This window comes from Lepidochelys kempii, chromosome 8, assembly GCF_965140265.1.
Source record: "Lepidochelys kempii isolate rLepKem1 chromosome 8, rLepKem1.hap2, whole genome shotgun sequence".
Classification (NCBI taxonomy): Eukaryota; Metazoa; Chordata; order Testudines; family Cheloniidae; genus Lepidochelys; species Lepidochelys kempii.
The window spans coordinates 1,148,508-1,404,774 of record NC_133263.1 but is presented as its reverse complement, the minus strand read 5'-3'; the positions used below and the strand labels follow the sequence as shown (position 1 = coordinate 1,404,774).

Sequence of the window (256,267 nt, the reverse complement as noted above, 5' to 3'; positions counted from 1 at the left end):
AGGGCTCTCCTCTCTCTCTCAGCTCCTGCTGCAGCAGGAGTGTGTGTGTGGGAGGGAGGGGCGGCCCCACGCTGCATGACAGGGACAGTCCCGCCAGGCTCCTGCTCCTTCAGGCCATGGGAGGGGACAGAGCAACAGGGCCACCTTCTCCATGCTGTGCCCGGCCCCATCCTGGTGGTTCCTGTGGGGTGCCTGCTGCTGGGCTTCCCTGGGTGCTGGGGGGGGGTCGCAGAGCACCCAGCTCCACTCCAGGCTCTGCTTTGGGGGCACCTGGCTTGGCTCTGGACGGGCCCAGCTGAGCCCTGGCAGCCTGTCCTCTGCTGCCTCTGGGCAGTGCTGACCCGGCAGCTGGGTGGGCTGCTGGGGAGGAGCCCAGAGGCAGAGCTGCTGCCCCCCACCATGCCCTGGAGAGAGGCCTTGATGCCTGGCAGGGGTTGGGTGGGCATCGGCCTGCTGGGGCAGGGCCGAGGTGGGGCCAGCATGGGGGGGATCCCTCCAGGCCCCTGGTCCTGCCCTCCTGGAAAGCAGAGTCCTGCTGGGCTGCTGAGATGGGGGCTGCCTGAGCACCGGTGGGGGGAGGGTACAGTGACTCGAGGGGCCCAGCGGGCAAAGGAGAGAGCCCCCCTTTGGACCCCTGCCCCGGGCTCTGGAGTACTGGCTGTCAGGGGGTCCCTGGGCGATGCTCTGGAACTGCTCCCCACGAAGCCAGGCAGGACTCTGGGGAAGTCTCCTCCCTGGGAGTAGCCTGTCTGCAGGACACACAGCTCACCCGGCTTCCACCTTCCTGGGTCTGACCTCGGAGCATTCAGCCTCCTCTGCCCCTCCGTGCGCTTCCCACAGCGAGCCCACCCAGGCGGGGTCCTGGGGAAGCCAGAGGGTCCTGCCCCCAACTCCGCAGTCAGACGTGACTCTCAGCCAGCCGATAAAACAAAGGTTTATTAGACGACAGGAACATGGTCTAACACAGAGCTTGTGGGTACCCCCAGGACCCCTCAGTCAAGTCCTTCTGGGGGAGCAGGGAGCTTAGACCCCAGCCCTGGGGTTCCCTGCGTTCCACCACCCAGCACCAAACTGAAACTCCCCCCCCACGCACGTCCTCTGGGTTTTGTCCCTTTCCGGGGCCAGGAGGTCACCGGATTCCTTTGTTCCTTTAGCTCTCACCTTGCAGGGGGGAAGGGCCCAGGCCACCAGTGGCCTTGAAACAGGGTGTCGGCCATTGTCTGTGTCCAGACCCCTGCACCCACCTGCCCTCTAGGGCTCTGCAACGATCACACACCCTTATCCCACCACCTAGATACTTAAGAACTGCCTAGGGGAAACTGAGGCACCCCCACACTATTCAGAGGAAACATTAAGAACAGTCCCGCTTCGTCACGCTGGCTGCCTAGCGCAGCCCCCCTGCGTGGGCCCATGGGGAGCAGCGTCCCGACGGAGGAGGTGAGATGCTGCTCCGGGTTCTTGGGGCTGTGGTGCTGGCCCTGCTCAGCCAGCCTGCGGCTGCCGGCCTTGATGGGCCCCTCCCGGCACAGGGCGTGGGGGGGTCAATGCCCAGCCAGCTGCCTGGGGAGCCGTCCCGTCTCCACGTTCCCTGTCGGGGGGGGGTCCGAGAGGCCTGGCCCGAGCTGCTGTTCCTGCCAGGGCCAGGCTCAGCAGCAGGGTCAGCGCTGGCCCTGCCTTGAGGCTTCTGGCCCCCCCACGGCTTCTGGCTTCATTGAAAATGAGTGCCCTAGCCTCCCGTCTGCTCAGTCTTTGCTCCTGGCCTTGGCTGCAGCTGGTTGGCTGGTGCCGCCTGGCCTGGGCATCTCTGGCAGCAGAACACGGTAAGCGGTGTTTCAAAGACCTTCCCCGAGGATTTTCCTCAGCACTTCGCAGCCGCTGCAGGGAGGGATGGCTCCCTACAGAGCAACACGAGCTCCCCGTCTCCACGGGGCAGCAGAGGCAGGGTCCCTGCACTGCTCAGCAGATGGAGAGGCCTCCGGCGAAGATAGCCGAGGGACTGCGGGTCAGGAGTGAGGAGCAGCAGCAAAGATGGGGGAAGCTTGAGCCTGGGATAAAAGGGGCTGTGGGTCCGGCTGGAGGGACTCTAGGCGAGCTGGGAGGAGGAGAAGAGCAGCTGGGGCTGGTCTAGAAAGGGGGGCTCTGGGGTGGGAGACCTCCTGTGCGGGGGGCAGATTATCCCCCTGTGCCCCTCACAGGCTTCATCCACTTTCCCCTGCAGCATCTGCTGCACTGGGAGATGGGGCTAGCGCTGCCTGAAGCCGGCTGGCAATTCTTCTGTCCCACCTTCAGTGCTGCCCTGCCCTGCCCCCTGCATCTCAAACCCTCACAAGCCCCTGTCCTGGGGCGGCTGGGGAAACTGAGGCTCTGAGCAGGTGACAAAGCCCTGGCTGGGATGATTTAGTTGGGGATCGGTCCTGCTTTGAGCAGGGGGTTGGACTAGATGACCTCCTGAGGTCCCTTCCAACCCTGAGATTCTGTGATTCTAACCCTGTATGGCAGTGGGGCTGACTGGTCTCTCATGTGCTCAGAAAAGTGAGATTGGTAGAGTTGTCACGGATCCACAGAGCGGTGCAATGGCCCCACTTGGGAACATACTCCTGGACGAGCCCCTGCAGTGAGCCAGACCCCCTGGGCTCCCACTCCTGCCTGGGGATAGGCCCCACAGCCTCCTTGACTGAGCCCTCCTGCTTCGCCCGTGAGCTCTGCCCAGTGGGTCTAGCTGAGACAGACCCTGGTGCAGCCATGTCCCCTCCGCGGGTTAATGCCCTGGCCCCGTCTTCGCAGCGACCCTCACCCAGCGCTGTCACAGAAGAGGGCTGACCAGGCAGCTGGCCGCAGCACCAGCTCTGAGGTTAGCCCAGAGCCAGGAAGGTCCAAGCAGGGCCCAGCTGGTCAAGCTGCAATTCACCAGCCAACCTGGAACAAGCCAGTTCTGGACTCTCGCTGATTTCCTGCCCTCATCTGTTCCCAGCTGAGAGCCCCAAGCTTCTTCCAGAGCTGCCCCTCGCCCCCCATCTCCTCTCAGCCCTTTGTTCTCGAGCTGGGGTCACCATTCAGTTGTCTCTCTGGACCCCTTGTTGACCTGGGTCCATTTCAACCAGTTCCTTAATGACCCTTCATTCCACCCAAACGAGGGGGTGACACAAACACACTGTGTCTCTCTCAGGCTGCCCTGAGAGCAGCCTTAATCCTCTCCCCCCCCCCCCCCCCGCCAGCCCCCCCAGCCGTGCAGAGGTCCAGCAGAGGGCAACGGAAATGATTAGGGGTCTGGAACACATGAGTTATGAGGAGAGGCTGAGGGAACTGGGATTGTTTAGCCTGCAGAATAGAAGGATGAGGGGGGATTTGATAGCTGCTTTCAACTACCTGAATGGGGGTTCCAAAGAGGATGGCTCTAGACTGTTCTCAGTGGTAGCAGATGACAGAACGAGGAGTAATGGTCTCAAGTTGCAGTGGGGGAGGTTTAGATTGGATATTAGGAAAAACTTTTTCACTAAGAGGGTGGTGAAACACTGGAATGCGTTACCTAGGGAGGTGGTAGAATCTCTTTCCTTAGAGGTTTTTAAGGTCAGGCTTGACAAAGCCCTGGCTGGGATGATTTAATTGGGGGTTGGTCCTGCTTTGAGCAGGGGATTGGACTAGAACCTCCTGGGGTCTCTTCCAACCCTGATATGCTATGATATTCTATGCACAGTAGTGGGGGAAACTGAGGCACATATCAGATTCATAAACATATTATAAAAAATTCCCACTTTGCCACACCAGATAACCGTGTAGATGTAACCGATGTCTGACTTAGCTGCCTGTGAGAACAGGGCACTGGCCTGTGTCCTGTGATGTGGTCCTGGGGGATCCCGTGTGATCGTTGGATGAGTAACAGTGTAGGGAAGCCATTCTCCCTCTGGCCGTGGCCTGACTGAGATGGATGCTGGACACTGCATCAAGCCAGGGCCAGCCCACCTCATTTTGGCACCTGAGGCGGGGAGCTCAAATGATGCCCCCTTGCTTGGGCCAAAACTTTGAAACTCTGGGTCCTAGTGCCCTCCCCCCCTCCCCGGGCACCTCAGGTGGCTGCCTTAGTTTGCCTCGTGGTAAGGCCAGCCCTGCCTCCAGCTCTGCTGGCCACGGTCTAAAAAGGCTGTTGAAAGATGGGAGAGGGAGCAGAGAGGAGCCACAAAATATTAGGGCTGGAAAATACCCGTGGATGAGTGAGCAACAGAGCGCAGGCTGGCAGGGAGCACCCCCGGGAGACACGGCCGGGTCCTCGGGGCTCTGAGCGAGTGGAGGATGGCGGGACAGGAACCCGTGGCTGGAAGTAGCAGGCAGCCAAACTCCAGTGAGGAAGGCGGCAGAGTTCCTGGGACTTTGCAACCAGGGGTTAATCTCCGAGTCATTACCTCCCCTCCCCTCCCCTCCCCTCCAGAGGGGCAGCGGGCTGGGCTCCCCTGGGGCTGGGTCTCTGCACTTACCTGGGCCATGTGACCCCTCTTGCTGGGTGCTGGGCAGGGGGCCACAGAGAGCGGAGGTCAGGCCGTTTGCTGCTTGGAAGGGAATTTCCTCTGCGCTGCAGGCAGGGTTAAGATTGACCCTCTGCCGATCAGCCCAGGAAATGCACCCGCCTGGCAGCACTTTGCCTGGCTTTGGTCCTGGAAGGCCCCACTCAGCTCTGTATTGTCCCTGGGGACATGCTAGGGATGCACTTAGGGACACGTGCCCTGCCCTGGGGAGCTCCCGTGGGGGCACCTGGCCAGCTGCAGACTGAGCAGAACCCCTTCCCTGGGCGCGGAGCTGGAAGGGGCCTGGCCTGGAATCCCCTCTCTGGGTTGAAGGGAGGGCTGGGACAGCCTGGACCTGGGGCTCATGCCAATGCTGCTGAAGGGACACCGCGGGTCGGGCGTTTCAGTAACTTCCTGGGAGAGACCCCTCGGCCCAGCCGTTCGCCCCATGCCCATGGATGCGCTGCCCGCCAGGGGCAGGCTGGGATACAGGGGCTACTGTGCCAGGCGCTGCCCAGGAAATCCGCTTTGCCTACACACGAGATGCTGCTGACGGGCTCGTGCGATGCCCAAAACCTGACCGTGCAGCTCCCTAGGCTGGTGTCCCAGCACGTCCCGGGGCCTGTCTAGGCTCCGGGGGCGGAACAACCCCCCTGAAACTCGTCTTCTCCCTGCTGGGCCCCTGGGGCTCAGCTCCTTTCTCACGTGCGGGGAAGAGCCACTACTTTCCGGGTCCGCCTCGTTCTCATGGGGATCAGCGGTTTGTTCAACATCTGCATCAATGAGCTGGAGGACAGCGTGGATTGCACCATCAGCAAGTTCACGACGACACTAAACTGCGGGGAGAGGTGGATATGCTGGAGGGTAGGGACAGGGTCCAGAGTGAGCTAGACAAATTGGAGGATTGGGCCAAAAGAAATCTGATGAGGTTCAACAAGGACAAGTGCAGAGTCCTGCACTTAGGCTGGAAGAATCTCATGTACTGCTACAGACTAGGGACTGAATGGCTCGGCAGCAGTTCGGCAGAAAAGGACCTAGGGGTGACAGTGGACGAGAAGCTGGATAGGAATCAACAGTGTGCCCTTGTTGCCAAGAAGGCCAATGGCATTTTGGGCTGTATAAGTAGGGGCATTGCCAGCAGACTGAGGGATGTGATTACCTACCTGCCCTTCTGCACCCTGCCCAGTGTGAGCAATGGGGCAATTGCCAGTCCTCAGCCTGCCAGGGGTCTGCCCTCTGCACCCTCCTCCCTGGGTGCTGGCAGTCAGCTGCGATTCCTTGGGCTGGGGTGCCGTGTTCAGAGGAGGTGAGAGCAAACATGCTCGGGGAAAAAAGGGAAATAAGGACAACCCGGGGAATTACAGACCAGTCAGCTTAACTTCTGTGCCCAGAAAAATAATGGAGCAAATAATCAAGCAATCAGTTTGCAAAAATCTAGAAGATACTAAGGTGATAAGTAACAGTAAGCTTGGATTTGTCAAGAACAAATCATGTCAAACCAACCTGATAGCTTTCTTTGACAGGGTTACAGGTCTTGTGGATGGGGGGAAGTGGTAGACGTGGTCGATCCTTGTGACGAAGCGGGACTGTTCTTAATGTTTCCTCTGAATAGTGTAGGGGTGCCTCAGTTTCCCCTATGCAGTTCTTAAGTCTCTAGGAGGTGGGATAAGGGTGTATGATCATTGCAGAGCCCTAGAGGGCAGGTGTGTGCAGGGGTCTGGACACAGACAATGGCTGACACCCTGTTTCCTGGCCACTGATGGCCTGGGCCCTTCACCCCTGCAAGGTGAGATCTAAAGGGTTGGAGAACAAAGGAATCCGGTGACCTCCTGGCCCCGGGGAAAGGGACAAAGCCCAGAGGAGGATGGGATGTAGAGAGTTTCAGTTTAGGTCTGGCTGGGGACATGGAGTGAAGGGCAGACGGGGTTGTCTGGCTCACGGCCCCCCAGAATGGACCCAGCTGAGGGGTCCCGTTCTCTGCACCTACAAGCTCTGTGTTAGACCATGTTCCTGTCGTCTAATAAACCTTCTGTTTTACTGGCTGGCTGAGAGTCCCGTCTGACTGCAGAGTTGGGGGGCAGGACCCTCTGGCTCCCCCAGGACCCCACCTGGGCGGACTCGCTGTGGGAAGTGCACGGAGGGGCAGAGGAGGCTGAATGCTCCGAGGTCAGACCCAGGAAGGTGGAAGCCGGGGGAGCTGTGTGTCCTGCAGACAGGCTGCCCCCAGAGAGGGGACTGCCCCAGAGTCCTGCCTGGCTTCATGGGGAGCAGTTCCAGGGCATCGGCCGGGGACTCCGGGACAATCTTGACTTGAGTAAGGCTTTTGATACTGTCTTGCATGACCTTCTCATAAACAAACTAGGGAAATACAACCTAGATGGAGCTACTATAAGGTGGTTGAAAAACCATTCCCAGAGAGTAGTTATCCGTGGTTCACAGTCATGCTGGAAGGGCGTAACGAGTGGGGTCCCGCAGGGATCAGTTCTGGGTCCGGTTCTGTTCAATCAGCGATTTCGATAATGGCAGAGAGAGAACACTTCTAAAGTTTGCGGACGATACCAAGCTGGGAGGGGTTGCAAGTGCTTTGGAGGACAGGATTAAAATTCAAAATCATCTGGACAAACTGGAGAAATGGTCTGAAGTAAATAGTAAATTCAATAAGGACAAATGCAAAGTACTCCACTGAGGAAGGAACAATCCGTTGCACACACACAATGGGAAATGACTGCCGAGGAAGGAGTCCTGTGGACAGGGATCTGGGGATCATAGTAGATCACAAGCTAAATATGAGTCAACAGTGTAACATGGTTGCAAAAAATGCAAACATTATTCTGGGATGTGTTAGCAGGAGTGTTGTAAGTGAGACGGGAGAAGTAATTCTTCCCTTCTACTCTGTGCTGATTAGGCCTCAGCTGGAGTATTGTGTCCAGTTCCAGGTGCCATATTTCAGAAAAGATGCGGACAAATTGGAGAAAGTCCAGAGAAGAGCAACACAAATGATGAAAGATCTAGAAAACAGGACCTATGAGGGAAGATTGAAAACACTGGGTTTGTTTAGTCTGGAGAAGAGAAGACTGAGATAACAGTTTTCAAGTACATAAAAGTTTGTTACAAGGAGGAGGGAGAAGAATTGTTCTCCTTAACCCCTGAGGACAGGACAAGAAGCAATGGGCTTCAATTGCAGCAAGGGTGGTTTAGGTTGGAGATTAGGAAAAACTTCCTATCAGGGTGGTTGTCACAGTGTGAGGGGGAGTCAGGGCCCTGCACCCCCACTTCCTGCGATTCACCGTGACTCTCAGCCAGCCAGGAGAACAGAAGGTTTATTAGAGACGACAGGAACACAATCCAACCCAGAGCTTGCAGGCATAAACAGGATCCCTTAGTCAGGCCCTTCTGGGGGGCAGGGAGATTAGACCCCAGCCTTGGGGCTCCCTCCTCTTCCCCAGCCAACTCCCCAAAACTGGAAACCCCTCCAGTCATCTCCCCCAGCCTCCCCCCAGCTTCTCCTCCTGCCTTTGTCCAGTTTCCTGGGCAGGTGTCACCTGGCCCCAACCCCCCTCCTGGCTCAGGTGTCTTCCCTCAAGGGAAGTCTCCCCTCCCCAATGAAACTCCCCTGCAACATCCCCAGGTCAATCTGCCCCACTCCCTGCTGCATCACAGTGGTTAAGCTCTGGAATAAATTGCCCAGGGAGGTGGTGGAATCTCCATCACTGGGGATGTTTAAGAGCAGGTCGGACAAACGCCTGCCAGGGATGGTCTAGATAATACTGAGTCCTGCCAGGAGTGCAGGGGACAGGACTGGAGACCTCGTGAGGCCCCTGCCTGTCCTCTGAGACTATGGGCTGCAGCCTGCTGGGCCATTTCCAGACATGGCTCCAGGATTGCCCCATGCCCCATGCCAGAGGGACTCTGGGGAGAGGGTCTGTTGGGGGCAGCTCCCCCAGGTCTCCTCCCCAGCCCTTCTCAGGCGGGTTCCCCTATCCAGGCTGTGTGTATGCTGCACGGGGCAGTGGGGGCGGGGGCATGCACTGGGCCAGGCAGTGGGGCTCCCTGTCCTGCTTTAACTGGGGCCCCTCCCCCCCCTTAGTGGTCTTGCTGTGGGGCCCATGGACCCAACGACTGGAACCTCCATATCTACTTCATCTGGATGGACCCGAACCCCAGCAGGGAGCACTGTGGGGTGCCGTTCTCCTGCTGCCTTCAGGACCCTGCAGTAAGGGGTGGGGAGGGCTGTGACCCCTCAGGGGGTGGCTCCAGAAACCAGAATGACCATCCTGCCCCGGGTGGCCATTGCAATGCATGGGGCTCAGTCACCTCCAGGTGCGCAGCCCCCAGAGAGCAGGGGCTGAGGGTGGGGCACAGCTAAGCTGGGGGGCAATGTGCACCCCCCAAAGGTTCCCTGCTATGGGGATGGCTGGGCGAGGCCTGGGAGCTCTGACCCTGTCACATGGCTGCTCTCCACAGGAGGACGTCCCCCCCACACAGTGCGGCTACGGCGTCCAGCTGAAACTGGGGAGCGCTGAGCAGTGCTTGGGGGCGTCAGGGAGTAGGTGCTGGGGGGCCTGGGGGTTTGGGCATCTGGGGGGAGGGGTGTCTGGGGCCCTGGGCTGGGGAGGCAGGTCAGTATCAGGGGAAGCTGTTTCCTCTGGCCCCCCCTCACTCGCCCAGGCGGCTGCCCCGGCTGTGACCCCCCCACCCCATGGCACAGGAGCCGGAGCACCAAGGCTTCATCCACACCAGGGGCAGCGCAGGGCGGTGTGAGGGCGGCTGCGGGACGATCTGATCGCGGTGGCTGGGGTCTTTGTGGGCACCGCGCTGCTCCAGGTGCTGCCTGCCGGCACCCCCACGCCTAGCTGGCACCCAGCTGGGACCCCCCCATGCCAGGCCCCTGCGCCCAGCTGGCACCCGGCTGAGACCCCCCGTGCCAGGCCCCTGTGCCCAGCTGGTACCCGGCTGGGACCCCCCGTGCCAGGCCCCTGCCCCCAGCTGGCACTCCCGCCGGCCAAGAGGGGCCATGTCGGGTCCCGTGCTCTGCCCCAGCTGGCTCGTTGGGGCGCAGAGACCCCCGGCAGGGCTGGGACCCCTGAGCTCCCTGGTGTCTGAGCTCCCCTTGTGGAGGCAGTGGGGCTCCCGGACACCTGGGTTCAGCCCAGCTGTGTGGTCTGCGGGAGGCCTGGGGCTGGGCTCGGTGGGGGGCCGCACCTCTCCTCTGCGCTCCCCCTCAGCTCTTCAGGCCTGTCTGGCGAGGCCATGAAGGCGAATTTGGTGACACTGGTACCAAGGGGCAGTCAGGGCCGTGATGCCGCCTGCTCCGTCACCCCCCACCCCCCTCCCATCCGTGCCCCGCGCAGGGCTGTGGGTGCTCGGCCCCGAGGCAGCTGTGATTCCAGCCACGGCCACCAGGCGTCACGGTAGGTCCACAGCAGGCCCCGAGCCCTGCAGCTGGCTCCCTTGGGTGCTGCCCAGGCTGGGTCTGGGGGTCCCGGCCAGAGGGGCAGGAGAAGCTAGCCAGCACCACGCCGTGTGACAAGAGTGCAGTGTGCCATGGGGCTGAGTAGGAGCAACACCTCCCCCTACCCCATGGGGCTGGTTCGGGGCCTTGTGGGCTTGGCATGCTTGGGGGGCGAAGGGACGTGCAGAGTGGGTGCCCCCTGCTCCCCCACAGCTGTTACCATAGTAACCTTCCTCACTTGGAGGTCAGGCTCCCTTTTTCTTGGGCTGGGGGGTCTCAGAGTCTCTGTGGCCACAGCACCCCCCCCCGACCTCCAGCCCCCGCCATGGGCCTGCTGCTCTGTGGGGTGGGGGCATGTGACCCACGCAGAGCCTGGGGCCTGGCAAGTGCTGGCAGGAGAATGGCTGGGGGCAGGACACAGCCCTGGGTGCAGGTGGGCCTTAGGGGGTCGCTCTTTTCTTGGGTATTGTCTCTGCTTTGCCTAGGCAGCCTGCTGGGTGCTGCCCCCCTCGCCCTGGGCTGGGCTGGGCCCCAGGGGCCAGGCTGTGTGCCTGGCGATGGGGCCACCCAGGCCTCTGTCCAGCCCCCATGGCTGGGCTGTAAGACAGTGAGTGGCTGCCCGGGGTCGCCCGGGCCCATCCCCACTGCGCTCTGCTGCTAACCGGGCTTCTCGCAATACACTGGGGAGCGACGGTCAGGAATGTCCTGAGCCAGGGCGGCTGCTGCCCCAATAAACTGCCCCCCCACCCCATGCTGGCTGTCACCTCCTTCCTCACTAGGGCTCGCTGGGCTGGGCCAGGCTGGGGGCAGGGCAGGCTGGGCTGGGCGGAGGGCTGGGCCGAGCTGGGCCAGGGGAAAGGGAGGGTTCCCAGCAGATGGTGCATCCTGCCCTGTGGAAAAGTCAAATGCAGTTGTAGGTTGCATTAACAGAGGCCCCCATGCAAGTCACGGGAGGCGATAGCCGCACTCTACTTGGCGCTGGTCAGGCCGCAGCCGGAGGCCTGTGTCCAGTTTTGGTCACCACTATCTAGAAAGGATGTGGAGAAACTGGAAAGGATCCCGAGGCGAGCGACCGAGATGATCAAAGGGCTGGAATGCAGCCATCTGAGCAAAGGCGGCAGGGCCCGGGTCCCTGAGTTTGGAAAAGGGGAGCTGGGGGGATAGGATAGCAGGCTTCAGACACGGGAAAGGCTGCAGTAGGAAAGATGGGGAAAGTTGCTCCCTTTTGCCACCGAGGGCAGGACAAGGGGCGACGGGGTCAAGTACGAATCCTGCAGCGTGGCAGGGGTCGGCAGCTGACCCCTAGGGTCCCTTCTGACCCCGTGGGGCAGCGCGGGGGGGGGCGATGCACACTGCTGCAGTGACGGCTTCTCACCACACGAGGGCGCCCCTGACCAGCTTTTGTCCGTGCCCGGCTGCCTTGGTGCGCCCCGGGCCGTGCCCCAGGTCCAGGGTCTCCCGCGGCCCCCCCGGGTGCCCCGGCAGCTGCCCCCAGGGAGGGGGGGCAGGGAGCTGGAGGCAGAGCAGGCTCCTGCGGCACCCCCCAGGCAAGGACCCACCCCAGGGCCTGGAGGCTGGCCAGTGCCTAGGGGGGTCCCAGAATGCTGGGCTGAAGATGGGGGGCTTGATTTCCCCCCCACCCCAGGTGCAGTGGGACCCGCCAGCTCCAGCCCACGTGGCTGCTGGCTGAGATCCAGGGGCTGACCCGCGCTGGGAGGGGAGCCAGTGGGCTGAGCAGGGGACTCCCCCTACTGCTTAGGGCCTCCAGTGACCCCCAGGAGCCCGGAGCAACCGTTTCCCCTGCCCGCCGTAACCAGCTGGGCGGGAGAGGAGACGCTGGGCAATGACCCAGGCTTGCCCGCACGCCCGGCTTCCCTGGAGACCTGCTCTGGGCCACCCCGGCACAGTCTGGGCAGCTGGACCCCAGTGGGGCCTGGCCGGCCCTGGGGTGTCCGACGGGCCCTGCCAGTCCCACCCAGGCACCAGCCGCCCCGGGATGCTGCCAGCTCCTCTGAATGGGAGCGTATTGGGCTGGGCTGGCAGCTCAGTGGGGTGAAGCACCATGCCCACCCTCGCCCTGTCTACACGGCCCAGTCAGTCCTGGGCGCCTCTGGTTGTGGGCAGCAACCCCATGTCCCAGCCCCCGGCCTGGCCTTGGCGCCCTTCCCTGGCGGCAGCTCGGCACGAACGCTGAAGAGGGAGCAGCAGACGGGACCATGTGTGGAGTGGGAGCCGAGGCAGCACGTGCTGCCGGCTCTGGAGGGTGGGCACGGCCCAGTGCCAACTGCACAAATGAGTCCAGAGCACCTGGCAGCAAGCGCTCTGGGGAGCTGGCACCTCACACGCTCACATGCATCCTCGCACGCTCAGCAATGGGGACCAAGCACCCTGGGGATGACGGGAGCCAGTCTCCTGGCACATGGGCAGGGATGGGCATGGGGTGAGCGGGCGGGCAGAGGCCAGGGGCCTGGGTTCTACTAGTGACTGCCACCGACTCACTGTCTTACCCCTTGCTGAGTCCCTCCTGCCCAGTGCCCCATCCCCCTTTTCCGAGCGGGAGTCGGGCTGCCCGTGGGGCAGGCTGGGCTCCGGGGGAGGCTGCTGGACTGGGGCTGGGCATGACGAGGTGGGTGAAGGCTCCGGAAGGGACGGGCGCTGCTGGCTGGCAGGTCGCGCTGCCCTCTCCGGCTCTGCAGCAGCCCATGCTGGGCTGGCTCTGGGGAACGTGCCCAGCCCTGTGAGGGCCTGATTCCAGCTCTGCCCGCAACGCCAGGCCCAGCCCTGGGGCCCCCGCCTGCCCGTGGGGCACCTGGCCACGTTGTCTCAGCTGCAGCCTGCACTGCCATCTGTCTCTCGCCACTGTGCAGCCGTCCGCTCCGCCAGGGTCACCTTGGCCGCCACGCTGGCAGGGCTGGAGCCCAGCCAAGAGCTCCCCAGCCCCTCCCCCAGCCTCGCTGCCCCCCCCCCCGGCGCTAGCTGGCTGGCTGCCAGCCCCCCGCAGCCGTCACATGCTGTTTGTTCTCCCTCTGCCGCTGTGATTGATGGGCTGAGGCTTAGAATAAAGGACAGGTCCCCCCACGCTGCCATGCTCGGCACGCGCCACCAGCCAGACGCTGCCTCGCTCGGCTGGGCCGGGCGACGGGCAGCACCGTGCCCGCAGGACCAGCGGGGGCGGGGGCTGCTGGGGCAGGGTGCAGCGCAGACCCCGGGGAGGCGCCAGGCTGTTGTGCCGCTGGGGCTCTGTGTTTGAGATGAGAAGAGACCCAGGGGCCCGCGTGTTCGGTGACAGGACTCCGGCCCGTTCCGCAGGGCTCGGGCGTTCAGTTCGGCACCCGGGCTGGGGAACTGCCCTGCAGGGGGCTCAGCTGGGGCTTGGGGCCTGGGCAGGGCCGCTGTGCTGGGATGTGGCTGCTCTGCTCCCCCACAGAGGTGGCTGCAGAAAGCACGTGGCAGGATGGGCCTGGGGCCCTAGAAATGGAAGAGTTGGGGGGTCCCCCCCGGGGCTGGGAGTGAAAATGGCTGGGTGCTGTGCCTAGAGCAATCAATGTATCAGCTATGGCACCTGGTGAACAGGTGACTAAATAAACCGGCCGCTCCCAAAAGCCCTCCCCCTCCCCCCGATTTGAATCCCTCCCTCCCAAAGACCGGAGCTGTGATCAGTCCCAGTGCCCACCCCGCTGCCTGTGCCCAGCCGCTCCCAGCCTGGCTCACTAGCCACGTGGCTACTAGCCCAGGGCACCCTGCATGGCACCCAGCCCCCGCCCCAGCCACGCTCTAACTGGGCTTGCCTCAAATGCCAACGGCTCACCACACAGGCCCACCGTGCCCCCAAAACTGCCCCTCACAGCCGACCCCCTGCACAGACACCTCCGGCCTACTGAGCTCTCTGCATTTCCAATTAAAGCAAAGACCCCCCCCCTTCCCACGCACAGCTTGGCCCCCACCCTCACCTCCATGCACACAATCCTGCCCCAAGCCTCCACCCGCATCCCCGCCCCCATGCTGCTGCAGAGCCCAGGGTGCCAGAGGCCGAGGAGATGCTGCCAGACCAGCCCCATGCTCGTAGAGGCGCCCCTTTCCTCACTATCTGCCTGGCAGGTCCCTCCGCCCCCTGCCATGCCCCACGGCCTGCGAGCTCCAAGGGCCTGAGGAGAGAGGCTGGCTTTGGGGGTCATCTGGTCCCACTCCCTCTGCCCAGCGCGGGCAGGTCTGCAAACAAGCCCAGCAGCACCAGCGCCCCTGAATTGCTGGGAAGTGGGACCCTGAGTTCTGGGACCCAGCCCCCCTGCCCCGCCCTGCCCCCAGCTCCCCAAGGTGTGAGGGGTTAACTCAGGCCTGGGAATCAGCTAACTGCTGTGGACTCTGGTGGGTGGGCCATGCCTGGGGAGAAATCCCGCCCAGCTGTGGCCAGGAAAGAGCTGAGTGGGGCAGCTGGAGCTGCTCTGGGGCATGGAGAGTCAGGGAAGCAGCCAGCCCGCCTGGAAGGGAGCTGGGCAAGAGCCGCTGGGGGACGATGGCTGCCTGGAGAGGAGGAAGGTTGGTGCCAGCCCTGGCAGTGCCCCACAGATCTGTGGGTAGGTGTGAAGGGGGTGTGGGAGCCAGGAGCTGGGGGATTGGTTACCGGACCCTGTGTGTTATGCAGACAAAACCACACAGAATCGTTTCAGGGGACAAGACAAGACGTCACGTTTATTATACCACAATTGGATTTATGACCAATGACTAATATCTAATACCTGTGTGTACCCCCCCCTGCGCCCCCCCCCAATGTTCTGCAGCTGCTGTATAGTTACCAGTCCTGAACGTAGCTCATGGCGGCTCACTGGCCAGGAAAGTCAGGCACAAGGGAGGGCTGGGGCTCTGTGGGGCGCGCATTGAGGCCCTTCCATGTGGGCAGCAGAATGTTACTCTCCAAAATCTTCCATCTCCCCCAGCCTTTTCGTAGGCTTCAGTTTGAATCCAGAGTCTCCAGGTCTTGCTGTGTCAGGCTGCCTCTCGGTCCGTGTGACTGATCCTCCCTCAACTGCAGACGTGACTTTCCGCCTGGGACCTGGCTCTGATGTTTCTTCAATTGTACTTTTGTCCTTTTCTTTTGAGGGTGGGCTCCTCTTGCTTTGTCAGGGCTGCTGTCTGCATCTTCAGCCCTTGGGTGTTTACACTTTATTTCATCAGGACAGGCTGGGGCTGGAGGTTGATTCTATCATCCATCCATCCCTCATTCCCACATCGAAACTACACTCATCAGATTACAGCCGGGTTTAGCAAAATGGAGTGAGCATTTTAAAATGGACAGGTGTAAAGAACGGCAGACAGGGAGCAGAAGTTACAGTGTTGAGGCCGTGCAAGTTTCAGTGATTTAAGCAGCAATTGGATTGAAAGTGAAACTCAATTAGCCAGTTCTTGGGGCAACCGGTTTTATGAATGAATGTTGTTTCATTCATAAAACTTTGCTTATGAAGTTATATTAATAAAGTGAACAATTAAAAACAATGTCATGTATTCGTTCTACCTGTGGCCCCAGCAGGGCCCGACTGGAAGTTGTCCTGGCTGCAGGGTTGGGTCACTTGTGGCTGAAACAGTCCAAGTATGTGGGGAAGGGTCCCGGGGGAACTTGTCAGGGCAGGGAAGAGCTGCTAACCGGTGTGTAGCCCATAGCTTCTATCTGCCGCTGCGCCGGGGCTTGCAGGGGAGCTCATGTGATGGCTCGGGAGGTGATCCCTCAGGGAGTCCACTCGCTCTGGACCCCTGGGGCCTCCACCCCCCGAAGGGGATGATGCCACCCTGATCTCTAGACCGGAGCGACTCTCAGCCAGCGTAAAACAGGAGGGTTTATTGAGCGTTGAACCCAGCACAGGAAACTCTCAGGGCCTCAGGCCTTGCCTCCCTCAACACAGCACATCCCAGTCTCCCCTGCACCCAGGGGGGCTCTGCCTGCCCCCTCCCTCCAGCCCAGAGCCCTCCTGCTTCCCAACTGGGCCTCTGATATCACCGGCCCCAAGCCCCCCTCCCCCCATTGTCTTCTCTGCAGGTAAACAGGATTGTAAACAGGGTTGCCTGGGCCTCCTCTCCTCTCTTGGCAGCCCATTGTCCTCCCACTGGCCAGACCCGGCTGGGCCTCCTGAGCTGGGCCACCAGGTCACCAGGTGGGGTCTCCATTCTCCACGCCAGTGGTTGGGGTCCCAAGTTCGGTCCTGTGTCCCAACAAACTCCCTCTCCCCTCACCTTGTTAAACCCGTAGCACCCAGGGAAACTGAGTCCCACCCCCTCTGCATGCAAACCATAGGAAAAACAAGAAAATCCCCCATAGGAAACAAGGGAAAACAAGAAACTCCCCCACTTCATCACTCCCCCTCCCTGCTGTGTGTGCCTTAGACTCGCAGTGCGCTCTCAGAGCGAGCTCCGGCTCCTGGGGCAGGGGCTCTGGTTCCCTGAAGCCCCATGTGTGGTTTTTGTGCCCCCTCTAACCCCCCCGCTGGCAGCTCCCCATTATTGGCTCCAGCCTGCAGTGCCAGGCGTGGCTGGGATGCTGGGCTGTGGTGGGCAGGGCCTCTGCCTGCTGGTGTGGTCTCTGGCTGTCCCCTGCCCGCAGCTGCAGCCGCCTTCTGCCGTGCACCTGTGCAAACACCTGCCCCCGCCCCTGCTGCCACCCCCAGGGCATCTCAGCCACCTCCGTGAGACACGGAAAATGTCTCCTCCTTGGCGTGGCCCCCAGGCCCCGCATGGAGCCTCGAAGCAGGAGCTGCTGGCTTGGGCCGTGTGCGACGCCCTCACCCCATGTGGAGCCAAACCCCCTGGCCCTCAGCGTCAGCTACAGGGGGCCACCGTGCACATCCCCCCAGTGGGGTCAGGTGCACAGAGCCCTGGGCCGTGGGGCTGGCACTGGCTGCCCTGCAGGTGGGGGGATGGGGCAATGGGCCGGGCCACTCTCAGCCCTGTATGTGGAGTGTCGGCGTGGGGCACGGATGGGGTGATGGCTGCTCCCCCCCAGCCTGCTTCTCATGAGGGTGGGGATGGGTTCAGGCTGCCCAGGGACTTGGGCAGGGCTGAACCGTGCCCCAGCGAGAAGGCTCCGGCCCTGCGGGGACCAGGCATGGGGCACTAAGGGAGCGTTCCTGGGGCCGGCAGTCTCCGGCCCCGCTGCAGGAGCAAGCATGGGGAGCGTCTCAGCCAAGCTGGCTCTGCCCTGCTGCTCTCTGGGGACCCAGGCCGGACGTGGCCTTCGGGGTCACAAGTGAGAGGAGTTGGCTGTTCTCAGCTTGCTCCCTGCTGGGGGCTTGGCTGTGTCACCGGACACTGAGCTGTTCCGGCAGCGTGGTGCCTGTGAATGGATACAGGGGGGCTCTGGGGCGGGAGGCAGTGGCCCCCCGGGGGCTGGGGTGACACTTTCAGGTGACTCAGCCGATGACTCCTGGTCTCTCAGTGGCCCGGGAACCCACAGGCTCGTTACCGGAGCAGCAGGCAGAGCGCGGCGTCAGTCATGCCCCCCCTCGGTCTGCGCTGCCTGGAGGACCGAGTGCTCCGCTCACAGGGGAGGGATCCTGTGCCCACCACTGCACAGGCCTGGCTCCCCTGCTCGGCGGGTGAAGGTGCCAGGCGGCGCAGGAGCTGGGGCGGCCTTGCTGCTGGCCGCGGGTGGTGCAGGGAGGGGCTGGTCAGTTTCTGGCCAGGCAGAGTTGGGCACCCAAGCCCTGGGGCATGGCAGAGGCACCATGTGCCCTGGACAGCAGCACTGACCGATCACCACTCGCCACTCCCGCTCTGCCCATCTCTGCCTGCCTGGGGATTCCTGGCAGGCAGCAGGTGCCCTCGAGCCAGTGCCCAGGTCAGGGGGTCGGCCAGGCCTGCGCTGAGCTCTTCTTCCCAGCCTGGTGCTCTGCCCTGCCCCATCCCCACTGGCGGGATGGGTTCATTCTGCACCCGCAGCCCCTCCATGGGGCTAGAGAGCATTAGCATCCCCTCCTGCCCTGCCCCCCAGGGTCTCTGTGGGGAGGCTGTCGAGCCCCCAGCCCCTCCCGCCCCATAGCATGTGCAGCACTGCCTGCACGGAAGGGGAGGCCCCTGGGTGCCGAGCTGGGGGCTCCGGCTCCATCAGTGAATGGTTAACACTGTGCGTGGAGCAGGGGAGGGAGCAGGGCAGCTCAGCTTCCTCTGGGGCTGTGTCTCGGGCTGCTCAGCCCCAGGTTGTAGGTCCCCAGGCCATGGTGCTGAGGACATGGCCCTGCTGCGTTAATGCAGGCAGCTGGTTCAGTAACAAGAAGTTGCCATGAAGTGCCAGGGCTGGCCCAGTGGGAGGGGGTAGCTGGACAAAGGGAACTGTTATTATTGGCCCCTATGTGTGCCTCAGTTTCCCCGTGATGTTGCATTGCTATGAGGGAAGGGGGTTAAGTCCCCTCCCGGTCTGGGGTTGGACAGGCTCACTAAGGAACTGGCTGAAACTGACCCAGATCAGCAGAGGCCAGAGAGACAAGGCCCTGGATCGAGGCCCCCAGCGAGGGAGCAAAGGCCTGGGAGGTGGGTGGGGGGGCCGCACTGGCTTGTGCAGGAACTGGGAGCTCTCCGCAGGGGCTGGCGAAGGGCAGGGCCTGCAAATGGATGGAGCTCTCGCCAGCTCGGCTTCGGGCGTTGCTTTGGGCTGGCCAGGCTGGGCTGTGCTTTGACCTTCCTTTTCGGGGCTCTTCTCAGGACTCCTGCTCTGTGCCTGCTGCTGAGCGACCCCCGGCTCTGCCCACGCTCCCTGGCTGCAGGGAGAAGGGACGTTCCCTAACTTGCCAGCACTTGACTGCGGGACCGACTTTCCCTTGCCGTCGTGCGGCGGGTCGGTATTTACTGACAGCTGGGGCATGGGTGGGCGCAGTGCTGTGCAGGGGCAGATGTGGGGTCTCCTGCAGCACCGTGGGATGGGGTGGGGGGCAGGGAGCAGCCCGGCCTGTGCCGGCGGTGCAGCTAATCCCCTCCGCAGGGAGAGTTTCCGCAGCTCTTTTCAGTGCCCGGCGCCCGGGCCACGTCTCAGCGTCTGTTTTGTTCAGGAGTAAACACGCGGCTGCCTCTCCTCTGCTCAAATGCCCCTTGGTGCAGGGGCGAGGGCCATCAGCCGCTCTCCGCTCGCCGCCTGCAAACGGCGCGGCCACGCGGCACTTCCCACTCGCTGCGCTTCGCCCGGATGGGGCTCACGGCCGCACAGGGCAGCGCCGCCAGCCCCAGGACTCGCCCTGCCCCATGCTCCCCCAACACCTGTGAGCCTGGGGAGCCTCCTGCACGGAGCCCCCTTGGCTGCATCCCCGGAGGGACAGGCCCTGGCCACCCCCCACCCCGGGGGCCCTCCCCACCCGGTGCCGTTCTAGGCTAAGCAGCCCCCGGAGAGAGAGGCCCTGGACTGAGCGAGCTGCCCCCCTCCAGCGGGCGCTCCAGGGACAGGCCCAGCGAGGTGGGGGCAGAGTCCAGCTGCGGGCTGCAAAGTGTCTTGCGGTGGCTGGTCGGGGGTTCAGGAGATGTTGCCATAACCCCACTGGCCGGCACCGCAGCGCCGCTCCCAAGGCAGGCAGCTAACCTCGGGCCCATTAATGGCAGCGTTCCTGCCTGCCAGAGCCATCGGGCAGCTCTCACTGGGCCCTGCTTGGGGTGTCGGCACGGCAGGGCGGGCATGGACACTCGCTGGGCTCCTCTCTTGTAACCTGCCGCCGTCCGGGGCGAGGGGTCCCCAGCTCTGGGTGCTGCCCTGGTGGGTGATTCCCGCTGGGCCTGTCTCCCCTGGAGCCCCTGTGCCTCTCGCTCCGGGGCTGGGCACTGGACCCCGGGGGGAGTTGGAACGGGGCGACCTTGGCCCCCCAGCCCCGAGCGCTGGGGCCCAGCTGCCCCCTTGTGCTGGGCGTGTGCTAGGTGAGCCCCCAGCCCAGCCCCACTCAGCCCAGCAGGGCCCTTGTCCGGCGTGGGGCTGCCCCACGCCCCGTCTCTGGGGAGGAGAGAGAGCCAGTGCAGGGCACCGGCTCACAGGGCATCCAGTGAGATGGCAGCAGAGCTGGCCAGAGAGCCTGGGGTCCTGCTCGCAAGCCTGGGCCTTCCCTGCCCGCCAGAGATGTGTGGCAGTCAGAGGGGCAGGTGCCAGCCCAGCTGCAGTAATGGGCTGTGGCAGCACCGGAGAGCACCGCGGCAGAGAAACCTGCTCGGGCCCCTTGCAGTTGGCAGCTTTCCCCTTCTCTGGACGCGTCTCTCTCTTCTTACTGTGTGTTGCACTCCACGCATCCGATGAAGCCCACCAAAGCTTATGCTCTAATCCGTGTGTTAGTCTCTAAGGTGCCACAAGTCCTCCTGTTCGTTTTATGAATCCTCAGTTTCGCTGTCCAGGCAAGGTCTGTGTCATCACAAGTGATAAATTCCATAAACAATGGCTCCTGACTGTCTGTAATAGGAGTCAACCCTCTGAGTGCTTTGGGGTGGCAAAGAGCTGCAAAAGTCCATATTTTGCATTTATTGCACTGTGTGTCTCTGGCTGGACATGCATCATCTCTTGGGATATGACTTTTTCCACAGCTGGAACTTGTCACTCTCAGCCTGGGAGTTCTCCCTCCTTGCCTCAGGGGTTTTCTGACAATGACTTTAACTCTCAAAAAGAACAGGAGGACTTGTGGCACCTTAGAGACTAACCAATTTATTTGAGCATGAGCTTTCGTGAGCCACAGATGCATCCGATGAAGTGAGCTGTAGCTCACGAAAGCTCATGCTCAAATAAATTGGTTAGTCTCTAAGGTGCCCCAAGTCCTCCTTTTCCTTTTGCGAATACAGACTAACACGGCTGCTACTCTGAAACCTGTCATTTAACTCTCAAGTGTCTGTTTATAGCTTCAAGCTAGTTTCAGGTTTTTCAGGTTGCTCCTGCCTTTTGTTCTGGAGTGTGACTAATGCTGGGTGCTTTGCTAGCTGGATAGCTGGGGCTAGGGTTAAATCTCTCTTCAACTGTAGCTGCTGTGAAAGGTTTTTATCTGTTAACCCAACAACCAACCTGGCTATTTTTGTGTTTTGCATCTCCAAACTCATAGTTTTCAGCCAGTGCATACAGAGCCCTTATAAAACATTCAACATTCTCCCTGGTTCTTGGATTCTCTGCTGAAAACATGCTTCTTTCATAAACCACATTTCTCTGGGGTATAAAGTAGGCATCAAACATAGCAGGAGCCCTTTCATAGTCCTCTTTGTGACTGTCTTCAGAAAAGTCAAAGAATTTAAAGATATCCTCTGCCTGCTTCCCCATAGCATAAATTAAGGATGATACCTGTATATCTCAGGTGTCTCTGTGCAGTTTGTTTGCAATGTGAAATCTTGCAAAACCCTGTGCGGGTTGGTCAGTGCTGAAGTTCTCTGGGGCACTGATGACGGGATATTGATGAGACCCTGCAGCCGCTCTTGCTTTGTTCTTTCTGTCTCTGCTCTTAGTTTACTCTGGACTCCATGTCATGTCCTGATCTGGCCTGGTCACCCGCTGTGTTCGTCACAAGGGCCTTCAATGCTCCCCCAGGTATGGCTGAGGGTGGTTCAAAGAAGGTATTTCTCTCACAGTGCCCCCTAGTGGTGGAGCAGGATGACACAGCTTAGCATTGCATTATGGGGTGTCCCGGGGTTCCCTGTCCTTCCCCACACCACAGACAGGCCCCTGCCCTTGTTCTTCTCCCTGGTTAATTTCACCTGCTAAAAGGAATCAACCTGCTTTCTCCCCTTGATGTAGACTAGTCTGAACTGCCAGGGGCAGGGGTGCCAGGAGCACTCGCGCTCAGCTCTCTCTCCCAGGATGTGGGCTGCAGGTCGGACCAGGCAGGAGCGCAGCATGAGGCCCCCTGGGCTGGCAGTGAGCCAGAGGGCCAGAGCGGGCTGCCCAGAGCTGTGGGGAGGATGGGAGCAGGTGCGCGGGTGGGGCTGGGGGCAGGAGGGGAGCCCCCCTCATTACAGGTTCCCCCTTGGGTGAGTATGCTGTGTCCAGAGCTGCACCGTCACCGTGCCAGGGCCTGGGGGGGCACTGTCCTGTTGCTGGCTCCCACACAGCCCGAGGGCCTGTCCCTGGCAGTCACAGAGCCTGTCCCTGCAGACGGAGCCAGGTCCCGGGCAGGGCTGCGAGCTGGGTCTGGTGTCTGACCGAGGGCCCAAAGCATCTTGGCATCCTGCCGCCTCTCGAGGTGCCAACCCTGCCCATTTAGCATTGTTAGACTGTCATTAGCCAGCAGCAAATCCCAGCCCTGGCAGTTCTGAGCTGATTGCGCTTCCCCACGAGGCAGCTCGGGGCTGGAGCCACTGGTAGAGCCTGATGCTCGCTGCCACCTAACATCTGCATTGGGACGTGAACCCAGGGCGCACGCCCAGCCGGCCCCCGCCCCGGGTCAGGGGAGCGCCAGGCCCAGGGCGCACGCCCAGTCGGCCCCCGCCCCGGGTCAGGGGAGCGCCAGGCCCAGGGCGCACGCCCAGCCGGCCCCCGCCCCGGGTCAGGGGAGCGCCAGGCCCAGGGCGCACGCCCAGCCGGCCCCCGCCCCGGGTCAGGGGAGCGCCAGGCCCAGGGCGCACGCCCAGCCGGCCCCCGCCCCGGGTCAGGGGAGCGCCAGGCCCAGGGCGCACGCCCAGCCGGCCCCCGCCCCGGGTCAGGGGAGCGCCAGGCCCAGGGCGCACGCCCAGCCGGCCCCCGCCCCGGGTCAGGGGAGCGCCAGGCCCAGGGCGCACGCCCAGCCGGCCCCCGCCCCGGGTCAGGGGAGCGCCAGGCCCAGGGCGCACGCCCAGCCGGCCCCCGCCCCGGGTCAGGGGAGCGCCAGGCCCAGGGCGCACGCCCAGCTGGCTCCCCACACCCCTGGGCCTGGAATCCGGGTGGCAGGAGCATGGGGTGTGAATTCTGCAGCACTTGCAGGCTAGGCCCCCCGTACGTCTGTACCCACCGGGCCACGGCAGGCTGTGGCTGACTAGAACAGTAGCGAGCGGGTTGTGTGTGGCGGTTGCAGGGGGGGGCGTGTGCAGTGGTTGCCCTTGGAGGGGGCCGTGGTTCCATGGGTGGGGGGTGCAGCAGTGTGCGGTGGTTTCCCTGGCAGGGTGGCTCAGATCCCAGCCTGTGAGATGGGCGATAAGAGTGGGCTACTGGAGGTACCTGGGGTCTGAACAAGGAGGTCAAACAGAGGGACAGACAGAGCTTGAACAAGGGGTTCCCACAGCTTGGCTGGGCTTTGGGCTGCCTGCCTCTGTGGGCTCCCCTAAGGACTCCCTGTGCTGTGCCCGCTGCCTGCCCAACCCCAGCGCTGGGTGAGTGTCGCTGCAAACGCTGGGCGAGGGGCATTGCCCGCGCGGAGGGGACACGTCTCTCCCGGCGGCGTCTGGCTCAGCTGGACTCGCTGGGCAGAGCTCCCGGGGGGAGCCGGGGGCTGGAGCCCAGAGGAGGCGGTGGAGTCCGAGGAGGCGGTGAGGCCGCGGGGCCCACCCTGGAGGAAGCCTGAGCCCCCTCGGGGGTCTGGCCCACTGCAGAGGTCCTCCAGAGGCGTAGCACCCAGCCTGTGTATCTGTGAGCCCAGGTTGTTTCTGTGAGGGGGTGAAACGGATGCTACAAGCCAGGTTTGTCCCGGGTGCAAGCCTGTTTCTTTACAAGGAATGGACCCAAAGCCATGTGTCCCTGACCACAATAGCAACAAACACCAGCAGGCAGTTTCCATCCTGCCCCTGCAGCCAGCCTGGTGCTCCAGGGAGCTCTGTCTCCCTGCTCCCTCTCAGGGCTGCTTCTCTCTTTGGCGCTGTCTTTCCACCACTCTCAGGAAATCCTCAGACCTCACAGCTTAGCTCTGATCAGATGTTGCAGGGCAGCCCAGTGCCTTGGGTGGTGGCTTGTGTTATTTTCAGTTACCATGACAGAAAGGGGCATTTAATAGCTCCTTCTATTTGGCCTGCTTGAAGGGTGCTTAGCCCACTCCTTGGATTTAATGAGGTCTGAGATGATCCAAAGACCAAAGACCCACTGGATGGCAGTGGCTGACCTTCCAGCCATGAACCTAGCTCGAAACCTGCTGCCATCTCCACGTAAGAATTTGCCAGGGAGCGGGAGAGGAACCACGCTGCATTCGGGCTGTGGGCAGGTTTCGGCCAGGTGTAAGGCTGGGACTGGGGTCGGGGGGCTACAGCGGGGCAGGATGGAACAGCCTGATCCCTGGCGCCTTTGCACGCTGGGTGGCTGCTTGGTGCCCCTGAACTCCTCCCCCGCTGCTCTTCACCTGCACCAGCCTCTCCTTCCCCCGTACCAGCCCTGCGCTCCAGAGACAGGCCTTTGTGCTCAGCTGTAATGAGATTTCTGCTTGGCTGGCCGGAGAGAAAATCCAAGGCAGAAGCTTGAAAAGCCTCAGAGACCTCGCAGCTGGGGCCCCTTCCTGCTCCGGCCATGTGCTCCCAGCCAGCACGTCCGACCGCTGCCATGCCCCTGGCACCTGGAAGACCAGCTTCTGGCCTCTGCCATGCATCTGGCCCCCGCCCTGTGCCTGGCCCCTGCCACGCCCCTGGCCCCTGCAATCCCAGCCCCCGCCACGTGCCCAGCCCCTGCCATGCCCCTGCCCCCCCAGCTCCTGCCATGCCCCCAGTCCCTGCCACGCGCCTGGCCCCTGGCCCCCACCATGACCCTGGCACCTGCAAGACCAGCACCCGGCCCCTGCCACGCCCCCAGTCCCTGCCACGCGCCCGGCCCCTGGCCCCCACCATGACCCTGGCACCTGCAAGACCAGCACCCAGCCCCTGCCACGCCCCAGCACCTGCAAGACCAGTCTCACCACATGTCCAGCCTCCAGCCCCCGCCACATGCCCAGCCCCGGCCATGCACCCCAGGTCCAAAGGGGCCAGCGTGGCGTAGCTGGGCTGGGGGGTTTGGGGCTGACCGTCTCTTCCTCCTGCTCTGCCTTGCTAGTGCCCTGATGCTGTGGGCTGGCGAAGGCCTCTACGTCAGGCCCAAGTCTAGTGGCTGGCACTGCCTGTGTGGATGTGCCAGTCGGTGTCAGTGGGGGCACCCTGTGGTCATTGTCTGGCTGGTGGCAGTGCCCAGGAGCCCCGGAGCCAATAGTGAGAGTCCTGCCCCTCTGGGCTTAGCCCCTGGGCATACCCCCACCCTATGGTGGCAGGAGGACCCAGCCTGCGCCCCTGCCCCCCAGAGGCCAGAGGGGGAGCCCTGCTCTGCATGCCTGGCGCCCGCCCGGCTCTGGGCTCACCGTGTGCGGCGGGGCAGGGAGATGCCGACCTGATGGCAGGCTACCAAGGTCTGTGCTGCAAAGCTTTCTGGGACACAGCCTCGCCATGCAGCATCCAGATGGCTGGGACGTGTCAGCAGGAATGAACGAGAGACGACGCCAACGCACCGTTTGCTGCGCTCACTCTGGGGCTGGCGTCCCCCCCAGCCCCAGCCAGCGCCCCGGAGCGCACGGGGCCTCCGCTCCTACCAGGCCGCCTCTGGCTCTGGCCCCTGGCTCCTGGCCCAAGAACAGCCTGGCACAGAGCCCCTGGGTGCAGAGGGCAGGGCTGCCAAGCGCCTCCCCCAGCCTGACAGGATTGAATCAACTCCTGCCAATGGCTCATTTCATCCCCTTAGTGGCATTAGCCCGATTTCTGTACTTCTCACTTTCCCAACCTTCCTCTGCCGTGTGCACCTCCCTCAGCTGCATTCCCCAGAGCCCCGGGCAGAGCCAGGGCCTTTCCAATACCCAGCGAGGAGGCCATGGCCAGAGGAGACTCCAGCCCTCTAAGTCACCTCTACTAGGCCAGACAAAGACCCTGCGACACAGCTGGATCTGGGGGGCGGAGGTGAGCATGTGTGTTCCTCCCTGCTCCCTTATACATGAGCTTGGTTCACCCCTGCATGAAGAGGGACCCAGGATTATCCAGCACTTTCTTGCAGCCTAGTTTTGGTTGTCTCAATGCCCAGGAATCCTGCAGCAGGGAGTTCCATGGGTCTGAAGCATTGCCTTTCACTGGTTCTACAGCTCAGCTGGCCAGCCCCCAGGGGCCCTGCTGTTTGTACAGTGGGGCAGTGGGGTAAAGAAGGATGTGTCCCCGGACTCCTGTGCCGTCCCTCCAGCCATGCCCAGCTCTCTCCTTTCCTTCCACGCTTCCAATCTCATGCCGCCAGTGCACCTAGCAGATAACTTCCCACCTGAGCCCCTCCCTGCTGCTGCCTGTCTGTGGGGAGGGGCCACGGGGACTCTCCTGCACCCCATCACCACAGCAAACCTTGCCCTGGGTGCAGGCCATTGGAGCCTCTCCCCAGCACAGAGGAGAATTAAATTCAAAATTCCAGCCTGTCTTCCTGGAGCCCCAGGTGCAGCATGGGCCAGGTCTGAGCAGCCAGCCCAGGGTGTGTGGTGGGGTTTTCACCTCCCCTGAAGCACCCGCCAGCCCCTTGCCGGGGACAGGATGCTGGGCATGGGGGACTCCCAGTCTGAACTGCTGAGGCAGAGGGGACACGGGAGCTGGTGGCCCTCTCTGGAGTGTACGGCTGCTCCCTGGCTCCTGCCTCCGGGGCACAGGCTGCACCAGGGCCCCCGGCCAGCTGACGGTGCTGGGGAGAGCCCAGGCAGCTGGCGAGGGGCTGCAGGGGCATGGAGAGGCTGGAGGGGCGAGGGGCTGGGCTGGTTCAGCCAGGCATCTGTGCGAGACGAGGCATCTGTGTGAGATTTGTCCATCGGCGCAGGTCTTCCTCTGCCACACCCTGACGAGCCAGGCCCCACCCTCCTCCCACCTGCCTGCAGCAGGGCTCCTGGCAGCCCCCAGCCCCTCCCGGCCTGCAGCGTGGGCAGAGGCAGCTCAGAGTCCGTGCCAAGGCAGCTGTGGTAGCTCCCAGTGGCTGGACAGAGCCCCACCAAGGGCTGCTAATGCCACAGAGAGAACATGTCCTCCGTGCCCGCCCAGGAGCTCTGAGCGGGTCCCCCTGGCCCCCGGGCCCTGGGAGGAAGAAGCTGAGCTGGATTCCTGCTCCCTCCGGAAGGGTCTAGTCCTGGAGCAGGGGGGCTGCAAATGCGCCAGGCCGAGACCCTCGCGTGTCGAACAAGGATGGGCCCCGTCAAAGAGAGACATCTCAGTCCCTGCTTATTCCTCCTGCCTGGCGCTTCACAGCCTCCCACCTCCCCCTCTGTCCCAATCCAATTTAATTCACACAAAGGCTGCAACATGCCGCTTAGCCCTGTGCTGCAATCGCTCTGGAGAAAAGAATTAACTTTTAATTCCATCTTAATTACTCCAGCAATAATCCAGGGGCAGCCCGCCGCGCTCAGCCGCGCTCATGACATCAGCACGGCGGTCACATGATGAACGCCCTTGTCCGATGACCAGCTGGGTGATCAATCACAGGTGATGATTGTGCCCAGGGTCCTGGGAGAGTGCTGAGCCCCTCGATCAGTGCGCTGGACTGCGCATGTGGTTCCCGCTTTTCCCATTTAGTCCATTGTCGTTTCAGCACAAAGAACTGCACGAGTGAAACGCCAGTGGCCCTGCAGCGGCCTCTCTGGAGGGCTTGTGGACTGGGGCCAATATGGTGCAGCCCCCGGGATCCAAGCCCTGGCTCCCCATTGCACACAGCTCAGCGGGTGTCCTAGGTCCTGACCTACACCGCTTTGCTATCCCAGCCTTGAGCAGACCTTGCCATGCAGCCCAGTGCCTTGGGTGGTGACCCACTATTTCTAGCTCTCGCAGCATAAAGGCGCTTAATTGTTCCTTCCATTCACCCTGACTGAAGGGGGCTCAGCAGCTTTAGCCAGGTCTGTGACTGGCTTGTTGGCAGCCATTAGCCCTTACAGGTTAACAATATTGCACAGAAACACCCCCCCACCCCCGCCTGGTGCAGACAGAGCCACCTGCAGTGGGGCAAGGCTGGTCACTCATTACTGGGGACGGGGCTCTGAGGCCAGGCCCCTGGCTGGTGGGAATCGGCAGGAGGCATTATACTTGCCCAGGATCAGGCCCTCCTTTGCCAAAGCAATCTGGCCTTTGACTTTTAATCCCTTCCAGCCTCTCCCTAGAGTGAGCCACTCCCCCACCGGCCCAGCTGCTCACAGGAACACTGTCCTGGGGCTGACCTATGTGTGCAGCCCCACGTCGTGTGGGGGAGCCTGTGCCCCTGGTTCAGGTCCCAGCGATCCACCCGCCTGCAGCCCATCAGCATCCCACCGTCCCAGCCAGAGGGCTGCAGCCCAGGGAGGCTGTGCCGAAGTGGGGGGGTTTCTTGTTATTTTCACTGGTTTGCATACCGAGGGGTGGGACTCAGTTTCCCTGGGTGTTACTGGTTTAACGAGGTGGTGGGAGAGGGAGGTGGTTGTTACAGAAGGCCAGGGACTGGCCTGGAGAATGGGCTCAGGAGTCCCAGCCGGGTCTGGCCAGTGGGAGGCCAATGGGTGTGGAGAGAGGACCCCGGTAACCTGACCAGCCAGATGGAGGAGAGGCTGAGAGGAGAGGAGTCCAGGTGGCTTGATTACCTGGGACAGAATACAAAGGAGAGAGGCGGGACTGCGGGCTGGTGATATCAGATGCCCAGGTGCATCGGGGTCTGTGCCTGGCATGACAGGGCCCCAATCAGCACTGGGTTCTGGGCGGCGCCCGGCGCGACGGGGCCCCGATCTCGGCTGGGGTCTGGGCGGCGCCCGGCGTGATGGGGCCCCGATCTTGGCTGGGGTCTGGGCGGCGCCCGGCGCGACGGGGCCCCAATCAGCATTGGGTTCTGGGCGGCGCCCGGCGCGACGGGGCCCCGATCTCGGCTGGGGTCTGGGCGGCGCCCGGCGCGACGGGGCCCCGGTCTTGGCTGGGGTCTGGGCGGCGCCCGGCGCGACGGGGCCCCGGTCTCGGCTGGGGTCTGGGCGGCGCCCGGCGTGACGGGGCCCCGATCTCGGCTGGGGTCTGGGCGGCGCCCGGCGTGATGGGGCCCCGATCTTGGCTGGGGTCTGGGCGGCGCCCGGCGCGACGGGGCCCCAATCAGCATTGGGTTCTGGGCGGCGCCTGGCGCGACGGGGCCCCGATCTCGGCTGGGGTCTGGGCGGCGCCCGGCGCAACGGGGCCCCAGTCTCGGCTGGGGTCTGGGCGGCGCCCGGCGCGACGGGGCCCTGGTCTCGGCTGGGGTCTGGGCGGTGCCCGGCGCGACGGGGCCCCAGTCTCGGCTGGGGTCTGGGCGGCGCCCGGCGCGACGGGGCCCCAGTCTCGGCTGGGGTCTGGGCGGCGCCCGGCGCGACGGGGCCCTGGTCTCGGCTGGGGTCTGGGCGGTGCCCGGCGCGACGGGGCCCCGGTCTTGGCTGGGGTCTGGTGCTGCCGGGATACACTAGCTAAACGCTAACACCAGCTGGCAGCGCGCAGTGCTTAGCGGGGCTCAGGAGGGATCAGGCAGCTCTCAGTGCCGGGTGGTGAGAACATCCAGGCTGACACAGCGAGAGGATCAGACGAATCCGGGCTCTAAGCCGGGCGCTGCCTCGGGCGGGGAGCCCCACAGGGCAGCATGGCTGCTCCAGGCCTTGGGCCTGCCTCTGCTGGCCCCGTTCGGAGACAGCCCAGGCCTGCCCCTTCTTCCTCTGTCCCTGGTGCGCAGTGCCGGGGGGCGGGCTGGGGTCAGAGGGGGGCTCAGCCACGGTGCTGCATGGCAAGTTCATGGCTAGTGTCACGGTCTTGCTCAGCCCAAGACCTAGGGGCCCCCTGGGCCGGTGGAGTAGAGGGGGCAAAGTGCCCAGGCGAAGAGCCAGCGCCGGCCTGTTAAGCCCAGGGAGCAGCCTGGGCACCTGGAAAGGGGCAGGGCTGGCGGCCGGGCAAGGGCCTACAGGGGAGGAACTGAGCCCTGCGCCATGAGGGCCAAAGCCCGGCCTGGGGGCTGCCCTGGGCTGGGGGGCATTCGTGGGTATTGAGGGCCCATGGCTGGTGCTTCTGAGGGGCAGGAGCCCCCGCACCATCCTGCCCAGAGGGAATGCTACCCAGGCCCTTCTCCCCCGGCTCAGCCCCCGGCCCCCGCGGTCCCTGCCTCACTGAGCTGTTCTCCGGTTCCTTGCCTCCAGCCCAGGCAGAGCGGCCCCAGCCGGGTGTGCCCAGTGCTGGCGGGAGCCTGGCAGTGCCCGCGGGGCCATGCGCCAGCTGCTGCAGGAGTGGAGCCAGCTCCCCCTCCCCCGCGGCTCCACAGCAAGAGGGAGAGGGAGCGAAATTGAAAGTGATCTCCCCAATCTGTATTAATTAGGCTCTATTAACTCGTCAGCGCGCCGGCCACGCCATGGGCCACTTCCCGGTGAAGGCACCTGCCAGCGTGGGGCTGCAGGGCACAGCGAGCAGGGTGGGCACGATGCTGCACTGGCTGGGGGGATGCAACCCTTCAGAATGTGCCCCTGGCCCTGCCCAGGCCTGGCATTGCAGCGTGCAGGGGTTGGCAGCTCTTCCCGCCCCGCCCCGCCCTGTGGGGCTGGCAGCCCACCACCCCCGGCTCCCCTCTCCCTCCCATCAGGGACATGGAGCTTGGGGCTGGGGGAAAAGCTGGGGGCCGTGAGGGTGAGCAGCCAGTAAGCCTGGCACGGAGGTTTGAGGGGCAGGAGCTGCTCCCTAGGGCTGCAGGGTGGGACTGGGCAGAGCCTGGCATGGGGACTGTGTGGGGTACAGAAGCTGCTCTTTTGGGGCTGTGGGATAGTGCTGGTCAGAACCTGGCATGGGGCGTGTAGACCATGGTGCATGAGGGGCCGCTTGGCCCTTTCTGCCCACGTGGGCATTGGCGCTTGGCAGGGGTGGAGAGGGACCTGCCCAGACTGCGGGGCACGGGCCCCCACTCCAGCTGTCTCCGCCCCACCTGGACTAGAGGGTGCCCTGCCAATGGCCCGTGCCTTGAGGGGGGGTGATTCCCCCTTCCCTCCCTCCCAGCAACTGCACTTGGAGCCCTTGTGCCCAGGCTGAGCCAGACCCGGGCACCACCCATCCCTGTGGTGCTCTGTTCTCAGGGAGCCGGGGGCCCGTCTGCTCTCCATCCCCTCCCCGCGCCCGAGGGGCCCCAGCCCGGTGCCGCCACGCTGCCTGGCAAACAGCAAACGCTCCCTAGGCGCCAGCTCCATCTGCATCCCTGAGCGCCTGGTGGGGGCTGGGCAGTGCCGCCGAGGGGAGGGGAGAGCACCACAGGGAGTCAGCCAGCCCCCTAGAGAGGAAAGGCCCCATGTCCCCTTCCCTGCCCCCCTGAGCCAGCCTGCAACTGCCTTGGGGCCCGTTCAGAGCCAGCGCACCCTAGGAGGGAAAAGCCCGTTCCCGTTCCCCACCCCCTGAGCCAGCCAGCCCCCCGGTGGTTCTGGTACCGAGGGCGGACTGGCCTCGCTGTGCGGTTCGGCTCAGCAGGAGGGGCTGGAGCGGGGGCACGCTGGGGGCAGGGTCCTCGCCGCCCGGTGGGCTCTGCGGGCAGGGGCAGGGCGGTGGCCTGGCTCGGAGGGACAGGAAGGTCCTAGGGACGCTGTGCCTGGTACCAGCCCAGTGGCTGGTATGCCTCTCAGAGCGGGGGCTTTGCAGGGGCCAGCAGCATCCCAGCTCCCCCGCCCGGTGCCAGGCCAGCGGGTGGGTTCTTGCTGGTATTGGAATCGCAGCAGCAGAAGCTGGGGCTGGAACCTGTCCCTGGAGGAGAGAAAATAACAACAGCGCAGGGAGCAGATGGAGTGTGCAAAGCACCGGCCCCTCGCACCAGCCTTGCTTTGCAGGGCCCTGCCAGCTCCCAGGGCACATGCGTGTGCAGGGCTGAGTGTGCGCAGGGCCATGTGCTCTTTCCATCAGGGCTGGGGCCATGGCAGGGGGTTGCGGCCACCTCCCACCGGGCTCTCTCTGGGCTGGGAGGAAATGGGATGTGGATTCGAAGAGGCTTCACCCCACCCCACCCCCTGGCTTTGCTCATAGGAGCCAGGCGTGCCCCCCAAGGGGCGGGGCCCTGAACGGGATGTACGGGCACCAGGACCCAATGGGGAGTGAGCGGTCTGGGGAAGCAGGACCATCCCGCCCGCCCCCGGGCGCCCCCATTCTCTCACTAGGGCAGCTCCGTGGGCAGGGAGCAGGAAGGGAGGGGGCCCCGGGCCAGGTCCCCCTTTGTCACTAAAGCCAAGCAGGAGGGAAGCAAGCCTGGGGGAGGGGCCCTGAGAGAGCGGGAGCCGAGCAGGCTCACTGGGGCGCAAGGCCCCCAAAATGCTCCTGCAGATGAGTGCGGGTTCGGGTGTGAGCACCTGTGTAACCCGGCACCCATGTGGGCTGCTTGTGGGGCCTAGCCATGTGCGTGTACGTGTGTGCGGGTGCGCACAGGCGTGCCCACATGTTCACACTCGTGTGTGCACATGCCCCTGTGCTTACGCCTGCCTGCACCCGGACCTGCCAGGCCACCCGCCGCCAGGTCTGTCCTGGCCTCTCCAGGAATCAAAGATCACGTTGTGTGATGGAACCTCCAGGAATACGGCCAACCCAAACTGGCAGCCTGAGTGTGTGTGCGGGCGAGCGGGCGCCTGCTGCCAGCCGTGAGCACGCTCGAGCAGCCTCCTGTCTGTGCCACGTGGGCGCTGGGGAGCTGAGCTTCCCCCGAGCAGCCGGGACGAGTCTCGCGAGCCCCCCCAAACCCTGAACAGCCGGGGCCACACCTGCCAGCCCCCCCAAACAGCTGGGGCCATGCCTGCCAACCCCCTCCCCCAAACCCCGAACAGCTGGGCCCACACCTGCTAGCCCCCGAAACCCCGAACAGCTGGGCCCATGCCTGCCAGCCCCTCCCACAACACTTTGATGTGGCTCCATCTCAAAGGCTGCTCTCCTAGAGCCAGGTCCCTCAGCTCCTGCCCACCCCAGGAGCCCCTGCAAGGGGCAGAGGGGCTCAGCGGCCTGTCACCCTGGCATCCCAGCTCCTGAATCCCAGCCGGGCACACCTGGCGCGCTGCCCACAGGGACCAGGCAGCCACCCCTGGGCCTGAGGGCCCTGTGCAGCTTTCCTATGCCTGCGCATCCCCGGGGGCTGGCGAGGGGGCACTGCAGGGCCAGGGCAAAGGCGAACTCTGCCGGAGGGGGGACTGGGGAGGGTAGAGCCCCACGGTGCGGGGGGCTCTGGGTCACTTCCTCTGAGGGAAGGTGGGTCCGTTGGGGTTGGGCGACATCTCATGTTTGCTGCCTGGTCTCCAGCCCTTGGCTGGCCCTTTCTATCCAGGCTAGACGCAGAGGGAGTGAGCCGGGGGCCAGGGCCAGGCTGGCTGGGCCAGGCACCCCTGCCCCTTGCTGTGTGGACGCCCAGGCCTGGCGCCCCTGGACACAGGCTCTCGGTGGCTCCTCCATCAGACTCCTCACCGGTGAGCTCACTGGTGTCTCCACAGCAACCCCGGTGAGCTCATGCACGGCGCTGGTGACTTCAGCAGGAGCAGATGGATCTGAGAGGAGCAAAAACATCCTGTTTTTGTCAAAATGCTGACAAGTAAGGCTGGGAACCCGCAGGGGATATGGGGGTGCCAGCCTGGTGGCACTGGGCGCTGCTGCCCACACAGGGACCGGAGACTGAACTGCCCCCCATTCTCAGCGATGCCCTGGCCTCCAGTGCAGGGCCAGGGCTTTGCAGCAGGAGTGGCTGTGATCCCGGGGTTCCTGGGGGTGTGGGGCAGTGGGAGGGCGCTGCCCAGGGGTCGCAGCTCCAGTCCAGGATCCAGCGCCCAGCCCCACCACCGCCCGGCACCTCATTTGCTTTCGAGGGCTCGTGGCAGCCGAGACGCCAGCTGGTTCCATGGGTTTTCAATCAGATCCCGATTTTATTCCAATCAGATACAAACAGCCTGCCCGGCTCCCACAGCACCCCAGGACCCGGGCTCTCTGCAGCCGGCACCGCCCTCGCTCTGCTGCAGGCAGCGTCCCGGCGGCTCCAGCGAGGGCCAGAGGGCAAGGGGGACATACTGGCCCCCGCCCGCTGCCCCTGCGATGCGGCTGGAGCAGGGCCGGCGTGTCTCTCACCGGCGCTGGGAAGCACGGGCCCCGCTGCAGGGCAGACGTACCCTGGGGGGAACATGGGAGGTCCCTCTGCAGCTGGGATTTTCCCCGCTCTCCTGGGAGCTGGGCTGGGCCATGCCGTGGCCTCCCCACCAGACACCATGTTGCCAGCCCTGGCAGCGTCTCCCTGACAGGTGTTGGGAGCAGAGGTGGGAGCAGGCCTCGCGCTCACGCTCCCTGCCCTGGCTGGGAGCCTGGGCCCAGGCCCCGTCTGGGAGGGGGCCCCGAGGGTGGTGGGCCAGGCTGCCCGGGCTGGGCCTGCTCCGGCTCCTGGGCCTGCCACCAGGATCAGAGCCAGGCCAGCGGCCGAAGGCTGGCGCAGCCGGAGCCCGGGCCCAGCTGTGCATGGAGGGGGCTGCACAGGGCCTGTCTCTGGGGGCTCAGTGGGGCAGCTGCATTGCCCCGGCGGGAGGCCGGGGGGCCTGGGGAGAGGGAGGGAGGCAGCACCGCAGCTGGCCTCGCCCAGGAGAGCAGAGTTGACTTCTCCCACTTCAGCTCTTCAAGGCAGCAGAGCAGCTCGTTAATTGTTCATCCCCTGGCGCCACTAATGAAATTAACTCTGCCCAGCGCACAGCAGGCTCCGCTGGTCGCACGCCACAGCCCCGCCCCTCCCCCACAGTGCCCTCCCACATGCCCCCTTTCCTACCCCGCAGTGCCCCTCCCCTCCCTCACAGTGGCCCCCCACATGTCCCCCTCCTACCCCGCAGTACCCCTTCCTGCTCCCACTTCACCCCCCCCCATGCTCCCTCTCCCACCCTGCAGTGCCCCTCCCCTCCCCTCCCCTCCCCCACAGTGCCCCCACCACGTGCCCCCTCCTACCCCGGCAGAGCTGGGGTGCAGGGTGAGGGGCGGGCACAGCACCTGCCGGCCGTTTGCTGGTTCTGGCTGTTTACGGTCTTTGCCTTCCGGAGCGCCACCCACTTCTCCTCTTGCTGGGGACTCTGGGGACCTGCCAGAGGGGCCCAAGTGCTGGGCCGGGAGGGGGCTGAGGCTAGGGAGGGGCCACGCCCAGTTGTGGGGAGCGGAGAGGCCATTCCCCAGCTTCACCCTCGGTGGCTGCGGCTGGACTGCGGGGGGGGCACCCTTGTTCCTGCTGCCCAGGGCCAGTGCAGCGCTCGGGCTCCCTGCCTGCCTGCCCGCCACCCCTCCTGGGGTTGGGAGACGCTCCTCCCCGTGGGCGATGGCATCCCTGGGGCGGAGCCGCCCACTGGGCCTGCCCATGCCCAGAGCTGAGTGTGAGGGGTGGAGAGGGGAGCCTGGCTGCAACGCTGGCAGCATCGTGGCCGGCAGGTGTCCAGGGAAGTGCCCCCACCTCCTAGAAAGAAACAGCCCCCAATCTTCTCCTGTGTCAGATGCCTGGGGGGTGTTGGCCCGTGACCTGGGACCCCAGCAGAGAATGTACTCCAGCCCAGCGCTGCCCAAACGCCTGCCCCAGCCATTAGCCATCTCGCAGCTCAGGCTGGAGCTGGCAGCCAGAGGCTCCCCGCAAGCCAATGCCAGGGCGCAGGGGTCCCATCCCAGCCGGCGCTAGCCCTGTGCAAGGCACAGCCGTGGGGAGCCATGCGTGGGGCTGCACCCGCCCCCGGGAGACCAGCCCAGGGCTCAGCACCCGCCCCAGGGAGCAGCGAGCTGAGATGGTGCCCACCTGCCTTGGCCTGCACTGTCCCAGTTCTGGTGCGTCCCTTCCCATGCGGGGAGGGGCCCTGCTGCCCCCCATCAGTGACGCGTGCAAGGCAGCGCAGGTCAGCGTGCTCTGGGACACCGGGCCAGGAAATGCGGGTTTCTATGGAAACCCCGACTCGGCCTGGCATCGGTGCTGCCCGACGGCGTGCCGTGCAGCCGGGCGAAGGGGCAGCCTGCGGGGGGCAGGAGAGGGGAGCGCGGGGAGCGGGAGTGCGGTTCCCTTCCCCACAATGGCCCAGTTTCCATGACATTTAAAGTGCAACACGCCGGCCGCAGCATTTCCTCTTTACCGCTGCTCCAGCAGGGCAGAGGGAGGCGCCCGCCGGAGGCCGGTTCCCTGCCCAGCTGCCCGGCTCAGGCCTGCTCCACGGGAGAGCTGCAGCAGGGTCCTTCCCTGCCGGGGCTGCGCACGGCTGGGCCCAGGGGGCTGTGCACTCAGCCATCACTGCCCAGTGTGGCCTGGCTGGGGGCCAAGAGGTGTCCCTGGGGGCTCTCAGAGCAGCAGCACCTGCAGCCCAAAGGCCAGAGTCCAGGGAGAGAAGAGCCCCCAGCCAAGGCCTGCAGCCCAGGGGAAGGGTGTACTTGGGTGGGGGGGTCTGTGTGTGTGTGCAGCCTCGGGGGGGGGCTCTACAGGTGGCATGGGGGTCTCTGCACCCATCTGTGAGCGCCCCCCGTTGGACCCCATCATTGCCTGTGTCGTTAGCCATGGATAGCAGCACATGGGCGCCCGGTGCGTTTATTATCAGGCTCCCCCCCACCCCCCGGCATGTGTCTGGGGTGCCCAGGCTGCTCCCTGGCATGGGTGATTGGCAGCCTCTGCTCTAGAGAAGCCCAGCCCTGGAGCCGGACCGAGACCCGATGGCCGGGGTCGAGGGGAGGGCCCGGGCGGGCAGCTCCAGCTTCATCGCTCCCAGGCCGGAGAAGTCAGCTCCATGGCCCCAGGCTTCCTCCCTGCCTGGACTGGCTGGGGCACAGAGCCGATCCCAGTGCGACTCCCCACTGCAGGTCTCTGCTGTCCCTCTGAGTCCGACGGCCTGGCCCAGGATGGGAGCCAGGTGCTGGAGCTCAGACCTTGCTCTGACATTGACTTGCTCTATGACCCTGGGATCACTTGCCCTTAACTGCCTCAGTTTCCCCACCTTCACAATGGGTGCAATGGGCCTGACAGCCCACCTGGGCAGCCAGGAAGGGGTGTCTGTGAAACGGGAGATGGCTCGTACCTGGTACTGGGAATGAGTGTGGATGGGCCCAGTGCCCTGATCCAGACAGAACCGAGCAGGACGTGGGGTCGGGACGGTTGTCCAGATCTGGGCGGTACCGGGGGGATGGGCTTGCCCCGATCCAGGCAGTACTGGGGGGGGAAGATGGGCTGGTTGCCCTGATCTTGTCGATATGGGGGGCGGATTCCCCGATTTGGGCTGTCCTGGGGTGTCTAGGCCGGTTGCCCCGATTTGGGCCTACCGCGGGGGTCGGTTTCCCCGATCTGGGCGGTACGGGGGGACGGGCCGGTTTCCCGGCCTGGGGGGGGCTCGCCCCGCACCAGCTGTTGCTCGCTGCGCTCCGCTCCGCGGCGGATCCAGTCCGCGTTTTGCAGCCCTGCCGGGCTCGCCCCCTCCGCAGCGCCGGCACCGGGCTGGGCCAGTCGCTCCCCGGCAGCTGCGGGCTCGGGACCCGCCGCCCGCTCCCCGCGAGCCCGGCCATGGGCTGCCGCGCGCCGCGAGCCCCGCGCCGGCTGGGGCGCTGAGCGGGGCGGGGATGGCCGCGGCCGCTGCGCTCTGGCGGGTCCTGCTGGCCGGATCCCTGCTCGCCGCCCGCCCGCCCGCCGGTGAGTGGGGCCGGGGGGGGTCGGGGGGGCCGGGCACGGACCCCACCTGTGCAGCCCCCGCATCGGAGAGCGCAGCCCCCGGCCAGCCCTGCGCCCCCCCCATCGCGCAGCCCCCGGCCAGCCCTGCGCCCCCCCCGCACCGCGCAGCCCCCGGCCAGCCCTGCGCCCCCCCCCGCACCGCGCAGCCCCCGGCCAGCCCTGCGCCCCCCCCCGCACCGCGCAGCCCCCGGCCAGCCCTGCGCCCCCCCCGCACCGCGCAGCCCCCGGCCAGCCCTGCGCCCCCCCCCCCCGCGCCGCGCAGCCCCGGCCAGCCCTGCGCCCCCCCCCCCCGCGCCGCGCAGCCCCCGGCCAGCCCTGCGCCCCCCCCCCGCGCCGCGCAGCCCCCGGCCAGCCCTGCGCCCCCCCCCCCCGCGCCGCGCAGCCCCCGGCCAGCCCTGCGCCCCCCCCCCCGCGCCGCGCAGCCCCCGGCCAGCCCTGCGCCCCCCCCCCCGCGCCGCGCAGCCCCCGGCCAGCCCTGCGCCCCCCCCCCGCGCCGCGCAGCCCCCGGCCAGCCCTGCGCCCCCCCCCCCGCGCCGCGCAGCCCCCCGGCCAGCCCTGCGCCCCCCCCCCCGCGCCGCGCAGCCCCCGGCCAGCCCTGCGCCCCCCCCCCCGCGCCGCGCAGCCCCCGGCCAGCCCTGCGCCCCCCCCCCCCGCGCCGCGCAGCCCCCGGCCAGCCCTGCGCCCCCCCCCCGCGCCGCGCAGCCCCCGGCCAGCCCTGCGCCCCCCCCCCCGCGCCGCGCAGCCCCCGCCCGCTCTGCGCCCCCCCCCCCGCGCCGCGCAGCCCCCGGCCAGCCCTGCGCCCCCCCCCCCATCGCGCAGCCCCCGGCCAGCCCTGCGCCCCCCCCCCCCATCGCGCAGCCCCCGGCCAGCCCTGCGCCCCCCCCCCATCGCGCAGCCCCCGGCCAGCCCTGCGCCCCCCCCCATCGCGCAGCCCCCGGCCAGCCCTGCGCAGCCCCCGGCCAGCCCTGCGCCCCCCCCGCACCGCGCAGCCCCCGGCCAGCCCTGCGCCCCCCCCGCACCGCGCAGCCCCCCGGCCAGCCCCTGCGCCCCCCCCCCGCCACCGCGCAGCCCCCGGCCAGCTCTGCGCCCCCCCCCGCGCCGCGCAGCCCCCGGCCAGCTCTGCGCCCCCCCCCCGCGCCGCGCAGCCCCCGGCCAGCTCTGCGCCCCCCCCCCCCCCCCGCGCCGCGCAGCCCCCGGCCAGCTCTGCGCCCCCCCACACACCGCGCAGCCCCCGGCCAGCTCTGCGCCCCCCCCCCCCCCGCGCCGCGCAGCTCCCGGCCAACTCTGCACCCTCCCTCGCCAGGTCTTTCTCCCCCCCCGCCGCCCTCCCAGCCAGCTGTGTGCGCCCCCCCTGCGAAGCCCCCCGTCAGCTCTGCGCACCCCCTCCCCTCACTGCAGCCCCCCCAGCCAGCTCCGCCTGTGCGCCCCCCACAGTCGCCGGCCATCCAGGGGCTCTGGACTCTCCCTGGGGCCGCGCGGGTTGGCAGTTGCTCCCCTGTTTCTGGTCAGTTGTGGTGCCCGGTTCTGGGTCGGGCACAAGCTGTTCGTGTCCTTAGACGCCGCAGCCTGCAGCTCTGCCCGTGGCTGGCGCAGGGCAACAGGAGCCCGTTCCCTGAGAACCCGGTGCCATGTGCCTGCCTGCGCCCTGCCAGGGCCCCAGTCCGCTGGCACTGGGTCCGTGGAGCAGTGGGTCTGTGGGGTCGCCCCCCGGGGGCTGGGCTAGGATCCCGGCTGGCGCTGCTGCTGGCATGGGGGTGCAGGGCCCTGGCTGGGGGGGGTGTCCTGCGGGGTCCCACGTCTGGGGGCGCCAGCGGGTAGCTGAACCCAGGGGCTCCTGGCCCCACACCTGAGACTGGCTCTGGCTGGGCACAGAGGAGGGGCACTGATGCTGTTTGACTTGGAGGCTTTGCCCTGGCCCCCACGGCGGGTCCCTCGGCCCCCGAGCCCCATGGGGTAGGGCAGGCTCAGCTCCTGGGAGGTCACGGGGCCTGTGGCGCAGCAGAACCCCCGTCTCTGGAGCCCCAGACCTCCATGCAGGGCCCCCACACCTCTGAGCCAACGGTGACATTCCCACGGCAGAGCCCTCCGGCCCAGCTCCCCTGGCACATGGCCCAGCCCCTCGCCTGCTCTGCCCCATCGCTGGGCCTGTCCCCTGCCCAGCCAGAGCGATGGCACAAGGCCCCCGGCTCGCAGCCTCCAGCGCCCTGCGCTGGCAGGACCCAGGGAGCTGAGCCCCATCCAGCCGCCTTCCTGTTCCTCAGCAGCCATGGCTCACCCAGGCTCCTGGAACGGCTTGGACCCCTGCTATCCCGGCCCTGGGCTCCCCCCACTGCTGCCCCTCACTCCCGACCCGCAGCCCCTGCTATCCCGGCCCTGGGCTCCCCCCACTGCTCCGCTGGTGCCCCTCACTCCCCGACCCGCAGCCCCTGCTATCCCGGCCCTGGGCTCCCCCCACTGCTCCGCTGGTGCCCCTCACTCCCGACCCGCAGCCCCTGCTATCCCGGCCCTGGGCTCCCCCCACTGCTCCGCTGGTGCCCCTCACTCCCGACCCGCAGCCCCTGCTATCCCGGCCCTGGGCTCCCCCCACTGCTGCCCCTCACTCCCGACCCGCAGCCCCTGCTATCCCGGCCCTGGGCTCCCCCCACTGCTCCACTGTGCCCCTCACTCCCGACCCGCAGCCCCTGCTATCCCGGCCCTGGGCTCCCCCCACTGCTCCGCTGGTGCCCCTCACTCCCGACCCGCAGCCCCTGCTATCCCGGCTCTGGGCTCCCCCCACTGCTCCGCTGGTGCCCCTCACTCCCGACCCGCAGCCCCTGCTATCCTGGCCCTGGGCTCCCCCCACTGCTGCCCCTCACTCCCGACCCGCAGCCCCTGCTATCCCGGCCCTGGGCTCCCCCCACTGCTCCGCTGGTGCCCCTCACTCCCGATCCGCAGCCCCTGCTGTCCCGGCCCTGGGCTCCCCCCACTGCTGCCCCTCACTCCCGATCCGCAGCCCCTGCTGTCCCGGCCCTGGGCTCCCCCCACTGCTGCCCCTCACTCCCGACCCGCAGCCCCTGCTATCCCGGCCCTGGGCTCCCCCAACTGCTCCGCTGGTGCCCCTCACTTCCCGACCCGCAGCCCCTGCTATCCCGGCCCTGGGCTCCCCCCACTGCTCCGCTGGTGCCCCTCACTCCCGACCCGCAGCCCCTGCTATCCCGGCCCTGGGCTCCCCCCACTGCTCCGCTGGTGCCCCTCACTCCCGACCCGCAGCCCCTGCTATCCCGGCCCTGGGCTCCCCCCACTGCTGCCCCTCACTCCCGACCCGCAGCCCCTGCTATCCCGGCCCTGGGCTCCCCCCACTGCTCCGCTGGTGCCCCTCACTCCCGACCCGCAGCCCCTGCTATCCCGGCCCTGGGCTGTCCCACACCCCCGTACATGCACACGCATGGGGTCGTTGGGCCGGGGTCCGTGTCACCGGCGGCTGCTGGGGCGCACCTTGCAGTGCAGAGCCCGGTGTGCGTGGGCAGCAGGATCTGGGCAGGGAAGGGGCCCCGGGCTGGGTCCTGGCAGCCCACACCTGACAGCTGCAGACAAAGGTCTGAGCTGCCTGTGTCTGGCAGCTGCGCCTTCCTTCCCATTGCGAGCTCCGGGTGGGCGCACCCCTTGGGCAGGTCCCGCAGGCAGGGGCCGTTCTCCCTCTGCCTGTCCACTGGCAGCCAGGCTGGGTGAGGGGACAGGGTTGCGCCAGGACCCCAAGTGGCTGCTGCCCTGTGCCTGGGGGGAAGGGATCTGACCCTGGGCCCTTCTGAACCCTGCAGGTGCCCCATCCTCCCCAGGTCCACCGCCGGGGGGGAGCCTGCCCATGGCAACCCTGACACCTAGAGCGGGTGCTGCGGAGCAGGGCCCTTTCCCTTCTCTCCGGAGCCATGGCCAGGGCGATCCCCCAGTTTCTCTACCGCAGCTGGCCCCAGTGGGGATGCTGGAGCCCCAGGTGCAGGTGGGCATTGCTGGGGCACCCTGGAGCCCAGTGTGGGGTGATGGCAGCAGGGCACCTGGGGGCATTGGCATCTGGAGCTGGGCAGGGGGCCGGGGAGCTGGGGCTCGCACCCAGCGGTGGGGGAGTCTCAAGCGTGGGGCCTCCGAAATCCCCTCACTCATCCTCGGAGGGCGGAGATGGCCCTGGGAATGGAGGTTGCAGATGCCTTTGCTTGGCCTGTTCTGGTTCTGCCCAGGTCTGTGTGGTGAGCGGGTCCCTGGCTGCTCACTCTGCTGGGTGCGACTGACCCGTTCACCTGCCTGGCGCTGAGCTGGAGGCCGCGGCTCCGCTCCGTGCTCCGGCTCTGCAGCCCCTGGCCTACCGGCCTGCAGCAATGGAGGAGCCGGTGCAGCCAGAAGCCCAGCCCAAGAGCGGCAGCTGGGTGTAAGGATTCCCTTGCTGCTTGGCTGCACTGCAGGTGGGCTTGGCGCGGGGCGTGCTCGGGTTGAGTTTTCCCCACCCTGGGCGCTGTACCGGCATTGATCTAACTTAAGTGTCATCCAGGCCTCAGGCAGGGCCCTGGCACCTGGCAAACGGTGCACCTGAGCCTGGCACCTGGCACACGGCCCTCCGTTCTCCCAGCCCCTCGGCCAGGGGGAAACTGAGGCACTGACCAGCCTTGCCAAGGCCACCCAGTGAGTCAATGGTGTGACAGAGTGGGGACTGAGTGGGGCGGATTGACCTAGGAATGTCGTCTGGTTTTACTGGGACTGTCTGCATGGGCGATGGGAGACCAGGAAGTGACTTTACTTGAGGAACTATACCTGAGCCTGTAACCTGAGCCAGGAGGGGGGTTGGGGCCAGGTGACACCTTTGCCCAGGAAACTGGACAAAGGCTGGAGGAGGAGCTGAGGGGAGGGGGAGAGAGATGGCTGGAGGGGGTTGTTTTCAGTTTGGGCTGGCTGGTGAAACGCAGGGACCCCCAAGCTCCCTGCCCCCCACAAGGACTTGACTGAGGGGTCCTCATTGTACCCACAAGCTCTGTTTGGGACTGTGTTCCTGTCGTCCAATAAACCTTCCATTTTACTGGCTGGCTGAGAGTCCCGGGGAATCCCAGGAAGAGGGGTGCAGGGCCCAGACTCTCCCACACTCTGTGACAAACGGGAACAGAACCCAGGAGTCCTGGCTCCTAGAGCCCTTCGCAGCCCTTCCAGGCAAAGCTCCTTGATGGCACCCACAGGAGGCTGCAGGCTGGCCTAGCTGGCACGGCCCCAGGGCACGCTTAGCCGAACGGCCAGCCTGGCTCAGGCCTGCCCGCCGACAGCGGGCGGTGCCAGGTGCTTCCGAGGGAATGAGCAGACCAGGCCAATGCGAGTGATCCGTCCCTGGCACCCAGCCCCGGCTGCTGGCGGTCGGGCCACCCGGAGCATGTTCGCCCCTCGGAGCAGGCGCTGATCTCTGCACTGCTGTGGGGCTCTGGGCAGGGCTGGGGCGGGCGGTGACTGGTTACAGGCTTGGAGGGGGGCAGCCCACAGCGAGCTGGGGATCAGGCCTGGAGGTGGGAGTGGAGTCTGGCTCCCCATGGCAGCTCCTGGGTCTGGGGAGGGCCTGTGGGCACTTCCAAGTTGGCTGCTGGGGAAGGGGCCAGGGCTGGGATTAGGATGGGGGAAAAGCAGCAGCCCCCGGCCTCCGCCTGCCCATCCCCAGCGCTCTGCCTGTCTGCACCGTCCAGGACTCCAGAGCCAGGGCGCTGCCCACTGACCATCCTGCTTCCTGGGCCCTTGTGGCTCCACAGGCCCGGCCTGCCAGGCACTCGGGTCCCAGCGCCCGGGGCATTACGCTCCCCTGCTGGGATGTGAGCCAAGCGCTGATGTGCCCCCCTCCAGCTGCCGGTGCCACCTGAGTGGCTGCCGGTGCCTTGCAAAGGTGGCCTCTTGCAGGGGGTCTCCAGGCCCCCCCGGGTGTGGTCCTGGGGCAGACACCGCCCTGCAGAAGCTGAGCTGTCCTGGAGGTGCCAGGGGGGCTCAGATCCCAGGAGATCTTTCAGTGACTCTCAGTTCAGGTGCTCTGCGGGGCGCAGGCTGGGCAGGCTCCAGGGCACTGGGGCAGGCTCCAGGGCACTGGGGCAGGCTCCAGGGCACTGGGGCAGGCTCCAGGGCATGGGTGGCTCCCATGGGCTAGTCTTACGCCGACTTGCAGAGCAGGGCGGGGTGGCCTTGGGGCCGAGCCGGCCCTGTGCAGGTGATTGCTGCTGCCCGGCAGCGTGGCTCTCGCCAGGTGGGGGAAGGTGCTGCGCCAGTCTGTCGGTGCACGGTAGACACAGGCTGCCCAAGGGCTGTTTGTTCTGGCTCTGTGCCACGTGGAGCTGGCTCTGAATCAAACCTCCCGGAGCCTGACAGGTGCTTGCGGGGGTTTAGGGGGGGTCTGGGCTCTGGTAACTGCCTTAGCCGCTCCCAGGGCCAGGGCTGCTCTGGGCACAGCCACTTCTGCCCCGTGCCCAGTCCGGTGGCTCCTTGGTGCCGCTGTCCGGGGAGCGGGCTTGGTTCCGATCCTGGCTGCTCGGTCTGTCTGACGCCTCCTGTCGCCCCCTTACTCAGCCCCCATCCACTGGGGTCCAGCCAGGCCCTTCGCCCCATATGGGGATCGGTGCCTGCCCCCCCCCAGCCACCCAGAGCGGAGCCACCCGCCTGCCTCTGGGCTCGGCGCTGGGGGCCCCACAGCTGGGAGGCGAGAGCTCCCCACTGAGCTGCAGATCCAGCGGGGAGCCTTTGAGGTGCTAAGTCCTGTCTCTGTCTGAGCTTCAGTCGCCCCTGGGTCCCTGGCTGCCAGCGGCTGGGCCTGGCGCAGCGGGAGGCGGACGTGGGCTGGTGTCTCCTGCTGGGCTGAGGCATTGGGCCATCCGACGGGCGTGGTGCTGGCTGGGGTCCCTGCCGCTCTCTGCGGGTCCGTCAGAGCCCTGGGGCATGGGATCGGGGGTGTGGCCAAGGGGGCGGTGGGGCAGGAATGCGGGTGAAGGGGAGTGGGTAGTGAGGGGGGAGGGGCCCTGCGCTCTCCCCTCCCCTCTTCTCCCTGAGCCCTGCTGGGCCCTTGCCGAGGATGCTGTTAACAGGTGCCTCCCCCCACCCCGAGGTGGCTGCATTTTGGTGGCAGGGCGCTGGTGCTGCCCGGGTGGCTCCATGGCTCCCTGTGAGAGCAGCTCCTGCTGCCCCGAGGCACGCTGGGAGGGGCCAGCCCCCTGCACCGCCCCATCTGCCCCCTCTGGGTGTCAACAGCAAAGGGGAAGGGGGGGCTCAGTGCAGGTGCTGTCACTCTGCATGGCCCAGCTCGGGTCAGCACAATGGCACATGGCCCCGTCCGCGGCCAGGCCCCCAGCTTATCTGGGGCCCCCGCTGGGGCAGCTGTGCGGGGGAGGGGCAGCTGTGAGGGTGGGGGCAGTTTTGTTTCTTCCTTTTGTCCTTTAAAGTAGAACTCCAGGAAATCCCCCCCAGGGCTTTGGGGGCCTGGCGCCCGCCCCGCCTGGGTGGTGGCAGGCTCCCCCGGTGCCCTTCTCTGGCGGGGTGAGGGGGGAGCGGCCCAGGCGGGCTGCAGCCGGAGAGTGGTGGGCTCTGTGGTGTAGGCGCGAGGGGACGCTCCGAGGTGAGGCAGGGGGGTGAAAGCCCCGGGCTGCACCCTGCCCCCAGCAGTGCCCCAGCGCCAGGCCAGGGGCTCCAGGCTGGCCCCGCCGTGCAGGCTCTGTCCAGAGCCGAGATGGGCCCCAGCCCTGGCTAGGCCACAGGCGTGATGTGCCCCCGTGCATTACGCGGGTGCCCGTGCAGCGTGGGGGAGCATGGCGTGAGCGTGCTGGGCCACTCAGCTCCCAGTGGGGGGCCTGGGGGCTGCACAGCTCCCCGCCCCCACGCGCAGCCGGGGCCAGAGACGTCTCCTGGCTCGGGGCCGCTCAGCCCCCCTGCTCCTGCCTACCCCTTGCGGGTCAGCGCTGGGAGTGCGCAACATCCCCCCCTCTGGGCTGCTGTCCCCCAGCACCCTGCAGCCTCCGAGCTGGGCCCAGGGGTGTCCCGTGGCAGGGCGCTTCAGAGAGCGGCCCAAGGGCAGGTGCTGCGGCTGGGCACTGCGGCTGAGGGCGGGCAGGCAGTGCCCGGGGACAGTGGGCAGGAGCCACAGACACTGTCTGCCAGGCCCAGGGCTGGGGCTGGCTGTGCCCAGCAGAGTTGGATGCTGAGGGCTGCAGGCTGGGAGGGGGTGGGCCTGGCCCAGGGGCAGGAGCCCCCCCACCCCGTGGCATGAGGGAGTCATCCCCAGCCTGGCCAGCCCCAGCACAGAGGGCCTGAGGGGGTCCCCAGCTGGGCTGCCTGCCTGCCCCACGGGTCTCCTTGCGGCAGCTCCCACCGGCTCCCCTGCCCCAGGGCTCCTCCCCGCTCCACAGCCAAAGGCCCCGGGGCTCAGGGTGACCTTGAGGCTCCTGGCAGGAGTGAAGCCGACACAAGAGCATGATCTTCGCTGTGAGTTACAGGAGCCAGAGAATTCGCTCGGCTTCCCAAAGAGCCACAGCCGAGCGCCAGGCCTGGATCGCAGGGGCTGCGGGTCGGGACTGAGGGTCACCGGCTGTGCGAGGGGGGTGCCCTGCGCTGGGATCGCAGGGGCTGCGGGTCGGGACTGAGGGGCACCGGCTGTGCGAGGGGGGTGCCCTGCGCTGGGATCGCAGGGGCTGCGGGTCGGGACTGAGGGGCACCGGCTGTGCGAGGGGGGTGCCCTGCGCTGGGATCGCAGGGGCTGCGGGTCGGGACTGAGGGGCACCGGCTGTGCGAGGGGGGTGCCCTGCGCTGGGATCGGGACTGAGGGGCACCGGCTGTGCGAGGGGGGTGCCCTGCGCTGGGATCGGGACTGAGGGGCACCGGCTGTGCGAGGGGGGTGCCCTGCGCTGGGATCGGGACTGAGGGGCACCGGCTGTGTGAGGTTTCGGTCAGTATTCGTCTCTCTGCTCCCTGATGGGGGGAGGGGTTAGCTGGCTGCTCGCCAGGCAGATGAGGGGAGCCCCATGTGGCTGGGCCCAGGGGAGCTTTTGGGGGGGGATACCTGGGGGAGCCGGGGGGGCTGAGCTCTGAGGGGGGTGCAGCTGGTCGGCGTGTGGGGACCGGTGGGGGGCACAGAGCGGGGACTCGCTGGCAGGGAAGCCGGTGATGGTAATCAGACTGGGCAGTGGTTGGCAATTAGCAGGTGCAGCCTCCTGCTAATGACCCCGAGTCCATTAACGAGGCCTGGGTGGAGGTGGCTTGTGGGGGTCACAGTGGGGCTGGCAGCGAGTCTCCCGCCCCACAGTGACCATGGTTCAAAGCGTGCTGTGCCAACACTCTGGCCTGGTGCTGCCCAGCCGGGGGGCATGCAGGAGCCCCCCCTGCATTGCTCACGGCTTTGCTAGGAGCTGTTAGCCAAAGCTGCCTGGTGCCCAGAGGGGGAGCCCCCCCGGCTCTCCCCTCAGAGCCCCCGGCTCCAGCTCGGTGCCCCTGGCAAGCCAGTGCCTGAGGAGGGTCCTGCTCTGCCCCTCAACGCCCCCATTGTCGCCGTTTTCAGGTTGTGGGGCCCAGGGCCCCACTGGAGCCGGCCCTGCGAGCACCCGGGCCCAGACGCGCTGGGGGCTCGGGACTGGCCTGACCCACGGGCGCTGCTCCCTGGGCGACCCAGCACGCTACAGTGGGTGCTGGTCCAGCCCCCTGCGGAGACAGAGCCCTGCCGGCACATGCTAATTGGGTGTAATGGGGAGGCGTTATCAGCTGAAATACTTAATTAGAGCCGCTCCATTGTGATGCAAAACAACCGGGGAGAAATTCACTCATCACAGTCCCTGACTGAATCAGCGCCCAGCTCCTGCGCTGGCTGCTCAGCCCCCTCCCGCCTCGCCCAGCAGGGGGCGCCCAACGACTCCACTTCTGCCGGCCCCAGCAGGGGCGCTGTGGGGAGCCGGACACCGGCTGGGGGTGCTGGCTCTGGGGGTGCTGTGGGAAGCAGGGCGGGGTGCTGGCTCTGGGGGTACTGTGGGGAGCTGAGGGTGCTGGCTCTGGGGGTGCTGTGGGGAGCGGGGGGTGCTGGCTCTGGGGGCGCTGTGGGGAGCGGAGGGTGTGACGAAGTGGGACAGTTCTTAATGTTTCCTCTGAATATTGTGGGGGTGCCTCAGTTTCCCCTATGCAGTTCTTAAGTATCTAGGGGGTGGGGTAAGGGTGTATGATCGTTGCAGAGCCCTAGAGGGCAGGTGTGTGCAGGGTTCTGGACACAGAGAATGGCCGACACCCTGTGTGTCCTGCAGACAGGCTGCTCACAGAAAGGAGACTTCCCCAGAGTTCTGACTGGCTTCATGGGGAGCAGTTCCAGAGCATCGCCCAGGGACTCCATGACAACTGGTGGCAGCGGTGGGATGTACTGCACCCCGTGGATGGCACTTCCTGCAGTAAGTGACTGGGGAGCAGTAAACCAAGGGGGATTGACGAGGATCAGACGTGCTGAAGGCTCAGAGAGGAGCAGTTTTGGGGGGCAGTTAACCCCTGGGAGTGTGTGACCAGAGAGAAGAACTTTTGCAGTAACAGGGTTCCCCTGGGGATTGCAGCGAGCGGTCCAAGGGGCGGAGGAGTCTGCAGCTCGACCCTGGCAAAGAGGTGGTGACCTCGAGAAGGGCTGGCACACTAAGGGCTTTTCCTGGAAACCGTGGGGAGCTGAGAGCACGCAGGCCTGTGAGTCCACAACAACTTGGGAAGAGCGGAGTGACGGCCTGTCACCGTCTCCTGAAGAAGGACATTGTAACCCTGTGCAGAAAGAGAGGGTTGAGCGTTGGAAAGTTCACCAAGGCACAGTTCATCCTGCAGCTGGAGGAGGATGACTGCTCTAAGGAACAGATTCCTGACCCCAACTGGGGCTATAGCAAGATCTGGGAGCAGCTGGAGTGGTAGCCAGGCATCCCCAAGACTCCTGTCCCCGACCAGACAGGGGTCTTCACGATCGGGTTCCCCATTGGGGGATCGGAGATGGACGGGATTGGAGCTGAGTCCGAGAGAGCCAGAGGACCGTGGGAGACAGCGAGAGCCCGAGAAAGAGCTGCAGAAGCAGCAGCAGCATGAACTGGCGGTGGTGGGGAAGCGGAGAGGCCTAGGGGACCTCCCCGGGGTGAGTGGGGATAGACCCCAGGGGGCCAGTTCCGCAGGGAACCTCGAGACTAAATTGCTGCCCCTGGTTAAGGGGAGGGGGGGTGGATGCCTACCTCACTGCCTTTGAGCAGGCTGGAGATTTGAACCAGGGGGACCCTGCGGAAGAGCCCCGGTGTCTAGCTCCCTTGCTGGGTCCCAAGTCCATAGACTCCGTCAGCCAGATGGGTGGGGAGGTGGACAGGCTCCCACTCCTGACCCCAACCTCTATGTCTGGGTGGAGTCTCCTGGGCCCAGGCCCCTCAGACCCCCAGTGGGAGAGGAAGGTGATGGTCAATGGGGAGACATTCCTGGGGTGGTAAGATCCTGGGACAAAGAGAACTGTTGTCAGGCCCTGGGTGGTGCAGCCTCAGAGGCTGAGGGGCTGGGTGAGCTGGGTGAGGGTCCCAGGGATGAAGCCCCTCGCCCTGCCTATGGCCCAGATCCCTGTGCAGACCCAGGAGGGGTCGGGCTGGCTGGCTGTTGGGGTTCTCCAGGATACCAGCTGCAAGACCCTGTTGTGGGGTGACTGTGTCTCTTTGGGACAGGATCCAGGCCCTGCTCCTGTAACTGCCGAGGGTTTGAATTTGAATCCAGGGAACCAATCGGCGGAGAGGGAAATGGTCAGTGAAAATGCAGATGACCTGGCTGGCAGGGGGGAGAGCTGCTAGGCTCAGGCTACCAGCCTGCCTGGAACCAGACCCCTGGGGCTCCCCGCCCCCCTTGCACATCGGAGGGGGGGCTCATGCTGACTCTGATGCTGTGAGGAAAGCAGCGAGCTCCCTGCCTACCCCCACTGGGACAGCAAGGGCAGCGCTGAGCACAGTGGGAGCTGAGACCCCAGCTGAGTGGGGGGAGACACAGGCAGGGCAGGGGATCTGTGGGGAGTGGCAAGGTGCTTGGTAAGGAAAGTCTGGATGAGCCTAGGCAGCCTTGTGAGCTGATGGCTGTGTCTAGTCAGCAGGGTGGGAAGGCAAGGAGAGTGGAAGATGAGTGTCCCTGGACCTTACCTGGTACCTGGGTGGAGAATTGTGACAGGGAAGGAAACGTGCCTGTGTCTGTCGGGGGTATTGACTTGCCTGTGGAGGGAGCTACCCTGATCTCCAAGCAGTTGTCTGTGACCAGCCTTGTGTGCTGGGACAAGGGGAAAGAGGTCCCAAGCTGGGGTGTGGGAAAGGAGAAAGTGTGTCCGACTCTTCTTTGTCTGTGGAGCAGACAGAAGGGGCCTTTCAGCCTGTGATGGTTGAGGGTCGTGCAGTTGTCTCAGAGTTGGTTCTGGATTCAGCTAAAGCCCAGGAAGGGAAGGGCCCTAAGTTTGTGTCTGCTCGGGGGAATGGCCCGGTAACTAGGTCGCATCCAGTTAGTGTCTGTAAAATCCCAGAGCCCAGACAATTCTGGTGCTTGTATTTTGCCTGTTGCTCATGTGTTGTAGGGAAAGGGTGTAGCAACTCTCTCTAACCAGGGTGAGATCCTAGCCAGGGCACAAGGAGAGCATGGAGGTGATGTGATTGTGTTACCTACGGAGGGTGTGGAAACCTGCAGCAAGACGGAAAAGATTCCTGAACTTGTGTCAGAGTAACAGCCGTGTTAGTCTGTATCCGCAAAAGGAAAAGGAGGACTTGTGGCACCTTAGAGACTAACCAATTTATTTGAGCATAAGCTTTCGTGAGCTACAGCTCACTTCACTTGTGTGTGGCAAAGGGAAGGAGAATGCTTCTCACCTTTTATCTAGGAAGTCTGTAAGTTTGCCTGAAAGGGGATTGTGTAGGAATCCACCGGATGGGCCAGAGCTGATTCTGGATGTAAGGGAGACCCAGAAAGGGTCTGTTGTTGCTCAGCAAAGTGTTCCTCTAGAGCAAGCCCTAGGTGAAGAGGGTGAGAGCAGAATTTCCAGACTGCTGCGGTGGGCATCACAACATGGGGAGTAGATGGCCAGTCCTCTGTGGAGATAGAGGTGGTTAGGGACTATTTAGAAAAGCTGGACGTGCACAAGTCCATGGGGCCGGACGAGTTGCATCCGAGAGTGCTAAAGGAATGGGCGGCTGTGATTGCAGAGCCATTGGCCATTATCTTTGAAAACTCGTGGCGAACGGGGGAAGTCCCGGATGACTGGAAAAAGGCTAATGTAGTGCCAATCTTTAAAAAAGGGAAGAAGGAGGATCCTGGGAACTACAGGCCAGTAAGCCTCACTTCAGTCCCTGGAAAAATCATGGAGCAGGTCCTCAAAGAATCAATCCTGAAGCACTTACGTGAGAGGAAAGTGATCAGGAACAGTCAGCATGGATTCACCAAGGGAAGGTCATGCCTGACTAATCTAATCGCCTTTTATGATGAGATTACTGGTTCTGTGGATGAAGGGAAAGCAGTGGATGTATTGTTTCTTGACTTTAGCAAAGCTTTTGACACGGTCTCCCACAGTATTCTTGTCACCAAGTTAAGGAAGTATGGGCTGGATGAATGCACTATAAGGTGGGTAGAAAGCTGGCTAGATTGTCGGGCTCAACGGGTAGTGATCAATGGCTCCATGTCTAGTTGGCAGCCGGTGTCAAGTGGAGTGCCCCAAGGGTCGGTCCTGGGGCCGGTTTTGTTCAATATCTTCATAAATGATCTGGAGGATGGTGTGGATTGCACTCTCAGCAAATTTGCAGATGATACTAAACTGGGAGGAGTGGTAGATACGCTGGAGGGGAGGGATAGGATACAGAAGGACCTAGACAAATTGGAAGATTGGGCCAAAAGAAATCTGATGACGTTCAATAAGGATAAGTGCAGGGTCCTGCACTTAGGATGGAAGAATCCAATGCACCGCTACAGACTAGGGACCGAATGGCTAGGCAGCAGTTCTGCGGAAAAGGACCTAGGGGTGACAGTGGACAAGAAGCTGGATATGAGTCAGCAGTGTGCCCTTGTTGCCAAGAAGGCCAATGGCATTTTGGGATGTATAAGTAGGGGCATAGCGAGCAGATCGAGGGATGTGATCGTTCCCCTCTATTCGACATTGGTGAGGCCTCATCTGGAGTACTGTGTCCAGTTTTGGGCCTCACACTACAAGAAAGATGTGGATAAACTGGAGAGAGTCCAGCGAAGGGCAACAAAAATGATTAGGGGACTGGAACACATGACTTATGAGGAGAGGCTGAGGGAGCTGGGATTGTTTAGTCTGCAGAAGAGAAGAATGAGGGGGGATTTGATAGCTGCTTTCAACTACCTGAAAGGGGGTTCCAAAGACGATGGCTCTAGACTGTTCTCAATGGTAGCAGATGACAGAACGAGGAGTAATGGTCTCAAGTTGCAGTGGGGGAGGTTTAGATTGGATATTAGGAAAAACTTTTTCACTAAGTGGGTGGTGAAACACTGGAATGCGTTACCTAGGGAGGTGGTGGAATCTCCTTCCTTAGAGGTTTTTAAGGTCAGGCTTGACAAAGCCCTGGCTGGGATGATTTAACTGGGAATTGGTCCTGCTTCGAGCAGGGGGTTGGACTAGATGACCTTCTGGGGTCCCTTCCAACCCTGATATTCTGTGATTCTGTGAGGGGTGAATTGTTGCATAGAAAAGCCCTCGGGAAAGGAATCTTCATGGAGTCTTTGCCAGCAGTTTACTGCAACTGAAGGGTGTAAAAGTGATTTAATCAAGAAAGTTTCAGTTCCTAACAGCCAGAAATTTTCTGTTGTGAATGGATCCACTGACTTTCCTGTTGAAGGATCCAGTGTGGAGAGCTTTGAGAAGGCCTCAGATGGAGTGAGAGCTGTTAAGAAAGTTAAACAGTCCTATAACCAAGTGGCTGTGTTTGGCCAGCTTGTTGGGGAGACAAGGTTGTTGAGAAAGGGATGTCTCCATGCTAGTTCTGTAAGTGAACAGTATGTGGCCCAGGTCAAGATGGGGGCTCTTAACCAAGAGAGCCCAAACTGCAACCCTCCAGACTGGAGCGCTGGGAGAAGACCCGATCCCAGTTTGACCCCGGGGGTTTTGGGGTGGCCAAAGGGCAGGGGCCGCATAAACTTTCCCACATGCGGCATGCGAGTGCTATCGACCACCCCCGACACTGGAAGAGCCTGGTGTAACTCCTACCAAGGAATGGGAGAGATGCTGGGGCATCCATGGGAACGCTGGTGGCTTCAAACTTCCCCAGGTCACCAGCTAAAGTGACCCTGCTCAGTTCGATCTTGAAGGGGGGAGAGATGTGATGAAGTGGGACTGTTCTTAATGTTTCCTCTGAATACTGTAGGGGTGCCTCAGTTTCCCCTATGCAGTTCTTAAGTCTCTAGGTGGTGGGATAAGGGTGTATGATCATTGCAGAGCCCTAGAGGGCAGGTGTGTGCAGAGGTCTGGACACAGAGAATGGCCGACACCCTGTTTCCTGGCCAGTGATGGCCTGGGCCCTTCCCCCCTGCAAGGTGAGAGCTAAAGGGGTTGGAGAACAAAGGAATCAGGTGACCTCCTGGCCCAGGAAAGGGACAAAGCCCAGAGGAGGAGGGGCTGGAGGGAGTTTCAGTTTGGGGCTGGCTGGGACATGGAGTGAAGGGCAGACGGGGTTGTCTGGCTCACTGCCCCCCAAAATGGACCCAGCTGAGGGGTCCTGTTCTCTGCACCTACAAGCTCTGTGTTAGACCATGTTCCTGTCGTCTAATAAACCTTCTGTTTTACTGGCTGGCTGAGAGTCCCGTCTGACTGCGGAGTTGGGGGGAGGACCCTCTGGCTTCCCCAGGACCCCTCCTGGGCAGACTTGCTGGGGGTAGCGCAGGGAGGGGCAGAGGAGGCTGAATGCTCCGAGGTCAGACCCAGGAAGGTGGAAGCCGGGTGAGCTGTGTGTCCTGAAGACAGGCTGCGCCCAGAGAGGAGACTTCCCCAGAGTCCTGACTGGCTTCCTGGGGAGCAGCTCCAGAGCATCGCCCAGGGACTCCGTGACAGGGGGCGCTGGCTGTGGGGGTGCTGTGGGTAGCAGGGGGCACTGGCTGGGGGGGTGCAGTGGGGAGCGGGGGGCACTGGCTGGGGGGGTGCTGTGGGGAGCCGGGCAGGGGTGCTGGCTCATGGGGAGCAGGGCACTGGCTGGGGGGGGTGCAATGGGGAGTGGGGGGCACTGGCTGGGGGGGTGCAGTGGGGACTGGGGGGCACTGGTTATGGGGGGCAGGGCAGGGGTGCTGGCTCATGGGGAGTGGGGGCCACTGGCTGGGGGGGTGCTGTGGGGAGCCAGGCAGGGGTGCTGGCTCATGGGGAGCAGGGCACTGGCTGGGGGGGGTGCAATGGGGAGTGGGGGGCACTGGCTGGGGGGGTGCAGTGGGGAGCGGGGGGCACTGGTTGTGGGGGGCAGGGCAGGGGTGCTGGCTCATGGGGAGTGGGGGCCACTGGCTGGGGGGGTGCAGTGGGGAGCAGGACAGGGGTGCTGGCTCATGGGGAGCGGGGGTTGCTGGCTCTGGGGATGCAGTGGGGAGCGGAGGTTGCTGGCTCTCGGTGCAGTGGGGAGCAGGGGGCACTGGCTGTGGGGGTGCTGTGGGGAGCGGGGCACTGGCTGGGGATGTGCAGTGGGGAGCCAGGCAGGGGTGCTGGCTCATGGGGAGCGGGGGTTGCTGGCTGTGGGGGTGCTGTGGGCAGTAGTGCATGGGCTGTGTGGGGAGCTCAGATGCCCACGTCTCAGCACTGGCAGCCCTGAGTGGTGCCCGTCACAGCCAGGTGCCGGCGGGCTCATGGGTGGAGTGATGTCCGGCCAAGGAGACGCCTGCCGCCAGCCTTCACCAGGGAGCCCCTGGGGTGGGGACCCCAGCATCGGCCTGGCGTCACATCAAGGGCCAAGTGGGCCACTCTCCTGGGCAACTCCCCTGCTCCTCCAGCAAACCCACAGTGGGCTTGGCCGTCCCAGGGCAGCAGCCCTGCTCCTGGCCTGGGTCCTGCTGGCTGGCACGTGGCGGGGGCGCAGGAGCGGTGGGTACCTGCCCATTGCCACATGCCCAGGATTGTTTGTGGGTTCATGGCAGTGCCAGGGTACGGTGCCATGGGGCATGAGAGAGTAGCCAACACTCCTGCCTGGCCCTGGGCTCCCTGCCCCAGACCAAACCCAGCCTCCGTGCTCCAGAGGGGCCCATCCTTACGTGGGTCTGGTATGGCCCCCGTGTTTCCCTGGCCCGGCGCTGCCCCTAGAGCCCAGCCTCTCCCCACGGCTCATGAATCTAGCCTGCGCCCGCTGCCGAATAGCCCTCTCCTGCGCTTATGTAGGGGAGGGAGCAGGGGGCTGGGCGTCAGGACTCCTGGGTTCTGGTTGTGGCTCTGGGAGGGGAGATCTTGTGAGCCTGCACTGTGGTAATGTAACATCCCCGCTGGGCCGCCTGCTCTGTGATGTGCAGCCCCCTGGAGCGCTGCCCTCCTGCCCTGTGGGGGGGGGTCCTGCTCCTGCCAGTGCCCTGCCCCCGTTTGCTGCCAGCCCCGGAGCAGCGCAGCCGAGCAGCTTGCAGAGCCGGGGCGGGGGACAATGCAGTCGGGAAGCTGCCCTGGCACAAGCCCTGTTGGAGCTGGGCCAGCAGGCCAGGGGAGCTCCCTGGCCTTGGCTGGTGCCTGGCCCCCAGCCCTGCCAGCAGCCTGCCTGCCAAGCCCTGGCTCGCCAAGGCCTGACAGCCCCCTCGAAAGGCCGCCCTTGGCAGCTGCCTGTCTTGGAGCTCGGCCTGGGTGGGATTGGCACTGGGCAGCTCAGCCTGGCATGTCCCTGCCCTCTCGTGTGACACCTGAGTGGCAAGCTGGGTGCCAGCCTCCCTGGCATGCTGCGTGCGGGCCGAGTGCCCGCAGCTGGAGCAGAGAGCGGGTCCCGTCGCGGCCTGGCAGACGCTGCCTGGGATGCCGGGGGGGGAAGGGGCTGCCCCATGTGGTTGTTTCCAAGGGGTGCCTCTGATCCGGCTGTGGGCGTCCGTGGGGGGACACGGGGGGCAGCGCAGTGCCCCGCTGCAGGAGGTCACGGCCCGGCCCTCGCCCCCAGCCTGCCCTGTGCCCGGCCGGCTCCAGGCGGCTCCCGATCGTGGCGCAGGTGCCGGGAGGCGGCAGGAGCGTGTGGCTCCAGAGGGAGGCGCTGCGGGGCGGGAGGCTCTGGGAAGGAGGCGTCGGGGCGGGGGCTGGGCGGTGCCAGGCCGCAGCACCCCGAGCGGGCCGGACTAGGAGGGCAGGCGGGCGGGGCACGGCCCTGCGGAGACGTGGAGTGGGGGGGGAGGGGGCTCCGTGGTACCCGCTTGTTGGGAAGAGGGGAGGTCCGCATGTGCCCACCCAATGGCTTGGCCTTGGCGGGTGGATCCCCTGGCCAGACAGAGAGGAGCAGGGCACTGGGGGTGGGCAGAGGCGCTGGCTGTGGGGGAGCTCCCAGCAGGGCACGGTGGGGGCGCTGGCTGTGGGGGAGGGGATCCCCTGCCCGCGGTGGGCGCTGGGACCCCTCTGGACAGTGTCTGTGCCCGGCGGGTCCCAGCTGGGAGGAGGCAAGGTGTGGGGCACGGTCCTGGCACCAGGCTCCTGGACCTGGAGACAAAGACCCCCGGGGCGTCTGGGGTGGCAGGAGGCCTGTGGCTGGCGCTGGCTGCTCTGTGTTCTCCCTGGGGGCCGGGCATGAGGGGGCAGCCCCCCCCCCCGAGTAAGGATGGTGCCATCAGCTGCAATTAGGGCTTTGATTACCTGCTGGCGGGGCACGGGCCACATGCTGGTAAAGTGGGACCCGTCGTGCCTTGCGGCGGAGTGCCAGGCGGGCGCTGCTGGATTTATGGGGCTCCAGCTGGCAACTTCATTCACCCGCTGGGAAACCCGCTGCGACTTGAAAGGGTGCCTGGGGAATATGGGGGGAGGGGTGGCGTGGCCCGGGTGGGAGGGTTGGCACGGCCCCGCCATGTCTGTGGGGAGGTGGCTGCGTGTCCCTCCCAGTGGCCCCATTGCCCTCGGGCTCCCAGCTCTGCATCCCGCCCCCAGCCGGTCTGGAGCTCAGGGAACCCCTCCTGGGCTTGTCCCTGTGGCTGGGGAGTGAGGCTGGGGGGGGCAGACGGGAGATAGAGCTCAGGGGCTGGAGTCCCAGGCCATGCCCCAGGACAGAGGTGCTGCTCCCCCCAGCTGCCCCCTCACTCCCATTTCGTGCGGCGTCTGGCTGAGTGGTGCCCAGCCCGTGCCCAGGCCTGGGGCAGGCGTGTTGCAGCCAGGCCCCTTGTGCTGGGCCCGCGATGGCATCTGCAGGCTCCCTGCCCGGCACAGCGGTTGGTGGGGCCGGGTGTCGGCTGGGTCACTGGGGCCCCGCGGAGCTGAGCTGACTGACCCGGCCAGTCTGGCAGAAAGCGAGAAAAGCCACGTCTCCGAGAGCCGCCCCAGCGCAGGGCCCTGCAGGGCCCCGGGGGACAGGGAACCGGCTCTCGTCTCCGCCGACAGCTGCTGCCGAGCAGGGACCGTGGGAGGTTCCAGGCCCAGGCCCTGCCCGCGTCAGTGCCGCGGAGAGACGGCGCCTGTTCCCTCCGGTGTCCGCGCTCGCACGCGGTGTGTAACTCACGTGCACACGCCACCTGTGCAGCCCGGCACCCACGCTGTGTAACACGCACGTGCCCTCGTGTAATGTGCCCGTACACACCATCTGTGCAAGCCTGCGTCCATGCTGTGTAATGCACACGCGCTGTACGTGCAACCTGGCACACACACAGGCTGGCTAACACTTGTGCCACGTGTGCAACCCGGCACCCACGCTGTGTAACACGCACGCTGCACTAGCATGCACATACACACTGTCTGTAAAAGCACACACACGCCCGGACACACATGCCCGGACACACACCCGGACTGTCTGTAAAAGCACACACACACGCCTGGACACACACCCGGACACACAGGCCTGGACACACACGCCTGGACACACACCCGGACTGTCTGTAAAAGCACACACACACGCCCGGACACACACGCCCGGACGGTCTGTATAAGCATAGACGCACCCGGACACACACGCCTGGACACACACCCGGACACACACGCCTGGACACACACCCGGACGGTCTGTATAAGCGTAGACGCACCCGGACACACACCTACAAGCCTGCGTGCAGACGGACCTGCACCCAGACACACACACGCACTGTCTGTACAAGTGTGTATGCACAAGGACACACAAACACACACTCTGTGTAAGGCACACACCCGCCCACCCCCTGCTTTGCATGGTGCAGCCCTGCCCCGGAGAGCTGGTCGCCCCATCTAGGCTCCCCCGAGGGGCCCGCTGTGCTCCTGGCGCTGACCCCTGGTCTGCCCCCACCCCCTTGCTCCTGCTCCCCGGGCTAGTTTATTTTCTACTGGAAGTGGCCTCGTGAGCCAGGGTGGGGGCTGCCCCCCCACATAGCCCATCCCCTGTCTGTCTGTCTGTCTGACAACCTGTGCATCTGTCTGCTCTACCCACGTCCTTCCCTGACCCTTCTGCCCACCCCCGTCTCTTTGCTCTCCCTCCCGAGAGCCCAACTGAGCTGCGGGGGACTGGCCCATCCCACACACAGTGATGCCCTTGGCCATGGGTAGGGATGCTGGGGGACCCTGGGGAAGGCTGGGCTGGGGTGCTGCGCTCCCTGCCCTGCCTGCAGCCCCCAGGGTTCTCTCTGAGAGGGGGAGCCCTGGGCCCACCGCCTCCCCTTAGTGATCCAACGTTATCTACTGGGGTGGGGCAGCCCTTCTTCCCCCCCCAGGCCTGGATCCCCAGTGTGGTGCTGCGGTGCCAAGGAGCAGCTCCCACCGGTCCCACGCTGCGCCTCACCCAGGGCCCGTTCCCCCAGCCCCTTCTGCCCGCTGCCCCGCCGGTGTCTGCCTGTCCCCGGGAGGTTGTTGCAGGGAGCGTGTGTGCGTGAGGACCCCGTCCCGCCGGAGCTCCCAGTGCCTGGCGGCTTGTTCCTCCCCGGGCTTTGGAGATGAGCTGCAGAGCCGGGGAGCCCCGTCCCTGGTGCTCAGCCAGCGGCCTAGGCCGGAGCCCGGGGCAGCCCCACTTGTCCCTGGAGCCCTGGCGGGTGGGAGCTCAGGGGGCCACGTGGTGCCAGCAGCCAGACTGCAGAGGATACGCTCTCGCCGCCTGGCACGGCTGCCTCCAACGAGCTCCCGCTTGGCTCTGGCCATGTGCCCACCTCCAGCTGGCTGGACAGGGGCAGGTCTGGCAGCTCCCAGGGCTCCTTCCCCCCAGCCTCAGCACCATGGACAGTGCCCGGCCCTTGCTGCCATCCTGGGCTGAGTCCTCCCACCCAGAGCTCAGCCCTGGCCCCGGGCACCAGCCCCCAGGGGCCAGGCGGAAGCCAGGCGGGCGGGGGGCAGGTGGGAGCAGTGCCCTGGGCAGTTCTGGCACCAGGAGCTTTGTGGGCTCCTGGAAGTGACCTGCCCCCGAGGCATCCCCTTGGCGCTGTGCGTAGCTGTCCCCCCCTTGGGGGTGGGGGGCGGGGGGGGCGCACCGGTCATGGCTCCCATGTCAGCCAGCAGAGGGCCTCCTCCGCCGTCCGTGCTGCCTGCCCCGCTGCCCCACGGAGCAGCCTGGCCATGCATAACGCTGACCCCCTGCAGCACCAGCCTTTCACCCGCCCCCTTTGCTGCCAGCCCGTCTCCCGCGGGCCCCATTCCCAGGGCCAGGAGGGTCAGTGTGGGGCCAGCCCCACACAGGGAAATGCTGGAGCCGAGCTCTGGGGCCTGTCTGTGCGGAGGGCCGTGGGGCGCCGGCAGCGATGCTGGCCCTGGCCGAGGCCTGCGGGGGAGGGCGTGGGGGTTGCAGGCAGCGCTGGGCCAGCTCCATGGCAGCTGCTCACCAGGGAGGCGGCCAAGGCCGGCTGAGGACACGCAGCCACGTGCTCCGGCGTTAGCCGCTAGGCAGCCTGGCTGGGAGCACGAGGGACTGACCGATGGGCAGGCGGGGGCCGGTCGGCCCCTGCCACATGCTGCGGGCAGAGGGGCAGGGGCAGGCTGGGCTGGGATCCCCCAGCGTGTGAGCCAGGAGGTGACGCAGGCTGGAGCGAGCTGTAGACACCAGAGCCCGGCACTGGAGAGGGGGTGGCTGGAGCCAGAGCAGGCTGGGGCACGAGCTGGCCCTGTCCTGCTGGCCTCAGGCCCTGCTGGGGGCTGAATCTCTCTCCCATGGGGCTGCAGCTCCAGGCCCCTGCCCCACAGTGGGGCCTCTGCCCAGCCCTCACTGCAGGCACAAAGGAGGGTGGAGCAGCAGCTGGCGGGACCAGGCAGGGGAGGGGGCAGCAGCCATGGGCAGGGGGAGCAGGGTCTGGGGTCCCATCCCCCTCCTGCCCTCAGGCTGCCTGGCCCCTGGGAGAGGGAAGTGGGGCTGGGCTGGGCTGGGCTGGGCCAGGGTGCAGGGTCCTGGGCCCAGCTCCTGGGCTGTGTCTAGGCTGGCGGGTGCCTGTTCCCAGGGCCAAGGGATAATTAGGTTTCTGTGCAGTGAGGAGCACAGGGGACCCCCCCCGCCCCGCCCGGTGAGGCCGCTGGTGCTGTGTGTGGCTGGGCACTCACCGCATGCTGGGGGCAGTGCATGAATGGGAAATGGGGAGGTCTTGCCACCTCCCCCTGGCAAAAGGAGCCAGTGGGTCCAGCCCAGCACCATGGGCCCTGCCTTGTGCTCGTGGGCAGCATTGCCAGCTCAGTGCAGATCTTCAAAGGAGCAGCAGCTCCGGATGGGGGCGGGCACCCCATGCGGGTGGGCATGGAGATGCCCGTTCAGAGGGGAGCCTGTGGGGCAGCAAGGGGGCAGGGCCGGGGGAGTGACTGGGGCAAGTTTGCAAGGGTTAAGGAGGGGGCTGGGAATGGGATATGGTGGGGGGTCTTTTGCTGCACTGGGGAGGGCAGATCCTCATAGACTGGCATGCACTGGTCCCTCCTGCCCCATCTGGCTCCAGCACTCAGTGGGCAGGGAGCTGGGCTCTGCGGGGTACTCTCTTCCCCTCACTTCGTTAAGGCTGGAGCTGCCCTCGTTAGCCCTGGCAGGGGCTGAGAGTGGCTCCCACCCCCCGTTACCCATTTAGCTGCCAGTGCCAGGCTGCTCCACCTACCTGAGCCTGGCATGGAAGAGATCAGCAGCGGGCAGCGCACACGCCAGGCTCTGGAGCCAGCCCCACCGCCCTCTCCATCCCCACACACACACACACACACACCCCCACCCCCACCCACCCCCTCCTCTCAGCAGGGAACCCGGCTCACATTTATCGCCAAGGTGACATCAACAGCATCTAGCCTGTTCCCATGGCGACTCAGAGGCAGGTGAGCTGGGAGGAAGAGCCAATCAGAGCTGGGGCCCAACGCCAGGGCGAGCGGGGACCACGTGGGGCAGTGCCCAGCATGGGGCACCCTCCCTGTCACCCCACAGCAGGGGGCAGCGGCTTTCCCTCGCGGGGCCCTCGAGCTTGGCGCTAGCCGCCCGGGTTAGAGCCGCCTCCGCTCTCCGCCCGAATCAGGGCCCCGTCGTGCCAGGCGCGGCTGGAGGTTTCTTGTGGTGACTAGAGGGTTGTTGGTAGGGTGGTCGTGGCTGTGGTGGTCCCGGGGGGGCGGGAATATCTGTCCCACCTGGCCGTTAGCTGGCCCGCTGGGAGTACCTGGCCCAGCCCTGCGGGGAGCCGTGTGGCCCTGGCTCTCCCCCCGCAGAAGATGGTCCCACACGAGGTCCCACCCCCAGCCCCCGTCTGTGGACTGGAGCGAGGGACCCGGAGTGCTGCTGGAGGGCGGTGCAGGATGTTGCAGGGATCTTGCAGCACCCCTGGGATTTGGGCTTGTTCTGCCACCAGGTGTGTCAGCTCCAGAGACAATCCCAGGCCTCATTAAGTCAGTGGGAGCCCAGCCCCCTCCTGCAGGCTCAGGGAAGGGTGATCAAGCTCCTTTATGTAGTGAGAACAGCTGGGGGAGGGAGCGGAGCCTGCGGGCAGAGGGGTTCCCTGGGTGCCAGGGCAGGGGCCAGGACTGGGCTGCAGCCGGGCGGGGTGAGCTAAGCAGGGGTGAGAGTGAGCAGCTCTTTGGGCACAGAGCCTGCCGGAGGGGCGGGTGTGGGGATAGCGAGGGGGCGGCTGTTTGGTCCCAGGGAACGGGGTCTGAATGCCTGTTCCTCGTGGCTACACAGTATCCCCTGGAGCAGGCAGACTCCTCGCACTGACTTGTCCCAACGGGAACAGCCCCGCCAGGCTGCCACTCTTGGCTAAGCACTGGGGCCGAAGGGGGGCCAACGGGGCAGCGTGAGGAGGGTTGTTATTGGAGGGTCTCTTGGGAGTGCTGGGCCGCTGGCACAGCCATTCATCTGTTTCTGGGCAAAGCCCTCTCCAGTGCCAGCCCCACGCGAACCTGGAACCCCACATTGGGGGGGCAGCTCTGGCCTGATGAGGCCGGGTCCTCTGCCAGCTGCACATCCTGAGACTGGCGCCTCCCACACTGGGCGCGTGTCCCACCTGAGTCCGTTCCCCTGGGCAGCAACCAGGTGCCCCCCTGCACCCCCCTGCCTGGGGCTGCTGCCAGGAGCCATGTCTCCAGGGAGCAGCAAGGACAGAGCCTGGGAGATGCCAACAAGCTGGTCTGGGAGCCATGGGGCTCCCCTGACTGGCACTGCCCGCAGGAATGTGTGTGCCTGTGAGCTGTGGGTGGCTGGCTGAGCCCTGTGTGGGTGGGGTCCATGTGCCCAGCACTGCCATCCTGCTGCCCTGCCACTGGTAGCTGAGCCCACCCCGTGACGGCTGCGTGCCATGAGAAGGTAGCTGTGGAAGCCCAGCCCCCGTGCTGAGCTAGGGCCAAGGTCCCAGCACCAGCCGGTGAGAGACCCACGTTACTGGGTCCATGACCACCAGAGCCACTGACCGGGCACGTGGGAGCCTCCGTCGCTGGCAATCTGCAAATCCAACCCGGAGGTTTTCTGGCAGGTTGGCTCTGGGAGGGATTTGGGGCAGTTCCTTGGCTTGGGCCCTGGGCTCCCCCCGGCAGCTCCACTGGTCCCCTCAGCCCCGCTGCCAGCCCAGCCTGGGTTTCTCCTGAGCTACGTTGGGGGACTGGTCTAAGTGATGTGGCTGGATGTCCAGTGGGGACTTAGAGCAGAGACTGCTAAACTCATGTCACATGTGAGCAAAGCCCCACTCCCTGGAGAACAACTGGCCCGTTAGCCTGGGGAGCCAGGCACAGCCCGGCGGGGCTGAGGTTCTTTTACGGCTGTGCTGACTGAAACCTTTGTGACTGGGTTTGCACCTGGCTGTAACTCGCCAGCTGCTTGGCCCGAGCAGGAGAACGTCTGGGGCTCTGGCTGGGCAGTGCTGGGCGCATGGGTGTGCCCGCGTGTTTAATGTGTAGTGTGTGCTTTGCAACAGGTGGCTGCAGGGTGCGTGTTTTCTGGTCACTTGACATGCAGTGCGGCCTGCGTGCAGTGTGCATGTGTGAGACCACACCACCGTGTGTGTGCATGTGTCCCGGAGTCCCTGGGCGATGCTCGGGAGCTGCTCCGCAGGAAGCCAGGCAGGACTCTGGGGAAGTCTCCTCTCGGGGGCAGCCTGTCTGCAGGACACACAGCTCACCCGGCTCCACCTTCCCAGGTCTGACCTCGGAGCATTCAGCCTCCTCCGCCCCTCCGTGCGCTTCCCCCCAGCGAGTCCGCCCAGGCGGGGTCCTGGGGGGGCCAGAGGGTCCTGCCCCCCAACTCCGCAGTCAGACGGGACTCTCAGCCAGCCAGTAAAACAGAGGTTTATTTGACCACAGGAACATGGTCTAACACAGAGCTTGTAGGTGCAGAGAACAGGACCCCTCAGCTGGGTCCATTTTGGGGGGCAGGGAGCCAGACACCCCGTCTGCCCTTCACTCCATGTCCCAGCCAGCCCCAAACTGAAACTCCCTCCAGCCCCTCCTCCTCTGGGCTTTGTCCCTTTCCCTGGGCCAGGAGGTCACCGGATTCCTTTGTTCTCCAGCCCTTCAGCTCTCACCTTGCAGGGGGGAAGGGCCCAGGCCACCAGTGGCCAGGAAACAGGGTGTCGGCCATTCTCTGTGTCCAGCCCCCTGCACACACCTGCCCTCTAGGGCTCTGCAGTGATCATACACCCTTACCCCACCCCCTAGATACTTAAGAACTGCATAGGGGAAACTGAGGCACCCCCACACGATTCGGAGGAAACATCAAGAACAGTCCCACTTCGTCACAGCATGTGTGAGACTGCAGTGCATGTGAGACAGCAGTGTGTGTACGTATGGGTGAAACTGCAGTGTGTGTGTGCGTGTGAGATCGTAGAGTGTGTGTGTGTGTGAGAGAGATCACAGTGGGCGTGCGTGTGAGATCACAGTGTGCATGGGTGCGTGTGTGTGCGTGTGTGTGCGTGTAAGCCAGCAGTGTGTGTACATGTGGGTGAAACCGCAGTGTGCGTGCGTGCGGCTGAGTCCCCGGCTTCCCAGGCTGCAGCTGGGGGTCGTTAAATCTGTGACTAGGAAATGCCTTTCTCCCCAGAACAGGGGGGTTAATTGAATGAATTGCCGGTGAGGCTGTGGAGTGCTGATGGGGATTACCGCGCGTTAGGGCTGCTGCTTATGTCTCCGTGGAAATTAGCTGCAGTGACTTGCCTCGCCTGGTGGCAGACATGCGTGGGTGGCAGGGCCGGGGCTCGCAGCTGGGAGCGGGGAGCTGCTGGTTCTGCTCCAGCAGCGTCCCCTCCCGGGGGGGCCGGCTGGCGGAGCGGGCAGGGCTGCGGGCAGCCGGCTCAGCGCAGGCCTCCCGTGGCCGGTCGGTCGGGGAGCAGCCTGAGGAGAGCTCTCCTGCAGGGCCAGGTGCCCGGCTCCCCCCACCCGGGCTGCCTCGGCAGAGCCCTTTCCAGAGGGACGAGAGATCCCAGAGCAGGCGCCCCACCAGGCTGGGTGTTCCTGGGGGGCTTGGGGATGTCCCCGGCTGCCCCTGCTGGGCCTGGCTCAGCCCAAACTGGAGCAGGGTCCTTGGGCCACAGGGCGCATCTGGACTTGCCTCTGCCCCCGCTGGGCCGACCCCTTGGGCCGGGCTGCTCTTGGCTCAGTGTGAGGAAGTGGGGTTTATTCATCTTGTTATGTTGCATGTGTGACGAAGTGGGACTGTGTCACGGAGTGTGGGGGAGTCCGGGCCCTGCACCCCTCTTCCTGGGATTCACTGAGCCTCTCAGCCAGCCAGTAAAACAGAAGGTTTATTGGACAACAGGAACACAGTCCAAAACAGAGCTTGTGGGTACCCCCAGGACCCCTCAGTCAAGTCCTTCTGGGGGGCAGGGAGCTTTGACCCCAGCCCTGGAGTTCCCTGCGTTCCTCCACCCAGCCCCAAACTGAAACTAACCCCCCCCCCAGCAGGTTCCCTTCTGCAGCCTTTGTTCACATTCCTGGGCAGAGGTGTTACCTCTTCCTCCCCCTCCTGGCTCAGGTGACAGGCTCTCAGGTCTCCCATCCCCAGGGCACATTCCCAGGTCAACACTCCCCCCTCCCTGCTGCGTCACATCCTCACCGACTGTTCTTAATGGTTCCTCTGAATCGTGTGGGGGTGCCTCAGTTTCCCCTAGGCAAAAAGAAAAGGAGGACTTGTGGCACCTTAGAGACTAACCAATTTATTTGAGCATAAGCTTTCGTGAGCTACAGCTCACTTCATCAGATGCGTACCGTGGAAACCGCAGCAGACATTATAGACACACAGAGATCATGAAACAATACCTCCTCCCACCCCACTGTCCTGCTGGTAATAGCTTATCTAAAGTGATCATCAAGTTGGGCCATTTCCAGCATAAATCCAGGTTTTCTCACCCTCCACCCCCCCCCCCCACACAAACTCACTCTCCTGCTGGTAATAGCCCATCCAAAGTGACCACTCTCTTTACAATGTGCATGATAATCAAGGAGAAAAGGAGGACTTGTGGCACCTTAGAGACTAACCAATTTATTTGAGCATGAGCTTTCGTGAGCATCCAATGAAGTGAGCTGTTGCTCACGAAAGCTCATGCTCAAATAAATTGGTTAGTCTCTAAGGTGCCACAAGTCCTCCTTTTCTTTTTGCGAATACAGACAAACACGGCTGTTACTCTGAAACCTGTCATGATAATCAAGGTGGGCCATTTCCAGCACAAATCCAGGCTTTCTCACCCCCCCACCCCCATACACACACAAACTCACTCTCCTGCTGGTAATAGCTCATCCAAAGTGACCACTCTCCCTACAATGTGCATGGTAATCAAGGTGGGCCATGTCCAGCACAAATCCAGGCTTTCTCCCCCCCCCCCCCCTTTTTTATTCCCGGGGACACACACACACACAAACTCACTCTCCTGCTGGCAATAGCTCATCCAAACTGACCACTCTCCAAGTTTAAATCCAAGTTTAACCAGAACGTCTGGGGGGGGTTAGGAAAAAACAAGGGGAAATAGGCTACCTTGCATAATGACTTAGCCACTCCCAGTCTCTATTTAAGCCTAAATTAATAGTATCCAATTTGCAAATGAATTCCAATTCAGCAGTTTCTCGCTGGAGTCTGGATTTGAAGTTTTTTTGTTTTAAGATAGCGACCTTCATGTCTGTGATTGTGTGACCAGAGAGATTGAAGTGTTCTCCGACTGGTTTATGAATGTTATAATTCTTGACATCTGATTTGTGTCCATTTATTCTTTTACGTAGAGACTGTCCAGTTTGACCAATGTACATGGCAGAGGGGCATTGCTGGCACATGATGGCATATATCACATTGGTGGATCTGCAGGTGAACGAGCCTCTGATAGTGTGGCTGATGTTATTAGGCCCTGTGATGGTGTCCCCTGAATAGATATGTGGGCACAGTTGGCAACGGGCTTTGTTGCAAGGATAGGTTCCTGGGTTAGTGGTTCTGTTGTGTGGTATGTGGTTACTGGTGAGTATTTGCTTCAGGTTGGGGGGCTGTCTGTAGGCAAAGACTGGCCTGTCTCCCAAGATTTGTGAGAGTGTTGGGTCATCCTTTAGGATAGGTTGTAGATCCTTAATAATGCGTTGGAGGGGTTTTAGTTGGGGGCTGAAGGTGATGGCTAGTGGCGTTCTGTTATTTTCTTTGTTAGGCCTGTCCTGTAGTAGGTAACTTCTGGGAACTCTTCTGGCTCTGTCAATCTGTTTCTTCACTTCTGCAGGTGGGTATTGTAGTTGTAAGAATGCTTGACAGAGATCTTGCAGGTGTTTGTCTCTGTCTGAGGGGTTGGAGCAAATGCGGTTGTATCACAGAGCTTGGCTGTAGACGATGGATCGTGTGGTGTGGTCAGGGTGAAAGCTGGAGGCATGTAGGTAGGAATAGCGGTCAGTAGGTTTCCGGTATAGGGTGGTGTTTATGTGACCATTGTTTATTAGCACTGTAGTGTCCAGGAAGTGGATCTCTTGTGTGGACTGGACCAGGCTGAGGTTGATGGTGGGATGGAAGTTGTTGAAATCATGGTGGAATTCCTCAATTCTTTTCCATGGGTCCAGATGATGAAGATGTCATCAATATAGCGCAAGTAGAGTAGGGGCGTTAGGGGACAAGAGCTGAGGAAGCGTTGTTCTAAATCAGCCATAAAAATGTTGGCATCCTGTGGGGCCATGCGGGTACCCATAGCAGTGCCGCTGATCTGAAGGTATACATTGTCCCCAAATGTAAAATAGTTAATGGGTAAGGACAAAGTCACAAAGTTCAGCCACCAGGTTAGCCGTGACATTATCGGGGATAGTGTTCTTGACGGCTTGTAGTCCATCTTTGTGTGGAATGTTGGTGTAGAGGGCTTCTACGTCCATAGTGGCCAGGATGGTGTTATCAGGAAGATCACCGATGGATTGAAGTTTCCTCAGGAAGTCAGTGGTGTCTCGAAGGTCGCTGGGAGTGCTGGTAGCGTAGGGCCTGAGGAGGGAGTCTACATAGCCAGACAATCCTGCTGTCAGGGGGCGCCCAGGATTTCCAGGTTTATGGATCTTGGGTAGTAGATAGAATATCCCAGGTCGGGGCTCCAGGGGTGTCTCTGTGCGGATTTGATCTTGTGCTTTTTCAGGAAGTTTCTTGAGCAAATGCTGTAGTTGCTTTTGGTAACTCTCAGTGGGATCAGAGGGTAATGGCTTGTAGAAACTCGTGTTGGAGAGCTGCCGAGCAGCCTCTTGTTCATATTCCGACCTATTCATGATGACAACAGCACCTCCTTTGTCAGCCTTTTTGATTATGATGTCAGAGTTGTTTCTGAGGCTGTGGATGGCATTGCGTTCTGCATGCCATCCCCTAGGCAGTTCTTAAGTCTCTAGGGGGTGGGATGAGGGTGTATGATTGTTGCAGAGCCCTAGAGGGCAGGTGTGTGCAGGGGTCTGGACACAGACAATGGCCGACACCCTGTATCCTGGCCACTGATGGCCTGGGCCCTTCCCCCCCTGCAAGGTGAGAGCTAAAGGGTTGGAGAACAAAGGAATCCGGTGACCTCCTGGCCCAGGAAAGGGACAAAGCCCAGAGGAGGAGGGGCTGGAGGGAGTTTCAGTTTGGGGCTGGCTGGGGACGAGGAGTGAAGGGCAGACGGGGTTGTCTGGCTCACTGCCCCCCAAAATGGACCCAGCTGAGGGGTCCTGTTCTCTGCACCTACAAGCTCTGTGTTAGACCTTGTTCCTGTCGTCTAATAAACCTTCTGTTTTACTGGCTGGCTGAGAGTCCCGTCTGACTGCGGAGTTGGGGGGCAGGACCCTCTGGCTTCCCCAGGACCCCAACTGGGTGGACTCGCTGTGGGAAGCGCAGGGAGGGGCAGAGGAGGCTGAATGCTCCGAGGTCAGACCCAGGGAGGTGGAAGCCGGGTGAGCTGTGTGTCCTGCAGACAGGCTGCCCCCCGAGAGGAGACTCCCCAGAGTCCTGCCTGGCTTCGTGGGGAGCAGTTCCAGAGCATCGCCCGGGGACCCCGTGACATTCAGGCTTGGCCCAGGGGCCACAGGGGGGGAGTTGAGCGTTCCCACTATGCACAGCTGTCCCTGGCACTGCCCGTGCTGTCCGCCCCCCCCCCCCCCCCCGTCCCAGCCAGCACAGACTGTTCTGAGGCTGGGGGGCTCGGGCAGCATCAGGATCGATAACGGGCCTTGCCCGCCAATGCACCCCGCTCGGCGTCGCCCTGTAGCTGGGCCCTGCCACGTGGCTCATGCTGCCCGTTTCCATTCAGCGCCTGGGGCAGCAGGGGGCAGCGCCGCCCACACAGCCCAGCCCAGCCCACCAGCCCCACAAGCAACGTGTCCGAGGGGCAGGGACAGGCCCCTTGCTGCTTCAGAGCCCTCCCCATGGCCTGCCGCCCCATGGGGAGCTGGGGGCAAACGCAGCAAAGGGGCAAAGACAAATATACTGCAGGGAAGTCTCCCCTTCCTGCCCCCTATGTGCATGCCCACTTTGCCCCCTCCCCATCTGTGCACCCCCGTCCTGCCTCCAACCTGTCTGTGTGCCCCTTCCATGCCCCCACCCCATCTGTGCACCCCTGGCCTGCCCCTGTCTGTGTGCCCCCCTCTATGCCCCCTCCCCATCTGCCTAGGGGAAACTGAGGCACCCCCACATTATTCAGAGGAAACATTAAGAAGAGTCCCACTTCGTCACACCCTGCTGGGCTTTGCGCTGATGAATTAGCCAGGGTGGGGGCAGCTGATGGAGCCAGGTGACCCCCCACGCCGGCTGGGGCAGCAGGAGGCAGCTACTCAGGACTGTGACCCAGCCCTGGGGGGGCTTGTTCCAGGCTCTGCCCGGAGCCTGCTCCTGGAGGAGTCTGTGAACCCCCCTGTCCTGGCACTGTGCTCTCTGCCTGTCTGTGTGCCCCTTCCATGCCCCCACCCCATCTGTGCACCCCTGTCCTGCCCCCAACCTGTCTGTGTGCCCCTTCCATGCCCCCTCCCCATCTGTGCACCCCTGTCCTGCCCCCAACCTGTCTGTGTGCCCCTTCCATGCCCCCTCCCCATCTGTGCACCCCTGTCCTGCCCCCAACCTGTCTGTGTGCCCCTTCCATGCCCCCTCCCCATCTGTGAACCCCCGTCCTTCCCCCAACCTGTCTGTGTGCCCCTTCCATGCCCCCACCCCATCTGTGCACCCCCGTCCTTCCCCCAACCTGTCTGTGTGCCCCTTCCATGCCCCACCCCATCTGTGCACCCCTGTCCTGACCCCCCATTTGTGCATCCCCACCCTGTCCCCAGCCTGTCTGTGCTCCCCCCCCCCCCCCGGCTCTCTGTATACCCTCCTGTATCCCAACTCTAGGCCCCCATCATCTGTGTGTGCAGCCCCAGGCCCCTCTGAGTGACTGTGCGTGATTGAGGAGAACAGGGGCTGGATCCAGGGCCTGTGCAAGGAGGCATCTAATTACTGCCCTGCACTCCATGTAATTGCTGATTAAATCCTAACCAGCCAATTAGCAGCAGCAATTACAGCTCGGAGCCACAATCGCTAGTTTATCATTTGTTAATCAACCGCTTAGGGCAGTTTTAGTAACTCTTTCCGGGGCGGGGGGCTGACTGGAGGGGAGGCAGCCAGATGGGGGGGTCCTGGGTACTGGATCCCCCCCCCCCCCCGTCACCCATTCTTAGCCCCGTGGTAGAGCCCAGCTCCATCTCTCGGCCCGACTCCCCCATCCCCCCAGGGACCCCCCGGCCCAGGCATTGCTTTCAGGGTGAGGCAAACAGCTTCCCCTCACTAGGGACAGACGGCGCGCTCTGCCCCATAGGCACCTGCCCGTGCTCCGTGCCCAGCCTGCCCCCTGCCCAGGCACCCCCCGGACGGGAACCCAGAGCCCGGCCCCAGGCTGGTGGCTGTGTGGGGCACTGTGCTCCCCCGTGCCCTCCGCACCACCCACGCTGGCAATGCTGGCTGGGGCATTTTCTCCGGCACCGGAGGGAAGGGCTCTGTCCCCACGGCACCCGGCTCCCCGCAGGCCTGCCCGCAGCAGGGCTGTTTTTAGGGAGTCTGAGCTAGGGCCTGGCGCTGACAGCCAGCTGGGGCTGAGAACGCCGGGCTGGGCTGGGCCGCGGGACTCCCTTGCAGCCAAGGACCCTGGCTTGGGCAGCCCGCGGGGTGGCCTGGTGCGTGCAGGGGGGGCTGGGCTGGGCTGTGGGGACAGACAGACGGATGCCCCCCTGGCTGGGGCAGCACCAGACTCCTGTTCCCTGGGGTCAGGCCAAGGGGGAGAGGTAGTGTGCTGTGCGGGGGGGTGGGGAGTGTCCAGGTGCAGGCATGGGCTGACTGGGGGTGTCCAGGAACAGATGTTTGCTGCGTGAGGGTCAGGGGAGGGGCCAGGTGCAGGTCTCTTAGCGATGGGCATCCCATGCCCCACTCCAGCCCTGTCACCCAGGGGCTCTCAGACATTCCTGAGCCCCCTCCCTAGGCTGGTGGGGCCAGTTCCCTGCTGGGGTGGGAAGGAGCTGCCCAGTGAAGGAACAGCTCCTCCCTGTGGGCTCCGGGGGGTCCAGCTACGCAGCCCCCATGTTGGGATCCCCGATGCTGCTCCAGGCTCAGCACAGCCCGGCTCCCCCACGGCTCCACCGCCCAGGCATGGGCATTGACCTCTCCCTGTGGTGGCATGAGCAGGTGCCTGCCCAGCGCTGTGGGTGCTGGAGAAGTGAGTCGCGGCCCCTGCAGCTCACACGACGTTAAGTGCAGCCTGGGGGTGAAACCGGGTTCAGCGAGTGCCCTGTGTCACAGAGTCCCCAGGCTCCCCACGAAGCCAGGCAGGACTCTGGGGAAGTCTCCTTTCTGTGAGCAGCCTGTCTTCAGGACACACAGCTCACACAGCTTCCACCTTCCTGGGTCTGACCTTGGAGCATTCAGCATCCTCTGCCCCTCCCTGCGCTTCCCCCAGCGAGTCCGCCCAGACGGGGCTCCTGGGGAAGCCAGAGGGTCCTGCCCCCCAACTCTGCAGTCAGACGGGACTCTCAGCCAGCCAGTAAAACAGAAGGTTTATTAGACGACAGGAACATGGTCTAACACAGAGCTTGTAGGTGCAGAGAACAGGACCCCTCAGCCAGGTCCATTTTGGGGGGGCGTGAGCCAGACAACCCCGTCTGCCCTTCACTCCATGTCCCAGCCAACCCCAAACTGAATATCCCTCCAGCCTCTCCTCCTCTGGGCTTTGTCCCTTTCCCGGGCCAGGAGGTCACCGGATTCCTTTGTTCTCCAGCCCTTTAGCTCTCACCTTGCAGGGGGGAAGGGCCCAGGCCACCAGTGGCCAGGAAACAGGGTGTTGGCCATTCTCTGTGTCCAGCCCCCTGCACACACCTGCCCTCTAGGGCTCTGCAGTGATCATACACCCTTACCCCACCCCCTAGATACTTAAGAACTGCATAGGGGAAACTGAGGCACCCCCACACGATTCGGAGGAAACATCAAGAACAGTCCCACTTTGTCACACCCTGCTGGGCTTTGCGCTGATGAATTAGCCAGGGTGGGGGCAGCTGATGGAGCCAGGTGACCCCCCCACGCCGGCTGGGGCAGCAGGAGGCAGGTACTCAGGACTGTGACCCAGTCCTGGGGGGGCTTGTTCCAGGCTCTGCCCGGAGCCTGCTCCTGGAGGAGTCTGTGAACCCCCCTGTCCTGGCACTGTGCTCTCTGCCCGTTGCCCGCATCTGCGCTCGGTAACTGCCGGCTTTGCTGTCCCGGGGGGGCGGTCACGCTTTCACCGCGCCTCTCGGCCCTGGGAACCTCGCCGTAGCTGGGCTGCACAGACGAAGCTGAGGAAGGGTGGCAGAGCCCGCAGTGGTGACAGGTGTAAAACAGCGAGACCGTGCAGCCTCGCGTCCACACTGAGCTCTGCCAGGCGAAAATCCTGGGCTAAAGCAAACGCCGTGTCCCCAACCAGTGTGGGATAGCAGGGGGCTGCGTGTTGGGATTGAGGGGCACCGCGGAGCTGGGGCAGCAGGTTGGGTTGGATTGGCACCGGCAGAGCTGCATGTGTCTCTGGGCAGGGCAGACGGCGTTCCACGTGAGGGGCTGGCGGAGAGGCCAGCCCCAGCGAGGGAATGTAATGATTGCAAATCAGCGTGTGGTTATGGAAACCAGACCCTGCCAAAGTCCCTTCGTGTCTTTGCTCAGGAGATTCCAGGGGCCGTTCCCAGAGGGGGTCCTGTTGACATCAGAGACTTGGTGCCACACGACGTCCTGATTAGAAAACGACAATGATAGAAAATGAAAGTGGCCCACATTAGGTGGCTTAAAGCCTGGCCATGCACTGGGTCTCCAAAAGTAACTGTAACGGGGGTTGTCACGGCGCAGGGGCGTGCTAGTGGGGTCCTGCAGGGTCAGTTCTTGGCCCTGCCCATGGAACGTCTTCATCACTGACCTGGGAGAAGACATAAAATCACCCCTGAAAAAGCTGGCAGTTGGCATCCAACCTGGGGCATGGGACGTAGTGAAGAGCCCAGGTCAGTGATACAGAGCCCCCAGACCACTCGTGAACGCTGCACGGCACACGGCTGAACGTAACTGTGTACACCAGGGGCCAGGAACGGCGGCCATACGTTCCGGGGGGTGGGGGCGGGGCTCTGAAAAAGGTCGGGGGCCATGGTGGAGAATCACCTGAACTGTGGTGCCCGCAGTTCAAGAAGGATGTTGGCAAAGTGGGGAGGGGTCAGAGACGAGCCCCAGGAATGATGAAGGGGTTAGAAACCCGCCTTAGCACGACAGACTCCAGGGGATTCATCGATCTAGCTTACCAAAGAGAAAGTTGTGGGGTGAGTTGGTCTCAGTCTGTCAGGACCTACATGGGCAACAAATACTCACTAATGGGCCCCTCATCCCACAGGGAAAGGGCTGAGCAGGCCCAGGGGCCGGAAGCTGAAGGCAGATGAGTTCAGACTGGCAGTAGCAGCCCATTTTTAACAGGGAGGGGATTTCCTGAGGTCCTGGTGGATTCTCCATCATTTGAGGAGTTTTTCTAGGAGTGATTCTGGGTTGTCCCTGGCCTGTGACTTCTCCGGTCAGATGGGGTGAGCCCAGGGTCCCTGCTGGCCCTGGACTTGGTGACTCCAAAGGCTGGGTGCTGCCCCAGATGCTCTCCTTGGGGCTACTCTAGGGTGCAGCCTGGCTCCCTGCACCATCTCCCTGTCCCTGGGGGGCTCTGAGCCTCTCTCCTCTCCTGCCAGGTGCCCAGCAGAGCGCCACAGTGGCCAACCCCATGCCGGGGGCCTCTTCGGACCTGCTGCCCCGCTTCCTGCTGGAACCCCAAGATGTCTACATTGTAAAGAACAAGCCCGTGAGCCTGGCCTGCAGGGCGACGCCCGCCACCCAGATCTACTTCAAGTGCAACGGGGAGTGGGTGCACCAGGGCGAGCATGTCACGCAGCGCAGCACGGATCAGGGCACCGGTAAGGGCAGCGCCAGCCAGGCTGGGCTGGGGCCTGGGCATCGGGGCTGGATCAGCAAGGGCAGCTAAACCCCTTCAGCTGGCCATGCCCAGGGCCGGAAGCAGGGAGAGCTGGTGCCCTGCACCCCTTGTGCCCGATCGGAGACCTCGTGAGCTGGCCAGGGCTGGGCTGATCTGACACTGGCTCCAGGCACCCCCAGGTCTGGGGTGAATCTGACACAAGTGAGATGAGTTTGCTGGTCCCTGCGTGACACGTGCCCCCAGTGCAGGGTGGCCAGGCTGTAACATCGGGACATGCCTGCCTCGGTCAGGCTGGAGGAGCAGTGGGGGCCGGGCGAGGGAGATTGGGGGTGGCTGAGCTGGGGTTGGAAGGAGGAGCCCTAAGGGGAGAGGAGTCCCAGGAGTTGCTGTCCCAGAGCCTTGGAGAGGCCCAGGGCAGCAGAGCCGGGGTGTGTGTGCGCCATGTCGTGAGGAGGCTGGGCTGGGAGTGCGGCATGCGTGGGTGTCTGGGCTCGTCCCATGGCTACATGGGGAAGGCAGCGGGTCAAGCCCATGCTCCAGCTCTGGGCCCGACCTGGCCGGACCCTGCGTTCGCTGGCAGAACGAGGCCTGTCCCGTGGCACAGGGAACCTGCCGGCAGCCAGGCCATGCTCCAGCTCCTTGGTGCACTGCGGGGCATCACACCCTGGCTCAGAGCCTGCTGTCGGCTCATTGGCCTGACGCTGCCCAGGCCTGGAGGACGGCACAGCTGGGTGGGCTCTGCCCCATCACTGCACAGCCTGGGGGGCGCCGTGTCCTGGCATGCAGGGCTGGGCTGGTTTGTGGGGGGTATGAAGCCTGCACTGTGAATGCGTAAGTGCCCAGGAGTGGGGCAGCCCCCCGGGGCAGTGAGTCAGAGGGTCTCCTTAAATGGCAGCGCTGTGCTTCTCCCCTGTGAACCGGGCCATGCCAGCCCGGCCGGTCCCACTCAGAGCTGCCCGGGGAAAAAGGCCCCGCCCCAGCCATGGCATCTCTCAGTGCCCACGATCCGAGGTGCCATCAGCCCCTGCACAACCGGGGCTGGGCCTGGGAACCAGGAAATCGGCCTTTCCGCACCAAAGTGCCGCGCTGCCCCCTGCTGGCCCTAGGGCGGAGCACGGGGGGCCCTGGAGTGGAAGGACTGCTCTGTGCAGAGCCGTGCCACGCACGGCACACTGGGGCAGGACACAGGCAGCGGCAGGGGGTCCCTGGCCTGCAAACTGCGGGGCTCCCATCTGCCCCCTCCCGCTCCCTCTTCCAAGTCCGTGGGGTGGCCACACTGTGCCCACTCCGGGGTGTGGATGGCTTGTTCTGGAGCCCCCTGCTCGGGGGTGTCCTGGGTGGCCGCGCCCAGGCCAGGCTGGACAGAGCAGCTGGGGGAAGCCCTGCTCCAGTGTCCTTGCACCCTCCTCCTGGGCTTGTCCCTCCTCCCCGCTGGAGGCTGCATCTGCTCTTGCAGCTGCTGGCTCTCCCGGGCTGAGGGCAGGTGTCTCTGCAGCCTGGCGGGGACAGCAGCTGTCAGCGAGGCCTGTGTGTGGCAGGAGGGGTCCTGGGGGGGGGGGGGGGCTGGTGCCACAGCCAGCCTGTGTCAGAGGGAGCCGGGTGTGAGGATCTGACGCAGCAGGGAGGGGGGAGCGTTGACCTGGGAATGTGCCCTGGGGATGGGAGACCTGAGAGCCTGTCACCTGAGCCGGGAGGGGGAGGGGGAGGTGACACCTCTGCCCAGGAATGTGAACAGAGGCTGCAGGAGGGAGCCTGCTGGGGGGGTTTAGTTTCAATTTGGGGCTGGGTGGAGGAACACAGGGAACCCCAGGGCTGGGGTCTAAGCTCCCTGCTCCCCCAGAAGGACTTGACTGAGGGGTCCTGGTTGTACCCACAAGCTCTGTTGTGGACTGTGTTCCTGTTGTCCAATAAACCTTCTGTTTTACTGGCTGGCTGAGAGTCTCAGTGGATCCCAGGAAGAGGGGTGCAGGGCCTGGACTCCCCCACACTCCGTGACAACTGGTGGCAGCGGTGGGATGTACTGCACCCCGTGAACGGCGCTTCCTGCAGTAAGTGACTGGGGAACAGTAAAACGAAGGGGGATTGACGGAGACCAGGCGTGCTGAAGATTCAGAGAGAGACGGTTCCGGGGGCGGTTAACCCCTGGGAGTGTGTGACCAGAGAGAAGGACTTTTACAGTAACAGGGTCCCCCGGGGGATTGCAGTGAGTGGTCCCAGGGGTAGAGGAGTCTGCAGCTCGACCCTGGCAAAGAGGTGGTGACCTCAAGAAGGGCTGGCACACGAGGGGCTTTTCCTGGAAACCGTGGAAAGCTGCCCGGCCTGCGAGGGGCCAGCACGGAGATGTACGCTAAACGCCTGAAGAGCGACCTGGTGGAGCTGTGCAGGCAGAGGGGGCTGCGCATCGGGAGGTCCACCAAGGAACAGCTGATTGCCCACTTGGAGGAGAGGGATCGCTTGGATGACCCGATCCCTGTCCCTGAGGGAAGCCGCCCGGCAGACGCAGCGTGGGCCCTGGGGCCTGACCGGGCTGGGAGGGGTCAGACTGCTGCCGAGGACATCCTGAGATCCTTCCTACCTAGGCCTGGGGGAGGGGTTGGGGGAAGCCCAGCGAATACCAAGGGCACCCTGACCCCGGCAGCCAGCAGGGGATCCTCCCGGCGGAGCTCCCCATCCCTGGAGCGGAGGCGGCTGGAATGGGAGAGGGAGATGAACATGAGGGAGCTGGAGGATCATGAAAAACAACGTCAGCATGAGGAGAAGCAACATAAGCATGAGCAGGAGGAGAAGAAGAAACAGAGGCAGCATGAAGAGAAGCAGAGACAGCATGAACTGGAGCTGGCCAGGCTGAGGAGCAGTGGGGCCCCGGCTGCAGTGAGGGAGGGGAACCCAAGACTGCAAGGAGCTTTGATAAGTGCTTCCTGGCCCAGCGGAAGGAGGGGGAGGACACAGATAGCTTCCTGACGGCCTTTGAGAATGCCTGTGAGCTGCACAGGGTTGACCCTGCGGACAGGCTCCAGTTCCTCACCCCCTTACTGGACCCCAAAGCCGTGGAGGTGTACAGCCGGATGACAGGGCCGGAGGCAGGGGACTATGAACTGTTCAAACAGGCCCTGCTCCGTGAGCTTGGGCTGACCCCCCGAGATGTACCGGAGAAGGTTCCTGAGTCAGCGTAAGACGCCTGAGGTCACCTACCTACGACTGGTCAACCGGATGCAGGGGTATGCCCGCAAGTGGACAGCGGGGGCCCAAGCTAGAGGACCTGCTTGACCTAATCGTACTGGAGCAACTGTATGATCAGTGCCCTTCCGACCGGAGGCTGTGGCTGGTGGACAAAAAGCTCGAGAACCCCCAGCACGCAGGGCAGCTGGCCGACGAGTTTGTGAACAGTCGGTCAGGGGGTAGCCAGGAGGAGCCCCAAAAGAACAGGCCCCCCCGATGCAGAGAGAGAGTCACCAGGGGGCCTCCCAGCGGGGAAATAGGGAGAACCCCCTCCCAAGGGGAACGCCTGGCGTCGGGCCCCTCCGACCCGCTCGAGGGGACCAACGTGACCTGAGCTGCTATCACTGTGGCCAGAGAGGCCACGTACGGTCCCAGTGCCCCGGGCTCAGGGACAGACTGAGCAGACCCAACCTACCCAGGGTTAAATGGGTAGGGACTAAGCTGGACGAGGGGCAGACGACCCAGGAAAGGGGGGCTACCAGTTTACCACCTGCGCAGGAGGGAAGAGTACCCCAGGCCAGCTCCGCCAGAGGGCCGGAGGCTCTGGACTCAGGGTGCTCAGTTTACAGGGTGGGCGCGGGGCTGTCCCTCCGGAGAGAGTGCCTTGTTCCCCTGGAGATGGATGGGAGGAAGGTCAATGGATACTGGGACACGGGCGCGGAGGTGATGCTGGCCCGGCCCGAGGTGGTGGCCCCAGATCGGGTGGTGCCTAACACCTACCTGACCCTGACAGGGGTGGGCGGGACCCCATTTAAGGTGTTCGTGGCAAGGGTACACCTGAAATGGGGGGCCAAGGAGGGCCCCAAGGATGTGGGGGTACACCACCATTTGCCCACTGAAGTTTTGATGGGGGGGAGACCTAGAGGACTGGCCAAGCAAGCCCCAGACCGCCCTGGTTGTGACCCATAGCCAGAGCCGGCGAGGGGCACTGCACCCTGACCTTGGGGAGGGTACCACACCGGAGGCGCAGGACCCTACCCTAGTGGGGAGGGAGCGCCGAGGGGCACGGCTCAGAGAGGCGGAGGCCTCAGACCTGGCCACTGAGGGGGAACCGGGCCCCGTCCCTGCCCCAGCCGCTGAGTTCCAGGCCGAGTTGAGGAAAGATCCCTCCTTGCGGAAGCTCAGGGACCTGGCCGACCTCAGGGTGGTACGGACCATGAGGAGAGGCTGCCAGGAGAGGTTCCTGTGGGAGAAGGGGTTCCTGTACCGAGAATGGGCTCCCACAAGGGAAGTAGAGTCCTGTGGGATCAGGAGGCAGCTGGGGGTCCCCCAGAAGTATCGCCGCAGGCTCCTGTACCTGGCCCATGACATCCCCCTCGCAGGGCACCAGGGAATCCGGCGCACCCGGCAGAGGTTGCTACAGAACTTTTACTGGCCCGGGGTCTTTACCAAGGTCCGGCAGTATTGCCGATCCTGTGACCCCTGTCAGAGGGTGGGGAAGGCCCGGGACAAGGGGAAAGCGGCTTTGAGACCTTTGCCCATCATAGAGGAGCCTTTCCAGAAGGTGGCCATGGACATCGTGGGGCCTCTCAGCAGGACGACCCGGTCGGGGAAGAAATACATTCTGGTGGTGGTAGATTTTGCCACCCGCTACCCCGAGGCAGTGCCCTTAGCTTCTATCGAAGCCGACACCGTGGCCGATGCGCTCCTGACCATTTTCAGCCGAGTGGGGTTCCCCAAGGAAGTCTTGACAGACCAAGGCTCCAACTTCATGTCGGCCCTGCTCCGGTGCTTGTGGGAGAAATGTGGGGTCCGGCACGACTGGGCCTCAGCTTATCACCCCCAGTCCAACGGGCTGGTGGAGAGGTTTAACGGGACGCTAAAGATGATGCTGAAAACCTTTATGGACCAGCACCCGCAGGACTGGGACAAGTACTTACCTCACCTGCTGTTCGCGTACAGGGAGGTGCCCCAGGAGTCTGCCGGATTTTCGCCTTTCGAACTGTTATATGGCAGGAGGGTGAGGGGCCCCCTGGACCTGATGAGAGACGAGTGGGAGGGGAAGGCCACTCCCGATGGAGAGTCAGTGGTGGAGTATGTCCTGATCTTCCGAGAGAGACTGGCTGAACTCATGGGCCTGGCCAGGGAGAATCTGGCCAGAGCCCAGAGGAAGCAGAAGGTCTGGTATGACCGCACGGCACGGGCCCGTGCCTACGCCACCGGGGATCAGGTGATGGTTCTCATCCCCGTGAGAAAGAACAAACTACAGGCCGCCTGGGAGGGCCCTTTCAAGGTCGTCAAGCAGCTCAATGAGGTAAACTATGTGGTGGAGCTGTCGAACCGGGCGCACCACCGCCGGGTGTACCATGTGAATATGATGAAGCCATATTATGCCAGGGGGAATGTGGTGTTGGCCGTGTGTGGACAGTGGGAAGAGCAGGGAGATGACCCTTTAGTAGATCTATTCCCTGGGACCAGAGCTGGTTCCCCCCTGGAAACAATTCCCCTCTCGGATCAGCTAACCCCTGCCCAGCAAGCTGAGGTCAGGGAGGTGCTGCATCCGTACCGACAGCTGTTTTCCAACCAGCCTGGACGCACTAATCTGACTGTCCACCGGGTGCAGACAGGGTCACACCCGCCGATAAGATGCTCCCCCTTCCGAGTCACAGGGAAAACTGCTCAGGACCTGGAAAGAGAGGTCCGGGACATGCTGGCTTTGGGGGTGATCCAGCCATCGGCCAGCCCTTGGGCCTCGCCGGTGGTGCTGGTCCCCAAAAAGGACAGGTCGGTCCGGTTCTGTGTGGACTATCGGAAGCTCAATGCCATCACTGTATCGGATGCCTACCCCATGCCCAGGCCGGACGAGCTCCTAGACAAGCTGGGAGGAGCTCGATACCTTATCACCAGGGACCTTACAAAGGGCTACTGGCAAGTGCTGCTGGATGCAGATGCCCGACTGAAATCGGCCTTTATCACCCCTCTGGGGCTCTATGAGTTCCTGACCCTGCCTTTCGGCCTCAAGGGAGCGCCGGCCACCTTCCAGCGCCTGGTGGACCAGCTACTGAGGGGGATGGAGAGTTTTGCCATGGCGTATATTAATGACATCTGTGTCTTTAGCCAGACCTGGGGGGACAATGTGTCCCGGGTTAGACAAGTGCTGGACCGACTCCAGGGGGCTGGGCTGACTGTAAAAGCGGAGAAGTGCAAGGTGGGGATGGCGGAAGTATCTTACCTGGGCCATCGGGTGGGGAGCGGCCGCCTAAAGCCGGAACCAGCCAAGGTGGAGGTGATCAGAGACTGGCCCGCTCCCCACACCAAAAAGCAGGTCCAAGCCTTTATTGGGATGGCAGGATACTACCTAAGGTTTGTGCCCCACTTTAGCGCCATAGCCACCCCCATCACTGAGCTATGCAAGAAGGGGAAGCCAGACAAGGTGGTCTGGACCGAGCAGTGCCAGGAGGCTTTCCGGGCGCTGAAGGAGGCTCTGGTCAGTGGCCCAGTTCTGGCAAACCCAGACTTTGACAAGCCCTTTGTGGTGTTCACCGACGCCTCCGACACAGGACTGGGGGCGGTGTTAATGCAGGAGGATGAAAAGGGGGAGAGACACCCCATCGTGTACCTGAGCAAGAAGTTGCTACCCCGGGAGCAACACTACGCGGCCATCGAGAAGGAGTGCCTGGCCATGGTGTGGGCCCTCCAGAAACTAGAGCCCTATCTCTTCGGGCGACACTTCACCGTCTACACCGACCACTCTCCCCTGACCTGGCTGCACCAGATGAAAGGAGCCAACGCCAAGCTCCTGAGATGGAGCCTGCTCCTGCAGGATTACGACATGGACGTGGTCCACGTGAAGGGAAGGGCCAACCTGATAGCGGATGCGCTGTCCCGGAGAGGGGGCCCCGAACTTCCCCAGGTCACTGGTCAGCGTGACCCCGCTCAGTTCAGTCTCAAAGGGGGGAGAGATGTGACGATGTGACTCAGCAGGGAGGGGGGAGTGTTGACCTGGGAATGTGCCCTGGGGATGGGAGACCTGAGAGCCTGTCACCTGAGCCGGGAGGGGGAGGTGACACCTCTGCCCAGGAATGTGAAGACAGGCTGCAGGAGAGAGCCTGCTGGGGGGGTTTAGTTTCAGTTTGGGGCTGGGTGGAGGAACACAGGGAACCCCAGGGCTGGGGTCTAAGCTCCCTGCTCCCCCAGAAGGACTTGACTGAGGGGTCCTGGGGGTACCCACAAGCTCTGTTTTGGACTGTGTTCCTGTTGTCCAATAAACCTTCTGTTTTACTGGCTGGCTGAGAGTCTCAGTGAATCCCAGGAAGAGGGGTGCAGGGCCTGGACTCCCCCACACTCCGTGACACCGGGGAGTGGGTTGTGTATGCAGCACTCTGCGCGGGGGGAGAGGAGCCGGGGAACAAGGGGGAGAGGTCTGAGCTCCCCTCAGTCACTGAGATGCAGCAACATAGCTGGCCAGCTGTGCCCAGGCCTGGGGTAGCGGGGGCTGCAGGTCGGACCTGAGGGGCACTGACAGAGCTGGGGGGAGGTGCCAGGGGTCCACTGGATGGTGCTACGTCCCAGCTTTGGAACAGCCTCTGGAGGACCCCTAGGTTCACCGGGGGAAGGAGACCAAAGCCCTGAGGTAAGTGGGGAAGTGGGGTACCGGGAGGAAGTACGAGCAGGAGAACGCAAGAGGGGAGGGCTCCTGCCTCATACTGAGAAAGCCAGAAGATCAGTGAGTTCTCTCAAGTGCCTATACACAAAGGCAAGAAGCCTGGGAAACAAGCAGAGAGAACTGGAAGTCCTGGCACAGTCAAGGAATTATGATGTGATTGGAATAACAGAGACTTGGGGGATAACTCACATGACTGGAGTACTGTCATGGATGGATATAAACTGTTCAGGAAGGGCAGGAAGGGCAGAAAAGGTGGGGGAGTTGCATTGTATGTAAGGGAGCAATAAGACTGCTCAGAGCTCAAGTATGAAACTGCAGCAAAACCTGAGAGTCTCTGGATTAAGTTTAGAAATGCGAGCAACAAGGGTGATGTCGTGGTGGGAGTCTGCTATAGACCACTGGACTAGGGGGATGAGGCTTTCTTCTGGCAACTTACAGAAGTGACTAGATCGCAGGCCCTGGTTCTCATGGGAGACTTCAATCACCCTGATATCTGCTGGGAGAGCAATACAGCGGTGCACAGACAATCCAGGAAGTTTTTGGAAAGTGTAGGGGACAATTTCCTGGCGCAAGTGCTGGAGGAACCAACTAGGGGCAGAGCTCTTCTTGACCTGCTGCTCACAAACTGGGAAGAATTTGTAGGGGAAGCTAAAGTGGATGGGAACCTGGGAGGCAGTGACCATGAGATGGTTGAGTTCAGGATCCTGACACAAGGAAGAAAGGAGAGCCGCAGAATATGGACCCTAGACTTCAGAAAAGCAGACTTTGACTCCCTCAGGGAATGGATGGGCAGGATCTCCTGGGAGAACAACATGAGAGGGAAAGGAGTCCAGGAGAGCTGGCTGTATTTTAAAGAATCCTTATTGAGGTTGCAGGAACAAACCATCCCGATGTGTAGAAAGAACAGTAAATATGGCAGGCGACCAGCTTGGCTTAACAGTGAAATTCTTGCTGATCTTCAACACAAAAAGGAAGCTTACAAGAAGTGGAAGATTGGACGAATGACCAGAGTATAAAAATATTGCTCGGGCATGCAGGAGTGAAATCAGGAAGGCCAAATCACACCTGGAGTTGCAGCTAGCAAGAGATGTTAAGAGTAACAAGAAGGGTTTCTTCGGGTATGTTAGCAACAAGAAGAAAGTCAAGGAAAGTGTGGGCCCCTTACTGAGTGAGGGAGGCAACCTAGTGACAGAGGATGTGGAAAAAGCTAATGTACTCAATGCTTTCTTTGCCTCTGTCTTCACGAACAAGGTCAGCTCCCAGACTGCTGCACTGGGCAGCACAGCATGGGGAGGAGGTGACCAGCCCTCTGTGGAGAAAGAAGTGGTTTGGGACTATTTAGAAAAGCTGGACGAGCACAAGTCCATGGGGCCGGATGCGCTGCATCCGAGAGTGCTAAAGGAGTTGGCGGATGTGATTGCAGAGCCATTGGCCATTATCTTTGAAAACTCTTGGTGATCGGGGGAAGTCCCGGACGACTGGAAAAAGGCTAATGTAGTGCCCATCTTTAAAAAAGGGAAGGAGGAGGATCCTGGGAACTACAGGCCAGTCAGCCTCACCTCAGTCCCTGGAAAAATCATGGAGCAGGTCCTCAAGGAATCAATTCTGAAGCACTTAGAGGAGAGGAAAGTGATCAGGAACAGTCAGCATGGATTCACCAAGGGCAAGTCATGCCTGATGTGGCAAATTGCCAGTACAATTGTGATGGGTCCCCGCGCTTCCTCTTCTTGGGGGGGGGGGTTCAGGGTGCAGTTTCCTGCCCCTGAATTAGGGTATCTACTGTCCCACTAGTAACCCAGAGAAGGGGAGGGAGGGACCTGCCCTCTACTCCAGTCCCAGCCCAGGGGCCCTAAGGATAGTGGTGAACCACTTGAACTAGTGCTTCCTTCCCCTGGGCTACTTCCCTCTTCAGCTTGTGGGGCTTCCTGCCCCCTCTCTCTGCACAAGCCAGGTGTCTCTTTACCTAGGGTCTTGGTCTTCTAGCCAGCCACAGCACTTCTCCAAACTCTCCTCTGCTCAAACTGCTCCTGCTCCTTCCCCTGGCTGATTGAAGCAGGGGGATTTTATTAGGTGACTAGGTTCAGGTGCTCTAATTGGCTTCAGGTGCTTTTAATTAATCTATAGAAATCTTTCTTCCCTCTACAGGGAATGAGGCTTCTCCTCATCCTGGGATTTACGTCTCTCTCCTAGATCACTCTCCTGCTGCCTTCTGGCCATGCTGTATCACACTGACTAATCTAATTGCCTTCTATGACGAGAAAACTGGTTCTGTGGATGAAGGGAAAGCAGTGGATGTATTGTTTCTTGACTTTAGCAAAGCTTTTGACATGGTCTCCCACAGTATTCTTGTCAGCAAGTTAAAGAAGTATGGGCTGGATGAATGCACTATAAGGTGGGTAGAAAGTTGGCTAGATTGTCGGGCTCAACGGGTAGTGATCAATGGCTCCATGTCTAGTTGGCAGCCGGTATCAAGCGGAGTGCACCAAGGGTCCATTCTGGGGCCGGTTTTGTTCAATATCGGCCCAAAAGAAACCTGATGAGGTTCAACAAGGACAAGTGCAGAGTCCTGCACTTAGGACGGAAGAATCCAATGCACAGCTACAGACTAGGGACCGAATGGCTCGGCAGCAGTTCTGCAGAAAAGTACCTGGGCGTTACAGTGGACGAGAAGCTGGATATGAGTCAGCAGTGTGCCCTTGTTGCCAAGAAGGCTAATGGCATTTTGGGCTGTATAAGTAGGGGCATAGCGAGCAGATCGAGGGACGTGATCGTTCCCCTCTATTCAACATTGGTGAGGCCTCATCTGGAGTACTGTGTCCAGTTTTGGGCCCCACACTTCAAGAAGGATGTGGATAAATTGGAAAGTGTCCAGCGGAGGGCAACAAAAATGATTAGGGGACTGGAACACATGAGTTATGAGGAGAGGCTGAGGGAACTGGGATTGTTTAGTCTGCAGAAGAGAAGAATGAGGGGGGATTTGATAGCTGCTTTCAACTACCTGAAAGGGGGTTCCAAAGAGGATGGCTCTAGACTGTTCTCAATGGTAGCAGATGACAGAACGAGGAGTAATGGTCTCAAGTTGCAGTGGGGGAGGTTTAGGTTGGATATTAGGAAAAACTTTTTCCCTAGGAGGGTGGTGAAACACTGGAATGCGTTACCTAGGGAGGTGGTGGAATCTCCTTCCTTAGAGGTTTTTAAGGTCAGGCTTGATAAAGCCCTGGCTGGGATGATTTAATTGGGGATGGGTCCTGCTTTGAGCAGGGGGTGGGACTAGATGACCTCCTGAGGTCCCTTCCAACCCTGATATTCGATGATTCCCAGGGAGCCAGACCCCCTGAGGAAAAAAGCCCCGCCCCAGCCATGGCATCTTTCAGTGCCCACGATCTGAGGTGCCATCAGCCCCTGCACAACCGGGGCTGGGCCTGGGAACCGGGAAATCGGCCTTTCCGCACCAAAGTGTCGCGCTGCCTCCTGCTGGCACTTCCTCCAGGGTGGGCCCCGCGGCCTCACCGCCTCCTCAGACTCCACCGCCTCCAGCCCCCCGGCTCCCCCCGGGAGCTCTGCCCAGCGAGTCCAGCTGAGCCAGACGCTGCCGGGAGAGACATGTCCCCTCCGCGGGGGCAATGCCCCTCGCCCAGCGTTTGCAGCGACACTCACCCAGCGCTACGGTTGGGCAGGCAGCGGGCACAGCACAGGGAGTCCTTAGGGGAGCCCAGAGAGAGGCAGGTGAGAGCACGGCCCAGCCTGGCCAGCCCAGAACCTAGCTCCTCCCACCAGCCAGCTCTTATCCCCCTCCTCCCCACAACCCCGTAGCCATGCACAATATAGGGGAAACTGAGGCACACACAGGATTCATAAAACATGACAGACAGTTCTCCCTGGTCTCGGGGGCCCAGCTTGGAGATGGGATGACAGCTCTGCACCCACCTCGCCATGAACGCCGTGGATCCGGGGGAGCCCCTGGGCCGAGCTGCCGTGGGACCTCAGGGGGCCCGTCTGGGCATGTGCTCGGTAATGGGCTGGCCCCTGTGAGGTCTGGGGGGCAGGGGCAGTGCCACCCCAGCGTGTCACCCTCCTGCCCTGCCGCGGCGGATCCCTGACACGCTGCTCTCTCCTCGGCCTGCACCCAGGGCTGCCCCTCCTGGACGTCCGGATCGATATCTCCAGGCAGCAAGTGGAGCAGATCTTTGGGCTGGAGGAATACTGGTGCCAGTGCGTTGCCTGGAGCTCCTCGGGGACCACCAAGAGCCAGAAGGCCTACGTGCGCATTGCCTGTGAGTGCCCCGGCCCGCCCCTCCTCCCCCTGGGCATGGGGCATGGCGTTCCCTGGCTCCAGATCCCGAGCGGGCTGAGCCCTCCTGAGGAGCCCTGCCAGCACCTGTCTGGCATCCCCGCACCCGGGCAGCCGTCCCGGGCTGCACAGGGTTACTGGGCTCTGTGCCAGCAGCGGGGGGTCCGGGTGTTCCCGGCCGGTGGGCAGAGCCACCTGGCCTGGGGGCGCGTCTCATGTCAGCCACCTCGGCTCTCTCGCCCTGTTCTCCAGACCTGAGGAAGAACTTTGAGGAGGAGCCGATGGGCAGGGAGGTCTCCATCGAGCAGGAGATCGTGCTGGCATGCCGGCCCCCGGAAGGGATCCCACCGGCCGAGGTGAGTGCAGGGTCCACACCTCCCATGGCTGGCAAGGGCCAGGCCTCACTCTGAAACTCAATGGGAACAAGCCGCGGCCGGGGCCGCCAGCGGGGTCCTGGGCCCCGTGCTCCATAACCACGTCACCTGCAAGGACACTGAATCCTCCCGGATCCAGCTGGCAGGTGACACAAAGGTGGTGGGAGTGGGGACCAGCGGGGAGCCAGGTCCTGACCTGGGGCGACCTGGGTCACTGGGAAAGCCGGGCACAAGCAGGCATTGGAAACTGTCTGCATGGAGCGCTCTGGGCTGGGCCGAGGGAATGCAGGCTGGGCGGACAGGGTGGGGACTGGCCTGGGAAGTCCCTCTACTGCAACGCCCCCGTGTCTTCCCCTCCCCCCTGCTGCAGGACCCCCGTGTCCTCCCCTCCCCCGTCTGCTGCAGCACCCCCGTGTCCTCCCCTCCCCCTCTACTGCAGCGCCCCCGTGTCCTCCTCTCCCTCATCTCTTGCAGCGCCCCCATGTCCTCCCCTCCCCCTCTACTGCAGTGCCCCCGTGTCCTCCCCTCCCCCTCTACTGCAGCGCCCCTGTGTCCTCCCCTCCTCTGTCCGCTGCAGCACCCCGTGTCCTCCCCTCCCCCCTGCTGCAGCGCCCCTGTGTCCTCCTCTCCCCCATCTCTTGCAGCGCCCCCATGTCCTCCCCTCCCCCTCTACTGCAGTGGCCCCGTGTCCTCCCCTCCCCCTCTACTGCAGCGCCCCTGTGTCCTCCCCTCCTCTGTCTGCTGCAGCACCCCGTGTCCTCCCCTCCCCCCTGCTGCAGCACCCCCGTATCCTCCCCTCCCCCCTGCTGTAGGACCCCGTGTCCTCCCCTCCCCCCTGCTGCAGCGCCCCCGTGTCCTCCCCTCCCCCTCTACTGCAGTGCCCCCGTGTCCTCCCCTCCCCCCTGCTGCAGGAACCCCGTGTCCTCCCCTCCCCCCTGCTGCAGCGCCCCCGTGTCCTCCTCTCCCCCATCTCTTGCAGCAGCCCCCGTGTCCTTCCCTCCCCCTCTACTGCAGCAGCCCCCGTGTCTTCCCCTCCCCCCTGCTGCAGGACCCCTGTGTCCTCCCCTCCCCCATCTGCTGCAGCACCCCCGTGTCCTCCCCTCCCCCCTGCTGCAGCGCCCCCGTGTCCTCCCCTCCCCCCTGCTGCAGCGCCCCCGTGTCCTCCCCTCCCCCTCTACTGCAGCGCCCTCGTGTCCTCCCCTCCCCCTCTACTGCAGCGCCCCCGTGTCCTCCCCTCCCCCTCTACTGCAGCGCCCCCGTGTCCTCCCCTCCCCCTCTACTGCAGCGCCCCCGTGTCCTCCCCTCCCCCCTGCTGCAGCAGCCCCGTGTCCTCCCCTCCCCCGTCCGCTGCAGCGCCCCCGTGTCCTCCCCTCCCCCCTGCTGCAGGACCCCCGTGTCCTCCCCTCCCCCCTGCCGCAGCGCCCCGTGTCCTCCCCTCCCCCCTGCTGCAGCGCCCCCGTGTCCTCCCCTCCCCCATGGGCCCCAGTGCCCCCGTGTCCTCCCCTCCCCCGTGGGCCCCAGCACCCCGTGTCCGCCCCGGCCTGACGCCCGCTGCCCGCAGGTGGAGTGGCTACGCAACGAGGAGCCGGTGGACCCGGCGCTGGACGCCAGCGTGTACGTGACGCCGGAGCACAGCCTGGTGGTGCCGCGGGCGCGCCTGGCCGACACGGCCAACTACACCTGCGTGGCCAAGAACATGGTGGCCCGTCGCCGTAGCTCCTCTGCCCCCGTCACCGTGTACGGTGAGGAGCCGCGGGGGGCAGCGTGGGGCGGGGGCTGCAGCCAGCTGTGACGCAGGGAAACCCCAGCAAAGCAGGACCCCCCAGCTGTGTCTCCCCCCCGTGTCTCCCTGTCTATCTCCCCACAGCCAGGCACCTCCCTGCAGCCCCGAAGCTTCCCCTGGAGCCAGCGAATCTCCCTGGAACAGGGCACCCCCGGGCGCCGCCTTCCCCAGTGAGGGCAGCCCCGGCCGGGAGCGCAGCCCGCCGTCCCAGGGCACCCGGGGCTCGCGCTGACTCTGTCCCTTTCCCACCCCAGTGAACGGCGGCTGGTCGACTTGGGCAGGTTGGTCGGCCTGCAGCGCCGGCTGTGGACGGGGCTGGCAGAAGCGGAGTCGGAGCTGCACCAACCCCGCGCCCCTCAACGGGGGGACGTTCTGTGAGGGCCAGAACGTGCAGAAAAACGCCTGCACCACCCTGTGCCCAGGTACCCCCTCGGCCACCGCCATGCCCCCGCGCCCATGGCTCTGCAGCTCACACCAGGGAGAGCCATGCTCCGAAATGAATGGGGGACGGGGCAAGCTCCCCGCCAGCTCTGCTGGTGCCCCTCAGTCCCGACCCGCAGCCCCTGCTGTCCCAGGCGTGCTGCGGGGTGTGGTGACTGGAGGGAGGGTGGCAGGCTGAGAGCAGCAGCTTCCTTTCCTTTGTGAGTCCCCCCCACTCTGTGCCCAGCCCCTCCCCTCCCGGCTGTGTCATCTCCACCCCCACGTGTCCGTGTTCCGTCCCTTGTCAGTGGTCCCGGCCCCGCTAGAAACCCGGGCAAGGAGCCAAGGGCTGGTGCTTGCCCCGCTGGGCAGAGCCATGGAGGGTGGGATTCCCGCTCGCAAGCTCAGGGCCTCCTTCCACATGGGTGCCCCCTGGCCTGCCCCACGGTGGGGCCTTTTCTGCGCCATGCTGGGGACAGGAAGCGGGTCTGTGCATGCAGAGGAGAGGTGCCCACTCAGGCTGGCACATGGGGCAGGGCTGGGGCCATGGGGATGTTGTTGGGGTTCACTAAAAGATAGGAGAAGTGCAGATGGAGCGTGAATGGGGGGAGAGCATGGGACAGAGGGGGTGTTATTGGGAGGTCATGAGGAGAAGGAGTGCAGTGGGCATGGAGGCACTGGGGTGGAGAGGGATGGGGTGCAATGGGCAGGGGGGCAGTAGGGAGGGGAGGTGGGGGGCAGTGGGGTGGGGCAGTGGGGCAGGGCAGTGGGTGGGGGGCAGTGGGGCAGAGGTCTGGCCGAGGTCCCCGCACGCTCACTGGCTGCTGTGTGCAGTGGACGGCGGCTGGTCGGGCTGGAGCCGGTGGTCGCTGTGTGCTCTGGACTGCACGCACTGGCGGAGCCGCGAGTGTTCGGAGCCGGCGCCTCGCAACGGGGGCCAGGAGTGCCAAGGAGCCGAGCTGGAGACCCGCAACTGCACCACCGAGCTCTGCAGCCACCGTGAGTGTCTCCTCCCTGGGGCCCTGCCTGTCCCACGCCCTGGCCCCCCCAGTCACAGAGCCCCAGGGGCTGAATCCCTCCCCCCCCCCCGGCACAGAGCCCCAGGGCTGGACCCCCCTCCGCACACACACAGCCCGGGGGGGGGGGTGTGCTCTGTGGCGAGCAGGGTTCCTGGCAGGGGCCGCCCCTGCTGAGCAGGGCTCAGCCACCCGCCATGGGGACGGAAAAGCTGCAGCTCCCGGAGCTGGGGGTGGCTGGGCAGAGCCGGCCCGGGCTGCCCCACAGTGCTCAGGCTCCGTGCCCTGGAGCCGCTGGGAATGAGGTTCCAACACCCCCAGGGCACCCGCTCACTGGGGCGCCTCTCGGAGCAATCGGCCCCCTGTTCCCACCGAGAGCTCCCCACCGGGGGGCCACCTGATGGGCACGTGGGGGAGCCTCACGCCCCCAAAGGGCCCTGCCCCCAGCTCTGCAGCCGGCTGTGACTCCCAGCCGGCGTGTGGCACAGACGGGTTACTAGTCGCCTGCAGCAGGGCTAGGACAGGCCATGTGAGCACAGGGAGATTCAGCAAAGTCTCCCCCGCCCCCCAAGTCCCGCCCAGGAGACTGAGCAGCCTCCAGCAGCCCAGCCTAAGCCGCTCCCGGGCGCCCCCCCATCCTCTGGCTCGTTCCGGGGCCAGCCGGTCACCTGGCCGCCACCCCTCGCTTTGTTCTCCAGCTCCTCTGGCAGGCTCCTTGCAGAGGATGGGCCCCAGCCCTCAGTTGCCAGGATACAGAGGATCGGCCATTGTCTGGGCCCAGGCAGCCTGACCCCTGCCCTCTGGGGTTTCTGCAAGGGTCATGCACCCTTGTCCCAGCACCGAGATACTTGTGCAACATGTGGGGGAAACTGAGGCACACACCGTGTTCATGCAAAACATTAAGAAAATTCCCCCTTAGTCACAGCTGCCTGGTGCCATGGCCCTGGGGGGTGGCATGTGCCAGCTGCCAGGCCAGCGAGTGGGGCTGGGTCTGTCAGTCCTGGCTCATCAGTTAGCAGGATTGCCAGCGTCTGCGCCCAGTAGGAGCCCCTAGCTGACCCCTTGGCCACCCCACCCCATTCCCTGCATCCTCTGCACCCCTGGCCCATGTCTGACAGAGGGGACCCCCCGCCAGGTGTAGCCTGGGGCCTGAGAGGGAGCAGCAGGGCCCATCAGTGCTCAGCTCGTTAGCTTTGCCATTTACATCAAATCACAAATTCTCCCAGCGCCGTCCCATCCCCCGGAACCAGCTGGTGGGTGGGTGGGGGACTAGGGAGTGCCAGGAGTTGGGCTGCAAATGCACACATACACGTGAACTGGCAGCCTGGCGTGCGATCACCAGGCCCGTGGGCACGCACACCCCACTCTCAGGGGCACGCTCCCCTGGTCCCCACCCCATGGGAAGCAAGTCTAAGGGGAAAAGCAAGTGAAGACAGTTGGCAGTTTTTCAAAGAGACGTTATTAAGGGCAGCAGAGCAAACTATCCCGCTGCGTAGGAAAGATGGGAAGTCTGGCAAGAGACCAGACTGGTTTAACCAGGAGATCATCAATGATCTAAAAATCAAAAAAGAGTCCTGCAAAAAGTGAAAACTTGGTCAAATGACAAAGGATGAGTATAAATAAATAACAGAAGTATGTAGGGACAAAATTGGAAAAGCCAAGGCACAAAATGAGATCAAACTAGCTAGACACATAAAAGGAAACAAGAAAACATTCTAGAAATACATTAGAAGCAAGAGGAAGACCAAGGACAGAGTAGGCCCTGTGACAAAGCGGGACTGTTCTTAATGTTTCCTCTGAATACTATGGGGGTGCCTCAGTTTCACCTATGCAGTTCTTAAGTTTCTAGGTGGTAGGGTAAGGGTGTGTGATCGTTGCAGAGCCCTACAGGGGAGGTGTGTGCAGGGGTCTGGACACAGAGAATGGCCGACACCCTGTTTCAAGGCCACTGGTGGCCTGGGCCCTTCCCCCCTGCAAGGTGAGAGCTAAAGGGTTGGAGAACAAAGGAATCCGGTGACCTCCTGGCCCGGGAAAGGGACAAAACCCAGAGGAAGAGGGGCTGGAGAGAGTTTCAGTTTGGGGCTGGCTAGGACATGAAGTGAAGGGCAGACGTGGTTGTCTGGCTCACTGCCCCCCAAAATGGACCCAGCTGAGGGGTCCTGTTCTCTGCACCTACAAGCTCTGTGTTAGACCATGTTCCTGTCATCTGATAAACCTTCTGTTTTACTGGCTGGCTGAGAGTCATGTCTGACTGTGGAGTTGGGGGGCAGGACCCTCTGGCTTCCCCAGGACCCCGCCTGGGCGGACTCGCTGGGGGAAGCGCACGGAGGGGCAGAGGAAGCTGAATGCTCCGAGGTCAGACCCGGGAAGGTGGAAGCCGGGTGAGCTGTGTGTCCTGCACACAGGCTGCTCACAGAAAGGAGACTTCCCCAGAGTCCTGACTGGCTTTGTAGGGAGCAGTTCTAGAGCATCGGCCGGGGACTCCGTGACAGGCCCCTTACTCAATGAGGCAGGAAAGACGATAACAGAAAATGTGGAAATGGCAGATGTGCTTAATGACTTCTTTGCTTTGGTTTTCTCCAAGAAGGTTGGTGGTGATTGGACATCTAACATAGTGAATGATGTAGGATCAGAAGAGGCTAAAATAGGGAAAGAACAAATTAAAATTACTTAGACGAGTTAGATGTTTTCCAGTCACCAGGGTCTGATGAAACACATCCTAGAATACTCAAGGAGCTGACTGAGGAGATATCTGAGCCATTAGCAATTCTCTTTGAAAAGTCATGGAAGACAGGAGAGATTCTAGAAGACTGGAAAAGGGCAAATCTAGTGCCCATCTATAAAAAGGGGAACAAGGCGAAAGATAATGGAGCAAATAATTAAGCAATCAGTTTGCAAACATCTAGAAGATACTAAGGTGATAAGTAACAGTCAGTGTGGATTTGTCAAGAACAAATCCTGTCAGACCAACCTAATAGCTTTCTTTGACAGGGTAACAGGTTTTGCGGATGGGGGGAAGCGGTAGACGTGGTCGATCTTGACTTTAGTAAGGCTTTGATGCAGTCTTGCATGACTTTCTCATAAACAAACTAGGGAAATACAACCTAGATGGAGCTACTACAAGGTGGGTGCAAAAGTGGTTGGAAAATCGTTCCTGGCGAGTAGTTATCAGTGGTTCACAGTCATGCTGGAAGGGCGTAACGAGTGGGGTCCTGCAGGGATCAGTTCTGGGTCTGGGCCTGTTCAATATCTTCATCAATGATTTCAATAATGGCAGAGAGAGAACACTTCTAAAGTTTGCGGACGATACCAAGCTGGGAGGGGTTGCAAGTGCTTTGGAGGATAGGATTAAAATTCAAAATCATCTGGACAAACTGCAGAAATGGTCTGAAGTAAATAGGGTGAAATTCAATAAGGACAAACGCAAAGTACTCTACTTAGGAAGGAACAATCCGTTGCACACACACAATGGGAAATGACTGCCTAGGAAGGAGTCCTGCGGAAAGGGATCTGGGGGTCATAGTGGACCACAAGCTAAATATAAGTCAACAGTGTAATGCTGTTGTAAGCAAGACACGAGAACATAAGAACATAAGAACATACTGCGTCAGACCAAGAGTCCATCTAGCCCAGTATCCTGTCTGCCAACAGTGGCCAATGCCAGGTGCCCAGAGGGAATGAACAGAACAGGGAATCATCAAGTGATCCATCCCCTGTCACCCATTCCCAGCTTCTGGCAAACAGAGGCTAGGGACACCCTCCCTGCCCATCCTGGCTAGTAGCCATTGATGGACCTATCCTCCATGAATTTATCTAGTTCTTTTTTGAACCCTGTTATCGTCTTGGCCTTCACAACATCCTCTGGCAAAGAGTTCCACAGGTTAACTGTGCTTTGTGTGAAGAAATACTTCCTTTGGTTTGTTTTAAATCTGCTGCCTTCATTGGGTGGCCCCTAGTTCTTGTGTTATGAGAAGGAATAAATAACACTTCCTTATTTATGTCTCCACACCAGTCTTGATTTTATAGACCTCTATCATATCCCCCCGTAGTTGTCTTTTTTCCAAGCTGAAAAGTCCCAGTCTTATTAATCTCTCCTCATATGGCAGACGCTCCATCCCCCTAATAATTTTTGTTGCCCTTTTCTGAACCTTTTCCAATTCCAATAGATCTTTTTTGAGATGGGGCGACCACATCTGCACGCAGTATTCAAGATGTGGGTGTACCAGGGATTTATGTAGATGCAACATGGTATTTTCTGTCTTATTATCTCTCTCTTTCTTAATGATTCCCAATGTTGTTTTTTTGATGGCCGGTGCACACTGAGTGGATGTTTTCAGAGAACTCTCCACAATGACTCCCAAGCTCTCTTTCTTGAGTGGTAACAGCTAATTTAGACCCCATCATTTTATAGGTATAGTTAGGATGATGTTTTCCAATGTGCATTACTTTGCATTTATCAACGTTGAATTTCATCAGCCATTTTGTAGCCCAGTCACCCAGTTCTAACAGATCCTTTTGTAGGTCTTCGCAGTCTGCCAGGACTTAACTGTCTTGAGTAGTTTTGTATCATCTGCAAATTTTGCCACCTCACTGTTTACCCCTTTTTCCAGATCATTTATGAATATGTTGAATCGGACTGGGCCCAGTACAGACCCATGGGGGACACCACTCTTTACCTCTCTCCATTCTCAAAACTGACCATTTATTCCTACCCTTCGTTTCCTGTCTTTTAACCAGTTACCAATCCATGAGAGGACCTTCCCTCCTATTCCATGACTGCTTACTTTGCTTAAGAGACTTTGGTGAGGGACCTTATCAACGGCTTTCTGAAAATCTAAGTACACTATGTCCACTGGATCACCCTTGTTCACATGCTTGTTGACCCCCTCAAAGCGTTCTAGTAGATTGGTGAGGCATGATTTCCCTTTACAAACACCATGTTGACTCTTCCCCAACACGTTATGTTTATCTGCATGCCTGACAATGTTCATCTCTGTGTCTGACAATTTTGTTCTTTACTATAGTTTCAACCAGTTTGCCCAGTACTGAAGTCAGGCTTACTGGCCTGTAATTGCCAGGGTCACCTCTGGATACCTTTTTAAAAATTGGCATCACATTAGCTAACCTTCAGTCATCTGGCACAAAAGCGGATTTAAATGATAGGTTACAGACTACAGTTAGTAGTTCTGCAATTTCACATTTGAGTTCGAGAAGTAATTCTTTCGCTCTACTCTGTGCTGATTAGGCCTCCACTGGAATATTGTGTCCAGGTCTGGGCGCCACATTTCAAGAAAGATGTGGAGAAATTGGAGAAAGTCCAGAGAAGAGCAACACAAATGATGAAAGGTCCAGAAAACAGGACCTATGAGGGAAGATTAAAAAATCTGGGTTTGTTTTCTCTGGAGAAGAGAAGACTGAGAGGGGACATGGTAACAGTTTTCAAGTACATAAAAGTTTGTTACAAGGAAGAGGGAGAAGAATTGTTCTCCTTAACCTCTGAGGACAGGACAAGAAGCAATGGGCTTCAATTGCAGCAAGGGTGGTTTAGGTTGGACGTTAGGAAAAGCTTCCTGTGAGGGTGGTTAAGCACTGGAATAAATTGCCCAGGGAGGTGGTGGAATCTCCATCACTGGAGATGTTTAAGAGCAGGTTGGACAAACACCTGTCAGGGATGGTCTAGATAATACTGAGTCCTGCCAAAAGTGCAGGGGTCTGGACTAGATGTCCTCGCGAGGTCCATTCCAGTCCTGTGATTCTATGTCAGGCCAATGCTCACACGGCCTCAGCTGCGCTTCCCATGTGGACAGAGCCGCTCTGCGAACGCAGGTCCCAGGGGTGGGGCTGTGACAATGGTGCCTGTGGGAGCCAGCTGAGGTCACTCAGTTAGGGTGAACTGCAAACAGAACGGGGCAGACAAACCCCAAAGGCTGGTGGATAGTCCAACACTTAGATTTACCCAGCCAGCCCAAAACAGCTTCTATAGTACTCCCTGGTTACTCAGACGTCCAAATAATGCAGTTCCCTTAATGTGCCCAGCCTCAGGCCTCCATCCAGACACACCTGTCAGATGTGATGATGATCACTGAAAATCTTTTCTCGTCATATAAAAGAAAAGGTTCTTCCAGCCCCAAAGGATCAGCCCCACACGCAGGTCCAGCTATAACTTCGATCTTACCCCGAATACACGCTTACAGTCAATTCCTATTAACTAAACTAACATTTATTAAAAAAGAAAAGAGAGAGAGTTAGTTGAAAGAGCAATATACAGACAGACTTGAGTTCAATTCTTGAGGTCCAGATACAGAGCAGAGATGAGCTTGTAGTTGCCAAAAGTCCTTTTAGAAATAGTCCAGAGGTTACAGTCCAATGTCGATCTTCAGGGTGGCTTCAGTCAGTGACTGGGGATCTCAATTCTTGTGGCTTAAGGTTTCCCCCTCTTGAAACCCAAAGCCGATCGGAGATGAAGAAGGTTCGTGTCCCAGGGTTTTTATACATTTTGAGCAGCCTTTTGGCCTGAGAAAACAATCGGCTCAAGCTTCCTTCTCCCAAACATCCTGGCAATTAGCACAGGGTCATTCATCCATTGAGCAGTTCAGACACCAGTTACCACAACCTTCAAAGAGACATATTTACAATAATACTATGGCCCTCCAGTGTCTTCCTAAATGTTAATATTCCTCCTTTTTTCTTTTGATCTTCGAATCAAAGCCACAGCCATAGACAAGACTCGTTTGCTGACATCACAAGCCCTGAGCCAGCGTCTCCCCTTCTCTCTCTCACCATGCTGGCTGCATTTCACAGCTCTGTTCATTTCCATCTCTCCCTAATCAGTCTTTAAAGCTCAGCCCTGGGTCAGGGCAGTCTGGGAGGTAATTAACTCTTTTTGGCCCTGTCACCTCTCAGTGAGATATTATATTACACTCATAAAGTCACAGGGGCCCAGTAGGGAGCCTGGCCCTGGCACAAGCCCCACAGAAGGCCTGAGCCTTGATCGGGCACTTGCGCAAGGATACACCCTCACGCCGAGCCCCAGCCTCCTTGGGCACCTGCCTGTCCCCTCCTGTGGGGGGCGCTGCAGTACAGGCCCCCGCAGCTCCGGCCGGAGCAAAGCCTGGCTCAGTGCAGTTCTCCCCCCAGCTGCCTCTGGCCCCGAGGACGTGGCGCTGTACGTGGGGCTCGTGGCCGTGGCCGTCTGCCTGGTGCTCCTGCTTCTCGTGGTGGTCCTGGTCTGCTGCCGCAAGAAGGGGGGCCTGGACCCTGACGTGGCCGACTCATCCATCCTCACCGCCGGCTTCCAGCCCGTCAGCAGCAAGCCAGCCAAGGCAGGTGCGTGCGGCATGGGGGGCGTGGGCAGCGCTGGGCGGGGTGCAGCTGCCACGGGAATGGGCAGCACGGTCCCGGAGGGCTCGTCCCTGCCAGCCTGCTGGCACAGAGCCGGGCCCAGAACCCTTCCCATTGGCCTGGGCAAGGGGCAGGACCTCCCTGCCCTGGGGGTGGGGCTCTCTGCCCCTCGGGAGCCCCCTGACCATGTGGGGGCAGCTCTGACCTGCTCACCCTCTGCCCGCTCACAGGGACATCCCACCTGCTCACCATCCAGCCCGACCTCAGCACCACCACCATGACCTACCAGGGCTCCCTGTGCTCACGCCAGGACAGGCACAGCAAGTTCCAGCTCAGCAACGGGCACCTGCTGAGCCCCCTGGGCACCGGACGCCACACCCTGCACCACAGCTCGCCCGCCGCTGAGGGCGTGGATTTCGTCTCGCGCTTCGCCGCCCAGAGCTGCTTCCGCTCCCTGCCCCGGGGCGCTGCCAACATGGCCTACGGCACCTTCAATTTCCTGGGGGGGCGGCTCCTGATCCCCAACACAGGTGCGGCTGGCGCGGGGGTGGGGCGGCACCCTGGGGAGTCCGTCCCCCTGCCCACCAGGCAGTGGGTGCTGTGGGGTGTCGGGGCTAGCCATGGGTGGCACGGGGCAGGGCTGGAGCCAGAAAGACTGGCGGGCCCCATGGGTGGTGCTGGGATCAGGGCAGCACCCGCTGACCCGCACCATCTGCCCTGCTGCAGGGATCAGCCTGCTCATCCCGCCTGACGCCATCCCGCGGGGGAAGATCTACGAGGTCTACCTGACGCTGCACAAGCAGGAGGACGCGAGGTAGGCGTTTTAAACCTGCAGCTCTGCCAGCCCCTGCGCCACGGGCATGGAGCTCCCTGCAGCTGGCGCCAGCCCCGTGCCCTGGCAGTGCCCCCGTCTCACCCCTCTCCCATCCTCTCTCCTCTCCCTGTGGAGGTTGCCCCTCGCCGGCTGCCAGACCCTGCTGAGCCCCATCGTCAGCTGCGGGCCCCCGGGGGTGCTGCTCACGCGCCCCGCCATCCTGGCCCTGGGGCACTGCGTGGAGGCCAACGCCGCCGACTGGAGCATCCGCCTGAAGAAGCAGTCGTGTGAGGGCACCTGGGAGGTGAGTGCCCAGGACGGGGCCCACAAGGGGGGGCTGACATTGGTGGTGCCGAAGGGACCCCGAAGGCACTCACAGGGGTGAACATGCCCTCCCCTCCCCCGACACAGTCTGGGAAAGAAACCAGCCAGGCCCGGGGTCCCTGCTCAGAGCCTCCCAGGGCACTGGAAAGGTGAGCCCGGCTGGGGGAGGGTCCTGACTGAGCCCCCCAGGGCAAGCCCTGCTTGGAGCCCCCCAGGGCAGGGGCAGGTCCCCACTTGGAGCTCCCCAGGGCAGGGGGTGGGTGAGCCCAGCTCGGGGCAGGTCCCTGCTTGGAGACCCCCCAGGGCAGGGGCAGGTCCCCCCTCGGAGCCCCCCGGGGCAGGGGGAGGGTCCCCGCTCGGAGCCCCCTGGGCAGGGGCAGGGGGAGGGTCCCCGCTCGGAGCCCCCCCAGGGCAGGGGGAGGGTCCCCACTCGGAGCCCCCTGGGGCAGGGGGTGGGGGAGGGTCCCTGCTCGGAGCCCCCCAAGGCAGGGGGAGGGTACCTTCTCGGAGCCCCCCGGGAAGGGGCAGGTCCCTGGTCAGAGCCCCCCAGGCAGGGGGAGCGGGAGGGTCCCCGCTCGGAGCCCCCCAGCAGGGCTGAGGGGCCGGGCGGGCACGTGCCCAGCGGTGGGTCTCTGCCGCAGGACGTGCTGCAGGTCGGGGAGCAGCCGGCCTCGGGGCTCTACTTCTGCCAGCTGGAGGGCCAGGCCGCCTACGTCTTCACGGAGCAGCTGGGGCGCTTCGCCCTGGTCGGGGAGTCGCTCAGCATGGCGGCCGCCAAGCGCCTCAAGCTCCTACTCTTCGCGCCGGCCTCCTGCAGCTCCCTGGAGTACAGCGTCCGCGTGTACTGCCTGCGCGACACCCCCGACGTGCTGCAGGTACCGCCCCACGGCCTGCCCCACGGCCTGCCCCACGGCCTGCCCCACAGCCTGCCCCCGGCCTGCCCCCCGCCCGGCCTCTTGCAGCTCCCTGGAGCACAGCGTCCGCGTGTACTGCCTGCGCGACACCCCCGACGTGCTGCAGGTACCGCCCCCCGCCTGCCCCACGGCCTGCCCCACGGCCTGCCCCACAGCCTGCCCCCGGCCTGCCCCCCGCCCGGGCTCTTGCAGCTCCCTGGAGTACAGCGTCCGCGTGTACTGCCTGCACGATACCCCCGATGTGCTGCAGGTACTGCCCCCCGCCTGCCCCACGGCCTGCCCCACGGCCTGCCCCACAGCCTGCCCCATAGCCTGCCCCCCGCCTGGCCTCTTGCAGCTCCCTGGAGTACAGCGTCCGCGTGTACTGCCTGCGCGACACCCCCGACGTGCTGCAGGTACCGCCCCCGGCCTGCCCCACGGCCTGCCCCATAGCCTGCCCCCGGCCTGCCCCCGGCCTGCCCCCCACCCGGCCTCCTGCAGCTCCCTGGAGTACAGCGTCCGCGTGTACTGCCTGCGCGACACCCCCGACGTGCTGCAGGTACCGCCCCCCGCCTGCCCCACGGCCTGCCCCACAGCCTGCCCCATAGCCTGCCCCCGGCCTGCCCCCGGCCTGCCCCCCGCCCGGCCTCCTGCAGCTCCCTGGAGTACAGCGTCCGCGTGTACTGCCTGCGCGACACCCCCGACGTGCTGCAGGTACCGCCCCCCGCCTGCCCCATGGCCTGCCCCACGGCCTGCCCCATAGCCTGCCCCCGGCCTGCCCCCCGCCCGGCCTCCTGCAGCTCCCTGGAGCACAGCGTCCGCGTGTACTGCCTGCGCGACACCCCCGACGTGCTGCAGGTACCGCCCCCGGCCTGCCCCACGGCCTGCCCCACGGCCAGCCCCACGGCCTGCCCACGGCCTGCCCCACAGCCTGCCCCCGGCCTGCCCCCCGCCCGGCCTCCTGCAGCTCCCTGGAGTACAGCGTCCGCGTGTACTGCCTGCGCGACACCCCCGACGTGCTGCAGGTACCGCCCCCCGCCTGCCCCACGGCCTGCCCCACGGCCTGCCCCCGGCCTGCCCCCGGCCTGCCCCCCGCCCGGCCTCCTGCAGCTCCCTGGAGCACAGCATCCGCGTGTACTGCCTGCGCGACACCCCCGACGTGCTGCAGGTACCGCCCCCCGCCTGCCCCACGGCCTGCCCCACAGCCTGCCCCACAGCCTGCCCCCGGCCTGCCCCCCGCCCGGCCTCCTGCAGCTCCCTGGAGTACAGCATCCGCGTGTACTGCCTGCGTGACACCCCCGACGTGCTGCAGGTACCGCCCCACGGCCTGCCCCACGGCCTGCCCCACGGCCAGCCCCACGGCCTGCCCCCGGCCTGCCCCCCGCCAGGCCTCTTGCAGCTCCCTGGAGTACAGCGTCTGCGTGTACTGCCTGCGCGACACCCCCGACGTGCTGCAGGTACCGCCCCCCGCCTGCCCCACGGCCTGCCCCACGGCCTGCCCCACAGCCTGCCCCCGGCCTGCCCCCCGCCCGGCCTCCTGCAGCTCCCTGGAGTACAGCGTCCGCGTGTACTGCCTGCGCGACACCCCCGACGTGCTGCAGGTACCGCCCCCCCGCCTGCCCCACGGCCTGCCCCACGGCCAGCCCCACAGCCTGCCCCATAGCCTGCCCCCCGCCCGGCCTCCTGCAGCTCCCTGGAGTACAGCGTCCGCGTGTACTGCCTGCGCGACACCCCCGACGTGCTGCAGGTACCGCCCCCCGCCTGCCCCACGGCCTGCCCCACGGCCTGCCCCACAGCCTGCCCCATAGCCTGCCCCCGGCCTGCCCCCCGCCCGGCCTCCTGCAGCTCCCTGGAGTACAGCGTCCGCGTGTACTGCCTGCGCGACACCCCCGACGTGCTGCAGGTACCGCCCCCCGCCTGCCCCACGGCCTGCCCCACGGCCTGCCCCATAGCCTGCCCCCGGCCTGCCCCCCGCCCGGCCTCCTGCAGCTCCCTGGAGCACAGCGTCCGCGTGTACTGCCTGCGCGACACCCCCGACGTGCTGCAGGTACCGCCCCCGGCCTGCCCCACGGCCTGCCCCACGGCCAGCCCCACGGCCTGCCCACGGCCTGCCCCACAGCCTGCCCCCGGCCTGCCCCCCGCCCGGCCTCCTGCAGCTCCCTGGAGTACAGCGTCCGCGTGTACTGCCTGCGCGACACCCCCGACGTGCTGCAGGTACCGCCCCCCGCCTGCCCCACGGCCTGCCCCATAGCCTGCCCCACAGCCTGCCCCACAGCCTGCCCCCCGCCCGGCCTCCTGCAGCTCCCTGGAGTACAGCGTCCGCGTGTACTGCCTGCGCGACACCCCCGACGTGCTGCAGGTACCGCCCCCCGCCTGCCCCACGGCCTGCCCCACGGCCTGCCCCATAGCCTGCCCCCCGCCCGGCCTCCTGCAGCTCCCTGGAGCACAGCGTCCGCGTGTACTGCCTGCGCGACACCCCCGACGTGCTGCAGGTACCGCCCCCCGCCTGCCCCACGGCCTGCCCCACGGCCTGCCCCATAGCCTGCCCCATAGCCTGCCCCCCGCCCGGCCTCCTACAGCTCCCTGGAGCACAGCGTCCGCGTGTACTGCCTGCACGATACCCCCGATGTGCTGCAGGTACCGCCCCACGGCCTGCCCCACGGCCAGCCCCACGGCCTGCCCCTGGCCTGCCCCCCGCCCGGCCTCCTGCATCTCCCTGGAGCACAGAGTCCGCGTGTACTGCCTGCGCGACACCCCCGACGTGCTGCAGGTACCGCCCCCCGCCTGCCCCACGGCCTGCCCCCCGGCCTGCCCCCCGCCCGGCCTCCTGCAGCTCCCTGGAGCACAGCGTCCGCGTGTACTGCCTGCGCGACACCCCCGACGTGCTGCAGGTACCGCCCCCCGCCTGCCCCACAGCCTGCCCCACAGCCTGCCCCACAGCCTGCCCCCGGCCTGCCCCCCGCCCGGCCTCCTGCAGCTCCCTGGAGTACAGCGTCCGCGTGTACTGCCTGCGCGACACCCCCGACGTGCTGCAGGTACCGCCCCCCGCCTGCCCCACGGCCTGCCCCACGGCCAGCCCCACGGCCTGCCCCCGGCCTGCCCCCCGCCCGGCCTCTTGCAGCTCCCTGGAGTACAGCGTCTGCGTGTACTGCCTGCGCGACACCCCCGACGTGCTGCAGGTACCGCCCCCCGCCTGCCCCACGGCCTGCCCCACGGCCTGCCCCACAGCCTGCCCCCGGCCTGCCCCCCGCCCGGCCTCCTGCAGCTCCCTGGAGTACAGCGTCCGCGTGTACTGCCTGCGCGACACCCCCGACGTGCTGCAGGTACCGCCCCCCGCCTCCCCACGGCCTGCCCCACGGCCAGCCCCACAGCCTGCCCCATAGCCTGCCCCCTGCCCGGCCTCCTGCAGCTCCCTGGAGTACAGCGTCCGCGTGTACTGCCTGTGCGACACCCCCGACGTGCTGCAGGTACTGCCCCCCGCCTGCCCCACGGCCTGCCCCACGGCCTGCCCCACAGCCTGCCCCATAGCCTGCCCCCGGCCTGCCCCCCGCCCGGCCTCCTGCAGCTCCCTGGAGTACAGCGTCCGCGTGTACTGCCTGCGCGACACCCCCGACGTGCTGCAGGTACCGCCCCCCGCCTGCCCCACGGCCTGCCCCACGGCCTGCCCCATAGCCTGCCCCCGGCCTGCCCCCCGCCCGGCCTCCTGCAGCTCCCTGGAGCACAGCGTCCGCATGTACTGCCTGCGCGACACCCCCGACGTGCTGCAGGTACCGCCCCCAGTCTGCCCCACGGCCTGCCCCATAGCCTGGCCCACTGCCCTGCCTCCTGCGCTGCCCCCCAGCCTGACCCCCACCCTTCCCTGCCCCACAGCCTGACCCCCGGCCTGACCCCAGCCCTGCCTGTCAGCCCTGCCCTGACCCCTGCTCTGACCCCAGCCCTGCCCCCAGCCCTGTCCCCGACTCACTTTTGCCAAAGAGGAGCCGGTGCCCCCAGCCCAGCTGAGAGAGGTCTGTGCCAGATCCGGGGGGCACATGGAGAGCGGGGGGAGCTCTGGCACTGGGGGCACTCCCGGCCACTCCAGCCCCAGCCTCTCCCACCAGGGGGTGCTGTAGGGAGCAGGGTGGGAGTGCTGTCATGGGGGGAGCTCCCTGCTACTCCAGTCCTGGCAGGGTTCTGGCCCTTAGTCATGTTCCTAGCCCCCCAGCCAGTTCCCTTCCCATCTACGTGAGAACGGCCACACGGGGTCAGCCCAATGGCCCGTCCAGCCCCATGTCCTGTCTGCTGCCAGCTGCTACTGCCAGGTGCTTCAGAGGGAGTGAACAGAACAGGGCAAGGGCAAGGGCGAGTGATTCGTACCCTGGCATCCAGCGAGTCCTTTTACACCTGACTCGCCAGAGTTTATGCTCCTTGCTATTTTCCTCAGCAGAAGTTGACTTCCAATTTTTAAAGGGTGCCTCTTTGCTTCTAACAACCTCTGAGACTCTGCTGTTTGCCACGCTGACATTTTTTTGGACTTCTTACTGGTTTTTTATTTAGGGTGTGCAGGTAGTTTGAGCCTCTGTTACGGGTTCCTGCGTGCAGCTTGAGGCATTTCACTCTTGGGCTCCTTTCAATTTCCGTTTCCCTGGCCGCCGCATTCTTGTGACGTTCCCCCTTGTGAAGTTAAATGCTGCTGCGGTGGGTTCCTTTGGTGTCCCCTCCCTCCCCCCCAGATGTTAAATGTAGTTACATTATGGTCGCTATCACCGAGCGGTCCAGCTCTAGTCACCTCTTGGACCAGATCCCGTGCTCCACTTAGGACTAAATCAAGAATTGCCTCCCCTCTGGTGGGTTCCAGTCATGGATCGTGTGTGAAAATGTGATCTCTGCATCCCGTCCTGAGGGGACATGGACGCAGTCAATGTGGGGACAGTTTAAATCCCCCGTTATTATTCTGTTTTCTGTTTTTATCGTCTCTCTACTCTCCCGGCGCATTTCACAATCATCGTCACCACCCTGGTCAGTAGTATATCCTTGCTGCTATACTCGTCAGTCAAGCCTGGAATTTCTATCCAGAGAGATTCTATGGGACAGTTTGATTCATTTAAGAGTTGTTCTATATTTGACTCCACGCTTTCTTTCACAGACAGAGCCGCTTCCCCCACCAGTGCGATCTACTCTGTCATTCCTATATAGTTCGTACCCTGGTATTACCGTGCCCCACTGATTATCGGCATTCCACCAAGTTTCTGTGATGCCGACTATGTCAATGTCCTCATTTAATACCAAGCACTCGAGTTCACGCATCTTAGTATTTACCTCATTTCTAGCATGTCTATAGTTGTCAGTATTGAGTTGTCTGCTTCATGTGAGGTAACTGAATGGGACTCTTTCATTTGACTGTTTCTCCTCAGTTCCTACCTGCACTTTATCAACGTCTATCCTCTCCCCTTTACTAGGTAGCAGTTCCAGAGCATCGCCCGGGGACTCCGTGACAAGACCCCCCCTTATAAATTAAAAACACTTCTTTATATATTTGACACCATTATAACTGCTGGATGAAAAGCAGGGTTTGTGCAGGCTGATAACTTGTGACCCCCCATGTAATAACCTCACAGCCCCCTGAGGGGTCCCGACCCCCAATTTGAGAACGCCTGGCTTAAGGCCTTCGTTTGCAGCCAGATTAAAAGAGCAGCCAAGCGGCAGCCATTAGCTAAGAAGCAGGAGTCACATCCTCACTTTCTATCTAAATTACATTAAAGCAATGTCATATCAGGCTGTTAAAAGGGAGATCCTGGCCTAATAGTACCCCCATCACCAGATAAAGAAACAGATCTTAAGATGATTAAAGAAAACTTAGTTTGATGGCACCTGCCTGGCAAGAAATCACTTCTCAATAGTTGGGATTGTGAAATCCTCATTTCTTTATTGTTTTGTTTTTATGGTCCCCACTTCCCTATTGTTTGTCTGTATGATCTCTGTCTGGTTCTTTAATTGTTTCTGTCTGCTATGTAATTAATTTTTCTAGGTGTAAATTAATTTAGGTGGTGGGATATAATTGGTTAGAGAATTTTGTTACATAATGTAAGAATTGCAAAAAGAAAAGGAGGACTTGTGGCACCTTAGAGACTAACTGATTTCTTTGAGCATAAACTTTTGTGAGCTACAGCTCACTTCATCGGATGCATTCAGTGGAAAATACAGTGAGGAGATTTATATACATAGAGAACATGAAACAATGGGTGTTACCATACACACTGTAAGGAGAGTGATCAGGTAAGCGGGGTGGGGTGTGAGGGGGGAACCTATCACTACAAAAGGTCCTCCCCCCCCCCTCCTGCTGGTAATAGCTCACCTTACCTGATCACTCTCCTTACAGTGTGTATGGTAACACCCATCATTTCATGTTCTCTGTGTATATAAATCTACCCCATCTTCTCATCCACGCATTGAGACCCTGCAGTTCTGCCAATCTCCCCTCCCTCCTGGCACCGTTATGGCAGCAGGGCCGTGCTGGTCAGTGCCCAGCTGCCCCCTGACCTGGCAGGGCTGGGCCCTAGATGGGTTGAGTTGAGCCCTGCAGAGAAAGGCAACGGGCTCCCCCCATGCCATGAGGCCCCCAGAGCTGCATTGCTCAGCCCACCCCTGTCACTGGGCCAGGGCTGCCCGGGGACAGGCTGTGGACCCTAGGGCGGGGGGGGGGTGGTCAGCCAGGAGGCACCTGAGGGGTGAGGGGTACTCTGTTCCCCCCACTAGCTGCTGGGCACAGCCGGATCCAGGACCTATGCTGAGAGGGCACTGGCCCGGGCTGGCTGCCTGGCTGGGGCTAGGGGCTGGCCCGGGCTGGCTGCCCGGCTGGGGCTGGGGGCTGGCCCAGGCTGGGGCTCGCTCCCTGGCTGAGCGTCCGTCTCCCAACAGGAGGTGATGCAGCTGGAGAAGCAGCTGGGGGGGCAGCTGATCGGAGCCCCCCGTGTCCTGCACTTCAAGGACAGTTACCACAACCTGCGCCTCTCCATCCACGACATGCCCAGCTCGCTGTGGAAGAGCAAACTCCTCGCCAGCTACCAGGTGGGCGAGCCAGCTGTGCCTACGGCACCCACTCTGCCCCCGCCAGCCTCCAGGGCAAGGCCCAGCTCTGCCCACGCCAGGACAGGCGAGTCCTGCAGCAGCGCCATGGCCAAGCAGGCACGGAGCCCCAGGGGCTGGCAGGGACGCCCTGCTCTTCCCTGCCCCCCATCCTGCCCCGAGCTCCTGCTCTCGGCCAGGGTGGGGGCCGGTCTCTGGTGCTTCCTGGGGAGGCTGGGGGGATTCCTGCCCCTCCCCTGAAGCCCGAGAGCCCTGTAGCAGACCCAGGGCAGGCGGGAGTGACCCTCGGCTTCCCTCTGCCGCAGGAGATCCCCTTCTACCACCTGTGGAGCGGGCTGCAGCCCTTCCTGCACTGCACCTTCACGCTGGAGCGTCTCAGCCCCAGCACCTGCCAGCTGGCCTGCAAGGTCTGGGTCTGGCAGGTGGAGGGCGACGGGCAGAGCTTCAGCATCAACCTCAATATCGCCAAGGTGAGCGGGCCAGGATTGGGGGGCTGCCTGTGGGCGTGCTCCAGGCCCCAGTGTGGGGGCGGAGGGCTGCCTGCGGGCATGTGCCAGGCCCCAGTGTGGGGGCGGAGGGCTGCCTGCGGGCATGTGCCAGGCCCCAGAGCCAGTGTGGGGGCAGGGGACTGCCAGAGGGCGTGCTCCAGGCCCCAGTGTGGGGGCGGGGGGCTGCCTGCGGGCATGTGCCAGGCCCCAGAGCCAGTGTGGGGGCAGGGGGCTGCCTGCGGGCTTGTGCCAGGCCCCAGTGTGGGGGCGGGGGGGCTGCCCCGTAGCCAGTGCGGGGGTGGGGGGCTGCCTGCGGGCACGCGCCAGGCCCCAGTGCCAGGGAAGCAGGGATCCCGGACCATCGCCATGGCACTGGATGGCCCCTCGCCGGTCACGGGGCACAGCGGATGAGAGAGGGCAGCAGCGCCCCAAGGGCCAGGCTGCCACGATGCAGGCGGGTGCCAGCCCCCCCGCAGGAGCTGGCAGCAGAGGTGAGATCTACAGGGGGTGCTGCCGCCCAGCCTCACCTCCAGGCCTGGGGCCCTGCCGCTCGGGGCTGTGGGTCCCCTCCCTGCTCACCCCTCTCCCTGCTGGACACCTAGGACACGAGCTTCTCGGACTGGCTGGTGCCCGACAGCGAGGCCGGCTGCCCAGCCCTGGTGGGCCCCAGTGCCTTCAAGATCCCCTTCCTCATCCGCCAGAAGATCATCAGCAGCCTGGACACGCCCTGCGCCCGTGGGGCTGACTGGAGAACGCTGGCCCAGAAACTCCACCTGGACAGGTACAGGGGCAGACAGCGTCTCCCCGCCAGGGCACCAGGGGCAGGGAGCGATCCCAGGGGCAGGACACTGGGGGCAGGGAGCGATCCCGTGGGCAGGGCACCGGGGGCAGGGAGCAATCCTGGGAGCAGGGCACTGGGGGCAGGGAGTGATCCCAGGGGCAGGGCACTGGGGGCAGGGAGTGATCCCAGGGGCAGGGGACTGAGGGCAGGGAGCGATCCCAGGGGCAGGGGACTGAGGGCAGGGAGCATCCCCCCGCCAGGACACTGGGGGCAGGGTGCGATCCCGTAGGCAGGGCACCGGGGGCAGGGAGCAATCCTGGGAGCAGGGCACTGGGGGCAGGGAGTGATCCCAGGGACAGGGCACTGGGGGCAGGGAGTGATCCCAGGGGCAGGGGACTGAGGGCAGGGAGCATCCCCCCGCCAGGACACTGGGGGCAGGGTGCGATCCCAGGGCAGGACACAGGGAGCGATCCCAGGGACAGGGCACTGAGGGCAGGGAGCGATCCCAGGGGCAGGGCATTGGGGGCAGAGAGCATCCCGCCTGCCAGGGCACTGGGAGGCAGGGGGTGATCCCAGGGGGCAGCCTGTCTTCAGGACACACAGCTCACACAGCTTCCACCTTCCTGGGTCTGACCTCGGAGCATTCAGCCTCCTCTGCCCCTCCGTATGCTTCCCACAGCCAGTCTGCCCAGATGGGGTCCTGGGGGAGCCAGAGGGTCCTGCCCCCCAACTCCGCAGTCAGACGTGACTCTCAGCCAGCCAGTAAAACAGAAGGTTTATTAGACGACAGGAACATGGTCTAACACAGAGCTTGTAGGTGCAGAGAACAGGACCCCTCAGCCGGGTCCATTTTGGGGGGCAGTGAGCCAGACAACCCCGTCTGCCCTTCACTCCTCGTCCCCAGCCAGCCCCAAACTGAAACTCCCTCCAGCCCCCCCTCCTCTGGGCTTTGTCCCTTTCCCGGGCCAGGAGGTCACCGGATTCCTTTGTTCTCCAGCCCTTTAGCTCTCACCTTGCAGGGGGGAAGGGCCCAGGCCATCAGTGGCCAGGAAACAGGGTATCGGCCATTCTCTGTGTCCAGACTCCTGCACACACCTGCCCCCTAGGGCTCTGCAACGATCATACACCCTCATCCCACCCCCTAGAGACTTAAGAACTGCATAGGGGAAACTGAGGCACCCCCACACTATTCAGAGGAAACATTAAGAACAGTCCCACTTTGTCACATAGGGCACTGGGAGCAGGGAGTGATCCTGGGGGCAGGGAGCATCCCCCCGCCAGGGCACTGGGGACAGGGAGTGATCCCGGTGTAAGGGCACCAGGGGCAGGGAGCGTCCTCCAGCCAGGGCACCAGGTGCAGGGAGCAATCCTGGGGGCAGGGCACTGGAGGCAGGGAGCAATCCCGGAGGCAGGGCACTGGAGGCAGGGAGCAATCCCGGGGGCAGAGCACTGGGGGCAGGGAGTGATCCCAGCGCCAGACCTCTCACCCAGCCGCCGCGGCCCCCAGGAGCCAGCGCAGAGCACAGGGAGCGGTGGCGGGGAGCAGGGCTGCTTGGCCACTTTCTGCACCCCCTGAAGCTGGTAGGGCTCCTGGAACGGGCGGGCGGGCAGTGGCCCACCTGGGAGGAGACCCAGGCAGCATACCCCACTCGGTGAAGTGGGCCCCACCTGGGCCTGTGGACCCAACCCCCCCGGCCGACCAGCCCGTGAGAGCAGAGGGTGCCCTGGGCGGGGGCGGGGATGGAGCGCCCGGCTAACGCCCCCTCCCCTCTCCTCTGCAGCCATCTCAGCTTCTTTGCCTCGAAGGCCAGCCCGACCGCCATGATCCTGAACCTGTGGGAGGCGCGGCACTTCCCCAGCGGGAACCTGGCACAGCTGGCCGCAGCCGTGGCTGAGGTGGGCAAACAGGACAGTGCCCTCTTCGCCGTCTCGGAGGCCGAGTGCTGAGGGGCCAGGGCGGGGTGGGGCTGGGGCCCTGCGGAGCGGGGAGCACAGGCCACGGGGCAGCAGTGTGGGTGTTGCTGCCCCAGAGGTGCCAGCTCCGACCCCCGGGGGCCTGTGCTGGGCTCCTGCCCCTGCTGCTCCGCCCGGGTCTCTGGTGCCCCTGCTGCCCGTGCAGGGGGCAGGGAGCTGGCTGCCCCTCAGCTGCAGCCCCCACCTCTGGGTGGGCACCAGCTCCCCAGTGCTGGCACTGACTGAGTGTGGGGGGCTGTGCCCCTTGCTGCCCCAGGGCCCCTTGAGGACTCCCCTGCCGCCCCCTCCGCCCCCCGCATGCCAAGGGGCTGCCCGACACCAGAGCCAGTCCCCAGGGGGGGCGTCTTGGAGCCAAAGAACAGGCCATGGCAGGGGCTGCGGGTGGGAGGCTCTGGCGGGTGCTGGGATGGGCAGCGTGGCTCCAGCCCAGCCCATCCGGGTGCTGTGTGTGCAGCGGGCATTGTGCGTCGTGCGTGCTGTAACCGTGTGGGGCCAGGCGGTGCCAGGCCCCGTCCCATGTTGTGTAAAGATCGGTTTTTAATTCTGTATTCAAGTGCATTCGCGTATTTACACTTGGCCTTATGTACATAGCGGGCACCGCGTGGCGGGGGGCTAGCGGGCACCATGTAAATAAATCGGATCTATATTGCTAGCTGGGGCTCGCGCCGGCCGCCAGGCACAGGGGACGGGGAGGGGTGTGTCCCGGAGTCCCCGGGCGATGCTCTGGATCTGCTCCCCATGAAGCCAGGCAGGACTCTGGGGCAGTTGCCTTTCTGGGAGCAGCCTGTCTTCAGGACACACAGCTCACCCGGCTTCCACCTTCCCGGGTCTGACCTCGGAGCATTCAGCCTCCTCTGCCCCTCCGTGCACTTCCCACAGCGAGTCCACCCAGGCGGGGTCCTGGGGAAGCCAGAGGGTCCTGCCCCCCAACTCCGCAGTCAGACGGGACTCTCAGCCAGCCAGTAACACAGAAGGTTTATTAGACGACATGAACATCGTCTAACACAGAGCTTGTAAAAAGAAAAGGAGGACTTGTGGCACCTTAGAGACTAACCAATTTATTTGAGCATGAGCTTTCGTGAGCTACAGCTCACTTCATCGGATGCATACCGAGGAAACTGTAGCAGACTTTATATACGCACAGAGAATATGAAACAATACCTCCTCCCACCCCACTGTCCTGCTGGTAATAGCTTGTAGGTGCAGAGAACAGGACCCCTCAGCCGGGTCCATTTTGGGGGGCAGTGAGCCAGACACCCCGTCTGCACTTCACTCCTCGTCCCCAGCCAGCCCCAAACTGAAACTCCCTCCAGCCCCCCCTCCTCTGGGCTTTGTCCCTTTCCCGGGCCAGGAGGTCACTGGATTCCTTTGTTCTCCAGCCCTTTAGCTCTCACCTTGCAGTGGGGAAGGGCCCAGGCCATTAGTGGCCAGGAAACAGGGTGTCGGCCATTCTCTGTGTCCAGACCCCTGCACACACCTGCTCTCTAGGGCTCTGCAGTGATCATACACCCTTACCCCACCACCCAGACACTCAAGAACTGTATAGGGGAAACTGAGGCACCCCCACACTATTCAGAGGAAACATTAAGAACAGTCCCACTTCGTCACAGGATACTGCCCCATGGGGGGGGGGGTTCCGGTCCCTGCCCACCCAGCAGCCTCGGCGGGGGGTGGAGGAGGGTGTGTGTGCAAATGGCCTGCAGAGACCCCGAGCTCCTCCCTACACCGGGCAGGCTCAGGCCCGTTGGTGGTGGGCGACACGACAGGCAACAGCTGCGATGAGCGCGGCCCCTTTCCCCGAGCCGTCTTCTGACTGCAGGAAGGTGATGCTGCAGCGTGGGGCGAGGCGCTGCACAGTCCCCTGCACCTCCTGTGCGAAGCTGCAGAGAGAGGGGGGAGTGAGGCCATAAGCCCTGCAACCCGCCCCCCTTCACTGCCCGCCCTACCCTCTGTGATCCCCCGTGTGCCAGCAAGGCCCAGCTGCCCCTCCCGCCCCCACTCACTGTGGGTGCAGCTTGTAGAGTGTCCCGTCCACGCCCACCGTCACCGAAAGCTGTTCCAGGCCCCGGTTCTCCCGGATCTTCTCCGCCACAGCAGCCACGCCTGCCCCGCAGAGCTGGGCCGCGCGTCGGGCCACCACCTGGCACACCTCCCGTACCAGCACGCTGTCCTCGCAGGTGACGTGCAGCCCCAGCTGCTCCAGGATGGCGCACACCTGCCGCAGGGCCAGGCCGTCGCTGCGGGGACACCAGGGGCACGGTCAGCGCGGCCTCGGGCCCTCGCCCCCACCCCCCATGCTGCCATCCCAGGAACACCTCCGCAGCTAGGGCTGGAGCCCTTTGCCCTGCCTGGCAGTCGGCGTCCCAGGAGCCATCAGCACCCACAGCGCCTGCCCCGCTCCCCCCCCTGCGCCCGCCCCGCGCTCACCTCTCGATGGACGACAGGAACTTGGTCTGGAAGATGTCCCGGGTCTGAAGCTTGGGGGACGGGCGGCCCCGGAACAGGAGCCCCTTGGCCGTGAGCTCCAGCAGGATGTACCGGACGATCTCGCCCAGATACATGCCACTGATGAGCTTCTCGAACCTGCCCCAGAAGGAGAGGCCGTCAGCACAGCTGCAGGGGCCCCGACCAGCCCTGCCCTGGTACAGCCCCCTGCCCAGCCCCCTCCCCAGGCCTGCCCCGGTACAGCCCCTGGCCAGCCCTGCCCTGGTACAGCCCCCACCCCAGGCCTGCCCTGGTATACCCCCTGGCCAGCTCTGCCCTGCCCCACGATGGCCCCAGCCAGCCCCTTCCCCACCCCAGTCCAGCTCCCTGCCCAGGCCTGCCCCGGTGCGGCCTCTGCCCAGGCCTGGCATGGGCCCCTGCCCGGCGTGGCATGGCCATTGTTCCCCCCACCCCAGTATGGCCCCAGCGCAGCCCCTGCTTTGTCCCTCTGCCCCCAGTGCCCCACCCCTGCCACCCAGCCCAGCCCTGGTGTGGCCCCGGCCCTGCCCACCTCTGCCTGCCGGGGTTCAGCGAGGCCTCGTCCACCTGTCTGTCGAAGGGGGTGAAGAACGCGTCCAGGCAGCCGTTGTCGCCGAACGCCCCCCACTCCATGTTGACGCACATCCGCCCTTCCCCCCCCGCCAGGGTGCCCACGTTCCGCAGCTCCTCCATGTAGCAGGCATTGGTGCCCGTGCCTGGGGGGGGGGCGGGGCATCAGCTCAGGCCCCTTCCTGGCCATGCTGATGCGGCTGGGGCAGCCCCACCCCAGGGCTGAGACCCCTCCCCTGCTGCACTAGCCCCTGGAGTGGGGCAATGCCAAGGGGCCAGCACTGCTGGGGGGGCAGGTGTGGGGCGGGCTGAACACTGTCCTAGCTTCTGAACACACACACACCCCGGCTGCTGGGCACTGGGGGGGTGTAACTGCCCGCTGGGCACTGGGGGGGGTGACTGCTCGCTGGGCACTGGGGGGGTGTGACTGCCCGCTGGGCACTGGGGGGGGTGCGCCTGCCCGCTGGGCATGGGGGGGTGCGCCTGCCCGCTGGGCACTGGGGGGGGTGCGCCTGCCCGCTGGGCACTGGGGGGGGTGTGACTGCCCGCTGGGCACTGGGGGGGGCTGCCCCTTACCCACAATGAGGCCGACCTCACAGCTGGGGTCGTCGTAGCCGCACGACATCATGGTTCCCACGGTGTCGTTCACTATGGCAACCACGTCCAGCGCAAAATGCTAGGAAGAATGAGACCCGTTACTCGGTAACACAATTCCCCATCACCAGGGCAACGGCACGGGCACGCTGCCCTCCCCGTCTCCTGGGAAACGGCCCCTCCCTCTGCTCCCCACCTGCTCCCCACCTGCTGACTGGGGCGAGGGCCACAGGGCTCCGGCCCTGCCCCCGTCACGCCAGCGTCCTGTGCGAGGCCATCGCCAGGCACCGTCAGGCTGAGACAGAGCATCACACAGCCCTGAGCCCCGCCGGCAACCTAACCCCCTGCCCGATGCTCCTGGCGCGATGCCCGGCCTCGCACAACGCCCCCATTGACCCCCCCACCCGGGAACCTAACGCCCTGCCTGGCCCGACGCCCGGCCGGGCGCTACGAGGCTTCCACCCACCCTGCCCACCTGCCCAGTACAACGCCCCGCCCCGCCCGGCTCACGGGCCCCCTGCCCAGGCCCCCGTGCCATACATTTTTGCGCTTCACCGCCTCCCGGAGCAGCTTCACCACGTCCTGCCCCACACAGCCCGAGGCGTTGAATCCTTTGGTCCAGCTCAGCAGGATGCCCTGGGGACCAGTCATTAGTGGTCAGAGTTAACAAGCGACAGAACACTCCACTTAGAAGCAACCTGGCTAGTCCCACCTGTCTGCCGGGCACCCCCCAGCAGCGGCGCTGGGAAGACAGGCAGGGACAGAAACGCTGCCTTCCCTGGCCGCAGCCCCCGCAGCTTCCCCCGGGCACGTCCCGGCCTCCTCCTGGGGCCACAGCCCCCCCCCCAGCCTCCCCCCCCGGCACGTTCCGGCCTCCTCCTGGGGCCACAGCCCCCCCCCAGCCCCCCCCTGACACGTCCCGGCCTCCTCCTGGGGCCACAGCCCCCCCAGCCACCCCCTGGCACGTCCCGGCCTCCTCCTGGGGCCACAGCCCCCCCAGCCACCCCCTGGCACGTCCCGGCCTCCTCCTGGGGCCACAGCCCCCACCCAGCCTCCCCCACCCGGCACATCCCGGCCTCCTCCTGGGGCCACAGCCCCCGCAGCCACCCCCCGGCACGTCACGGCCTCCTCCTGGGGCCACAGCCCCCACCCAGCCTTCCCCCCGGGCACGTCCCAGCCTCCTCCTGGGGCCACAGCCCCCCCCAGCCTCCCCCCCCGGCACGTTCCGGCCTCCTCCTGGGGCCACAGCCCCCCCCCAGCCACCCCCTGACACGTCCCGGCCTCCTCCTGGGGCCACAGCCCCCCCAGCCACCCCCTGGCACGTCCCGGCCTCCTCCTGGGGCCACAGCCCCCCCCAGCCTTCCCCCCGGCACGTCCCGGCCTCCTCCTGGGGCCACAGCCCCCCCCAGCCTCCCCCCCCGGCACGTTCCGGCCTCCTCCTGGGGCCACAGCCCCCCCCAGCCACCCCCTGACACGTCCCGGCCTCCTCCTGGGGCCACAGCCCCCCCAGCCACCCCCTGGCACGTCCCGGCCTCCTCCTGGGGCCACAGCCCCCCCAGCCACCCCCTGGCACGTCCCGGCCTCCTCCTGGGGCCACAGCCCCACCCAGCCTCGCCCCCCGGCACATCCCGGCCTCCTCCTGGGGCCACAGCCCCCGCAGCCACCCCCCGGCACGTCCCGGCCTCCTCCTGGGGCCACAGCCCCCGCAGCCACCCCCCGGCACGTCCCGGCCTCCTCCTGGGGCCACAGCCCCCACCCAGCCTTCCCCCCGGGCACGTCCCGGCCTCCTCCTGGGGCCACAGCCCCCCCAGCCACCCCCTGGCACGTCCCGGCCTCCTCCTGGGGCCACAGCCCCCACCCAGCCTCCCCCCCCGGCACATCCCGGCCTCCTCCTGGGGCCACAGGCCCCACCCAGCCTCCCCCCCGGCACGTCCCGGCCTCCTCCTGGGGCTGCGGCCCGAACGTTTCCCCTGCCTAGCCCCACAAGGGGGAAGCTCGGGGCAGCGGCTGAACTGCCCCCGGCAGGGTGTCTGTGCAACGTCCCCTCAGCCAGTGCAGCGCCGGATGCCCCGGCCCCTCACCTGGTCCAGGCTGGTCTGCTGGCAGGGGAAGGAGAAGGTGAAGCCGAGCGGCAGCGTCTGGCCCATCATGCCCTGCTTGGTCTGGAAGTCCGCGATGCACTCCACGATGTGGTCAAAGAGCTGCAGAGATTTGGCGGGGGCGGGGTCAGTGGGGGGCAGCCTGCCCAGGACACTGGCACCCACCTGGGGGCACTGGACGCTGGGGGCTCAGGCCCTGCCTAGGGGCTGGGAAGTGAGAGGGGGAGACTCATTTCTCTGGGAGCAGGGTGGCGCTCACCCCAGGCAGCCCCAGCCCACCCAGCAGCAGGGGCAGCATTTCCAGCCCCCCCAGAGCGGGAAGGAAGCCCCCCAGCTGGCGCCCGCACCCCAGGACCCGTGTACCCGCAGTACCTGGCTGCCCGGGCCCTGGGCCACCTGGGGCGGGATGGAGTACAGCTCGCTGACGATCCGCACGCCGCCCTGCTCCCGGGCGCCCACCTGCACCAGCAGCACCCGGAAGTTGGTCCCGCCCAGGTCCAGAGCCAAGAAGTCGCCTCTCTCTGCAACGGGCACGGGGGGGGGGGGGGTCAGAGCCAGGCAGGCGCTGGGCTGGGCCACGGCACCAGCTCCCTGCTCCCGGCACCCAGAGCCTGCCGGCCCGGCGCACCCCCGGCCCCGTGCCTAGCCCTGCAGGCCCCCACCCTTCGCCCCGCGGAGGCCACAGACTGGCCAGGCCCAGGTGCCCCCATCTGCCCGCAGGGACCCCAGGCTGGGATGAAGCACTGGGGGGAGCTGGTGCTGCGGCTGCCCAGGCTGTGCCCACCCTTGGGCTGCCAGTCCAGGCCCCAGCCACACCAAGGCAGGAACGCCCCCCGCAACCTCCCCCTGCCAGTGCCCCCCGCAGATCCCCAGCCCGCCGGCCCCTCACCCGAGCCGTCGGGCGTGGCACAGATGTAGGTGGGCAGCATGCGGACGGAGGACGTGGTCTGCGTCTCCTTCTTCAGCCCCAGCTCCATCTCCCGTCTCAGCAAGGCCTGCACCTCGCCCAGGGCATCGGGCGAGAGCTTCAGCAGCGCCAGGGTTTGGTTCACCTGGAAGCGCTGGGCTGCCAGCCTAGATGCCACTGCGGTCACCATGGCAGTCCCCTTGCCGCTGCCATCCTCCGCCTGCACCAAGGTGATGTCGCACTCGGGGGCCAGCTTCTTCACCAGCTGCTGCAGGGTCTGGCCAAACCTGGGGAGCCGAGGGAGAGCCTGGCACAGGGCTGGCAGGACTGGCTGAGCAGCCAGCTGCCCACAGGGCTCGCCCTGAGCACCGGCGGCCGAGGGGCAGGGAGAGGGGCGAGGAGCCAGGCCCAGCCTCGCAGGAGTGTCTGGAGGGGCTAAGGGGCCAGGCCAGGCGAGGGGCCAGGCCTAGAGCAGGGGGCAGCAGCGGGGGAGAGTCGGGGAGCCAGGCCTCCAGCCAGCTGGAGCGTAGCCCCCACCAGGGTGCTGGGCCCACAGCTCCCTCCTGTCGCCATGGGGCCCAGCTGGGGCCACGGAGCCCAGGGCACGGCACCAGCCCCACTACCCGAGACCCCACAGCTCCGCCCCTCGGAGGAGCGGCCGGCACGGCTGGGAGCAGGCTCCGTGTTCCCTGGGGCCCTTACTTGGCGTGGTCCCGGAACATGGCTCCATCCACGGCCACGCTGGTCTTCAGGCGGGTCAGCTCCCGGTTCCTGCGCATGTGGCTGAGGATGGCGGCCAGGCCGGCGGCACACAGGCTGGCGGCACGAATGTAGACGGCGCTGCACACCTGCTGCATGCTGAAGCAGTCCTGGTCGCTCGCCTCCAGTCCCAGACGCCACAGGACACACTGCGCCCTGGCCACTCCCACCTGCTCGCTGCGAAGGAGAGCACGGGGCAGAGCCCTGCCATCAGCCTCCAGGCCTGGTGCCCCTGGGGCACGGGGCAGAGCTCTGCCATCAGCCTCCAGGCCTGGGGCCCTTGGGGCACGGGGAGGGCACGGGGCAGAGCTCTGCCATCAGCCTCCAGGCCTGGTGCCCCTGGGGCAGGGGAGGGCACGGGGCAGAGCCCTGCCATCAGCCTCCAGGCCTGGGGCCCCTGGGGCAGGGGAGGGCACGGGGCAGAGCTCTGCCATCAGCCTCCAGGCCTGGGGCCCCTGGGGCAGGGGAGGGCACGGGGCAGAGCCCTGCCATCAGCCTCCAGGCCTGGGGCCCCTGGGGCAGGGGAGGGCACGGGGCAGAGCCCTGCCATCAGCCTCCAGGCCTGGGGCCCTTGGGGCACGGGGAGGGCACGGGGCAGAGCCCTGCCATCAGCCTCCAGGCCTGGTGCCCCTGCGGCAGGGGAGGGCACAGCGGTCACAGAGACTTCCATCTGGCTGTGTGCCTAGCACCCCTAGGGTGCAGGGAGGGCGCAGGGGCAGAGCCCTGACATTGGGGTGTGGGGACGGGGGCACTTGCTCTCCACTTGCACAGGTGGGCTCATGTGTCACTCGGTCACAAGTGGAATGAGGTTGCAGGTCTCAGCAGTTATTGGCTGCCAGGCTCTGTGCACAGGGCAGGCCAGGTCTGGCCAGCAGGGGGTGCTGCTGGTGTATCCCACGCCTCGGGGACCCACTTACTCTGTGATCTCCAGGATGTCCTGGATCTGGACCGACCCCTTGGTCAGGAGGGCAGGGGTCGTGCGCCCGCTGAAGAGCCCGCCCTGAGTGGCCAGCTCGGCCAGAATGTGCCGGACGATCTCGCCCAAGTACAAGCCACTGATCATCTTCTCGAACCTGAGCGGGGGCGAAGGGGCGTGAGCAGCGCGCTGGGCAGGCAGGGCCATGCGCCAGCCACTCAGCATGGCCACAGGGCCACTGCTCCCTGGGCATGGCCACAACCCAGCACAGCACAGCCCGGGGCATGGGCGGCCATGGGGCTGGGCCCGGCAGGCCCGGAGAGCCCGGGGCATGGGCGGCCGTGGGGCTGGGCCCGGCAGGCCCGGAGAGCCCGGGGCATGGGCGGCCGTGGGGCTGGGCCCGGCAGGCCCGGAGAGCCCGGGGCATGGGCGGCCGTGGGGCTCGGCCCGGCAGGCCCGGAGAGCCCGGGGCATGGGCGGCCATGGGGCTGGGCCCGGCAGGCCCGGAGAGCCCGGGGCATGGGCGGCCGTGGGGCTGGGCCCGGCAGGCCCGGAGAGCCCGGGGCATGGGCGGCCGTGGGGCTGGGCCCGGCAGGCCCGGAGAGCCCGGGGCATGGGCGGCCGTGGGGCTGGGCCCGGCAGGCCCGGAGAGCCCGGGGCATGGGCGGCCGTAGGGCTGGGCCCGGCAGGCCCGGAGAGCCCGGGGCATGGGCGGCCGTGGGGCTGGGCCCGGCAGGCCCGGAGAGCCCGGGGCATGGGCGGCCGTAGGGCTGGGCCCGGCACACCCGGAGAGCCCGGGGCATGGGCAGCCTGGCTCAGGCACTGGGGAGCAGATGCCACCGATGGGGAACCAGAGGAAGCCAATGCTCTGTGCCCTTCCCCTGCCAGGGATGCCCCCGGCCCCTGACCCCACCTCTGCTTCCCTGGGTTCAGGGAGGTCTCGTCCACCAGCCGGTCGTAGGGGCTCAGCATGTCGTTCAAGGTGCCGTCGTCCCCGAAGGAGCCCCACTCGGTGACCACGCCCATCCGGCCCAGGTTCTCCTCCACCACCTCCACGCACCGCGCCTCCTCCATGAAGCAGCTGTTGGTGCCAGCGTCTGCCGGGTACAGGGGAGCAGTGAGGGGCTGGGGTGCACGGCCAGCCTGTGCCAGGCAATGCCGGAGCCAGCCCCGGCCCCGTCTGGCCCCGTCTGGCTCCGCCAGGCCCCGCCAGGCTCCCGGGGCGTCCCGACCGGGACGGGGCCACTCACCGACAATCAGGCCGACCTCGCACGGCTCTGCACTGGCCTCGCAGCCCATCATGGTACCAGTGGTGTCGTTCACCACAGCGATGACCTTGATGCAGTAGCGCTGGCCGGCAGAGAGAGGGGGCACGATCAGCAGCCCCCCTGTAATCGTCCACGGAGCCCCCGCCCCACCCTGCCCCACCCAGGGGGCCCCCACCCAGGGGGCCCCCACCCCGCCCCACATTGCCCCGCTCATGGGACCTCCACCCTGCCCCACCCCACACTGCCCCACCCAGGGGGCCCTGCCCCACACTGCCCCACTCAGGGGACCCCCACCCCGCCCCACACTGCCCCACTCATGGGACCTCCACCCTGCCCCACCCCACACTGCCCCACTCAGGGGACCCCCACCCTGCCCCACACTGCCTCACCCCCACCCAGGGAGCCCCCCACCCCACACTGCCCCACCCCACCCAGGGGGTCCCCACATTGCCCCGCTCATGGGACCTCCACCCTGCCCCACCCCACCCAGGGGGCCCCCACCCCGCCCCACACTGCCCCGCTCATGGGACCTCCACCCTGCCCCACCCCACACTGCCCCACCCAGGGGGCCCCGCCCCACCCAGGGGGTCCCCACCCCGCCCCACATTGCCCCGCTCATGAGACCTCCACCCTGCCCCACCCCACACTGCCCCACCCAGGGGGCGCCCCACCCAGGAGGCCCCACCCCACACTGCCCCACCCCACCCAGGGGGTCCCCACCCTGTACTCCCCCTCGCCCTGGGACTCCCCCTTACATCTTGCTTGTTGATGGCATTTTGCAGTAACTCCACCACGTCTCTCCCCTCCACACCAGGGCACTTGAAGCGTTTGGCCCAGGAGAACAGGTAGCTCTGCAGGGAAAGAGCCCAGGCACTGCGGTCAGGCAGCCCTGCCCCACGCCCCGCAGCGCCCCCTGCTGGGAGCCCCCAGCCGACGCTCCTGGCCAACCCCCCCTTCAGCGCCCCCTGCTGGGAGCCCCCAGCCAACTCTCCCTTCAGCGCCCCCTGCTGGGACCCACCAACCGACGCTCCCAGACACCCCCCCTTCAGCGCCCCCTGCTGGGAGCCCCCAGCGCTCCCGGCCAACCCCCCACCGCGCTCGCCGCAGGCCCGGAGCGATGGGCTCACCTGGTCCAGCCGCGTCTGCCTGCAGGAGAAGGGGAAGGAGAAGCCCAGCTGGAAGGCCCTCTGGGGCAAGCGGAGCCCGTCCAGGAACTCACACAGGCATGTCGCCATGAAGGCAAAGAGCTGGGGAGCAAGGCTGGGAATTAGCAGAGCAGAGGCCGCCCCGCGCCCGTGGCCAGGCCTGCCCCTCTGCCGGCTCCCGGCTCTGCTCCCAGCTCCCACCAGCCCCAGGCTGCCCAGTCCTGGCCCACCCTCTGGGTGGGGCCCGGAGACCTGGCTGGCATGGAGCCAGCCGCAGTCCCACCTCCTGCTCCCCCACTTGCCAGGTGGGTCACCCCGTGTCCAGGAGGCGTGAGGGGGCCCTGCCCCCGCACCTTCTCGCCAGGGCCCTGGGCGATTGCGTCTGACACAGGAAAGCGCCGGTCCTTCACCGTCACCGTCTGGCGCGTGTCCCCCGACAGCTCCACCAGCAGCACCCGCAAATCGATGTCTCCCAGCTCCAGCACCAGGAATTCGCCTCTCTCTGCCCGACAAGCAGACGTGGTGTCAGGGCCCGGGCGCCCCAGCCCGGCATACAGGGGGCACCCCCAGGTCGCTGGTGCTCTGCGCCCTGCCTGGCTTCTGCAGGAGCTGCTCAGCCCGGCAGATCCAGGGACCCAGTCGCTCAGCGCTACCATCCCTGATGGGCTCCAATCACCGGCTTGTGCCGCCGGGGTCTCTTGGGCGCAGCTCACTGACCAGGCTGCAGCGCTGGGCTTGCAGGTCCCCAGGGCAGGCCTGATGCCAGGGGCGGCGTGCTCAGCAACGGGGACAAAGGTGCCCATGGGCATGCAAGCGGGCAGGAGTGCAGGCCCCCAGCAGCTGCGCACGATGGGATGGGCCCTGCCTCTGGGCTGCAGCACTAAGCCCCTGTTCTTAGTGTGGGGCCCAGCATGGCTCCCCTCCCCCAGCCACAGCCCAGCTGGAATGGGGGGGCAGGTGCTGACACCCAAGCTCTGGAGCACCCCAGAGCACTGGCCCTGGACGGGGAGCCTGGGGCTGGTACCAGGAGGGCCCCCACAGCCGGTCCCTTACCGGTGCCGTCTGGGGTGGAGCGGATGAAGGTGGGCAGCATGCGCACTGTGGCTTGGGCGTGTGTCCGGCGGCTCAGCCCCCGGTCCATGGCCTCCAGCATGCTGTCCTTGACCCGATGGAGCTTCTCCAGGGACAGGCACAGGGGCTGCAGGGAGCTCTGCATCTGGGAGGGGAGGCAGGGCTGGTCAGGGAGCGCCCCCACCAGAGCCCGCGGGCAGCAGGGCAGCGAGTGGGGGGCAGCGAGTGGGGGTTTACCTTTGTGGTGAGGTGCCAGCTCTGGGCCTGGGGGCTGCTGCTCTCGCTGACACCAGCCAGCCCATGGCCAGGGCACGTGGGGCTCAGCTGGTTCCCGGGGGGCTTCCCCACCAAGGGCTTCTCCTGGCCGGAACTCATCTGGGGCCTGAGGGGCAGAGAGCAGGGTGAGCTCCCTGTGCCAAGGGGCAGCTGCAGAGCCAGCCTATGGCCCCCAGCCCCCACCCTGCAGGCCAGGCACCCGGCATGCTCTGGGAAGATCAGGCCCCTGCAAGTACTCAATGCTTTTTTTGCCTCTGTTTTCACTAACAAGGTCAGCTCCCAGACTGCTGCGCTGGGCATCACAAAATGCGGAAGAGATGGCCAGCCCTCTGTGGAGATAGAGGCGGTTAGGGACTATTTAGAAAAGCTGGACGTGCACAAGTCCATGGGGCCGGACGAGTTGCATCCGAGAGTGCTGAAGGAATTGGCGGCTGTGATTGCAGAGCCACTGGCCATTATCTTTGAAAACTCGTGGCGAACCGGGGAAGTCCCGGATGACTGGAAAAAGGCTAATGTAGTGCCAATCTTTAAAAAAGGGAAGAAGGAAGATCCTGGGAACTACAGGCCAGTCAGCCTCACCTCAGTCCCTGGAAAATTCCAGTCCCTGGAAAAATCATGGAGCAGGTCCTCAAAGAATCAATCCTGAAGCACTTGCATGAGAGGAAAGTGATCAGGAACAGCCAGCATGGATTCACCAAGGGAAGGTCATGCCTGACTAATCTAATCGCCTTTTATGATGAGATTACTGGTTCTGTGGATGAAGGGAAAGCAGTGGATGTATTGTTTCTTGACTTTAGCAAAGCTTTTGACACGGTCTCCCATAGTATTCTTGTCAGCAAGTTAAGGAAGTATGGGCTGGATGAATGCACTATAAGGTGGGTAGAAAGCTGGCTAAATTGTCGGGCTCAATGGGTAGTGATCAATGGCTCCATGTCTAGTTGGCAGCCGGTATCAAGTGGAGTGCCCCAAGGGTCGGTCCTGGGGCCGGTTTTATTCAATATCTTCATAAATGATCTGGAGGATGGTGTGGATTGCACTCTCAGCAAATTTGCGGATGATACTAAACTGGGAGGAGTGGTAGATACGCTGGAGGGGAGGGATAGGATACAGAAGGACCTAGACCAATTGGAAGATTGGGCCAAAAGGAATCTGATGAGGTTCAATAAGGATAAGTGCAGGGTCCTGCACTTAGGACGGAAGAACCCAATGCACAGCTACAGACTAGGGGCCGAATGGCTAGGCAGCAGTTCTGCAGAAAAGGACCTAGGGGTGACAGTGGACGAGAAGCTGGATATGAGTCAGCAGTGTGCCCTTGTTGCCAAGAAGGCCAATGGCATTTTGGGATGTATAAGTAGGGGCATAGCGAGCAGATCGAGGGACGTGATCGTTCCCCTCTATTCGACATTGGTGCGGCCTCATCTGGAGTACTGTGTCCAGTTTTGGGCCCCACACTACAAGAAGGATGTGGATAAATTGGAGAGAGTCCAGCGAAGGGCAACAAAAATGATTAGGGGACTGGAACACATGAGTTATGAGGAGAGGCTGAGGGAGCTGGGATTGTTTAGCCTGCAGAAGAGAAGAATGAGGGGGGATTTGATAGCTGCTTTCAACTACCTGAAAGGGGGTTCCAAAGAGGATGGCTCTAGACTGTTCTCAATGGTAGCAGATGACAGAACGAGGAGTAATGGTCTCAAGTTGCAGTGGGGGAGGTTTAGATTGGATATTAGGAAAAACTTTTTCACTAAGAGGGTGATGAAACACTGGAATGCGTTACCTAGGGAGGTGGTAGAATCTCCTTCCTTAGAGGTTTTTAAGGTCAGGCTTGACAAAGCCCTGGCTGGGATGATTTAACTGGGAATTGGTCCTGCTTTGAGCAGGGGGTTGGACTAGATGACCTTCTGGGGTCCCTTCCAACCCTGATATTCTATGATTCTATGATTTAACTGGGAACTGGTCCTGCTTCAAGCAGGGGGTTGGACTAGATGACCTTCTGGGGTCCCTTCCAACCCTGATATTCTATGATTCTATGATTCTAAGTGCCCTGCCCTAGAGCCCAGAGCCCCTCCGCAATCAGGGGGCCACGGGGGCTCCCCAGCTGCCAGCCCCTGCCAGCACCCCCAGAGCTCAGCAGCTGCAATAATTCATGTGGAGCGGCCCCAGCATGAGCCCCCACACCTCACCCCAGTGCCTCAGCCCCGGCAGGGTGCGAATCCTCAGCTTCACCCCTGTGAGTGCAGAGGGCGACAGATCCCTGAGCACTGATTAACCCGAGAGCATAAAGCCTGGCACACGCCCAGCCCAGCACATGCCCAGGTGGATGGTGCGGAGACTGGCCAGGCCCCAGGGCCCTCAGAGCGGCCTGGGCTGGGTTCAGATGTTCAAAAACCTCCTGTTTGATGCTGGCTGAGAGTCACTGCAGGCTGGAGATTGGCGTAGGCATTATTCCCTCTGGGGGTGGAGGCCCCGGGGCCCCAGAGCGAGTGGACTCCCTGAGGGGGCCCATGTCAGAGCCCAGGCATGCTGCAGGCTCAGAGGGGTGCAGTGCTGGGAGCCGGAGGGGCCTACAGGTTAACCCCCGAGAGAGAGCGGACCCCCGAGAAGGGCTGTCACTCTGAAGGGGGTTCCTCCCAACGGGCCGTACGGAGCCGAGAGCCTGGGGCCTGGGAGGCCATGAGACAGGCACATGCTGCCTGGCTGTCCCAGAGCCACCCACAGAAACGCAGCCCCCGTGGCACTGTGTGCCCACCTGGGCACCAACAGCCACCTGAGGAAAGCAGGTGCCTGACCCAGAATGGCCGCTTGACGGGCACACCAGCCGGAGCTTTGCCTCGGCAACCCCCCCAGTACCACTGAGGAAGGCCACAGGACATGGGCCGGGGGAATTTGGGTCCTATAGGACAACTCACCCCAGGCACTGCCCTCCGGGCCGCGGGAACTCAACCCGGAGCTGGTGACAATCCGCCCCAGTGGCAGGAGCCCAGAGGTGAGCCTGGCGAGCCGAGGCAAACCCCTGAACCCTGCCTGGTGCTGTCACCTCCTGGCTGCCCCCAAGCGATAACCCAGCCCGGGGCTGCGGCTTTGGGGAGCTAAGGCTTGATGACGCTGCACCACCTGCACCAAGCGATAGACCCACTCACAGCCTGGGGGCACACAGCACCCCCGGCCAGCGCCACCCCCAGGCCACCCACTGGTGCCCAGCATGGACCTGGCCCTGCTGATGTGTGAACAGCGCAAGCTGCCGGCCGCTGGCAGTGCCCAACGCTAGGAGACCAGTGTCACGGAGTGTGGGGGAGTCCAGGCCCTGCACCCCTCTTCCTGGGATCCACTGAGACTCTCAGCCAGCCAGTAAAACAGAAGGTTTATTGGACAACAGGAACACAGTCCAAAACAGAGCTTGTGGGTACAACCAGGATCCCTCAGTCAAGTCCTTCTGGGGGGCAGGGAGCTTAGACCCCAGCCCTGGGGTTCCCTGCGTTCCTCTCCCCAGCCCCAAACTGAAACTAAACCCCCCCAGCAGGTTCCCTTCTGCAGCCCCTGTTCACATTCCTGGGCAGAGGTGTCACCTCCCCCTCCCCCTCCTGGCTCAGGTGACAGGCTCTCAGGTCTCCCATCCCCAGGGCACATTCCCAGGTCAACACTCCCCCCTCCCTGCTGAGTCACATCGTCACATCTCTCCCCCCTTCGAGACTGAACTGAGCGGGGTCACACTGACCAGTGACCTGGGGAAGTTCGGGGCCCCCTCTCCGGGACAGCGCATCCGCTATCAGGTTGGCACTTCCCTTCACGTGGACCACGTCCATGTCGTAATCCTGCAGGAGCAGGCTCCATCTCAGGAGCTTGGCGTTGGCTCCTTTCATCTGGCGCAGCCAGGTCAGGGGAGAGTGGTCGGTGTAGACGGTGAAGTGTCGCCCGAAGAGATAGGGCTCTAGTTTCTTGAGGGCCCACACCATGGCCAGGCACTCCTTCTCGATGGCCGCGTAGTGTTGCTCCCGGGGTAGCAACTTCTTGCTCAGGTACACGATGGGGTGTCTCTCCCCCTTTTCATCCTCCTGCATTAACACCGCCCCCAGTCCCGTGTCTGAGGCGTCGGTGAACACCACAAAGGGCTTGTCAAAGTCTGGGTTTGCCAGAACTGGGCCACTGACCAGAGCCTCCTTCAGCGCCCGGAAAGCCACCTGGCACTGCTCGGTCCAGACCACCTTGTCTGGCTTCCCCTTCTTGCATAGCTCAGTGATGGGGGTGGCTATGGCGCTAAAGTGGGGCACAAATCTTCGGTAGTATCCTGCCATCCCAATAAAGGCTTGGACCTGCTTTTTGGTGTGGGGAGCGGGCCAGTCTCTGATCGCCTCCACCTTGGCTGGTTCCGGCTTTAGGCGGCCGCTCCCCACCCGATGGCCCAGGTAAGATACTTCCGCCATCCCCACCTTGCACTTCTCCGCTTTTACAGTCAGCCCAGCCCCCTGGAGTCGGTCCAGCACTTGTCTAACCTGGGACACGTGGTCCTCCCAGGTCTGGCTAAAGACACAGATGTCATCCATATACGCCACGGCAAAACTCTCCATCCCCCTCAGTAGCTGGTCCACCAGGCGCTGGAAGGTGGCCGGCGCTCCCTTGAGGCCGAAAGGCAGGGTCAGGAACTCATAGAGCCCCAGAGGGGTGATAAAGGCCGATTTCAGTCGGGCATCTGCATTCAGCGGCACTTGCCAGTAGCCCTTTGTAAGGTCCATGGTGATAAGGTATCGAGCTCCTCCCAGCTTGTCTAGGAGCTCGTCCAGCCTGGGCATGGGGTAGGCATCAGATTCAGTGATGGCATTGAGCTTCTGATAGTCCACACAGAACCGGACCGACCCGTCCTTTTTGGGGACCAGCACCACCGGCGAGGCCCAAGGGCTGGCCGATGGCTGTATCACCCCCAAAGCCAGCATGTCCCGGACCTCTCTTTCCAGGTCCTGAGCAGTTTTCCCTGTGACTCGGAAGGGGGAGCATCTTATCCGTGGGTGCGACCCTGTCTGCACCCGGTGGACAGTCAGATTAGTGCGTCCAGGCTGGTTGGAAAACAGCTGTCGGTACGGATGCAGCACCCCCCTGACCTCAGCTTGCTGGGCAGGGGTTAGCTGATCAGAGAGGGGAATTGTTTCCAGGGGGAAACCAGCTCTGGTCCCAGGGAATAGATCTACTAAAGGGTCATTTCCCTGCTCTTCCCACTGTCCACACACGGCCAACACCACATTCCCCCTGGCATAATATGGCTTCATCATATTCACATGGTACACCCGGCGGTGGTGCGCCCGGTTCGACAGCTCCACCACATAGTTTACCTCATTGAGCTGCTTGACGACCTTGAAAGGGCCCTCCCAGGCGGCCTGTAGTTTGTTCTTTCTCACTGGGATGAGAACCATCACCTGATCCCCGGTGGCGTAGGCACGGGCCCGTGCCGTGCGGTCATACCAGACCTTCTGCTTCCTCTGGGCTCTGGCCAGATTCTCCCTGGCCAGGCCCATGAGTTCGGCCAGTCTCTCTCGGAAGATCAGGACATACTCCACCACTGTCTCTCCATCGGGAGTGGCCTTCCCCTCCCACTCGTCTCTCATCAGGTCCAGGGGGCCCCTCACCCTCCTGCCATATAACAGTTAGAAAGGCGAAAATCCGGTCGACTCCTGGGGCACCTCCCTGTACGCGAACAGCAGGTGCGGTAAGTACTTGTCCCAATCCTGCGGGTGCTGGTCCATAAAGGTTTTCAGCATCATCTTTAGCGTCCCGTTAAACCTCTCCACCAGCCCATTGGACTGGGGGTGATAAGCTGAGGCCCAGTCATGCCGGACCCCACATTTCTCCCACAAGCACCGGAGCAGGGCCGACATGAAGTTGGAGCCTTGGTCTGTCAAGACTTCCTTGGGGAACCCCACTCGGCTGAAAATGGTCAGGAGCGCATCGGCCACGGTGTCTGCTTCAATGGAAGCTAAGGGCACTGCCTCGGGGTAGCGGGTGGCAAAATCTACCACCACCAGAATGTATTTCTTCCCCGACCGGGTCGTCCTGCTGAGAGGCCCCACGATGTCCATGGCCACCTTCTGGAAAGGCTCCTCTATGATGGGCAAAGGTCTCAAAGCCGCTTTCCCCTTGTCCCGGGCCTTCCCCACCCTCTGACAGGGGTCACAGGATCGGCAATACTGCCGGACCTTGGTAAAGACCCCGGGCCAGTAAAAGTTCTGTAGCAACCTCTGCCGGGTGCACCGGATTCCCTGGTGCCCTGCGAGGGGGATGTCATGGGCCAGGTACAGGAGCCTGCAGCGATACTTCTGGGGGACCACCAGCTGCCTCCTGATCCCACAGGACTCTACTTCCCTTGTGGGAGCCCATTCTCGGTACAGGAACCCCTTCTCCCACAGGAACCTCTCCTGGCAACCTCTCCTCATGGTCCGTACCACACTGAGGTCGGCCAGGTCCCTGAGCTTCCGCAAGGAGGGATCTTTCCTCAACTCGGCCTGGAACTCAGCGGCTGGGGCAGGGACGGGGCCCCGTTCCCCCTCAGTGACCAGGGCTGAGGCCTCAGCCTCTCTGAGCCGTGCCCCTCGGCGCTCCCCCCCACCAGGGTAGGGTCCTGCGCCTCCGGTGTGGTACCCTCCCCAAGGTCAGGGTGCAGTGCCCCTCGCCGGCTCTGGCTACGCGTCACAACCAGGGCGGTCTGGGGCTTGCTTGGCCAGTCCTCTAGGTCTCCCCCCATCAAAACCTCAGTGGGCAAATGGTGGTGTACCCCCACATCCTTGGGGCCCTCCTTGGCCCCCCATTTCCGGTGTACCCTTGCCACGGGCACCTTAAATGGGGTCCCGCCCACCCCTGTCAGGGTCAGGTAGGTGTTGGGCACCACCCGATCTGGGGCCACCACCTCCGGCCAGGCCAGCGTCACCTCCGCGCCCGTATCCCAGTATCCATTGACCTTCCTCCCATCCACCTCCAGGGGAACAAGGCACTCTCTCCGGAGGGACAGCCCCGCGCCCACCCTGTAAACTGAGCACCCTGAGTCCAGAGCCTCCAGCCCTCTGGCGGGGCTGGCCGGGGGTACTCCTCCCTCCTGAGCAAGGGATAAGCTGCCAGCCCCCCTTGTCTGGGAAGCCTGCCCCTCATCTGGATGGGTCCCTACCCAGTTAACCCTGGGTAGGTTGGGTCTGCTCAGTCTGTCCCTGAGCCCGGGGCACTGGGTCCGTACGTGGCCTCTCTGGCCACAGTGATAGCAGCTCAGGTCACGTTGGTCCCCTCGAGCGGGTCGGAGGGGCCCGACACCAGGCGTTCCCCTTGGGAGGGGGTTCTCCCTATTTCCCCCCTGGGAGGCCCCCGGTGACTCTCTCTCTGCCTCGGGGGGGGCCTGTTCTTTTGGGGCTCCCCCCGGCTACCCCCTGACCGACTGTTCACAAACTCGTCGGCCAGCTGCCCTGTGTGCTGGGGGTTCTCGAGCTTTTTGTCCACCAGCCACAGCCTCAGGTCGGAAAGGCACTGATCATACAGTTGCTCCAGTACGATTAGGTCAAGCAGGTCCTCTTTAGCTCGGGCCCCAGCTGTCCACTTGCGGGCATACCCCTGCATCCGGTTGACCCGTTGTAGGTAGGTGACCTCAGGCGTTTTACGCTGACTCCGGAACCTTCTCCGGTACATCTCGGGGGTCAGCCCAAACTCACGGAGCAGGGCCTGTTTGAACAGTTCATAGTCCCCTGCCTCCGGCCCTGTCATCCGGCTGTACACCTCCACGGCTTTGGGGTCCAGTAAGGGGGTGAGGAACTGGAGCCTGTCTGCAGGGTCAACCCTGTGCAGCTCACAGGCATTCTCAAAGGCCGTCAGGAAGCTATCTGTGTCCTCCCCCTCCTTACGCTGGGCCAGGAAGCACTTATCAAAGTTCCTTGCAGCCTTGGGTCCCCCCTCACTCCCCGCAGCTGGGGCCCCACTGCTCCTCAGCCTGGCCAGCTCCAGTTCATGCTGTCTTTGTTTCTCCTTCTCCTGACGCTCCCTCTCCTTTTCCTCCTGCTCATGTTGACATTGTTTCTCCTCATGTTGATGTTGTTTTTCATGATCCTCCAGCTCCCTCATTTTCATCTCCCTCTCCCATTCCAGCCGCCTCTGCTCCAGGGATGGGGAGCTCCGCCGGGAGGATCCCCTGCTGGGTGCCGGGGTCAGGGTGCCCTCGGTATTCACTGGGCTTCCCCCAACCCCTTCCCCAGGCATAGGTAGGAAGGGTCTTGGGATGTCCTCGGCAGCAGTCTGACCCCTCCCAGCCCGGTCAGGCCCCAGGGCCCATGCTGCGTCTGCCGGGCGGCTTCCCTCAGTGACAGGGATCGGGTCATCCAAGCGATCCCTCTCCTCCAGCTGGGTAATCAGCTGTTCCTTGGTGGACCTCCCGATGCGCAGCCCCCTCTGCCTGCACAGCTCCACCAGGTCGCTCTTCAGGCGTTTAGCGTACATCTCCCTGCTGGCCACTCGCAGGCCGGGCAGCTTCTCACGGTTTCCAGGAAAAGCCCCTCGTGTGCCCGTCCTTCTCGAGGTCACCACCTCTTTGGCAGGGTCGAGCTGCAGACTCCTCCGCCCCTGGGACCGCTCGCTGCAATCCCCCGGGGGACCCTGTTACTGCAAAAGTCTTTCTCTCTGGTCACACATTCCCAGGGGTTAACCGCCCCCCGAAACCGTCTCTCTCTGAATCTTCAGCACGCCTGGTCCCCGTCAATTCCCCTTCCTTTTACTGTTCCCCAGTCACTTACTGCAGGAAGCGCCGTTCACGGGGTGCAGTACATCCCACCGCTGCCACCAGTTGTCACGGAGTGTGGGGGAGTCCAGGCCCTGCACCCCTCTTCCTGGGATCCACTGAGACTCTCAGCCAGCCAGTAAAACAGAAGGTTTATTGGACAACAGGAACACAGTCCAAAAACAGAGCTTGTGGGTACAACCAGGACCCCTCAATCACGTCCTTCTGGGGGAGCAGGGAGCTTAGACCCCAGCCCTGGGGTTCCCTGTGTTCCTCTCCCCAGCCCCAAACTGAACTAAACCCCCCCAGCAGGCTCCCTCCTGTAGCCTCCGTCCACATTCCTGGGCAGAGGTGTCACCTCCCCCTCCCCCTCCTGGCTCAGGTGACAGGCTCTCAGGTCTCCCATCCCCAGGGCACATTCCCAAGTGAGCTGTAGCTCACGAAAGCTTATGCTCAAATAAATTGGTTAGTCTCTAAGGTGCCACAAGTCCTCCTTTTCTTTTTGCGAATACAGACTAACACGGCTGTTACTCTGAAACCTGTCCCCAGGTCAACACTCCCCCCTCCCTGCTGAGTCACATCGTCACAACCAGCTCCCCTGCCACGGCGCAGCAGCTGCACTCCAGGGCTTGGCTGTGGGGATGGCACTAGGCTCACCCCACAGCTTCCTCCCCTACCCACGCGGCCCAGGAAGGGTCAGGCCCAGCCCTTTCTGGGAACAGGACGAGCTGGCAGGGAACAGGAAACTGCTTGTCACTGTGTTCTTGTGTAACAGCCCGTTGCCTCGCCCTGCCCCTCCCCACCTCGCCGTGCCCCTTCCCCCCACCCTCGCCCAGGCCTGATTTCAGCCCTAACCTGGGGGCAGCCAGGGGTCAGTCCTCGCCTGGCCACTGTCTGCCTTGCACCCCCTCCCCGGCCCCTGAAAGCAGCTGCCATCCCCCCTCCCCAGGGTCCCTGCAGGGGGCCCAGCCCCAGCCAGAGCCCCACGTGCACCAGCAGGCAGGAGGGGCAAAGCCCAGGTGGGCATGTGCCTACCTGGCCCTGGGTCTCTCGCCAGCTCTGACAGCAGGCTCCAGTCCCACCCCAGCGCAGGGCACCAGGGAGAGACATGCCCTGACTGGGGTTGCCAGAGCCCTCCCCTCCTGGTTCTGCCATGCGGCCCAGGGCCGAGGCCACACCAGCACCAGCCCTCACACTGCCATGGCCCAGGGGGCTGCAGGACTGTGTGGCCAGGCAGAGCAAGTGGGGGCAGCCTGGGAGCCAGTTTGCAGGCTGAGGCTCTGTGACGAAGTGGGACTGTTCTTAATGTTTCCTCTGAATATTGTGGGGGTGCCTCAGTTTCCCCTAGGCAGTTCTTAAGTCTCTAGGGGGTGGGATAAGGGTGTATGATCGTTGCAGAGCCCTAGAGGGCAGGTGTGTGCAGGGGTCTGGACACAGAGAATGGCCGACACCCTGTTTCCTGGCCACTGGTGGCCTGGGCCCTTCCCCCCTGCAAGGTGAAAGCTGAAGGGTTGGAGAACAAAGGAATCCGGTGACCTCCTGGCCCAGGAAAGGGACAAAGCCCAGAGGAGGAGGGGCTGGAGGGAGTTTCAGTTTGGGGCTTGGCTGGGACATGGAGTGAAGGGCAGACGGGGTTGTCTGGCTCACTGCCCCCCAAAATGGACCCGGCTGAGGGGTCCTGTTCTCTGCACCTACAAGCTCTGTGTTAGACCATGTCCCTGTCATCTAATAAACCTTCTGTTTTACTGGCTGGCTGAGCGTCACGTCTGACTGCGGAGTTGGGGGGCAGGACCCTCTGGTTCCCCCAGGACCCCACCTGGGCAGACTCGCTGTGGGAAGTGCATGGAGGGGCAGAGGAGGCTGAATGCTCCGACGTCAGACCCAGGAAGGTGGAAGCCGGGTGAGCTGTGTGTCCTGCAGACAGGCTGCTCCCAGAAAGGAGACTGCCCCAGAGTCCTGCCTGGCTTCGTGGGGAGCAGTTCCAGAGCATCGCCCAGGGACTCCGGGACACCAGCCCCAGCCACTCCTCGGGCGCTGCAGCCGTGGAGCCAGGCCTGTCCCGAAGCAGTGGCTGGGGGCCACGGGGCGAGAGGGCCGTGGTCACTGAGGGGGCCAGGCGCCCGCAGGCAGCCCGAGCACCCGGTCCTGGCGCTGCTCTCCCAGTGCCCCGGCAGAGGAGAGGGCGGCAGAACCATGGCTCCTTGGCGGGGCGTCTGGCACACGGGGCCAGCTCAGACTGCGGGGGAGGAGGCGGAGTGTGGGGCTGCCCCCTGCCGAGCCGGGACAGACTATTTCCAGGCCAATTTGCATTTACCTTCACTTCCAATTAGCACTTGTAGATTTGAGCCCAATGTTTTAATTAGCTCAGCGATTATTTGTGTCATTAATTAGGCAGGCTCATTAATGAGCCCTCCCCCTCCCAACTTGCAGTTGGTAGCAGCGGGCGGCTCGGCAGGGGGAGCAGGGTTTGAACCCAGGGCCTGGGCTTTGGGACCTGAGCGTAGTCACGTACCAGGGCTCAGTGCCAGCCCGGCAAAGCCCTGCCCAGGGGCTCGGGGAGCCAGCGGGGCTGCCCCAGATCACCCCTTTGTGAGGAGCTGCCGGGTAAATCGGTGGGTGCTGATCCGGCTCTACAGGCTCGGAGCATCCCGGCCCCGCCCTGAGGAACCTGGCACTTGCACCCCTGCTCACCGGCCTGCAACACGGCCCGACAGCTCCTCACACCGGGCCTGTGGGAGGGTGCCCTCGTGGGGCCTGGGGGAGGGTGCCCTCGTGGGGCCTGTGGGAGGGTGTCCTCGTGGGCCCTGTGGGAGGGTGTCCTCGTGGGCCCTGTGGGAGGGTGTCCTCGTGAGGCCTGTGGGAGGGTGTCCTCGTGGGCCCTGTGGGAGGGTGCCCTCGTGGGGCCTGTGGGAGGGTGCCCTCATGAATTCGTGTCTGAGCCGGCACCTCCCCACAGGCCAGAGCAGCAGCTGGGACCATTAAGGTCAGACGTGAAAGCGGCCCCCCGACCAAGCCGACGCCAGAGCCCAGCATCTCCCTCCCCACTCCCCCTACGGCTGCAGCCTGCCCAGGTGACAATCACCAGCCCTGCCATAACGTGCTGGCACCTTGCTTGGTGCCCAGCCTGGACTCACCGGGGCTGGGGTGGGCGCTCGGGGCTGCGGGCGCTCCTGGCACTGCTGCGTGTGCTCGCTCCACTCTCTCTCCCAGCTGTTGCCTAATATCAAAAGTGAAAGTAGCCTGTGACAAGCTATAAAGTTTTACCACATGTACTCCCTTCCTGCACGTACTCCACCCTTTCGTCTGCCTGCTGCTCCACGCAGCCCCCGTGGACAGCGCGGGTCTCGCCCTCCCAGCCACACACTTCGCTTCCTGGGGTAGGGGCATCACCCCTTGGCTCACTGAATCCACGAGAGACAGCCATGCCCAGCCCCGCACATGCACAGATGTCATCAATATACGCCACGGCAAAACTCTCCATCCCCCTCAGGAGCTGGTCCACCAGGCGCTGGAAGGTGGCCGGCGCTCCCTTGAGGCCGAAAGGCAGGGTCAGGAGCTCATAGAGCCCCAGAGGGGTGATAAAGGCCGATTTCAGTCGGGCATCTGCATCCAGCGGCACTTGCCAGTAGCCCTTTGTAAGGTCCATGGTGGTAAGGTACCGAGCTCCTCCCAGCTTGTCTAGGAGCTCATCCGGCCTGGGCATGGGGTAGGCATCAGATTCAGTGATGGCATTGAGCTTCCGATAGTCCACACAGAACCGGACCGACCCGTCCTTTTTGGGGACCAGCACCACCGGCGAGGCCCAAGGGCTGGCAGATGGCTGGATCACCCCCAAAGCCAGCATGTCCCGGACCTCTCTTTCCAGGTCCTGAGCAGTTTTCCCTGTGACTCGGAAGGGGGAGCATCTTATCGGCGGGAGCGACCCTGTCTGCACCCGGTGGACAGTCAGATTAGTGCGTCCAGGCTGGTTGGAAAACAGCTGTCGGTACGGATGCAGCACCCCCCTGACCTCAGCTTGCTGGGCAGGGGTTAGCTGATCCGAGAGGGGAATTGTTTCCAGCGGGGAACCAGCTCTGGTCCCAGGGACTAGATCTACTAAAGGGTCATCTCCCTGCTCAGCAAGTCTCTCTCGGAAGATCAGGACATACTCCACCACTGACTCTCCATCGGGAGTGGCCTTCCCCTCCCACTCGTCTCTCATCAGGTCCAGGGGGCCCCTCACCCTCCTGCCATATAACAGTTCGAAAGGCGAAAATCCGGTCGACTCCTGGGGCACCTCCCTGTACGCGAACAGCAGGTGAGGTAAGTACTTGTCCCAATCCTGCGGGTGCTGGTCCATAAAGGTTCTCAGCATCATCTTTAGCGTCCCGTTAAACCTCTGCACCAGCCCGTTGGACTGGGGGTGATAAGCTGAGGCCCAGTCGTGCCGGACCCCACATTTCTCCCACAAGCACCGGAGCAGGGCCGACATGAAGTTGGATCCTTGGTCTGTCAAGACTTCCTTGGGGAACCCCACTCGGCTGAAAATGGTCAGGAGCGCATCGGCCACGGTGTCTGCTTCAATGGAAGCTAAGGGCACTGCCTCGGGGTAGCGGGTGGCAAAATCTACCACCACCAGAATGTATTTCTTCCCCGACCGGGTCGTCCTGCTGAGAGGCCCCACGATGTCCATGGCCACCTTCTGGAAAGGCTCCTCTATGATGGGCAAAGGTCTCAAAGCCGCTTTCCCCTTGTCCCGGGCCTTCCCCACCCTCTGACAGGGGTCACAGGATCGGCAATACTGCCGGACCTTGGTAAAGACCCCGGGCCAGTAAAAGTTCTGTAGCAACCTCTGCCGGGTGCACCGGATTCCCTGGTGCCCTGCGAGGGGGATGTCATGGGCCAGGTACAGGAGCCTGCGGCGATACTTCTGGGGGACCCCCAGCTGCCTCCTGATCCCACAGGACTCTACTTCCCTTGTGGGAGCCCATTCTCAGTACAGGAACCCCTTCTCCCACAGGAACCTCTCCTGGCAGCCTCTCCTCATGGTCCGTACCACCCTGAGGTCGGCCAGGTCCCTGAGCTTCCGCAAGGAGGGATCTTTCCTCAACTCGGCCTGGAACTCAGCGGCTGGGGCAGGGACGGGGCCCCGTTCCCCCTCAGTGACCAGGGCTGAGGCCTCAGCCTCTCTGAGCCGTGCCCCTCGGCGCTCCCTCCCCACCAGGGTAGGGTCCTGCGCCTCCGGTGTGGTATCCTCCCCAAGGTCAGGGTGCAGTGCCCCTCGCCGGCTCTGGCTACGCGTCACAACCAGGGCGGTCTGGGGCTTGCTTGGCCAGTCCTCTAGGTCTCCCCCCATCAAAACCTCAGTGGGCAAATGGTGGTGTACCCCCACATCTTTGGAGCCCTCCTTGGCCCCCCATTTCCGGTGTACCCTTGCCACGGGCACCTTAAATGGGGTCCCGCCCACCCCTGTCAGGGTCAGATAGGTGTTGGGCACCACCCGATCTGGGGCCACCACCTCCGGCCAGGCCAGCGTCACCTCCGCGCCCGTATCCCAGTATCCATTGACCTTCCTCCCATCCACCTCCAGGGGAACAAGGCACTCTCTCCGGAGGGACAGCCCCGCGCCCACCCTGTAAACTGAGCACCCTGAGTCCAGAGCCTCCAGCCCTCTGGCGGGGCTGGCCGGGGGTACTCCTCCCTCCTGAGCAGGGGATAAGCTGCCAGCCCCCCTTGTCTGGGAAGCCTGCCCCTCATCTGGATGGGTCCCTACCCAGTTAACCCTGTGCAGGTTCAGTCTGCTCAGTCTGTCCCTGAGCCTGGGGCACTGGGACCGTACGTGGCCTCTCTGGCCACAGTGATAGCAGCTCAGGTCACGTTGGTCCCCTCGAGCGGGTCGGAGGGGCCCGACGCCAGGCGTTCCCCTTGGGAGGGGGTTCTCCCTATTTCCCCGCTGGGAGGTCCCATGGTGACTCTCTCTCTGCATCGGGGGGGGGCCTGTTCTTTTGGGACTCCTCCCGGCTACCCCCTGACCGACTGTTCACAAACTCGTCGGCCATCTGCCCTGCGTGCTGGGGGTTCTCGAGCTTTTTGTCCACCAGCCACAGCCTCCGGTCGGAAGGGCACTGATCATACAGTTGCTCCAGTACGATTAGGTCAAGCAGGTCCTCTTTAGCTCGGGCCCCAGCTGTCCACTTGCGGGCATACCCCTGCATCCGGTTGGCCAGTTGTAGGTAGGTGACCTCAGGCGTTTTACGCTGACTCCGGAACCTTCTCCGGTACATCTCGGGGGTCAGCCCAAACTCACGGAGCAGGGCCTGTTTGAACAGTTCATAGTCCCCTGCCTCCGGCCCTGTCATTCGGCTGTACACCTCCACGGCTTTGGGGTCCAGTAAGGGGGTGAGGAACTGGAGCCTGTCTGCAGGGTCAACCCTGTGCAGCTCGCAGGCATTCTCAAAGGCCGTCAGGAAGCTATCTATGTCCTCCCCCTCCTTCCGCTGGGCCAGGAAGCACTTATCAAAGCTCCTTGCAGCCTTGGGTCCCCCCTCACTCCCCGCAGCTGGGGCCCCACTGCTCCTCAGCCTGGCCAGCTCCAGTTCATGCTGCCTCTGTTTCTCCTTCTCCTCCAGCTCATGCTTATGTTGCTTCTCCTCATGCTGACATTGCTTTTTGTGATCCTCCAGCTCCCTCATTTCATCTCCCTCTCCCATTCCAGCTGCCTCCGCTCCAAGGATGGGGAGCTCCGCCGGGAGGATCCCCTGCTGGCTGCCGGGGTCAGGGTGTCCTCAGTATTCGCTGGGCTTCCCCCTACCCCTTCCTCAGGCACAGGTAGGAAGGGTCTTGGGATGTCCTCGGCAGCAGTCTGACCCCTCCCAGCCCGGTCAGGCCCCAGGGCCCATGCTGCGTCTGCCGGGCGGCTTCCCTCAGGGACAGGGATCGGGTCATCCAAGCGATCCCTCTCCTCCAAGTGGGCAATCAGCTGTTCCTTGGTGGACCTCCCGATGCGCAGCCCCCTCTGCCTGCACAGCTCCACCAGGTCGCTCTTCAGGCGTTTAGCGTACATCTCCATGCTGGCCACTCGCAGGCCGGGCAGCTTCCCACGGTTTCCAGGAAAAACCCCTAGTGTGCCAGCCCTTCCCGAGGTCGCCACCTCTTTGCCAGGGTTGAGCTGCAGACTCCTCCACCCCTGGGACCGCTCGCTGCAATCCCCCGGGGGACCCTGTTACTGCAAACGTCCTTCTCTCTGGTCATACACTCCCAGGGGTTAACCGCCCCCCGAAACCGTCTCTCTCTGAATCTTCAGCACGCCTGGTCCCTGTCAATCCCCCTTTGTTTTACTGCTCCCCAATCACTTACTGCTAGAAGCACCGTCTACAGGGTGCAGTAGATCCCACTGCTACCACCAGTTGTCACAGAGTGCGGGGGAGTCTGGGGCCTGCACCCCTCTTCCTGGGATTCACAGTGACTCTCAGCCAGTCAGTAAAACAGAAGGTTTATTGGACAATAGGAACACAGTCTAAAACAGAGCTTGTGGGTACAACCAGAACTCCTCAGTCAAGTCCTTCTGGGGGAGCAGGGAGCTTAGACCCCAGCCTTGAGGTTCCCTGCGTTCCTCCACCCAGCACCAAACTGAAACCAAACCCCCCCCAGCAGGCCCCCTCCTGCAGCCTTTGTCCAGTTTCCCAGGCAGAGGTGTTACCTCCCCCTCCCCCTCCTGGCTCAGGTGACAGGCTCTCAGGTCTCCCCTCCCCAGTGAAACTCCCCTGCCACATTCCCAGGTCAACACTCCCCACTCCCTGCTACGTCACACCAGGCAGAGGAAAAGACAGGCTAGTGAAGGAGAAACAGAGCTCAAGAACAGGTTTGCAGAGTTGGAAAATGAAGAAGGGGTACGGCAGGTGGACACTGAAGGTGAGAAGGGCAAGGAAGAAGAGAAGAGTGGCTAGTCCTATAGGAAAAGGGGAAGAGTCAATGGAGACAACACCAAATATGAGCCCCAGGAGGATACAGGATGGGTTGAAGAGGATTACAAGAGATAATAGGAATCGAGAGGACTTGCAGCCAGAGGGAACAGGGGATAGACTGGAGAATAGCATCATCACCAGGGAAAGGCAGGGCTATGTGATCCGGGGACTCCTCACTGAGAAGAATAGACAGGCCTGTAACATCCAGAGAACAGAACGGTGTGCTGTATGCCGGGTGCTAAGATGCAGGATGTGGACCTGAGGCTGAATAAGATCCTAAGGGGAGCAGGAAAGAATCCATTGATTATCCTTCATGTGGGAACAAATGATACGGCTAGATTCTCACTGGAACGTATCAAGGGCGACTATGCCAGGCTGGGGAAGATGCTTAAGGAAGTCGAGGCTCAGGTGACCTTCAATGGATTTTGCCTGTTCCTAGAGGAGGGCAACAAAGGTGTGACAAGATTATGATGCTCAACGGATGGCTCAAGCAGTGGTGCTATAAGGAGGGCTTTGGGATGTATGGCCACTGGGAGGCCTTCATGGACAGAGGACAGTTCTCTCCGGACGGACTTCACCTGAGTGAGGAGGGAAATAGACTTCTAGGATGGAGGCTGGCACAACTGATTAAAAGAGCTTTAAACTAGGAACCTGGGGGAGATGGCTGGGAGATGTCCAGGTAATCTCCTTGTTAGATTTTAACATTGAGAGGAAAGAAAACGAAATAAGAAAGGAGACAGCCGTAGGTAGGAGAATGGCCATAAGGAGGAAGGGCAGTGAGGGTACCAGTCAAATAGGTGATACGGGCTGGAGAATGGCCGTGCCGAATCAGGTACAGAACGCGAGCGAGGCCAAACAGCAAAAATGAAGCTGTTTCTACACCAGTGCGAGGAGCCTGGGTGAGAAAATGGAGGAACCAGAGCTACCGGTGCAGGACGTGAACCCGGGTATTCTAGGGAGACCAGGAACAGGGTGGAACAGTCGTCACGACTGGCGTACGGGTATTGAGGGGGACGTGCTGTTTAGGAAAGACAGAAATAAAGGCAAAGGTGGTGGAGTTGCATTGTCTATCAAGGAGGAGGTCGACTGTAAAGAAATAAGAAGCGATGGAATGGATCAGACAGAGTCTGTCTGGGCAAAAATCACATTGGGGAAGAAAACGACTCGAGCCTGCCCTGGGATAGTGCTTGGGGTGAGCTAGAGACCGCCGGGGTCCGATGTGGATATGGATCGAGCCCTCTTCAATGTTTTTAATAAAGTAAATACTAATGGAAACTGCGTGATCATGGGAGACTTTAACTTCCCAGATATAGACTGGAGGACGAGTGCTAGGAATAACAATAGGGCTCAGATGTTCCTGGATGCGATAGCTGATGGATTCCTTCATCAAGTAGTTACTGAACTGACTAGAGGGGATGACATTTTAGATTTGGTTTTGGTGAGTAGTGAGGACCTCCTAAAAGAAATGGCTGTAGGGGACAACCTTGGTTTGAGCGATCATGAGCTAATTTAGTTCAAACTGAACAGAAGGATAAACAAAAATAAATCTGGGACTAGGGTTTTTGATTTCAAAAAGGCTGACTTTCAAAAATTAAGGACATTAGTTAGGGAAGTGGATTGGACTGAAGAATTTATGGATCTAAAGGTAGAGGAGGCCTGGGATTACTTTAAATCAAAGCTGCAGAAGCTATCAGAAGCCTGCATCCCAAGAAAGGGGAAAAATTCATAGGCAGGAGTTGTAGACCAAGCTGGAGGAGCAAGCATCTCAGAGAGGTGATTAAGAAAAAGCAGAAAGCATACAGGGAGTGGAAGATGGGAGGGATCAGCAAGGAAAGCTGCCTTATGGAGGTCAGAACATGTAGGGATAAAGTGAGACAGGCTAAAAGTCATGTAGAGTTGGACCTTGCAAAGGGAATTAAAACCAATAGTAAAAGCTTCTATAGCCATATAAATAAGAAAAAAAGGAAAGAAGAAGTGGGACCGCTAAACACTGAGGATGGAGTGGAGGTCAAGGATAATCTAGGCATGGCCCAATATCTAAACAAATACTTTGCCTCAGTCTTTAATGAGGCTAATGAGGATCTTAGGGATAATGGTAGCATGACAAATGGGAATGAGGATCTGGAGGTAGATATTACCATATCTGAGGTGGAAGCCAAACTCGAACAGCTTAATGGGACTAAATCAGGGGGCCCAGATCATCTTCATCCAAGAATATTAAAGGAATTGGCACATGAAATTGCAAGCCCATGAGCAAGAATTTTTAATGAATCTGTAAACTTAGGGGTTCTACCGTATGATTGGAGAATTGCTGACATAGTTCCTATTTTTAAGAAAGGTGGTTAGGGACTATTTAGAAAAGCTGGACGTGCACAGGTCCATGGGGCCGGATGCGTTGCATCCGAGAGTGCTGAAGGAACTGGCGGCTGTGATTGCAGAGCCATTGGCCATTATCTTTGAAAACTCGTGGCGAACGGGGGAAGTCCCAGATGACTGGAAAAAGGCTAATGTAGTGCCAATCTTTAAAAAAGGGAAGAAGGAGGATCCTGGGAACTGCAGGCCAGTCAGCTCACCTCAGTCCCCGGAAAAATCATGGAGCAGGTCCTCAAAGAATCAATCCTGAAGCACTTACATGAGAGGAAAGTGATCAGGAAGAGTCAGCATGGATTCACCAAGGGAAGGTCATGCCTGACTAATCTAATCGCCTTCTATGATGAGATTACTGGTTCTGTGGATGAAGGGAAAGCAGTGGATGTATTGTATCTTGACTTTAGCAAAGCTTTTGACACGGTCTCCCACAGTATTCTTGTCAGCAAGTTAAAGAAGTATGGGCTGGATGCATGCACTATAAGGTGGGTAGAAAGTTGGCTAGATTGTCGGGCTCAACGGGTAGTGATCAATGGCTCCATGTCTAGTTGGCAGCCGGTGTCAAGTGGAGTGCCCCAGGGGTCGGTCCTGGGGCCGGTTTTGTTTAATATCTTCATAAATGATCTGGAGGATGGTGTGGATTGCACTCTCAGCAAATTTGCGGATGATACTAAACTGGGAGGAGTGGTAGATATGCTGGAGGGCAGGGATAGGATACAGAGGGACCTAGACAAATTGGAGGATTGGGCCAAAAGAAATCTGATGAGGTTCAATAAGGATAAGTGCAGGGTCCTGCACTTAGGACGGAAGAACCCAATGCACAGCAAAAACTAGGGACCGAATGGCTAGGCAGCAGTTCTGCAGAAAAGGACCTAGGGGTGACAGTGGACGAGAAGCTGGATATGAGCCAGCAGTGTGCCCTTGTTGCCAAGAAGGCCAATGGCATTTTGGGATGTATAAGTAGGGGCATTGCCAGCAGATCAAGGGACGTGATCGTTCCCCTCTATTCGACATTGGTGAGGCCTCATCTGGAGTACTGTGTCCAGTTTTGGGCCCCACACTACAAGAAGGATGTGGATAAATTGGAAAGAGTCCAGCGGAGGGCAACAAAAATGATTAGGGGTCTGGAACACATGACTTATGAGGAGAGGCTGAGGGAACTGGGATTGTTTAGTCTGCGGAAGAGAAGAATGAGGGGGGATTTGATAGCTGCTTTCAACTACCTGAGGGGTGGTTCCAGAGAGGATGGTTCTAGACTATTCTCAGTGGTGGAAGAGGACAGGACAAGGAGTAATGGTCTCAAGTTGCAGTGGGGGAGGTTTAGGTTGGATATTAGGAAAAACTTTTTCACTAGGAGGGTGGTGAAACACTGGAATGCGTTGCCTAGGGAGGTGGTGGAATCTCCTTCCTTAGAAGTTTTTAAGGTCAGGCTTGACAAAGCCCTGGCTGGGATGATTTAGTTGGGGATGGGTCCTGCTTTTGAGCAGGGGGTTGGACTAGATGACCTACTGAGGTCCCTTCCAACCCTGATATTCTATGATTCTATGATTCTAAGGGGAAAAAAGTGATCCAGGTAACTACAGGCCTGTTAGTTCAACATCTGTAGTATGCAAGGTCTTGGAAAAAATTTTGAAGGAGAAAGTAGTTAAGGACATTGAGGTCAATGGTAAATGGCACAAAATACAACATGGTTTTACAAAAGGTAGATCATGCCAAACCAACTTGATCTCCTTCTTCAAGAAAGTAACAGATTTTTTAGACAAAGGAAACACAGTGGATCTAATTTACCTCGATTTCAGTAAGGCATTTGATACGGTGCCACATGGGGAATTAGCTAAATTGGAAAAGATGGGGCTCAATATGAAAATTGAAAGGTGGATAAGGAACTGGTTAAAGGGGAGACTACAGTGGGTCACACTGAAAGGTGAACTGTCAGGCTGGAGGGAGGTTACCAGTGGAGTTCCCCAGGGATCAGTTTTGGGACCAATCTTATTTAATCTTTTTATTATTGACCTCGGCACAAAAAGTGGGAGTTTGCGGATGATACAAAGCTGGGAGGTATTGCCAATTTAGAGAAGGACCGGGATATCATACAGGAAGATCTGGATGACCTTGTAAACTGGAGTAATAGCAATAGGATGAAATTTAACAGTGAGAAGTGTAAGGTTATGCATTTAGGGATTAATAACAAGAATTTTAGCTATAAGCAGGGGACGCATCAATTAGAAGTAATGGAGGAGGAGAAGGACCTTGGAGTATTGGTTGATCATGGGATGACTATGAGCCGTCAATGTGAAATGGCCGTGAAAAAAGTTAATGCGGTCTTGGGATGCATCAGGCGAGGTATTTCCGGTAGAGATAAGGAGGTGTTAGTGCCGTTATACAAGGCACTGGTGAGACCTCACCTGGAACACTGTGTGCAGTTCTGGTCTCCCATGTTTAAGAAGAATGAATTCAAACTAGAACAGGTACAGAGAAGGGCTACTAGGATGATCCGAGGAATGGAAAACCTGTCTCATGAAAGGAGACTCAAGGAGCTTGGCTTGTTTAGCCTAACCAAAAGAAGGCTGCGGGGAGATAGAATTGCTCTCTATAAATATATCAGAGGGATAAATACCACAGAGGGAGAAGAATTATTTAAGCTCAATACCAATGTGGACACAAGAACAAATGGATATAAATTGGCCATCGGGAAGTTTAGACTTGAAATTAGACGAAGGTTTCTAACCCTCAGAGGAGTGAAGTTCTGGAGCAGCCTTCCAAGGGAAGCAGTGGGGGCAAAAGACCTATCTGGCTTCAAGATTACGCTTGATAAATTCATGGAGGAGATGGTATGATGGGATAACATGATTTTGGCAATTAATTGATCTTGGACTATTAGTGGTAAATAGGCCCAATGGCCTGTGATGGGATGTTAGATGGGGTGGGATCTGAGTTACTACAGAGAATTCTTTCCTGGGTGTCTGGCTATTGAGTCTTGCCCACATGCTCAGGGTTCAGCTGATCACCATATTTGGGGTCGGGAAGGAATTTATCTCCAGGGAAGATTGGCAGAGGCCCTCGGGGTTTTTCGCCTTTCCCTGCCGCGTGGGGCATGGGTCACTTGCTGGAGGAGTCTCTGCACCTTGAAGTCTTTAAACCATGATTTGTGGACTTCAATAGCTCAGACATAGGTGAGAGGTTTTTCGCAGGAGTGGGTGGGTGAGATTCTGTGGCCTGCATTGTGCAGGAGGTCAGACTAGATGACCATAATGGTCCTTTCTGACCTTAAAGTCTATGAGAACATACTCCACCATTGACTCCCCATCGGGAGTGGCCTTCCCCTCCTATTTGTCTCTCATCAGGTCCAGGGGGCCCCTTATCCTCCTTCCATATAACAGTTCGAAAGGTGAAAATCCGGTAGACTCCTGGGGCACCTCCCTGTACGCGAACAGCAGGTGAGGCAAGTACTTGTCCCAATCCTGCGGGTGCTGGTCCATAAAGGTTTTCAGCATCATCTTTAGCGTCCCATTGAACCTCTCCACCAGCCCATTGGCCTGGGGGTGATAAGCTGAGGCCCAGTCGTGCCGGACCCCACATTTCTCCCACAAGCACCGGAGCAGGGCCGACATGAAGTTGGAGCCTTGGTCTGTCAAGACTTCCTTGGGGAACCCCACTCGGCTGAAAATGGTCAGGAGCGCGTCGGCCACGGTGTCGGCTTCAATGGAAGCTAAGGGCACTGCCTCGGGGTAGCGGGTGGTGAAATCTACCACCCCCAGAATGTATTTCTTCCCCGACCGGGTCGTCCTGCTGAGAGGCCCCACGATGTCCAGGGCCACCTTCTGGAAAGGCTCCTCTATGATGGGCAAAGGTCTCAAAGCCGCTTTCCCCTTGTCCCGGACCTTCCCCACCCTCTGACAGGGGTCACAGGATCGGCAATACTGCCGGACCTTGGTAAAGACCCCGGGCCAGTAAAAGTTCTGTAGCAACCTCTGCCGGGTGCGCCGGATTCCCTGGTGCCCTGCGAGGGGGATGTCATGGGCCAGGGACAGGAGCTTGCAGCGATACTTCTGGGGGACCCCCAGCTGCCTCCTGATCCCACAGGACTCTACTTCCCTTGTGGGAGCCCATTCTCGGTACAGGAACCCCTTCTCCCACAGGAACCTCTCCTGGCAGCCTCTCCTCATGGTCCGTCCCACACTGAGGTCGGCCAGGTCCCTGAGCTTCCGCAAGGAGGGATCGGGGGGAGGGATAGCTCAGTGGTTTGAGCATTGGCCTGCTAAATGCAGGGTTGTGAGTTCAATCCTTGAGGGGGCCATTTAGGGATCTGGGGCAAAAATTGGGGTTTGGTCCTGCTTTGAGCAAGGGGTTGGACTAGATTATCTCCTTAGGTCCCTTCCAACCCTGATATTCTATGATTTCTGGAACTCAGCAGCTGGGGAAGGGATGGGGGCCTGCTCCTTCTCGCTGGCCGGGTCTGAGGCCGCAGCCTCTCTGAGCCTTGTCCCTGGGCGCTCCCTCCCCACTGAGGTGGGGTCCTGCACCTCTGGTAAGGTATCCTTCCCGAGGTCAGGGCGCAGTACCCCTTGGCAGCTCTGGCTACGGGTCACAACCAGGGCACCCTGGAGGTTGCTTGGCCAGTTCTCCAGGGTCACTCCCCATCAACAACTCAGTGGACAAATGGTGGTGCACCCCCATGTCCTTGGGGCCCTCCTTGGCCCCCCCATTTCAGATGTACCCTCACCACGGGTTCTGCCATCAGGGTCAGGTAGGTGTCGGGCACCACCCGATCTGGGCCACCACCTCAGGCCGGGCCAGTGTCACCTCAGTGCCCGTGTCCCAGTGTCCCTGGACCTTCCTCCCATCCACCTCCAGGGGAACAAGGCACTCTCTCCGGAGGAACAGCCCCATGCCCACCCTGTAAACCGAGCACCCTGAGTCTGGAGCATCCAGCCCTCCAGAGGAGCTGGTCTGGGGCGCTCCTCCCTCCTGAGCAGGGGATAAGCTGCCAGCCCCCCTTGTCTGGGAAGCCTGCCCCTCATCTGGACTGGTCCCTACCCAGTTAACCCTGTGCAGGTTCAGTCTGCTCAGTCTGTCCCTGAGCCTGGGGCACTGGGTCCGTACGTGGTCTCTCTGGCCACAGTGATAGCAGCTCAGGTCACTTTGGTCCCCTCGAGCGGATCGGTTGGTCCTGATGCCAGATGTTCCCCTTGGGAGGGGGTTCTCCATATTCCCCCTTTGGGAGGCCCCATGGTGACTCTCTCTCTGCATTGTGGGGGGCCTGTTCCTTTGGGACGCCTCCCTTCCACCCCTTGACCGGCTGTTCACAAACTCGTCGGCCAGCTGCCCTGTGTGCTGGGGGTTCTTGAGCTTTTTGTCCACCAACCACAGCCTCAGGTCGGATGGGCACTGTTCATACAGTTGCTCCAGTATGATTAGGTCAAGCAGGTCCTCCTTCGTCTGGGCCCCATCTGCTCACTTGAGGGCATATCCCTCCATGCGGGTGGCCAGTTGCAGATACGTGACCTCAGGTGTTTTATACTGACTCTGGAACCTTTCCCGGTACATCTCGGGAGTCAGCCCAAACTCGTGTAGCAGGGTCTTTTTGAATAGTTCATAGTCCCTTTTCTCTGCCCCTTCCATTTGGCTGTACATCGACATTGCTTGGGGTGCAGTAGGGGGGTGAGAAACCAGAGCCTGTCAGCAGGGGCAACCTGTGCGGCTTGCAGGCGTTCTCAAAGGCCGTCAGGAAGTCATCTATGTCAGCACTACTCAAAGTGGTGGTCTGCGGACCGGTGCCGGTCTGCGAGCCATCGGCTGCCAGTCTGTGCGCACATTGGGGAAAAATGCCAGCCCCCACAACAGATAGCTTGAGAAGCACTGATCTGTGTCCTCCCCCTCCTTACGCTGGGCCAGGACGCACTTATCAAAGCTCGGTGCAGTCTTGGTCCCCCCTCACTCACTGCAGCCGGAGGCTCGCTGCTCCTCAGCCTGGCCAGCTCCAGCTCATGCTGTTGCTGCTTTCGTGATCCTCTAGCTCTCTCAGTTTTATCTCCCTCTCCCATTCCAGCCCCCTCTGCTCCAAGGATGGGGAGCTCTGCTGGGAGGATCCCTGGCTGGCTGCCAGGATCAGGGTACCCTCGGTATTCAGTGGGCTCCTCCCCAGGCATAGTTAGGAGGGGTCTCGGGATGCCCTCGGCAGCCGTCTGACCCCTCCCAGCCAGGTCAGGCAGTGGGGCCCACGCTGCCTCTGCTGGGCGGCTTCCCTCAGAGACAGGGATCGGGTCATCCGAGTGATCCTCCTCCTCCAGCTGGGCAACCAGCTGCTCTTTGGTGAGCCTCCCAGTGCGCAGCCCCCTCCACCAGGTGGCTCATAAGGCACTTAGCGTACATCTCCCTGCTGGCCACTCGCAGGCCTGGGTGCTCTCAGCTCCCCACGGCTTCCAGGACCCCCCAGTGTGCCAGCCCTTCTCCAGGTCACCACTCCCTGGGGTTAACCATAGCTCCTCCACCCCCCGAAACCGCTTCCCTCTGAAGCTTCAGCATGCCTGGTCCCTGTCAATCCCCCTTCGTTTACTGCTCCCCAGTCACTTACTGCAGGCAGTGCCGTAGATCCCACCGCTACCACCAGTTGTCATGGTGTGAGGGGGAGTCAGGGCCCTGCACCCCCACTTCCTGCGATTCACCGTGACTCTCAGCCAGCCAGGAGAACAGAAGGTTTATTAGAGACGACAGGAACACAATCCAACCCAGAGCTTGCAGGCATAAACAGGATCCCTTAGTCAGGCCCTTCTGGGGGGCAGGGAGATTAGACCCCAGCCTTGGGACTCCCTCCTCTTCCCCAGCCAACTCCCCAAAACTGGAAACCCCTCCAGTCATCTCCCCCAGCCTCCCCCCAGCTTCTCCTCCTGCCTTTGTCCAGTTTCCTGGGCAGGTGTCACCTGGCCCCAACCCCCCTCCTGGCTCAGGTGTCTTCCCCCAACGGAAGGCTCCCCTCCCCAATGAAACTCCCCTGCAACATCCCCAGGTCAATCTGCCCCACTCCCTGCTGTGTCACAGGACCTCACATAGCTGCACCCCCCCACTGCAAGGGCTGAGCCTGGCCCCCGCTGGGCTGGGGCCCTGCAGTCACTCCACAGACAAGGGGTCACTGGCTGTGCCCCACAGAGCGGAAGGGGATTGTCCCACTGGGAGACATTGGCTCAGGTCTGCCCCAGGCCAGCCGAGCAGGGAGGGAAGCCAGACTGCCGCTGGGAACAAACCCTGGGAACCAGCTGCCTCCCCCGGCAGTGGGAGCAGGGCTGGGGATGGTCGCTGCTGAGGCTGAAGCAGAGCTGGCCCCAGCTGGGACCCACAGCATCCCCAAGAGCCGGCTCCAGGAGGTGACAGCCCGGGGGAAAGGCCCGTGCTGGCCTTTCAGACGCCGAGCCCCTCCAGGCCCTGGGCATGGCTCTGGTTCCTGGCCTGGCCAGGGATTGGCTGGGCAGTGGCCCAGGCCCGGTGGGATTAATGAGCTGGGGGCACTACCCAGCCATGTGGGCCTGCCCTGGCTCTGCCAGCACTTGCCGCTGGGGGGAGCTGGCACACGAAGCCAGAGCCTGCCAAGCGGAATCTGTGGGCCTGCCCCCTGGGGGTGTGTGGGGTGAGTCAGGGAAGGGGGTGTATCCCTGGCCCTTGGCAGCCATCGCAGCCAGTGACGGATTAGCCACTGGGCCATCAGGGCCCATGCCCAGGGGCCCCAGACAATTGGGTGCCCCCACGCCCCGGCCCAGCCCCCTGGCAGGAGGGCTGGGATGGGGGGCAGGAGGAGGACAGGGAGAACCATAAGTGGAAGGGGTGGGGTGGGACCCCCACTTGCTCTGCCTAGGGCCCCACAAACCCCTAATCGGCTTCTGGTCACAGCAGAGGATGGACGAGACCAGGAGGCTGAGCTCCCCTCCTTGGCCAGCTGAGACGCGGAGAGCCAGCCCGAGGCTGCCCCTACTCCAGAGCCAACTGCAGCAGCTGGTGTGGGGGGTGACCCACCCCGGGCTTAACACGCTATAATCTGCCCTTTTCCATTGCCCAGGCACCGGGGAGCGGCGCCACCGGCCCCCGACACTGCCTGGGGGGGCAGGGAGAGACCATGTGCTAGGACTGGGACACCAGATCCATGGGATTGGTGCCAGGGGCAGGGACACTGGCTGCCTCCAGGTCGCACATGCTCCATCCTCCCGCAGCGTGCTCCCGGGTCCAGGACTCCAGAGCCACTGCCAGGGTCCCCATTAGCCGGGGCCCAGGGACTAGATGTGGTGTCACCCCCTTCCCAGAATTTCTGCTGGAGCTGACGGAACCAGGGGGCACGGGGCAGGGACACAGAACCCCCACCCCTGCTCCAGCAACTCAGGGGCCTCAGCCAGCAACAGTGGGGGGCTGGGCTGCCGCGGGTGGAGAACCCTGAGGAAGAGCTCTGGCCCGGGCTTGGGGGGGCTCTGGCATGGCCCCAGGCCAAAGCTGGGCCCTGGCTACCATGCGTACACTGCCTGGGGCCACCCGTGCCAGCAGCTGGGGCTCTTGCCAGAAACCTGAAAGCCCGGGTGAGGGGCAGCAGCCGTCCTGGGGCAGAAGCCAGCACGGCCAAGAGCTGACAACAGCCTCACAGGGACCACGTTCTGCTCCACGCCCCAGCCTTGCTGCCACTGCGCAGAGTGCCTGCCGGGGGGGGGGGGGGGCGGAGGGGGATTGGGACTTCCCCCAGCCCGCCCCCCTCTGTGCTTGCTGCAAGCAATTGAACAGGGGAGAGAAAGCACCAGCTTTGCCCAGGCTCCCAGCCACGTTTCCCAGTGGCTGTCACGGCAGTCTGGCTTTTGCTCCCCGGCCTTGAGGGGCTGCCGGGATGGGGTGGGTGCATGGCCCAGGGGCCCTGCCTTCCAGTCAGTCCCATTCCCCCCAGCCAGCCCCCTTCCACACATTGCAATGGAGCCTGGAGCTCGAGCTCCCTGCCCAGCCTGATGGTGCCTCCCCTGGGGCATGGGCCTTGTGCCACTCAGAGGGCAGGCAAGACATGGCAGTGGCTTCCCCACAGTCTGGGGAGAGGCTGGGGGTGGAGATGTGGGCATGGCAGAGGGGAGTTGTGGGGGAAACCAACAGCAGAGTCAGAAGGTGGCATCTGTCAAGGGCACCAGGGGACCAGCTGCTCCCCAGCACTGGGCCCAAAGCCACATGCTCAACCTGGCCAGCCAGGTGATGGGCAGGGCTGGGCTGGGCTGGCTGCCTGCATTGGCTCTGCAAGGAGGGCAGGGCAGCTGGCCTGGGGTACAGCAGAAAGCTCAGGCACCTCGGGAAGAGCACACACCCTGGGGAATGGGCAGCATCCCTCGGGCCAGCCATTCAGGGCAAACCCCAGCTCCAGCTTTTGGGGCAGGACAAACCCAGCTCACTTCAGTTGGATTCTCCCCTACAGAGGGCCCCGAATCGCTCCCTCTCCCTTGCCCACTGGTCATGCAGCCGGGCGGCTCCTGCCCTCTGCCCAGCAGTTCATTCCCTTTAGCCCTTGGTAAGGCCAGCATGGGCCACACCTTCCTCCGGGTCACTTCCTGAGCACAGCTGGGCCTCGGGGCGAGGAGCCCCAGGGGCTGGGGCAGCAGTTCATTGGCCCAGCCCACACCTCTGAGCTTGGCAGTCTCCGCTGAATGTAGGGCGGGGAGCAGAGGTGTGCCTGCTGGCTGCTGTGCCAGTCTGTGCCCATCGGCTGCCATGCCAGTCAGTGTCTGTAAACCAGCAGAGTTCTCAGCACACACCTGATTCCCAGACAGCAGCCACTCCTGGGACCATGCCTGTCCCAACCAGCACCCAGCTCCCTGGCTTACTGCCTCCGTACAGGATGCCTGAGCAGATGCCATGGGACTCGGGAGGGCTGGGCCAGCCACATCACACACCCTGCATTTCTGAAGCTCTGGCATTTCCTGGGCTTGGAGGGGCTCTCCCAGCTCCCCGCAGTCCCCACGGAGCCTGCAGGGCCTCCAGGAAGCACGCTGGGCTTTGGAGCAGGAGAGGATCAAAGGGCACCAGAGCCTCATGTAACAAGCAACTGGGTGCACAGCTAATGCCAGCGCCCCGGCACCCCCACCCCCGCCTCTGGAAACCCTCCTGCTTTCAGGAGAACCCAAAGCCATGGCTGGGATCCTCTGCTGGCCCCGTGCACAGCCCAGCCCCACGCTCGGCCAGGGTAGGGACAGCACTGTGTCCTGCAGGGCTGCTGTGTACAAGAGCCTTTGGGGTGGCCCCAGGCCAGCGCTGGGCACCAAGATTTCTAGTCACTGGGGCATCCCACGCTGCTCTTCCCTGCCCTGGCCCCAAAGAAAGACACCGAATGCTCCTCCGGGTCGCTGCCATTCCATAAACACACCCATAAATGTGTGTCAGTGTCTGGCTGGAGAGCGCCCCACAGCAAGTCTCCGCCCCACGGCTCCCAGTCTGGCCCACAAGCACGTCACACTGCCTGGCCGCAGGCAGGGGCTCTGCCCGGGGCTCTCACTGCACAAGGCCAGCAGAGGCTACGGCCCTGCTGCCCCTTCGCTGTGGGTCTCCCGAGGTCCCTTCTCCATGGCTCAAGCCTCAGAATTTCCTCCTCCTCCTCCGGCTGCCCTTGTTCTGCTGCTGGCTGCAGGCCACCTGCTGCTGGAAGCCCCCCGCGTAGCCTGCGGCTTCGGGAGCGGACACATAGGGTGGAATGGGCAAGTCACTGAAAGCCAGGTGTGGAAGGGGGCTCTCCCGGGCCAGGCTGCACCCAGCTTCCTCCTCAGCCCCCGACGGGGTGTGCCTGATGGAGATGAGGAGGGAATGAAGAGATAAATGCCAAACCAGGCAAGAAGCCACCACCACTGAGCTGCATCTAGGCCCGGCCGCCAAGCCTCCCATTCACGCCGCAAGCTGCTCTGCCCGCCTCCTTTCCAGGCCCGAACACTGGCTGGTGTTGCTCCTGTCAGCAGCTGGAAAGGAGGAGCTGCCCGATGCGCCCCTGCACAGTTGGCCTGGGTGCTCGCTGAAGGGCCCGGGATGAGCCCCAGAAGTGGGCTGGGCAGTCCTCTAGTCTAGCAGCCCAGGATATCCCCAAACCAAGCTCCCCTATCCCTGAACCAGCCTCCACCTGCCCTTCCCCAAGTGGAGAACGACCCCTCTTCCTTGCAGGATTTGCCTGCCCAGACTCCTGCCTGCTACACCCCATCCCCAGCCCCACTCTGCCAGCTGGGCCGCCCTGCCCTCAAAGGGGCCAGGGAGCAGCTGCTCTGCAGCAAAGCCTCCAAACAGGTCAGCTGGCCACAGGCTCCAGCCAGCTTGTCCTCGGCCAGCACCGAGCCTGGCCAGCTGCAAGGAGCCCTGAGCATGACTCCCCAGGAGCCCTGGCTAAACTGCTGACAGCAGGAGATGACAAGCCTGGGCAAGGAGCTCTCAAGGGAGAGAAGCAAAGACCCCGGCTCCCACAGCAGCCTGGCATCCAGGAAGGAAGGGACAAGGTCTGGGGAATGAAGTGGGAAGCTGGCACTGAGGCTGAGCCAGAGGCAAAGTGGCCTGTCCCAGTGGCTGAGGGGCTGGTGGAAGCAGGGCACCAAGAGGAGCCGCGAGAAGGGGGCTCAGGGCCCCAGCTCTGCTCTCTCTGCCCTGCTCATTCCGTGGGCTCTGCATTAACAGCACACAGTCACAGCCAGTGCCGGGCACCGCTGCCCAGAACGGCCAGCGACACCACGCTGCCAGGGCGGGGCAGAGCAGGGAGAAGAAAACCTGCAGTTCACAAAGCCCCGGCTGACCTCGGGTCTCCTCCTGCTGCCAGCATGGCCCCAGCATCAGCATCTGCAATGAGAACACAGCAGAGCCTCACATAGACGCAGCAGCTCTGTCTCTGGGGGCCAGCAGCACTGCTGACCGCGGCAACATGCCTGCATGTGGGGCAGGGGACCGTGACACCAGCCGACTGCACTTCGCTAGCAGGAGCAGCCCGGGCTGCAGGCAGGCTGCATCCCAGGGCATGCTTGGGAGACACACAGCCCTAATGAATCTCACTTCCAGACGCCTGGTTGCGCCGTCCCCCGCACTGAGCAGCGATGCCGGGTTGCAGCGGGGCTGACTCTCGGAGCACAATGCTCACTAGCATGCCTAGGGACTGGGCCACGTCTGTTCTGGGGATCGGCCCCAGAGCCCAACATGGGGACAAGCCAGGAGCATGGAGCCCCCGCTTCACATCAGCAGCAGGGCTGGGGAGGCTTTTCCCACCCCAAGCGCTCCATCTGCTTAGGGATGAGCCTGGCCACTGCACCCCACAGACCCTAGGCTGGCTAGACAGCCTGCCCCCACCTCCAGCTGCCAGCTCTCTTCCACTCCAGGCCAGGAGCACGTTTCGGGTGACATGGGGCATGGGCGTACTGCAGGGCACAGCCAGCTCCAACAGAGCCTGCACACGGGTCCCTGGGAGCCTGCGCAGCAGGTGAAATCAGCCACTGCCCACTGGGTCAGGCTGAGGGGCCGAGACCCCTTGTTACCAATGGGCTCAGAGCTCCAGTAAGCACTTGGGTTGGGGTCCCTCTGCCCCGCCTGCTCTGGTCCGTGGCCCCAGGCTCTGTCCGTGCTAAGAGAGGTGATGGGCTGTAGGGGTCAGCAACTGCCTAGCAGAGGGGAGCCCCCTGCAGGAGCACTTGCCCTGAGATCAGTGGGGTTCCCAGAGCATATGGGGAGAGATACAGGCCCAGGCCTTTCCCCCATGGCTTGCCAACAGCCAGCTCCCCTTGGGGGGGATCAGAGCCAGCTGATACTGGGGCAGCGCCGGGTTACTCCCCCGTGGCTAGCAACGCTGTGTCGAACAGCCCGGGCCCCACAGTGTGAGTGGGGGTGAGGGTGCGTGTGCTTTGGAGATGTGATGGCCCCACCTGCAGACTTGCACTCGGACATCTCCAGCATGCTGAGGAGTCTGCCTTCACTCCGCCCAACGTCCTGTGACAAAGAAGAACACAGAGCCATCATGGGGCTGCCAGGGAGGGCCCCCCTCCGTTCCCAGCCTGCCCTGCCCAGCCTCTCCCAGGGACCGTGGCAGATGGCCTGGGCTCCCTTTCACAGTCCTGTCCCCCTGCCTGTGCCTCCCTCCCAGCAATTCCACCTGTGGTCACCCAGGAACTGGCCTGATTGGGGTGCAGCAGGACGGGCCCAGCCCTCCCCCCACACTTGGAGTGCGCTGATGCTCTTGTAACAAGGCAATAGGTGACCCCGCCATGGGCAGAGCCAGATCCACCCAGCCAATCACATGCTCGCTCACGCTGGAGGCCAAGCAGCAAAGCCGATGCAGAACAAATCCCCCCGGGCCTTGGAATGAGGCTGGACTCCACCCTCACCTTGGCACTGCGCAGCCTCCGGTTTCCCTGAGCGTCCCTCGCAGTCTGCAGGCAGCTGTCCACATGCCTTGGATACTCTGCCAGCGGCACCCGGGCCTTACAAAGGTAGCACTTCTCACACCTGCCGGGCAAGGGAAGCAGAGCAGTGCATTACGATTCACTCTGCAGCTGGGCTGTCACTTACGCCCACCGTGGCGTTTTACTTCTCCAGGCCATTCCACTGATGAGGCACGTCTGTGGAGCAGCATTGGCTCAGTGGGATCGCCCATAAAGCCAGCCCGATGCCAGTCAAAACAACAGAGTGATCAGCCGTTTCCCCTGTCTGTTTCTCTGTCCCCTGCGGCTGCAGCAGTGGGATGGTAATGAAATCAGCTCAGCTGATGGCTCAGCCATAAAACACCCTGTCAAACTGTAGAAATGAAGAGTTCAGGGCATGCACAAGGGAGTTACATGTTGCTGGAGAAGCAAACCCAGCGTGTTAAAGCAGAGAGCCATGTTCCTCGGGCTGGCTGATCTTGTCCGATTAGCAGCCCAAGTCTCTCTTCCCTCTCCCTACTTCACAGTCCGCAGGACTGAGCACAGGTAGTACTCTGGAGGCCTGTGCCAGTCAGCGGCCGTGCCCATCTGGGCTGGCCGGCGATAACTGGGGACAGAGCAGTGGAAACAGCAATCGCTGTTCAGCAGAGGTGTCTCGGTTACCCGAGGGAAGTGAGGGGCCCCACGCTCTCCAGTATGTGCAAGGAGAGCCCCCAGCACACTCTACGCAGTGGGTTCTTCTCTGATGCTTTCTTTCCAGGCAGTGCTGATTACCAGATGATGTGTCTAAACAGAAGCTGTCCTCTCTGTAATTAGCCTAATTCCATTCGTGATGTTGCCATCCACTGTTTGTAACGGCGGAATGGCTTCCCCGGCAGGGACGGCACTGTCAGACCCTCTCTTCGGAGTCTCTGTGTGGGAGGGAGGAAGTGGAGCTGCACAGGGAGAGATTCAGCAAAACCACTGCAACTCTGGAAGTCTAAGTGAATTAAGCTCATCAGTCCAGGTGCCATCCTGTCAGCCTTCCCATCTACCCTCTCCCTTCCACGGGGCTCCTGCACTCAGCACACTGCCTGCACTGGCCCACCTGATACCCCTCCACGCTTCCAAACGGCACAGCGAGCTGGCTGAAATCAACTGAATGGAATTGAGAGTATGAAAAGAAACAGATTTCTTTTGTGCTTGTCTGAGGACACCCAGATACCATCAAGGGGCTTAGATACCACAGTGATGAGCCCCAAGGGAAGAACACAGATTATGGGGAAGTTGCTGCAAGGAAACAGGCAGGAATAGAGACATGGGCTGGGGGACGGGCTGCACAGAAACAAGCTCTAAGAAGTCAGCATACCAACTTACTTGTCAAAGTCTATGGGGGTCGGGACATCTCTGCCTCTGCCAGCTCTACTTCTTGTTTCTCTCTGTCGCTGAGTGAGCGCTTAAGACACAAACAGAAAGAGTTACCCAGTTGCTGGGTGGCTTCTCCCTCCCTGACAGCATTCGAGGGCTTGGAAAGCACCTGGGGTGGGACGTGTTTCAAACTCCGGTGCCGCCCGGCAGCAGCGGAATGGGAAAGACAAAAGGGGCACTGGGATGCCAATGGGCAGAGTCTTCCCTTCTGCAAAATCGGCAACTGGACAACTCAGACTGGTCCTGCCAGGGTCAAGTCGGGCCTTAAAAACCTTTAAGGATGGAGATTCCACCACCTCCCTAGGTAACCCATTCCAGGGCTTCACCACCCTCCTAGTAAAATAGTGTTTCCTAATATCCAACCTAGACCTCCCCCACTGCAACTTGAGACCATTGCTCCTTGTTCTGCCATCTTCCACCACTGAGAACAGCTTAGCTCCATCAGACTATCTTTCCTCTGATTCACCTGAAGCTAATGTCAGTTGTGTTTTTCTCCCCCAATGAATTCAGGGTTCTCGTGGGCCACCTGGAGAAGTGGGAGCAGCAGGGCTAAGTGGCATGGAAGTAAGTGGGCCTCTTTACTGCTTTTTGAGCAAACATGGAGCTTGTGGTTTGTGGCTGCCCTCATGGTGAGCCTGTGCTCAGAAGTATGAACAGGATTTGGGCATGGTGACGGAAGATGGCTGGGACTGTACCCAATATTTCAGAATGGTTAGGCGAATGGCCAAGTATGAACGACATTAAAGATCTGGATGATGGGATGGATTGCACCCTCAGCAAGTTTGCAGATGACACTAAACTGGGGGGAAAGGTAGATATGCTGGAGGGTAGGGATAGGGTCCAGAGTGACCTAGACAAATTGGAGGATTGGGCCAAAAGTAATCTAATGAGGTTCAACAAGGACAAGTGCAGAGTCCTGCACTTAGGACGGAAGAATCCCATGCACCGCTACAGGCTGGGGACCGACTGGCTAAGCGGCAGTTCTGCAGAAAAGGACATGGGGATTACAGTGGATGAGAAGCTGGATAGGAGTTAACTGGGAGTTTGCTACCCTTCCTGAAGCCAACCAGTGGCCCTGTCAGGAGGCTTCCACCAGCCCCCTGGGAAGGGGCTTCGGGTCAAGTTTGTGGTTTAACTGAAGTTCCGGTGAAATGGAACAACGGCCTACGACCTGATAAAGCCAGCTGCTGCACTGCTCCCCTGTTTACCCACATCAAGGACCGGGTAGACAGAAGAGCTGACTGGTCAGAGGGTGGGTCCGGTGAGCCCCTCCCACCAGGGCTGTGACTCGCTTCCAAGAAAGTTCCAGTTCCCTCCCCTGGGTAAGAGCTGGGATGGCTGGGTCAGACTCCCTGACACACACAGTAAATCTCAAGTCACTGCCTCGCTCTGTGCCTCGGTTTCCCCATGTGTGAAATGTGGGAGGGGTACCGACCCCCACTGTCATATGCTGTGAGATCTCAGGGGAAAGCACTCTGTAGGCGCTGGCAAAGGAAAGGGCTTCCCCCACCAGATTGCCAGTAGCTGCTGCAGTCATTCCAGACTAGCGTTCTGATGAGTGGAGCCAACAAGCAGCGCCGCAGACCTGCTCTCCAGGCATCTGTAGGAAGAATTTCGACAGGTTTGTCTCTATTGGTTGAATTGCTCTCAGCAGATTCCTGCTGACATGCCACCCGCTAAGCTCCTCAGGGAGTGTTTCGATATCTCATCTGGCTCCGGTAGGGATGTTTGAGTTTCCAGCTCACAAACAGATGTTGCTGTAAGTACACCCGGGCAACCTGGCTACAGGACAAAGTGCATGAGAGCTGTTTAACAGCCTGGCATCGGAGCTTCTGGGATTAGCGAGGCTCCTGAGGAGAAAGGCCTGACTCCAGGATACAGGTACCGTCCACCTGTTACTGTTTGCTAATGTCTGTTATCACAGAGCTCCGTGCTTGTGCAGAATGGAGAGAACCCGCAGAATTGGTGGCTGGCCCAGGAGGCCAGTCAGTGACTAGAGCTAGCCACTGCCTTTCGCATCACACAACATGCAGCCCGGCAGCCTCCTGGGAGTGGTGGAGAAATGAACCACTGGGCAACAGCCCACGAGCAGCCCCCAGCAGGGACTCCTTTGTTCACCCTTAGCCTGGACTGGGTGTGAACCAGTGGCCTAGCCGTGTCCTGGCACCGATTCCTGAGGCCTCCCAGAGACCTCCTGACTCAGGGGTGTTTGCAGCATGGCGAGAGCCGCTCTCTCCATGGGGGTGGTGCTGTTAATATTCCTTTAACGCCGTCTCAGGACGCCGTGTGCACTTGCTCAGGTGTTAATCAGTTCTATTTTTTCCAAAAGCAGAGAGCCCATCTGGCGCGACAGGCCTGTTAGAAATCTTTGGGCTCACACGGGAAGACCCAGCTGTGCTGCCGAGAGCAGCAGGAGTAATGGAGAAACATGGCCAGCATTGCTGATCGACTCCATCACACGCACACGAGCCCGCTTGCTAGCTACGGTTTCAAACGCTGAACAAGAGCGCCATTGCTCACCCCCTCCATCTCGATCCCTAGAGAGGCCTTTCAGAAGAGACCCTCAAGAAAGAGAGCACCTCTGGGGAACTGGGCTCACCCCAAAGACGGAGCCCTGCCCCAGCACACTAGGAGCCTCGTAATCTCTCCCAGGCCATGCCACTCTCTTGTGAAATCCGAAATGTTCTGCAATGCAGAGCACGTCTGAGAATGGACTTGTCTCTATCAGCTCCGTGTCAGGACAGCCGGGTACGGGTACCTCCTGCCTGCACGAGGCTCCAGTGCTCCCCTGGGAAACGATTCCACATTTGTCCTTTGTCCCCATCCCCACTGGCATGGCTGTTGGCCCACCAGCCAAGGCAGGTCTTGCAGTCAGTGCACGGGAATGGGAGCCAGGACTTGCTGAGTGGCTTGGGGCAGGTCCCTTGCATGTTTGCCTGAGGGTCTATCTCACCATAGCGTAGAGAGGCTCAATAACCGTATGCCGGACACTCGGCAGGTGCAAAGTGCCATCCGTGCATTACGACGCTGCCTGCCTTTCGCACGTGTCTGTTCAGGCTGCGTCTCCCCACTCCGAGCTGTCTAGTCCCATTACTAGCAGGCTGGTTTTGTGCAGATCCTATTAATGGAAAGATTCTCTAGCACGTTGGCCCCTCTGGGAAGTGATGAAGCTCTTCCCTGCCCCAGTTGTGTTCCTCTTTTTGCTGCATCAGTGCCACTTCTCTTGGCGTTGGGAGCTTTGCGCAGCATCAGCGCTCCGGCGGGTGCTCTGGAAACTGATGGCAGGGTGTCAGTTGCACGTGAAGTGAGGGAGGGGGAATGGCGTTTCCTGTCACTCACTGTGGAACAGGAAGGCTGGGACAGTGTGGACAGAATGGAATGGGCGGTTAGTCAACAGCCAGGGTATTTGGTAAAATACAAGGCTTTCTTCCTGAATACTGAGCTGGGTGTTTGTGGTAAGAGCAGCAAAGCACAGCAGAGGGCAGAGACCCAAGGCAGAACATGGGAACTGCTTTCGAGTCCTTCAGTTCTCATTCCAGACTCACGGGCCCTTTAGAGCTTGTGCCTGGGGGTGGAGGGCACAGACATTCACTAGGGATGAGCAGCCACCCCACGGGGGTCAGGAACGTTCATCACATCAGCAGCGAGGAGCCCACCTCTCCCCATCCTGGCACAATGTCTAGGGCTTAGAACAAACTCTTCAAGCCCTACTGAATTTACTCAGAAACAAGCCCCCAGGAAAGCAGAAGCAGGACTTTGGGAGCAGAGTCGGCATTCTGGAATACAGTCTCCTTTCGTCTGGAACAGAGTCCACACAGGGAACTGTTTCAGTCAACTGCCCCATGTAGACAAGCTCTAACGGGCTGTCTACACTGCAGTGTAAGCCCAGGGTTTGTAGAACCTGAGTTAGCAGATGCTGGGTTTGTTAACCGAGGGCTTGAGCATCTACACTCATTTGTAACCTCAGGTCAGGAATTGTTGAACCCTGGGTCCCAACCTGGGACTCCAGCATCTACATTGCATGATGTGAGCCCAAGTCCAACCACCAGACTTCCTTGCGCCCTTCCAAAATGTGGCCACTCTAGCCCTTAGTTTGAGGTGCAGTGTGGGAGAACGTGACAGTCCACCTAGCCTGACTGTCCACAAGACAAAAGAAGTTAGCCTGTGGGATTGTAGGATACTTTTGGCCAACTCACAGGGCACAAGGCCAGTGTGGCTGCATCTCCACCGCAAAGCAATAGGGCTTGAACGCAGGTCCCAGCTTGATTCAGGCTTGGACCCTCCACACCCATGGGTTTCTGGGACCCTGGGTCTGAACCCTGGGCTAGTGCGACTTGTGTGGAGATGGACGGCGGGTTAGGCTTACACTAAGGGTGAGTCTACACTGGAGTAAAAGCCCTGCGTCCCGGCCACAGCTGGCCCAAGTCAGCTGACTGGAGCTCACAGGGCTTGGGCTGCAGGGCTAAAAATGGACGGACAGATGTTCAGGGTCTCAGAGCCTGGGCTCTAGCCTGAGCCCGAATGTCTACACTGGGAAGCAGCGACTCTGGCAAAGAATTGGAAGTCATGGTGGCTAATCAGACGGGCATGAGCTCCCAGTGTGACACGGTAGCCAAAAGACCTAATGCGATGTTGGGATCGCAAGTAGGCACAGAGAGGTGATTTTCCCTCTGCATTCAGCACTGACGCACCCGCTTCTGGAATCCAGTGCCCAGTTCTGGTGCCCACAGTTCAAGAAGGATATTGGCAAAGTGGGGAGAGGTCAGAGAAGAGCCACAAAAATGACAGAAGGATTAGAAAACCTGCCTGATAGTGACAACCTTGAGGAGCTCCATCTATTTAACTTAGAGAGAAAGTTGCGGGGTGAGTTGATCCCAGTCTATCCATAGCTACATGGGGAACAAATACTTAATAATCATAGAATCATAGAATATCAGGGTTGGAAGGGACCCCAGGAGGTCATCTAGTCCCACCCCCTGCTCAAAGCAGGACCGATCCCCAATTAAATCATCCCAGCCAGGGCTTTGTCAAGCCTGACCTTAAAAACTTCTAATGGGCCCTTCCATCCCACAGAGAAAGGTCTGACCCGACCCAGTGGCTGGAAGCTGAAGCCAGATGAATTCAGACTGGAAATAAGACAAAAAAATTTGATAGTGAGGGAAACTAACCACTGGAACAACTTACCAGGGTGGTGGTGGATTCTCCATCCCTGGCAATTCTTAACTCCAGACGGGCTGTTTGTCTAACAGCTCTGCCCTAGGGATTATTGTTGGGCAGGTCTCTAGCCTGTGTTACGCAGGAGGTCAGACTCGATGATGACAATGGTCTTGCCTGGCCTTGGGATCTATGAATAGTCCCTCTCGCTGAGTCAATCCTTTCTGCACAGCACTTGGCTCAGCAGCTCACTTCGTGTTGGACTTGTCATGTGCTCAGTGCAGGCTGTGTGCTCCGTGCTGTGCCGCACACACACAATCCTGGCTCCCTCCTTCTCCCTGCTCCGTGGGCCTGGGATTTTCCTAGCTGAGGTGCATGGTATCGTCCTAGAGGGGTCCTGCACTGTGGGATTGCAGGAGACAGCCAGGGCTGGCCTCTGGAGCCATGTTCACAGTGGACTGCTAAGTAACATACTGATTACAAGGAAATTCTAAGACTTGGCAGTGCAATGAGTGCTGCAAAGCCACCAGGGTTCAGAGTGCCCTCCGGGGCAGGCGGGACCAGGCAGAGGGGAGGAGGCCTCTCTCACACACCTCTCAGTGGGCCTCAGCAAGAGAGTTGGAGAAGCGTTTGTTTGCTACACTCCCTGTACCCAAGAGTCTGAGGCTTGCTGAGACTCTCAGCACACATGGCTGCGGGGGCAGGAAAGGGAACTCGCACACACTCACAGGACCAAGGTATGAGACCAAGTGCTTAGCAGACCTGGAACATCTTCATTTGCATCCTGCGCCACGATGCCGTTACAGTACATGGCGTGCAGCTCAATCTCAGTGGCTGGAAAGCCTCGATCACACAGCGGGCATGACACACTGTCATCAGCGGACGGGCTGCATTCAGATGCCGTGTTCCCAGCTTCTTCATCTCCAGCAGCCTGAGGAAGGGGACAAGAAATCAGCCAAACAGCTCTTGCTGTTCCATTCTTCACGCCTACCCGAAAGCGCCTTGCTGTCTTGCCGCTACTTACCCTCCCACAGCCACTGCATTTCTCGGGCATATTCATCTCACGACCCCCACCAAGTCAGATCTAGTAACTGCACTGACTAGCGCCCTGCCTGAGCCAACACCACAGCACAGCTATCAAACACTTGTTCCAAAGGCAGCACGTCCTGCCGAGTCACCACGAGGCGTCCCCGGATCGCCGGCCAGTCCATTTAGGGCAAGGATCACCGGTGCTGCTGCCACGCATCGCTGGGTAACATGTAAAGCCTCCCTGCCAGAGACCCCGAGAGTGCCGGAAGCAAACCCAGCGAGATGCATGAAACACTCATGTAGCAAAGCAAGAGTTCACCACGAAACGTGGACTCATCAGTCCCCAGCCATGGCCCAGCACAGCACAAGCCGCACGTCTGGGACCCTGATGAAGGGGGGCTCCCACCCTCTTAGTGGGTGAGCTCAGAGCAATGGCCAGGTTCCTCCAGTCCGGGTCATGGGGGGCAGGGACAGAGGCAAAGGGGGAAAGATAAAGGCGATATGATTGACAATCTGTTACTAGAAGTTACCAATTGTGGCTTTTCTCTGGTACTGTGTGATCTAAAACCATCAGGCCGTCTGCGCGTCTGGCCTCACCTAGCCCCAGCCTCTCAGCTCAGTGCTAGCAACTGTCGGGAATGCACACCGAGCCGTAACCGAGCAGAGCTTGGCAGAGGCGCCCGTGCTGCCTACGAAAGCTCTACCCACAGGCGGCCTCCTGAACCTTTGAGAAAAGGACAGAACCTGTTTTCCCCAGCCAGGACCAGTGTGTGTAAATATTAACTAGCTAGAAGGAACTTGCAGGAACAGAAGTGGCTCTAGCAGGCCAGCCAGTGACCCACACAGTCAGCTGAGGAACCGATGTTACTTCCTTCTAAGGGCACAATTCCAGGAAAACCGTAATTAGGGTCAGGCTGGCTGCTCAACCCCTGCTGCTCGTTCTGTCTTATGACTCAGTCTGTCGCTGAGTAAGAATCTGCACTGCCAGGAGCGAGCCCCATCCTGGACTCCCTTCCTGTGCTTACTGCATGAGCCCACCCACATCAGCGGAGCCGCCGTGTGCGTGCAAGTCTGCAGGACTGGGCTGTATCTCACAAGGCACCTCAGGAAACACCCTGGGATTGCTGGCTGACAGGCTCTCAGCAGAGAACGCTAGGGCAGTCAACCCTCGCAGGCAAACTCCACACAAAGCATCTTTCCAAGGAACCTGACTCCCAAGCGGGAGAGCTGGAGTGAGCGTGTCTCAGTTCTACTGTGGGAAGTTCAGCAACTTCACAGTTACTGCACCACCACTTCCACGCCATTTTCCATTCTCTGGCTCCCTGCATCCTGTTAAGCTCCGTTACACTTTAGTGTGTCATGAGGACATGCCAATACAAAATCAGACATGCCAAATATGAACACTCCGATCAGATCGGTGTTACCCTAATCAGACAACACATGCAGATGTGAGGAGACAGCAGCAGGCACTGCTCCTTCTCATTTCCACTTGAAAAGCAATCGTAAAGATCACATCTTTTGCAAATACCAGGTGTCCAAACACACCACTTACACTCTCGCTGTAAATAACTCATTTTAAATGTAAATACAACAGCGTAGAACAAAACCTGTCAGCCGGCTCCCGAAACAGCTTGTGCCGCACCTTACGAGAATGGCTTTTGGAACCCGTAACTGCACGCCGGCTGAGCCAGGCCTGGCCTGCTCTCGGGTAGGAGAGCGCCCAGCGCCAAGCAGCCCCACATGGAGGTCTCAAGTTCCAGGGCAGGCCCAGGCCAGGACACCAGCTGGGAGTAGGGTCTGGCTGTTCCACAGCTCATATGCTAACCCCTGAGCCAAGCGACAGGCATTTCTGCCTCTGGCCTAGAAGGCGGAAAGCTCAAAGCCTCCCCTGGCGTGGGCCTACGGCAGAGCAGTGCCCATGCCCAGGGAGGACCCCGCTCTAGCACTCGGTGCTCTGTCACTGACATCTGAGCCACTAGCTGTCGACACAGAAGCAGGAGACTCCCTGGGCACCATCTAAACGTTGTAAGGGACGAGCCCAGCGTCCTCGCCATGATCCCCTGACTCTGCCAAAGGCTCCATGAGCTCTGGTGTCCCATGCACAGCACCCCTGAGATTACCAAAGTGCAAGTTCGGTCATAGCAGGGAGTCACAGATAGCCAGCAGGACTTTTCCTGCAGCACTGATACCCCTTGGCCTCTTCCCTCAGGGCTAGCAATTGGCTCTGCCCAACAGCTGGTTGACATCCTGCAGCCCAACAATGGGGATTAGCAGCAACCACTTCAACTGATCCTGGTGCTCCAAAGGCATGGGACCAGTGGCTGGGATTGGGGAATCAGGGCGGGGTGTTAGGGCCCTAGTGTCAGAGATGTACACCCTCCTCTGCTCTTGGGGAACCCACTAGAGTTTCCTGGTGGAGCATGAGGATTTCCAGTTTGATAGAGGCCTGGAGCCTGGTCTACACTTAAACTGAAGTCAACATAGGACAGCGCTCAAGGGGGTGAAAAGTGCCACCCCACCCCACCCCCCGAGTGTTGTAACTATGCCGACCTAACCTTTGGTCTAGACACAGCTCGGTGGATGGAAGAAAGCTTCCATGGACTTAGCTAGTGTTGCTCACGGAGGTGGAGAAAACCCTCTGTCTCTGCCGTCTGCATGTGCGCTAGGGGCTTACAGCGGCCTAGCCACGGCCCCGGAGCTGCATTGCTATAGCTCCCACTAGCGTAAACGTGGTCTGGAGCGGGGACACGTCTCTGGCTTTTCCCCTTCGGGGACTCTCTTACCTGCATAGGTGCGTCTTTGCTGGCTGAATGGAGCTCTTCTCTCTCCGGCTCAATGGCTTCCGATGGATTTGGCTGGGTCTCTGAAACAGAAGTCTGCCATGTCAGCGCAGGCTGCAGCCCCTAGAGCCTTTGCTATCTCTGGGAGCTTAGCCCATTCTCTTGACAGGGTTTTCACCGTTTCCAACCATGTCTCACAGATGCTGGCAGATGTGTAACACCACAGCTGGATGAGAGGTTACAAGTCAAAGCACAGGGTGGAAGGCCGAAGCTGCCGCAGCTTTACAGCTTCACGGGACGCACAGAGCACGTGCAGGGCGTCTGCTGGTGAACTGTGCAGTGCGAGAATGGAGTTCTCCAACCCAGCAGAGAGAGTCCCAGAATTCCCTCCTCTCCTCAGTCTCATCTGCCATCCCATGGTTTCAATATCATCAAAAGTCACATCCAGCCAGCTGCAAGGAACCTCTCGACCTCCCCAGGGAATGAGAACTGCTCCTACCACAGATTTCAGAGTGAAAAGCCAGAATCAGGACATCAGTGGCAGGACCAACGAGGAGAGACAGTCCTGGAGAAAGCAAACGATTCGGTTCCAATCAAGTTTGCTAATGAAATGTGAGATGAAAATTCCTTTTACCTCGATCCACTGGCGGTCGATTTAGCGGGTCTAGTGAAGATCCGCCATATCGACAGCAAATCGCTCTCCAGTCGACCTCTGTACTCTACCCCCGACGAGAAGAGTAAGGTAAGTCGACCCCGCAGTAACTCGACCTAAGGCGCGTCGACTCCAGCTACGTTATTGACGAACTGGAGCTGCGTAGTGTAGGTCGACTTACCACGGTAGTGCAGACATAGCCATAGAGATGCAGGGCTGGGAGGGAGCTCCAGACGTCACCTAACCCGCCCTCTGCACTGAGGCAGGACCAAGTAACCCTAGACCAGCCCTGACAGGGATTTGCCCAACTGGTTCTGAAAAACCTCCAAGGACGGAGATTCCACAGCCCCCCGTGGGAGCCTGTTCCAGAGCTGAACCACCCTGAGAGTTAGAAAGATTTTCCTAATATCTAACCTCAATTTCCCTGGCTGCAGACGAAGCCCATTGCTTCTTGTCCTGCCTTCAGTGACATGGAGAACAACTCACCAGTGCCCTTTATACGAGCCCTTAATCTATTTGAAGACTTATCAGGTCCCCTCTTATTTTCCAGGACTAAACTTGGCCACTTTTTTTAACCTTTCCTCATAGGCCAGGGTTTTAAAACTTTTTATCGCTTTTGTTGCTCTCCACTGGACTCTCTCCAGTTGATCCACATCTTTCGTGAAGGGTGGATCCAGCACCTCAGCTGGGGCATCCCCAGTGCTGAGTGGAGGGGGACGGTTACCTCTCATGTCTGACATACCACACCTCAGAATGATATTCGTGTGTTTCACAACCGCAGTCACTGTCATGGAGTCACACGCTCGGTGCTCTGGAACTGCTCTGAGTGACGTCAGGCAAGACTCTAGCATAGGGTCGCCAGATGTCCAGTTTTCGACCTGACGCCCTGTTGAAAAGGGACCCTGGCAGCTCTGGTTCGCACCGGTGACTGGGCCGGTAAAAGTCTGGTTGGCTCCCTACCTGGCTCTGCGTGGCTCCCCGGAAGCAGAGACATGTCCCTCGGCTCCTAGGTGGAGGGACGGCCCAGGAGCTCCAAGCACCAGCTCCGCAGCTTCCACTGACAAGGAACTGCAGCCAATGGGAGCTGCGGGGGTGGCACCTGCAGGTGGAGGCAGTGAGGGCGCACTGTGGAGAGCCGCCAGGCTGTGCCCCCGCCTAAGAGCTGGAGAGACATGTCGCCGCCTCCAAGAAGCCCCCTGAGGTAAGCACCACCTGGAGCCCATGCCCCCTCCTGCATGCCAACCCCCTGCCTGAGCCCCCTCCTGAACCCTAAGCCCCTCATCCCTGGTCCCATCCCAGAGCCTGCATCCCCAGGCAGAGTCCGCACCCCCTCCCGCACCCCAATCCCCTGCCCCAGCCTGGAGCCCCCTCCCACACCAAAACTCCCTCTCGGAGCCCACACCCCCTACTGTACCCCAACTCCTTGCCCCAGGCCCAAGCCCCCTCTTGAACCCCAAACTCCTCATCCCTGGTCCCACTCTAGAGCCCACATCCTCTCCCGCACCCCTGCTCCAGCCCTGAGCTCCCTCCCACACCCAAACTCCCTACTGGAGCCCACACCCCTCCTGCACCCCAACCCCCTGCCTCAGCCCGGAGCCCCTCCCACACTCTGAACCCCTCGGCTCCACCCCCCAGCCTGGAGCCCCCTTCTGCACCCCAAGCCCTCATCCCTAGCCCCACCCAACCCCCCTGCACCCTAACCCCCTGTCCCAGCCCAGAGCCCCCTCCCGTACCCTGAAACCCTCATTTCTGGCCCCACCCCAGAACCTGCACCCCCAGCCAGAGCCCTTACTCCCTCCTGCACCCCAACCCCCTGTCCCGGCCTGGAGCCCCTTCCCACACCCTGAAAGCCTCATTTCTGGCCCCACCCTGAAGCCCTCACCCCCTCCTGCAACCCAAAACCCTGCCCCAGTCCGGTGAAAATGAGCAAGTGAGAGAGAGTGGGGGAGAGCCAGTGACAGAGGGAGGGGGGATGGAGTGAGTGGGGGTGGGGCCTCAGAGATGGGGCAGGGCAGGGGTGTTCGGTTTTGTGTGATTAGAAAGTTGGCATCTCTCCTCTAGCACAGTCTCTGCCCCGCAGGGCCACTCTCACAAGGGCAAGGAGCCTGCTCAGCTTCAGTGCTTCCTGGGTCTGACCTTGGAGCATCCAGCCCCCTGTTTACCCCGTGAGCTCCCTGCAGCGAATCCCCCTGGACGGGACCCCTGGGGGAGCCTCACACTGCTCCAAAGCGGCCCTGCCCCCACTCCATAGTTAGCAGCGAGTCTCAGCCAGTGTGTGACACAGAAGATTTATTAGTCAACAGGAACACAGCGTAAAACAGAGCTTGTTAGCACAGAAATCAGCAACTTTCAGCAAAGTCCATCTGGGGGAGGAATCCAGACCTTGGGGTCCTGGCCCTCCCCGAGTCCCAAACCAGGAGACTGTCTTGCTTCCAGGGGCCCAGCCTCAGACACACCCACTGCCCCTCCTCCATCCTTTGTCTTGTTTCTGGGCAAAAGGGTCACCTCGTTGCCACCTCTTGCCTGGTTCCAACTTGTTGCAGCTGGTGGGCTCCTAGGGAGAGGGCAGCCCCACCTGCCCATTCGAGTCTCAGTAAAAATCACACACCCTTGTCCCACCACCTAGGTATTTGTTTAATACACAGGGGAAACTGAGGCACACACAGTATTCATGCAAAACATTAAAAAACACATCTCCTACTTTGTCACAATCACATTGCTGATTCTCACTCAGTTTGTGACCAACTGTACCCCAGATCCTCTTCACCAGTACTGCCACCTGCCCACTTATTCTGTACTGTGTAGCTTGGCATTTGATTTTTCCATCCTAAGCCAAGTACTCTGCACTTGTCTTTACTGAATTTTCATCTTGTTGATTTCAGACCAATTTTCCAATTTGTCAAAGTTGTTTTGAATTCTAATCCTGTCCTCCAAAGTGCTCATAACCCCTCCCAGCTTGGTGTCAGCTGCAAAGTTTACAAACATAATCTCCACTCCACTGTCCAAGTAATTAATGAAAATACTGAATAGTACAGGACCCAGGACAGGCCTCTCTCTCCTGCCATCCATCTCCACCCCCTGAAAAACAGAGGCTAGGGACACCATTCCTTACCCATCCTGGCTCATAGCCATTAATGGACTTAACCTCCATGAATTTATCCAGTTCTCTTTTAAAACCCTGTTATAATCCTAGGATTCCCACTAGATGCACCTCCCAGTTTGACAGGAAACCATTAATAACTACTCTGCGTACAGTCTTTCAACCAGTTTTGCACGCATCTTACAGCAATTTCATCTAGCCCACATTTCCCCAGTTTTCTTATGAGAATATCACGTGGGACTGTGTTCAAAAGCCTTACTAAAAATCAAGATATATCCCATCTATTGCTTCCCCATATCTGCTAGGCCAATTACCCTGTCAAAGGAGGAAATTAGATTGGTTTGGCATGATTTTGTTCTTGACAAATCCACACTGGCTGTTCCTTATAACCCGTTATCCTCTAGGTGCTCACAAATGGATTGTGTCATAGTTTGTTCCAGTATCTTTCCAGGTATTGAAGTTGGGCTGACTGGTCTGTAATTCCCTGGGTCCCCTTTGTTCCCCTTCCCCCGTCTGACCTTCTCTGGTCCTCTGGGACCTCACCCCTCCTCCATGAGCTGTTAAAGATATTCGTTAGCAGTTCTGAGATTGCTTCAGCTAGTTCACCCTAGGGTTCAGACAGATAGATTGGAAAGGTTTCAGAGTTACAGCTGTGTTAGTCTGTATTCGCAAAAAGAAAAGGAGTACTTGTGGCACCTTAGAGACTAACAAATTTGAGCATAAGCTTTCGTGAGCTACAGCTCACTTCATCGGATGCATCCAATGAAGTGAGCTGTAGCTCACGAAAGCTTATGCTCAAACAAATTGGTTAGTCTCTAAGGTGCCACAAGTACTCCTTTTCTTTTTATAGATTGGAAAGTTTCTCTGCTTTAAATCAAGAGGCAAACACAGTTTGCACAACCAAGGAAGGAAACCAACCAGCCACATGAATTTCAGCGCTGTGAAGACACAGCGGGAGGAGAACTCTTGGGCCTCTCAAGGAATAAAACCAGAGAGAAAAATGCTGGACTCCCTTTTTTTGGAGGGGAGGGCGGGGGGGGCGGGGCGGGATTTAGAGCACGGATGGCGTGTCCTTTCCAGAGCCCAGTTCAGCACATTTCAATACGGCTCTTACCAGGGCAAACAGGGATCTCTTCTTCAGTAGCAGGGCTCTCCACAGCCACCTCTGGGCTCCTCTTACTGCCAAATGGGGTCAAGGCAGAAATGCTATCAAAGCAAACACATACACGTCACATCAAATCAATCAGTGTGACAGCATGCCGCTGGGTCAGACACACACTCAAGGATCTTCAGCTAATTACTGTCTGACCGCCAGAAAGGACCCGGAGAACTAACAAACATACAGGTTTAAAATGCCATGCAACGCCACATAGCTGAAAGGAACTTCCCGCTCCTAGAAGCCCATGATAAAAAGATCTGGAAGGTCATTGTGTCATGCAAGAGGAGTAAAAATATCGGCTCAGAACTAAAAGATGCCTTTGATCCTTTCTGTTCTCAGTTCTAGGAGTTCTGTGGGTAGCAGTGTTTCCTTACCTATATCAAGGAACTCGTTGGAGACAAAAGAGGAGGAGGTTTGTTGGACACTGTACTCCTCTTTCTCCTCATCCTTACCGCAAATTCTTCTTTCTATCCCTGTATGCGGCTTTCTAACCCAGCGGGAATGTGATACTACTCAAAGCTTCCCTACAGCAAAGTCCTGCCAACGCTAGCTTAGTGGCACTTTTGTGTAGTGTTTAACCATGTCTGGCTCCTCTGTTTGACCTTCCAGTTCCTCCATTTTCTCACTGGAGTGCAATCTCTTTATGAAACAAGAAGCTGTTGCTGAGTAAGTGTGTTCCTCATGCTGATCACCTCAGCCCTCGGTGTGGCTTTCTGATTAATCTGAGCGAGTATGCAAGAACACACTTTAAAAGCATGAATCCCTACCCCAGCAGATCCAAGATTTATTTCATTTAACCACACGCCTAGCTAGAGAGGAGGAAACAGACACCATCTATTTATGACAAATAATCTAATTCTGAGAGGAAACCGCAAGTGACTTCTCTTTCTAAAGAACCCATCTCAAAGCGTGTGTATGAGTCCAAGCTGAGCACGTTTTACTGTGTGTGTAACACTGGGGTCACTTCCAAAAGACTCTCACAAAACAACTTACTGTGACAGTTATAAAATGGGCTAATCAATTTACAGTCAAACCACGGTGCTGGCTACATCACCTGTCCCTCAGTACCAAAGCACAGAACCATTTCTTCACATTCTGATCTGCTGCACTCTGCACCAAGCATGGGGGCACAAACTGCTGTGTGACTTCTGCTACTGCTGCTTCTACGAGCGCCCCACATCTGAGCAGGGTTTCTCCTGTAGCTGCCCCAGCAGCTGGCTGACCAGCATGCCCAGACATTGTCCAATGGAGGGCTGCGCTGGCACATTGCCAGCAGCCAGAGAGCTCGCTTGATGTGCACACAACTAAGAAGACGGCTGCCACCGTTATCCGCACACACCGGGGCTGTCTGCTGAAATGAGAAGTCACAGCAGGCAATGGTGAAGCTTGATCCCAAAGAGGGCAGCCATTGGCTGCACTGTAGCACTCACAGGGCCACATTTTGGCACGTCAGCTGCCCCTGGGTCAGATTGAACAGAGGATTAAACCTGCTACCTGGACACAAAGGGTGACGCACGAGCCCTCTGGAACCCCTGATGTTGGGAAGCCAGCATCCAGCCCAGCTGCTCTTACCAGGGTGCTGCCCTGGACCCTGCTAGGGAGCCCCACCTTCTGAAACAGGCTCTGGCTACTGGGTACCTGAAACATTACACCCTCCTGTCCCCCTTCACAACTGGGGGATAGGAGCTGCCTCTTCCTTCATGTCCCAACCACAGGGCCTCCTGCTGCTCCGAAGGGAGAGAAGGCTCAGCCTCTTTCAGGGGACCATTGTCAGCATCAAGCAGCAACAGATCGAAACTGACAGGACTGGTAGTAGCCTAACAGGGCATACTCCCCTGCACATTTCAGCAGCCATGAAACTTACCAGAGTCTGGTTTATTTCACGGTCTCTGCTGCCTGGGAAAGCTGAGCCTGGCAACAGAGGCCAGCATTGCATCAGTTCACACCTGAAGAGTTTCTTCACTGCCACAGGGCTAGACACTTTCTGAGTTTTTTAAAGACTGCTAAAGTTCTGCCGAAGCCAGGCAGCATAGGTCCCCTTGCTCCGCAGGGCGAGCTTCCCACTGGCCTGAGGTAAGCAATCAGCTGGCATTTCAAGCCCTGTCCCTAATCTCAGGTGTTCAGCCCGAATACTGCCATATCAGCGAGGGGGAGAAGAGAGTGGAGAGCAGGCAGGGAAAAGGCAGCAGCTTTATGCCAAAAGCATTTTGAACTATAAAAGTAGTTTAAAGTACCATGAGAATCAAGCAGTTTCCCACAGCTGGGCTTGCAACACCTGCAAATATTGAAACCTCCCTAGTAAATTGCTCCCCAAGTGCTCCCCATATGCCTGCCACTCAGAGCTTATCTAGTCTGCAAGAACAATTGCAAACCACCCCAGTCAATGTCTCCTAGCCCTGCAGTGAGAGATGGCAGCCAGAAGCCAACTCTCCTAGGGTCCCATTCAGAACCTGGTTTTACCAGACAAAGGGGCAGAGGTAAAATCAGAGGAGAATCGTGCTGCCATGGCCCATTCCTGCCACCGGCTGAGGACCAGACTGGCTGTTTCCGTCTGGGGCACACAGGGGCACTGTCTCTGGCATGACACATTTTCTTTGCTTTCCCCCTGTTCTTGCCTCTTCAAAGGCCTCTCCTTTCAACAGACCTGCTGAAAACTTGCCTTCCTGGAGAGACCATGCGATCCTACCGCCAGGTCTTACCCTTCCCGCCCCAGCCCCATCCTATTGCGGTTACATCTGTCAGATCAGACTGCTGCTCCGCAAGGCACGGATCATGTCCTCTCAGCTGCAGTGCAGTGCCCCTCGCACATGTCGGGGTGAGCGTTCTCCTCCCCCCATTGTCCCTGAGCTGAACACCACAGCGACACCTCACAGCAGCCATGTAGCTAGCTGCAGCACGCCCAGAGCACTCTCCTGCCCGGGACGCCAGGCCGGGGGGAGGGCTGTGTGTCCAGGAACCAGTGCTCTGAAATGACCCCTCCTCCTCACCTCTGTGTAATCTGCATTGGTTCCCCATCTTCAGGCATGTCCTCTGCAAATAGCGCCTGGGAGGCCTGGAAAGGAAATAATGTGGATCCCAAATAAAACACAGGCCAGCAGCAGCCAGTTCCTCATTCTCCAGACGTGGCTGAGATTTTTCAAGCTACCTTCCCACCGTTCACTTACAGAGGGAGCTCTCTGTGTAAACCTTTCAGAGACCAGAAATCTGCCTGCCTGTGTGAAAGACTTTGAAAAATAGGATGGAATCTATTCAATTCACTCTGAAATTTGTTCACAAGAGCCTGAAAATGGTGAGTTTTTATGACAACACTGATTAGTCAAATGTAACGGGGCTCACTGGCAATTAGTGGACAATCAAGGGAACTGTAATGAAATGAACCGACATGGGAGGTCTCTCACCTGGTTTGGGTCACAGGGCAGTGTACAGAAGGGCTACCATACACTGTTACTCTCACTCTGTTCATTGGCACAGCACCGGGGAGAGGGGTTGATCACGGAGGAACTGGCAGAAAAGCAGTTACACTCTAAGTGGGTGTGGTGGGACGACCCAGCAGCTCCCCCCATGACACAAACCGACCACAATGAGCAGCCTGACCTGGGGGTGGAGAACCTCCAGGTGGGGTGACCACACAGCAAGTGTGAAAAATCAGGCCACTTTTTTTTCCGGGGGAGGGAGGGATTGTTACCTATATAAGACAAAGCCCCTAATATCGGGACATCTGTCACATACACACCGCCCCTCCGGGCTGTGATGACACCAGGAGTTTTGGCCTAGAATTTCCCACCACTGCTGTCAGCTCCACCCCGGTTACTACCGTGGGAAGGCACCGGCAGCCGACTCTAACCAGGTTAAGAACTCCACTGGCCTGGGGTTCCCATCACCATCACCGGCAGTGAAGTAAAATCTGTGGCAGCAGCAGTGGGAAATTTGACAGGAAAACTGGTGTAGAGAAGGCTCAGGTGAGCCGTAAATCTACTGAACCTGGCAGCAGATCACCGACAGTGGCTCGAGGTGCTGCTACGCAACAGGAGGTGAATGGGAGGGGAGATCGACTCTTCGGTTAGCATAGGGAAAGGGGACCAGAAAGCACAGTGTAAAATGAACTGCACGTGCTTTTTTTTTCTTTTGGCGTCTTTGTGGCAGATAAAGACCTGCAGGGTTTTGTGCTCTGGGTTTCATAGAAAAGTTTTCAGGCTTTGCCCCCTTAGAAATATCAGCAAGGTCAAATCTGCTCTTCCCTGGCTTTGCAGGAGGCCCTTGGTGGTTCAGAAGACATGCACTGTGAGCTCCTGGCTTGCATCTCTAAGACATCTTGTCTTCCAAGAGTTCATTAGGCACTAGGGTTAAATATGTATTAACAACCCCTGTGATGTTACTGACATAAGCTGAGGCCATATAGATCATTGGTGCAACCAAGGTCCTGCAGTGGCACCAAATCTTGTATAAAGGGGGTCAAACAAGGTGTCTAAGACACGGTTATGGTTGGCTGGTTATGATGATGCTGTCTGTGTGCATGTATCATTTTTGTATTTGAAGTTATAAGTATTGGCTCTATCCTGTCTGTATTTTAAACTTACGCTCTGCTTCTGGGTGACACCCCAGACAAGTTAGTGTCAGCACTGCCTAGCCTGCTGGACGGCCCATTAAGGACCATCAGCTACACAACTGACCCACTGAGAGAAGGCAGACACGCCTTGGGACTCAGCAAGTATGCAGGGACCTGCCTATGGACAGGACTCTGAGGTTTTTCCAGGCCAAGTGATAGAATTCTTGTCTTTGGAATAAAGAAAGACAGACCACATGGCAAGAGACTATACAAAGCTGCTGCGGCTTCTCCATCTTGTCTTCAGTCCTGCTTCTTGCCTCTGGAGGGACTTGGCTACAAACAGAAGCTCTAAACAAAGGACCGAATGACCCATCCCAGCTGGGGATGTTCTCCAGAGACTGGATTTGAACCTGCAGTTTATTCTATCACTGCTACAAGCCTGAACTAAGAACTTTGCCATCCCTGTATGTCATTGATTCCATTTAACCAATTCTTGCTCTCATCTCTATCTTTTTCCTTTTACGAATAAACCTTTAGATTTTAGATTCTAAAGGATTGGCAACAGCGTGATTGGTGGGTAAGATCTGATTTGTACATTGACCTGGGTCTGGGGCTTGGTCCTTTGGGATTGAGGGAACCTTTGTTCTTTTACTGCGGTTTTGGTTTTCATAACCATTTCCCCTCCATAACGAGTGGCACTGGTGGTGATCCTGGGAAACTGGAGTGTCTAAGGGAATTGCTGTGTGACTCATGGTTAGCCAGTGGGGTAAAACCAAAGTCTTCTCTGTCTGTCTGGTTGGGTTTGCCTTGGTGTGCAAAGGAACCCCAGCCTTGGGCTGTAACTGCCCTGCTTGAAGCCATTTGTTCTGTCCTGAATTGGCACTCTCAGTTGGGTCCCACCAGAACCAGCATCGTTACAACCCTCCCCCAAAGTTTTAAACAATCGGATTAAAAGTCCCTGCTTCCTCTCTCAACTGCTGCAGTTTCCAGTGTCTTTTGATCCCATAATTTCATTAGTTCTCCAGTCACCACAGAGCCTTCCAAGTTAAACAAGACCTGAATTTCTAATGGAAAAGATGAGGAGAAAAAAATGCTTGTGACACAAATCTCTTGGGTCTGTTGTATCCAACATAAAGAAGCCAAAAAAGGGCACAAGGCCAATGTCTCCCCTGTGCAGGTTACCTTTAAGGCTTGTTTAAATGTAGCCTCCAAATCCAAGCCCAAGAAAGAAAGAAAGAAAGGCTGAGCACGGACTGCACGGCACTTCTACTTTCTACAAAATGCAGACGTGACGCTTTCCCTGAGAGCGTCCAGCGTTACCAGACAGAATATAAATATCACAGAACAAGGTAAGCATCTTTCTATCAACTGGGGTCAATGAACAAATACACTTGGAAATAGGAACAACAGAGTGGAGGCTTCCGTCACAGAGAAGCTACAATTGTACAACGATCTGGGAGTACGTCATTATGAAAAATGAGGGTTGGAAAAGGCTGACACAACCCTAACATACAGCACTAATAAATACTCCATCTGACGTGCAATCTGTTTAAACGTAGCAGTGACGGAAAGCTGTCTTCAGCACGGCCAACAGAGCCCTGAACAGAGACAAACACTGACCCCTAGTGTGCATCAGGCAGAACAACTCAGGCCAGGCAGGCTAACGCTGCAAACTCCCCCATCCAGGACAGCACCTGCTACCACAGAAACCCCTTGGGCAACCCGCACTCACACACCTAACTACAGGTTTCAGGGTAGCAGCCGTGTTAGTCTGTATCCGCAAAAAGAACGAGGAGGACTTGTGGCACTTAGAGACTAACCCATTTATTTGAGCAGAAGCTTTCGTGAGCTACAGCTCACTTCATCCGTTGCATGCAGTGAAGGCATCCGATGCAGTGAGCTGTAGCTCACGAAAGCTTCTGCTCAGATAAATGGGTTAGTCTCTAAGGTGCCACAAGCGCACATAACTATGGAGCAGCTCACTCTGGTCTGCAGCAGAAAGGACGCAAGAGAAAAAGTTAAGTACAACTGTATAAGCGCCCCACCCACAAACCGGCCTGTCACTGCGAGAGGAGAAGGGCAGGCTTCTGCCGGGAAAGCTTGTGCAGCTATTAAGCTTTGGTGCCACAGGTCACTGGGCCCCGCTCACATGCGCTTTGCCAGCCTCTAAGGCTCTGCTCTCTCAGCAGCTCTGTGTCCCGAGGGAGGAAGCTCTTGAAAGAGCGGGTGCTGTTCTCGAGCTCTGCCAGGCATGGGGCTGTACATGTGGGAGTACCCTGTGGTGCTCGGCATAGCCTGGGAGCTGCCTGCAGCAGCAAAGGGGCCCTCTCCTCTCCTGAGGCTGAGCTGGGTGATTGGGGAAGGGAGCCACAGGGGCACAAACATAGAAACAAAAGGCACTGACCTTTGCTGGCAGCTGGTGTGTTGCACAGGTTGGCCCCTAGGCAGAAGTCAAGAGCATTAGCACCCACTGCTTGTAGAATACGTACAATACGTACAAGCCGACTCCGTTACCTGGCAATAGCTGGTGGTTGGTTCATCCTCGGACATAGAGTTCTTTTCCTCTTCCAAGTTCTGCCCTGGATTCTGCTCGGGCTCCCTGTTCTTTGTGGAGAGAAGCCAGGCAGTACTCTCTGGCTCCTTCCTGCCATCTTCTGTGTCGTCAGGAACACCATTTTCCCTGTTTATTCGCTCCCCTTTCCCATGCTCATTCTGGCTCAGGGGAGAAGAGCAGGGCACAACTGGATCACCAAACTCCTTCTTCTGCAAAAGCTGCCTCTGAGCCTGCTTCAGGCTCTTCTGATACACCTCCAGCTGGCACAAGATGACTTGGGTATACTGGTTTGGGTCCACCCCTTTGGGGCAGAATGGAATACCCCAATAATAGTGCACTGTGTCTCTAGCATCTTCCTGCTTGCACTTTTCATCGGCCATGCTCAGTGTACAAAGCTCAGGTGCCTTGTCGGGTCCCGCCGTACGTTCCACGTGCTCAGCACAAACAGAGCCTTGCCCGCTGTGCCCACGTTGTGGTGCACACTCGGGGCCTCCTGCTCCACAGTTCTTCCTTGGAATGCTGCCCAGCTCCAGGGCCCGGCTCTTCCGGAGCACTGCTGAGCTGCCAGCAGTAGGCTCCCCTGCAGAACTTCCAGTACCAGCAGGAGGCTGCTTGTCTTGTTCCCCTCCCATTGCTTTTGAAGTGCTGCACGAGCCTGAAAACAATCTCCGAGGCGTCAGCTGCCAAGTGCCCGGAGTAAACCGGGCAAAGGTGGGACTCAGGGAGATCAGCTTCTCCCCAGAAGGGCTGGGTAACGTGTCCCTGGAATTGTTTCTTGCTGGTGAGGAAGGCTTTTCATTTGACTTTGTTAAAGGCTGGCTCTTCCCTGGAGGTACGATTATGCTGGATAGTAGTGAGCTTTCAACTATTTCCTGGCTTAACCTCGTCAGCACTACGAGGGGGCTCTTGGCAACATCTGCCTGTCCATTCCCATCAGCTTTTGTGCTCTGGGAGTGGGAGCTGCAGTCCGACCGTGGGGAGTCGGGGCCAGGTGGCACAGCTCCATGGATCTCAGCCTTTCCTCGCTCAGTCGGGTGGCTCTGCGCTCGCACGCACGTTGTCTGTGCAGGAGGTGGTGCAGAGGTCTCAGCAGGGGAATCTAAAGGCTGGTAGCTCTGAAAAACAAAAGATTTGCTTTCCAAGAGATAAATTCTTTGGTACAAAAAACAAACGCCAAGGATATGCTTGGCCATGCGTGCTCTGCCGTCACCCAGAGCGCAGGACACACGCAAGTACTGCACAACAACACAAGGAACAACCGAGGTTAGTCCCCACGTGCCTGACAAGTCACCCATACCGCTACAGTCCTCCCGTCAGTCCACACGAAATAGCCCCCGTAAAGACTCCTTTTCTGCATGGAGAACTAAGGGAATATGTGAAGCAATATTTCTGTAAGCCTCTGCACAAAGGCACACCTACATTAAGGCTCTCGGCGATGGCCTTCCTCACAAGCTCCTCTTCTTCCTCTTCCCGGCAGTTCACTTGTCTGGCTTCCTGCTCACTCATTTTCAGAGCCAATTCAAACTGCTCATCTTCAGTCATTTCTACAGAAAGGAGACAGGATAACACCACCTGGTGGTATAAAGCTACAGGCCTGTGAATATGAGGACATTCAGGAACATTGATCCAAATTAACTAAAGGAGCAAATTTGAAGTGGATTAGTTAACCCACATTAACCACTGTGTGGATGCTGTTAATTCAGAATTAAAGTGGCCTTAATTCAGTATCTTAATTCACTTCAGAAGTTAAACAAACTAATCTGAATTAACCCACTTCAATTGTGAGACGGGAGGTTCAAACAAGGATTTAATGTGATTTAACTAATCCACTTCAAATATACACTTTAATTAATTCAGATTAACATTCCTGGATGTCCCGACATAGACCAGCCCATGTGAACACCCAGCACGTATGTGGCACCTGGAGGAAGGTATCCAGGGACTCTCACATTCCTAGGACAAAAACTTACACCAGACCAAAGCTGTTAAATCTCAGCTTTCCTTAAGAGGTTCTTTTGATACGGGCACAGATAGTACTAAATGCAAAAGAATACACTTGTGCAATGCTGAATCACTGACCCGAAGTCTGGAAATTCAGTTAAGGTTTCCATAGCAATCTTAGCTCTGACTCCTTTGGTGTATTCACTACAGAAGGACTTTTCATCACCTCAGCGTGCAACTGAGGTAGCATTTGGCATTGCTGCGGACTGTACGTGCACCTAAGGACACAGGGGGAAGCGCGACTTTGATCACAGAGCTCTACACGAATGAATGTATTTATAAGGTTCAGTCTCACTGGCAGAGCGGCATGGCAGAGAAGCAGTTCCTTTGTATTATACTTTATTACTGGCCACATAGCACGTCACATTGCCCTGTGGCGTGATATCCTGGGAGGCCCTACTGAAGATCAGGGCAAAGGTGCTGAGCCGGGCTCACCCCATGAAGCAGGTGAAAGCTGTATCTGCTGGACAGTGTCCAGAAAGATCTGCCATGTGCAAATGACCCCTTGCCCCACTCCCATCACTGCTTTGAGGGATCACTGTGCCAGGTCTGACACATTCAGAACTGCTGGTTCAGCTGCACATTTCTTTCCAAAAGGATTCTTCAGTCACCGCGACCGAGAAGCAAGGCTGCCTTTTTCAGCCAAAGCAGGTACTTGGGAAAAGACCTATTCATTCAGATTTTGACCCTACACTTCACTATGCTTAAAATACACCACACCTGCAGAATGGAGAATGTGGAAAAGCCACTCAGCAGCTCTTTTAGGAGCTGAAAAACACATTGTCACATTCAGAACGCAAACACAACCGGCAGATGTCCTTCAACCCCTCAGGCGTGTGCACACATGCCCCTGCGGGTAAAACAAAGCCTGAGCCCTCTTAGCCCAAAAGGGCACTTTCGGAAAGCTGAGAAGCAACTAAACATTGGGGTTTTGAACAGAAGGGCCCCCTCAGCCACAACTATATCATCTCAAACACAGCCCACTTTACAGGAGAAATGTCCCCCAGTAAAGCCACACCCAGGGATTCCTGGCCTCTGCTTTCAAAACCATCCGCTTCCCCCCAGCTGCAAGTGGGATCCAGCAGCACTGTTTCAGTTGAGAAAAAACGGAGGAATGTGTTGGCTTTCGTAATGACACCACGTTACAGCACAACTGCATTCAGCCAGCCACAGGACCTCACATTTTGGTGACGTTCTCCCATTCTGTGCTGACATAAAGTGATTTACTCCACTGAAGTGAGGATGGACCATTCTTTCAACTATTCTGACTACAACTGCTGCATTCACTTGTGTGCCATCTCAGTGCAGTGTACTGCTTTGTTTCTGTATTTTTCTTTACAAATTAATCAAGAAAAAAGAAAGCGCAACAGGGTGAAGTGAAGGCAGACTGCAGTGTCCTCAGGACCCAGGGGAATCTTTGTCCTTGGACAAAGTTATGCTGTAATTTTCCAGCTAGAAGGAACCATGAAAAGAGAATTTTCTCGTCGGTGTAAACACTGGACAATTCTCCATATATCAGAGAAGGGTCCTGTCACCAAACACACCAATACTCTGCACTCAGTCAGCACCTTTCCTGTTCAAACCCCAAGCCCTGTAAGACAGACAAGACTATGACCCACCTCTGCAAACATTTACACATGCAAGTACATTTATGCATATAAATAACCCCCACTGCAGTCACTGAGGCTCCCCATGTGCTTAAAGTTACCCAGGTGCACAAGTATTTGCAGAACGTGACTATCGACATACAGACAGTTCAGTGAATGAACCAATTTCTCAGTAAATTCCTCTCGTACCTTTGTTGCCAGTTTCACACAAGTAGATGAGTGCTGCCTCTGGCAAGCCAACAAGAAAAAAGGGAAATGTGTTTGTTTCCCTCCCAGATGTGTAGGTGCTCTGAGGAGTGGGGCAGTCCCAGGCCTAGATCCACCAGGAAATACGCAACTGCTGGGAGAGTGGATGGAGCTGCTCAGATCACATAAAATCCAAAGGGGCTGATCTGTTTCAGCTGAGCTGTCTGTACACTGACTAGTCTGCAAGACCCAGAATAGTACATCTGATCGTATCAGAGCACTGCAGGCAGACACTCACAAAGTGTGTGCGCTTGATGTTGATTATACTGGCCATAATTTATGGTGATTAGAAATTCTAAGTATTGTGTTAGCCTCCTACTGATGTGTGCAAACAGACTATTTCAGAACTCTGAGGCACGAAAATAGATGCCGTGCTTTAGGAGGCAAGATGCATCTCAAGGGTGTCCCAAATGAGACAGCAGATTCTCAGGGTCTCAGAGAAATAAACCACCATCCAGCAAGTAAGGGGCACATGTGAGCCTATGCCCACGCCCACCCTGAATCTTCCCACAAGAATGCCTCTGCTTTGTATTTTTTAAGGAGTAGTAGCTCCATTATTCCAAAGCTGAGCTTCCTACATACCACACTCCAAGAGACACTGAAGATGTTCATCATGACAAGGCATGAAATCCAATAGCCCATACCCACTAGGACCAAGCCTCACCAAGAAACATGGTGGCAGGGGAGAGAGAGAGACAGAGAGACAGACAGACAGTTTTTAAGACATCACAGCCCTAAACAAATTAAAACATTTCAGAGTCTTTTAAAATGCTAATATGGCAATTTACTACGCAAGTTATGTTTCCTTTTAACATTTCCAAAGCAAATTAGATGCCAACCCCACTAATTCTAGTTCTAACACTTACAAATGGAAATGCAGGATTGCATGATTTCTACATATCCAGAGTGCAATTACAATAAAGATGTTCCAATGGCTTTAAAGCACCAACTTCAGCCAGAAAAGACAGAGGGCAATTTCTGTGGGGTTTGCTCTTCCCATTTATCCTCTCTGAATCAAACATCACAGATCTACTATATTTATGGCTTAGGCTAAAATGAGGAACATGGCAACAAAGCAAAAACGGCAGGCTACGTTTTATAAACCAGAGCCTGGAGAGAGTGGAGACTTCCCAGCACGGGGAATGGATTGGGGAGGAAGCTCCCACGCTGCCCGTAAACAGAGTGCCTTTACGGAACCAATTCAAGGAACAAGTTTAAATACACAGAGAAAAAAGATTGTTACTTCAAAGCTTAATTTGCCTAAAAATAAACACCAAAAACCTAATTCTAGTTTATAATAAATAAAAAAGCAGCCCTGAAAGTGAAAGTGCCTAATTAATTATTGTTAGCTGACCCCTTTCCCCTAGAGAATACAAGACCTGCATCCAAATCACATGGAAACCTTCCTCCCCCGAGGTCAGGACGGAACTGCTCACACAAGGCGTGATGGCCCAAGTCCTGCAGCAGGCCTCTGTCTGAGCAGCTGGCTGTGTGCGGGGAGCTGAATGGACAGGACACCTATCCCCCTGCACACACACCAGCTGTGGAGTGGCAGAGGAGTCATCCCAGTCAAGACTCGGGACTGGAGACACCTCTGTGCCAGCTGGGCCACCCCTATGCTAAGGAATGGCCAATGGATATGTCAAATGGCAGCTCAGCCTGCCCCACTCCTAGCTCCAAATCCAGCGGGACAGCAAGGCACAAAGGCCCCAGGGAGCTGAACTCACAGTGCGGGTTAGCACTCCCCCCTTTGTGCAGGTTCCCCATTCCAGCTACTTCACACAGAGGGCTTGACCCTCTGCCTCCACAGACAAAGGAGCAGAATTTGCCCCATTTGGCCCAGATTCTCGGTGTACAGAAATCCAGCAAAACTGCAGAGGTCCCGACCCATTATAGAGTAGCTGGAGAGCCAGAAGGGTCAGTCCTTCTTGTTACACGCGGAGCACAGCTTCCTGAGCCACAGGCACGAGGGACACAGTCTATGAGTCAGCCACATTTTAATGCAATTCCTACGCCGGCCGTTTCAAAAAATCTCCTCCCTCTCCCCTCCCCCCACCGCCCTATTCTGTTATCTCCTTTGTTTTCTGCCCTGGGGCAAGTGCCAGGGCGTCTACCCCTGCAAAGCGCCAGGCAGTGACAGACGATGGCACCATGCAAACAGAGAGCACAGTTCACTGAAAGCAGCGCTCCCAGCCGTGTCAGAGATGCACCCACACTGCACCTGCTGCATTTCACTCCTTGTGTTGTTTTGAACTGGATACACTGTTTGGAGGGCTGCCTTCCGGAGCCCCAAGGCTGCAAAGACATAATCCCAACCAGCGGCTCTAGTGGGGACGTAGCCTGACCCCTGCGCTGCTGGACACATTTATTTCCATGTCAGCTCCACACCTAACCTAGATATTGGATGCGATATGCGCTTGCTCGGGCACACACCTAGGAAGTGCACTAGTGCGTCACTCTCATCCTGGGGAATGCACAAGTGACAGTCTATTCAGGAAGGGTGACATTCATCATTGTGCAGGGAGTCAGCCTGAAATCCCACACATCCTTTAACTCACCACCCCCACCCCCAAAAAATACTGACCACGGTTCAGTTGCCCTCTACCCAGCTCATGTGAGACCTACGTGCAATTTTTCTTTTAGCAGCAAACTTCACTCTGTCCAGCTGCTGCTTGGTTCTTTTCTTCTGTAATCCATTCTCCTCCTTTGACTCCTGCTGCAAAGAAAAAAACAAAGCACATAAACGACGCAAGTAGAGGTGCCCTCTCCCCCTTCCCCAAGGCACGCAGACAAAACACTGGCTCTAAGGAACCATCCTCCATTTGTGTGACACTTGAATTGCAAACGTTAATTGAAGAACGTTCTGTAACCATTACAAGAGCAACCAAAGATACGGACTGACATGCAAACAGGAGCAGACAGAGACAATCGACTTCATGCCAGCCACTGCAATGCAGTGCACCTGTTGTACCTGTCTGGCCTTGGTAAAATCTTGATATTCATAAGCAAATTCCTAACATCCAGCACCCTGGCAAGTGAGGACTGTTCCCTTCAGCACAGCTTCTAGCGTTCCGTCCTGGACAGTTCTAAGTCCCCCAAGAGGCAGGGCTTTCAACCTTTCAGCCTCATACCCCTCCCAGTCAGCACAGCCAGCCTACTTGGCCCCTAATTCCATCCTCGTACTTTAGACCTCCACATGTTCCAGTCAGCCATTCCTTTTCGATTGTCAAACCTTCAAACACTTGTAGTTTTGTGGCTTCCTGCAACAGGCCTCTATTCAGCAAACTGCATAAGCACCTGTGTCACTTCAAGCTCATTGACTCAATGGGACTATTCACACGTTAAAACGACACGTGTGCGTACATACATTGCCCTATTAGGCCTTAGTCAAGCCACACACGTTTCCACATAAATCAGTCAGTTGCTGAAGATCCCTGGTTATTTACATTGCTTGCCACTGAATTCCTTCCAGTCTGCATCATTTAGTAAAGCAGGGCCCAGCAATGAACACAGTTCTCCAGGGAGAGATCCCAATGTTGTCTGGAGAGGCACTAACATCTCCCTGCTCCCTGACACTAGGCCTCTTACTTTGCAGCCCCCAGAAGGCATTTAGTGTCAGCCACATTCGGAATTTGCTGTCTGCTCTCACCCTCCATCTCGTGCCGCTGTTCCTGTCCCAGACTGCTCCTTCCCATATGGTGTGCACACTTCAGGTTATTTTACCCTGGATAGATACGCTACATCCTTCCAAACTGAATCTACATGTTTCCTGCCCATAGTTCTTATCCTGCAAGGTCCCTCTGGATTGTGTCTCTGTACTGATGTGTGTCAGGACCTCCTCCCAATTTAGTATCATCAGTGGATTTTTCAAGCATCCTAACACCAGCCTCTGTGGCCTCTGCTCCACACCTCCCCAGAATTAGAGTCATGGCTATTTATCATTACCCTTTGCTGATACCCTTGTAGCAGGTTTTCAGTCCAGGAATGTCCCGACCCAAAGCAAGCTGAATTATTTAGCCAAGTAAGATTTTGCAAGACACGGTATTAAGTGGTTTCTTGGAACCCTAATACATTATGCCTATGCAGTCCCTTCCTCCACGGATTGCAGAACTGGATCAAAACGAGCAAGCATGCAATATCTCCATACTCCTGCTCCCACCAGAGGGTTAGTTCTGACTATTCCTTTCCCTTCTCCAATCACACCCAGGCTCTGACTTTGCTCTCAGTATCATTTCTAAGATCTGCCCCTTTTGCTCTGCCCCCAAAGCGAAAACTTTGTTTCATACCGTGATTTGCTCTAGCTGGGATTACAGTAACTTTCCCCTGTCCAGCTCCCCATCTACCCACTCCTCAGCCTACCCAAGGTTCAGCAGTTCAACTAATATTCCACTCCCAGTCCCCTGCCCATGTCACCCTCCCCTCAACCTCCTTAGGCCCCTTCACTGATTCTCTATTTCCTTCCCCCTGGCTCTACCCACACCGACTCGCCCTATGCTGTTTGCCATACCCCACCATTGAGGTGACATGCGCCTCTGCAATCACCTGGGAAGAGTAGCCCTGTGCTAACGTTCGGACAGGCCCTTGTGCTTAGGAGCTGGGAGTGAAGTCCATAAAGCCATGTGGCAATCTGGCCTTTCCTTTGTATGTGAGAAGCACACACCTTGATGGAGTGACGTGAAAGCTCTCGTTTCCCCCTCCATCCCTAGTTTAAAGGTCTGCCAGTTCCAGACCTCAGAGGGTCTATCCCCCTCCTGTCTAATCCAGGCAGGCTCTGTAAATCCTCAGCCCACCTCTCGATGCACTGGGCTGCATCAGTCTTCTCCTTCCTTCTTGCAATTGCCAAAATGATCTCCAAGACCACTCGCAATACTCCTGTCTTCAGTGCTCATCCCAGATCCCTGATGTGATTTAGGAACGTACCAGACTTCCCTTTGCTGACGCTGTTTGTTCCCTTGCATGGAACAAACACTTATAAAACCTGCTACAGGGAAATGGACCCAAAATGACTGGAAAGGGATCCAGCTCAACATGCCGGGACATCAGAATCCTTTGAGGTGTCTCTAGTCTCATATGCTCAGTCACCTAGTGCAGTAGGCCCCTCTGTGTTACCATTTGTGGGTACACAAGGTCTAGACATTTAACAATTTCAGGACTAAAATTATATGCAGAGAAATGTTTAATTTGCTTCACAATGTTCCACCAAAGAATTGCTGGAGTGAATCCAGCTAAGCCTGATGGGCCCAAACACACACAGAGCATCTCCGCTCCAGAAAGTCTTAAATCTTCCTTATTGACTGAACCAAAGAACCGGCACGCACCATTTAATTAGGCTTTACTTCTGCGGGTGGGAGGCTGCACCTCCAGGGAGAGAGAAACCCTTTGCCCAGAAGCACTCTGCATGTAGGCAATGACAGCTTTGAGATCCCTGCAGTGGACAGAGGGGCCCGCTCTAGGCTGGCTCAACCTTTTAACAATGAATCATAGAATCATAGAATATCAGGGTTGGAAGGGACCCCAGAAGGTCATCTAGTCCAACCCCCTGCTCAAAGCAGGACCAATTCCCAGTTAAATCATCCCAGCCAGGGCTTTGTCAAGCCTGACCTTAAAAACCTCTAAGGAAGGAGATTCTACCACCTCCCTAGGTAACGCATTCCAGTGTTTCATCACCCTCTTAGTGAAAAAGTTTTTCCTAATATCCAATCTAAACCTCCCCCACTGCAGCTTGAGACCATTACTCCTCGTTCTGTCATCTGCTACCATTGAGAACAGTCTAGAGCCATCCTCTTTGGAACCCCCATTCAGGTAGTTGAAAGCAGCTATCAAATCCCCCCTCATTCTTCTCTTCTGCAGGCTAAACAATCCCAGCTCCCTCAGCCTCTCCTCATAACTCATGTGTTCCAGTCCCCTAATCATTTTTGTTGCCCTTCGCTGGACTCTCTCCAATTTATCCACATCCTTCTCATGCTCATCTGCCGACAAGGGTGGTACAAACTCAAGGGGCCACTCAACCACATGCTTCTTTAATAAGATCACAAGTCCAAAAAACCCTTAATCAATTAAATATCTCCCAGCTGCAGCCCGCGCTTTTTGTTACAAGGTCATCTCTCATAGGCAGTGTACAAGGAGAAACGAATAGCTACGGCGGGTGCGATGCGCCCAGTGCACACTTCTGCTCTCAGTGACAGCCTGGGGTAAAGCCTCTTCTCCAGGCTACAGCTTTCAAATGCAACAACCTGAAGGAATCCAAACTTCCTCCGCCTTGTAGGCGTCGGTACTGGAACCAGAGGTGCTGGCTTGAAGTGCTTTGCATCATATGCAGGGTTCACAGTTTACTTCCATGACTCTCAGCCCCCCCCCCGATACAAATTGTTCCAGCACCCGTTTGTAGGAATCTGCTCTTTAATTTATGGTTCACCCTCATGAGCAATTTCACTATAAGCATTGTCCAAAAAGTGAGAAACCAGTTGGCTTCCAAAGCTCTCTGCGTGTTTAACATCTGTTTTTCATGATAGGCTCAAACAGGCAATAGAAAAATAAACGACCTTTCTCAAACTCACTTTGCACAGACTCAGAGGAGCAAATCCAGCCATAATGCAGGCAGGTGCAACTCCACCTGCCTCTAAAGAGTCTGCTTGTTTGACTCCCCCTCCTCCTCCCCTGGACACAGCGAGTGCCCTCACGCCTGACAGGGAGCTTGCTTCAAGCATCTTCATGAAAAGAAATGGCCACTGGAAGCCAGAAGAGATCACCAAAGGGAAAGGGCAGGCCAACAGCACAGCACAACTGTGCTACCAAGCATGCAACAAGAGGGCAGAGCCAAAATCACAGGAGCCCTGCGTAATTTAACGGTTAAAAGTCAATTTGATGTTGGAAGTGCCACTCCTGCCACTAGCCAAGGCTGCTGTTGAAATCAAAGTCACACTCTGCTCTGTTAGTCTCAGACTTCAGTTCACATGCCATTGCCGCTCTGCTCCCACTTTCAGTTCACCAGCATAAACCTGCTGAAAGCAGAGACTTCAACAACAAGATGCAACTGGGCTCGTGCCAGACTTGCAGCTTCCAATAGGTGAGAGAGAGCCCTGTGCAAAGAGAAGGGGCTGTCCCTGGCACCAGATCTAGGCTCGCTTTTATTGCCAGTGATAGCAAGTTCCGGAGCCAAGGGTCCTCCCTGAGAATGTCCTTCTCCTCCTCACGTTTCACCTGTGGACCTCAGGCCTCAACTTCGCTGTTGGCACAGCCAATCTTAGAAATGGCAAGGCCTTGCCCATTGGAGAGATGGACCAGGACTTTGGAATGGATCTGGAAGTGGACAGGGGGCCAGCAGACCATGGAACACTATGGAAATGTGCTCTCATGGCTCTGTCTGACCCAGAATGTTGGCCACTACGTGATGAACTACCTGAAGCTACTGCGTGGCCTTCACAGTTAGCCCCAGGTAGAGGGCCCTGTAGTAGCCCACTGTGGAAGTGTCAAAAAGCCATCTCTCACCATGGCTAGGCCTGCATCCAAGAAGAAAGCCACAAGACCACTCCCTAACCCAAGATGAACTACATGCTACCTTGACTACCAGAGGGTAAGTTACAGAAGCCAGGTATTTATTAGAGGTTGAGCTTATTGTTCCTGCCAGTCCCTCAAACCCTTCCCTCTCCTTCTACCAAGATCATCTTGGTCAATGGATTGAAAATAAACCTGCTTCTATTTATCCAGGTGCCAGGTACCTTCAAATGAGGGACACTGGGGTAACAGTGGTGTTTGTGGCAGATGAGGAGATGTGGAGCTGGGTACCATCAGAACAGAGATGGCATTGCAACCCATTGCATCTTGCAACCTCTCCCAGGGGCTTGGTGTAGATGTTGAGTCTCTGTGGGACTTCACACAAGCTCTGTGAATAGAAGCAGCTACCCACTAGGGCCCTGTGGGCTCTATCCAGGATGACTGAGTGAAACCACTTTCAAGTGACTCCATCCTCCCCTTGAAAGGTCTCACTGGCAAACCAGCAGCACTTTACAATCACTTTATAAGGCTGCTGATCTGTTACCAGTATTAGCATAGCTACCTGGGCTCTGCCCATAGCTCATCGGCTTGGCTGGCAACGCGGCCATATTACAGCGAGATTTCACCTCCAGCTGACAAGGGTCTATCAGCATCAAGCCAAATTGTACAGCATGTTTTTTCTCAGGAGACAGAGCAGTAACTGGCGAGGATGCTAGTGTCAGCTGGTTTCTCACGCGCCGGCTGAAATAGTGCAGATCTGAGGATAGACAGAAGATTGTCCTTCAAGGAAGCACCAACAATCTCTGTCGACAGATGGCCTGGTGTTTCCCAGAGACTTTCACCAACCAGAAAGGATCAGAACCATTTTGTATGTGGTGACACAGACTTCCCACAGCATTTCCTGTTTGTGCAGGGAATGCTGTATGGTCATCTCCCCCTGTTTCCAGAGTTGGGAAAAGAGTTTCAAATTTGCTTGACTCTTTCCAAGAAGGAGGACCAGAGCTCCTTGGCTCCAGGATAAGACACAGGCAGTCAGTGTGGATTACACAACCCACTATCCAGAAAAGTTCCTGCAGATAAGACTTTTCAAATGCCACTGAAAAGCCCTGAGCAAATAGAGGAAACTTGGCAAAATAGCAGTGATGAGCTTGGCAATATAGCATGACTGAGAAATTCCTGAGAGTCAGTTCACCAGAGATCATCAACAGTAAGAAGCCAGAGGCTTTCCAGGTGCTTCTGCTACAAGATCTGCTGGTCTAGGAGGAGACTTGGGGACTACAGATATCTTCCAGGAGATTGCCAAGGAAAAAGGCCACTGACACTATGCTGTCCAAGACTCTCCTTGTTGTCTTTGAATCCTGAACCATGTCCTAACAACTGCAAGATGAACTGAGAATTTATTGTTCTTTAAAATAGCTATTTATCTGGAGTATTACACACCTTTTATAGACAGGTAACAAGGTCTTGCTGGAGCAAAATCAACAGTTACAGGGCTCAGGACTAAAATTCAACTTGATGTACATTGCAAGGCTGAGGGTAAGTTACAGAAGCCGGGCATTTATTATTCAGAACCCATAGGAAGCAGAGATCCTTCCCAGGAGACAAAACTGGAGGGCACTGCTATGACTCCAGATCTGGAAGCCAAGGATTGAGAGGTAGAAACAGACCAGACTGAATAAACCCACTTATCCAGCTGACTGTGAGGTGCTGTCACTTAAACAGAACCTAACTGGCTCATTAATGGCTTCTCTGGGCATCCCTTTCTGTCATATGGCCAGTTATGCCATCAGAATTTATTAAAAACATAAGAATGATCATATTGGGTCATCCCAATGGCCCATCTAGCCCAGTATTCTGTCTTCCAACAGTGGCCAGTGCCAGGTGTCCCAGAGGAGATGAACAGAACAGGACAATTATCAAGTGGTCCGTCCCCTGTCGTCCAGTCCCAGCTTCTGACAGTCAGAGGTTTAGGGACACCCAGAGCAAGAGTTTGTGAATCTGCCCATCTTGGCTAATAGCCATTGATGGACCTATCCTCCAGGAACTGATCTAGTTCTTTTTTGAACCTAGTTATACTTTTCGCCTTCACAACATTTCCTGACCAGTTCCACAGGCTGACTGTGCGTTCCATAAAGAAGTCCTTCCTTGTGTTTGTTTTAAACCTGCTGCTTATTAATTTCATCCGATGACCCCAGCTCTTGTGCTATGGGAAGCGGTAAATAACACGTCCCAAGTCTCTTTCTCCGCATCAGTCACGATTTTCTAGACCTCGATCATCTCCCCCTTGTCTCTTCTCTAAACTGCACAGTCCCAGTCACTTTAAGCTCTCCTCACACGGAAGCTATTCCACACCCCTCATCATTTCTGTTGCCCTTCTCTGTACTTTTTCCAATTCTAATGTATCTTTTTTGAGATAGGGCAACAAGAACTACATTCTATATAGAAGACGTGGGCATACTGTGGATTTATATAGTGGCCTCAAGATATTTTCTGTCTTATTATCTATCCCTTTCCTTATGGTTCCGAACATGCTGTTCGCTGCACATTGAGTGGATGTTTTCAGAGAACCATCCACAATGACTCCAAGGTCTCTTTCTTGTGTGCTAACTGATCATTTAGACCTCATCATTTTATAGTGTGACAGGGTCGGGCCAGATGGCTACAGGAGAGTAATAGAAGATAGATATATTAGCCCCAGGCTAAGTAGGTCCCTTTTCCCTGGGTAAGGTAACAGGGAAGGTTTTTTTTGTTTTTGTTTTTTCCAAATAACTATGTTTACTAACTATATACAACATGCAAGGACTACATACTGTGACAGGGTTGGGCCAGATGGCTACAGGAGAGTGGTAGAAGGCAGATATATTAGCCCCAGGTTAAGTAGGTCCCATTTCCCTGGGTAAGGTAACAGGGAAGGTTTCAGAACAATCAGGAACCTTCTGGAGACAATTAAGACAGGCTGATTAGAATACCTGCAGCCAATCAAGAAGCTGCTAGAATCAATTAAGGCAGGCTAATCAGGGCACCTGGGTTTTAAAAAGGAGCTCACTTCAGTTTGTGGTGTGAGTGTGAGGAGCTGGGAGCAAGAGGCACTAGGAGCTGAGAGTGAGAACGCGAACTGTTGGAGGACTGAGGAGTACAAGCATTATCAGACACCAGGCGGAAGGTCCTGTGGAGAGGATAAAGAAGGTGTTGGGAGGAGGCCATGGGGAAGTAGCCCAGGGAGTTGTAGCTGTCGCCCAGCTGTTCCAGGAGGCACTCTAGACAGCTGCATTCCACAGGGCCCTGGGCTGGAATCCGGAGTAGAGGGCGGGCCTGGGTTCCCCCCAAATCCTCCCAACTCCTGGTCAGACACAGGAGGAGTTGACCTGGACTGTGGGCTCAGAAAAACGGCCAAGCTAAGGGCTGCCGTGAAGCTCCAAGGCGAGCAAATCCGCCAATAAGCGCAAGACCCACCAAGGTAGAGCAGGAACTTTGTCACAATAGGTATAGTTGGGATTGTATTTTTCAATGTGCATTTCTTTGCACTTATCAACATTGAATTTCATCTGCCATTTTCTTGTCCAGTCACCCAATTTTGTGAAATTCCTTCGTAACTCTTCACAGTTAGTTTTGGACTTCACTATCTTGAATAACTTTGTATCATCTGCAAATTTCGCCACCTCACTGTTTACCCATTTTTCCAGATCATTTATGAATATTTTGAACAGCACTAGTCCCAGTAGAGACCCTTGGGGCACCCCCCTATTTACCTCCCTCCACTGTGAAAACTGACCATTTATTCCTATCCTTTGTTTTCTGCCTTTCAACCAGTTACTGATCTATGAGAGAACCTTCCTCCTTATCCCATGACTACTATGCTTAAGAGTCTTTGGTGAGAGACCTTGTCAAAGCTTTCTGAATGTCCAAGTACAATATATCCACTGGATCCCCTTTGTCCACATGTATGTTGACCCCCTCTCAAAGAATTCTAATAGACTGGTGAGGCATGATTTCCCTTTTTTGCTTATAGACTTGATCATACAGTATAGTCAGGGAGACTAATCTTTTCCTAGTCATGTTTTAAAAGATGATTGAAAATGAGGAGACAAATCACATGCATGTTAAGAGGAATAATTGTGGACAATGAGAGGTCCTGATCTTTCATGTACATCAACATCTCTTACAGCTGTTGGTTTCTTCTTTCCTTATCAGTTTCACAGTAAAGGCCAGTGATACAGCAGACATCTGAAGTTAACTTAGCTTATTGCAGAGCTTGAGGGTTTAGCCCCAGTGACCTATTACTGCCAGACAATCTAGATCTGTCTAGTTAACGGAATTTCCCAATGGGGAAGAGCTCAGATAATGTGCAAAAATAACAGCCAATAGCATGTGCCCTGCAGCTTGTTTTTCCTGCTTCCTGCTAGTGCTTTTCCACTCCTCATATGTTAATTGCCTTATTGTCAAGACTGATGCTCTAGGTGTGGGCACTAAGGGCACTTGATTTAAGACCCATAGCTTGCAAGTGAACAGAAATGCTTGTTAAAATTGTATTATTCTAAAAGCGTCTTAGGCTCCCAAATCACTGACAGAGCAAAGCAAAGCCAAGACTTAACAATTACAAATGAAAATATTGTTTCAAATCCGGTCCTGTCTCACATACCTTCCGTGTTGTGAGTTCAGGCCTCCAGGCTCTGGAGCTCCCCTGAACCAATGACACTATCAGTCACCTCCAGACTACCATAAGCAATGCAGTTACCTCTGACGGCTTAGTGGTTAAGGATGAGAGTGGATTACACTCAAACCTCCATAATTCAGTCTCATGATCTGACACTAGCTATACTTTGAACAGTTACTTGCATGTAACATAACCACGTTTCTGTGATTTAGTTAAACAGCAATAAAATAAAAAGTTTGATAAAGATTTGCAAGGCGATTGAGGAAACATGATTTAAATTAGATTTCAGATTGTGTTTGGACAGGTTTTGGTTATCAAATCTCAGAGACAGGACTCAGCACCAGCCAATCAGACGGCTCATTTCCTAGCCAAATGGGACATGATTAATCTGAAATACACCTTAAAAAGAAACAGAGCAAAACACTAATGGCAAAGTGCAGCAGGCTGCCCCAAGATGCATAGTAGGTACCACTCAGGACAGTCTCTTGGCAGGAACGCACTGGTAGGTAAACATGACCCAGTCAGGATTTTGGGTTCCGTTTTTTTTAACCACTGACCTCTCCATCGCTGTCAGATATAACAATAAAGGCATCCACAAAACTACGCTTCTTCTTGGCGTCGACCAGGCCCCTCGGCTCTTCCTCCTCCCCGTCTGGGCCCTGAAAGTCAGGGCTTTCTGCATGCTTCTTCTTCCTCGGCATCCTGCACTCTGAAAAAAATAAAGAGGTTAAAAGCAGCCATTTGCTTCCATCTGGTTCAGTTTTCCCTTAACAGCCATCCAGTTTTACTATTTTAAGCAAAATACTCCAGGAATTAGATCTTATTGCAAAGCAGGGTGGATTTAGTGCTGTTGGGAGCCACATGCATAAGTCCCCACTCATCAAGTCATGAATACTTCACAGCGGATTTGCTCAGAAGGGGCTTCGGAGGAGCAGCAGCACCCACAAGAACTGCCCTCCATTCTTGTTCTCCAATGCAATGAGTAAATTCCCACCCAACTCCTCTTGTTAACGCTCATCTGCAAATGTGTCCAATTATTAATTTTACAGCAGGAAATCACCAGCCCTCCATCAAGGACCCTTGCCGTCCCCTATTAGCACCACCCTTCACTACCACTGCTGCAGAACAAACCAAGATGTTGCGGTGTATCATGCTGACAACCTGGTGGCCTTGGCACTCCAGAATAGGAAACCACAGCAGCAAAACCAGTTGTCAGCTTTCATATTCAATTAGATGTGGGGCAAAAGCCATAGTTTTCCAATAATATAGTTCTGGTCACAGAACAGTAGCGCCAAGAAAATCTGCACAAGCTCTGCAAGGTAGAAGAGTGGAAAAGAGATCGAAAGCAAGAAGTCGTGTACAGTGCACATCACATGACCTGCCTTCCCAATGAACTGCGAATTCAAGCTGTCCTCTGCTGAAATACTCTCCCTAAAGGGTCATCTCAAGCCTTTAGTACAAGCAAGGGCACTCGAGATGTTGGGAGAGCAGAGCATTATCACTGCAACCTTGTGAGGGTTATGTGCAACACCAGAGAGGGCAGGTGCATGTGTTATTCCTGGGGGAATTCTGCACCAAAAAGTTTAAAATTCGGTGCCAACAAATTAAAAATTCTGCGCACAATATTTTAAAATTCTGCAAAATTCTGTATATTTTATTTGTCAAAATAAGACAAAATAATCACACCAGTTTCAATTATTTTGGTAAGTTATTTCAAAATACCTGTCAGTAAGTATGTCTGTAACAATACAGACAAAAAAAAGATTCAGGAATTTTTTTTTTGGATGGATAGGTTTCTTCCTAGACATATTAATACAATAACTTTGACTAATTCATTTAAACTACAATACAGAAACATATTCCCCGCACCCGTCAGAAGCAGTGCAGAGGCTTGGGGGAGTCAGGGGTAACAGAGGAGCCGAGGGAGAAGGAAGGAGCCTGGGAGCAAACCTGGAAGGCTACTGGGTGTGGATGGGAGAAGTATGGAATGGTTTCTTTGGGGGGAAGGGGGAAAGAGTAATTGTTAGGGAGTTGGGGACTCCCCCTTACACACCCTGGTTGATCCCTAGCCCCTCCCATTCAGTCAGGCACATCTGCCCCATCCCTGTGTGGCCCTGGAGCCCTCCTCCCATTCAGGGATCAGTTCTGGGTCCGGTTCTGTTCAATATCTTCATCAGTGAGTTAGGTAATGGTACAGAGAGTACACTTATAAAGTTTGTGGACCATACCAAGCTGGGAGGGGTTGCAAGTGCTTTGGAAGTTAGGATTAAAATTCAAAATGATCTGGACAGACTGGAGAAAAGGTCTGAAGTAAATAGGATGAAATTAAATAAGGACAAATGCAAAGTACTTCATTTAGGAAGGAACAATCAGTTGCACACATACAGAATGGGAAATTGCATCTGATGAAGTGAGCTGTAGCTCACGAAAGCTTATGCTCAAATAAATTTGTTAGTCTCTAAGGTGCCACAAGTACTCCTTTTCTTTTTGAGAATGGGAAATGACTGCCTAGGAAGGAGTACTGCAGAAAGGGATCTGGGGGTCATAGTAGATCACAACCTTAATATGAGTCAACAATGTAATACTGTTGCAAAAAAAAGCAAATTTCATTCTGGGATGTATTAGCAGGAGTGTTGTAAGCAAGACAGGAGAAGTAATTCTTTTGCTCTACTCAACACTGATTAGGCCTCAGCTGGACTATTGTGTCAAGTTCCAGGTGCCACATTTCAGGAAAGATGTGGACAAATTGGAGAACGTCCAGAGAAGAGCAACAAAAATGATGAAAGGTCTAGAAAACATGACCTATGAGGGAAGATTGAAAAAACTGCGTTTGTTTTCTCTGGAGAAGAGAAGACTGAGAGGGGGTGTGATAACAGTTTTCAAGCATGTAAAAGGTTGTTACAAGGAGGAGGGAGAAGAATTGTTCTCCTTAACCTCTGAGGACAGGACAAGACGCTACGGGCTTCAATTGCAGCAAAGGAGGTTTAGACTGGACATTGGGAAAAGCTTCCTGTCAGGGTGGTTAAACACTGGAATAAATTGCCCAGGGAGATGGTGGAATCTCCATCACTGGGGATGTTTACGACCAGGTTGGACACACTGTTAGGAATGGCCAGCAGTGCAGGGGGCTGGACTAGGTGACCCCTCGAAGTCCCTTCCAGTCCCTGTGAGTCTATGAAAATAGGCTCAACTCCTTTTCCTAGATGGGGCCACGGACGCACACACGGGTCACACTGTGCGCCCACAGTCACCCTGCCAGAAAGCAGTTGAGCTGGGATAGAGCCCCCAGGTTCCTTGACTCCTAGCCCAGGGCCTTATCCACCGGTCCATACTTCCTCCATTAAAATGGTTGAAATCTCTTGAATCTACTGGCTTCGGCCTAATATGGAAACACAAGAAAATATACGACAGTGACCCTTGGCTGTTTCCCCCATTACCCAGTACAGAACAGCGCATTCCCTCTCAAACACCAGAGGAGTCCAAGCATGCAGTGGCTTCAACAGACGTGAAGGACAGGAACATGCTCAGAACTCGTGCTGGCTGAAGAACAAGAGTGTAGCACATTGCTCCAGCTGCATGCAGGCCTGGTCTCTGCTACAAAGTTACGTTGACCCAAGTCAAATTGTGTCAACCTTGTTGTGCATGTGTCTATACCAAAATTTATCTCCTGCCGACATAAGCACCCTGTTACCGCGACACAATAACACCACATTTCTGAGCAATGCAGAGCCACAACTGACCTATTTAGGTCGACAATGTGTGAGTACAGACACTGCATGAGTTGTGTCAACCGTAACAGTCCTCCAGCAGCTGTCCCACAGTGCCCCTGTCCCCACAACAGTGGCCATTCTCATCATGGTTTTGAATTCCACTGCTCAGGCGTCACAGAGACTGGAAGCTCACCTTCTCCCTTACAAACCTCCGCATGCTTTTTAAATGCAGTCTCCTGGTTGCCCACCTTGACGAGCACAGCTACCACCTCCCCTTTGTTGTGTGGAGCCAACCATGCCGGCTCCACGCATAAAGACAAGTACTAGACCAGGGGCGGGCAAACTTTTTGGCCTGAGGGCCATATCGGGTTTCCAAAATTGTATGGAGGGCCTGTTAGGGGAGGCTGTGCCTCCCCAAACAGCCAGTTGTGGTCCAGCCCCCGGCCCCTATCCAACCCCCCCTGCTTCTCGCCCTCTGATGGCCCCCCCCGGGACTCCTACCCCATCCAACGCCCCCTCCCGTTCCCTGTCCCCTGATGGCCCCCCAGGACTCCTGCCCCATCCAACCCCCCCGCTCCCTGACTATCCCCTGACTCCCCGCCCCTGACTGCCCCCTGCCGCCCCATCCAACCCCTCCTCTCATTCCTGACTGCCCCCCCTCCCCCAGGACCCCTGCCCCATCCAACCACCCATTCTCCCTGTCCCCTGACTGTCCACAGAATTCCTGCCCCTGACTGCCTCCCGCTGCCCCATCCAACCCCCCCCCCTTCCTGACTGCCCCTCAGGACTCCTGCCCCCATTCAACCCCCCTGTGCCCTGCCCTCTAACTGACCCGCCCCCTATCCACACCCCCACCCCCTGACCACCCCCTGGAACTCTCCTGCCCTCTATTCAACCCCCCTGCTTCCTGCCCCCTTACCGCGCTGCCTGGAGCACCCATGGCTGGCAGCGCTACACCCGCGCCTCCCGGCTGGAGCCAGCCACGCACCGCACAGCACCAAGCACCGGGCCAGGCCGGGCTCTGCAGCTGGGCTGCCCAGGAGCTCACAGCCCCCTGCCCAGAGCATCGCGCCCGTGATGCAGTGAGCTGAGGCTGCAGGGGAGGGGGAGAACAGCAGGGGAGGGGCCAGGGGCGAGCCTCCTGGGCCAGGAGCTCAGGGGCTGGGCAGGACAGTCCCACGGGCCACATGTGGCCCGTGGGCCATAGTTTGCCCACCTCTGTACTAGACCTACTCCTGTCTTGAGCAGGCTAGAAGTCTTAGGTCTTCTTGGCCTGTAGGGAAAGATGCTCTGCCACAGAAATATAGACATCTATGGGGCCTGACAGAGATGAGCAGCAGTGCCATGGCAAAGCAAAGGAACTTTGCTAGGCATACCAGAAGGCGATGGAGGCCAACAACTGGTGCTTCCCCCTAGACTTGCTGTGAACGCTGGCCTTGGAAGGGCCATATGACCATGACCATAGAGAAGGACTGAGAATGGAGACAGTGGTTGCTGCAGGAGAGGGAAAGGGACTGAGAAGTGCATCAGGAAATGCACCAGGACATCATGGGTTTGCTCAAGCAACAAACTCTGACGTTGCAGAGTATTTCTGACCTACATGCCCAAAGACACTGGACTCAGCAGCCTTTCCAGGGCTTAGAGAGCTCCAGTGCTTCCGACTCTCCTCTGTAGGTGTAGGGAGGCAACTTGGTGTGCACCCGCAAACCTATCACTCCATTCCAGACAGCACGGAGAACCAGTGACACATCCACGGCCCTGTCAAAACCACACATCAGCCACAATGCACTACACCACAAAAGATTTACATACCTGAACGTAAACTATCACTGTTTGCTTGCGTTCTGAGGTGGGATTTTAAAGTATGGCTCACCAAGTTAGTGGTGCTAAAATGTTTTACCTTGTGTGTTTGCACTTTAATTTTGTTTCCTGCTTCTTTGCTCACGATGACGTTTTATTTTTGGAGACAGAGTATATTTATCAGTTTACACCAACATTATAGCTGCATTAAAGAATTCTTAATTCATACACACGAGACACACTATTTCATAAAAGCATCTCACAACACTACTGTGGGCTGACTATAAAAATGGTCTTTTAAAGCCTCCTTCAGCTATATAGGTCCACAGTTGGCTCTTCTAACAGCCCTTGTGTCTGGTTGTTCAAATTCAGCAGACAGATGGTCCACCTCACCTCTCCGCCCTGGCAGTAGCCTGTCCCCCTTGCCCCGTAGATATTATGCAGTACAGAACGTGCAGTATAACAATGGAGATGTTTGCCTCCTTGAAATCCAGTCTAGTGAGTAAAGAATGCCAGCGACTCTTCAATCTACCAAAAGCACATTAAACAGTCATTTTGCTATTTGCTGATAGCTGAATCTTTCTTTGGCGATGTTGAGGTGGCCAGTGTATGTCTTCATGAGCCAGGAGCAGGCTAGGTTCCCCAGAATCACAACTGGCATTTCACATTGTCAATGGTAATGTGTCAGTCAAGGAAAAATGTCCCTGCTTGCAGCTTTTTGAAAAGTCCTGTGTTCTTAAAGATGCTTCCCTGACCAGCCCACACTGATATCAGTGATGCACCACCAGTGATCCACAAATGCTTGTATAACCATGGAAAGTATCTCTTTCTGTTTATGCACCTAGTGGCAAGGTGGGACAGTCCCAGAATAGGATGTGCGTGCCATCTATCACCTCACTGTAGTTCAGGAACGCTATGGCTGCAAATCTATGCACTACTTCCTGCATATTACCAAGACTAACAGTCCTGTGTCGCAGGATATACTTACTGGCCTTGTATGCTTGGAAAAAAATGGACCCCACTGTAGATTTTCTAACTTTAAACTGATTGGCCACTGACGAATAGCAATCCAGCGTTGCAAGCTTCCAGAGCATGATAGCCATTCGCTTCACCACAGTCATTGCAGCTGATTTTGACCTCCCTGCACTGGAGATCTGAGGCGAGCTCGGCACACAGATCCAGGAATGTGGCCATTCGCATCCAAATGTTCTGCAAGCTCTATTTGTCATCCCAAACCTGCATTTCAATGCAATCCCACCAATCAGTGCTTGTTTCTCCGGCCCAGAAGCCAACATGCACTGGGTGGAGCTGCTCCATGAATGTCAGAAACAACTTGGAATTTCTGTTTGTTGTGTCCATCGGCACACAGTTATTACACGGGAATACCTCTGCAGCTTCCTCACTGCATGGTCAATTATAGTCGTACTACTGACTTCTGCAAATACAGGAGAATCTTGCACCCTATATCAGCAATAGTCATTAGAATGACCCTGAGCTCTGCAGGCTGCATGCTTCTGCAAATACGGTGCACGCTGAAAACTGACGAGTGGGACTGGGGGAGATTTTAAAAATGGCGTGAAAATTATCGGATGGAGCAAGCACCATGGAATAGAGAAAGTTGCATGGTGGGAACTTGACTCTCAGTTCTCAGAAATCCTTGGGAAAATCGTTAGTATCCCACAAAGCACTCAGACATGTCCCACAAGGCACTGGGTCAGACAGTGGCACGCGCCACGCTGGGATACCTACCCAGAGTGCACTGCAGTTTACACTGACGCAACCACTCGCAGTGTGCGTGCACCACGCCGAAGCAAGCAACGATGCAGGCGCACACGCCAGCAATGTACAAAAGTCGCCAACTGGATACTGACGTAATTTGCATCGACCAAACTTTGTAGCGTAGACATGGCCTTAGATACAGTGACAGAAGACTGGGAGGCAGGAATAAACAACTTCCCATCCCCTCCTTCTGCAGCCTTGTGCAAGTCACTTAGTAGATTTCCCTCGCTTACCCTCATCTGTAAATCTGGGATGACCATCCTTGTTGTGTGGGTCAATTGATAATGAAGGGCAATAAGGAGGAGTTTTAAAGTATATTAGGAAGAAAAACAATTCTAACAGGGATGTTGGTCCATGACTAGATGGAAAAAGTGGAATTATCAATAATAATGCAGAAAAGGCAGAGCATTCAATAAACGTTTCTGTTCTGTGTTTGGGGACAAGACAGATGATGTGGTAATACCGTATGAGGATGATGAAATACTGTCCATTCCAATAGTATCTCGGGAGGATGTTAAACAGGAACTATAAAAATCAGACATTTTAAAAACAGCAGGTCCAGATAACTTGCACCCAAGAGTTCCAAAAGTGCTGGCTGAGGAGCTGGTGGACCATTAATGTTGATTTTCAATAAGTCTTGGAATACTGGGGCAATTCCAGAAGCCTGGAAGCTAATGTTGTACCAATATTTAAAAAGGGTAAATGGGAGGACCCGGCTTGTCAGTCTGAGATTGATCTGGGGCAAGATAATGGAGCAGCTGATATGGCACTCGATTAGTAAAGAATTAAAGGAGGGTAGTATAATTAATGTCAATCAACATGGGTTTATGGAAAAGAGATCCTGTCTAACTAACTAGATATATTTTTTTATGAGATTGCAAGTTTGGATGATAAAGTTAACATTGTTGATGTAATAGACTCAGACTTCTGAATGGCATTTGACTTGGTACCACGTGACATTTTGATTAAAAAATTGGAACAATATAAATCAACATGGCCCACAGTACATGGATTGAAAGCTGGCTAACTGAGGGGTCTCAGAATGTAACTAGAAATTGGGAAACATTAGCAAGCAGTGTGTTTCTAATGGGGTCTTGCAGGGACCTGTTCCAATTTAACATTTTTATCAAGGACCCGCAAGAAAACATAAAATCATTTCTGATAAAGTTTGCACATGACACACAAATTGAGGGAGTGGGAAATAATTAAGAAGACAGGTCACTGGTACAGAGTGCTCTGGATCCCTGGGTAAGCTGGGTACAAGCAAAAAATATGTTTTAATAATGCTAAATGTAAACGTGTACATCTAGGACCAAAGAACATCAGCCATTGTGACATGACGGAGGGCTCCACCCTGGGAAGCAGTGACTCTGAAACAGATTGGGGGACTGTGGTGTGTAATCAGCTGACCGTGCGGTACCTGTGCAACCCCGTGGCTGAAAAGGCTAATGCGACCCTTGGATGCACCAACAGGGGATCTCGAGCAGGAGCAGAGGGTGATTTTCCCTCTGTATCTGGCACTGGTGCTACATACAGCTGCTGCAGTCCAGTGCCCAGTTCTGGTGCCTAGAGTTCAAGAAGGATGCTGACACATTGCAGAAGGTTTAGAGAAGTGCCATGAGCGTGATTAAAGGGTTAGAAAACCTGCCCTACAGTATTTGACAATGGGCTCTTCAAATTGGCACTGAAAGCTATAACGTGACCCAATGGCTGGAGGGGGAAACTACATAAATTCATATTAGAAATAAAGTGTACGTTTTTAACAGGGAGGGTAATTAACCATTGGAACAGTTTACACAGGGTCATGGTGGATTCTTCATCACTAACAATTTTTAAATCAAGATTGGATGTTTTCCCACAAGATTTGCTCTAGAATTATTTGGGGCAGTTCTAGAGCCTCTATTATACAGGAGGAGGTCACACTAAAGAAGAGAAGACTGAGGGGGGAACATGAGTGTTAACAGTTTTCAAGTGCATAAAAAGTTGTTACAAGGAGGAGGGAGAAAAATTGTTTTTGTTAACCTCTGAGGACAGGACAAGCAGCAATGGGCTTCAATTGCAGCAAGGGCAGTTTAGATTGGATATTAGGAAAAACTTCCTAACTGTCAGGGTGGTTACGCACTGGAATAAATTGCCTAGGGAGGTTGTGGAATCTCCATCTTTGGAGATTTTTGAGAGCAGTTCAGACAAACACCTGTCAGGGATGGTCTAGACCAGTGTTTTTCAAAGTTCGGATCATGACCCAGTACTGGGTCGCGGCATGAAAGGCATTGGGTTGCCTTGCTCAGCTCCCAGGGACCCTAGCAGCTCTGGTCAGCACCACCGACTGGGCCAGCTTCTAGGCAGAGGAGCCACGGGGCTCTGCACGCTGCCCCCACCCCGAGCACCGGCTCCACACTCCCATTGGCTGGTTCCCAGCCAATGGGAACTGGGGGGGGCGGTGCCTGCGGGCAAGAGCCATGTGGAGCCAATTGCGCGCCTCCGCCTGGGAGCCGGACCTGCTGCTGGATGCTTCTGGGGCGCAGCATGGTCCATGGTGCCAGGACAGGTGGGAAGCCTGTCTCTGCATCTCAGCTGTGCCACTGACCAGGAGCCACGGGAGGTATGCCCGCGCCCCAACCCCACACCGCAATCCCCTGCCCCAGCCCTGGGCCCCCGCCAACCCGGAACCCTTTCCTGAACCCCCAACCCCACGGTTGGGTTGCGGGCATCAACAATTTTCTCCAACTGGGTCCCCAGAAAAAAGTTTGAAAACCACTGCTCTAGACTAGGGGTTCTTACAACAAAATTTTTGGTGGCCTCAGACTGTGGCCACCAACTGTTGCTGATGGCCGTGCTGACAATTTTTCCTAAAATACTTGATTAACTTTAAGAAAAACAAATAAATATGCACAAAAACATGTCCAAACCACTGTAATTTATTTATGTAGGGTTTTTTTAGACTCAGTAGTAAAAATAATTTACAGTTGACTCTATTCTTTACTGAACCAAAACAGAACAGAAACAGAAATAAGGCGCTTTGCATGTTCTTGTCTTTTTGTTGTTTCTTTTGCTTTTCTGGTTGCACTTTTTTCCTTCTAAAACTTGCTAGCTGGTAAGTCTTCTGCTGTGAAAAGTGATATCTGTATGTTTGCTAATATCACTTTTCACAGCAGATTTACTCAGCCCTTGCAAGCACTGGGACAAATTAAGCCCTGGATGGGGAGGTGGGCAGGGAGGCAGCGGGACACAGGGAAAATGGCAGGGGTGGCGAGCCTGAGGCTGGAGCCTGGAACCAGAGCCTGCCACTGTGTGGATGGAGCCCGAAGCCCTGTAGCTAAAGCCTGTCTCCCCTGCCCCTGGGAAAGTGGGGAATCCACCAGCTGTCTGCACCGCCAGTGTTTGTGTCTCTGGAGGGGGGCAGGGTCCAACCGCTGCTGGCGGCCCTGGGAGAGGGGACACTGCTTTGCGCCCCCCGCCCAGGAGGCTGTGGCTGCAAGAAAATGGCCTAGTGGCTGCATTTGAGAAACACTGGTAGACAATACTTGGTCCTGCCATGAGTACAGGGGACTGGACCCGATGGCCTCTTGAGGTCCCTTCCAGTCCTTCGATTCTACAGTTCTATGAAATGATCGCAATGGTCCCTCCTGGCCTTCCAATCTAGGAATAAGGTTTGGGAGGCCCTTCGAAGATGAAAAGTGCCGTATTGATTCTATGCATTGATTTTAAAAGTGACTGCAACTGTCAAGGCACAATCAATAAATTCCTGTTTGTCTGCTACTGAGAAATAAAACAGGGCTCCCAACAAGATCCTGCAGCATGTGGAAGGGTGTTAGCTCTTGAAAGACAAAGCTGTCCTGCTCCATCTGAGCTACATGTGGGCATGGCTGGAGATTCCTTCTTATCCTTTCCCTTCTTTCTGCTCTCCTGTTCCCTCCCCTGCACCAGACACACACCTCGTGAATGCAGGCAACTACCCTCATACAGAACTTCTGAGATTCCATTATAGTGGGGGAGGAGCCTTATCAGAGGAAAGATATGCACAGAGCAAGCCCTTTGGGATGATGGACAGAAGCAGCACCAAACAGACCTTTGGTCACTGTTGTCTGAATCCTTTCAACTGTGTATTTGGGGAATCTGATTGTAAACCTAGATTTACCAGGGAAACAAGGCAAACGTCCACACTGGTCCCTAACTCCCTTCCGATTGTGTAAGGCACCTTCTGCATGCTGCACCACATTAGATAAGGGATCACTTAGAAGCATCAGCTGGCGGTCCGACAATTTACTTATCCCTGACATTCGCCAAAATAGATGCTCAGAGCTTTACCCACACAACTCCCACCACAGGGCTGAAAATAAAGGGGCTGAGGGGGCAGAGAGAGCGTCTGTACAAAACACACTAAGTGAACAAGGCAAAAAAGGAAGCGTGTATCAGTGATCTCTCAGAGGGGACAACTGCTGGTAACTGAGGTACTGCTATTTGCTTGAATGAATTACTTACTAGGACTTGTGCAAAGTGGCTCGCATCTAGCTTTCCAGTCACCCACTTGTTTATCTTTGGATGCTAAGAACATCTTCTTCTAAATGTTCCAACAGCAAAGGTGACCCAGTAATGAGATAACTCACACATGCTTCTTTCCATCCATAACATTTTTAGGGGAACCCTTGAAGATCCTCAACTGGTGACTATTTGTCACTCTCTCTCTCCCCATCTATCATTTTGATGAATCAGAAAACAATTAATGACAGGATAATTCTAAATCTTGATACTGCAGCTACAGACCTGCCAAGTTGTGACAGCTTAAAAATGCTTGAAAAATGAGGCCAAAAATGGATGACTCCCATCCACAGATAAGTTTCTGAGAGGTCTGAGACACGGGCTGCTGCTTTATAAACGCTCCCTTCCTTCAGGAATGATACACGTTGCTCACAATCAGCACCATGGACTAACCACCACACGGGCTAATTCCACATGAAGCCCTTCTCTAGCCTCTTCTGCCTAGAGGTCTTGGGGCTCTTTGCAGCCATTATTTAATTCCACCGCTTGATGAGTCCCAGAGAGAGGCCTGATTTCCTGCAGTGCTGAGCACACACCGGTTCCACTGAAGCCAGTGGGAGCTGCCCACGGCATCTCGGGAGATGGGGCCAAGAAGGCCAGCATCGCCCGCAGCAGGTCAGTCACAGAGGCAGGACTAGAACCCAGGAGCCCGGAGTCCCAGGCCTGTCACTTACCCACTAGGTTTCAGAGTAACAGCCGTGTTAGTCTGTATTCGCAAAAAGAAAAGGAGTACTTGTGGCACCTTAGAGACTAACCAATTTATTTGAGCATGAGCTTTCGTGAGCTACAGCTCACTTCCTCAGATGCATATCGTGGAAACTGCAGCAGGCTTTATATATACACAGAGAATATGAAACAATACCTCCGCCCACGCCACTGTCCTGCTGGTAATAGCTTATCTAAAGTGATCATCAGGTGGGCCATTTCCAGCACAAATCCAGGTTTTCTCACCCTCCACCCCCCCACACAAATTCACTCTCCTGCTGGTGATAGCCCATCCAAAGTGACAACTCTTTACACAATGTGCATGACAATCAAGTTGGGCCATTTCCTGCACAAATCCAGGTTTTCTCACATCCCCCCCACCCCCATACACTTACCCACTAGACAGCACTTCTTTAAGGCCCTGATCCTGCCAGGAGCTCTCTGTGGGGAGGACCCTGTGCTCTGGTAGAGACTCGCTGGCCCAGGCTCTCCTGCAGGACAGGGGCCTAAGTGTTCACATAAAACCAACCAGGTTCCCAGAGGGCTGGGCTAGGGGTATCGGACAAGGCTGGCCCGGAGACCCAGCTAACCCCGAAGAGCTCCATCCCCGAACAGGGTCTTACAGTCTCTTACTATGACCCTTCCTCCCCCTGGTAACGTGGGGGGAGTGGTTTGGGGCACCCTCCGGGGCAGGCTGGGGGGGCACGCAGGCTAGGAGGGGGAGGGGCACCCAGCGGGGCAGGGGCGGTCAGGCGGGGAGGGGGAAGGGCAGTGGCACCCAGCGGGGAGGGGCGGTCAGGCTTGGAGGGGCAGGGGCACCCAGCAGAGTATGGGGGGGTCAGGCGGGGAGGGGCACCCAGCGGGGTGGGGGCAGTCAGGCCTGGAGGGGGAGGGGAGAGGCACCCAGCAGAGTGTGGGGGGGTCAGGCGGGGAGCGGAGGGGAGGGGCACTCAGCGGAGTGGGGGGGATCAGGGGCACCCAGAGGGGCGGGGGTGGTCAGGCCGGGAGGGGGAGGGGTCAGGCGAGGAGGGGCACCCAGGAGCGGGGGGGGGGTCAGGCGGGGAGGGGCAGGGGCACCCAGCAGGGCGGGCGGGGGCCAGACCGGGAGGGGGAGGGGTCAGGCGAGGAGGGGCACCCAGGGGCGGGGGGGAGGTCAGGCGGGGAGGGGGAGGGGCAGGGGCACCCAGCGGAGTGGGGGGGTCAGGCGGGGAGGGGCAGGGGCACCCAGCAGGGCGGGCGGGGGCCAGACCGGGAGGGGGAGGGGTCAGGCGAGGAGGGGCACCCAGGGGCGGGGGGGAGGCCAGGCGGGGAGGGGGAGGGGCAGGGGCACCCAGCGGGGCGGGGGGGGGTCAGGCGGGTAGGGGGAGGGGCAGGGGCACCCAGCGGGGCGGGGGGGGGCCAGACCGGGAGGGGGAGGGGTCAGGCGAGGAGGGGCACCCAGGGGCGGGGGGGGGGGGGTCAGGCGGGGAGGGGGAGGGGCAGGGGCACCCAGCGGGGCGGGCGGGGGCCAGACCGGGAGGGGGAGGGGTCAGGCGAGGAGGGGCACCCAGGGGCGGGGGGGGTCAGGCGGGGAGGGGGAGGGGCAGGGGCACCCAGCGGGGCGGGCGGGGGCCAGACCGGGAGGGGGAGGGGTCAGGCGAGGAGGGGCACCCAGGGGCGGGGGGGAGGTCAGGCGGGGAGGGGGAGGGGCAGGGGCACCCAGCGGAGTGGGGGGGTCAGGCGGGGAGGGGGAGGGGCAGGGGCACCCAGCGGGGCGGGGGGGGTCAGGCGGGGAGGGGCACCCAGAGGGGCGGGGGTGGTCAGGCCGGGAGGGGGAGGGGTCAGGCGAGGAGGGGCACCCAGGGGCGGGGGGGAGGTCAGGCGGGGAGGGGGAGGGGCAGGGGCACCCAGCGGGGCGGGGGGGGTCAGGCGGGGAGGGGGAGGGGCAGGGGCACCCAGCGGGGCGGGGGGGGGCCAGACCGGGAGGGGGAGGGGTCAGGCGAGGAGGGGCACCCAGGGGCGGGGGGGGGGGTCAGGCGGGGAGGGGGAGGGGCAGGGGCACCCAGCGGGGCGGGCGGGGGCCAGACCGGGAGGGGGAGGGGTCAGGCGAGGAGGGGCACCCAGGGGCGGGGGGGGGTCAGGCGGGGAGGGGGAGGGGCAGGGGCACCCAGCGGGGCGGGCGGGGGCCAGACCGGGAGGGGGAGGGGTCAGGCGAGGAGGGGCACCCAGGGGCGGGGGGGAGGTCAGGCGGGGAGGGGGAGGGGCAGGGGCACCCAGCGGAGTGGGGGGGTCAGGCGGGGAGGGGGAGGGGCAGGGGCACCCAGCGGGGCGGGGGGGGTCAGGCGGGGAGGGGCACCCAGAGGGGCGGGGGTGGTCAGGCCGGGAGGGGGAGGGGTCAGGCGAGGAGGGGCACCCAGGGGCGGGGGGGAGGTCAGGCGGGGAGGGGGAGGGGCAGGGGCACCCAGCGGGGCGGGGGGGGTCAGGCGGGGAGGGGCACCCAGCGGGGCGGGGGCACGTTACTCACCGGGCCCAGTGGCTCCCGCAGGCCGGAGCCCCTCCCACTCCCGGCCCGCTTGGCAGCGCGAGGGCGGCGTCTCCTCTCCCTCCCGCGGCCCGAAGCGACTCGCCCGCCGCGATCAGCGGGCCCGCTGCCCACACTCAAGCTGGCGGCGGCGGCCTCACTGCCCTCTGCCCTCCTTCAACATGGCGGTGGCGTCCTCCCGTTGGGATCACGCGGTGGCCCTTTCCCATGTGACCCCGGGTGAGGCCTGTGCCGCCATCTTGCCTCCGGGCAGAGAGGAGCCGTTTGCCAGGAGTTGGCCCTTTCCCTCCTCCCCGGTTGGTGGGTTGGTTTCCCAGCACCGCCCCTCGCCCCCAGACAGGGTCCTGGGAGATGGCCGCGCCCACTGTCCGGACCCACCGTGGCTATGGGGACACCTTGGCAGCGCTGCGGCCCGGGGCAAGCCCTACGAGGGGCACCGTGGGTCAGGCCCAGGGCCCGTCTAGCCCGGGGCCGCTGCCAGGTGCGGGTGAGGGGATGAGCAGGACAGGGCGATTTATGGCGTGATCCATCCCTGGTCGTCCAGTCCCAGCTTCTGGCCGCCCGAGGCTCGGGACACCCAGAGCAGGGGGCCTCCCTGACCATCGGGGCGAGCACCATTGGTGGACCTGTCCTCCAGGAACTTGTCTGGTTCTTTTTTGAACCCAGTTATACTTTTGGCTGTCACAGCATCCTGTGGCAAGGAGTTCCACAGGTTCACTGTGTGTTGGGTGAAGCAATGCTTCCTTAGGTTTGTTTTAAACCTGCTGCCTCTTAATATCCTAGGATGATCCCTGGTTCTCCTGTTATGTGAAGAGGTAAATAACACTTCCCTAGTCACTTTCTCCACACCAGCCATGATATTGTAGACCTCTGTCATCATATCCCCCCTTAGTCATCTCTTTTTTTACATATTGAACAGTCCCAGTGTTTTCAAACTTTCCTTGTATGGATGCTATTCCAGACTCCTGCTCATTTTTGTTGCCCTTCTCTGTACTTTCTCCAATGCCAATATATCTTTTTTGAGATGGAGTGATGAGAACTGCACACGGAACACCCCCAGTCTCTTAATGCGTCCATACAAAGAGAGATCAATTTGGTTCTGAGTAAACTAGTTTGTCTGGCTCTTGCAGTCCATATTACTGAGGGCTGGGAGTGCAGCTAGTGCTTTATAACAGATAGAGTGTGTTGCTTTAATTGAGATGATTCTAGAAAGTGAGTGGCTTTTTGTTGTACAATAATTAACAGAGAAAACTGCCCAAGTTCTGTTTTGCAGGCATTGCTGGGTAAGTTCCTGCATATAAACAGGACTCATTTGCAGAATGCCAGGTTCTGAATTTCTGGTGGGTTTTACCCCAGTTGGTATAACCTGCCATTATGGTTGGCCCCAGACTACTCCCGTCTAGTACAGTAAGTTGAATTACATTGTCAGGTAGTGTTGTTAATGAGTTGTGTGACACAGAGATCCCTTAGTGCCCATTGGCAGGGGGCACAGAGGGGTGCCTGGGGGTTTACAGGGATCCACTGGGTCAGATATCTACATAAAAGTTCACCAAAGGGTAGCATATGAACTAACTGTCTCCGTCTGGCTGTTTGTATGCCTCACCATGTATGCCTGTTTTCCTCCTGACAGAATTCTGCGCCCATGCGGAGGCACAGAAGTCATATGGACCAAATATTTCTGTGCCCCCCGCACAGAAAAACGCAAAAGAAATCTGCAGGGGGCCACGCGTCTCTTCTCCGGCAGCCCAGGCAGTGTGTCTGTTCCAGTGTGCTTGGAGCAGCTTCAGAGACGCAAATCACTGCCGGGGAGAGGGGCTCAGCGTGCATGCTTGTGGGGGAGATGTTGATCGCCGTCAGGGGGTCGCGGCTGACCAACAAGCGAGAGAGACTCCAGGTATGTCTACACTGCCCACGTTACAGCACGGCCGCAGCAGCCCTGTGAGGTGGGCAGTGTAGACACACGTTATCGCATGGGGAGAGCTCTCCTGGCAATAAAAAAACCCACCCCAAACAAGAGGTGGTAGCTTTATTTGTTCACAGAATATCAGGGTTGGAAGGGACCTCAGGAGGTCATCTGGTCCAACCCCCTGCTCAAAGCAGGACCAATCTCCAATGGCCCCCTCAAGGACTGAACTTACCAACCCTGGGTTTAGCAGGCTAATGCTCAAACCACTGAGCTATCCCTCCTCCTCTTTGTCTCAGAGAGAACACACACAAAGAGACAAAGCAAAAACCTTCCCCCCCACAGATTTGAAAGTATCTTCTCCCCTTATTGGTCCTTTTAGGTCAGGTGCCAACCAGGTTATCTGAGCTTCTTTACCTTTTACAGGTAAAGGGATTTACTGGGAGCGCGCTATACTGGTGCTTTTTAACGCTCAAACTTTTGTCGCTTGGGTGGTGTTTTTTCACACCCCGGAACAACTACAGTTTTAGTGCTGAAAGTGGCAATGTAGACACAGCCTCTGTCCCTCTCTCTTGATACTGCGGTTGCAGGGGAGTGGAGGAGGGTAGGTCTTTTTGTTATGCAGGAGGAAGGCTCTGTCCCTGAGGCAGAAGTGTAGCAGACTTCCTGCCTAGTAAACTGTAACTTCTTGAAAACTGAAAAAAGAGTTAATTAAATATTGGTATCATGTGACTGAAAATTGTTTGTTTTTAAGTTAAAGAAAATAGCATTTGTAAAAAAAACCAGACACATTTTGTTAATGTTGCTGTTGATGGTTAATTGATCTCATTCTCTGAGGCAGAAATGTAGCAACCTGTCTGCATAGTAACATTGTTAATTATTCTATTGTTAGTTAACTGTTCCCATTCTCAGTCAATTAATTCCCCCAGGAGCATAAAAACCTATAAAAGTTTTAAGGCCTCCACATTGCCAGAGTGATGTAAAGCCTTATAAATGACAGTAAGGGAATCAGCTAGGAAGATCTATGTGCTTTCTCACTTTTTTCCTGTGCCAAAGTGGCACAATGGGGTTAGATTTTTACTTACCCATTTAAAAAAAAAAGACTTTTGAGGGCAAATAAAACATTTACCCAGCAATCAATAAACTATCAGGATAATCAGAACCAAGCACTTCCCAAAGTACCCAGCTAGGTATAGGACAATGATTAGCAAAACTGTATGACTTCCATGTATGAAAGTCTGAGCAATTTAAAATGACATTCTACTTTTTGTTTTCTGTTCGGTGTTCTGTTAATGCTGCTGTAAGGAGGCTGGCTTTGTGGGACCCAACGTAGAGTGCCAATTCAGGACGAATTGCTTCAAGCAGGGCAGTTATAGCCCAAGGCTGGGGTTCCTTTGCATACCAAGGCAAACCCAACCAGAGAGACAGAGAGGACTTCGGTCTCCCCCCACTGGCTAACCACAAGTCACACAAGCAATTCCCTTAGACACTCCAGTTTCCCATTATTACCACCAGTGCCACTCATTATGGGGACGAATGGGGATGACTGGTTATGAAAACTAATACCCCAGTAAAAGAAAAAAGGTTCTCTAGATCCCAAAGGACCAAGCCCCAGACCCAGGTCAATGTACAAGTTAGATCTTACCTACCAATCACGCTGTTGCCAATCCTTTAGAATCTAAAATCTAAAGGTTCATTTATAAAAGGAAAAAGAGACAGATGAGAGCTAGAATTGGTTACATGGAATCAATTACATACAGGGATGGCAAAGTTCTTGGTTCAGGCTTGTATCAGAGATGGAATAAACTGCAGGTTCAAATCAAGTCTCTGGAGAACATCCACAGCTGGGATGGGTCACTCAGACCTTTGTTCAGAGCTTCAGATTGTAGCAAAGTCCCTCCAGAGGCAAGAAGCAGGATTGAAGACAAGATGGAGAAGCCGCAGCAGCCTTTTATAGTCTCTTGCCGTGTGGTCTTTCTTTCTTTGTTCCAAAGAACAAGCATTCCAGCACATGGCATAAAAGAACCTTAGAGTTCTGTCCATAGGCATGTCCTTGCATACCTTGCTGAGTTGCAAGGTGTGTCTGCCTTCTCTCAGTGGGTCAGTTGTATAGCTGATGGTCCTTAATGGGCCATCAAGCAGGCTAGGCAGTGCTGACGCCAAATTGTCTGGGGTGTCACCCAGAAGCATAGCACAAGTTTGAAAACAGACAGAATAGAGCCAACACTTATAACTTTAAATACAAAAATGATACATGCACACAGACAGCATCATCATAACCAGCCAACCATCACCTTGTCTTAGACACCTTATTTGACCCCCTTTATACAAGATTTAGTGCCACTACAGGACCTTGGTTGCACCAATGATCTATATCGTCCCAGTTCATGTCCATAATGTTACACCTTGCCTCAGGGGTTTTATGACAATGACTTTTAGCACTCATGCTGCCTCTAATAACAGCTTCTAAGCTAGGCCTAGTCTACACTAAAAAATTAGGTGGGCTTAGTTACGTCACTTAGGGTTGTGAAAAGTCCACAGCCTGAGCATTGTAGTTAAGCTGACCTAACCCCGACTGTAGACAGTGTCACAGAGTGTGGGGGAGTCCAGGCCCTGCACCCCTCTTCCTGGGATTCACTGAGACTCTCAGCCAGCCAGTAAAACAGAAGGTTTATTGGACAACAGGAACACAGTTCAAAACAGAGCTTGTGGGTACACCCAGGACCCCTCAGTCAAGTCCTTCTGGGGGAGCAGGGAGCTTAGACCCCAGCCCTGGGGTTCCCTGCGTTCCTCCACCCAGCCCCAAACTGAAAATAAACCCCCCCAGCAGTCTCTCTCCTGTAGCCTCTGTTCACATTCCTGGGCAGAGGTGTCACCTCCCCCTCCCGGCTCAGGTGACAGGCTCTCAGGTCTCCCATCCCCAGTGCACATTCCCAGGTCAACACTCCCCTCTCCCTGCTGAGTCACATGGTCACAGACAAAAAGAAAAGGAGGACTTGTGGCACCTTAGTGACTAACCAATTTATTTGAGCATAAGCTTTCGTGAGCTACAGCTCACTTAATCGGACACATACTGTGGAAATGGTCACAGACAGTTACTAGTTACTGCCTCTCAGGGAGACGGATTACCTACACTGATGGGAGTACCCCTCTCAATGGCATAGGTAGTGTCTGCATTAAAGCATGACAATAGCACAGCTGAAGCTGTCTTTATCGGTGTTGCTAGACTTAAGGTTGTCTTCAACTGTAGCTGCTGTGAAAGATTTTTGTGTTTCACAATTTCCAAAATCGTAGTTTTCAGCCAATGTAAGCAAAGCTCTTATAAAACATTCAACATTTTCCCCTCATTCTTGGATTCTCTGCTGAAAACATGCTCCTTTCATAAACCACATTTCTCTGGGGTATAAAGTAGGCATCAAACATAGCCAGAGCCCTTTCATAGTCCTCTTTGTGACTGTCTTCAGAAAAGTCAAAGAATTTAAAGATATCCTCTGCCTGCTTCCCCATAGCATAAATTAAGGATGATACCTGTATATCTCAGGTGTCTTTGTAAAGCTTGTTTGCCAGTTGAAATCTTGCAAAATCCTGCTTCCAGGCTGTCCACTGTGAAGGTTTCTCAAAGCTGAAGTTCTCTGGGGCATTGAAGAGTGGCATATCGTTAAGATCCTGCAACCTTTGAGGCTGTTTTCCTTCTGTTTCTGTTCTCCTGTGGCACTAGATCAGTGGTTCCCAAACTTTAACAAGCCACGAACCCCTTTCACTCAAATGTGAAGTCTTGTGAACCCCTTCCTAAAAATGAATATTTCCAGGGATTTTCTCCCTTACCTCAGCATAAATTATAAAAGCAGTGATCTTGGAAAAATAAAATTTGTTTTTATGAGATGCTTATTACACACTATTTATTAATTATTATTTATCATTACAGTATTTTTATTACATTACGAAAACAGCAACATTCTTCCAAGATCTCACTTTTGATTAAGCCTGTTATAAGACAAGGCTCCTATCAGTGGTACCAGTAGAAAAAAAGGGTGTGGGGGCAAAGCCCCTGCGCACCCTGGGGGCTGGGGTGGGCACCTCCAGAAAAGTGGGGGGGGGGCATCGGGGCTGCCTTAAAAAAAGGGGAGTGACCCACGGTGGGGCATGCCAACACGGGGGGCAACACGTGACCCTCGTTGCCCCCTGGTATTGGCGCCTCTGGCTTCTATGTTTCATCAGGGAGTATCAGATGTGAAACAGCAGGAAGGTATTTAAGAAGCCAACTCGAGTTCCTCCTACACAAGCATTCAGGTCTTGAGCAGTCCAGGCAAACAGCGCACGTTACAACAAAGCTTAAACTTGTTCTTCATAATAATTTAAAAACAATACTAGCTGCCTATTTAATTTTAAAAACAGCAAAAAATATCCACCTCCCTGTCTATTTCATATAAGGAGTCTTGAAGTTTAAATCTCCTCAGCGTGATAGATATGCTTGCTTTGATCTGCTTAGCTCTTGGAAGTCCCCCAGGCTCCGGGCCCCATGCTGCCCAGGGTCCCTATGGAGAGCTCTGTCCTCCATTAGGGATTTTTTTCCCGAGAACCCCCTGTAACATTTTGTGAACCCCCAGGGGTTCTCGAACCCCAGTTTGGGAACCACTGCACTAGATGGAAAATAAAGCAAGAGATGCTGAGGAGGTGTACAAGAGAAGGGATTCTAAAAAGGTTATTCTAGTATCTAAACAAACGATATTACAATTCTTGAACTGTTGTGGCATTGTGAATGTTCAAACTGCACAGAAGCACAAGGTACATGTTAGATTGGATATCACTTGCAGGGAGAACACGTGGAGGACAAAGACTAACCTATCTCAGTACAATCAACAGATGCAACCATCATGGAGACAACTTACGATGGAGTCAAACATCTTGCTCTGGACAGACAACAGTGAGAGAAATAGGTTCCCTTATGTTCCACTAGGCACAAGAGTTTAAAACTAAAGCTTTGCAAAACAACCAAACATACATGAAATATTATCCAGGCCTCAAGATTTCTTCCTCTAGAGTTTTGTGTTTATATTGTAGTGGGAGAGTCTGTGGGGTCTGACAGATTTTAATGGCATCTCCTCCTTCGTAGATTTTGGTCATACAAATGTTTTTGTCAGAGTGAATTTTTCTGGATGAGGTCCTTTGTATGGGTCTTGGAAGAGTTCTGTCCAGATTTTACCATCTTGGATTGCTGAATGTTCTTTCTTTTTGTGGATTTAAATTAATTCCTGGTACAGCAGAAGGAACTGGAGTCTACTGTGGGCTGGCGTATGGGAGATCATCACTTTCTCCTGTTGGATGATTCCTGCAGACCACAATCCAAATTTTAATTTAAAAAAAAGGCAGTAGACTGTCTAGTAGTAAAGCTAATTTTCAAAATGACAGGTTTCAGAGTAACAGCCGTGTTAGTCTTGTATTCGCAAAAAGAAAAGGAGGACTTGTGGCACCTTAGAGACTAACCAATTTATTTGAGCATAAGCTTTCGTGAGCTACAGCTCACTTAATTGGATGCATACTGTGGAAACTGCAGAAGACATTATATACACAGAGACCATGAAACAATACCTCCTCCCACCCCACTCTCCTGCTGGTAATAGCTTATCTAAAGTGATCACTCTCCTTACAATGTGTATGATAATCAAGTTGGGCCATTTTCAGCACAAATCCAGGCCCTCTCACCCTCCGCCCTCCCCCACACAAACTCACTCTCCTGCTGGTAATAGCCCATCCAAAGTGACCACTCTCTTTACAATAAGAAAAGGAGTACTTGTGGCACCTTAGAGACTAACCAATTTATTAGAGCATAAGCTTGCATTTGAGGAAGTGAGCTGTAGCTCACGAAAGCTTATGCTCTAATAAATTGGTTAGTCTCTAAGGTGCCACAAGTACTCCTTTTCTTTTTGCGAATACAGACTAACACGGCTGTTACTCTGAAACCTCTCTTTACAATGTGTATGATAATCAAGGTGGGCCATTTCCAGCACAAATCCAGGCCCTCTCACCCTCCGCCCTCCCCCACACAAACTCACTCTCCTGCTGGTAATAGCCCATCCAAAGTGACCACTCTCTTTACAATGTGTATGATAATCAAGGTGGGCCATTTCCAGCACAAATCCAGGTTTTCTCACCCCCCCCCCCTTTTTTCCCAAAAACCTGCAGGAGAGTGAGTTTGTGTGTGTGTTTTTTAGCTTATGCTCTAATAAATTGGTTAGTCTCTAAGGTGCCACAAGTCCTCCTTTTCTTTTCACTTTAGATAAGCTATTACCAGCAGGAGAGTGGGATGGGAGGAGGTATTGTTTCATGGTCTCTCTGTATATAATGTCTTCTGCAGTTTTCACAGTATGCATCCGATGAAGTGAGCTGTAGCTCACGAAAGCTTATGCTCAAATGAATTGGTTTGTCTCTAAGGTGCCACAAGTACTCCTTTTCAATTTTGAAAATGTGACCCAAACAAAAACTAATGCAGTAAGGTCTGCCTGAGGCTACAGCCAGCCTGAAGTAATAGCTCTGAGGTGTGAATTACAACTCCTAATCCCAATCTAGTGTTAACTCTGAAGCCTAATGATGCTCTAAATTTCAACAGTTAACTTTTCCACTGTTGATCAAAGCAGATTAGAAAAAGAGGGACAGTCATATAAAGGGCTGCACGATCTACACAAGCCTCATCTCCCCTAGGTTGCTGTGGTATAAGTAACTTTTTCTTTAGTTTATGGAAGTTTGTATCATAGCCTTTCTCTTGCCTTCTCTTTCTTTATGTTATAGCCTTTCCCGCTGGGTGACCGATTCTCTCTTGAGGATTCTGTGTGAGTTTTATTTGACATTACCCCTTGTGCTGGGGAATTTCAGGGTTGCCAACTTTCAGAGTTTTATCACAAGTCCTGTGATATTTGACATCTGTCTCAAAGCTCCAGCTCCTGGAGGCAGGCTGCCAGTGACTCCCAGCTCTATCCAGGTAATCTTCGGTCCCTCCTGCTTGCAGAGAGAAGTGGATGCGGCCCAGAGGTTCAGGACCCACACAAAGGCCCCCCTGCAATGCATCCGGGCCCTCACATTCCGTTTTGAAGCCCGGGGGGTGATTTGGGGGCCGACGGGCGGCCTGCGAACGCTGGAGGATGCCAGCCCTGGGGGTGGGGGGTCATTAGCCCTGGGCGGCGGGATTCCCGCCCCGCGCGGTTCCAGCCAAGCGGAGCCCAGCTCCGGGGTGCCGGCGGGCCAGGCCCAGGCCCAGGCCTGCGGGATGGGTTGGGCACACGGGCCTGGGTACCGTGGGCCGGGGCCTGGCGGCCGGGCTGAGCCTCGGCTCCCTGCTGGGGCCAGCGGACGCCGCCGCCCTTCGCCGGCTCGAGCTGGGCCCTCGGACAGGCCGCCCCGTCGCCATGGGAACCCCGCCCGGGCCGCCTCTGCCCGCAACCAACATGGAGGCCCCGGCCTGCCTCCTGTGTCACGTGCCCTGCGCCGGCGCCGGAGAGCCGAGCGGAGCTCGCGGCAACAGCGGCCCCCGCCCCGCGAGGAAGGAGCTCTCGCGATAGCTCCGTGCTGGGGGCGGGGCCGGCCGGGGCGCCAGTAGAAGATGGCGGACGGGGCGGGTAGCAACGGGGACGCCGCGGCCTTGCCGGTGGGGAAGGAGGCAGGTGGGTCCGGGCCCCGCGGGAGCTCCCAGGCCTCTCCCAGAGCCGGGGGGGGGGGCAGCAGCGGGGCCCCCCCCGCGCCCGCCGAGGGGCTGTCCCCGGACCAGCGCCCGCCCGCCCGCCCGCGGCCCGAGCGTGGCCCGTGTGGACGGGCCGGGGGCCTCCGCTCGTCCCGGGAGCGGGCAGGGCGTTCGGGGCGGCCTTTCCTCCTCGATTCGTGAGCGCCCGCGCCCCGCCTGGCCCCGGGGGGGTTACTCCGCTTCCGCAGCACGGGAGATGCGGGTTCGGGTGTGCTGAGACTTATTACTTACTCCTAAAGATTTAAAATCCAAGACACGAGGCCCCCTAACTACATTCACGTGAGAGCTCTTGGAAGACGGTAGCCGTGGCCCAGTGTTATTTCAGGGTCCAGAGTCTCTTACTAGGCGCTACCTTGTTTGAGAGTAAACTGCAACACGTCTCCGCGTCTTGTTCTTCACAGTTGATCGTATGATCCGAGAGAACGGCCACATTTTCACAGACGCTCAGTGTAAAGTGTGCAGCGCAGTGCTCATCTCAGAGTCCCAGAAGCTTGCTCATTACCAGGTACTGCAGGCAGCAAGATGTTGCTGGGTTTCTTATTTTGGATGTAATTGAATAGAATAGTTGTTGACCATTAACCCGATTTTCTTCCTCACTCCCTGCTAGAGCAAAAAGCACGCAAACAAAGTGCGGCGGTACATGTCGATTCACGGCGAGGAGGAGTTCAGTCAGGGGAAGAAGATAAAGCTGGAGACCAAGCAGGTGATGTAGAAAACTACAGGGCCTCAGAGCTCTAGAAGAGGACTAGCATCCTGTAAGCACTGAGGAGTGCTTCGTTGACAGGGACTTAGCCGGTGCAGTGGAATATGGAATAATACATCAGAGAGAGGATTGTTGAAATTGGGTAACTTAGGGCTTGTCTACACTACCTGCTCGGTCGGTGAGCAGCGATCAATCCATTGGGGATCGATTTATCATGTCTAGTCTCCACTCAATAAATCGACCACTGAGCGCTCTCCCCTCGACTCCAGTACTCCACCAGACAGAGGAGCGCAAGCGGAGTTGATGGGAGAGCATCAGGTCTGAGTACGTCGACTTCACCTACGCTAGTCACATAGCTGACGTTCCGTATCTTAGATCAACCCCGCGCAGTAGTGTAGACCAGCCGTTAGTGAGGACAGCTGAGCCCTTGAGTTGCTACACATTGCTGCAGTGAGCACACCTCTTAGCCAGTGTGTGGCAACACCTGCAATCTAAATAAATGTGTCACCCCACCCCACCCCGATAGAAGTACTGCTATGAAGCAACATTTGGAAGGACAGGTGAGGGTGAAAGGTGATTAAGAGCAGTCACAAATGTAATTGCTATGGTAACTTACTGTCAGTGAGCATGTCCTGTGGAATTAATTATATTGCTGGAGTTTACTTTTTTGGATGATCTCTTGTTACTCAAAGTTCCCATTGCTGGTGGTTGTGGTGCCTTTAAGGCATTTCCAGCCATCTGCCTGCAGGATGATTATGCAGTTTGAGTAACAGATGCAAGTTTTATCACTACTTCAGCTTTAATTCCAAATCTTCTCCAGTCCAGCCTCTTGCATATGCCCACAAGGAATACACAGTTCAGGGATGGTATAAAAGGAGGATCTGTGTGTGTGGTGGTAGGTTCAGAATAAAATAGACACTGTTAACCTAGTCAGGTAGCTTTGAATTATAGCTGACAGAGTTGGCTGCAATGCTTTGTATTGCGTGGTCCATATCTTGTAGTGAATAGGCTGGGAACCTACACCAGTTCAGCCACCTACTTTGTCCTCAACTCCTCTGGGTCATAATAGCCTGCCAAAGTGTGCCACTACCTAATGAAAGTGAGACTAGTCAGAAATGAGAACACGGTTCTTCAAAGGAAGGAATGAAGCTGTACCAAATTCCTCGGCCTTGACAGCTGAATACGTCTGGTTGCTTCAGATTCTCAAACATCAATGTTCCTTCTTGTGAACAGGAGAGCAGCAGTGGAGAAGACCGGAACAAATGCTGCCCCATCTGTAACATGACCTTTTCCTCTCCCGTTGTGGCCATGTCTCACTACTTAGGCAAGACTCATGCCAAGAACCTGAAGCTGAAGCAGCAGTCCCCCAAAATGGAAGGTATGGCCGTCTGCAGTACTTGTACGGGTGCCCTGTGAGGGAGCAGCACAAGTAGGTAATCTTCCCACTCATGTCACATCATGATTTCTAGATTAGTGTGGCTGAGTACCTTGCTACAGCTCTGGCATAAGGGTGCTAATGCTTTCCCAGTGAGATGAGTGCTGTTAGAAATCAGAAGCATGTGGCAGCCTGGTGAAACACATGCCAACAACTCTGTTTCCCCTTTTGGTAGTCTGTTTTGTAGACTTGCATTGCCCTGAAGCTTGCTTTAAGAAAAGTAATTATAATTTGGAGTGACTGGAGTGCCTAGTTCTCCATGTACAGTGCATGCAGAGAGAGTAGACTTCTGCATCCCTTCTGGCATTCTTATCCTTTGGAGCCTCTGCGTTGGGTCAGATAAGGAGACTTTATAAAAAGAGGTGCTCATGAGGAGACCAGGTCACTTGCTCACTGCGGGAGCGTGCTCATATATTTTGAAGGTGCCTATCACTGTGGCATAAGAGTATATTGCAAGTGTTTTCATCATACAGCAATGGAACTGTGTGCATTTGTCAATTAACTTAATCAGGCTCAGTCCTGTTCCAATGAAGTTGGTGGCAAGGCTACTATTGACTAATGGTGCAGGATCAGGTCCTCCACACACAATTTAAATATCATACCATTGAAAGAAAATTACTCTGAAAGTACAGTTGTGACGCAGCAGGGCGGGGGGAGTGTTTGTCCTTGGAATGTGGCAGGGGAGTTTCACTGGGGATGAAGAAAAGGAGTACTTGTGGCACCTTAGAGACTAACCAATTTATTTGAGCATAAGCTTTCGTGAGCTACAGCTTGCTTCATCGGATGCATACTGTGGAAAGTGTAGAAGCTCTTATTATATACACACAAAGCATGAAAAAAATACCTCCTCCCACCCCACTCTCCTGCTGGTAATAGCTTATCTAAAGTGATCACTTGAGCTGTAGCTCACGAAAGCTCATGCTCAAATAAATTGGTTAGTCTCTAAGGTGCCACAAGTACTCCTTTTTGCGAATACAGACTAACAGGGCTGTTACTCTGAAACCTGTCACTGGGGATGGGAGACCTGAGAGCCTGTAACCTGAGCCGGGAGGGGGAGGTAACACCTCTGCCCAGGAAACTGGACAAAGGCTGCAGGAGAGAGCCTGCTAGGGGGGTTTCGGTTTCAGTTTGGTGCTGGGTGGTGGATGCAGGGAACCCAAGGGCTGGGATCTAAGCTCCTTGCCCCCCAGAAGGACTTGACTGAGGGGTCCTGGTTGTACCCACAAGCTCTGTTTTAGACTGTGTTCCTATTGTCCAATAAACCTTCTGTTTTACTGGCTGGCTGAGAGTCACCGTGAATCCCAGTAAGAGGGGTGCAGGCCCCAGACTCCCCCACGCTCCGTGATAACATTATGGGAGGGTTTTGCTCTGTTCTTTATCTTTTCTTTCCCTTTTTCCATTTGCTGGAAGTGAGCGACATCCTTGTGGGTGGGAGGTGATTTGTTTCCAGTTTCTTTAAATATGTCACTGTTGGCCTGCTGTGCTCTAAGATATGGCCAAGGAGGATCTGCAGTTCTGATTTAACTTGGAAACTCTGACTTGTCTTACCATTTGATGTTTGTTTATGGGATATGAAAGGAAAAGATGTGTACAGATCCAAATGAAAAGCCTCCAACAAATCTTGTGTCAAAAGCCCTTCTCTGTAGAAACAAACTGAAAATTCCAAAGACTGACTCTGGCTGCTTAGTTTGTACATCTCTAAATATTGGTAATTGGCGTTCTGTTTCGTTTTACAGTAACGATGCCTCCACAGAAATCCCCGGCTGACCTCCCTCCCTCTGCTGTATCTTCCAACGAGGAGAACCAGAACACTTCTGACCCTGACAAGTTCTGCAGCCTGTGCCATGCCACTTTCAACAATCCGCTCATGGCAAAACAGCATTATGTAGGGAAGAAACACAGAAAGCAAGAGACCAAACTCAAGCTGATGGCACACTATGGTCGTACCTCTGACACGCCTGCTTCCTCCTCCATGGGTGAGTCCTGGGCAGCCAAGCTTACCAAAGTAGCTGACGGATGGGGTGGGAGGGTCTCACGGCGGCAGTGGGGGGTGTGAAAGCTTTGGGATTGATACCCTTTTGAAGGGAACAGAATGAGACTTACAACAAATTGCACAATTTTTGTTTTTTAAGGTAGGATTGGTTAGTGTTTCCATTATAAACCCCTGTTATTGCTTGGGGTATTACCTTAGCTGTTGGTAATTATATTGTCTGTCTAGATGTAAAGTTTCAAGACATAAAGATTCCGAGGGATCTTAGGAGCAAGTTGAATTTCTAGCAAGTGGATTGCTCCCAAACTGGAGCTACAGAGGTGGCAATCAGTGCGCCAAAGGTACCTTTCAGGGTGCCCTGCCATGGGAGAAAATGCTGAGCTTGCACCAATCTTACTGCTCTATGATGTATACATAGGGACTGCAAGGGGTTCTGCCTGTTTTGACAGTCTTTCCAGTCCTATCTGATGAGGTTGTGTGCTTGCTGTATCCCAGCACATACTGGAGGGAAAGCTGAGCTATTGAGAGGGATTTGTGGACTGTTTAAAATTATGTTCTCTTTTGGTAACTGCTGTTTATAAACAGTGTTGTGTATAGAGTCTCTGTTAAGATGCAGTGAAGGTTTTTAAAAGCTCACAATAAACTCCTCTGTACCTCCCACTGCACCTCCTCGCACCAGAGAAACCAGACTTCACATTCCTGATATTTTGAAAATAAAAAATAACAGCCAGAAGGAAATCCTTTTCAATAGACCTCCCTTTCGGGCCCTGTTTCGCTAGTCTAAAGAGACGTAAAAGGGCACAAGCCCAGATTTTAACCCTTTGCATGTCGCCTTTCAGGCGCTGATGGCACTAACAAGTAATGGGTATCGATACTAAGCAGTCTTCCCTGCCCCTTGAGCAGTAAAACTGAAGATGCCAACGGCACATAATATCCAGCTTTAGACTAGAAATGGTCAGGCAATGGAGTGATCTGATGGTCTAAAAATCTGCTCCTTCCCTAATCAGTAGAGCCCTGGTTTAGTGTCAGTCTTCTGTTGTGACTCAAATAAAGATAACACTAAGTCATTTAAATTCTGACCCTGTCAGGTGCAGGTGGATGCTGTGACCCCTGGGATCTTTGTAGTAGACAGACTGTACTGTTGCTAGAGTAACTGTACTCTTCCATGGGATGTTTGAGGCACCTGAATGCCTGTCACATCTCGTGTTACATTTAACCTATCACAAACAAGATTTCAGAGTCTGGACTGCAATCAGGAGCCACTCTGATATGCAGCACAAAGAGCATTGGTCTGAACTACTTGTCTATTTTTGTCCAACTCCTTCAGCTGTCAGATCTTTGTACAGTTGCTATCTAGCTCTTTCAGATGTCATACACCCACACTCCCCTGCATGAAACCTGGGGTCCAAGTCAAATCTGTGCTTTCCTGGAGGCTCTGGCATCTTCTCTAGCATGGTCCTTCCGGTTATCTCCCTGGACTGCCTATCTTGGGGCTGTGCCTATCTTGATTAGCCCGCAGTCGCATCTAAATTCTTCTCTTTTATATAAGTAACTTTAGGTACCTCACAATTTAAAAAGCTCCTTTTAAACACAACCAGCATAGGGTGGCAGAGATGCAGTTTAAATCGCTTTAACTTGAGTGTCTTCCCATAAGGAAGTATGGTGGACTTAAATTTTCTGGCCTGGGTTATGCAGCAATGCAGACTAGGTGGTCATAAGTCCCTTCTGGCTCTTAAAATCTGACTCTAGATCACTGTTCTCAAAGTTAAATGGCCTAACAGTCCAAAATCTTGACAATACATCAGCATTGTAAGGAGCGTTTGCTGCATTGCCCTTCGCGCTGTTAGTTGTTGTACTGCTGTTTTTTCCCCCTAAGTTATGTTGTCTGAAGTGTGTGTTCTTGGCCTCTTAGTTGTTTCTTAAGATGCCTGTTTTTAGTATTTTTTTGTGTATGGCACGTTAGCAAACAGACGGAGCCCCTGCCCCAAGGAGCTTGCAGCCTGAGGGTCTGAGCTGGGAATGTACACAGCAATTCTCATCTTAGAAAAAATTCTGTGTAGTTGTCCCCTGAACTAGCCTCCTACGCTGTGGCATGTTTTCCACTCCTGATCCCACTTCCTTGTGCTCAGCATCTCTGACCTCCAGTAGAAGTTCCAGAAATCTCACTCCAGCTGGAGTTTGACATCGTACCCAAGAGCACTGATATATCGGAGACAGCAACCAACAGGAAAGAGTTATGCAGTTTTGTGTATCAGGACAGAGCTTAATGTGTGACTGAGGGATGGCATACAGAATCTCATGCTGTATCTTAAAATTTGATGTTGTGTATATAATCTTGTGGGGTGCTGTTTCCCTTGTACTTCAAGTTGAAAAATTCCCTCTTTGAAAGTTCGCTGTCTGAAACTGAGATGCACAGATCAAGAGGGAAGTGGAGATGCAGAGGCATTGCTGTGTCTGGACTGAAAACTCTCAAACCCTACCCCAGGCCACTGAAAGAGCGTGAACTACCTCAGAAACATTACAGTGCATTTTGTAATGAAGAAACCTGCACTCTGATTGGAGACGTTGTTTTTGGCTTGGCACACTGTTCCCCAAGTGGCTGTGGCCTCTGTTAAGAATCCATTGGTGGGGGCAGATAGAGAGCTTGCTATCTCCTCAGCCAGTCAAAATGCTGGATTTTACATGCCATTTATTTCTGTTTAGCAACTGTTTCACTGGTGTGTCCAGTTGATTGATTTATCTTGCTTATTTCTACCTCAGGCACCAAGTGATTGGATAGCTGTTTGTTAACATTGATGTCTGTTTCAGCTGGGAAGGGGTACCCCTGCAACACTTGTAATGTAGTACTGAATTCCATAGAGCAGTACCAAGCTCACATCAGCGGCTTCAAACACAAGAATCAGTAAGTGACCTTTGGTTTAAATGCATTTACAATGGCAGTAGTTAAAGTGTATCGTTCCGTTTCATGCCATTGAATTGGGGGCACTATTTCAGTATGACTCTCAATCAAAATGATGCACTTCGAAAATTTGTGCACCTCCTTTTATGACCGAGATCCACTAGTGTCTGCTTACACAGAGACGTGGTGAGGGAGGTAATCTCTTTTATGGGAGGTTTCAGAGTAACAGCTGCGTTAGTCTGTATTCGCAAAAAGAAAAGGAGTACTTGTGGCACCTTAGAGACTAACCAATTTATTTGAGCATGAGCTTTCGTGAGCTACAGCTCACTTCATCGGATGCAAATTGGTTAGTCTCTAAGGTGCCACAAGTACTCCTTTTCTTCTTTTATGGGACTAATTTCTGTTGGTGAGAGAGGTTTTTGAGCCACCCAGAGCTGCTCTTCCGGTCTGGAAAAGGTACTCCCAGGGTCACAGCTAAATGCAAGGTGGAACAGATTGTTTAGCATCAGTAGTTAGCACCTATTGTAAGGGGCCATTCAAGGGAAAGTGGTGTGGGTTGAAGGCTTGTGGCTGTCTCTCTGGGCATGGCTACACTGGAAATTTCAAAGCACTGAAGTGTGCGTGTGGTCACGCATGAGATGGGAGAGAGCTCTCCCAGCGCTCCTGGTATCCACCTCCATGGGAGGGGGGATTAGCTGGGAGTGTGGCTCGCACTAGCATTTTAAAGCACTCTGACTCGCTGCGCTTGGGCGGGGGGTTCACCCCCCCCAGAGCCAGCAAGTTAGAGCGCTATGTAATGTAAAAAGAAAAGGAGGACTTGTGGCACCTTAGAGACTAACCAATTTATTTGAGCATGAGCTTTCGTGAGCTACAGGTGAACACAAGTGCCACAAAGTGCCACAAGTCCTCCTTTTCTTTTTGCGAATACAGACTAACACGGCTGTTACTCTGAAATATGTAATGTAAGTGTAGCCAAGCCCTCTGTCTGTCTCTCTCTCTCTCTCTCCCTCTCCAGCAGAAATTAATCTAATAAAAGATTACCTTACCCACCTTGTCTCTCATCCAGGACTGACACAGCTATGACTACACTGCAGTTTACACTCTGGTCAGTTTTGCTTAGACAGCTCCCTCTACAGGCCGATCCATGGTGCCACACTAGCATATTATTAGGGCCCTACCAAATTCCTGGCCATGAAAAATGCATCATAGACCGTGAAACCTGGTCTCGTGTGTGTTTTATCCTGTGCGTATACCGATATGACAGGGGAGACCAGCGTTTCTCCACTTGGGACTCCTGACTCAAAAGTGAGTGGCAGGGGGGTCGCAAGGTTATTTTAGGAGGGATCATGGTATTGCCACCCTAACTTCTGCGCTGCCTTCAGAGCTGGGTGGTCGGAACCCAGGCGCCCAGCTCTGAAGGCAGCACCCTGCCAACAGCAGCACAGAAGTACGGGTGGCAACACCATATCAGGCAACACCACCATTCTGCGCTCCTGCCTTCAGAGCTGGGTGCCCAGAGAGTGGCAGCTGATGACTGAGGGCCCAGCTCTGCAGACAGCAGTGCAGAAGTAAGGGTGGCAATCCCATACCATGCCACCCTTATTTCTCCGCTGCAGCTGGCGGGGCTCTGCCTTCAGAGCTGGGCTCCCAGCCAGCAGCTGCCGCTCTCTAGCTGCCCAGCTCTGAAGGCAGTGCCAGCAGCAGCACAAACGTAAAGGTAGCAGAGTGGCCACCCTCTTCCCCCGCCCCCCCAGTAACCTTGCGACATCCCCCCCACAACTCCTTTTTCGGTCAGGACCCCTACAGTTACAACACCGTGAAATTTCAGATTTAAATAGCTGAAATCATGATATTTACTATATTTAAAATCCTATGACCATGAAATTGACCAAAATGGACCATGAATTTAGTAGGGCCCTACATATAAGAGCTGTTTGCTAGTTGTGAACCAAAAACACCAACCAGCTGCTAAGCAGTAAATAAGCCATATAACATCAGGCATATGTCCCATATGCATGGACATCTCAGGTCAAGTTGTCTAGCCTTCCTTCTGCCAAGCAACATTTCTGGAGCAATAAAGCTTTTGATCTGAAAATAGCCTAGCCGGAGAGCTGTTTGCAGCTCCAGCATTTTCTGCTGCCCTGTCTGAAGTTGGCGCACTCAATCATAGACAGTATCACTCAGGCCTGGTCTACACTTGGGGGGGATCAAGCTCAGATACGTCGACTTCAGCTACGCTATTCTCGTAGCTGAAGTTGTGTATCTTAGATTGACTTAGAATCACTTACTTTGCGTCCTTGCGGCGTGGGATCGACGGCCACCACTCCATCAACTCCGCTTCCGCCTCTCTCCATGGTGGAGTTCCGGAGTCGACGGCAGAGTGATTGGGGATTGATTTGTCGCGTCTACACTAGACGCAATAAATCGATCACTACCCACCGATCCGGCAGGTAGTGTAGGCATGGCCTAAGTGTACTGTAACCTGAGACACTGTGCCCCTAAGAACCATGCACACCAAATTACCTGCTCTACTTGGTGTATTACTGGCCTGAGAACTAGTTCCAGAAGCGTAGGCTGCTAGGCAAAGATCTGATCCATTATACCACAAACATTTGTACTAGACTCTTCCAGTTGGGAGCCCTGATTCTGAGCTTTAAATTAGAGGGTTCTCGTAACGAAGCCAAACTGGTAGGGTGAAGTGTTCCTTAGAAAGGGAGGGGAGCTCAGTAGTAGGAAATCTCCGTGGTGAAAACCTACTTTCCAGCCACATGTTCCAGAGATGCTCAGAAAAATCTGGGAATGGGGACAGGCAGAAGGAAGGTGCTTCGCTACCCTTCTGTACCATGGGGAATAGCAGCCCCTCCTTGGGTTTTGTAACGGTGGGACTATTCCGGCACAGGCAAACTCCCCTGTCAGAAGGGTTTGACAGTGTCCCAAGCCAGGACACTGCGCTGGGGAGGTGCCTAGCCTTTGCAGCGCAAGGTGCTGAGGGCTCCGCCTGCCCAGAACTTTGGCCTTTGTTCTGACCTTGTTTGCATTTGTACAAGCTCAGGACACTTCGGGGTGGCAGGAGGCTGTTAGTGTCCCCCTCCAATTGTAGGTGCTTGTGGACTCGCACGCATCATTCACTAGTGCTTGTGTTCCATATGTACCTGGTGAGCTGGCTTCTTGCACTGGGGCATTGCACCTCCAGGCAGAGGCGTGGCATGTGCACAGTGAATGAGCTCCTCAGCCTCTAGTGCTGAAATAGGACTAACGCCTGCTGGCATTTTTAGTGACCTCTTAAGTGTTGTTAGCCATTCTGTAGAGCCTTCAAATCCGCTATGCTCTTCGCAGAAAACACAAGTGGGACCCTACCCCAGCTCCTTACACTGCACACATCTACCTTTCTGTAGCTGAGAACACCCACAAAGACGCTTGTCTACCACACAGGGTCCTTCAATGCTAGTCCAAAGAACAATGTCACGAAACGTGGCCAGAAAAACTCCGATCTCCCTCTAGTGAGGCAGAGCAATAATTCTCCCCATTACAGAAAAAACCCTCAACAGTGGAGTTTCAGCAGGAAGCTGCTTTTAGCTCCCAGGAGCACAAATTCCGGGGTTGCCAGTCTTTGGCACCATTGTAATTGGTTTGTTCTAAGCTGCGATTGGTCTAAGCCCTTGTTTGCTGGCTGCCAGCTCCAAGGTGGATTCTACAACCTTACTGAGAAGAAATTGAGGAAACTTGGTTTATAATGGAAACACTTGACAGACATTAGAGTGGCGCTGTCAAGCACTGGGTGCTGACTTTTGTGCTTAGTTCTGTAAATAGGTCACTTGAAAGCACGTTGCCTTGATGTAAGTGTGCTGCCCAGCTGCAATAGGGTTGTTGCTGATGATAGCAGTGTTTGTTTTTGCAATGATAACTGACAGACTCCAGAGTGGTTCTGACTATGTCTACTCTCCCTTTCTTCCCCTCCCCCCTCCATTCACTGTGCAGGATGCCAGGAGCAGTGCCCAGCGTAGGACGGTTCCCAAGGCAGCAGTATGTTCGGGAAGAGTCAACTGCCCCTGGGGGCTACAGTTACTTCAGCCAGGACTTCTAGAGCAATCTGCAGCCCTTTTCTTGGAGCTGTCAGAGGCCCAAGAACAAGCATTCTTTGCCAGCCCACAGTGGCTTCATTATCCCTCTGGATAAGCAAAGCCGTTCCCTCCTAGGTGCGCCTGTAGATCAGCCCTAGGGCTGGATGTCTCTCTTTGATGAAGGATCCAGCAGAAGCAGACATTAGCCAGCAGGACCTCGCTCCCCAAGAACGGTTCTCATTGTGCAGTTTCTTCCTGTGTGGCTGGTGGGGTGAGGATGTGTCTGGTACAGGCAGGGTCCAGCCGCTGCAAACGGTCTGTCTCAAGGCCACCTCCTCCCTCACCTAGAACAAACAGCCTGGAATTCCTGCATCTGATGAGCCAACACCCTGTGCCAGGGGTATCTGTCACCGAAGGAAGGCTCCTGGCTCTCATAGGGCAATGGCTAGGAGGTGAGGTGTGGATTGGACGCTTCGCTACACCAACAAATTAGCCTTGCCCAGGCTTAGACTGGGAAATCCTAGCGCTGTGTTTCTTCCTGCCCCCTCCCCCAGTTGGGTTTGTGCACAAAGTTTCTTGGTCCACTGACTGCCATTAGGGCTTTTCTGTAGCTCTGCACGTGTTGGTTCTGGAGCATCTGTTAGGGTGGTCTCTTTACATAGTTACTGTGTATGGCATACAAAACCTGCTGCTAAAACAGGGAGCAGACAGGGCCCTCAGAAGTAGAGAATACAAGCTGCTGGGTCTCCAGAGAACTCTCAGGACCCCATAGGCCTCCACTTATGGCGCTTTTCACTTGAAAGGAAGGAAACTTTCAAACCCTCCTTGCAAAGGTTTCTTTTTATGTCAAACATTCGTGTCAGTCTGTTAGAGGAAATGGTTGAATCAGGTGTCCTTCATGCAAAACCTAAAGATGTTAGCAAATCTTGATGTGGTGCTAGCAAGGCTGAGCTCCTTGGGAGAATGCTCCCAGACTCGTTAGAGGAGACCCCCGAAGGAAGGGCTAAGATGGCTTTGAATCTCAGATCACATTTGTGTGGTATTTTTTTTTCCCTTCAGTTAAGGTATTTTCCTTTTAGTCTCTACTAAGCTTCTGCACAGAGCTGCACTCTTCCAGCTGGCCTGTCCATGGGTTCTTTCTGACAGGCTGACACCCCTTCCCTGTACCAGGCCTTGGCAAGCCCCCATTTGGCTGTCCTCCCTATCTCGTCCCTCATGAGGCTTGTCTTGGGTCCTGGGGTTTCCCACACCTTGTGCAGGTCTGTTGTGCTGCTTTTATCCCCCAGGAGTGACATCCATCCCTCGAAAGGGGGAGACGTGCCCACTCTGCGACACATGTGGACAGTGATCTCCTGGGGCCAATAGGAGGGAGTGTTACAGCTGTGGATGCTGCATGTCTGCCAAGGCTGGGGAGAGTGGTGGTTGGGCATTACCGCTTTGTGGCTGGGATTCCGAATCAAGGCCATTGACTTTCTCCTTGAGCTCTGTGTGAAGCAGCTAACGTTGGAGTAAGACTGGGAGCTGGCCTGGGCTCCAAGGCGTAACCAAGATGACAGGCACGGGGGAAGTGAACACACAAAGCAAGGGGACCAAGTTGGACGCTAATCTCTGAGCTAACATCTCTATGGAGTGAACTCCTTCCCCTCCACAGTCCAGGCTGCAGCTCTCCTCTGCAGACTGTCCTGCATTACCACACTAGAAGAGGCTGCTGCTGGTCTGCCTAGTGCTTTCCAGTCTTGCCATACGGCAAGACCCACAGGCTGACTCTGCCCTGCTGAAGAGCCCTTCCCAACATCAGACTGACTAATGAGCAGTAAATTCTAACAAACTGAAGGGAACACCGTGTGCATTCTGCACACTCCCATACTGTGCTGCTTTCTAGCTAGCTCTAGTCTCAGTGTGCCGGTCTCCAGAGTCCCTGGTGGCAGGCGCTGTGTGTTAACACCAGGAGCTCTCCACTTCCAGCATCACAGGAGCAGTGCGCAGGTCTGCTCCACTGCCCAGGCTGCCTCCTCTGCTACCCAGTGTCCGTGTACCTGCTGTTCCCCTAGGATAAGGTCTCTGAATAGAGGGTTACTGTGCGTGTGTATTGGCTGTTGCCGTTCCTGTTCATGCTCATGGCAGAAAAGCAGGGTGGGGTGAGCGGCACTGGTGGACCAAAGTGCATCTTTGTCAGCCTGCCGGCCTGGGGTGCGGCAGCCCAGGGCATATTGGGGCTGAAACCCAATCAGTGATGGGTTTTCTCATGCTGCTGCTGTGAGATGGTGACCGGTAGCTGGTTTCCAGCGAGGGCAACCACTGGGTCAGTACGGGAGAGTCCAAATCTGGACGCTTCTTCCCCTTTCACTGTTCCAAAACTTGTGCCAAACATGTTTCCCAGCTGGGTTGGCCTGGGCAGTTGTAAGAGAATATATCCTATTCCTCGCAGGCCTGAGCTGGGGTGTGGTGGGACAGACAGCACAGCTCTGCTGGTGTTCAGCAGGCATACGTCCCACTCACAGCGGGACAATGTTCTCATGCATCAAGGGAACAGACTTAGCCTAGTCCAGTCTTTCTCCTCATTCCTGCCTGGTTATGCCCAGGGCTCTGCACCGTATGTCCAGGTGTAGAGCTTACCAGCTGATCAAATGACAGATTGGCCCTGTGTTGAGGAGGCATTCCTCTGAGCTGCTGCAATGCTGAGAGATTCACTCAGCATATGCTCTGCAGTGTAAGGCAGCTAGTTTATCCATGACTGATGGGGCCGACAGGTTTCCTGATATGCCAACCTCTGGGTGCGTAAAGCCTTCCTTTAATTGGCCTCGATTCTTCAGGGCTTGGCACTGTGCTGAGGCCTTGTCCTGTATGCAAGGTGTATGTTCTAACCTCGACAGCATGGCACACAATGGGCATGTGCAGTATGAGAGAGCAGAGGGGGAATGCGGTGGCTTCCTTGCTTTGCTCTGAGAGTAGAATCTGCATTATCCTGCTCCGAATTGCATTTTATTTGTGGTGGCTAAGAGGCTATGTCTTGAAAAGAAAGTGTTTCACAGCTCGAAGGACAGAATACTATGATAACTTGATCTTCACAAAAAGAAAAGGAGTACTTGTGGCACCTTGGAGACTAACCAATTTATTTGAGCATGAGCTTTCGTGAGCTACATCGGATGCATTCAGATGTAGCTCACGAAAGCTCATGCTCAAATAAATTGGTTAGTCTCTAAGGTGCCACAAGTACTCCTTTTTTCTTTTTTTGAATACAGACTAACAAGGCTGCTACTCTGAAACTTGATCTTCACACTGGCTCAGCTGCGGAGAGGGCTGAGCTGTAACTTCCATGTGTTTCCATTTGCTTCATGCCCATTTGAAAACCCTGCCCAGCCAGTGCCTTGTCTGAGAGTGTAAAGCAGGATTCTCCTTGTCAGTGACAACACAGTTCCATTGTCTCCCCAGCCCGGACCTGCTGCCTGGGAGTCTGGCTAGAGCGAGTTGGTTCCCAGCTTGCTTTGTGTGCCACCTGAGGGGTGAGAATGCTGGAGGGCTTGAGGCGTAGTGAGTGCAGACACAGCACAGGGATATCCCCTAAGTCAGAGGTTGCTTGTTCTGATATGGACATGGTTGCAGGCATCTGGAGCTGCTCTGAGGGGTGGGAAGGCCTCTGCCCTGTGGAAATGACCAGCTTGGCTGCTGTATTCCCTATTGCAGGATTGGAATGTGACTGCTCTGCCTATGCTGTAGACTTGGCCTGCCATTTGCCCTGCTATGGTACAGACACTCAACGTATGGGGAACTCGGGATCTTCTCAGCATCCTTGTTACAGCTCAGGGTCTGACTCATGCAAAGGGAGCCATGCAACTCCAGAATGCTACAGACCAGCAGGGGTGCCCGCAAGTCTAAGCCAAGCCCCTGACATCTACCTCCTGTTGGCATTGGACCCCTCCCATGGGAAAGCTGCCCTCCTCTCTCCTATTTAAACAGTGGGGGTCTGAGCTAGGGCCCCTGGTGAAAGGGAGAGCAGGTTAGCAGGGTCCCAAGCACCCTTCCCCCAGCTGGATCCCCAAGCACTGTATAAGTCTATAGGGTGAAACCTGCCTTAGTAGCTATCACCATGCAGTAACGGCACGTCTTAACCAGCGTGCCGAACAGTCCCAGAGGTGCATTGGGAAGCTGTGAGGACACCGGTTCGATGAGGCTGGCACAGCAGAGTCCATGTCTCAACTCTTGCGGAGTACATGGCACAGAGTGAGGCCCTTGCTCAACATGACTCAAACCCAGCACTGTCTAGCTGTTCATTGTTCAAAGCAGGCCTGGTCCCATCACCAGCCGCCATCATGTGGGACGCCTGGAAGCCAAGGAAAGACTGGGCCCCCTAGTCATTCCCCCCAGGTGCCTTCACTGGTGTGTTGCACTACCCTGGCAGGTGGAGGAGAAAGGGGACAAGGCTGAATTGCTTTAGCCCTTGTGCTGCTGCTGTTTGCTGCAGTCAGGCTCCAGGTCAGCATCAAAATCCCATGTGAAGTCTGGCCATTTCGAGGAACAGCAGCCTCCAGACCCAAGTCAGCATCACCATGCTGCTCCACGGCACTTGCCTGTGAATGTCTGGCTGCAGGAGAGCTGGTGTTTTCCCTCAGCCCAGGCCTAGTGCTGACCTGGTTCTGCAGCTCTTCCAGCTGGGGATCAGCACAGCCCAGGTATTCGGGTGTGCAGAGGCCATGACAAAGCCAGGTGTTGTGCTGCACTGAAGGGGCAGCTGGTGTCTTGCTCCTGTACGTTCCAGAACACAATCACCTTCAGCAGGGGCAGCTGAACACTACTGAGCAGGGAGTGTCTGCCCCAGCTGGCAGCCCCCTTCACCCCTAGGGCCAGGGGCATTCTTATGGCTGGTAACCCTAGTACCTGAGGTGGGGCAGCAGGGCCCTGCTGCTGCCCTGCCTCCAGCCGACCACTGCACTTGGCCTGGAGCATGGGAGGGAAGTCTCCCATGTGCCCCACATCACCTGTTGGAGCCTAGATGGGCATGGGCCAGCTGCTCATGGCTAAGAGCTGCAGCAGTGGCTAGGCCCTGCCCTGTGCCAGGGCCTTCATGGGTGTGTATTGTGCTGATGCAGAGTCCATACAAGGCTGACCTGTCTGTGCAAATCGCTGCTGGGGCAGGAGCTTGGGCAGCATGAGGGAACATGTGGGGCTTCCCTGCTCAGTATCCGAGAACTTCCCCAGTGGATGGTTATCGCTGGCAGCTGCCTAGAGCCAGCCGCAGGTAGGCTGCCTCCTGGCCCAGTGCAGAACTGGGAATGGGTGTCCTTTAGCTAGCGTGTTTTCTCTCCTAGAGCTGCAGGGTGGGCGTACCAGCGTTTCCACCGCGTACTTCACTGCTGCTGGGCCAGGCACCCTGGGGCTCCCCACGCTGCCTGTGAGGAGGAAAGCCTGCTCCATGGGGAAACACTGCTCTCCATCCTGGGCAGGAGGCTGGCATACCATCACCCCTGTGATGAGCTTATTAACGGCCTGACCTCAGAGCCAAGGCTTGCAGGGGGCTGCTGCCAGCTGGGTTTCCATCAGCCTTTCTTGCTGCAGCCAGCTGAGGTCCCTGCACTTGCTCTGCAGGGCTCTAGCTGAAAGCAGAGCAGCTGTCCCCAAAGCCAGCAGCCTGTGCTGGCCAGGGAGCAATCTGCTGTCACTAAGCCAGCTAAGGGCCTGCAGGGAGCAGAAAGCGTGCCTGAGGAGAAGCTCTCGGGGCACTGCTCAGAGGCAGGGCATAAACCCGAAAGGGGCTGAGAGTTCTCTGCTGAAGTCTCTGGAACCAACCCTGCAGCGTAAACTTCTCCAGCATTACCCCAGCCTGGCTCTGTTCTGGAGTCAGACAATGTTCAGGTTGCTCCCGCTCCCTGAGGGCCAGTCGCTTACCCCAGGGCCGTTGCCCCCTAGATCTCGTATCAAGGGCAAGGTTTGTAGCCAAGACTGTAATTATTTAATTTATTCTATAGGGAAAAGAAACAAGTTATTTACAAGATTGAAGCAGGGCAACTCTCACCAGTTAGTTCCCAGGTGAAGCTTCAGAAGGGAGTAGCTCCTGTCACAAGCAAGCTCTCTGTCCTTTCGGGCTGACCCAGGGTCCGCACCAGGGTTTTCTGGTCAAGGCTTTGTACTCCTTGCCCCCAGAGTCCAAGTTGCAATGAGACCCATTTCCTCAGGCACTTCCCCCTCCTGCTTTGAGCTACAAGCCCAGCTGATGGGAGGAATTCACTTGCAAGACTCAGGGCGGGGAGGGGGGGAGAAAACAACCAAGTCTTGTTCTCTCTTGTTCCATTCTTGTCTCTTGGGTGTTGCTGGGCCTTCCTTGTGGGGTGGACTGGGCACCTGTGGGGAACCAGCCCTTCCCACCAGTTAGGGCCTCTCCTGTCTGGTGATTTTCATTGCGCCAACGCTCCAATATCCTCTTGGCCCATGAGCTGCAGCTGTTACAAGTGAGATTAACGCAGGCTGCAACACACACATACCTGAGCTGAAACACTCAACCTGCCCTGCTGTGTCCTACCAGCCAGGTGAGCCAGGTTGCTCCGCTTGTGTTCAGGGGAGACGCGGGGACCTTGGCATGAGCTGGCAGCTGGTCTGCCAGCATCATGCTCTGCAACTGTCCACATTTTGACTCGTTTCCTCAGCATCAGTCCTGGAGCCCAAGGCCTGCTCTTGGGAATGCCCTGCCCTGCCCTGTCTCTTGGGAACTTCCCCAAGCCAGTTGTAGGGCCCTTGGCCAGCTGGGGCTTTGGGTCGAGTCGTGAGTGGGGGGGCTTCGCAACCATGGCATAGCGGGCTAACTGGACTTGCTATCTTCCCCTGCCAAAGCCAGGCAGCGACATTTGCCTCTGCTCTGCGTGGGGGCCAGTGCAACCAGGGAAGAGGGGGTGGATCTGCCGGGGCCCCGGCCTAGCAGCGTGATGGTGTGTCTCCTGGATGTTCAAGTCTCCCGCTGAGTGCTCGAGTCGGTGCTGTGCGTGTGACTGTGACGTGTTCGGCAGAGAGCAGTGCTGCCCCGTGGGGCCTGCTGCCCGCAGCTGTGTGTGCTCACAAGCCATGGGGCTAATCTGGACTAGGCCACAGCCACTGTGCGTCTGCTATTCTCTGTGCAATCCTGGCCCTGGGATCTGCCAGGCCACTAGCTGGAGGGACAAGCAAAGGACAGGGGCTGCGGGCCAGGAGCGCACACTGCTGCCCACGCTCTGCCTGCGCTCGGGGGGCAGCGCCTGGCTTGGACCCTGGCGCTGGGTGCTCACGGGGCGCAATCAGGACAGGGCTCTACCTCCTCTGTCCACAGGACGGTGGCCCGAGTCCATCAAATCCCTGTCCCCCAAGCGCCTCACGCCTCCTCTGCACAGGGGCCCTCCCCAGTAAAGGCACCTGCCACCCCCCCAGCCTGGCTCCCAGCCCGTTTGAGCTGCCTGCCTTTCTCCAGCTCCCTATCCAGAGGGCGAGTGGGCTCTGCCCAGTCCATCACCGCTCCATGGGCGCTCCCAGGCCAGAGGCTCGCTCTCCTGGCTGTACCCCAGCCCTGCCTCTGTTCCCCCGGGCCAGGAGCAAGGCTCCGTGGGGGCACCAGGCTTTGTTCAGTTCCATTCCTGAAATCCCAGCCCAGGTGTCTATGCAGGGCCCCGGTGCTGCCAGGCTGGCTGGGGCTGAGCCGGGCAGGGCGCTTCCCCCAGGAGCAGGAACAGGGCTGGGGCAGGGTAGAACTGTCCCCGGGGCAGTAGATCCTTGTTGGCTTGAATCTCCCCCCAGCACAGCAGGCAGAAAAACCCGTTCCTGGGGGCAAGGCTGGGCGGCAGAGGGCACACCAGGGCAGAGAACTTAGTCCTCTGGGGTTCAGCCCTGGGGCAAACACAGCAGCCCCCCCTTGAGGCTCTGGCCCGGGTGGCCTGGAGCTGCTGTGGCCCAGGCAGAGACAGGCACCCCCAGCTCCCCACAGAGCATCCCCAAGCTGCCTGGTGTCTGCCAGGGCCACCCTGCCAGCCGTGGCTGGGACTGGAGGAACCCAGCTGCATTAGCCCTTGGGGTGGGAGCATGGGCAGTCCGGGGGGCGGGCTGTGACCCATCTGAACTCAGCTCCCATGGGCGAGCAGGACCTCGGGCCCCTCTCTGGGGGGGGCGACTGCCACGACCAGGCACCATGCATGAGCCTGGGGCATTGGCCCCATTTGGGATTCAGCCTGCCAGTCGCAGCTTATGGGAGGGGGCTGCCCCAGTCTTCACAGGTGGGGGCCTTTTTTGTGCTGGGGGGGCAGGGACACAGATACGCCGTCCCCCTCCTCCTGCTGAGCCCCGGGTTCCTGAGCTAATCCCTGCTAGAAGGGGTGTTGCAGGCTGGAGCTGCCCCTGGTGAGGGCTCGGCCAGCTGGGGCTGGCTGATCCTGGCTGGGCTATGGGGTGTTGAGGGGCTGGGGGGGGGCTCAGGCCCCCAGCATTAGCCCCCTGCCACCCTCTCTGTTTTCACCTCAGCCTGCTTCTCCATTGGTCGTGGGCTTATGTGACAAAGTGGGACTGTTCTTTATGTTTCCTCTGAATAGTGTGGGGGTGCCTCAGTTTCCCCTAGGCAGTTTGTAAGTCTCTAGGGGGTGGGGTAAGGGTGTATGATCATTGCAGAGTCCTAGAGGGCAGGTGTGTGCAGGGGTCTGGACACAGAGAATGGCCGACACCCTGTTTCCTGGCCACTGATGGCCTGGGCCCTTCCCCCCTGCAAGGTGAGAGCTAAAGGCCTGGAGAACAAAGGAATCCGGTGACCTCCTGGCCCAGGAAAGGGACAAAGCCCAGAGGAGGAGGGGCTGGAGGGAGTTTCAGTTTGGGGCTGGCTGGGGACGAGGAGTGAAGGGCAGACGTGGTTGTCTGGCTCACGCCCCCCCCCCCCAAATGGACCCAGCTGAGGGGTCCTGTTCTCTGCACCTACAAGCTCTGTGTTAGACCATGTTCCTGTCATCTAATAAACCTTCTGTTTTACTGGCTGGCTGAGAGTCATGTCTGACTGCGGAGTTGGGGGGCAGGACCCTCTGGCTCCCCCAGGACCCCACTTGAGCGGACTTGCTGTGGGAAGCGCAGGGAGGGGCAGAGGAGGCTGAATGCTCCGAGGTCAGGCCCGGGAAGGTGGAAGCCGGGTGAGCTGCGTGTCCTGCAGACAGGCTGCGCCCAGAGAGGAGACTGCCCCAGAGTCCTGCCTGGCTTCATGGGGAGCAGTTCCCGAGCATCCCCCGGCGACTCCGGGAGAGCTTGTCTGTCTGGGCAGGGTTGGGCTGGGGACTGGGGGGGGGTCTGAGCTGGGGCCCAGGGCAGCTGTGCTCAGGCTGTGACTCAGCTGGAGCCATCCCTTGTGCTGCTGCCCCAGGAGGTCCCTGGCGTGGGGTGTGAAGTGTAGGTTTTGCTGAGTGCCTCTGTATCGAAGATGAAATGAGGGATTGTGGGGTGCCCTTCCCCCCAAAATGCTGCTCCCCCCTCAGGGATCAGAGCAATCCTGAAATCAGGTGGGGGGAGCCTGTGTTGGTGCCATTTCTCTTTGGATGTAGGGGGAGCCCAGGCCTGGGATACCAGGGGGCTGAGGGTTGGGAGTGAGGGGCACCAGCAGAGCTGTGGAGGGGCCCAGGTCTGGGCTAGCAGGGGCTGTGGGTCGGGAGTGAGGGGCACCGGCAGGGCTGGGGGGCCCAGGTCTGGGCTAGCGGGGGCTGTGAATCGGGAGTGAGGGGCACCGGCAGGGCTGGGGGGCCCAGGGCTGGGCTAGCGGGGGCTGTGAATCGGGAGTGAGGGGCACCGGCAGGGCTGGGGGGCCCAGGGCTGGGCTAGCGGGGGCTGTGAATCGGGAGTGAGGGGCACCGGCAGGGCTGGGGGGCCCAGGGCTGGGCTAGCGGGGGCTGTGAATCGGGAGTGAGGGGCACCGGCAGGGCTGGGGGGCCCAGGTCTGGGCTAGCGGGGGCTGTGAATCGGGAGTGAGGGGCACCGGCAGGGCTGGGGGGCCCAGGTCTGGGCTAGCGGGGGCTGCGGGTCGGGAGTGAGGGGCACCGGCAGGGCTGGGGGGCCCAGGGCTGGGCTAGCGGGGGCTGTGAATCGGGGGTGGGGGCACCGGCAGGGCTGGGGGGCCCAGGTCTGGGCTAGCGGGGGCTGTGAATCGGGAGTGAGGGGCACCGGCAGGGCTGGGGGGCCCAGGTCTGAGCTAGCGGGGGCTGCGGGTCGGGAGTGAGGGGCACCGGCAGGGCTGGGGGGCCCAGGTCGGGGATAGCGGGGGCTGCGGGTCGGGAGTGAGGGGCACCGGCAGGGCTGGGGGGCCCAGGTCTGGGCTAGCAGGGGCTGCGGGTCAGGAGTGAGGGGCACCGGCAGGGCTGGGGGGCCCAGGGCTGGGCTAGCGGGGGCTGTGAATCGGGAGTGAGGGGCACCGGCAGGGCTGGGGGGCCCAGGTCTGGGCTAGCGGGGGCTGTGAATCGGGAGTGAGGGGCACCGGCAGGGCTGGGGGGCCCAGGTCTGGGCTAGCGGGGGCTGTGAATCGGGAGTGAGGGGCACCGGCAGGGCTGGGGGGCCCAGGTCTGAGCTAGCGGGGGCTGCGGGTCGAGAGTGAGGGGCACCGGCAGGGCTGGGGGGCCCAGGTCGGGGATAGCAGGGGCTGTGAATCGGGAGTGAGGGGCACCGGCAGGGCTGGGGGGCCCAGGTCTGGGCTAGCGGGGGCTGTGAATCGGGAGTGAGGGGCACCGGCAGGGCTGGGGGGCCCAGGTCTGAGCTAGCGGGGGCTGCGGGTCGGGAGTGAGGGGCACCGGCAGGGCTGGGGGGCCCAGGTCGGGGATAGCAGGGGCTGCGGGTCGGGAGTGAGGGGCACCGGCAGGGCTGGGGGGCCCAGGTCTGGGCTAGCAGGGGCTGCGGGTCGGGAGTGAGGGGCACCGGCAGGACTGTGCTGGGGGGAGCTCCATACCCAGTGTCTGTTTAGTCCACGCCAGGGCCAGGGACCACGGAGGCGGAGGCGGGGCTCTTGCTCTTTCAAACACTGTAAATCCCCCAGCCCAGAGCCAGCTCCCAGTCCAGCGGCTTGGACTCTCCAGTCCGGGAATCTCCCTGCCCTTGGCCCTGCAGGAGGTGCTGGGGTCTGGCCAGGAGGGGAGCTCAGATCCCCCGGGGATGTCTCCCGCTTCCAGGGCACGGAGCCACGGAGCAGCCACATCCCACGAGGAAGTGCCCCCACCCAGCTCTTTGGAGCCTGCCCGTCTCGGCATCCAGCTCCCACATGCTGTGCCTCCTGCAAGGCAGTGGTGCTGTGCCGTGGGCCCGTTTCTCCGGCTCCAGGCAGCCTGCGAGGGGTGGGGACTGCAACGGCCCGTGCTCCATAAACGCTCCCAGTCCTTGTGGCTTTGCCATCCCCAGAGTGTAAATCAGATGCAGATGGGGGAGGGGGAGCATGGAGCCTGCTTGTGATTATGGCTGTTAGTGGTAGGCCTGGCCCTAGTTCCTGCCCCAGGGCAGCCCCCCAGCCCAGGGGGGGCCAAGGCTACCCCTCCCGAGCCCTCACCCCAGGGTGTCCGAGGCTAGACCAAGCTGACAGGTGGGGCATGCGTCCTGGCAGAGCAGGCTGGCCCCCAGGCCCAAACTGCTCCCTGGTCTGGCTGGCTCGTGGGCCAGGGCATAGGGCAGGCCCCCAGCAGGGCTAGGCATGGATCATGGCTCTGCCCCTCCCACGCAGCCAGCGGCTCTGGGGTGAAGGCCCCACTCAAGGCCCAGGGCCAGTTGCTGGGACAGAGGGACTGGGGCTCTCGTGCCTGTCGCTGAGGAGCAGCCATGCCAGGTGGGGCGTGAGGAGCAAGCAGATGCGAGCTCTGTGCACCCCCAGTTCCATGGGGCCCCAGTCCCTGACCAAACTCCTGGCAATTCCCAGGGCCAGGGGGGCCTCTCCATGAAGTGCGCCAGGGCCAGGCCTCCCCTGGCCAGCAAAGGCAGCAAGGTGGGGAGCTGCTAAATGTAGGGCTCCAGTCTGGTGCCCCGGGCTGGCTCTGGGGAAAGGAGAGGGGCCTGGTCTGCAGCCCCAGGCCAGCCGAGCTCCATTCGCCCGGGGCAGACCAGAGCTGGGCTTGGCCCTCTCTGTCCCCGCCACTGGCCTGCCTGGAGCTCCCCTGAGCCGCCTGCCTCCCCTCCCCCAGGGAGCCAGGCTGGACTCCCCTGGTTAAGCCTTAACCAGGAATCAATTATCCCAGCTACAGATAACAGTCCCTGGGGTGCCGGGCCTGGCTGCGGGGTGAGGAGACAGTGGCTGGAAGGCTCTGCCTGGGCACTGAGCCCGCCTGCAGCTTGTGTGCTGGGTGCTTGCCCCACGGGGGGAGCCCGCAGGCACCGGTGCCCCCACCTACATCGGAAATGCAGCACTGGGGGGGAGCACAGCCAGGCACGCGCCTTGAGTTGCTGCCCTGCAGCAAAGGGCCCCGGCTCCAACCAAGCAGGCCAGGCAGAGAGGGGGCAGAAGGGAATTCCCAGGCTGGACCCTTGGCTCCTGGGGATGGCGCCAGCCTTCTGCCTCTCCCCAAAGCTGCCGGCAGCTCCTCAGGGCACACGCTGCGGGCTGGGGTCTCGGCTCCCTCCACTCCCTGCAGGATCCTCCTGCGCCCCCGCTGCTAACAGCGATTGTGGGAAGCGGCCAAAGGCCGTAAAGCTGTCGGCTTCTCAAGGCCAAACACCTGGAGGGAGCCGGGAGCCTTTGGACTGGGCTGGGCTGGTTCTCTCGGCGCTGGGCCCAGTGCAAACTGCCAGCCTGCCAGCCGAGGCTGGTTCCCGGAGCCCGAGCCCTCATTGACACGGCATTCGGGGCTGTGGGGACCAGGCCTGTTCGGTGCACCCATGGGTCATGGTGCTGCTGGCCTGGGTACGGTGTGGACAGTGGTGCTCTGGACGGCTGTGATCCCTGCCTCACGGGGGCCCAGGAGCCTTGCCCGGCCCTGTGTGCGGGCACATCAGGCCTGGGGGCTCTGGGGCAAGGGGTGCTGGTCCCCCAGACAAGGAGTCAGGAGTGGCCAAGAGAAACTTCCCGAAGGAAGGGGCCCCGGAGCCAGCTCGGCCACGCGCTCGCCCCACCCCCGGGTCTAAGTGGGCTGGGAGCGGCAGAGGGGAAGCAGCTGCTGCTCACGGCCCAGGCCAGGTGCAAGGGCTGCTGTGGTCCCCGCGGCCACGGCTGCCGCCCAAGAGAAATGTTGTTGGCATCCGGGTCTTTCGCACAGAGCAGCAGGGCCGAGGTGCGGCTGGGGCGGGCTCGGGGGGCCGGGGGAGCAAACCCTGGAGAAACCCGCTGGGCTGGACGCAGCCTCGGCCCCTGCGCCCCTCCCTGGGCACGCGCGAAATGCGAGACGCACGGGCGTGGGCATGTAGCTGTGCACAGGGAGACGCTCGCCGCCCCGTCCTGTGCGTGCAGAGACACACATCGCACTCCCTGCACACCCGGGTACCCTCACCCCAGCACGTGCCCATCCGCACGTACCTGCTTGCCCGGTGACACCTCCGGCCATGCCGCCCCTGTGCACACGGCCACGTGCCGCCAATGGTCCCCTGCACACCCGGTAACGCCTGTGCAAAACAGTCTTTTCCACCAGCACGTCGCGGGGCCGCCCGGTCCCGTCCAGCCCGCAGAGAGCTCTGGGTGGGCCACAGCCGGGCTCTCCCCAACAGAAGCTATGACCCCACCTGCCTTGTCCCTCAGGCACACACTGTGCCTGCCCCTGGTGGGGGGAGGGTGGCTGGGGGCAGGGGGCGGTTGGGGAAGGGGCTGGTTGGGGGCAGGGAGTGGTGAGGGAGCAGTGGGGGGCAGGGGGTGTTTGGGGAGGGGGAGGGTGGAGGCAGTGTCCCAATCCTCATTGGTCTCACTGGTGTGGGGCACAGGCCAGTGGTGAGGCTCCTTGGGGCAATGTGTGGGGCTGGGGGCTGCAGAGCCCGGGACCATGAGGGGGCTCAGGCATTGCCAGGTGGGACCAGAGCTCAGGGCCGTCCAGCCCTAGCCCCAAGCAGAGGGGGCTCCTTGCCTGGGGGGGAGCTTTCCCACATGGGGGGCAAAGATGAGGTGCCCCAGCTCTGCCCCTGCAGGTGTGGGCTGGAACCGCCCCACTGCCTGTTTCCTGGCACATTCCTGCCTGCCCTGGGATCTCCGGCAGCTGCCTGGGGCAGGGAGACCCTGGGGCTGTGCTAAGGGCTGGCCAGGGCTGCGTTCCCCCCACTCAGCTCTCCCCTGGCTGGGGGGGCAAAGGCGCCTCCCCCTTCATTCTGGGCCCAGCGCGTCGGGGCTCACCTGGCCTCTGACTAGTAGGGCCCAACATGAGGGGTTGGTCGCCCCACGTGCCCTGTGGGGTCCTACACCTTCCTCGGACCCTGGGTGCTGGGACCCTGCCCGTGAGCCCATCCCCATGCCGCTTGGCCAGAGGTCCAGGACCTGCTGGCAGGAGGCTGCCCCGCAGCCAGGGGAGGGGGCTCTCCCGGCCCCGCTCCGTAGCTGGCTGCAGGGGTCCTGGGCGGGCGGCTGGGGCAGCAGGGCCCATGCGTCTCCCCGGGAAGCTGCTCTGCAGAAGGAGCCAGTCGCTAGCGAGCGGGAGGCAGGGCCAGGGGAACCTGCGGGCCTGGCACGGTGCTGGGGGTGCAGCAAGCTGTGTGTGTGCAGAGCTCCGGGCTGCGTGTCTCCGGCCTCCTGCCGCGGCTCCAGAGCGGGGGAGGCTGGTTTCCCCCCACCACAGACGCCTGGCTCCAGCTCCAAACACACCATTCAAATCTGGTTGTAATTGGGGGGGGTGAGATCACCCTAGCGCCAATTGGATCCAGGCTTGCAAGAGACGGGGGCTGCTGCAGCTCCCTAGGCCAGGCTGGGCCGGCCCCGCAGGGCGCAGGGTGGGGCAGTTACATCTCCCCACCCAATGGGAGGGGCTGTGAGCTGCGGTGCTGCAGGGATTTTCCTACACCCCCCATATGGGGGTGTTTACCCCCCCTGAATTTTCCCCAACACCCCCCCTCCCAGTTTTGTGAACTAGTTACATGCAGTGTTGCCAATTTAATGATTGTTTGGAAATTTGAATTGAAATTGAAACATTAATACACCGTGCATTAAAAGCATACACCGTGTAGGATAAAAGGCGTGTACCTGAAAAAGTATCATAGATTTGAAAAGCATGAACATGGACTAGCTTCCTTGTACAGCTGTTGTTTTTTACGACAATGTCAGTGCCTTCATTTCGGTGGTGTTGGCCAACCTAATAATTTCAAATGATGATTTTTAAGCAAAGTTGAAAGGAGCTCTCTCTGACAGCAGGTGACGAGCTGGGGGCTGGGGCGAAAGGCTTCAGGACCAGATTGTATTTACATTCACACCTAATCTACCCAGGTATTCAGCAAACAGAGCTGTGTTGCCCAAGTGATAGATTTTGGCTGGGGTTGGGTTACAAATCACTTGAATGCGGGGTGGGGGGGGTTGCGGGGGGGTAATGAAATGTTGTTCTTATTGTCTGAGTAAAGGGCAGTAGAACTGTACCTAGCCTGTGCTGACTGAGGGCATGGAGAGGGAGGGTGGGGACAGGTGTTTTGCTTGACGGTCTGTCTGAGACACAAGTAGGATTTGACCTGCCCCTCTCCACTGTTTAAAGACAGAGCTGATTAGGCTCCATAGAGAGTCTTTTGTTGTGTGAAGTGACCACTACAGCTGAAATCACTGAGAATCGGGTCTAAGTGCTCAGACCGGCTGGGGGACAGGGTTTCTGTGGAAGACATGGCCCAGTCTGCACTCCCCGCGAGGTTCCCCCGAGGGTGCGGCTGAAATCACGGAGAGCTGGGTGGAACCTCAAGAGACCCGCTCGCAGAGGTCACAGTGGAGGTGGCAGCCGAAGGTGACGGCGCAGGGCCATTGGCAACAGCGCGATGGAGTGAACGGTGGCACAACGAACAGCAGTGGCCAGAGCGAACCGTGAGCAGCTGGAGGAACGAGTAAGGCGCCTTCTTGCCCCCGCCTGGGAGGTGAACTCCTGTGAAAGCAGCTCTGAACTCTGAGTCCCCGCTGACCCAGGACTACACCGGTGAGTGTTCATGAGGCTGTTAAGAATGCTGGAGACACAACGCAGTTCATGCGAACAAACATGGCCGTGGCATCGTAATTTCTATTTAAGCAAGAGATACCGCACACTGCAAACTGGAGGCCAGTGTTAAGAGCTTTGTCACTTGTTCATCCTGGAGTTGGACACTGGTTCCGAACAAGACCAGCAAATGCTCGCTGCCTTGCTGCAAGAAACTCCGCTGACTGGCTAGACACATGCGGTGCAACAGCGAAGGACTCAACAGTTGAAAAAGTGAAGACCTCTCTCCCCACATTCAAAACATTTGCACACATGACTGATGAATGCACCGATGCAAATGGGCATCAAGTATTAAGTCACTGTGTACGTTATCTTGGTGTTAGGGGTAGGCCAGTAGACGCATTTCTAGATGTTCAAGTTATAGAAGACACATCGGCTGCATCTGTGACAACCCACATCTTAGAAGAGTTAAATGCTTGTCAGTTGGACCCCAAACACATGGCTGCTTGTGCATTTGATGGAGCTGCAAACTTCTCTGGAAGACATGGTGGAGCACAAGCTTTGCTCAGAGAAAAGTGTAACCCTAATCTCTCCTATGCACACCGCATGGGCCATCAACTCCAACTACCGCTAGTACGAGCTGCAGACTCTTCAAAAGACATTAAAAAAGCTATACATTTAATGTCTTAATTATATTATTTTTTCAGCAAGAGTCCAAAAAGACTGAATATCTTGGAAGATACAGAAGATACACTGGGACTGAAGTTCAAATTAATCCAACCTGGGAAAACCTTGTGACTTTCTCATGAGTGATCCTTTGCTGTTGTCTTAAAATTACTCCAGCCATTATTACTGGCTTTGGAAAGTATCTACCAAGATGGGATGGATCTAAGTAGTGAGGCTGGTGGATTACTTTTGCTACTATGTTCAGAGAAGACTATCACCATTCTCTCTCGGGCCATTAAACAATGGCCATCCAGGCATCTGCTACAACAGTAGTAGATCTTTGTCCAGTAATAGAAGCTACATTTGGATCGGTCCGAGAGCTGTCCATTGAAAAAATACTGGAAGAAGCAAAGACTTCAGTCCAGAAGTTGACTAATAAAGGCTTTTATATTGAATCCTTAAGTGAAGAGGACAAGAAGTGTTTGTTAAGACAACTGAAAACGTACACAGACTTGGTTCTTAAAAATCAACAACAGCCACTTCTACATTCTACTCAACCTCCACGTAGCTTTTACAGATGCCTGTCCTATAAAACGCCGACAGTTGAGTGGAGTGAGGCTCTACCAGCCATGGGGCTGCCATGTGCTCAGGAGAGAACAGAGAATTCGAACACAGCGTGGAATATCACATGACGAATGGATGAAGATTTGACTTCAGCTTCTTTTCTGTCATCACTCGTGGCTCGACCCGATCGTTGTGCTCTGTTTCCTGGGCTGAGAGAAGTCGGAATTCCTCTCTTGCTCCTCCCAGTCACAGCAGCCACAGCCGAGGTTCTTTTGCCTCATGGAATAGAATTTTGTGTTTTGAAAGACGTCGCCTCCTGCCTGATCCTGGGAATGAACTCATGAGCCTGTCAGCTGAAGGACTGGAAGTCCCGGACACACGAGAAGCCGCCAAAGATGAACGCACGGCATTCAAGAAGTTCATTAACAGAGTTGTGCAAAATTGTAACAAGAAACCAAGGAGGATGCAGATGTCGTGCTGCATCGACGGCTCGAGTAGCTAACTTTAATTTGTGTGATGATTTTAAAATCTAATAAAATGGTCATGAAACATTTTTTAGTTTTTACTATGGTGCCATACAGCCCACCTTCACCCTCACGGTCTCACCCCTCATCGGCCCTGACACATACCCCCCTGTAAATTTGAACACCCCCCCGCTAATTTCAATTCCTGGGGAAAACACTGGAGAGAGCCCCTCTGAGGAAGGGAGGGCTGGGGGCACAGGGACCGGGGGCACTGTCTGCAGCTGTCTAAGGGGCGCAGGTCTATGGGGGACGGGTAGTTTGGGGGAGGTTGGGGCGCAGTGGTCGGGAGCTGGGCAATGGAAACAGCCTGTGTAGCAGGAGCCCTTCCTGGCCGCGGGCAGCCTGGGGCCGGCTCCAGAGGGGCTCCAGCACTGGGATGTCTGAGATGGGGCCGGATGGTCCCGTGTGTTTGGGCGAGAAAGGGAGTGAGGCTGGCAGGGCTCTGACGGGGTTGTGCTGTAGTGAAAGGGGCCAGTGCTGAGCGAGGGGCCGGGCTGCTTGGCTTGGCACAGAGCCAGCCTGGAGACATGCAGTCCCTGGCCAGAGCTGGAGCCCAGCTGCTGGGCCCGCAGGCCTGTCCTAGGTCCTCGCATGTGCTGGGCTGAGTACGCCTCAGACTCAGACAGGCGGGGGCCTCTGCCCAGCACCTCTGAGACGCTGCCGACTCCACCTCTGAGCTCTGGTAAGTCCTGGCACAAGGCACCACGTCTCGTCCCAGCTGGGGGCACCTGCCCTTTCCTGTGGGGGGCATGGAACCAGGCTGTGCCCACCGAAAGTGTAGCTCTGGGACCTGCTGCCAGCCTGGGCACCCATCCCCTCCCAGGCAGGGGCACCCACCCTGTGTGCCCAGCCCAACCTGGATCCCTAGGGCACCCTGCCTGCACCTCCCTCCTTGGGCCTCCTGCAGTGCCTCCTTGGGCGCAGGGGGTGCAGGTGGGGGCATTACTTTCCGCCTCGGTTGCCTTTTCCCTGTGCGGATGGCTGGGGTGCCGGGCGCTGGGCTCAGCGCTTGCAGAGAGCAGTTACGGAGGGACCCCGCCCAGGGCCCATGCTGCAGGGAGGGTCCGTAGGACAGTGACTAACGGCTGCGGCATTGACCCCCTGCTCCCATGAAGGAAGCCCCCGTTAGGAGTTTACTGACATGATCTCTGTCACGGGAACCAGCCCCTCGCCCAGCAGCCCCTAGGCCCCGGCTCCAGGGCCCACGGGGGGTCGGCCCGTGGCCTGCGCTCTGCAGCACAGCCGCCTACTCACAGGCTCTGCTGGCCTCCGGAGCTGGGAATCTAGGGGCCGCGAGGAAGCCCCTGGCAAAGTCCAGGCCTCAGGATCTTGGTGCCATGCCTGGCAGGGCGTGGCCTCGTCTGCACTGCGCCCCCACTTAGCGGCGTTAGGAGCGTTCCCGCTGAGTCCTGCTATCAGCTGGAAGTCGCGAGGTGGGGGGCAGGGAGCAACACCGGGCAGCAAACACAGAACTCTGCTGTTCTGCAGCCTGTATGTGGAGGGGTGCCCAGGGAGCCCCCGCACCACCCTCACCTCCCCAGCCCTGCTGCAGCAGCCCCAAGAGAGAAAATACCCAGAAGAGCAAAGAAAGCTCCAAGGATCAGCAAAAATCTGCTCTCCTCCCCGCCCAGTGCCTGGGCTGAGCACATCCTCTCACAGGCTCGGGGGGCGGGTGAGGGTGCAGGGAGGGGCTGCCGTGGCTGGGCGCCGTGGCCTGTCTATACTAGGGAGATCCATAGGCAGGTTTCTCCCCTACAGGTTAGAGCTCCTGACCTGCCCCGCAGGAGGAGATCACGCCAAGGCTAGACAGGCAGCAGGGCAGTGCTGTGTCCTGGGGACACGGAGGGGAAGGGAGGGACCCCTGCTGATTCACTGCCCTGCCCCCACAAAGCTGGGCCCAGCGCCCCAGCCCCCGCGGCTGTGACAGGAAGCAGGCGTGCTTATTGGTGGGATTAGGGCTGTTTAAAGCCCGAGCTCCCTGCTCCAGAGTTTATGAGAGTCTCTAATGGGCTCCTAATGAGGGTCACAGCCACTTTATGGCATTGGCAGTGATAATGACTCAGCTAATTGACCAGCAGTTAGCCACCGAGCTGCCTCTGCCATGTGGACACTGGGCTAGCGAGGGGGGCAGGAGGTAGCACCCGGAGAATTCCCCGGCAGCCAGGCTCGCAGGCGGCATCCTTGGCAGGGCACTGCCCCTCCCGCTTGCCTGGGCCTGCAGCCGGGAGGAGGCATGAGCTGGGGCACGCAAGAGCTCGGTGAAGGGAGAGGGGCCAGGCCCCCTGGTGCCCTTGGCATTTGATTATTATCTCCCGGCACCTCAGTAAGGACGAGCCAATGTGGGCCAGGGGAGGAGTTTCCCAGGCACTCCGAGCCCGGCTGGTCTCAGATACTGATCAGCAGTGTCGGCTCACGCCCAGCCTCACGGGGACGCAGGCGTTATGAGTTTGGAGCAATCGACACAAGTACGAAACGGTGCCATGTCGCCTCGCCCGCTGGCGCCTGCTGGAACCTCCCTCCCCCTCCCCCGGCTTTGTGTCCACTTGTGTCTGGCTCCGGACAGTGAACGATCTGGGGCAGGGGCTGCATATTTGATTTGTCTGCCCAGGACCGAGCACTGCTGGGTGTATAACCACTATCTGGAGTAACACTCAGCACTGAGACACCCACTCCTTGCGCCAGGAGCTGCACACACATTAACTGGGGGATTCATACTGTCGTTAAGGACCTGGATCATCCCTCTGCGTTGCTGCCTCGCGTGGAATCCAGCACTGTTACGTCCTGGCTCTTACAGTGAGTAACGGAGAAAATGGAAGTAAAATGAATGTTGTGAGTCACCCAGCCGTAGGGGACGCAGCCCAGCCTGCCCATCACGCGGAGTCGCCCGGCCGTAGGGGACGCAGCCCGGCCTGCCCATCACGCGGAGTCGCCCGGCTGTACGGACACAGCCCAAAGAAATGAGAAAAATCCAACGGGAAAGGACGCTTCTCAGCTGAGGCATGGGACTAAACCCGCCCAGCCAGCACTTTGGATTCCATACACATTTTAAGTCTCATTTGTTTCTATTTTCCTGGGTTGAAAATACCTTGAACAGAAAAGCATGATGTCCTATTTCCCCGCCCACCTCCCCAGTATCCCAAAGAAGCAGCAGTCTGAAAAGGCCTCAGTGCAGAGCAGATATGTCGTCGTTTCTGCAGGGTCACACAAAGAGAGCTAAGTTCCCAGGCTGGGCCCAGTGAACGGGCAAATCAAACCGGCAGCTGAACCTGCTCCCCACGGATAGCGCCAAGGTAGGCTCTGACGCTGGGTCCAAGGAAGGGCGCTGGGCCAGGAGTCAGGAGAGCTGGGGTCTGTTCCCGGCCCCATCCGGTGAGCTTGGGCAAATCACTTCCCCTTTCCGTGCCTCAGTAATAAATTAAAAGGAGGCCTTGCTCCTGTCGAGCCCTGTGCTCACGCCCAGCCAAGCACCAGCCTGGGCAGGGCTCCTTCCGGCTCGGGCTGCCAGCAGCGAGGCTATGGTATAGGGGTCCAATATGGCAAACAGCAGCTTGCTCATCCCTGCAAATTGTGTGTGTGGGGGGGGTGTCTCTGTGTGTGTTTCTGTGTGTGTGTTTGTGTCTTTGTGTGTATCTCTGTGTATGTGCAGTCTGTGCCTCTGTGTGTGTCCCTGGGTGTGTGTGCAGTGGGTGTGTGTCTCTGGGTGTGTGTGCAGTGTGGGCAGTGGGTGTGTGTCTCTGGGCGTGTGTGACCCGTAGGATGTCATGGGGGGGGGTCATAGCTGCAGGAGGGGCACAGGGCCCTGCCTATGCTACAGCAATAACTGCAGGTAAAAGTGGTCAGGGAACCGGTGCGTGGGGGGCCTTTTTGAACAGAATACGTCTGGTGCCCGTGTTGGGGAACCGCTGCGTGGCTGTGGCATGTGCCGTCAGGTCAGGGACCCGGGACTTAGCTGCCGTAAAGCTGTCGGGCTGGTACCTTTCAGCTCACTCCAGGGGAGGCTGGCGGGGGCTGGGGCGAGGGGGAGCTGACATCAAACTCCTCCCACAACTCCAGGACCTCACTGGAGAGACTCCCTTGAAGGGTTAAACAGGCCTCCAGGGGCAGGCCCCTCATGGTTAACCAAGCCGCAGCTCTCCCGGCCCTGACATGGGGCTCCTTGCCGCAGCCCTGGGGGGTCACCACACACGGACCCCTCTAGAGAAGACAGGGCCGGGGGGCACCTCTCTCTGCCTAGAGCCTGCACTGGCAGGTTTCCCCGTACAGCTGTACCGGTGTGGACACGGCTGGGCGGGGAGAGAAGGGCCGACGCCAATTTCTACGTGCCTGGATCGGGGTAACTGCAGCTGCCTCGGGTGCAGCTGGCATCGCGGGGTCACTGTGACCCGCACCGGCCACACAGCTGTGCCGCTTACGCTGGCCAGGGCAGAGCAGGCCAAGTGGCCACCCGGCTTGGTCCCACAGGAGGAGCTAGACCCTGTTCCTGGTGCTCGGTGACTTTCGTTCCCTGGGGCAGTGCAGGGGGCGTAAGGTGGGGGGGATGGAGCAGCACTGAGCCAGGCCAGCACAGAAACTGCAGCCGTCTTCCTATTCATGATCGGAGCCGGGAAAGGAGAAGGGACAAGGATACTGCAGCAGTTCCCCTCTTAGGCCGTCCGTCCCTGTGGAGCCCAGGGCCTGGGCTGGGGGCTGGGGCGGCCCTCAGGTGTCCGGTCCCCTAGTCCAGGCAAACTTCGAGACCGGTGGGGTTTGCATATCAAAAGGCCCAGTCTGGCCTGTGGAGTAGCGGTTCTGCCCCATGCAGCAGGGAGGGCCCTCGGCCCCAGGCCCCACAGTCATTAATGTGTTGGGCTAACACAGAGCAGACACAAAGGCCACAGATACCTGCGGGCCAGGAGCCAGCACATGGCCAGACTAAGGCCATTGATATGCAGCTGAAAGCAGGGCCAGGGCCCTGAGGCAGGAGGCAGAGCCCAGTTTGAAATGCCCGGTGGCGGGGGAAGATAACATGCAGCTGGATGGGGGCGGGTCGCTGAGATCCCTTTGGAATGTGAGTTTGTTTGGGTCCTGGGAGATTTAATCAAGCCCGGTGGGGCGGGTCAGGAAAGGCACTGGGTGTTGCCCTCTGCATCAGCCTGCATGTGCCCTTATGCCTTCCCCCCTCCCCTGCCGTGATATCTACAGAGCACATGGCAAGGGCTGGGCAGGCTGAGACCACCTGCATCAGCTCACTTCCTTGTGTCCTTCTGTCTGGCTCTTGTACCCACCTGGGGTCTCTTATTCATAGAGCTTAAGGGCAAAAGGAGCCATCCGACCACCATCGTTTGCACTCCTTCCTAGCACAGGCCGGGGGGGTTCACCCCCTTTCCCCTGCTTTGAGCCCAGTCACTTGGGTTTGGCTAAAGCATCTTCCAGGAAGGCACCAACCTGGCTCTGATGCCACTGAGGGACAGAGACTCCTCGTGGCCCTGGGGAGTTTGTCCTAGTGGCTGGTGGCCTAGATTCATATTTAGAGCTTGTGCACGTGGGGAACTGTCCTGGCCTCGCTGCGCTTGGGTGGGGATAGCACAGAGCGCTCCGGTGTGTCCCCAGGTGTGGAGCACTCTGGTGTGTCTCCGGGTGTGTCTCCGGGTGTGTCCCCAGGTGTGGAGCACTCTGGTGTGTCTCTGGGTGTGTCCCCGGGTGTGGAGCGCTCCGGTGTGTCTCCGGGTGTGTCTCCGGGTGTGTCCCCAGGTGTGGAGCACTCTGGTGTGTCTCCGGGTGTGTCTCTGGGTGTGGAGCGCTCTGTCTGTGGCCTGACCATACTTTGCTGCGGTTCCCCTGGTAATGGTTCCCCTGGAGACAAACCTGTGGACTGGAAACTCTTCTGGGCAGGGACCCGCCACTGACATGTTTACGTAGGGCCTAGCACAACTGGGCTCTGCCAGGTCCCAGACAAAGGCAGGGAAGTTCCAAGGGACGCAAGACACGATTTTCCAGAGGAGGGTGACTAGCCATGGGAATTGCCATGGGACGGGATGGATTCTTCTGCGCCTGGGGTCTTGGCATCCATCCAGACGGGCTCTCCGAGATCTGCCCCAGTCCCACACCCAAGCTGTTGGGCTCCACACACAAACCACGGGGTGGGTGGGGGAAGGTTCTCCAGCCTGCGTGATGCAGGTCAGACAGGATGATCTAACCCCCCTCTGGCCTGCCCAGGTGAGAATGGTCCTGAGCCTGCAGTTCTACCCCAGCCTGCCCCCAGCAAGCTGCTCGCTCAGCTAGTGAGTTAAAGGCCTGAAGCCAGTGGGGTCTGTCCCTCTGCATGTTTCCGCCTAAACACCAGATCCCTTTTGGAGCCCTGCCAGGCTCTTGTGATCTGAGATCTTGTGGCAGTGAGTTCCACAGACCAGGGTGCATTGTGTCAATGCGGTATGCTCTCTGCACACTCTGGGAAGGGGTGGGCAAAGGGCAGAAGAATCATAGGCCTGGGAGGGACTTCAGAAGGTTATCTAGTCCAGTCCCCCGCTCACCCCATCCATGGCAGCAGGGGAGAAAGGCTCCTGGCAGGCAGTGCGGTGCAGCCAGGGCTGGGGAAGCAGTGCCTCCCCCCAGCGACAGGTCCCTGCACAGGGGCCGTGCTCCCCATCCCTCCCTGCCTGGCTGGGCTAGGACCCCGCAGGGTAGCCCCGTTCCCTGCTGGCTGCAGCTCCCCCAGGCCCGCAGGGAGCAGGGCTCGGTCCCCAAGGCCGCCCCGGGGCAGGAATGCGGCTGACCCGAGCCTGAGCAGGGGCGGGGCGGGGGCGGCCCATTGTTGGCGCGGTGTAACCCGAGCGCTGCGCTCCACACGCCCAGCGGCCCCTCCTGCGCTGCCGCCAGAGGCGGGGAGCCGGCGCCGGGAGCTGCAGAGCGCGGCCAGGGCGCCCGGGGGAAGGAACCAGCCCGGCTGCGCGCAAGGGGCTCCCGGCAGCTCCAGCCCAGACCCCCAGCGCGGCACCGCGGGAGAGGATCGGCCCCTTCCCGAGCCTCCGGGATGCGGAGGGATGGAGCCCGGCCCTAGAGCCCCGCAGCGGGGAGCCGGCGGCGGTGAGGGGTCGGGGAGCCGGGGGCTGGTGGCCGGGCGCTGGTGGCCGGGGGCTGGTGGCAGGGAGCGGTGGGGGGCCGGAGGGGGGCTGGTGGCAGGGAGCGGTGGGGGGCCGGAGGGGGGCCGGGGGCTGGTGGCAGGGAGCGGAGGGGGGCCGGGGGCTGGTGGCAGGGAGCGGAGGGGGGCCGGAGGGGGGCCGGGCGCTGGTGGCAGGGAGCGGTGGGGGGCCGGGGGCGGAGGGGGGCCGGGGGCTGGTGGCAGGGAGCGGTGGGGGGCCGGAGGGGGGCCGGGGGCTGGTGGCAGGGAGCGGTGGGGGGCCGGGGGCTGGTGGCAGGGGGCTGGTGGCAGGGAGCGGTGGGGGGCCGGAGGGGGGCCGGGGGCTGGTGGCAGGGAGCGGAGGGGGGCCGGAGGGGGGCCGGGGGCTGGTGGCAGGGAGCGGAGGGGGGCCGGAGGGGGGCCGGGCGCTGGTGGCAGGGAGCGGTGGGGGGCCGGGGGCTGGAGGGGGGCTGGTGGCAGGGCGGGCGGGCGGGCGGGCGGGCACCCCGGGGCCGCTGGACTCGCCCGGGGGCAGCAGAAAAGGGAAACTTTCTTGTGCCGGTTGCTTGAGCTCCGCTCCGGGGGCCGGGAGCTGCGGAGCGGGGAGCTCCCCGGGAGCCCGGGCGGGGCCGGCGGACTTTGCCCGTGTCCTGCAGCAACGGGGTCTGTAAATCTGTGACCAGCCGCGCCGGGCGCTGGAAGCCTTTGTCAGGCAGATTAACCATTAAACTGGCCGGCCGCCCCGCGGCTCCCCCCATGGGCGCTGGAACCTGGGTGCGGGGGGGCGCTGCCCCCCGGCGATTCCATCACATCTAGGGTCTGAGTTTGGTTCCCTGGCCCTCGGCGCCCCTGCTCCCCGGTCACCCCACCCAGACACGGGGAGCCCCCAGGCGCGCCCAGGCTGCCCGGCCAGGGGCAGTGGAACCGGGGGGCGGGCAGCCCTTGTTCCCGCAGTGGCCGGTGGGCTGGGGGCGAGTCCGGGCTGGTGCTGGCTGGAGGGAGCGGCCGGGGCTGGGCTGGGCTGGTTCCCCCGCGCCCTGCCTGCGCCCAGCGCTGTGACGGGGCAGGGGATGGGGAGACAGTGGGGGGAGCGGTCACCAGTGCGATCTCGCAGCCCCGGTCCCATGCCCTGACTGGTGGTGGAGGGGACCCTGTCTCCTGGAAGCGCCTGGTTCTCCCAGCCTTGGCTGGAGCCAGCTCCATGGGGTGACTCTTCCCCCCCCACCCGCACCCTCCTTCCTGCTGGGATAACTCGGATTGTCCCAGGGTGTCCAGGACACCGAGGCAGCCCCCTGCCCTCCCACTGGCTCCTGGATCCCTGCTCTGCCCGCGCTGACCCTGTTCTGAAGTAGCTCTGGGAGAGCAGTGTCCGCCAGGCTGGCACACCCCTGCCTGGGGGCCAAATGCTGCCAGCCCCCTGCAGGAAGGGTGGAGGGGTCCTCTTGGGCCCACACCCTCCCTCCAGGCCCTTGCCCGCTCCGGATGGAGCGGAATGGAAGGGGTTAACAGCTCAGCTCGTGGTGGGGAGTCTGCATTGCCCCCCTGCGGCGGGGGTTGAGGCTCTGGGGGTTCCCCGGGGGCTGGAACACTCGGGGTGCGAGCAGGTTGTGGCCGCGGCAGGCTAAGTGGCTCTCTCTGGCCCTGTGTTTTCAGGCTGTGAGGGCTCAAGGCTGAGCCAGGAAAGGAAGGGCAGGAAGATGCAGCCACTGCCCTGTGCCCTGCTGAGCCTCCTGGCAGCGGTGACAACAGGGGCTCAAGCAGCTGCTTCCCCAGGAAGGACAATGGAGCCAGGTATGAAAGGCCAGAGAGGGGCCTGGCGCAGGCAGGACAGAGCCCGGGGGTGAGGGGAGCTGGGAGGAAGGACCAGGGGTAGCCTGGGAGCCCGCAGAGCTGCCGGGAGCAGGGGGAAATAGCTGGAGTCCCAGCCTAGTTCTTAGCACTCGGGCCTGGGGCCGTGCGGGTAGGTGTGCATGGCACACAGGCGTGTGCAAGAACGGGGCGGTGGCACGGAGTGTGTGCCCAGCACGGGGAGGCGCTGCTCAGAGGCGGGTACCACCACGAGTATCGAGTGGCCGCAGGCTCCAGTGGCCGCAGGCTCCAGGCCGGCTCCTGTTGCACGAGGCCCGGTGCAGACAGATGGTGCAGTTCAGCGCTATGGGGGTCGCACTGTGCTCCAGCCAGGCGTGGGGCACAGCTGGGCAGCTTTGCTGAGGTTTTTCTGTCTTTCTCCTGGCGCTCGGCTGAGTAGCCCACCTAGGATGCCGGGAACTTCCGAGCAGCTTGATTGGTGCTTGGTTCCTGGGTGGTGCTTGGGAGGTGCCCAGTGAGACCCTCACAGGACGGAGGGTTAGTTAGTATTGTGGTAACAGCCAGAGACCTCAGCTCAGGGGGCACCGACTTGGCTTTTCAAAGCCCTCAGCTAATGGAGCGTTTGGCCCTGGCCCTTCCCCAGGGGCCCAGAGTCTGGCTCCTCGAGGCTGGGCCAAGAGGAGCCCTTTCGCCTCAGACCTGGCAGCTGGCTTTGGAGCGGTTATTTGTCTTGCGGGCTGTGGGCGGGTTCAGGCTCCTGATAACTCTGCTCTCAGGCTGTGATCTGGTGTCAGCCACTGAGCCCCAAGCCAGCAGCTGATGGAGAAACTGCTTGAATGATAAAACCTCCCTCCCACCCCATCTCCTGGGTCTGCCCGAGCAAGGCCCTGGCCCTGGCCCTGCAGTGGAGTGAGCCAGGCCGGCAGCTGGAGACACTCGTTATGGATTCTCTGGCTTTGTTCAGGACGCGTCCTGGTTAAAGTGTGGTTCTGGGGGACTTGGGGTCAGCTCTCATTGGCTCTGACTCCAGATCAAACCTGCTCCATTTACACACAAAGCAGCCAGCCCCGCAGACCCTTGACATCTGGCCCCTTCTTCCCTCTCCTCATCTGCAGCCCTAAGGGTTCTCAGTCACCACGCCTGGGGCAGAACGGACTCACTCCCCTCACTCTGCAGGGCTAGCAGGAGCCGGGAGCTGGTCGGGGTGGGAGGGAATCCCCCTCGCCCCCCTCTGGCGTGCCGTGAGGGGGCAGGCAGCCGAACAGAGCAGCGCCTGGCCGGGGATGGGCAGGGCCCTTCGGAGGGGATAGGTGGTGTCCGGTCTGGAGATCAGCTGAGAGAACTCCGGCAAGGTCAGGGCCAGTCAGGGGCAGCAAGAGAGGGGCTGGGTGGGGCCATGGTGCAGCGAGCTGTGGGGTGGGGGAGTGCCCGCCCGCCAGGTTCCCATGGCCCTGCTTTGCGGGGGTGTCACCAGAGCAATTACGGTTCAAATCCAGGTTAGACAAACAGGCCGCGGGAAGTGCTGGAGGCAGCTAAGTGTGAAAACCCGTCACTCCCGCTGGCCATTCCCAGCTGGGAGCCCTCCCGCCCCAGCCCTGGCAGCGCTGGGGAGGGGGCGGGGGGGCTAAATGCTGCTCCCCTGTGCTGGCTGCTGCACCAGTGCTCTCCTCAGCCCTGCCAAGGGGGCCGGGGCTGGGCCCAGGCAGAGCATGGGAAGGGGAAGAAAATGG

General features: G+C 59.1%; 4 protein-coding genes across 26 annotated transcripts in view; 3 read left to right on the top strand and 1 right to left on the bottom strand.

Annotated features, from left to right (window-relative positions):
* The first annotated feature begins 14,298 nt into the window (after window positions 1-14,298).
* On the top strand, window positions 14,299-109,875 carry UNC5A (unc-5 netrin receptor A). Of its 5 annotated transcripts, XM_073355138.1 has the most exons (16): window positions 14,299-14,522; window positions 21,376-21,457; window positions 73,593-73,814; window positions 85,790-85,933; window positions 86,203-86,306; window positions 87,886-88,066; window positions 89,362-89,526; window positions 96,681-96,869; window positions 97,115-97,414; window positions 97,611-97,698; window positions 97,834-98,002; window positions 98,664-98,897; window positions 105,813-105,962; window positions 106,286-106,450; window positions 107,071-107,249; window positions 109,031-109,875. In XM_073355138.1, the coding sequence occupies exons 1-16, from the start codon at window positions 14,325-14,327 to the stop codon at window positions 109,194-109,196; spliced, it is 2,736 nt and encodes a 911-aa protein (XP_073211239.1). In that variant the 5' UTR covers window positions 14,299-14,324; the 3' UTR covers window positions 109,197-109,875. The 5 variants fall into 5 exon arrangements, with proteins under 5 accessions (XP_073211239.1, XP_073211234.1, XP_073211237.1 ...); XM_073355133.1 differs by lacking the exons at window positions 105,813-105,962; window positions 106,286-106,450; window positions 107,071-107,249; window positions 109,031-109,875 and adding an exon at window positions 88,362-88,529 and having other exon boundaries at window positions 98,664-99,383; XM_073355136.1 differs by lacking the exons at window positions 21,376-21,457; window positions 105,813-105,962; window positions 106,286-106,450; window positions 107,071-107,249; window positions 109,031-109,875 and adding an exon at window positions 88,362-88,529 and having other exon boundaries at window positions 14,447-14,522; window positions 98,664-99,383.
* A 390-nt stretch (window positions 109,876-110,265) lies between these two features.
* HK3 (hexokinase 3) lies at window positions 110,266-207,294 on the bottom strand. 16 transcript variants are annotated; one of them, XM_073355116.1, is made up of 33 exons: window positions 207,122-207,294; window positions 205,014-205,109; window positions 192,643-192,794; window positions 182,563-182,653; window positions 177,503-177,627; window positions 176,044-177,198; window positions 175,934-175,969; window positions 171,971-172,035; window positions 168,939-169,030; window positions 164,076-164,155; window positions 161,026-161,194; window positions 155,059-155,137; window positions 153,667-153,787; window positions 153,208-153,271; window positions 152,095-152,137; window positions 121,253-121,397; window positions 120,998-121,160; window positions 120,247-120,446; window positions 119,927-120,046; window positions 119,555-119,650; window positions 118,782-118,881; window positions 118,445-118,628; window positions 117,533-117,688; window positions 116,559-116,792; window positions 115,839-116,143; window positions 115,322-115,470; window positions 114,932-115,051; window positions 113,391-113,486; window positions 112,833-112,932; window positions 112,219-112,402; window positions 111,651-111,806; window positions 111,227-111,460; window positions 110,266-111,103 (listed from the first exon to the last, which is right to left on the bottom strand). In XM_073355116.1, exons 3-33 carry the CDS (start codon window positions 192,784-192,786, stop codon window positions 110,959-110,961), a joined length of 5,151 nt encoding a protein of 1,716 aa, XP_073211217.1. In that variant the 5' UTR covers window positions 192,787-192,794; window positions 205,014-205,109; window positions 207,122-207,294; the 3' UTR covers window positions 110,266-110,958. The 16 variants fall into 16 exon arrangements, with proteins under 16 accessions (XP_073211217.1, XP_073211216.1, XP_073211221.1 ...); XM_073355115.1 differs by lacking the exon at window positions 205,014-205,109; XM_073355120.1 differs by lacking the exon at window positions 205,014-205,109 and having other exon boundaries at window positions 120,298-120,446.
* A 9,316-nt stretch (window positions 207,295-216,610) lies between these two features.
* Window positions 216,611-228,886, top strand: ZNF346 (zinc finger protein 346). Of its 3 annotated transcripts, none has more exons than XM_073355155.1 (7): window positions 216,611-216,697; window positions 217,176-217,279; window positions 217,382-217,477; window positions 218,711-218,855; window positions 220,649-220,888; window positions 223,711-223,804; window positions 227,780-228,886. In XM_073355155.1, the coding sequence occupies exons 1-7, from the start codon at window positions 216,637-216,639 to the stop codon at window positions 227,883-227,885; spliced, it is 846 nt and encodes a 281-aa protein (XP_073211256.1). In that variant the 5' UTR covers window positions 216,611-216,636; the 3' UTR covers window positions 227,886-228,886. The 3 variants fall into 3 exon arrangements, with proteins under 3 accessions (XP_073211256.1, XP_073211257.1, XP_073211258.1); XM_073355156.1 differs by lacking the exon at window positions 227,780-228,886 and adding an exon at window positions 224,820-224,982; XM_073355157.1 differs by lacking the exons at window positions 223,711-223,804; window positions 227,780-228,886 and adding an exon at window positions 221,131-223,654.
* A 23,554-nt stretch (window positions 228,887-252,440) lies between these two features.
* FGFR4 (fibroblast growth factor receptor 4) overlaps window positions 252,441-256,267 on the top strand; it is a 14,442-nt gene continuing 10,615 nt past the window's right edge. The window contains exons 1-2 of one of the 2 annotated variants that reach the window (XM_073355140.1): window positions 252,441-252,694; window positions 254,382-254,519. In XM_073355140.1, the coding sequence (XP_073211241.1) occupies window positions 252,652-252,694; window positions 254,382-254,519 (181 nt within the window). In that variant the 5' untranslated portion in view covers window positions 252,441-252,651. The remainder of the gene's footprint in view (window positions 252,695-254,381; window positions 254,520-256,267) is intronic. The other variant, XM_073355139.1, reaches the window with a different exon arrangement.

What these genes read in the sequence shown, in the direction of transcription:
- UNC5A (XM_073355138.1), top strand. Translation starts at nt 14,325, where the DNA reads ATGCCTGGGGAGAAATCCCGCCCAGCTGTGGCCAGGAAAGAGCTGAGT. An exon ending in CAGCACGGATCAGGGCACCG is followed by an intron (nt 73,815 to 85,789) that starts GTAAGGGCAGCG and finishes GCCTGCACCCAG; the next exon opens with GGCTGCCCCTCCTGGACGTC. An exon ending in GGCCTACGTGCGCATTGCCT is followed by an intron (nt 85,934 to 86,202) that starts GTGAGTGCCCCG and finishes CCTGTTCTCCAG; the next exon opens with ACCTGAGGAAGAACTTTGAG.
- HK3 (XM_073355116.1), bottom strand. Translation starts at nt 192,786, where the DNA reads ATGCCGAGGAAGAAGAAGCATGCAGAAAGCCCTGACTTTCAGGGCCCA. An exon ending in ACCCCCATAGACTTTGACAA is followed by an intron (nt 153,788 to 155,058) that starts GTAAGTTGGTAT and finishes CTTGCCCGGCAG; the next exon opens with GTGTGAGAAGTGCTACCTTT. An exon ending in CGAGGTCGGCCTGATTGTCG is followed by an intron (nt 118,629 to 118,781) that starts GTGAGTGGCCCC and finishes TGTACCCGGCAG; the next exon opens with ACGCTGGCACCAACAGCTGC.
- ZNF346 (XM_073355155.1), top strand. Translation starts at nt 216,637, where the DNA reads ATGGCGGACGGGGCGGGTAGCAACGGGGACGCCGCGGCCTTGCCGGTG. An exon ending in GCCGGTGGGGAAGGAGGCAG is followed by an intron (nt 216,698 to 217,175) that starts GTGGGTCCGGGC and finishes TGTTCTTCACAG; the next exon opens with TTGATCGTATGATCCGAGAG. An exon ending in AGAAGCTTGCTCATTACCAG is followed by an intron (nt 217,280 to 217,381) that starts GTACTGCAGGCA and finishes ACTCCCTGCTAG; the next exon opens with AGCAAAAAGCACGCAAACAA.